Source organism: Eretmochelys imbricata, chromosome 20 (genome assembly GCF_965152235.1).
Source record: "Eretmochelys imbricata isolate rEreImb1 chromosome 20, rEreImb1.hap1, whole genome shotgun sequence".
Taxonomy (NCBI): Eukaryota; Metazoa; Chordata; order Testudines; family Cheloniidae; genus Eretmochelys; species Eretmochelys imbricata.
In genome coordinates, this window is record NC_135591.1 from 9,936,187 (window position 1) to 10,221,609 (window position 285,423).

General features: G+C 53.3%; 2 protein-coding genes across 2 annotated transcripts; one reads left to right on the forward strand and one right to left on the reverse strand.

The window, feature by feature from the left end:
- Positions 1-1,140: 1,140 nt before the first annotated feature.
- On the forward strand, positions 1,141-145,077 carry PDE1B (phosphodiesterase 1B). Its single transcript, XM_077838452.1, has 14 exons — positions 1,141-1,277; positions 121,190-121,303; positions 124,298-124,480; positions 125,022-125,088; positions 125,793-125,909; positions 129,508-129,648; positions 130,509-130,609; positions 131,645-131,770; positions 132,498-132,599; positions 133,903-134,023; positions 139,336-139,417; positions 139,613-139,733; positions 144,135-144,271; positions 144,957-145,077. Exons 1-14 carry the CDS (start codon positions 1,153-1,155, stop codon positions 145,052-145,054), a joined length of 1,635 nt encoding a protein of 544 aa, XP_077694578.1. The 5' UTR covers positions 1,141-1,152; the 3' UTR covers positions 145,055-145,077.
- A 17,134-nt stretch (positions 145,078-162,211) lies between these two features.
- PPP1R1A (protein phosphatase 1 regulatory inhibitor subunit 1A) lies at positions 162,212-231,309 on the reverse strand. Its single transcript, XM_077839002.1, has 6 exons — positions 231,229-231,309; positions 191,000-191,060; positions 176,040-176,077; positions 174,751-174,814; positions 169,061-169,267; positions 162,212-162,339 (listed from the first exon to the last, which is right to left on the reverse strand). Exons 1-6 carry the CDS (start codon positions 231,307-231,309, stop codon positions 162,212-162,214), a joined length of 579 nt encoding a protein of 192 aa, XP_077695128.1.
- Positions 231,310-285,423: the final 54,114 nt, after the last annotated feature.

Sequence of the window (285,423 nt, forward strand, 5' to 3'; positions counted from 1 at the left end):
TGTGGGGGAAGGCGGGGGGGGGGGGGGGGGTGGGAGAGGCTCATCTGAGTTGTTCTCTCTTGTAGGCTATGTCTACACTGCAGAAAGAGGGGTGCGCTCAGCTCCCTTAAGTCAGCGGTGGAGACGGGTTAACAGCTGGGCTTCTGCAGACCAGCTCTGTGGCGGGGCTCAGCTCCCCCTAGCAAACAGGCTGAGGCCTCCGCACTCACTCCATGTGCGGGCTGGCCCCAGCTCTCCAGCGAGGCGCAAGCAGCGCAACTGCCCCAGACCCCTGCCCTGCCTGCGCGGTCCCGATCCGAGGAGGAGGGGAAAGCGTGTGTGTCTGCAGCCCCTGCACCAGCCGCCCCCCGGCTCTGCACCATTCGCTGGGCCCACCTTGATTAGAGTGGCAGCCCCCCTCCCTTTCCTCTCGGAATCCGGATACACCGAGAAGCCAGGGAGGGGCCGGGGGATCCCGGAGCAGCCAGCGCTGTCCAGGCAGCGGAATCGCCTGGGTAATAATGCAGCAGGTTCGGGTTTAAACGAGCTTTTCTTGCCCCCCTCCTCCGGGCCAGGGTCCATCTACAGAGGAGCCCCGGGGCACCGGCAGGCGCTGGTACCTTGGCACCCACCGGATGCCATCTTAGCTTCCTCTCCAAACGCCAGGCGCCTGCAGTCCCTGGCGGAGCGGCGATTGGCAGGGCAGGCACAGCCGGAGCTCGCCTTCGCGGGGCCGGGGATGTCCTGCCCGGCCAGCCCCCGCGGCGGTGCAAGAGGCTGCGTCTCCGCCGGTGCCCTGGCGGGGGGAGGCGCTCCCAGCTGCCCGGATTGGGGCGGGGAGCCCCCGGCCGGGAGCGCTGGCAGCGGGGGTGGGCTCGCCCCGGCGCTCCGGAGAGAGGCCATATCTGGCAAGCGGGGAGGGACCGGCGGCGCCTGGCTGAGCCAGGCTGCTCCGCTGCGCGCACGTTCCGGGCGCTGCCTCTCCGGCTCGCCGGCCCCTGCGCAGGCACCGGGCGGCGGGGCTGAGCGCAGGACGCGCTCACCGACTCGGGTAACTGGCGGCAGGGAGCAGGGGCCAGCGGCTCCGGGCGCGGGGGGAGCCGGGGCGGTGGGGTGGCAGCTGCTCGCCAGCTCTCACGCTCTCTCTCCCCCGCGCTGCAGGGGGAGCAGAAGATGGACGCCCCGCGGAGCCCCCCGCAGCTGGACCGGGACCTGCTGGAGTCCCCCGAGGGCTGCCCGTCCCCTCTGGAGCTCAAGTCCGGCCCCAGCAAGAAGATGTGGGTGAAGCTGCGGGCACTGTGAGTAATCCCGGCCTAGCAGAGCAGGGACCCCTGCCCCGCTCTGCGTCCTGCACCCCGGGGACCCCTTCCCTCTCCCTGGGTCCCTGCTCCCCACTGTCCCCAGGGACGTCTTCCTGCATCCCCTTCCCCACTGGGTGTCCCACGCACCCATCCCCCTTTCGCCCTCTGCATCCTCCCTTCTCTTACTCCTTCCCTGGACTCCCCTGCGCCCCAGGGACTCCTACCCCATTTCCCTTTCCCCTTTGGGGTTTCCTGTTCCCGCTCTCCCCCCTGCCTCCCATGCACCTAGCCTCCCTCCCTCCACCCTGGGCATCCGGTCCCCCCTGGTGCTGACACTACATTTATATTGGGGGTGGTTTTTAGGGGGGGAAGGTTTGTCTCCTTCCCTAGTTTAAGGACACCTGTAAACAAGGGGCTGTATGGTGTGTGTGTGTGTGGGGGGGGGGGGGACTGTGATAAACTCAGCTCAGTGTGGGTGGGGGAGGGGGTATGGCTAGGGCACAGCAGCCTGCTCACTGACAGAATTTGCCACTATGCCACTGCTTGATTTATTGCAGAGCCACGTGCTTTGCCCAGTCATCTGACGCGAGGCCCTAGAATCGGAGGCTAATTATTATGTAGCTCCTGTGCAATTAATAGCCTCGCTGAACATTCCTGTGCGAGCCTGGAGAGCCGGGCTTAAAGGGTTTGGAGCAGACTGCTAAGCCCAGCTTTGCATGGGAGCAGCTCTGTGTGTTTGAAGCTCAGGTATGAGGGATTATTGTCTTTAAACCGCTGAGCAAATAGCGCATCTTTGCCTTATGCCGCAAGCATTCTGCGCTGAGCACGGGAAGCCTGCTCCTTTATGAGCACCTGGCTGAGCGAGGCTAGCACCTGTCAGAACTTCAGAAGAGAGGCAGCGTGTTATCTGTCCTCAGCCCAGCTGCACACCTGAGAGGATACACACCCATTCTTTCTGCATGGGCTGAGCTCTTGGGTTTTTCCGTATTTAAATCCATGAAAAAGAATAAAATTCAGGGTAAAAAAGACATGCTTATGAAAGGGCCAGGAACCGGTAAGATTAGAAAAGTACAGCGCAAAGCAGGTCTCTAAGGTGCCACAAGTACTCCTTTTCTTAGAGCAAAGCAGGAATTTCCTGTGGAGGGTGTTATCCTGCTCCCATAGGAGACCAGGGGAGACTGTCAATAGGCAGAAAAACTCTGAAATATCGGTGGGTGCAGAATGTGTTGGTAGGTGTGAGATGAAGGCACTGAGCCTGAAGTGCAGTGTTCGTTGACCTTGCTCTGGAGTGATTAGCTGCATCCCACAAGTCCTCGTTAGACATCCTGTTTACACTACAGAGGAGCAAATGTAATAGTTGCTCTTTGTTATGCCATCTCTGAAATCGTAGAATCCTAGACATGTAGGGCTGGAAGGGACCCAGAGAGGTTGTCTCGCCCATCCCTGTACTGAGTGTCATGGGATGGAGCGGGAGCTGTTTCAAGTGGCGATGTGGTCGGAGTTTCTTTTAAGCCTCTTTCTATTTGATGGCTCAGGGCCCACCACCTGAAAGGATTTGTGCTGGAAATGGCCCACCTTGATTAACATACACACTGTAAGGAGAGTGATCGCTTTAGATAAGCTATTACCAGCAGGAGAGTGGGGTGGGGGGAGAGAAAACCTTTTGTAGTGGTAAACACCCATTTTTTCATGGTTTGTGTGTATAAAAAGATCTTCTGTACTTTCCACAGTATGCATCCGATGAAGTGAGCTGTAGCTCACGAAAGCTTATGCTCAAATACATTGGTTAGTCTCTAAGGTGCCACAAGTCCTCCTTTTCTATCTCCATAGCTGTGGAGGGAGCTAGTGAAATTGTGGGAAGAGTGGAGTTTCTGTGGCTCTCTTCACAGGCTGGCAGAAGTGCAGGGTTCAGGCTGGTGTGGGTCTTGGTTTGGATTGTATGTTACTAGTGAGTGTCTGGGGTAGCAATGAGGGCTGCACAGAAGCTGGTCACGAATCCTGGATTTTTAGCCCCAACAATTTCTGGTCTGAAGACAGGTCCCAGAAAGGGCCGATTTTGTCTGTTCTTTAGGTTTAGAAAGATTGTTGTCCAATTGGGGGGGTAGTGAGGGAGAGAAACGATACCATGTGGGAATAAATTGTAGCCTGATAATTATTTATCTGCGTGTTTGGTGGCTATTTCCAGATAACTCGCACGTGCCTGGGAAATCAGAAGAGGGACCTGAATTATCAAGCAAGGGGCCAGACCCTGGTGTGAGATCAGTGTGGGCCCGGTCCTTACACCCTCCCATATGGAGTTCAGTTAGACTCTGCACAGGTGCATGGGTAGGTCGGAGTAGTGGGTCTGGGCCAGTAATTGTAACAATTCTGACTTGTGATGGGTAGATCTGGTTAAAAAATTCGGGAGATCTTTATTGGGGTACAGCTGCTGCAGAACTCCTGTAGCAAGTCCCTTAGTCTCGTTCAGTGACAGTAATTAAACCTGCCTGCCCTGTGGCTGATTGCTACTCACCACAAGGTCTTAAACTAGTTTTACTGTTGGAATTTCACTGTCCCAAGAGGCCCATACGTTTCCGAATGAACAACTTGCCAGACGGAGTTTTCCTTTCCTTTGGCACAGGTCACCTTCATGCGAAAAAGGCAGCCTCCAAGCCCGGAGAGGGTATCAGTAATTATACCACCCATCCGTAACCCTCTGAGGGGCTGTGGTGTTCTCACTGTTAATCGGGGACGAAGTTACCATTGGGATTGGAGAGGCCGTACGGACAGTCTCCTGGAAACACATCTCCTAGTCCTGGGGTAGTCAACAGGCGGACTGCGGGCAAAGCCAGACCACCAGACGCTTTTGCCTGGACTCAAAATCTTTTTATTTACTTATTATTATTATTTATTATTATCATCATTATTTTTTATTATTATTATTTTCTCTGGAGCCTGAACCTTGACTATACCTTGACCAAGACATTTGGACCTTGACAAAAAATAATTGACTACCCCTGTAGTCAGTTTCACTCCAGTCACTTCCTGTCTCCTGCTGGAGATCCCTTTTAGAGGAATATTTTGGATCTTTACCCATGGTTAGGCTCCTCCATTAGTGATACAGCGTCTCACAGAGCCGTGCTGGGGCTGTGGGGAGCTTTTTTCTGTTCAGTGGCCAGCCCCAAGCTCAGTGCACCTTGGCCACCCCTCAAATGCCAGGGCTAGGGCAGGGATGTGGCCCTTTCTCTGCTCCAGCAGCCCAGCTGGGCCACTGGGGGAGCACTGAGCTGAGTTTCTCCACTGGCACATGCTCCCCCAGAGCTGAGCCACAGTCGTCCACTTAATCCGTCCACATCTCCTGCAATGCAACCAGTTCTCAAAGCCAGCCTGGGCATTTTCATGTGTGTGTGTTTAACCAGGGTGTGAAAAATTCCCTATATATCTGCTAGTCAGGAACTTAAATTGACTAGCCAGAGGCTGTGAAAAATTCCCTCCTGCTCCTGTATATCCAGGGTGCAAAGGCTGGTGAGAAACTAAGTGGGCCTACAATACTGCCTCACGGCTGTGTGTGTGTGTGTGTGTGTGTGTGTGCGCACGCGTACGTGTGTGTGTGCACTGCTGTTTCACTGGGCTGTCAGGACTCCTGGTCAGTAGGTTCCATGTTTGAAGGTTCATAGAATCATAGAATACCAGGCTTGGAAGGGACCTCAGGAGGTCATCTAGTCCAACCCCCTGCTCAAAGCAGGACCCATCCCCAACTAAATCATCCCAGCCAGGGCTTTGTCAAGCCTGACCTTAAAAACCTCTAAGGAAGGAGATTCTACCACCTCCCTAGGTAACGCATTCCAGTGTTTCACCACCCTCCTAGTGAAACAGTTTTTCCTAATATCCAACCTAAACCTCCCCCTCTGCAACTTGAGACCATTACTCCTTGTCCTGTCATCCGCTACCACTGAGAATAGTCTAGAACCATCCTCTCTGGAACCACCTCTCAGGTAGTTGAAAGCAGCTATCAAATCCCCCCTCATTCTTCACTTCTGCAGACTAAACAATCCCAGCTCCCTCAGCCTCTCCTCATAAGTCATGTGTTCCAGACGCCTAATCATTTTTGTTGCCCTTCGCTGGACTCTCTCCAATTTATCCACATCCTTCTTGTAGTGTGGGGCCCAAAACTGGACACAGTACTCCAGATGAGGCCTCACCAATGTCGAATAGAGGGGAACGATCATGTCCCTCGATCTGCTGGCTATGCCCCTACTTATACATCCCAAAATGCCATTGGCCGCCTTGGCAACAAGGGCACACTGTTGACTCGTATCCAGCTTCTCGTCCACTGTCACCCCTGGTCCTTTTCCGCAGAACTGCTGCCGACCCATTCGGTCCCTAGTCTGTCGTGGTGCATTGGGTTCTTCCGTCCTAAGTGCAGGACTCTGCACTTATCCTTGTTGAACCTCATCAAATTTCTTTTGGCCCAATCCTCCAATTTGTCTAGGTCCCTCTGTATCCTATCCCTGCCCTCCAGCATATCTACCACTCCTCCCAGTTTAGTATCATCCGCAAATTTGCTGAGAGTGCAATCCACACCATCCTCCAGATCATTTATGAAGATATTGAACAAAACCGGCCCCAGGACCGACCCCTGGGGCACTCCACTTGACACCGGCTGCCAACTAGACATGGAGCCATTGATCACTACCCGTCGAGCCCGACAATCTAGCCAACTTTCTACCCACCTTATAGTGAATTCATCCAGCCCGTACTTCTTTAACTTGCTGACAAGAATACTGTGGGAGACCGTGTCAAAAGCTTTGCTAAAGTCAAGAAACAATACATCCACTGCTTTCCCTTCATCCACAGAACCAGTAATCTCATCATAGAAGGCGATTAGATTAGTCAGGCATGACCTTCCCTTGGTGAATCCATGCTGACTGTTCCTGATCACTTTCCTCTCGTGTAAGTGCTTCAGGATTGATTCCCTGAGGACCTGCTCCATGATTCAGGTTCATGGGATGCTTCCTTTGAATGCAGATCACTGGGGTCAGAGTCCCTTGGGTTTGGATGAAGTCAAAAATTAACTGGAGGCGACAAGTTTCTCTCTTTGTGCTGGGGATCTGTGGGCTCCTGTGTGTAACTTTCAGAGGGGTAGCCATGTTAATCTGTAACAGCAAAAACAATGAGGAGTCCTTGTGGCACCTTAGAGACTAACAAAGTTATTTGGGCATAAGCTTTCATGGGCTAGAACGCACTTCATCAGATGCATGGAGTGAAAAATACAGTAGGTAGGTATAAATATACAGCACATGAAAAGATGGGAGTTGCCTTACCAAGTGGGGGGTCAGTGCTAACGAGGCCAATTCAATCAGGGTGGATGTGGCCACTCACCATCACCTACAGCCCCCAACTAAAATCTCTCCAGCTCACCATCAAGAATCTACAATGTATCCTGAAGGCCGATCCCTCACTCTCACAGATCTTGGGAGACAGGCCAGTCCTAGCTTACAGACAGCCATCCAACCTGAAGCAAATGCTCACCAACAACTACACACCACACAACAGAAACATTAACCCAGGAACCAATCCCTGCAACAACTCTGTCCAAATATCTATTCAAGGGACACCATCATAGGGCCTAACCACATCAGCAACACCTGCCCATCTACCAATGTGATATATGCCATGTGCCAGCAATGCCCCTCTGCCATGTACATTAGCCAAACCGGACAGTCTCTACACAAAAGAATAAATGGACACAAATCATAGAATCATAGAATCATAGAATATCAGGGTTGGAAGGGACCCCTGAAGGTCATCTAGTCCAACCCCCTGCTCGAAGCAGGACCAATTCCCAGTTAAATCATCCCAGCCAGGGCTTTGTCAAGCCTGACCTTAAAAACTTCCAAGGAAGGAGATTCCACCACCTCCCTAGGCAACGCATTCCAGTGTTTCACCACCCTCTTAGTGAAAAAGTTTTTCCTAATATCCAATCTAAACCTCCCCCACTGCAACTTGAAGCCATTACTCCTCGTTCTGTCATCTGCTACCATTGAGAACAGTCTAGAGCCATCCTCTTTGGAACCCCCTTTCAGGTAGTTGAAAGCAGCTATCAAATCCCCCCTCATTCTTCTCTTCTGCAGGCTAAACAATCCCAGCTCCCTCAGCCTCTCCTCATAAGTCATGTGTTCTAGACCCCTAATCATTTTTGTTGCCCTTCGCTGGACTCTCTCCAATTTATCCACATCCTTCTTGTAGTGTGGGGCCCAAAACTGGACACAGTACTCCAGATGAGGCCTCACCAATGTCGAATAGAGGGGGACGATCACGTCCCTCGATCTGCTCGCTATGCCCCTACTTATACATCCCAAAATGCCATTGGCCTTCTTGGCAACAAGGGCACACTGCTGACTCATATCCAGCTTCTCGTCCACTGTCACCCCTAGGTCCTTTTCCGCAGAACTGCTGCCTAGCCATTCGGTCCCTAGTCTGTAGCGGTGCATTGGATTCTTCCGTCCTAAGTGCAGGACCCTGCACTTATCCTTATTGAACCTCATCAGATTTCTTTTGGCCCAATCCTCCAATTTGTCTAGGTCCTTCTGTATCCTATCCCTCCCCTCCAGCGTATCTACCACTCCTCCCAGTTTAGTATCGTCCGCAAATTTGCTGAGAGTGCAATCCACACCATCCTCCAGATCATTTATGAAGATATTGAACAAAACCGGCCCCAGGACCGACCCCTGGGGCACTCCACTTGACACCGGCTGCCAACTAGACATGGAGCCATTGATCACTACCCGTTGAGCCCGACAATCTAGCCAGCTTTCTACCCACCCTATAGTGCATTCATCCAGCCCATACTTCCTTAACTTGCTGACAAGAATACTGTGGGAGACCGTGTCAAAAGCTTTGCTAAAGTCAAGAAACAATACATCCACTGCTTTCCCTTCATCCACAGAACCAGTAATCTCATGATAAAAGGCGATTAGATTAGTCAGGCATGACCTTCCCTTGGTGAATCCATGCTGGCTGTTCCTGATCACTGTTCCTGATCACAAATCAGACATCAAGAATTGTAACATTCAAAAACCAGTAGGAGAGCACTTCAGTCTCCCTGGACACTCAATAACAGACTTAAAAATGGCCATTCTTCAACAAAAAAACTTCAAAAACAGACTTCAGTGAGAAGCTGCGGAACTGGAATTAATTTGCAAACTTGACACCATCAAATTAGGCCTGAATAAAGACTGGGAGTGGCTGGGTCACTACAAAAAATAATTTTTCCCCTGTTGATATTCACATCTTCTTGTCAACTGTTGGGAATGGGCCACATCCACCCTGATTGAATTGGCCTCATTAGCACTGACCCCCCCCCCCCCCCCGACTTGGTAAGGCACCTCCCATCTTTTCATGTGCTGTATATTTATACCTACCTACTGTATTTTTTGCTCCATGCATCTGATGAAGTGGGTTCTAGCACACGAAAGCTTAAGCCCAAAAAAATTTTTTAGTCTCTAAGGTGCCACAAGGACTCCTCACTGTTTTTGTGTATAACTTTGTTACTATTATTTAGTAACTGGGCCGCATCTGCTCGGGGCAGGGTTCCGGTTTGCCCCCCCAGCTCACCCTCTGGGAGTGTCTGGTTGGTGGCTCGGTCTTGCCCTGGTGCAGGGAGTTTCCCTGTGCTCCACCGAGGCTGACGTCTTGTTCTGGTGCTTCTCGACCCCACAGAAGGACAGTGATTGTTGGCGTTCCGAGAGTTCGGTAAAATCCACACTGGCCACATTTAATTTGGGTGTGAGGGGGTTAAATCGAACTGTAAGAGTCAAAGTGACTTTCGCCCACTAGGGCACAAGGGCCTGGCTCTCAGCTTTGATTCTTCTCTTTCCCTGCCCCTCCCCCTTCTTTTGGAGCTAAATCCACTCAGGCTGTTCTGTCCAGCCGGGGGTCTCCTTAGAGGTAGGCTGGGGCTTGGATCTCTCTTCTGCTGGGACGGTCAGAGCCCCACAGCTCTCAGGTGATCAGTGAGTGGGAGCATGAGACCTATTCGAGCACTCCTAGTTGTGTTGCTGAGGCCCAGGGTCCCTACGCCCAGCACGCCGCTGGGCTGAACCCTGACAGGGGGCTCACCTGGGAGAGGGAGGATTCTGTATTCAAACCAGAGGTTGTTTGGGAAAACACAACCACACTATCAGCGGCACAGCAGGTTCCTGTGTGAGCTGTTGGCTCAGGAGGCTGGTTAGCTCGGCCCAGGTCCAGGCAGTCTCAGCCCCCCCTTACTTGTGGGGTTCAAAGCATTCCAATAGAGGTGCATCCCCCTAATTTACTTCCCTTATGGTTTGTTGTTTTGCATGTGCACCTCCGTGCCAGGGACCATTGAGGCTGCTCCCGGGGTCCTGAGGGCAGCTTCTGAGCCCCAGGAGGGGGGCCTCCCATTTTCACGGCTCCCTGCACTTAGTCCCTGGCCTGGCGGGAGCTGCTTTCCTAAGCTCTGTGGTCCCACAACTCTGTGCTGCTTCTCTTTTTCTCTGTTGGGGCAGAGGGGGCTGGAAGGGAGCTGTTCCCACTGCTCCAGCTGGACTGTTACAGGTGATGGAGTTGGTGCAGGTGTGCGCACTTGCGTTGCTCTACAGGCCCGCCCTGGGCGCTCCAGCCCTGTGGGTGGGGAGGAGGTTGGACTAGATCAGAGTCCCAGGGTGCACAGTGCTGCTGAGAACAGGGTTCTTGTTTGCGTAGCTGTGTCTGCTTCCGCACAGGAGCGGAGCAGGGAGATCCTGCTGCTGGCACCTGAAGTGGGAATGCTTTTCAGGTTCCAGCTGTGGGGAGCTGAGATTTTCCTGGGTCAGACCAATTTCAATGAACGCAACAAATGAGGTGGTAGGGTAAATCCCAACTTGCTCGAATGGGAGCCAGTCAGAGAGCTGGAAACAGGTGCTGTTTATTCACGGGGAGTGGAGTTAGCCAGTGGAATGTTTTACCAAGGGATGTGGCAGATTCTCCATCGCTTGGAGTCTCTTTCTAAAGGCTCTGCCAGACATTCTTTGGCTCGAAGGAGGAATTATGGGGTGAAATCTTATGGCTTGTGCTATGCAGCAGGTCAGACCAGATTAATAGATTTTAAGGCCAGAAGGGACCATTCTGATGATCTGGTCTGACTTCCAGAGACTCTCAGCCAGTGACTCCTGCCCCCAGCTGCATAACGGGCTGATCACAGTCATTGCTTCTGGCTTTAACACTGACGACTCTCTCCCTTGTCTTACTCATTCCCTGGTTATTAGCTGCACAGGGGCATGACACAAGAACTTGAAGGGAAATGACGGTGATTTAGTTACCACATCTCAGCTGACGTTGCTAACTAAGATTCAGTTGTAATGAATCTCTGGAGAGAGCATGTGTGAGTGCTCTGCTGCCCCTTAACACATGGAATTGGAGCGGTGTGTCAAAGACCCCATACTGGCATAGCTGATGGAGATTCTCCTTTAGCTCCGGTGGCCAGGGTGTGAGCTCCAGCAGCAGAAAAGCTTGAGCTCTGTCCCTGGGGCTATAGAGTTTCAGGGAGCTGTGATTTGTAGCACAGGGATGACCTGTGAAATGCGATGAAGCCATGGATTCATATGCAAAAGGGGCTTAAGGCACCTCATGGAGTTGGCTCAGTCAGTAGAGACTTGTGCATTTAGAGAGAGAGGCTGTAGGGTTGATCCCAGCTGGCAGCCTTCTGGGGAGGCTTTGGGTCTATATAACACCTGCTTTTTCTTTTTCTTTTTTTTTTTTTTAAACAGTTGAGAGGTTTTAACCAGATCATTCCTAAAGGGTAAAATGCCCTCAGCCCGCCGGCTTTGCCGAACTTCACCATAATGAAGCACTTTGCATAGGGATCTTTCTTGCTGCACACTGTCTTTCCATCCCCGCCAAAGTGCCTGAGAGCAGACCCCATTGGCATCAAGCCAAGATCACGAATGCGCATGATGCTGGTGCCTCGTTTGGGGGAGCAGCCGCTGTGCCGAGCCTCCCAGAGGTAGTCACAGCTGATGGCACAGGCAGCATGGAGGGGTAGGAGACTTGCAAAGCTGTGCAATAATTTCCTTGCTCTTTTAATTAGCGTATTGACAAATGTAACCGCATCTTTAATTCCTGGTAGCCCTGAGACGTCCTGATCGGCTGCAAAACAGAAATTCTGTGCTGCCTTAATTAGCCAGGCCACAAGGAGACTAACCCAGGCTCTGTCCCCTGCTATTAAAATGATACAGCGGCTGTAGCCTCCCCATGGTCAAGCAGAGTCAGGGCTTGGCTGCGGTTACGATATTGAGGCTTCTATGCTGGACAGTGATGCACCCTGTCACTTCCCGATTCCTGTCCCTGCACGTTCTCCCTGTATCCTGGCCTGGATTCGGCAGATGTAGATCAGGCTGGTGGCTGCTCTACTGCCCATGGTGGAGACCTAACCACACCCATCTGGTGCTGGGGCCAGTAGCCCACTCAGCTACCAAGAGACTAGCCATCTGTTGGGAACAGCCCACTGCCTGGAGCGATCAGTCCCAGGAGCAACCTGGTCCCTTGCAACTGCTGTCCCAGGCCCGGAGCTTCCACTGGCTCCCATTGAAGCTGAGTGTAATATAGATGAGGCCTCTGTTAGCTCTGCAGTTAGCTGCTCTCTAAATTACCTGCTTGTGGCATTCCTTCCCCCTGTGGACCATGGGCCAGATTTTCCGAAGAGCTCAGCCAGGGGAGGGATTCCCCAGTGCTTTCAATGGGAGCGGGTGGGCAGTTGGTGCTCCTGGCTCTGCTGTGTTAGATTGTCAATTTCTGGGGGTGTTAGAGCGGCTCCGGAGACCAGCGGGAACTGCAGGGGCGCAGCTCCTTGGCAAATCGGGCCAGAGGCTTATTAATACACATCTGTCTGGCTCCATGCCTGTAGGATGTGCAATAAGACCCGGTCCCTGCCCCAAAAAGCTATGCGATCTTACAGAACTCCTCTCAGCTGGCCTAGGTAACCCTTGTTCCACCCCCCATGCTTCGGCCGGTAAGTTCCTTAAACAGGGCTGCACAAGAAGGGCAGAATTACCTTGCTTGCCAAGTCCTGTCACTTGGATGTAATACAAATAGCAGCCTCTAGGTGGCGAGTAGCCACTTCATAATTCAGGTTGCCACAGGATTTCTGTTCAAACCCTAACTGTGAAAGTTCTGGGAAATGCACGTCCGCGGGCCGATGGGTCTGGAAACCGCTGTGCTAGTTCTGGGCCTAGGATGGAGTTTGTGATGCACATTTTTGGTCAAGTGATTTCAGAGATTTCCCCCCATGCCCCCATGCCCCCAGTTAAACATTTCATCTTTCTTACCACTCTCTTTGCAGGGGGTTAGGGCTACGGTCAGTTCCACTCCCACCTGCTGCCACTGGACTTGCTCCTGTCAAGTTCTAGAGCCAGCTCCAAACCACCCCCAATAATTCAGCGGTGATTGGACTTTGGATGTGGTGCTGCAGAACCATGTGGGGGGAGAGAGACTGAAACCTGCCCCCATAAAATGCCCTGTTGCCTAGGAGAAGGTGCACTGGGCTGGGTGCCAGCAGACCATGAGTTCAAAACTCCTCTTCTGACAACTGCCGTTAATATCTCTTCATAGCTCTTATTATTGACCAAAGCTGCCTCATTCTGTCCTGGGGGAAGGGGAGCCCTGCAACCACATCCCGCAGGGAAGAAATCCAGTTAAGGACATGGTTGAGCCTGCAGCTTTTGCTCCAGATTAACCAAGCTTTCTATATGAATAGCTGTGAATGAGTTTTTTCATTTCACAGTCAAGCGGGCAAGATGTGAGAGACAGCAAGAGCCCGAGAAAGAGCTGCAGAAGCAGCAGCAGCAGCATGAACTGGCGGTGGTGGAGCGGAGAGGCATAGGGGACCTCCCAGGGGTGAGTGGGAACAGACCCCGGGGTGCCAGTTCCGCAGGGAACCTCGAGACTAAATTGCTGCCCCTGTTTGGGGGGGGGAGGATGTGGATGCCGACCTCACTGCCTTTGAGCAGGCTGGAGATTTGAACCAGGGGGACCCTGCGGAAAAGCCCCAGTGTCTAGCTCCCTTGCTGGGTCCCAAGGCCATAGACTCTGTCAGCCAGGTGGGTGGGGAGGTGGACAGGCTCCCACTCCTGGTCCCAACCTATATGTCTGTGTGGAGTTTCCTTGGGCCAGGCCCCTCGGACCCCCAGTGGGAGCGGAAGGTGATGGTCAATGGGGAGACATTCCGGGAGTGGTGAGATCCTAGGACAGAGAGAACTGTTGTCAGGCCCTGGGTGGTGCAGCCTCAGATGCTGAGGGGCTGTGTGAGTTATGTGAGGGTCCCAGGGATGAAGCCCCTCGCCCTGCCTATGGCCCAGATTCCTGTGCAGACACAGGAGGGGTGGGGCTGGCTGGTCGTTGGGGTTCTCCAGGATATCAGCTGTGAGACCCTGTTGGGACAGGATCCAGGCCTTGCTCCTGTAATGGCCAAGGGTTTGAATTTGAATCCAGGGAACCAATCAGCTGAGAGGGAAATGGTCAGTGAAAATGCAGATGACCTGGCTGGCAGCGGGGAGGAGCTGCTAGGCTCAGGATACCTGCCTGCCTGTAACCAGACCCCTGGGGCTCCCTGCCCCCCTTGCACACCGGAGTGGGGGCTCACGCTGGCTCTGATGCAGTGAGGAAAGCAGCGAGCTCACTACCTGCCCTCACTGGGACAGCAAGGGCAACGCTGAGCACAGCGGGAGCTGAGACCCCAGCTGAGGGCGGGGAGACACAGGCAGGGCAGGTTATCTGTAGGGAGTGGCAAGGTGCTTGGTAAGGAAAGTCTGGATGAGCCTAGGCAGCCTTGTGAGCTGATGGCTGTGTCTAGTCAGCAGGGTGGGAAGGCGAGGAGAGTGGAAGATGAGTGTCCCTGGAACTTACCTGTTAGCTGGGTGGAGAAGTGGGACAGTGAAGGAAATGTGCCCGTGTCTGTCAGAGGTATTGACTTGCCTATGAAGGGAGCTACCCCAGTCTCCAAGCAGTTGTCTGTGACCAGCCCTGTGTGCTGGGACAAGGGGAAAGAGATCCCAAGCTGTGTGTCTGGGAAAGGAGAAAGTGTGCCCGGCTCTTCTTTGTCTGTGGAGCAGACAGAAGGGGCCTTTCAGCCTGTGATGGTTGAGAACAGTGCAGTTGTCTCAGGGTTGGTTCTGGATTCAGCTAAAGCCCAGGAAGGGAATGGCCCTAAGTTTGTGTCTGCTCGGGAGAATGGCCCTGTAACTAGGTTGCAACCAGTTAGTGTCTATGTAAAATCCCAGCGACCAGACAATTCTGGTGCTTGTATTTTGCCTGTTGCTAGTGTGTGGGTGGGAAAGGGTGTAGCAACCCTGTCTAATCAGGGTGAGATCCTAGCCAGGGCACAAGGAGAGCATAAAGGCGATTTGATTGTGTTACCTACTGAGGGTGTGGAAACCTGTAGCAAGAAGGAAAAGATTCCTGAACTTGTGTGTGGCAAAGGGAAGGAGAATGCTTCTGACCTTTTATCTAGGAAGTCTGTCAGTTTGCCTGAAAGGGGATTGTGTAGGAATCCACCTGATGGGCCAGAGGTAATTCTGGATGTAAGGGAGACCCAGAAAGAGTCTGTTGTTGCTCAGGAAAGTGTTCCTCTAGAGCAAGCCCTAGGTAAAGAGGGTAAGGGCAGAATTTCTGTGAGGGGTGAATTGTTGCATAGAAAAGCTCTAGGGAAAGGAATCCTCATGGTAGTCTTTGCAAGCAGTTTACTGCAACTGAAGGGTGTGAAAGTGATTTAATCAAGACAGTTTCAGTTCCTAACAGCCAGAAATTTTCTGTTGTGAATGAAGCCACTGACTTTCCTGTTGAAAGATCCAGTGTGGATAGCTTTGAGAAGGTCTCAGATGGAGTGAAAGCTGTTAAGAAAGTTAAACAGTCCTATAACCAAGTGGCTGTGTTTGGCCAGCTTGTTGGGGAGACAAGGTTGTTGAGAAAGGAATGTCTCCATGCGAGTTCTGTAAGTGAACAGTATGTGTCCCAGGTCAAGATGGGGGCTCTTAACCAAGAGAGCCCGAATTGCAGCCCCCCAGACTGGAGCGCTGGGAGAAGACCCGATCCCAGTTTGACCCCCGAGGGTTTTGGGGTGGCAAAAGGCACAGGCCGCATAAACCTTCCCACATGTGGCATGCGAGTGCTGTCGACCCCCCCGGACCTAAGGGAGGGTGTGAAACTGGAAGGGCCTGGTGTAACTCCCACCAAGGAATGGGAGAGATGCTGGGGCATCCATGGGAATGTTGGTGGGTTGGAACTTCCCCAGGTCACCGACTAAAGTGACCTCACTCAGTTCAGTCTCCGGGGGAGAGCTGTGACAAAGTGGGACTGTTCTTAATGTTTCCTCTGAATAGTGTGGGGGTGCCTCAGTTTCCCCTATGCAGTTCTTAAGTATCTAGGTGGTGGGGTAAGGGTGTATAATCACTGCAGAGCCCTAGAGGGCAGGTATGTGCAGGGGTCTGGACACAGAGAATGGACAACATCCTGTTTCCTGGCAGCTGATGGCCTGGCCCTTCCCCCCTGCAAGGTGGGAGCTAAAGGGTTGAAGAACAAAGGAATCAGGTGACCTCCTGGCCCAGGAAAGGGACAAAGTCCAGAGGAGGAGGGGCTGGAGGGAGTTTCGATTTGGGGCTGGCTGGGGACATGGAATGAAGTGCAGACGTGGTTGCTGGCTCACTGCCACCCAGAATGGACCCAGCTGAGGGGTCCTGTTCTCTGTACCTACAAGCTCTGTTTTAGACCATGTTCCTGTCGTCTAATAAACCTCTGTTTTACTGGCTGGCTGAGAGTCACGTCTGACTGTGGAGTTGGGGGGCAGGACCCTCTGGCTTCCCCAGGACCCCGCCTGGGCGCACTCGCTGTGGGAAGCGCACGGAGGGGCAGAGGATGCTGAATGCTCCGAGGTCAGACCCAGGAAGGTGGAAGTTGTGTGAGCTGTGTGTCCTGAAGACAGTCTGCTCACAGAAAGGAGACTTCCCCAGAGTCCTGCCTGGCTTCGTAGGGAGCAGTTCCAGAGCATCGCCCGGGGACTCCGTGGGGGGGCAGGGATCTGCTAGCCTGTCCTAAATTCACAAGTGCAATGAAAGGAGCTAGGGAAGGTGCTGGACATCAGTGAAGTCCAGTTAAAAACTCTGGTCGTGATTTGGAGTGTTAAGTAAAATCTAGCCAGTGCTGACTGCTCAGAAGAGGCTAGGATTCTGAAGCTATAGGTCAGCATCAGGGGAGAAGTGTGTGTGTATGGGGACAGCCCAGGGCTGTGGGTTGGGACGTGGGCGGCATCAGTAGAACTGTGCGTGGAACCCAGGGCTGGGACGGCTGGGGCTGTGGGTCGGGGTTGAGGGGCACTGGCAGAGCTGGGGGTGTTGAGACAGTCGGGGGGTTGGTGGGCAGTGTGTGTTATGGTGTGCGGAGAGCCCAGGGCTGGGATAGCTGGGGCTGCGGGGGGGGGGGGGGGGGCTGCTGTGGGTTGGGATTGAGGGGAACTGGTAGAGCTGTGCGAGTGAAGCTTTCGCGGCACCCACTAGCATGGTTTGGCTGCAGCCTGTTACCGAATTTAAGCATAAAATAGTATTTTATATATATATATTTAATCACCACAAAATATATATTTAAAGAGAGAAACCAAAGTTAACTGAGTGACAACGCAGGCGTCTGGGAGGCATATTATTTTTTCCCTTTAATCTTTGCATGAATTTCCGCGCTCGTGATCTGCGCTTGCCTTTGAAACGAGAGGAGAATTTCTGATTGTGTTTCAGCATTTCCCGCCTACTGATCTAACGCTAACTACAAAGCAGAGGCTGGTGCAGGAGCAGCCGTACAGGGGGATTTAAATGCCTGGATCTCGGGGGGTGGGACGGAATCTCTGGCTTGTATTGAAGCTAGAAAACTGCGCTTTCTCTGGGGATGGGGGGCAGTCTGGAGGGGTTGAGCCTTTGGTTTGTCAGTGCAGGTTCTTCCACTGGCATCCACCTCCCGGTGGTGTCTGTGGGGTCGCCCTGTCTGCGAGCCTGTTGACAGAACTGGGGAGGAGGGGGAGACGATACCAGCTGTTTGTTGATAACATGCTCCTCTGTCTCTGCTCTGCATCCCTTGCAAACGTTTGCCTGCAGACTCCATATGTTGCCAAGGGTTAAGTACATGTAGGATCGGGGGGCAGCGGGGTGGGGAGCTCTCAGTATATCAGATAAGTCACATCCAGGGGATATTGCTGACCCCCTCCCCCAATATATTTCCATAAATCAAGTGGCCTGTCTGCGCTCCTCTCCCCTACGCTGCACAGCACTTACGGCTCCTGCCCTTACGTCCCTGGCTCCTGGCTGCCAGTCTCTGCTGAATCTGCCTCCTCCTTGCTGCACAGCTGGCTCTTGACAACTCCGGGAGACGCGCCGCAGTTGGCCGTTTTCTTTCTTTTCTAAAATGCCCCCCTCTTCCCCGCATAGGGACCAGTTTAGTGTATTTTCTGCTGGAAGTTGAGTTCCTCAAAGCTGGGGGCGATGCTCGGCGTCCTGAATCGTGGCCGGTGGGAGGTGCTGGGGCCGTGAATCGTTGGCCGTGTTAAAATCGTGCCTCCCCGAGGGCTGAATTTTCACCAGGGCTGTGGGCCCAGCCTCCCTTCTCCAGGGGCAGAGTTTGTAGACACACACCGGAATGAGAATGTAGTGCCCCTCACCCGCTCAGGAGTCCCGGGCATTTGGGTTTACAGCTCCCAGAAGGGCCCATTATGAGCAGAAGGCCTGAGAACTTCCCCCTGCAATCCTGACAGTGACAAATATTTCCTCTGCACCTGCAGCTGGGGGGGCTGCATAAGGGACCCGTCTGCCTTGGTGACCCATGACTAAGAGCTAAAGCGTTGAGACCTCTGTTCCCATGGACCTTCCCCCTTTCCTGGAGGCAGGCCAGGGCATGGCTGGCGCAAGGTCTCCTGGATGCTTCTTCGGGGCCGTGCCCTGCTCTTGCTGGGCATGTGACCCCTCTCCCCATCCTCCGAATGGCTGTTACTGCCCCCTTGGGTAGGGCTTTGAGATCACAGGTGGGAAGAAGCCGGACTGGGCCCGACTTTCAAAAGTGCTCAGCTCCCATTGTTCTGAACTGGGAGATGGGGGAGGGGGAGTTCTCTATTGTTCTGAATGGCGGGGGAGGAGTTCTCCATGGTGAGTGCACTGTGAGTGCCAGCAATGGGAGGGAACATGTGAGGGATCTTCCATCCTAACCATCCTGTCTTTGGGAGTCAGCGTGGCATGACCATCTGTGGGCTGCATTGCTGATCCGCTGTGTAGTCGCTTCTCTGCTAGACCCACGCTGCGTCCCCACCTCTCGCCTGGCGATGGCATCATGACTCCCAACTTTTCTGAAACCCCTTCCCAGTACCCGCTTCCCACTGTGGGCTAGCTGGGCTGCTGGGATGAGGAGCTGGGGGTGGGGTGGAGGGGATTCTGCACAGCTGGACCATCTGGGATTTTAGCCGGCAGAGTGCTAGACTCAATGGGCTGCTTCTCCGTCTTTACTTTCCCTCTTCTCTGTGTGGCTGTTGGGATGATAACTCCGGTTTCAGCAATGCTCACTGAGTGCCCAGCAGTCTGCTGGCCCATGCTGCCAGGGGGACGGGCCATCTGGGCTGCCACCTTGCCCACTGCCCCCCACACCCAGAGCTCTCGCCCTTTTCACCCCCATGTCTAGGGAGGCAGCTCTGGGGTCCACTGACCCATCTTAGCAAACACTCTCTGGAGGAGCTGGGACAGGTGATAACTGGCCTGCACCCTGCCCCGGTCACTCCATTGCTGGCTGCTCTGGGGAGGAGCTGGACACTGCTAGCAGAGAGGTGTGGCTATGTGCTGAAATGTGCATTTTGAAACTGTTCTCTAGCTGAGTTTGTATCTAAATGAGGGCTGGAGGAGGGAGTGACCCACGGCAGGTGGCAGCACGTATGATGGGGCGAAGGGCATGTGTATCTGTCTGTCTGTGTGGAGCTGTCTGGTTTTATGCAATTTGCTAAGTGCTGAGAGATTAAGTAAAACAATAGCTAGCCCCACACTGAGATACCAACTGTTCCCACTGTGTGTTTGGGACTGGATTGACACCTGGTACCTGCTGGCTGGCCTGGTATCAGCGAGAGGGTCGCTGTTCTCGCTGAGATCTGTGCTAGAGACCGCATTGCCTGGGACTGCCTGTCCATGGGGTCGCCCTCCTGCATCCCCACACACTTTCCAATCACAAGTTACCTCCCCGGGACAAACTTGCCCCTGTCTTGGCTCTTTGGTGGCCTTGTGCCAGGGCTGATATCAGACCCACCCCTGGGCCATCACCAGCAACAAGGGCTGGGGGAAGTGGCTTCCCCGCCCTAGGATATTGATGAGAGTTCAGTGTTTCTCCCTGTCTCAGACTGGGACAAAAAGTACAAATCTTGAAAATATTTGCAAACCAAGCCTCCCCAGCCCTCCAAAGAATTCCCATTTGGATGAATGGAAACGTTTTGTTTTGATTTCACCCTTTTTTTCCTTTTATCTTTTTTGTCTAATAAGCCTAAATTTCAGAACAAAATGTCATTTGGAATCAGGAAAGCTCAGATTTTCTGTTTAGAAAATGTCAAATTGAAACATTTCAACAACATCAAAACTCTTTCTCCTTCTCTCTGAGGTGGGAGGTTCATTGGAGCCGACCCTGTTTCTCCAGAAGTTTTGGTTTCAACCAACCAACAATTTTCAAATAAAAATGTTTGACTGAAAAATTCACAGCCAGCTCTAGCAGTGACCCTGTGGAGTGGGACCCCTGCACTCCCATTGCCCGGGCAGGACATTGCTGCTGGTGAGCATGGCTGGGCTGAAACCACTGCTGGTGACCTGGGGACCTGCATACATTGCAAGCAGAAATGATTCGGTGGAAGAGCTGGTGGGTGCATGCTGGCTGACATGGGTTGTGCTGTGAAAGGCCGTTCGCTTTATGCAGAGACCCTGCTTGCCCAGCTTGGTGCCCAGAGTGTGTCAGAGTTGAAGCTGCTGCCTGCAGTCGTGAAAACTAGCGTGTGGTGCTTCCCCCCACCCCCTTTTCCTCCTGTTAGCCCTGCCAGAGCAGCCCAGCCCTGAAGGGAAGGCAGGGGACAGCCAGTGTCTCTTCCTCCTTGTGCATCGTCCCCAGAAGGCAATGGGCCTGGACTGGTAGGGCAGGATTTGGCCTGTGGAGCTGTTATTCCTGGTCGGGTTTGCAGGGCTGGTAGGTGGAACTGTCCTTCTCTCTGGCAAGGTGAGTGCGTGTGCTCACAAGGGGACGGAGCCTCCTCCCAAGGTCATTTTCACAGTCACACAGTCTGCAGAGCGGAGCCGCGCTCAAAAGCTTCCCAGAGCTTTGAAATCGGCATCTCCGTTTCCTCGCTGGCCCCATCCCGCCCATCTCACTCGTCCCTTGGATCACTGCATGCAATCGGGGACGAACAAGGAGAAAGGAGTTCGACACATGTCGTGGCCAGAGGCCTTACAGGGCCTGGATGCGGTCTGGAGAGAGGGTCTGGGGACTCTCGTTCATTGCACTGGGTGCTCTGCCTCCATGCTATGTCCATCAGAACCCCTAGGCTTGATTGGCAGAACACTTCAATCTCTTTGGTCACTCGATTACAGACCTAAAAGTGACAATTCTTCAAAAAAAAAACTTCAGAAAAGGACTCCAAGGAGAGACTGCTGAATTGGAATTAATTTGCAAACTGGATACAATTCACTTAGGCTTGAATAAAGACTGGGCGTGGATGGTCATTACACAAAGTAAAACCATTTCCCCTTGTTTATTTCCCCTCCTGCTGCTGTTGTCAACTGCTGGAAATGGCCCACCTTGATTATCACTACAAAAGGTCCCCTCCCCCCCACCACGCTCTCCTGCTGGTAATAGCTCACCTTACCTGATCACTCTCATTACAGTGTGTATGGTAACACCCATTGTTTCATGTTCTCTGTGTATATAAATCTCCCCACTGTATTTTCCACTGAATGCATCCGATGAAGTGAGCTGTAGCTCACGAAAGCTTATGCTGTAATAAATTTGTTAGTCTCTAAGGTGCCACAAGTCCTCCTGTTCTTTTTACGGATACAGACTAACACAGCTGCTACTCTGAAACCTGATCTCTGGAAATGACGCCCTAAGTGACTATATGGGTGGGGATGTGGCAGGTTCTAGGCTGGTGCTGAGCTGCTACCTGGACAATATCCTCTCTCCATCCTTGGAGCTTTACAAAGGAGGAGGGAATGGTTACCCCCCTGGGATGGATAGAGAAACTGAGGCACAGGAAGGTGAAGGGACTTGTCCAAGGTCGCCCAGCAGACTGGTGTCAGAGCTGGGACTAGAAGGCAATCTCCTGAGTCCCAGTCCAGTGCTCTCTTCATTTGGCCACTCCAGCTCCCTTGGCCTGCTAGTACCATTGCTGTCCGCTGGACCTGCCTGGCTGCCTTTAACCTGTCTGGCTATGTACTGAGCCTATCGCACCTGCTGCTCCCATGGGCAGCCAGCTGATTCTCTGGCCCACAGTTCAGCCCTGGGTTTCTGCACGGCCAGAGCAGCCAGGACCATCTCTCTGGCGTTTCTAACAGGGGGCACCCACTCGAGGCCAAACTGGAGACAAATCCATCCCGCCCTTCCCCACAAGTGCCTAACCCCTCCAGGAGTTGGAGTGCGAGACAGGCAGCCTGGGTTCCATGCTCAGGTCTGCCACAGATTTAGTGATGGGCCTGTTATGGCTTCCATCGAGCCCACAGGGAGCTGGAGGAGCCAGGGGTGTGTACACACACACACACACACACACACACACACATGCTTTATCATCCTAATACCTGTGAAGTGCTGGGAAAAGCCCACATGTTCCACCTGCCTTTTCATCAGAGATCCCCCTGCTCTCCCCTTTTTAGCAGCGGGCACTGCTTGGAGACAGGTGCAGGTATGATGAGAACTCCCATGCAGGCTGGAGAGGGAACAAATAATAAACCAAGGCAATGCTTCCGACTAATGAACCCTCTCCGTTAGGCCAACACCCCAGCAAAGTCCGCGGGAGACCTCTCTGCTCTCTGGAGGCTCCTCCAGGACTACGGCTCATGTTGGGCGAGGTCCACCTGTTTGCAGAATTCCCTCGGGGCTCCATGCAGGCGCAGGGGGCTACAGGATCAGAGCTGCCACCTCCTGGGTATCTGGCACTGCAATGGAGGGAGGAGAATGGGTGTGAAGTCTCTGTCAGATTGCAAGGCACCTGCTTCGACTGTATTAACAAAATGTCCAGCCTGAGTAAAGGGACTGGCAAAGGGGGAGAGCAGGGGCTGGTTGGAAATAAACATATGCTCCTGATGGGCTGCTTCATGATGGAGAAAAGTGACGGGTCAGTTTACATAGATGTGAACTCTTTGGAGAAGGGAGCAGCTCTGTATTCTGTGTTTGTGCAGCACCTGGCACCATCTGGGGCCTGGTCCATGAGTGGGGCTTCTAGCAGCTACAGTAATACAAATAAATAATAATAATAATTAATATAGAACTTGCCTGTCACGTTTCTCCATCACGAAGCAGCAAGTAAGTACGTGAAGTACATGTGCACAAGTGGGTGTTTTCTGCTTGTTCATCTTTCTTTAGAAATACAAGGTGCTGGCCTCTCCGGGATTTGCTAGAGGACCCATTGGATGTCTCAGAGATGTGGATTGTGAGCTGTGTAAAGGAAGGGGAGGGTGGGATTAATCTTTATCAAAGACCTTTTTTCTCCTAAGTGTGTCTCAGTCATTTGAATTAAATTAATAATAATAACCCCCAACCAAACCCTGGTCCAAAGATTTATAAAGAGAATAAAATAATAAAACCTGTCCTCTGAAATACCAGGGTTTTTTCTGATGTGTCTTATCACCTGTTCAGCTTCGACACAGGTGAGGTTCTGGTCTCCCTGGACAAGAGCAGAGCTATTGCTTTGTTGGTGCTAGCAGCAAATGCAGAGTAAGGCTTGCTTGTTATTTCTGTTTAATTAAAAAACAAATATGGAAATTAGTTGCCTGAAAGTGTCATGGACACTTTCAATCTGCACTGTTAAAATTAAGGAGTTGGGGAACAGAAGCGAAGGTTCAAACAGAGCTGTTTGTCAGGCTATCCTGCAGGTATGTAGTGTTTGATATTCTTGGGGGTTGGTTTAAATGTGAAGCTAATGCCTGGCTGTTTGTGGCATGCAGCGGGTGCGGCTGAGTTCATGTTACCACTGGAGCCTTATTGTTTGCAGCTCCTGAGTTCCTCTTTTGATCTTTGTTTTGTTTTCCAACTGGTGAGCCTGCTGCAGTGCCAGGCTGTGTTGTATGTGAATAGGGCTAATGTGCTGCTGTGGACAAGAAGGGAGGTGAATGAGGCCAGAGCCCCTTCTCCAGTGAGTTACCTACTGGGCTGTGGAGGTGCAGCGAAGGGAGAAATTGAGCACTAGGGCACCTGTGTAATCCATCCTACAAAGGAGCGCTGCTCTCGCCTTTCCCATGAGGAATTGGGGACCCTTCATCACTTCTTTTGGTTCTCCCTATCTGAACTCGTTTGCCAGGCATTGGGATTTTCTCAGTGCCTTCTGGGCCTCATTTAATATTCCTGCATAAAGTAGCATTAAGCTCAGCAGCCACTCACTCAGAATACATCCGATGTTGCATCCGATGAAGTGAGCTGTAGCTCACGAAAGCTCAAGCTCAAATAAATTCGTTAGTCTCTAAGGTGCCCCAAGTCCTCCTTTTCTTTTTGCGAATACAGACTAACACGGTTGCTACTCTGAAAAAAATCACTCAGAATGTCGCACTGATCTCCCCATAACCCCCAGGGCGTCCGACTCCTGCAGATGGATGGCCCTGGCACAGCCTCAGCAATGAAACAGAATCTTGGAAAGAAAAGTGAGGGATGTTTAAACAGGCTTGAAATAAACAGGAAGATACACGGTGAGGTTTGGGGGAGGGATGGGGAGCTGACTAGGGTCAGGGAAGGAAGGTGAGCAGAGCAGCATCTTCCTGAACTGCAAAAATATTAAATAGTGACAATGCACTGGAAAGGTTCCTGTAGATGGGGGAGTATCAGGGACATATGAGCATTGCAGTCAGCCCTGAGCCCTATTGTACAGGGTTCCTGCTTATTTCCTGGAAATCTTGGCCCTCCAGAGGAGACTCACAGCTTCAGGCAAACTTGCAAACAGCCTCATCTTCTCCTTGGCCCCGGGGTACAATCCTCTGCATGTTTCTGCCTCCGTCTCAGGCTGCCAGGGTGAGGGGCTGCAGGGAATCCTGGACCCCGACTGGGCCTAGGGAAGGAGCAGATTCAAGGACTGTGGCGTGGTTCCAGATAGGAACTAGGAAGTGGAACTCTTTTTGGGCCAGGCGCTTCATGCAGCACAAAGGGCTGAGTTCAAAATCTTGGGGTTTCTCTTAAAATCGCAAAACAAAACCAGTCACTCTATGAGGGCGGGGAAGGGAACATAGAATAAATTTGGGAAAGCGAGCAACTCATAAACCAAGGCCATCCGTTGGGGCAGACGCCCCACCTCCGGGGTATCTTAGCAGTCCAGTGACTGTGATCCTCCCGCATGGCTGAGTGGCTAATGAGGCATTAGCTCCTTCCCAGCTCTCCATTCAGTTTGTCAAGGCAGGCCCAGCTCCAGCCCGCTAGGAAAGGCTGGCTGGGTAGTCCTTAAGAGCTGAGGTGCCGGGTAAGAGACACCCTCCCTGGAATCCCTCTGCTGTCTGCAGCTTCAGCCCAATCTTCCTCTTCATTGCCTGCAGCCTCCAAGCTATCTACTGTCTTGAAAGATCCCCCCAGCCCTGTACTAAATCTGTGCAAAGAAATCATTGGCCTATAGGAACCTAAAACAACCCTTGCTACCAAGCAAATCCTTTCCTTCAAGAGTTGTTAGTGGGCTCCTGTATCCAAGCGTGCCGGACTGTGGTTCTGGGCAGGCTGACCTGCCCCCCCAGGCACACTGGATGCAGTTCTCTGATCCTTTATTTTCTCCACGGGGCTAATAAAGTTTCATCAGCCCCAAACTTAAAACTGTACTGAACTTTTGCCCAGAATGACCCGAATAATCACATAACAGAAGTGCAAATGAGTCCTGGACCCTGCTCACCAACAGATGTCAGCAGAGAGCTCCCTTCCCTATGGTACCTCCATCCATCCTGCGTTCCAAACCCGCTCTAGGCTGCTTTTCTCCCTGTTCATCAACAGGGGTCAGTATCGAGCTCCCTACTGTCAAGGGCTTCAGGCCACAGGGTTTATAAACACTTGGGCTTATTTCTCTCAAAGCTATAATGGCTTCATTGCAGCTGGATTTGGGGAAAGAAGTTTACCATTGCAGTGGGCAGGCGTGTGTGTGTGTGTGCGGGAGCATTGCTGCCTTCTTCTGGATGGGATTAAAACTGTTCAACCATGTGTCATGAGCCCTGTACTGTCAACAGTTGATGGGGATTCTTCTGTAGCTTGAGTGCTACCGGGCTGGGCTTTTGGACCTGGAAGATCCTAGCTCTGTCACTGCAAAGTTCTGATTGTTCATGGTGAGAAGCAAAATGACAACTGTGAAGTCCTGCTTGGCCACAGATTTGTTACAGACTCGGGTTTCCTAGGCGCAGGATGACTCATTTCACCAGATGATGGAAGCTGAGGCTGTCACATGGCTGGCACTTAACCTGGGCTATTTCTGAGCCGCCGCTCCGGGCACAGCAATGCTGTTCTCTGTTCTTTAAGGCCACGTGGACTCAAAGAGACCCCTATTACCCTCTTAGTATCACTTCCACTTCGCTGATCACTTTCAGAACTTTCTTTTTCGGTTCAGTCTCTCTCTCTATGAGAATTTACTGTAGCTCCCCTGGCTTCAGAGAGTCCATTTAAAGGCGACTTTTCTCCTGAGATGCCATGGGCATCGCAGCTCTCCAGAGACACTCTCCTGCCCCTTCACAGCTGCCTCCATCCAACCCCAGCACCCCCAGCCCACCCCACCCCAACCACCAGGGTTGCACTCCTGGCTCTGGCTCCCACTTGGGATGTGATTGGTCTGCTTCTGATGCCAATGCCCCTGCATTGGCTGAATTCTTGATGCAGTGGGAGGGTCTGTTCGAAGATTGTTTCAATCATCAGCTGTCAGTCAGGGTGTTTGATGGACGGGTCGGGCCACTCACCCCAGCAGCTCTAGAAGAGCTATCGAGACAGGACTCCACCCTGAGTCTGTTTTGTCAGTGGTGTCCATGAATCAAGACCACAATGCTGGCTGCTTGACTCTCATTCACCCCCGCTCCCCATAAGGGATCCTGCCAAGAACAGGAGATGATACCCCTACATGACTGGGTATGCCCTACATGCCTATCTCTGTCTCTGCATCTGCAACAGCCTGGCCTGTACCAGACCCACCACTCTACCTGCCGTATCGATCCTGGCTTTGAGTGAGCCCAGCACCCATGTCTGGCTCTTCGGAAGATCATTAATTCCTCTTTGCACCATCACAAGCATCACAGCCTCTGTCCCTCCCCAGCCCAGTAACCCAGGGAAATAGAGTGATTATTTTAAGTGACAGCTGCAGGTGGTTCCATCTGTATTGGCTTCCTGCAGCCTCCAACTCCCCCAGACCCCTGCCCCATCCGTGGCTCAGCCAGCCTCATCCAGGTCTGAAACCGATGGTTTCAGGGTTGGTATTTTTAAGGCAATCTAATGGGAGCTGGTAAGTCAGTGCTGCCTCCCATGGATCTGCCCGCAGGAGGAGGTTTGGGGGAGAGAAGATATAATAAGGCTTTTAGCTCCATGAAAAGGCTCTGAGAGCCAGTCAGCTTGTGCTCCGTGGGGAAGCCAGGTCTTGCAATTTACAGATTTATTAGAACGTGGACGCTGATAGGGAAAGAAATTCACCCATTCTTTTAATTAGTTTGTCCATTGATCTACCGGTTAGATCATGCAACTGGGAGGCCGGACTCCTGGGTGTTCCTGGCAATGCTGCTGACTTGCTGTGGCCTTTACTGTTCTGGGGCTCAGTTTCCCCCTTTGTCTAATGGGGATAATGTAAAATGCTATGCGATCTGCACTGCTATTGTGACAGCCCCTGGCTCCCAGGAGGGCGCTGTGTGTTGCTGTGACAGATCCCATTTCTGGGTGGTGCTGGCTCCACTGCGGCGAATCTGCTGCTTGGGTCAGGAGGCGGGAAGGTGTATATGGGGCAGTTGGTGCTGAATGATATGGGCTCTGGCAGCCTTTGACAGGCTGCCGTAACTAATCCAGGAGCTGCTGCGCGAGGCTCTGCCAGTGGCTGAAGCAGCCCCGTGTGCCTGTGCGTGGCGGCGTTGGGAGGGCTGGAGTCGACGATGCGCCTGGCTGGGATTTGTAGACTCCATCGAAAATGCTGTGGAGTGCAGCCAGCAGCTCCAGCTTCAGACTCTGCTGAATCCATTTCTGTCTGGGTCCAGGCCAAGCCCTGCGAGGTCCGCCTTGTGCCCACCATAGCTCCCTGCATAGAATCATAGCAGATCAGGGTTGGAAGGGACCTCAGGAGGTATCTAGTCCAACCCCCTGCTCAAAGCAGGACCAATCCCCAACTAAATCAAAATGAGAAGGCAGAGGTCAGGGAGGAGGTTGCTGTCTCAGGAGCAGGGCTGTCTAGGCCCTGGAGGGTGGCTTTGTGGTTGAAGAGGGCACTGGCACTCAGGAGATCTGCCTTCAATTCCCTGTTCTGCCACAGACTCTCTGGGTGACCTTGGGTGAGTCACTGAGTCTCTGTCTCGGTGTGATGCTAACCCTGCCTTTCTGTCTTGTCTAGTTGGATTGCAAACGCTGGCTACAGGCCCCCAGCCCAACGCAGCCCCAGTTCTGGAAGAGACCACTCAGTGCTGCTCCAATCTGAGTCATACATGCTGCAGGCAGCCATGGGTTTGCTAGCAAAAGCAGCAGTGGTTTCAATGATGGAGGGGTGGGGCAGAGTTGCCCTGTTCTGCACATCCCCATGTGACACTTTATGCAGATTTTATGCAAGGATTTGCATATTTGTAACTAATTTGCATGTAATCATGAACTCTGGTTTACAGATACGGTGTGGATTTAGTGCGGGTGAAATTTGTTGGTGACTGAAACCCTCGATTTATCTCTGGGGCAGTAGCAAGGTCAGTTTACCCCCCGCACTGTCCTGCCAGCACAGTTCACCCTAATCTGGGGGACCCTCCTCTCAGTGTCATTTCACCCAGGCAGCTCTTTGCCTTTCTGCTCAGTTGGGGGGAGTGAGTTTGTGATGGGTGGGAGCTGGAGCTGAAACCCCCCAAAGTCCTCTCGCATCAGAGCCACTGAACAGCTCTTAGATGGAAGCAGTTTATAACCCCTGCAGAGTCGGGCTGATTCAGATCAGTGACTCAGAGACAGGGGCTCTGTCACTCACTAGCTATGCCCCGAGGCAGCCAGTCCCCGTTGACTCTGATGTTCCACCTTCATGGAGCAGGTTTTATAGGTTCATGGGTTTCAAGGACAGAAAGGGGCATTGTGATCATCTGGTCTGCCCTCCTATGTGGCACAGGCCAGAGACCTACCCCCAAATAATTTCTAGAGCTGAGCTTTCCGAAAAACACCCTGTCTGGACTGAAAAATTGCCACGACCTTGGTAATTTGTTCCAATGATTAATCATAGAAAAGTGAGACAGGAAGGGACCTTGAGAGGTCATCAAGCCCAGCCCCCTGCACTGAGGGAGGAGCAAGCAAACCTGGACCATCCTGACAGGTGTTTGTCCAACCTGTTCTTGAAAGCACATTTAATTGATTTAGTTGGGGTTGGTCCTGCTTTGAGCAGAGGGTTGGACTGGATGACCTCCTGAGGTCCCTTCCAACCCTGATATTCTATGATTCTATGAAAGCCTCCAGTGATAGGATTCCACAACTGCCCTGGGAAACCTAGTCCAGAGCTCAACTCCCCTTAGAGTTTTCCCTAATATCTAACTTAAATCTCCCTCCCTGTAGACTTCTTGTCCACCTTCAATGAACATGGAGAACAACTGCTCCCCATCCTCTTTATAATAGCCCTTACCATAGCTGAAGACTTAGCAGCCCCCTGCAGATGTCTTTTCTCAAGACTTAACATGCCCAGGGTTTTTAACCATTTCTTTTATAGATCCAGTTTTCTAAACCTCTTATATATTTTGTTGGTTTCCTCTGGACTCTCTCCAGTTTGTCCACATCTTTTCTGAAGTGTGGGCCCAGAATTGGATACAGGACTCCAGCTGAGGCCTCACCAGCACCGAATGGAGCCGGACAATTACCTCCTGCGTCTTACATCCGACACTCCCGTTAATATACCCCAGAATGATATTAGCCTTTTTCTCAATTGCATCCCATTGTTGACTCATATTCACGTTATGATCAACAATGTGATGCAGTTGCGGAAAAGGCTAATATCATTCTGGGGTGAATATAATATATAGCATATAATTACCCTCACTGTTAAAAAATTTATGCCTTATTTTCAGTTTGAAATTGTCTAGCTTCAACTTCCAGCTTTGGATCCTGTTATACATTTCTCTGCTAGATTGAAGAGCCCATTATCAAATATTTGTTCCTCATGTAGGTACTTACAGACTACAATCAAGTCACCCCTTAACCTTCTCTTTGTTAAGCTAAATAGACTGAGCTCCTTGAGTCTATCACTAGAAGACAGGTTGTCTAATCTTCTAATAATTTTTGTGGCCCTTTTCTGAACCCTCCACTTTATCACCATCCTTCTTGACTTGTGGACAGCAGAACCGGACACAGGATTCCAGCAGTGGTGGCACCAGTGCCAAATAAAATAACCTCTCTACTACTCCAGATTCCCCTGTTCATTGCATTAGCCCTTTTGGTCACGGCATTACAATGGGAGCTTATGTTCATCTGATTATCCACCACAACCTCCGAATCTTTTTCAGAGTCATAGCTTCCCTGGATAGTCCCCCATCCTGTAAGTAAGGCCGACATTCACTGTTCTTAGATATATACATTTACATGTAACCATCCGATGAAGTGAGCTGTAGCTCACAAAAGCTTATGCTCAAATAAATCGGTTAGTCTCTAAGGTGCCACAAGTCCTCCTTTTCTTTTTGCGAATACAGACTAACACGGCTGCTACTCTGAAACCTGTCATATTAAAACACACATTGTTTGCTTATCCAGCTTATCAAGCGATCTGGATCACACCGTACAAGTGACCTGATCCCTTTATTATTCACTACTGCCCCAATCATCAGCAAACTTTATTAGTGATGATTTTGGGCTTTAATAATACTGTTTGATTTCCTGGGCTTAGATAAAAATGTTAAATAGTATTGGGCCCAGAACTGATCTCTGCAAGACCTCCCTAGAAACACAGTTGTTCGATAATGATTCCCTGTTTGCAGTTACATTTGGAGACCTATCCGTTAGCCAGCTTTTAATTCATTTAGTATGTGCCTTGTTAATTTAATATTATTCTAGTTTTTTAATCAAAATAATGTGCAGTACCCACTGAGACACCTTACAGAAGTCTATTACATCAATATTTTTATCAACCAAACTTGTAATTTCATCAAAAAAGGATATCAAGCTAATTTGACAGGATCTATTTTCCATAAACCCATCTTGATTGGCATTAATTGCATTGCCCTCTTTTAATTCTCTATTAATTGAGTCCCATAATGGCTGCTCCATTAACTTGGCTGGGATCGATATCAGAGTGACAGGTCACCCTGTTTATTCTTTTTTAAATATTGGCACATTAGCTTTCTTCCAGTCTTCTGGAACTTCCCCAGTGTTCCAACACTTATTGAAAATCAACATTAATTGTCCAATGAGCTCCTCAGCCAGCTCTCTTAAAACTCCTGGCTACAGGTTATCTGGGCCTGCTGATTTAAAAATGTCTAATTTTAGTAGCTGCTGTTTAACATCATCCTGAGATACTAGTTAAATGTAAAAGTGTTATCATATGATATAATCACATCATCTTTTCCCCTCAAATACAGAACAGAAATATTTTTTGATTACTTCTGCCTTTTTTCATTATTATTGATACTTCTACCATTTCATCTAGTAATAGACAAATATGATTATTAGGATTCTTTTTGTTCCCAATATACTTTAAAAACTCCTCCTTATTGTCCTTAACTCTGCTGGCCATAGAGGTCTCCTTATGTCCCTTTGCTTCCCTTATCAATTTTCTATAATTCCTAACTTCTGATTTATGCTGTCAACTTCCTTTTTTCCATTTGTTATATATTACTATTATTTAAATTCTTTATACCTGCATTCACTTATCCTCTAAACCATGTTGGTTTTTTTAACCAGTGCATCATTCTTCCTCAATTGTGAGTCTAAGGCTTTTGGGGCATCTAGTAAAGTCTTCTTAACCAATTCCCAATTATCATTCTTATTTTTCTGATTAAATTTTTCCTCCTAGCTGATTTGGCTCATAATTGTTCTCAGTTTTGTAAAATTATCTCTTTTAAAGCACCAAGTATATAAATTGCTGGTTTGGACTTTATTCTGTTTACACATTATAAAACAAGTCATGATCACCTACCACTGTAGCTAAAGAAACCATGTTAGTAAGGAAGCAGTAGCAGCCTCATAAACCTGTCCATGTGATCTAGCCACTAGAAAGGGACAAAGACTCATCCTGCATTGGTGTGGGTTATACAGGCACATAATTTGGCATATTCCTTCTGAAAGGCAGAATGAGAAAATGGACAAGACTTGGCTGTGCTGTATTAGGCACTTGGGTTTTATCACCAGCTCTGGTTACAGTGACCTTGCCCAAACTCTGCAAGATGGGTAAACAATTGTGGCCTGCCCTCAGACTGGGGTCTGAGGCCTTGGTTAGTAATGGCTGTGAAGCCCACAGAAATATTAAGGTCAGTGCATAGAAGAGCTGGGATTAGAGCCCATGTGCTCTTGGTGGTTGCCTGGTACCCTCCCCCCTTGGTTACAGAGTGTCTGGGTATATCATAGAATCATAGAATATCAGGGTTGGAAGGGACCTCAGAAGGTCATCTAGTCCAACCCCCTGCTCGAAGCAGGACCAATTCCCAGTTAAATCATCCCAGCCAGGGCTTTGTCAAGCCTGACCTTAAAAACCTCTAAGGAAGGAGATTCTACCACCTCCCTAGGTAATGCATTCCAGTGTTTCACCACCCTCTTAGTGAAAAAGTTTTTCCTAATATCCAATCTAAACCTCCCCCACTGCAACTTGAGACCATTACTCCTCGTTCTGTCATCTGCTACCATTGAGAACAGTCTAGAGCCATCCTCTTTGGAACCCCCTTTCAGGTAGTTGAAAGCAGCTATCAAATCCCCCCTCATTCTTCTCTTCTGCAGGCTAAACAATCCCAACTCCCTCAGCCTCTCCTCATAAGTCATGTGTTCCAGACCCCTAATCATTTTTGTTGCCCTTCGCTGGACTCTCTCCAATTTATCCACATCCTTCTTGTAGTGTGGGGCCCAAAACTGGACACAGTACTCCAGATGAGGCCTCACCAATGTCGAATAGAGGGGGACGATCACGTTCCTCGATCTGCTCGCTATGCCCCTACTTATACATCCCAAAATGCCATTGGCCTTCTTGGCAACAAGGGCACACTGCTGACTCATATCCAGCTTCTCGTCCACTGTCACCCCTAGGTCCTTTTCCGCAGAACTGCTGCAGAGCCATTCGGTCCCTAGTCTGTAGCGGTGCATTGGGTTCTTCCGTCCTAAGTGCAGGACCCTGCACTTATCCTTATTGAACCTCATCAGATTTCTTTTGGCCCAATCCTCCAATTTGTCTAGGTCCTTCTGTATCCTATCCCTGCCCTCCAGCGTATCTACCACTCCTCCCAGTTTAATATCATCTGCAAATTTGCTGAGAGTGCAATCCACACCATCCTCCAGATCATTTATGAAGATATTGAACAAAACCGGCCCCAGGACCGACCCCTGGGGCACTCCACTTGACACCGGCTGCCAACTAGACATGGAGCCATTGATCACTACCCGTTGAGCCCGACAATCTAGCCAACTTTCTACCCACCTTATAGTGCATTCATCCAGCCCATACTTCCTTAACTTGCTGACAAGAATACTGTGGGAGACCGTGTCAAAAGCTTTGCTAAAGTCAAGAAACAATACATCCACTGCTTTCCCTTCATCCACAAAACCAGTAATCTCATCATAGAAGGCGATTAGATTAGTCAGGCATGACCTTCCCTTGGTGAATCCATGCTGGCTGTTCCTGATCACTTTCCTCTCATGCAAGTGCTTCAGGATTGATTCTTTGAGGACCTGCTCCATGATTTTTCCAGGGACTGAGGTGAGGCTGACTGGCCTGTAGTTCCCAGGATCCTCCTTCTTCCCTTTTTTAAAGATTGGCACTACATTAGCCTTTTTCCAGTCATCTGGGACTTCCCCCGTTCGCCACGAGTTTTCAAAGATAATGGCCAATGGCTCTGCAATCACAGCCGCCAATTCCTTCAGCACTCTCGGATGCAACTCGTCCGGCCCCATGGACTTGTGCACGTCCATCTTTTCTAAATAGTTGCTAACCACCTCTATTCCACAGAGGGCTGGCCATCTCTTCCCCATTTTGTGATGTCCAGCGCAGCAGCCTGGGAGCTGACCTTGTTAGTGAAGACAGAGGCAAAAAAAGCATTGAGTACATTAGCTTTTTCCACATCCTCTGTCACTAGGTTGCCTCCCTCATTCATTAAGGGGCCCACACTTTCCTTGGCTTTCTTCTTGTTGCCAACATACCTGAAGAAACCCTTCTTGTTACTCTTGACATCTCTTGCTAGCTGCAGCTCCAGGTGCGATTTGGCCCTCCCGATTTCATTCCTACATGCCTGAGCAATATTTTTATACTCTTCCCTGGTCATATGTCCAACCTTCCACTTCTTGTAAGCTTCTTTTTTATGTTTAAGATCCGCTCGGATTTCATCGTTAAGCCAAGCTGGTCGCCTGCCATATTTACTATTCTTTCGACTCATTGGGATGGTTTGTCCCTGTAACCTCAACAGGGATTCCTTGAAATACAGCCAGCTCTCCTGGACTCCTTTCCCCTTCAAGTTAGTCCCCCAGGGGATCCTGGCCATCCGTTCCCTGAGGGAGTCAAAGTCTGCTTTCCTGAAGTCCAGGGTCCGTATCCTGCTGCTTACCTTTCTTCCCTGTGTCAGGATCCTGAACTCAACCAACTCATGGTCACTGCCTCCCAGATTCCCATCCACTTTTGCTTCCCCTACTATTTCTTCCCGGTTTGTGAGCAGCAGGTCAAGAAAAGCTCCCCCCATAGTTGGCTCCTCTAGCACTTGCGCCAGGAAATTGTCCCCTACGCTTTCCAAAAACTTCCTGGATTGTCTATGCACTGCTGTATTGCTCTCCCACCAGATAACAGGAAAATTAAAGTCACCCATGAGAACCAGGGCGTGCGATCTAGTAGCTTCCGTGAGCTGCCGGAAGAAAGCCTCATCTACCTCGTCCCCCTGGTCCGGTGGTCTATAGCAGACTCCCACCACTACATCACTCTTGTTGCACACATTTCTAAACTTAATCCAGAGACACTCAGGTGTTTCTACAGTTTCGTACCGGAGCTCTGAGCAGTCATACTGCTCCCTTACATACAGTGCTACTCCCCCACCTATCTGAACTGCTTGTTTAATTCACCCCCTTAACTTGTCAGCCTGTGGTACTTGGGGATGGGTCTCATTTGGCCATGAGGTGTTTCCAAGGCTGGGGCCCTGTTGGGGGTGGTTGCAGTGGTACTTGTGGTATAAACTGAGAGGGACTCTCCTCATGTTAAACAAGGTTCACTGCATTACGAATGGGAAATACCCTACAGGGCTAACCAGGGATTTGGGGGTAAAATGCATTTTATGGAGCCTCCCTTTGAAGGTGAAGCTACAAACCCTGTGGAGGCTGCACACCAAGTTCGCCTCTGCCCTGTAATGCTGCTGAGCTGTCAGATAATGCAGTGTGGGTGTGTAAAACTGCTTTGCACTAGTGTGAGTGGCTCTGCAAGGGGCTGGGTGAATTGGAGCCATAAATGTCCAATCCTTTTTAAGCATCATGTCAAGCTCTTGGTTTCTGTAATATCTTGAGGTAGTGAGTTCCACAAGTTGTTAATCTTATGGCCTAGATTCTCTCCAAGCATTGCCTGGCAGAAGGCAGCATGTGTGTGCGGGGGAACAGGAGTGTGTGCCTAAGGGAGCTGATTATGGCTCCCTTATCTTGGAGTCTGGTCTCTGCTGGCCGTAGTGTAAACTAAAGCATCCTAGGGACTGCCCCAACTTATGCCACAGGTCTAAGATCCCTGAAAGACCCTGTAGCATTGTATCTTCCTCTGTGGCAAATGGAGGGTGTGGCTGGTGCAGGTTTTGATTCTGCTAGGGAGATCCTCTCTGCTAGGGGAATTATCTGCTGCCTGATTGTGTCTCCTCTGCCCCACCGGAGCACAATGGGGCTGGGTGGGATTGGTACGCCTGACCCTGCATGTTTAAAGAGTCCCCTTGCACCGATTCTCACTGCGCTGCCTCTTTAATTTCTGGGCTGAGCCATTGCTCTGGTCTCCAGAGGGCACAAGAGACAGATGCCCTTCTCTGCACTCAGTCTCCCTGGGAGCCGGCAGCATGTTTCAAGCAGGCGTTTGCAGCCAGAGCTGTTCTGGGGTGGCGGCTCTGATGCTGGGGGCGGATGAAAGTCCGAGCTCATCCTTGTTCGGAGTGAGCTGCTTTCACCATATTTGAAAAAGCGAAACTCTGAGAGCTCCTCAAAAGCTCCCTCGGCACAAGGCTCCCGATGACAGAGGGAAACAAGCCCCAGCCTGACAGCCTGTGTTTAATGCGGCGCTGTGTGTAATGGTCCTGACTGCTCCCGGGAGCTGTGTGGGGAAGGCAGCGCGGGCTGCCTACAAATCCACCAAATCAGTAGCCTTGACTCGAAATCTGAAAGCCTCAGATCCCGCATCTTGGGGTGGGAGCAAGCGCTGGCTCCAGTCCCTGGGTAAACAACGGGGGAGTGGGACAGACTCCTGAGCACGGGGGTAGCCATGGCATCTGAGTGCTTTGTGGGGGCTGGTAGCTGAAAGCAGTGGGTCAGGATCATTAGTGAATTTACAGGCCAGGGACATGTGCTCTCTGGTGCAGATCGGCGGCTCTGACTCGTACAGGCTGCAGCCGATAGCACCGAGAGTGGGGGTGGGCCCAAAGGCACGGGCTGTGGGCAGAGCAACTGCCTCTCCTGACGCTCTCCCCACCCCAAGACAAAGGCACTAGCAGGTGAGGAAGAAAGCTGCAGCCTGTGAGCCCTGGGAGGCATGAAGCAGATCTGCGTACAGGGGGCCAATCCTGCATGGGTGCAGAACCCTGGGAGTCAACGGGAGCTGATGTCCTTGTAGGAACATGCATGTAGGTTTGGGGGTGAGCAGTGGGCACATCTCAAGGGGGAGAGGCTCCAGGGCTGCTGGCTCTGATTCAGAGGAGGCATTGTGCTGTGATGATGGGGGGCGCTCTAACGGGATAAACCCCTGGCAATAGGACAAAGGGATCAGCTTGTGCCAACCCATCATGCTCCAGCGTCAGCAGGTGGCTTCAGAGCTATGTCCCAGCACGAGGAGTGGGTTTCTGTGGGTTACTCTGGGGGCCCTGTACTATCTGGGAAGCTGGGCTGGCTGGAATTGGGGTCACCCTACTGCCTGTTGGACTGAATCGTGCAGATCCTCGTCAGAGCAAAATTCCCCACTAGCAAATCGGTGTAGTCAAACCAAGGCCCCGGCATTTGGGAGGGAGTGGCCAGTTAATCTCCCTCCAGTCCTGGAGCTACCCCGTGCCCTGCAGGCCTCCACACTGGCCTCGCTGCCAAGGCACTGGCCTGGCAGGTGGGGCACCCAGGTTCAGTTTCAAGCCCTGCTGCAGACGCCCCCGTGTGCCCTTGGAGGAATCACTGCACTTCTCCAGGCACCAGTCCTCTGCTGTGGAAGGATCCGTCATGTCTGACTTGCCCACCCAGCCTGCGAGCCCGTCTCACTGTGTCTGTGCAGTGCCTGGTGCGACTGGGCCTCCGACACTGCTCGAATACAAACCCTAAGTAACACACCTACGTCTAGACGCAGAGCACGGAACAATGGTGCTTATCAGGTCCCCATCACCCTAGCGGCTGGGCAGCTCCAGGCTCCAGTGTATTTATCCTTACGCGCCCTGTGCAGCCGGGCAGGGCTCTCATCCATGTGGTACTGACGGGAACTGAGGACCAGACAGCCCAAGTGACCCGCCCAGGGTCACACAGGAAGTCTGTGTCTATGCCTGACTCTCCTGAGCCCTGGGCTAGTGTCCTGACCACTGGGACCAAGCTGCTCCTCTCCCAGCAGGTGGCCTTGGACAAGCTGTTGCCTTGTTGCTCTCTCTGCTGCTTTGCCTGGTCGGGGTCTGCTGGGCACCAGTTGAGGCTCCTCGCTCGTCTGCGGGAAGGTGCAGCGTGGTGCTGAGTGCCGTTCATGGGAGCGTCTGTGCCATGGGCCTAGATGGTAGCCAGCAGCCTGCACTCCTCCCATGGCAACGCGCTGCTCCATGCCCTCTTCAAACCTGCTCTATCTGCTTAAGAAACCGCAGGGAGCCGCGGCTCTGCCCAGGCCCTGGACAAATTAATGAGTTTCCCATTGGCACCTTGGACAGCTGCTGCTAGCTCCTGCAGCCAGCGTACAGGGGGGAGGTTGGACCAGGGTGTTGGCAGGCTGCTCTGTGCAGTGGGAAGGGAATGGGGCGGGATCTGTACCGTGCCAGTCTGGCCTCTGCCATGGGCCGACTCCCACACAAGGGGAATGCTTTGTGTTTCTGTAGCTTCCCTTGTGCACCCCAAACTCTGTCCAGGCAGCAGTGTGGTGTGCGGCCACCTCTAGGGAGTGTGTATAGGGGAGGGGGAGGGGAAGGAAAGGGTACGGGCACAGGGGAACCTCCCACTCCATGTCAAGTACCCTGGCTCTTGGATGCCCATGCAGCATATGTGGGACGGTCTCACCACATGGAGTAAAGGTGGAGCTCGACTCTCGGAGCAGCCGTCCGTGCCAGCCCTGGTGGGACTCATGGTAGCTCCAGTTCTCCAGCCCCAGTTTGAGTTGTGAGTTGTTTCTATCACAGCAGCGTCTAGAGGCCCCAGCTGAGATCAGGGCCCCGTCACACTCTTGTGCAGACCGAGGGGGAGACAGGCCTTGCCCTGGGGAGCTCACAGCCTAACCAGACAAGACAAAGAAAGGGTCTTTATCCCCACAGTACTGACTGGGGGTCCAGAAAGATGCAAGGCCTTGCCCAAGGTCACCCAGAGAAGCAGTGGCAGAGCCAGGAACTGAGCCCATGTCTCCTGAGCCTTAGGCCAGTGCCTCAAACACAATCCCTGCCTTGCACAATTGCAGTAATAGTGAATGCAAATACACTCCCATAGGTGTACAGGGAGATGTCAGCAAACCAGTAAAGTGCCTGAAACCACTATGGCTTATTGCTAAAAGCAGCCAAGTCAGCAGGCCATAAAGTGGTCATGTAGCAAACTCAGCTTGACCAAGGCAGGAGGGGAGGAGGTTTTGGGTGCTACATGAAGGGCAGCTTGACCCCGTGTCCTTCCTGAAAAGAATTGTGTTGAAGTTGCTGATACATGCATTTTAGAAGAGCAGGATGTGCCCCAGCAATGTCTATTGGGATCTCAAGGCTGCAAACTCTGGGAAAAACCCATATCTGGTTAACCAATAATCAGAGGGATCCTCTTGCTTGACCTGGCCAGCGGAAGGACGCTGTTTGGAGGCTGTGTTGGGTGGGACTCCAGTCTGATCTCTGTGCGGAGGAATCGGACGTGTGGGGGACCAGGTGGGCTGAGGCATTCTGGCTCCCTGCTGCTCTGCTGCAGCTCCGGTGTGTAGGGCAGGAAGCAGAGCCTAGCTGGGCATTTGCACTGGAGGAGATGGCGAGGCCGGGCACCACCCCGCCCTGACTCTGCCCAGTTGGTGACAAGCAAAGTGCACCTGTGCACTCCCCGATCTTCTCTGCAGTCTCACACATGCTCACAACCTCCCCGGTACGTGTGAGCATGTGCACACGCGCACACACAACCATCTGCAGCGCGCTTACACGTGCACATGCGCGTACGCACGCACGCACTCTCCTGGCTTTCAGCACCCTTTAACTGATCTAGTTTGGGAGTGACCTGCTGGGAAAGGACCCACCTTTCTGAGAGCCTCGGAAGGGTCTGGCTGCCCCCTGCCCTGCGGATCATCCCCAGGAGATGGGGAAGGCTGTCCTTGAGCTGCAGCTGCCATGGGGGTGTCTGTGTGAGGAGGTGATATGTGATACCTGCCCAGGTCCCATGGGGGTTGGATAGAGCAGCTGCTGCTACAGCACGTCACAGGGCAAAGCTTGTCCCTGACTTACCCTTGCCACAGGCACCAGCAGCCTCTGGTAGCAAGTGGGGATGGGGGGTGGGGCTGTGCCTTGCCACGTCCCCTTTGGGTAGCCTACATTTTTGCCTGGCCCTGGATCCCGCACTCAGGAGGTCTGCATGAGTGACACCCCTAGTGCCAGGCCCTGGTGACAATAGTTATGCTTACAGTGAGCAGCGATACACGGAGCCTGTGGGGTGGGAGCTTCTGTTCTCAGAGCTAAAGATTTGGGAGTTGATCCACATGTTGGGAGCCCAGGGCTGGGACAGCAGGGGGCTGTGTGTAGGCACTGAGGGGTATCAGTAGAGCGGTGCTGTGGGGGGGAGGCAGGGGAGGAGACCGGGGCTGGGACAGCAGGGGGCTGTGTGTAGGCACTGAGGGGTATCAGCAGAGCTGTAGGGTGGGGTGGGAGGCGGGGGAGGAGACCGGGGCTGGGACAGCAGGGGGCTGTGTGTAGGCACTGAGGGGTATCAGTAGAGCGGTGCTGTGGTGGGGGAGGCAGGGGAGGAGACCGGGGCTGGGACAGCAGGGGGCTGTGTGTAGGCACTGAGGGGTATCAGCAGAGCAGTGCTGTGGGGAGAGGGAGGAGACCGGGGCTGGGACAGCGGGGGGCTGTGTGTAGGCACTGAGGGGTATCAGCAGAGCAGTGCTGTGGGGAGAGGGAGGAGACCGGGGCTGGGACAGCAGGGGGCTGTGTGTAGGCACTGAGGGGTATCAGCAGAGCAGTGATGTGGGGAGAGGGGGGAGACCAGGGTTGGGACAGCGGGGGGCTGTGTGTAGGCACTGAGGGGTATCAGCAGAGCAGTGCTGTGGGGAGAGGGGGGAGACCGGGGCTGGGACAGCAGGGGGCTGTGTGTAGGCACTGAGGGGTATCAGCAGAGCTGTAGGGTGGGGTGGGAGGCGGGGGAGGAGACCGGGGCTGGGACAGCAGGGGGCTGTGTGTAGGCACTGAGGGGTATCAGCAGAGCAGTGATGTGGGGAGAGGGGGGAGACCAGGGTTGGGACAGCGGGGGGCTGTGTGTAGGCACTGAGGGGTATCAGCAGAGTGCTGCTGTGGGGAGAGGGGGAGACCAGGGTTGGGACAGCAGGGGGCTGTGTGTAGGCACTGAGGGGTATCAGCAGAGCTGTAGGGAGGGGTGGGAGGCGGGGGAGGAGAACGGGGCTGGGACAGCAGGGGGCTGCATTGTGGGGGAACAAGAGCAGCGGGTGGGGTGGGCAGGTGCTCACCCTAGACTTTGCACCAGCTGTGTCGAGGTTCCTCATAGGAATCTGGGGCAGGCGGCCAGGGCGGGGGAGTACAGGGAGCCGAGAGGGTTTTGGAGAGAAGCAAGGCTGGCTGGGCAGGACAGTTTGGAGCAGGTCCTAAAGCAGGGGGTGGCTGGTGGAACTGCCTGAGGACGGGGTGATATTTCCATGCTTAACGCTAATTCCTTAGGGTTCCTTTTTAAAGAAGAACGGAATCTTGCTTTTGACATGAAATGGTTCTCTCTCCGAACTCGCTAATTGCCTCATAAATCCTTAAATTGAATTTTTTTAATATACTAAAGCCCAAAAAGAAATATTTTGCCCAGGAAGTACGATGCAGGAAATTAAAAACCCAGATAAATGGAGCAGCGCGGCAGCCCGCAGCGCCCGCACGTGTGGAGCTAGTTCGGTCTGCGCCAGGCACAATTTACAGTGAAAGGTCAGGGCAGCGACGAGATGGTAACTAGGGTCAGGGGCTAAATGCACCCAGTGTCCATTAGTCCATTTGCGGGTCTTGGGGAAGTGCTGCTGAAAGCGGAGCAGGGGCTCTGGGCTTGATCCTGAGAGGGGCTCAGGGTATGCCTGGTCTAAAGTAGACCTGTGGATGCACAGTCCCTCTGAGAATCTGGCCCAAGGGGTCTCAGATGGGGCTTCTGAAATCAGCGGCTGCTCTGGCAAATGTCGCCCTTAATCTCTCAGTAGCCACATTTCTGAAGCTTGTGAGGGGAGGACTATGGTGCCATCCTGGTGCACAGGGAAAAGGGTGCCAGGCTGAATTGCCTGTGATTGAAGCAATGATTCCTAGCAGCTAGAACACTGGCCTGGCAGATGGGAGGTTGAGTTCTATTCCTGGCTTTGCCACTGACCTCCTGGGTTATCTTGGGGACATCCTTGCATCACTCAGTGCCTCGGTTTCCCCATCAATCACATGGTGATATTGAGATCTGCAGCTGGAAAGGGCCAGAGAAGAGTTTGGGGTTGTTCTGTACTGGATGAAAGCTCCTGAGATTGGCTAATTATTGCAGCAGTTTGAATCTAGGGCGGGAGGGATAGCTCAGTGGTTTGAGCATTGGCCTGCTAAACCTAGGGTTGTGAGTTCAATCCTTGAGGGGGCCATTTACGGATCTGGGGCAAAAATTGGGGATTGGTCCTGCTTTGAGCAGGGGGTTGGACTAGATGACCTCCTGAGGTCCCTTCCGACCCTGATATTCTGTGAATCCCCTGTAGTGTGTATGCAGTGAACTGCTCAGCCAGGCACTGTGCACCTGGATGATACTCTGTGCATTCTGTCCCCACAGTGGCCTGGGGGAGCTGTCACAGCTGGGCTTTCCGCAAGAAACAGCTTGATAAAGTACTGTCCTTTCTGTGCTAGGCTCTGGTCGCCTCTGCAACAGATATTCACTGTGAGAGTGGAAAGCGCTAAGTGGCATTTCCCCATTATTGTGCCTTAGTCTCTCCTGCGGTAGGAGAGAGGGAGTCTGTGAACAAAATATTAACCATGGTTGTTCTCCGGGGCATGTTAGAGGGATGTGGTGAGTCTTGAAATGGACCCAAAGTCTCCTGAATTTCTGAGAGTTTCCCCTGAGCTAAAGCAGGAGCCGGATATTGCTCAGGGCCTTTCCTGGCCCAGGTTGCCGCAGAGCTGCCTAGAGATGCCCCAGGGAACCAGCTGGAACAGAACAGGAGAACTAGCTGGGGTAAATTCCTCCTGCTCTAGGAGGCCTCTGGGTGGATTTATATAACAATGGCAGGGGTCATAATTTTCAGGATGTGCCTTTTAGGTTAACTGAGTCCCTTTGGCAGAGATATGCATGCGTGAGAGAGAACGGCAGAGAGAACAGGAACGCAGGGGGTCCTCATAACAGTTTTGACACCACACACCAGCACACTGCCAATCTCTCTGAGCTTCACTGTTTGCCATCAAACCCCCTGTCACATCTTCAAGCAATCTGATGCTTTTATCTCTGAAGCCTGCTTGTCTGAGGCCTATTTCTGGCACAGGTGGGCTGGGCGTGGGAGGCGCCTGTCCCACAAGTGGGACCCCGCCACTCAAGGCAGCCTGTGTCTCCTTGGCACACCGTGCAGTAGGTGTGAAAGCTGAGCTAGCCAGGGACCGGGACAAGCCGCTGGAGGCACCATGTCTCTTGGCTGAGCGGGCACTCGCCCTGTGGACATCAGTCAATCAAGATGAAACATAACGTATGCATCCGATGAAGGGAGCTGTAGCTCACGAAAGCTCATGCTCAAATAAATTGGTTAGTCTCTAAGGTGCCACAAGTCCTCCTTTTCTTTTTGCGAATACAGACTAACACGGCTGTTACTCTGAAACCTGTCTGGGAGTGAGACGCATTTGGGTCTAATTCTGCTGTCAGCTGCAGGTGTCGGTCCAGAGTGAATCCTGTCACTGCCTATCTTCTGCCCCCATGTGGGAATAGCCCACCCTTGGCTGCTGGGGTTGCTGCAGGGACACTGACCCCCAAAGGTGGGCAAGAGCAAGCCAGGCAGCAACTAACTGAGGACAGTGAGGAGGGGCTAAGGTGGGGGCTAGCAAAGGTTTATGTCTCCACCAGTGCTCCCATCTGCAGAGCTGGGCCAGTGCTGGGCTAGACCTAAGAGCAGGGCACAGCTTGTTCCCTGGGTGATCTTGCTCCATTTAAATCCAAAGGAGGACTTGTGGCACCTTAGAGACTAACCAATTTATTTGAGCATAAACTTTCGTGAGCTACAGCTCACTTCACCAATGTGGGACGCGCTGAGTTGATGAAGTGCTGTAGCTCACCGATGAAGTGAGCTGTAGCTCACGAAAGCTTATGCTCAAATAAATTTGTTAGTCTCTAAGGTGCCACAAGTACTCCTTTTCTTTTTGCGGAACACAGCTGCTACTCTGAAACCTGTCATTTAAATCCGAGAGACACTAGAACAAGCAGCCTCCCCCTATAGCAGAGCTGTCCTGGCTCCCCTGTAATCTGTATCCAACCCCCCCCCCCCAAGTGTGTGGGGTGGGGGTGCTGTGGAGCAGGGACTTTCTCTAGGGAAGAAGGAGGATCCTGGGAACTACAGGCCACTCAGCCTCACCTCAGTCCCCGGAAAAATCATGGAGCAGGTCCTCAAAGAATCAATCCTGAAGCACTTACGTGAGAAGAAAGTGATCAGGAACAGTCAGCATGGATTCACCAAGGGAAGGTCATGCCTGACTAATCTAATCACCTTCTATGATGAGATTACTGGTTCTGTGGATGAAGGGAAAGCAGTGGATGTATTGTTTCTTGACTTTAGCAAAGCTTTTGACACTGTATCCCACAGTATTCTTGTCAGCAAGTTAAAGAAGTATGGGCTGGATGAATGCACTATAAGGTGAGTAGAAAGTTGGCTAGATTGTCGGGCTCAACGGGTAGTGATCAATGGCTCCATGTCTAGTTGGCAGCCGGTGTCAAGTGGAGTGCCCCAGGGGTCGGTCCTGGGGCCGGTTTTGTTCAATATCTTCATAAATGATCTGGAGGATGGTGTGGATTGCACTCTCAGCAAATTTGCAGATGATATTAAACTGGGAGGAGTGGTAGATACGCTGGAGGGCAGGGATAGGATACAGAAGGACCTAGACAAATTGGAGGATTGGGCCAAAAGAAATCTGATGAGGTTCAATAAGGATAAGTGCAGGGTCCTGCACTTAGGATGGAAGAACCCAATGCACCGCTACAGACTAGGGACCGAATGGCTCTGCAGCAGTTCTGCGGAAAAGGACCTAGGGGTGACAGTGGACGAGAAGCTGGATATGAGTCAGCAGTGTGCCCTTGTTGCCAAGAAGGCCAATGGCATTTTGGGATGTATAAGTAGGGGCATAGTGAGCAGATCGAGGGACGTGATCGTTCCCCTCTATTCGACATTGGTGAGGCCTCATCTGGAATACTGTGTCCAGTTTTGGGCCCCACACTACAAGAAGGATGTGGATAAATTGGAGAGAGTCCAGCGAAGGGCAACAAAAATGATTAGGGGTCTGGAACACATGACTTATGAGAAGAGGCTGAGGGAGCTGGGATTGTTTAGTCTGCAGAAGAGAAGAATGAGGGGGGATTTGATAGCTGCTTTCAACTACCTGAAAGGGGGTTCCAAAGAGGATGGCTCTAGACTGTTCTCAGTGGTAGCAGATGACAGAACGAGGAGTAATGGTCTCAAGTTGCAGTGGGGGAGGTTTAGATTGGATATTAGGAAAAACTTTTTCACTAAGAGGGTGGTGAAACACTGGAATGCGTTACCTAGGGAGGTGGTAGAATCTCCTTTCTTAGAGGTTTTTAAGGTCAGGCTTGACAAAGCCCTGGCTGGGGTGATTTAACTGGGAATTGGTCCTGCTTCGAGCAGGGGGTTGGACTAGATGACCTTCTGAGGTCCCTTCCAACCCTGATATTCTATGATTCTATGATTCTATTACATGTTTGTTCTGCACCTAGCGCAATGGGATCTTCACCTCCGACTGGGCTCCTAAGTGCTACCGTAAAACAGCTAGTACATCCCTCTCTGGATTATTCTCCCCCAGCAGGCAGCACCCAGCCTATCCCCTCCTGACAGGAAACCGGCTGCATTTGGGAAGGTGGGGATTGTGGGGGAAGGGATCTGCACGGCCCGAGCCAGCCCAGGGCTAGGGCTCTGTGGGGATGTGCCGAGTCCCGGGCCCAGGGGCCCAGCAACTTGGCTTGTTTCTCTCTCCTGCCCCGATGAGCCTGCAGGCCTGGTATGTGCTCCTGCCTCCTGGATCACACTGAGGGCATGGGTGCCTTTTGCTTCCTGGGAGCCCCGCAGCCACCTGGTCTCTCTCTGAACAGCCAGGCCAGGTGCAGAGGAGGCTGACAACACCCCCGTCCTCCCCGCCCTGCTACCTGTAGCTGAGCTAAGACCTTGGGCTCTCTGCTAACCAGCCTGCCCCCACAAGCAGCAAGGGGGCCATGGCCAAGGCCACCAAACTCCCAATAAGGGCATGAAACCATTGGAGCGGGGATGATTGCGGGGGGAGAGCTGGAGAAATCCCCCCACATACCTCTGAGGCTGTAGTCAGTGCCTGGAGCCAGCGGAGCTTTCCAAAGGACTTTGGATCAGGGCCTAGTTCCTGGGGAGGGGATTCCCCTTTCTATCCCCCCAGCCCTAACCCCACTCCTCTCTGTGGCATTCTGTATACAGGAGAATTTGGCTGAAGCCCCCTTGGCTGGGGGGAGGGTTGGGCTGGGGTGGCTGCTGGTGTTGGTTAGAGGTGGCTGCGAGTCTTGTCTTGTGAGGGGGGTCTCTGGGTTTGGCTCTGATCTACTGTCCTCGGCTCAGTGGGGCTGAGGCCCCTACAGTCCCTGCCAGGATCCAGTTTGTGCTCCGCAGCTCCGACTCTCCTTTCTGGCTTGTGACGGGGCAGGTCCCCCCTTGCCTTCAGGCACCTGCTTTCCTGGGCTGAGCCTGGTGCTCTCCAATGTATCCGTTGGGGCCAGGAGATACCGTTTCTCTTATTAAACTTTTAGCAGCTTGCCGGGTCTATAATTTAATGCCTGCTGGGCTCCTGCCTTGCTGCTATGCCCAGGCGGGGGCTGGCGCAGTGGTGGGAGGTTCTGGCAGCGGCCAGGCAGTGAGCAGCATGGGGTAACATACATTGGCACTAAACCCAGACCCGCCCGACTGCTGCATTCTGCCTTCGATAGGTGCCCTGAGCCAGCATCTGCCTCGTGCTCTCCGGGCTGGGTCAGTCGGGGGAGCACTGTTAAAGGCTTGGAAGGGGAAGAGCGGGGGATCTGTTGCTTGGCCCAGTAGGAAGGGCTCTAGGGTCTCCAGCTCTAGCAGAGTTGTGGCTGCTCAAGTTGGGTGCCCAGAATGAAGCCGCTTTTGGAAATGTGGCTGTGTGCACTGGGGTCAGTCCTTGCAAGCCTGGGGGGAAGCACAGCTGGTGTGTGTAGGGGGGTGAGCATGACCGGCCAGTGGGGGGGGTATGAGTGTAAGCATCCCGGTGGGATGTGAATGTGCACGGCTGCGGGGGAGTGGAGGGTGTGGGTGTGTGTACAGCTGGGGGAGGGAAGAGGAGGAGGGAGTGTGCACAGCTGGGGGTGTACAGAGCGAGTGTGCCCAGACGGCAGAGGGTGGGTGGGGGGAGTGCTGTTCAGACTTTGGGCTGCAGAGCAGGTGCTGTTACTTTCCCAGAGTAACAAGCGTGGCTCACTCCTGCCCTGTGCAACACTGTGCATATGGATCCCAGCTGCAGACCCTTCCTCCCCCTTGGCCTACAGAATGAGCCCGCTCCCCCAGTCTGGTCCCCCCACCAGGCCCTGCACATGTTCTGCGCCCCAGCGACAAAGCCCATTGAGTCTGGAGACCTGTGTGGGTGGGCTGACAGGCCTTGATGGTCAGGATGGCGTTTGTTCCTGTGGCCGCAGTGCAGTGGGCTACAGGGCTGTTTGCTGTGTTAGATTTCTGTGGTCTGCACCTTTACCTTTCTGCAGAGCCCGCCTGTCTGCAGACATGGCTGCTGTGCAGGGGGCAGAGCTGATGCAGGCAGCTACACACACTGCACTCTCGGTCACACGCAGAGACTTTACTTTTGTTCTTCCTTAGCTGTTTTTTTTGTTTTCCTCCTAAATCTAAAATAACCACTGAGAGCATATGGCTGCTGTGTGTGTGTGAATCCATGACCCCTGTTCCTGCCATGGCCTGAGCAATTGGGGCATGGCAGAGCCACACACCCTCCCCCCCGCCCTTTGGCTCCCACGTAGGAATGGTCATGGCAAGAGCCAGGATCCACGAATGGCTCCCCTTATCTGACTGCGTTGGAAGGCCCTCTATTGTTCTCCTCCCCATCCATCTGTAGCAGTTATGTACTTGTCAAGAAACAGATAAGCAGCTCCTCTCTGCAAAGCTCTAATATCTCTTTAAAGGGGCGGGAGAGCAGAAGAGAAGGAAGCCCTGACTGCAGGAACTGACTGCAGCCTGTGAACATCCTGGTGCTAGTGCAATCCCGCAGTCCCCCTTCCTGGCGGTCGCCCGAGCCTCCACCCCGAGCATCAGCTTTGCCATCTTCCTTTGGAGAGTCAGAATGTCCGTAGCCATCTGCGAACGGGCAGGGCTGCAGCTCGGCAAGCGACTGGTCCCTTGGAGGAAGTGAGACCAGGCTGGATCCCAGCCCTGAATGACCACTGAGCCCTGGGACATGCCACAAAACACTGGCTGTGAGCAGGCCTGAAGGCAATGGGGAAAGGAGGCGCAATGTTACAATTGTGCTGCAGCCTTTCAGGATTTTATTGTGAGTTTCATAGAGTCTTTCTTTAATCCCCAGCTGCTGGAGTCCTGTGATTATAGGAGAATCTCTACTTTCATCTAAACCAAAAATGTAATTTTCTAGCCCTAATCTCGGAAATGGGACCCCTGCAGACTCAGAAACCGAAAAGGGGGAAAAGAAACCTGAAAAGTTTACTTTTTAAAAAATCTCATGACAGCTGGGGGGCCGGCCTCAGGAATTTTGACTGTTTACAGAGGAGAACTGAGGCACAGAGCTCAGAAGGGACTTATCCAAGGTCCCGTGATGTGTCAGTGGCAGAGTTGGAGGAATCATAGAATCATAGCCCCGACCACGGTGATGGGTTGGATCGCAGAGACCCCCTTGGGACTGTCACCTGGTGTGCTGAGACTACCTCTGAGCCCGTTTTCCCTGGCAGCTTGGGTCTCCAGAACCTGCCTTGTTGAGCCAGACACACCAGTCTGCTCCAACACAGACCCAGGGTCTGAACCACGCCCCCAAACCTGCAGGCTTTAACTGAAAATGGCTTAAGAAGTGCTCCTGTCTCCAGCACCCAGACACCCAGCTCCCAATGGGATCCAAACCCCAAATGAATGTTTTACTCTGTATAAAGCTTATACAGGGAAAACTCAAATTGTCCACCCTCTATATCACTGATAGAGAGATATGCACAGCTGTTTGCCACCCCCCCCCCAATACTCTATGTTAATTAATAGGTAAAAAGTGATTTTATTAAATATGAAAAGTAGGATTTAAGTGGTTCCAAGTAATAACAGACAGAACAAAGTAAGTTTCCATGCAAAATAAAACAAAAACATGCAAGTCTAAGCCAAATACATTAAGAAACTGATTACAGATAAATCTCACCCTCAGAGATGTTCCAATAAGCTTCTTTCACAGACTGGACTCCTTTCTAGTCTGGGCCCAATCCTTTTCCTTGGTACTGTCCTTGTTCCAGCTGAGGTGGTAGCTAGGGGATTTCTCATGACTGCAGCCCCCTTTGTTCTGTTCCACCCCCTTATATGGCTTTGGCACAAGGCAGGAATCTTTTGTCTCTCTGGGTCCACACCCCTCCTTCTAAATGGAAAAGCACCACGTTTAAGATGGATTCCAATACCAGGTGACATGGTCACGTGTCCTGTGAGACCCCAAGCCTTCATTCTTCCTGGCCTGGCTCATAGGAAGGCTTGCAAGTAAACAGAGCCATTTTCAACCAATTGTCCTAGCTGATGGGATCCATCAAGATCCAAACCACCATTAATGGCCCACACTTTGCATAATTACAGTAGGTCCTCAGAGTTATATTTCATATTCCTAGTTTCAGATACAAGAATGATACATTTATACAAATTGGATGACCACACTCGGGAGATTATAAGCTTTGTAATGATGCCTTACAAGAGACCTTTTGCATGAAGCATATTCCAGTTACTTTATATTCACACTCATTAGCATATTTTCATAGAATCATATGGAGTGCACCGTCACACCAAGGTCCCATGATGGGTCAGTGGCCAAGTTGGAGGAAGCCCTGCCACGGTCTCTGTCGCTGTGTATGCGAGTGTCTGTGCTCTGCAGTAGCGCTGGTAGGAAACGTGGACAGAGCCACGTTCTGTCGAAACGTGCCGTTCTGTCAAACTCGGGTCAGTTTTGCTGGAGTTTCGTTTTGGAAGAGCACCGGGAGGCAGGGAGGGGAAGTTCCACAAAGGTAGTCATGTTGTGTTTTGACATCTTGGAAATGAAACGTGTCAGTTTTTCATTTTGAAATGAAACTATTATTGTACGCTACAAAATTTAAAAAGTCTAAATTGAAACCAAAATGTGATCAACGCACAATGACATTCTCCCCCTCCCACCCGAATTTTTCTTTGTGGAGAATTTTGTAATTTTCAGTTTTTGCTCAAAATCCTTCTTGAAACAGACCTGCCCCTCCCCATGGGGCGCTGGTTTGCAGCAGCGGAGAGCTGCCTGTGACTCACATAGGCTGCGCAGGGCTCTTCCCATGCAGATAAATGCATTAGCATCGTGTCCTGGGTCTCTGCTCTCCCCCAGGTGCTGTGTGCTGGCTTTCCACTCCCTTTGAAGCTGAGCCGAGCCAACAGGCTGCATGTGTAGATTAGCCCTGAGCTGTGCTGATGCATAAACCGGTCGTTCTCGGAGTTGCTTATCACAGGGCCTGGCTTGATGGAACACAGCACTTTGCTGGATAAATTTTCCCTCGTCCAAGCTGATCCGGCTACACTGGAGACAGAGTCCGAACTGGTGTTGGTTTGCAAGGGCCATGCCCATCGGAGCAAGCTGGGGGCCACGCTATAGACATATAAAGGACATTCAGTGAATCTTTGTATTAACCTTTCGCCTTACTCCCCTGGGGACTTGACGTTCCCATGGTTCCTTCCAGTGCAGTTGCAGGAGGGCATGCACTAATGGGAGATGGGCATGCTGGTTAGTTCCTGCAGGGGTGCTCTGGAAGCCTAGGAGGCAGATGGCTCCTTGCTTGGGAGACATGAGCTGTGTGTAATGATCTAGTGAGGGACTCCATGGGGACTAGGTTTCAGAATAGCAGCCGGGTTAGTCTGTATCCATAAAAAGAAAAGGAGGACTTGTGGCACCTTAGAGACAAACCAATTTATTAGAGCATAAGCTTTCGTGAGCTACAGCTCACTTCATCGGATGCATCGGATCTAGGGCATTATGAGGGGGTCTAGTGATTAGAGCAGATGAATAGGAGGCAGGACTCCTAGGTTCTGTCCCTGGCTCTGACACTACGTGACCGTGGGCAATTCAGGACCTCTCTCTGTGGCACAGTTTTCCCATCTGTACTATGGGGGTAGCACCTACCTTATGGAATACTGATGTTTATAAAGCAATTTGAGATCCCTGAATGAATTGATGAAACAGCAAACCTAGTCTGCTGGTCTCAGGCCTTTCCCAGCTCTCCCAGGCCTGTGGGATCTGGGTGCAATGTGTCCTTCTGGTGAGTTCTGTGCTGACTTATGACAAACTACTAGAAAACAGTAATAACTGAAGCATGATTTCCCCCAAACTGCCTCCATCAACCCTAGCACAGTGACCCCATGACAAGGATCTTTAGCAAGCAGTTAGGGTGCCCAGATCTGTCCTAGATTCATAGATTCTAAAGACAGAAGGGACCACTGAGATCATCTCGTCTGAGCTCTTATGTTACACAGGTCATAGAACTGCCCCAAAATAATACCCAGAGCAGAGCTTTTAGAAAAATATCCAGTCGCGACCTGAAAAATTGTAAGTGATGGAGAATCCATCATGACCCTTTGTAAATTGTTCCAGTGGTTAATTACACTCACTGTTAAATATTCATGCCTTATTTCCAGTCTGAATTTGTCTAGCTTCAACTTCCAGCCATTGGGCCATGTTATGCATTTCTCTGCTAGACTGAAGAGCCCATTATTAAATATTTGTTCCCCATGTAGGTACTTATAGACTGTGATCAAGTCACCCCTTAAGCTTCTTTTTCTTAGACTCATGGAGCTCAGTCTATTTAGCTTATCATTATAAGGCCTGATTTCTAATCCTTTAATCATTCTCATGGTTCTTTTCTGAACCCTCCAATTCATCAACATCATCTTGAATTGTGGGCAACAGAACTGGACGCAGGACTCCAGGAACAGTCACAACAGGGCCAAATACAGGGGTAAAAGAACCTCTCTGCTCCTACATGAGATTCCCCTGTTTATGCAGGCCAGGATCACAGCATCTTTTAGCCACAGCATCACACTTGGAGCTCATGTTCAGCTGATTATCCACCCTGATCCCCAGTGTCACTGATTCCCGGGAAAGAGGCCTCCTTCCTGGAAGTATGCCCTATAGTCTTTCTTCCCAGATGTATACATTTACACTTAGCTCTATTAAAATTCAATTGTTTGCTTGGGCCCAGTTTACCAAATGATCTAGATCACTCTGAATCAACAGCCTGTCCTCTTCGTTATTTACCTCACCTCCAATTTTTGTGTCATCTACAAACCTTGTCAGTGATGATTTTATGTTTTCTTCCAGGTCATTGAGAAAGATGTTAAATAGTGTAGGGCCAAGAACTGATCCCTTTGGGACCCCACTGGAAACAGAATCATAGAATATCAGGGTTGGAAGGGACCTCAGGAGGTCATCTAGTCCAACCCCCTGCTCAAAGCAGGACCAATCCCCAACTAAATCATCCCAGCCAAGCAGGCTGGCTAACCTAGTGAGGAGGGCTTTAAACTAGGTTCACCGGGGGACGGAGACCAAAGCCCTGAGGTAAGTGGGAAAGCGGGATACCGGGAGGAAGCACAGGCAGGAATGTCTGTGAGGGGAGGGCTCCTGCCTCATACTGAGAATGAGGGGCGATCAGCAGGTTATCTCAAGTGCTTATATACGAATGCACAAAGCCTTGGAAACAAGCAGGGAGAACTGGAGCTCCTGGTGATGTCAAGGAATTATGACGTGATTGGAATAACATAGACTTGGTGGGATAACTCACATGACTGGAGTACTGTCATGGATGGTTATAAACTGTTCAGGAAGGACAGGCAGGGCAGAAAAGGTTGGGGAGTAGCACTGTATGTAAGGGAGCAGTATGACTTATGTGGATAAATTGGAGAGAGTCCAGCAAAGGGCAACAAAAATTATTAGGGGTCTAGAACACATGACTTATGAGGAGAGGCTGAGGGAGCTGGGATTGTTTAGCCTGCAGAAGAGAAGAATGAGGGGGGATTTGATAGCTGCTTTCAACTACCTGAAAGGGGGTTCCAAAGAGGATGGCTCTAGACTGTTCTCAATGGTAGCAGATGACAGAACGAGGAGTAATGGTCTCAAGTTGCAGTGGGGGAGGTTTAGATTGGATATTAGGAAAAACTTTTTCACTAAGAGGGTGGTGAAACACTGGAATGCGTTACCTAGGGAGGTGGTAGAATCTCCTTCCTTAGAGGTTTTTAAGGTCAGGCTTGACAAAGCCCTGGCTGGGATGATTTAACTGGGAATTGGTCCTGCTTCGAGCAGGGGGTTGGACTAGATGACCTTCAGGGGTCCCTTCCAACCCTGATATTCTGTGATTCTGTGACTGCTCAGAGCTCCGGTACGATACTGCAGAAAAACCTGAGTGTCTCTGGATTAAGTTTAGAAGTGTGAGCAACAGGAGTGATGTAGTGGTGGGAGTCTGCTATAGACCACCGGACCAAGGGGATGAGGTGGATGAGGCTTTCTTCCGGCAGCTCGCGGAAGCTACTAGATCGCATGCCCTGGTTCTCATGGGTGACTTTAATTTTCCTGATATCTGCTGGGAGAGCAGTACAGCAGTGCATAGACAATCCAGGAAGTTTTTGGAAAGCGTAGGGGACAATTTCCTGGCGCAAGTGCTAGAGGAGCCAACTAGGGGGGGAGCTTTTCTTGACCTGCTGCTCACAAACCGGGAAGAAATAGTAGGGGAAGCAAAAGTGGATGGGAATCTGGGAGGCAGTGACCATGAGTTGGTTGAGTTCAGGATCCTGACACAGGGAACAAAGGTAAGCAGCAGGATACGGACCCTGGACTTCAGGAAAGCAGACTTCGACTCCCTCAGGGAACGGATGGGTAGGATCCCCTGGGGGACTAACATGAAGGGGAAAGGAGTCCAGGAGAGCTGGCTGTATTTCAAGGAATCCCTGTTGAGGTTACAGGGACAAACCATCCCGATGTGTCGAAAGAATAGTAAATATGGCAGGCGACCAGCTTGGCTTAACGGTGAAATCTTAGCGGATCTTAAGCATAAAAAAGAAGCTTACAAGAAGTGGAAGGTTGGACATATGACCAGGGAAGAGTATAAAAATATTGCTCGGGCATGTAGGAATGAAATCGGGAGGGCCAAATCGCACCTGGAGCTGCAGCTAGCAATAGATGTTAAGAGTAACAAGAAGGGTTTCTTCAGGTATGTTGGCAACAAGAAGAAAGCCAAGGAAAGTGTGGGCCCCTTACTGAATGAGGGAGGCAACCTAGTGACAGAGGATGTGGAAAAAGCTAATGTACTCAATGCTTTTTTTGCCTCTGTCTTCACTAACAAGGTCAGCTCCCAGACTGCTGCGCTGGGCATCACAACATGGGGAATAGATGGCCAGCCCTCTGTGGAGAAAGAGGTGGTTAGGGGCTATTTAGAAAAACTGGACGTGTACAAGTCCATGGGGCCGGATGAGTTGCATCCGAGAGTGCTAAAGGAATTGGCGGCTGTGATTGCAGAGCCGTTGGCCATTATCTTTGAAAACTTGTGGCGAACGGGGGAAGTCCCGGATGACTGGAAAAAGGCTAATGTAGTGCCAATCTTTAAAATAGGGAAGAAGAAGGATCCTGGGAACTACAGGCCAGTAAGCCTCACTTCAGTCCCCGGAAAAATCATGGAGCAGGTCCTCAAAGAATCAATCCTGAAGCACTTACATGAGAGGAAAGTGATCAGGAACAGTCAGCATGGATTCACCAAGGGAAGGTCATGCCTGACTAATCTAATCGCCTTCTATGATGAGATTACTGGTTCTGTGGATGAAGGGAAAGCAGTGGATATATTGTTTCTTGACTTTAGCAAAGCTTTTGACACGGTCTCCCACAGTATTCTTGTCAGCAAGTTAAGGAAGTATGGGCTGGATGAATGCACCATAAGGTGGGTAGAAAGTTGGCTAGATTGTCGGGCTCGACGGGTAGTGATCAATGGCTCCATGTCTAGTTGGCAGCCGGTGTCAAGTGGAGTGCCCCAGGGGTCGGTCCTGGGGCCGGTTTTGTTCAATATCTTCATAAATGATCTGGAGGATGGTGTGGATTGCACTCTCAGCAAATTTGCGGATGATACTAAACTGGGAGGAGTGGTAGATACGCTGGAGGGCAGGGATAGGATACAGAGGGACCTAGACAAATTGGAGGATTGGGCCAAAAGAAATCTGATGAGGTTCAATAAGGATAAGTGCAGGGTCCTGCACTTAGGACGGAAGAACCCAATGCACAGCTACAGACTAGGGACCGAATGGCTAGGCAGCAGTTCTGCGGAAAAGGACTTAGGGGTGGCAGTGGACGAGAAGCTGGATATGAGTCAGCAGTGTGCCCTTGTTGCCAAGAAGGCCAATGGCATTTGGGGATGTATAAGTAGGGGCATAGCGAGCAGATCGAGGGACGTGATCGTCCCCCTCTATTCGACATTGGTGAGGCCTCATCTGGAGTACTGTGTCCAGTTTTGGGCCCCACACTACAAGAAGGATGTGGATAAATTGGAGAGAGTCCAGCGAAGGGCAACAAAAATGATTAGGGGTCTGGAACACATGAGTTATGAGGAGTGGCTGAGGGAACTGGGATTGTTTAGTCTTCAGAAGAGAAGAATGAGGGGGGATTTGATAGCTGCTTTCAACTAGCTGAGAGGTGGTTCCAGAGAGGATGGTTCTAGACTATTCTCAGTGGTGGAAGAGGACAGGACAAGGTGTAATGGTCTCAAGTTGAAGTTGCAGTGGGGGAGGTTTAGATTGGATATTAGGAAAAACTTTTTCACTAGGAGGGTGGTGAAACACTGGAATGCGTTGCCTAGCGAGGTGGTGGGATCTCCTTCCGTAGAAGTTTTTAAGGTCAGCCTTGACAAAGCCCTGGCTGGGATGATTTAATTGGGTATGGGTCCTGCTTTTGAGCAGGGGGTTGGACTAGATGACCTCCTGAGGTCCCTTCCAACCCTGATATTCTATGATTCTATGATTTTATGATTCTTTGTCAAGCCTGACCTTAAAAACAGAGCCCTTGATGACAATTCCCCATTTACAGTTACATTTGGAGATCTATCAGTTAGCCAGTTTTTAGTGCATTTAATATGCGCCATATTAATTTTATATCATTCTTGTTTTTTAATCAAAATATTGTGTGGTCCCAAATCAAATGCCTTACAGAAGTCTGTCTATTATGTCAGTACTATTGCCTTTATCAACCCAACTTGTAATCTTGTCAGGAAAAGAGAAGTTAATTAGACAGGAGCTATTTTCCATGGACCCATGTTGTTTTGTGCTAATTACACATCCTTTAGTTCTGTATTAATCAAGTCCCATATCAGCTGCTCCGTTATCTTGCTTGGGATCGATGTGACGCTGACAGGCCTATAATTACCCAAGCCATCCCATTTACCCTTTAAACTGGCCCAACATTAGCTTTCCTCCAGTCTGGAACTTCTCCAGTGCTCCAAGACTTTTTGAAAATCAACAGTAATATCTTGGGCCAGTCACCCTGGATACTGTCCCTTTAAGTTACCCTAAAGTTTGTCATAGGCCATTAGGTGGGGCCAAATATCCTGTTGGTTTGGTGTGTGACTTCCCCCTGCTGTGCTGTGGTTTGATCTTATCTGACTGTTCATTGGCACAGATCCTGCTCCAAGCCAGAGCTGTGCAAAACCCTTACACACCCTGGGTAGCTGTTCACAGGTATGGTGTGAGCCATGGAGTGCCTGACCTAGGGACAGGGCAGTTTCTCCATCACTTGGTGTCTTTGAATTGAGACTAGTGTCTTTCTAAATGACACATCTGGCTGAACCACAGGTGCTGGACTCAGGGCCTGGACCTCCAGCTAGGTTCTCTAGCCTGCGCAATGCTGGAGCTCGGACTGGATGGTTAGAATGGGCCCTTCTGGCCTTGAAGTCTGAGAGTCTGTAGTTGTAGGAGTGTCCCTTTCACCATGGAGGGATGTAAGACTGGCCTGCCTGCCTTGATTCCCCCCATCTTCCCATGTCAGGGGGGTTTGGTGTCCAAGGGTGGCAGTACCGCCTCGTTGTGATACTCTGGGCTATGTCACCAAGTGGTGAGAGTCAGTGACTGCCTTGCCCAGCGGCGAAAGTCTGTGGCCACCTTGCCTAGCAGCAAGAGTCAGTGGCTGGGGGTAGGGGAACCTGGGCCCATCCTGCTCCACCGGGTTCCAACCCAGACCCTTCAAAATAATGGTCCCAATATGTGGCCTAGGGGCAGGCATCTGTATGCCTGTTTCCTGGGTCACTTCCCACCCCTGCTTCTGTTTCTCTATCTGCACCACAGCTCCGTACTGGGATGCCCTTTGGAGGGCTCTGGGTCACTCCCCGCAGCGTCTTCCCCTCTCAGCAGTGCCTCGTCGTCCTCAGGCCCCGTGGTGGAGAGGCCACTGGCAGCCTGACTGTGTGGCCCAGTCCCGGCACTTGGAGCCCCAGCAGCTTCTCTGCAGGAGTCTGCAGCTACCAACTCCTCTCCTGCTTGCTCTGCCTGAGCTGCTCCATTTTGAACCCTGCCCAGCAGGGGTGAGGCCACCTGTATCCAGAGCAGTTCCTTAACTCTTGCCTCACCACTGCAGGGTTGGCACACCCCGTCACCCCCTATCTTGGAGGAGTGAGGGAGGCAGCGCTTGTTCCCCCACCCCGCAGCTCCCAGCACCTCCTGCAAAGCCAGATGTGCGGTGAAAACTGCATCTGGCTTAGCATTACATTATTGGGATTGTCAGCTCTTCAGGGCAGGTCTCATCCCTTGCTTTGTGGTTGGGTAGAACCGAGCGCCCTTGGGTCCTGGTCCATGATGGAGGTTCCTGGGCACTCCCATAATATACCTAATAATGTACAGTACCCAGTGCAATGGGACCCTGGACCATGACTACAGCTCCTAGGCACTCCCATAATACACCTAATAAATAATGTACAGCACCTTGCGCACTGGGTCCTGGTTCGTGACTAGGGTGCTTCCGCAACACAAATAATTTTTTGTTTCTTTAGCTACAACACTAGGGGTTAGAGGTGGTTTGGCTGGGACTGTCTGGGATAGTAGCTGAGTCAGGTCCTAGTGTGTGTGCTGGGGGGCACATCATGGGTGTGGGTTTAGAATGGGCTGGTACTGAGCACTCTCTTACAGCTGTTACAATGGTATTGCTGCTTTTGGTTTTTGTGTGTGAAACGTGCTTTGCACAAGGCGACTGTGGCTGAAATCCGAAAGGCAGCCTGGACAAGGGGCAACAATCGGCTTCAGGCCTTTCTGCTAGGGCTGGGGGAGGGGGAGTGTCTTCTAACATAAGAGCAGCCATCTGGGATCAGCAGCAGGAGCAACATGTGGAGTCTTGTCGTCTGAGTCTTCCTGGAGGTCTCTTTGGAACACCCAGAAATGTGGCATTTGAGATTTCTGGCCCTTTCATTAAAGAGGCTGGGCTTTGGCATCTCCAGCAAAGGCAGGATGCGGTCCAGGGGCTGAAAGTTGAAGTTCAAAAGTGGAAACATGGCACAAACTGTTACCAAGGTATTTACCATTGGAGTAACTTGCCAAGGGCTGTGGTAAATATTCCAGCACTTGGAGCCTTAGGTCAAGACTGGAAGCCTCTGAGGTTCATGCCATCTCCATGCATGAATGCTTGGATGAAAATCTCTGATGTGTCATGTGGAAGGTCAGACTAGGTGATTAGAATCTGTGCCTCGGTTTCCCCACATAAAATGAGGAGGATGATAGTTTGGATAAGTGCCTTCTGATGCTCAGCTGAGGAGTGCTATATAAGGGCTCGGTATTATTAATGCTTATTGTAACCATCCCTTCTGGCCTTAAATTCTCTTTATGAACTTTACAGATTTTCTCCTGAGTGGGCGTTGGATGTCTGAGTTAATAGCTATTCATTAAAACAAAGTAACCAATAAAAGGGGGGGAAATAAGAATGTAAACAGCCTGAATAAAAATCTCTTCCCCTCTCAGTTAATCAGATCTCATTTTCTTTGCTATTGTGATTATAAAGCTATTAGCTCTCCAGTGAGTCACAGTGGCCCACGACAGAGCAGCCAAGAGCTGAATGTCAAATGGGTTTAAAAAAATCAGAAGCTGTTCCCCCTGCTCACCCATTTCCAGGCCTCCATTGCCTCCCTGCCCCCCGCACTTCCCACATCATCTTGAACTCCAGAGCTGCTGCAGCGCTTTTGCAGAGCAGCCAGCGTTTGTGTGAAATGCGCCTTGCATTATAGAGAAAAGGGCTTGAAATTAGCCTTCTCAATCCACAGTTGTGTCTCCCCAAACACCTCAGCACCTCTGGGGAAGAAAACAGGCCCCTTACTTTAGGAAACACGCTCAGGCCCTCTGAAAATGTTGGCCCATGCGCTAAATTTCAACCCCTCCTGGCTCAACTTGTGCTCCAGACCCAGTGTTAGGGGGCTCCCCACCCCCTTGCTGGAGCACCTAGGCTGGTGCGGGGTAGTTAGCTTCCCTCGTGTTGCAGGCTTGACTTGTTCAGCTGGCGAAGAGACGAGTTGCACTGAACTCACTCAGTGCAGCCACCGCTGGGGGGGACTAGAGATCTGGTTTAATTGGCTGCACAAGTGGAGTAATGAGAAGGACTCCGGAAATGTTGGTGCCGAGTGTGACGGGGTTTGGCTGCTCTCAGCTCTGTGCAGTGGCTTGATGAGAATCCCAGGTGCAGAAGTGGCTGGTGCCCTGGGACGCAGTTAACGGGCTGCCCTGGTCTTGTTAGTGCAGGGAGAGAGGGGGCCAAGGTTTGAGCTTTCAAAGGAGGGAGCGAATCTAGTGGTTGGAAAACTGGGGAGCCACGGATAGAGCCCCGTGTCTTTCGCACTTGACTCCCCACCTCAGGCGTGGTGACCTGGCTTCTGCTGCCCAGGGCTGCATGGCCACTCAGGTTTGGCCTGGCCCTCCTGACAAGGGGGTGGCTGGGCCAAATCTGAATGAGTAGCATTGCAACCTGGTGCAGCTGCATGGGGTCGCAGCACCACTCACTCAAGTTTGGCCTGGCTGCCCCCTCCATCATCTTGAGAGGACATGGCTGGGCCAAGCCTGAGCCGTGCTGTGACCCCCCGCGTCAGGGGCCAGGTTGCAATAACTGGAGCAGGGAGCCGAGCCCAGCCAGCCAGCCTGGTGGGACAAGAGCTGCCACTGTGGGATGAGTGCAGTGCAGGCTTGCTCTGGGACTCCCACCCCCAGGGTCTCCCACCCTTGGGGCAGCACCTGATCCACCTCCCCAACCCTCCAGCCTCCCAGAGGCAGGATCTACTTCCCCTGCCCCCAAGGGTCTCCCAACTCCTGGGGGCAGGACCCAAACCCCGCTCCTGGCTCCTCTCACCTCGTGGGGGCAGGACCCACCTCTGGGGTCTTCCACCCCCTGGGGACAGGACACAACCCCCGTTCCTGGGTCCTCCTACTGCCCAGGGGCAGGACCAATAGGGATAGAGAATATATTAGGGGGATGGAGGCGGGGTCCCTGGTACTAACAGGTGGGGGGGCTGAGGCTCATGGGGGAGGGTGAATGTGTAAGGGGGTAGGGTAGAAGTTTCTGGGGCTAATGGGGAGCTTGGGGAGTGAGGTTCAATGGGAGAGGGGGAATATATAAGGGGAGATGTGGGCACCCAGGGAGGGTCCCTGGGAATATGGGGCTGCGGCTGAGGAGCCAGAGAAGGAAGCAGTCGTGCTTGGGAAGACCTGTGGTGTCCTGTGGGGTGTGTAGTTATTTGGGGGTTGCAGTACTAGGTAAATTTCAACTGGGGAACCCAAAGGAGCTGTCTGGGTATTTTGGGGTGGCTATTTCACATGACTGTATGTAAATAAAAAGAGTCTAAATCCCAGTTTCTCTCGATGGTACAGCTAGACTGGGCTTGATACTGTTTTTATTTATACATGCTCATTTGAGGTATTTTATTAATGTAAATGTAATAGAAATAAAAGAACGTTTTAATGGATAAAACAAAATAAATGAAAAATTTCCTGAAAACTAAAATGAAAAACTATTAAAAAATAAAAATAGTTTCACGGGGCTCTAGCCACTGGTTTGAGACTGGTGAAATGGCTGCAGAAATTATGTATGCTTCCTTCATGTTGCTCGGCTGGTGCCACTCATTCCCAACCCAGAGCACCCCTGCTATCCCAGCCCTGGGCTCCCCACTGGCAACTCTGCTGGGGCCCCTCAGTCCTCACCCTCACCAGTCCTAGCCCCCTTCCATGTCCCCCACCCCCCCATACTTAAACTGAACTTCAACTTCCTGGAGGTTAAATAAGTTGAGACAACTTCCTGTTTTGGTTTTAAGAAAAACGATTCTCACGCCTCTGCCTGGGCTGGTTTGGGCAGAGAAGCAGAAAGGGTGCAAGGGAGGATGTTATTTTGGTCTGATCCAGTTCCATCCTGAGTCCAGACTTGCCAGCCCCTTCCGTGGCTGCAGAGTTCAGGCCAGGGTTTAGGGAGACCCCATGTGATGAATGATTCAGGCCGGCACAGGCTCAAGATAAAGAGCCAGAGAGACCCATCAGGTCTATCTGGCTATGTCTACACTGCCCACTAAGCCTGGACTCTGACTCAGTTTTGAGCCCAAGCCCCAATTCCATCCACTCGTACACATCAGTCTGACTCAGGTCAGCAAGCAGCAGCACTCGGATCCTGGGAACCTGGTTACGCTGGGTCAGAGCCCAAGTTCTGCTGAGACTCAGGTCCAAGCCCTGTCATTGTGCAGCATGGACTCAGCTCAAGCCGCAGACCTGAGTCAGTGCAGCATGGACGCCTTAGCGTGGCTGTGAGACTTCGGTCCAGCGATTGGAAACCCAGGTTTACACTGCAGCATGGATGCTGAAGCGTGGGCTCGGACACACCGTGCACGCTGGGGTCCCACACCCTCTGACTTTGTGTGCAATGGAGACATACCTTCTGGGTCCAGCGGCCTCCGAACTGCGTGCATTGCTCATCGCACAACAGAACAATGGGAAGGAAGCACGTGGTCCGGACTGGTGCTAGGCAGAGCCATGCACAGAACAGGAATCCCATTTCTTGGGGATTTGTTTTGGTTCTGATCAGCAGCAAAATCAGAAAATTTCAAAATTCTCCCTGAAAGAAAATTCCCCCAAAGTGTTGTTGCCGGTTGCTGGAAATTTTTGATTTTACAGGATCTGAGAGCTGATGTAGAAGAGCTAATTAATAGCAAACTTACAAATATTCAGAATGAGAATTCATTTTGGAGCAATTGAAATTTTTCATGGTGAAAATCTCAAAACCAGCTGATTTGGCATTGTCAGAATCTACCTCCACTCCTCCTAGTCCTCTCCTCCTCCCCCCACCCCAAAAAAACCCAACAACCAAAAACACTTTGGCGCTCTCACCGTGACTTTGCAGAGGGTTTGGTTCAGGACAGAGCAGGATGTGCTGACAGCTGCTAGTCCTGTGGAAGTGTTTCCATTCAGGTTGAGTCCCAAGCCCTGGGCTATGCTAGATTCTGGCCGGGGGCACACATAGCTGCTCTGCCTGGTTTTTGGTGGCTGCTGAACTTTACAAAATGGAGAGCGCTACTCGCGGGCCTGGGGACTATTTAAAGCAATATCAGCGTGTCCCTATACACTGCCCTCAATATGGAGTCTCCTTTCACTCCGTCCCAGCCAAAGCCTGGCTCTGCTCTGCTGTGAGGGAGGATCAGCACTGACGCTGGGCACTCTTCTCTCTGCCCCAGGGTGGGCAGCCTGACCCCGCCCTTCTCCCCTGTGCTGCACCGCATCCACGGGCTCTCCTGTAAAAGCCAGAAGGCAGCTCCCCACGATGACACAGAGGGCATGTGCCCAGGGTGTGCCTGCCATGACATAAAGCTCCGTGGTACCTGATACCCCTGCAGCGAGTGCCACCCTCCTTGCCATCCCGCCTTGGAGCTGGGAAGAGACACTGCAGAGATGTCCCCCGTAGGCTGAGTAGTGTCTGGGACTCCCAGGGGCAGAATGCTCCCTGCTGTGACGCCCACACCCTCTGCTCTTCCAGCAGCGCTGGCCGCCCCTCCCCTGGAGTGCAAGAGCCGGCTCCTCTGCAGTCCTGCTGTCTGGAGCCGCCTCTGTCTCCATCGAGGGAATGTGTCTGCACAGCCACTCGCTCCTTGTCTCTCAAGCCCTCCCCGTCCTGCTCTCATTTCCCAAGCCACAGCCTGTGTTCTTGCTACTTGCTATTCCTGCCTGCACAGGGCTCTGGCCCTGCCCAGACTGCCCACCACATGGTGCTGTGCTGAAACTGTCCCTCCCAGCCTCCACACCAGGGCTTTGCCTATTCCCAGCATCCCTCCCTGGAGCACCTCCAGCCTGGCTGGGTGAGGCAAGAGGGTGACCCCTGTTTACAGATGGGGAAACTGAGGCGCAGGGCAGCGACAGAACTCTTACCCATCTCCCATCACTGCTACGCAGCAACTCCACATGAGAGCTGAGAATAGACTCCCGCCCTCCTGAGCGAAGCGCTAGACCCCACTCCCCTTCCACAGCTGAGCACAGAACCCAGGTTTCTTGACTCCCAGAGCCCTGCTGAAATCACTATAACCACACTCCCTCCGAGGGCCAGAACCCAGGAGTCCTGACTCCCTTTCCTCTGCCCTGACCAACAAGTTTCCCATCTACCACTGACTGGCTTCCAAATCTTCACCTTAATCGTGATGCCACCTCTCCTGCTAATTGAATGATTTTTATCAGCCATGTGACACGTGGTGAATGGCGCCTGTTTGGGTTATTGACACCCTATTTGTGAACCTCCAGACACGTCGCCTGTCGCTAAGCCAAGGTCGTTAAACCTTCCATCAGCTCAATGCAAAGAGCGGTTATTATTTATTTATTTTCCAGATGATTGGGTTTTATTGCAAATTGCTTTGCAGACTGCGCTAGGCTCAGCAGGAGAGATCCATTCCTCCTTCTCCAGAAAGCTCAGTGCCGAGGCTGGATGGAGCAGGACTAGCCAGCGAAGGCAGGACATGGGGAGAATACATGGGTGGTGCAAATCATGATGCTGAGCTCCTTTCCCAGAAAGCAGAGACCCCAGAATAGCTCATAGCCTGGGACTGAGGCATTTACCCGGGATGGAGGTGGAAGGGAAAAAATTGTTGAACACATTTTTACCAATTCTAGAGGCGTTTGAACCTGGGCAGTTCACCCACGCACCACAGACTGCGGCCACTTGAGCTGAAGGCTAACTCCGTTAAATGGCTGCAGTAGTAGTCTGTTACTCTTTAGTGGACCAGCCACTAGAGGGGAAGATAACACTTGTTATCAGAGGGGTTGCATAAGCATTGTGGCTGTGATAGAGTTACCAACCCTCCAGGATTGGCCTGGAGTCTCCAGGAATTAAAGATTGATCTTCAATTAAAGAGTATGTCATGTGATGAAACCTCCAGGAATATATCCAACTAAAACTGGCAACCCTAGGCTGTGGTCGCATGTGTCAAATGCAGACCATATTTACAGGAGGGGGACTCTATCCTGGTGACTCTGAAAAAGATTTGGGGGTTGTGGTGGATAATCAGCCGAACATGATCTCTCAGTGTGGTCAAGAGGGGTAATGTGATCCCAGGATTCATAAGAGAAGGTTAGGGGTGACTTGATCACAGTCTATAACAGGAGTTCCCAAACGTTTTGCCTGCACAATCCCATTTCAGTGAATTATTTCCTTCCGGGACCCTAGACAGCATGGAGCAGACCATTTTGAAGAGCAAAACAGCATCCGCCGCACAGCGTGAGCTTGTACTTATGGTGCTTGTGAGATCCCACTGTATGGAGAACGCCATTTTGTAGAGCAAAATGGTGCCCTCCCTGCGTCATGTCCTTGCATGCACCGTACATACAATCATGCTGTGCAGAGCTAAGTGGCATCCTCTGCACACTGGGGATGGCCATGACCCCATCTGCTGAGGGCATGACTCCATTTGATAGCAGCCTTCAACTACCTCTTTTCCAAAGAGGATGGAGCTCGGCTGTTCTCAGTGGTGGCAGATGACAGAACATGGAGCAATGGTCTCAAGTGGCAGTGAGGGAGGTCTAGGCTGGATATTAGGAAACACTATTTCACTAGGAGGGTGGTGAAGCACTGGGATGGGTTATCTAGGGAGGTTGTGGAATCTCCATCCTTAGAGGTTTTTACAGTCAGGCTTGACAAAGCCCTGGCTGGGATGATTTAGTTGGTGTTGGTCCTGCTTTGAGCAGGGGGTTGGACTAGATGACCTCCTGAGGTCTCTTCTAACCCTATGATTCTATGATCCTATAAAGCACCAGCTCCCGGAATCATGGCATGAGAAGAGACTCTTGGCTTTCAATTAAAAAAATAACAATCTATTTCCGGCCCTCTGGGGTGCTGAGAAAAGTTTGAAAACATGCCCCTGAAAGGCTCAGTCCCCACAAGGCAATGAGAAAGAGCCTGTTTATTATTTTTTAAAATCTCACGATTTCCAAGCTGGTCTTGGGGTGTTTTCCACCTTGGGGGTTGGGGACAGAGACTGCAGTAGGAGATGGCTGTGTGAGCTCTGCTGGACAAGTAATCCCTTGAACAGTGTAGCTGGATGCCAGGGCGTGTGCTGGCCTAGTCTGGGCTTGGGACAATCTCCAGGGGTTTTGCAATTGCATAGAACTCTTCTATGGTTTCCTCCCTTGTTCTCTGCCTGTACTCGCCAGCTGGCTGGGCGTGGGTACAGCTGGCACCACGGCATGTTCCACAGCTCTGCCTGCTGCTCCCATCTGCCTGTCTGTCCATCTTCCTTCTATACGAGCTGGCTGGATGTAGGTGGGTGTCTATGGGAACAAGCAGGATTGTAGTGTAGGGGAGGGTATGTTTACCTGGAAAAAACGTCATGGCAGTGAGTCTCAGGGTATGTCTACACTACGAAATTAGGTCGAATTTATAGAAGTCGGTTTTTTAGAAATCGGTTTTATATATTCGAGTGTCCCCACAGAAAATGCTCTAAGTGCATTAACTCGGCGGAGTGCTTCCACAGTACCGAGGCTAGAGTCGACTTCCGGAGCATTGCACTGTGGGTAGCTATCCCACAGTTCCCGCAGTCTCCGCTGCCCATTGGAATTCTGGGTTGAGACTCCAATGCCTTATGGGGCTAAAACATTGTCGCGGGTGGTTCTGGGTACATATCGTCAGGCCCCCGTTCCCTCCCTCCCTCCGTGAAAGCAAGGGCAGACAATCGTTTCACGCCTTTTTTCTTGAGTTACCTGTGCAGACGCCATACCACGGCAAGCATGGAGCTCGCTCAGCTCACTGTCACCGTATGTCTCCTGGGTGCTGGCAGACGCGGTACTGCATTGCTACACAGCAGCAGCAACCCATTGCCTTGTGGCACCGGATGGTGCAATAGGACTGGTAGCCGTCATCGTCATGTCCGAGGTGCTCCTGGTCGCCTGTGTGAGGTCGATCAGGAGCGCCTGGGCAGACATGAGTGCAGGGACTAAATTTGGAGTGACTTGATCAGGTCATTCTCTTTAGTTCTGCAGTCAGTCCTATTACACCATCTTATGGTGAGCAGGCAGCTGATATGGATTGCTAGCAGTCCTATTGCATCGTCTTCTGCCGGGCAGGCAAGAGATGAGGATGGCTAGCAGTCCTATTGTACCATCTTCTGTCGAGCAGCCATGAGATGTGGATGGCATGCAGTCCTTCTGCACCGTCTGCTGCCAGCCAAAGATGTAAAAGATAGATGGAGTGTATCAAAACAAGAAAAAGACCAGATTTGTTTTGTACTCATTTGCAAACACCCCCACCCCCACCCCCCCGTCTAGGGGACTCATTCCTCTAGATCACACTGCAGTCACTCACAGAGAAGGTGCAGCGAGGTAAATCTAGCCATGTATCAATCAGAGGCCAGACTAACCTCCTTGTTCCAATAAGAACAATAACTTAGGTGCACCCTTTCTTATTGGAACCCTCCGTGAATTCCTGCCTGAAAAATACTCCTTGATGTAAAGCCACCCCCTTTGTTGATTTTAACTCCCTGTAAGCCAACCCTGTAAGCCGTGTCGTCAGTCGCCCCTCCCTGCGTCAGAGCAACGGCAAACAATCGTGCATCTGAGTTGAGAGTGCTGTCCAGAAAAGTCACAATGGAGCACTCTGGGATAGCTCCTGGAGGCCAATACCGTCGAATTGTGTCCACAGTACCCCAAATTCGACCCGGCAAGGCCGATTTAAGCGCTAATCCACTTGTCAGGGGTGGAGTAAGGAAATCAATTTTAAGAGCCCTTTAAGTCGAAATAAAGGGCTTCATCGTGTGGACAGGTGCAGGTTTACATTGATTTAATGCTGCTAAATTCGACCTAAAGTCCTAGTGTAGACCACGGCTCAGAGTCCAGGACTGCAGCCTGGAGCTTGTGGGGCTCGTGCTGCAGTGCTAGAAATAGCCATGTAGACATTCCTGCCTGGGCTTGAGCCTGAGTCCAAGTGTCCACATGGCTATTTTTAGTGCCATAATGCAAGCCCTGCGAGCCTCAGTCTGGAGACCCGGGCTCCGAGACTCGCTGCCACAGGGGCTTTTTGCCCTGGAGCCATACCCTATAGAACAGAATGGGAGGCAGCTGGGCACAGCCACACCCTGCGAGTCCCAACCGGCTCCCAAAGGTCAGGGCTAGGCTAGAAGTTTTTGCCAGCTTGCTCATGTCAGCCAGGGTGATTTTTTCATGGCATTTTTGTGCTGTGTAGATGCAGTGATATTGGCAAAACCTCCTTCTGGCTGGTGTAAGCTGCCTCTCCACAAGAAGGAGGGTTTGCCCATATCCCTGGATCTGGGTAGCCAGCCTGACAACCCCCTTTGACTAGAGCCTCAGCCCAGCTGAGCCAGGGTTGTGGTGGTACGGAAGGAGCTGTTGGCTGCTCTACAGGATTCGTTCCTCTGCTGCTGTCGTTCACTTCCCAGACTTGGTTCCCGGTTGTGTTGACAAACTCCAGCCTGTTCTCTGCTGGAGCCCCTGGGAGACATGCTGTGCAAATAATTCAGACAGTAGGGGTTTTGTCTTCTACACACACGCACACTCACTGTCCCCAATATGTGTATTCTGCTCCCCCTCCCCCCGCCCCACATGCTGTGTTTATTATGTGTATAGCAGTAGCTCCCAGGAGCCCCAGTCATGGCCCAGGACCCCAGTGTGCCAGGTGCTGCACAAACCCAGAACAAAGAGATTGTCCCTGCCCCAGGGAGCTGACAAGCTAAGCATAAGACAAAAGACAGCCCTGGACACAGACAGATGGCGAGTACAAGGCAACAATGAAAGCACATTGTCTAATAGACAAGGCAGACGCAGCGTGGGGGAAGGGGTAGAACACACCAGCAGAGTGATGGGTGATGGAAGCAAAAAGCATGTTCACGCCATGGTTTATTTTTGGGGTGGGTTCAGTTAGGAGGGGATCAGCTAACTGGACAGAAAAGTGAAGAGGAGAGGGTGGGAGGGCGTTAAGAGGGGCAGGTGTGGAACGAAGCTCAGGTGAAGAGGATGAGGAGGGGGAGGGTTGGAGCAAACCAGGATCAGCCCAGGACAGAGCAAGCCAGAGCATGCTTTGCAGTTTTGACTGAATGTCCCAAGGCCCCAGCTTTGTCTGCTCCTTGTCCTACCAGCTGGAGTGTCTGGCTGGCTGCTCTGCAGTTCTCCCCCAGAACCACATGGTGTGGGGTTGGGGGAGGCACCACCAGGCTCATCCAGCCCCTGGCGGGGGGACTCCCCAGCACAGTTCTGGGTCCAGGGATCTGCTGGAGGAGCCCCAATCTCTCCCACCCCTGTGCGGCAGCCCCTGCTTTGCCTGCTTCTGCTCCTGCCCTCTGCCGTCTCTGTTGGTGGCAAGCACGACTCTGACCACGGGCTCCGGCCCAAGTGGGAACGTTGACATTGCTATTTGTAGCCCTATAGCACAGGCCTGAGTCAGCTGACCCAGCGGTGGCAGTTGTGCACTGTGGACATCCCTAACTGTCTGTGCATGGCACAGGGGGTCCGGGGGGCCTCACTGGGGCTGAGGATTCCACTAGGCAGCAGAGCACCAGACGTAGGCCCTGCAACATCTCTGTCCCTTCGTGGGTCTAGCCCCTAGTGCCTGGGCCCAGGGAGGATCAGCTCAGCTAGGAGAAGTGACTGTCAGCGCAAGGTGGGGCAGAGTCCTCTGGGTCTGGCCCTATGGGGTCCCTGTGTGTGCAATGGTGGCTACAACTCATGGGTTTTATTGCAGAGAAGCCTGCGCATTGCAAAACAAAAGGCAACCTTGACAAAGAGCTGATTCTGGATTCCCATTGCCTCATCGTTATCACCCTGCTGGCCCATCAATAGCTTCCAGTGCTGCGTAATCGGAATGAATTTTATGGTAGAAGAGGCTCTGTACAGAGCCACCTTGGACCAAGGGACACTGCTCTAGTTGTTTGCATTCCAGGACAGATGGGAGGGGGGTTGCTTTCCCTGTGCGAGTGTAGAGGATGGGGGGCAGGAAGGGGGGCTCAAGCTTGCTGTGGCAGACCTTTCCCCTCCTTTGACACAACTATCGTTTTGCTCCAGTGGAAACTGAATTGGGCTGCCTCGTCCTGCCCTGTGGCAGTAATACACCATGAACAAGGAAATCCAGGACGGAGGGGGCGAGACATGGAGCCACCTCCTCTGTGAAGGGAATGAAAGATGGTCCCCCCCCCCAGGGCATCACTTTCAAATTCAACCAATTCTGGGCTCAGGGCAAAAGGGTCCCATCACAAGGGTTTAGGTGCCTAGCTCTGCTCAGGATTCACAGCCACGGACTCTTGCCTGGAGCTGGGTGCTTAGGCCACTGTGTGGGTGAGGACATCCCCCGCCGAAGCTGACAGCCCAGTGGTTCGGGCACTCTCCTGAGGTGTGGGAAAGCTGTGTTCAAATTCCTGCTCTGCCTCCTTTGGAACAGCTGAGTGCCTCAGTCCCCAGGCTAGTGGCTGTTCTGGAGTGGGGTGCTCGCCAGCTCTCCTGCTGAAGCTGTTCCCCTTTGTATGAAAAATGTGATACTCATGGGAGCAGGGGCTTGAAAGGGGTCTCCTACATCCCAAGGGCCTGCCCTAACCACCAGGCTTTGCTGTTCAACTCCTAGGGCACACCCTTGCCTTGAAAAATTCCTGATTCACCTCTGGTTGTCTTCTGTGCAGGTTTGGTGTGCTCAGAGCACGCATACCAGACCAGGCCCTGCAGGAGAGACTGGCAGGGGGACACCTAGTTCAAGGACCCTGCTGGGGCTTAGGTGGCAGCCAGGGCTCCAGGCAACTCGGCACTGCCAGGACTTAGGCAGTTTTGCGTAGGCCCACCCATGGAAACTCAGGCACCAAGGGAGTTGAGGTGCCTCCAGGATTAGGAGACAGCCAAGCAGGGGTTTGAGGATCTTAGTGTGCCTAAATGTTTGGATGTAGGCACCTAAGTCCCTTTGTGGAGCTCACCCTAAGTGCCAACATGAGTGAAAGAGGATAGTCTCCAAAGGGCATTGCAGTGACTGCCATCTTCTTAGATTCTGGTGGCAGAAGGGATCACTATGATCGTCTAGTCTAGAGGTGGGCAAACTATGGCCCGCGGGCCACATCCGGCCCACAGGACCCTACTGCCCAGCCCCTGAGCTTCCGGCCGGGGAGGCTAGTCCTTGGCCCCTCCACTGCTGTTCCCCCTCCCCCGCAGCGTCAGCACGCCATGCAGCCGGCGCAATGCTCTGGGCGGCCAGGCAGCGCAGTTGTAAAGCTCTGGCCTGACCCAGTGCTCTGGGCAGTGCGGCTGTAGTACCGCCAGACACTGGTGCTCCAGGCAGCATGGTAAGGGGGCAGGAGGGGTTGGATAGAGGGCAGGGGAGTTTGGGGGTGGTGGTTAGGGGTTGGATGTGTGGATAGGGGGTGAGGCAGTCAGAGGGCGGGGAACAGGCAGGTTGGATGGAGCAGAGGTCCCGGGGCGGGGGGCAGTCAGGAAGGAGAGGGGAGGTTGGATGGGGCGGTGGGGGGCAGTCAGGGGCAGGAGTTCCGGGGGCAGTCAGGGGACAGGGGGTAGTGGATGGGGCAGGAGTCCCGGGGGAGCCGTCAGGGGGTGAGAAGCGAGGGGGTCGGATAGGAGGCGGGGGCCAGGTCATGCCTGCCTATTTGGGGAGACACAGTCTCCCCTGACTGGCCTTCCATACAATTTTGGAAACCTGATGTAGTCCTCATGCCAAAAAGTTTGCCCACCCCAGTCTATTCTGACCTCCAATATAGCATAGAATCATAGAATATCAGAGTTGGAAGGGACCTCAGGAGGTCATCTAGTCCAACCCCCTGTTCAAAGCAGGACCAACACCAACTAAATCATCCCAGCCAGGGCTTTGTCAAGCCTGACCTTAAAAACTTCTAAGGATGGAGATTCCACCACCTCCCTAGGTAACACATTCCAGTGTTTCACCACCCTCCTAGTGAAAATGTTTTTCCTAATATCCAACCTAAATCTCCCCCACTGCCAACTTGAGACCATTACTCCTCGTTCTGTCATCTGCTACCACTGAGAACAGTCTAGATCCATCCTCTTTGGAACCCCCTTTCAGGTAGTTGAAAGCAGCTATCAAATCCCCCCTCACTCTTCTCTTCTGCAGACTAAACAATCCCAGTTCCCTCAGCCTCTCCTCATAAGTCATGTGTTCTAGTCCCCTAATCATTTTTGTTGCCCTCCGCTGGGCGTTTTCCAATTTTTCCACATCCTTCTTGTAGTGTGGGGCCCAAAACTGGACACAGTACTCCAGATGAGACCTCACCAATGTCGAATAGAGGGGAACGATCACATACCTTGATCTGCTGGCAATGCCCCTACTTATACATCCCAAAATGCCATTGGCCTTCTTGGCAAAAAGGGCACACTGTTGACTCATATCCAGCTTCTCGTTCACTGTAACCCCTAGGTCCTTTTCTGCCAAACTGCTGCCTAGCCATTTGGTCCCTAGTCTCTAGCGGTGCATGGGATTCTTCCGTCCTAAGTGCAGGACTCTGCACTTGTCCTTGTTGAACCTCATCAGATTTCTTTTGGCCCAATCCTCTAATTTGTCTAGGGCCCTCTGTATCCTATCCCTACCCTCCAGCGTATCTACCACTCCTCCCAGTTTAGTGTCATCAGCAAACTTGCTGAGGGTGCAATCCATACCATCCTCCAGATCATTAAGGAAGATATTGAACAAAACCGGCCCGAGGACTGACCTTTGGGGCACTCCACTTGATACCGGCTGCCAGCTAGACATGGAGCCATTGATCACTACCTGTAGAGCCCGACGATCTAGCCAGCTTTCTATCCACCTTATAGTCCATTCATCCAGCCCATACTTCTTTAACTTGCTGGCAAGAATACTGTGGGAGACCGTATCAAAAGCTTTGCTAAAGTCAAGATATATCACGTCCATCGCTTTCCTCATATCCACAGAGCCAGTTATCTCATCATAGAAGTCAGGCATGACTTGCCCTTGGTGAATCCATGCTGACTGTTCCTGATCACTTTCCTCTCCTCTAAGTGCTTCAGAATTGATTTCTTGAGGACCTGCTCCATGATTTTTCCAGGGACTGAGGTGAGGCTGACTGGCCTGTAGTTCCCTGGATCCTCCTTCTTCCCTTTTTTAAAGATGGGCACTACATTAGCCTTTTTCCAGTCATCCGGGACTTCCCCGGATCGCCATGAGTTTTCAAAGATAATGGCCAATGGCTCTGCAATCACATCCGCCAACTCCTTTAGCACTCTTGGATGCAGCGCATCCAGCCCCATGGACTTGTGCTCGTCCAGTTTTTCTAAATAGTCCTGAACCACTTCTTTCTTCACAGAGGGCTGGTCACCTCTGTGATGACGTGACACAGCAGAGAGAGGGGAGTGTTGACCTGGGAATGTGCCCTGGGGATGGGAGACCTGAGAGCCTGTAACCTGAGCCAGGAGGGGGAGGGGGAGGTGACACCTCTGCCCAGGAATGTGAACAGAGGCTGCAGGAGGGAGCCTGCTGTGGGGGGTTGGTTTCAGTTTGGTGCTGGGTGGAGGAACGCAGGGAAACCCAGGGCTGGGGTCTAAGTTCCCTGCTCCTCCAGAAGGACTTGACTGAGGGGTCCTGGTTATACCCACAACCTCTGTTTTGGACTGTGTTCCTGTTGTCCAATAAACCTTCTGTTTTACTGGCTGGCTGAGAGTCTCAGTGAATCCCAGAAAAAGGGGTGCAGAGCCTGGAAGCCCCGTCCCCGCACACTCCATGACAACCTCCTCCCCATGCTGTGCTGCCCAGTGCAGTGGTCTGGGAGCTGACCTTATTCGTGAAGACAGAGGCAAAAAAAGCTTCGAGTACATTAGCTTTTTCCACATCCTCTGTCACTAGGTTGCCTCCCTCATTCAGTAAGGGGCCCACACTTCCCTTGACTTTCTTCTTGTTGCTAACATACCTGAAGAAACCCTTTCTGTTACTCTTAACATCTCTTGCTAGCTGCAACTCCAGGTGTGATTTGGCCCTCCTGATTTCACTCCTGCATGCCCAAGCATTATTTTTGTACTCCTCCCTTGTCATTTGTCCAATCTTCCACTTCTTGTAAGCTTCTTTTTTGTGTTTAAGATCAGCAAGGATTTCACTGTTCAGCCAAACTGGTTGCCTGCCATATTTACTATTCTTTCTACACATCGGGATGGTTTGTCCCTGTAACCTTAATAAGGATTCTTTAAAATATAGTCAGCTCTCCTGGACTCCTTTCCCCTTCATGTTATTCTCCCAGGGGATCCTGCCCATCAGTTCCCTGAGGGAGTCAAAGTCTGCTTTTCTGAAGTCCAGGGTCCGTATTCTGCTGCTCTCCTTTCTTCCCTGTGTCAGGATCCTGACCTCGACCATCTCATGGTCACTGCCTCCCAGATTCCCATCCACTTTTGCTTCCCCTACTAATTCTTCCCGGTTTGTGAGCAGCAGGTCAAGAAGAGCTTTGCCCCTAGCTGGTTCCTCCAGCACTTGCACCAGGAAATTGTCCCCTACATAGGCCCTGAGACTTTTCAGAATTAACTCCTGTTTGAACCGAAGCAGATCTTTTAGAAAAGTATCCAATCTCCTTTAAAAACTCCCAGAATGGAGAGTCTGTCACTGACCTTGGTAAATTGTTCCAGTGGATAATTATTCTCACAATTAATGTGATCCTGAGTGGGACTAAACCAGGAACCTACAGAGCAAAAGCCAGAAGCTGCCACCGCTTGAGTGAAAGGTGCAAGTCTTGTGTTTTGCGGCTGTACCAGACTTCTGTGCTCTGGAGCAGGCTCCAAACAGGCCATGTGACATGCATGGACCAGTGTGTCATGTAATGACATTGGGTTGTGCCCTGAGCATTCAGAGCACAGGAATGGGAGGGATCTCTGCTTCCAGTTGGCAGGGGAGTCCTCTCTTGCCAGAGGCTTTGGTGCTGCAGTGTGGTTTTGCTGAGTGATGCTATTAGCTGCCAGTCAGGTTTGAACTGCAGTTAACTAAATAGCATTGCAAGTTTATTGTGCTCATCTGACAATTCTTATTAGTGCTAATGGGGTGGAGCAGTGCCAGGGAGCACCAGACAAGAGGAGCTCTGGTTCTGGAAAACTCTCTTTATTTTTTAATAATCTCTTTATTAGGTTTTAAATATCCCCCCAAAGCAGAGCATGTTTGCTGCTTTACCCAGGCTTCAATAGGAAAGGAACCTCCTCTTTTGCCTGTGATGCACCTGCTATCTCAGGAGCCCAGGAAAGGTCAATCACATCAGCCCTATTTTAACCATAGGAAAACTGAGGCACAGAGAGAGGAAACAACTCTCCCAGCAGTTGCATAGCAGAGCTAGGACTAAAACCCACATCTTCTGAGCCCCAGGTCAGTGTACTCACCACTGCCCCCCATAACAAGTTGTGTGTCATTCAGCAGAATCCCTCTCTGCATATGGCACCATCTGCCTGGCCCCAGATGGAGTCGCATTGTCAAAAGTGATTTACAGGCTGACTTTCATTACATGTAGGCTCCTAAGTGCCTAGGAGTTGTCTACACACAAGTTGTAGCACTTTAACTATCCTGGTATAATTAAAATGGTGCAACGCCCAACCCTCTCTCCCCAATGTAGATGCAGTTATATCAGTATAAAGGGGCATCATATTGGTCCAGCTATTCCTGTTAGCCTGAGGTTTTACCAGTCTAACACAGTAAAAGAATCCCTCCCCAACCACCAGAGTTAGACCAGTAAAGTGCTGAGCAGGCCTAAGTCCCATTCTCAAAAGGTACTTGGGCACTTCAAAGCCGAAGGCTCATTGAAAGTCACGGGGACTTAAGCCTGGTCCACACTTAAAAGCTTTGCCAGTAGCTCTGTGAGTTACAACCATGACAAATCCCCCCACCCCCATCCCACTGACATAGCTGTGCCCGCGAAAGCCCCAACACAGCCACAGTGATACCAGAAGGAAAAAAAATCCTTGTTGATTGTTGTGGTGAGGCCTCATCTGGAGTACTGTGCCCAGTTTTGAGCACCAGACTTTAAGAAAGATGTGGACAAATTGTAGAGAGTCCACAAATGATCAGTGGACAAATGATCAGTCCCCCACAGCAGCCCTCACTTCCTCAAGCTCCACTTCACCCTTACCTCAGGGTCTCCTTCCTTGTGCCTGTTATGGTGTGTACTACTCAGCCTCTCCAACAGCACAACTTCCTCCCACAGCTCCTGACATACCTCCCCCCCCGCCCCCCCGACTAACTGGGAGGCTTTTAACTAGTTTCAGCTTGCCCCTGATTGGCTTCAGGTGTCCCAATCAACCTAGCATTCTCCCTGCCTTCTGGTAAGTTCTTAATTGGCCCTAGGTGTCTTAATTGACCTGGAGCAGCTGCCATTTCACTTATCCTGGTACCAGGGATTTGTTTAGCCTGGAGCATATATATGTATCTCCCAATACTTTTCTATAGCCATCTGGCCTTGCCCCGACACACTATATAAATCCATGGTACGCCCACACCTCAAATAATGCATGCAGTCCTGGTCATCCCATCTCAAAAAGCTATATTAGAAGTGGAAAAAGCACAGAGAAGGGCAACAAAAATGATTAAGAGGATGGAACAGTTTCCGTATGAGGAGAGATTAAAAAGGCTGGGACTGTTCGGCTTGGAAAAGAGACGACTGAGGGGGTGTGTGACCGAGGTCTATAAAATCATGAATGGTACGGAGAAAGCAAATAAGGAAGTGTTATTGACCCCTTCACACACCACATGATTCAGGGGTCAGCCAATGAGATTAATAGGCAGCAGGTATAAAACTAACATAAGGACGTCCTTCTTCAGTCAACCTGTGGAACTCGTTGTCGGGGGATGCTGTGAAGGCCAAAAATATAACAGGGTTCAAAAAAGAATGAGAGAAGTTCCTGGAGGACAGGTCCCTCAATGGCTACTCGCCAAGATGGTGAGGGAGGCAGCCCCATGCTCTGGGTGTTCCTAAACTTCTGACTGCCAGAAGCTGGGATTGAACAACATGGGATGGATCACTCGATAATTGTCCTGTTCTGTTCATTCCCTCTGAAGCATCTGGCATTGGCCACTGTCAGAAGGTAGGATACCAGGCTATTGGTCTGAGCCAGTGCAGCCGTTCTTATGTTCTTAACCTTTGAGTTGACAGAGATAGTATTAAATACATGTTAATTGGACTTAAAATGCATTAACCGCATGTGGCCAGCTGTACTGAGGTTAACCACAACAAGTTAACATGTCTTCAAATGAAGCTTGTTACTCAATCTAGATAGGGCCTTGTTTTGCTCAATGAGGTTCTGGCTATCCCCTACCCTGCCCCTGCCCCTGCCCGTGCTAACAGCAGACGGACTCTGAGCTCTCTGCGCTGAGGTCAGCTCCCTGCATGAGAAAACTCTGAAAGCTGCTGCCACAGGAAGTGGCTACTGAAAACCTCTCAGCACAGCTGTTCTAAGCAAGAAGCAACTGCAGGCCAGTTCCCAGGAGCATCCTTGAGCTGATTCCAGCAGCCCCATTCTGTCCCAGAGGGAGCAAGCCTGGCACGATCATTCCATAGAAGTCTGGGCAGGGGGGAGTGAGAGGAATTTCCTGCAACCTCTCCTTCTCCAGGAATGTCCCATGTGGTGGTTGCTTCCTCACCCCCTTCTCCCTGACTCAGGCTCTCCTTCCCAGAGGAAGCTGAATCAGAGGGTCTGACTGAGGCTGACGCAAGCTGGGAAAAGGCATTAGCACACTTCTCACTTGGGCAGCATTCAGGGCATGGGTCATCACTGAAGTCCTGTTCCATATTGGTTAATAGACCAACCTGGTTTAGCGAAGAAGTGAAGACAGCTGTAAAAAGTAAGATATAACAATTGGAAGAAAGGGGATAGTCGATAGTAATGAATATAAATCAGAAGCCAGTAATTGTAGAAAACTGATAAGGGAATCAAAGGGACACAAGGAGAAATCCATGGCCAGCAGAATTAAGGACAATGAAAAGGAGGTGTTTTGGTTTTTTTTACATGTATTAGGAACAACAAGAATCCTGACAATTGTATTGGTCCATTATTAGATGGAAATGATAACATTATCAATAATAAAGCAGAAGTGTTCAATACATATTTCTATGGTGTATTGGGGGGTGGGAAATGATGTAGTCATATCATATGACACCACTCTTTTCATTGCACTAGTATCTCAGGAGGATGTTAAACAGCAGCTACTAAAGTTAAACATTTTTAAATCAGTAGGTCCTGGTAACTTGCATCCATGAGTTTTAAAAGAGGTGGATGAGATGGTCTCTCGACCATTAATGTTAATTTTCAATAAGTTTGAAACACTAGGGAGTTTCCAGGAGAGTGGAAGAAAGCTAATGTTGTGCCAATATTTTAAAAGGGTAAATGGGATGACCAGGGTAATTATAGGCCTGTCAGTCTGGCATCGATCCTAGGCAAAATAATGGAACAGTTGATATGGGACCTGATTTATAAGGAATTAAAGGTGAGTAATATAATTAATGCCAGTCAACATGGGTTTATGGAAAACATATCCCAGTAAACTAACTTGATGTCTTTTTTTAAAATGAGATTACAAGTTTGATTGATAAAGTTGATAGTGTGGATGTAATGCATTTGACTTGGTACCACATGATGTTTTGATCAAAAAACTAGAACTATATAAAATTAACTTGGCACACATTAAAAACTGGCTAACTGATAGGTCTCAAAATGTAATTGCAAACAGGGAATCATAGAATGGATGTGTTTCAAGTGGGGTCCCACAGGAATTAGATCTTGGCCCTACACTATTTAATATTTTTAAATGACATTATGATCATCACTGATAAAGTTTGTAGATGACACAAAAATTGGGGAGCGGTAAATAATGAAGAAGATACAGACTGATCTGGATCGCTGGGTAAGCTGGGCGCAAGCAAACGGTATGTGTTTTAATGTTGGTGAATGTATATGTATACATCCACGAACAAAGAATGCAGATCATACTTACCATAAGTCCCGATTCCATGGGTGCTCCAGGGCTCAAGCACCCACTGAAAAAAATAGGGGGTGCTCAGCACCCACAGGGCTGGATTAATCTTTTGTGGGCCCTGGCTCCTGGACTATGTCCCTGCCCCCTGTTCTTCCCGTGCTCCGCCCTGAAGCACCACCTGCCACTTGCACGGTGGGGAGGGGGCAGAGTGGAGCACCCACTGGCAAAACCAAAAGTCAGTACCTGTGATACTTACACTGTGGGGAGCTCTGTCCTGGGAAGCAGTGACTCTGAAAATGATTTGGGGGTCATGGTAGCTAATCAACTGAAGTTAAGCTCCCAATGATGTGGGCAAGAGCGCTAATGCCATCCTTGCACCTAAATTACAGTAGAACCTCAGCATTATGAACACCTTGGGAATGGAGGTTGGTCGAAACTGTGAACAAAACATTATGGTGGTTTTTTCAAAAGTTTACAACTGAACATTGATTTACTACAGCTTTGAAACTTTACTATGCAGAAGAAAAATGCTGCTTTTCCTTTTTTTTAGTAGTTTGCATTTAACACGGCACTGTACTGTGTTTGCTTTTTTGTTTTTGTCTCTGCTGCTGCCTGATTGAGTACTTCCGGTTCCAAAGGAGGCGTTTGGTTGACTGGTCAGTTCATAACTCTTGGAATTTGTAACTCTGAGGTTCTACTGCACTATTAAATTTTAGTTCTGTGATCAGTTCCTCTTTATCTGTCAAGATATCTGTCACTGGTCAGACGGGCTGTCAGCCCAGGTGGAGCTGGGGACAGATAGCCAAGCTGGTTGCTTCGTAGTTCATCCTGTTTACTAAAGACCCTGTGCAACCTGTTGTAGTTGTGTGGGAGGCATCATAGGCAGGTTTCAGTCACTGTAGTCAGCAACTGTGTCTCTGTCTCAATGAAGGTAGCGAGCACAGGAGCTATGTGTCCCCCCAATGGGGTGAGGTGGGATCACAGGAGATGGAGAAGATTCATGTTGACCTCTGCCCACGCAAAGGGTGAATCGCATCTGGGGAGCAACTCTGGCCAATAAGGGGCAGGCTGCTTTCCTCACACCCACTGGGCACACGCAGCATTTCTGGCTTTTAACCATCTTTATTTGCAACTCTCAAAGGAGCTTGGAGTAATGGAATCAGAGTATGATAAATGTCCCGTAGTTACTTTGCACTTCTAACAACCCTCTCTGCTGGGAGACAGGGACTGTATTAAATCTGTTTTCATAGAATCATAGAATATCAGGGTTGGAAGGGACCCCTGAAGGTCATCTAGTCCAACCCCCTGCTCGAAGCAGGACCAATTCCCAGTTAAATCATCCCAGCCAGGGCTTTGTCAAGCCTGACCTTAAAAACTTCCAAGGAAGGAGATTCCACCACCTCCCTAGGCAACGCATTCCAGTGTTTCACCACCCTCTTAGTGAAAAAGTTTTTCCTAATATCCAATCTAAACCTCCCCCACTGCAACTTGAAGCCATTACTCCTCGTTCTGTCATCTGCTACCATTGAGAACAGTCTAGAGCCATCCTCTTTGGAACCCCCTTTCAGGTAGTTGAAAGCAGCTATCAAATCCCCCCTCATTCTTCTCTTCTGCAGGCTAAACAATCCCAGCTCCCTCAGCCTCTCCTCATAAGTCATGTGTTCTAGACCCCTAATCATTTTTGTTGCCCTTCGCTGGACTCTCTCCAATTTATCCACATCCTTCTTGTAGTGTGGGGCCCAAAACTGGACACAGTACTCCAGATGAGGCCTCACCAATGTCGAATAGAGGGGGACGATCACGTCCCTCGATCTGCTCGCTATGCCCCTACGTATACATCCCAAAATGCCATTGGCCTTCTTGGCAACAAGGGCACACTGCTGACTCATATCCAGCTTCTCGTCCACTGTCACCCCTAGGTCCTTTTCCGCAGAACTGCTGCCTAGCCATTCGGTCCCTAGTCTGTAGCGGTGCATTGGATTCTTCCGTCCTAAGTGCAGGACCCTGCACTTATCCTTATTGAACCTCATCAGATTTCTTTTGGCCCAATCCTCCAATTTGTCTAGGTCCTTCTGTATCCTATCCCTCCCCTCCAGCGTATCTACCACTCCTCCCAGTTTAGTATCGTCCGCAAATTTGCTGAGAGTGCAATCCACACCATCCTCCAGATCATTTATGAAGATATTGAACAAAACCGGCCCCAGGACCGACCCCTGGGGCACTCCACTTGACACCGGCTGCCAACTAGACATGGAGCCATTGATCACTACCCGTTGAGCCCGACAATCTAGCCAGCTTTCTACCCACCCTATAGTGCATTCATCCAGCCCATACTTCCTTAACTTGCTGACAAGAATACTGTGGGAGACCGTGTCAAAAGCTTTGCTAAAGTCAAGAAACAATACATCCACTGCTTTCCCTTCATCCACAGAACCAGTAATCTCATGATAAAAGGCGATTAGATTAGTCAGGCATGACCTTCCCTTGGTGAATCCATGCTGGCTGTTCCTGATCACTTTCCTTTCATGCAAGTACTTCAAGATTGATTCTTTGAGGACCTGCTCCATGATTTTTCCAGGGACTGAGGTGAGGCTGACTGGCCTGTAGTTCCCAGGATCCTCCTTCTTCCCTTTTTTAAAGATGGGCACTACATTAGCCTTTTTCCAGTCATCCGGGACTTCCCCGGTTCGCCACGAGTTTTCAAAGATAATGGCCAATGGCTCTGCAATCACAGCCGCCAATTCCTTCAGCACTCTCGGATGCAACTCGTCCGGCCCCATGGACTTGTGCACGTCCAGCTTTTCTAAATAGTCCCTAACCACCTCTATCTCCACAGAGGGCTGGCCATCTCTTCCCCATTTTGTGATGCCCAGCGTAGCAGTCTGGGAGCTGTCCTTGTTAGTGAAAACAGAGGCAAAAAAAGCATTGAGTACATTAGCTTTTTCCACATCCTCTGTCACTAGGTTGCCTCCCTCATTCAGTAAGGGGCCCACACTTTCCTTGGCTTTCTTCTTGTTGCCAACATACCTGAAGAAACCCTTCTTGTTACTCTTGACATCTCTCGCTAGCTGCAGCTCCAGGTGCGATTTGGCCCTCCTGATTTCATTCCTACATGCCCGAGCAATATTTTTATACTCTTCCCTGGTCATATGTCCAACCTTCCACTTCTTGTAAGCTTCTTTTTTATGTTTAAGATCCGCTAGGATTTCACCGTTAAGCCAAGCCGGACGCCTGCCATATTTACTATTCTTTCGACTCATCGGGATGGTTTGTCCCTGTAACCTCAACAGGGATTCCTTGAAATACAGCCAGCTCTCCTGGACTCCTTTCCCCTTCAAGTTAGTCCCCCAGGGGATCCTGGCCATCCGTTCCCTGAGGGAGTCGAAGTCTGCTTTCCTGAAGTCCAGGGTCCGTATCCTGCTGCTTACCTTTCTTCCCTGCGTCAGGATCCTGAACTCAACCAACTCATGGTCACTGCCACCCAGATTCCCATCCACTTTTGCTTCCCCCACTAATTCTACCCGGTTTGTGAGCAGCAGGTCAAGAAAAGCGCCCCCCCTAGTTGGCTCCTCTAGCACTTGCACCAGGAAATTGTCCCCTACGCTTTCCAAAAACTTCCTGGATTGTCTATGCACCGCTGTATTGCTCTCCCAGCAGATATCAGGAAAATTAAAGTCACCCATGAGAATCAGGGCATGCGATCTAGTAGCTTCTGTGAGCTGCCAGAAGAAAGCCTCAGATGGTTTTGCAGATGGGTAAGCTGAGGCACAGAGGGCTTGGACTTAGCCTGTGTCAGCAGAGAGTGGGGAATGGAACCTAGGAGCCCTGCATTCCATAACCCCTGCTGTCTGGGACAGAACTCAGTGCGCTGGCAATTGCAGGTGCTTCAAATTTCAAGACACAAACCTGAAGCCACCAAGAGACTACAGAATCGAAATGTGCCTCAGCCGGGTGCATAACTGCACAGGGAAGAAATGAAACTAATTAAATAGCTTCGTCACCTAAATGGCCCTGCAGCTGCTGCTGCCTGCATGAAAGCAGGAAGATGCAGCTGCAGAATGGCTACATTATCCTCAGTGGTACAAATCCACTGAGTTCAGCCACTGGCAGGGGCCAAAGGCATTGGGCACCTTGTGGGATCAGACATGGGGCAGATTTTCCCCAAAGGGCTCAGGTCCCACTGAAATGAAGCCACCGGGTTTTCACTGCTCATCAGCTCTTAGTGTTCCCAATGCGTGGGGCGAAGAATTCTCCCTTCTTTTCAATGGGAGCTGAGTTCCTGGGAAAATCTGGCCCCAAACCTATTTTGCAGAGATGCTGCTGGGTACCCACCAATGGTGCTGAAGCCACTGGCTATCCTGGGTGCCCACTCCAGCACCCTAGATTACAGCCAGGTTTTCCAGAGAGCCCAGACACCAGCTTCAAAACAGTTGTGTGTATTACAGTCGTGCCTAGGGACCCAGTGGGATCAGGGCCGCCCCGTGCCAGGCGCTGCACAGTCAGCCCTTGCCTCAAAGAGGTCATGGTCTAAAATGTCAGGCTGAAGTTGAGTCTTGTGCTGGAGCAAAACTGACTCCCGGCACTGCAGGGCTTCCACCCTCCACATGCTGGTTTGGTTAGTTGTGGAAGTCATATGGTATTATCTACTTCCTTTTCTGTAGTTGAAAACTGCTATCATGACCCCTCTCAGTCTTCTCTTCTCCAGACTAAACAAACCCAGTTTTTTCAATCTTCCCTCATAAGTCATGTTTTTAGACCTTTCATCATTTTTGTTGCCCTTCTCTGGACTTTCTCTGATTTGTCCACATCTTTCCTGAAATGTGGCATCCAGAACTGGACACAATACTCCAATTGAGGGCATATCGATGTGGAGTAGAGCGGAAGAATTACTTCTCATGTCTTGTTTACAACACTCCTGCTAATACATCCCAGAATGATGTTTGCTTTTTTTGCACTTGGGGCTGCTTGTGATCCACCATGACCCCCAGATCCCTTTCTGCAGTTCTCCTTCCTACGCAGTCATTTCCCAGTTTGTATGTGTGCAACTGATTGTTCCTTCCTCAGTGGAGTACTTTGTATTTGTCCTTATTGAATTTCATCCTATTTACTTATAGAATCATAGAATCATAGAATATCAGGGTTGGAAGGGACCTCAGGAGATCATCTAGTCCAACCCCCTTGCTCAAAGCAGGACCAATCCCCAACTAAATCATCGCAGCCAGGGCTTTGTCAAGCCTGACCTTAAAAACCTCAAAGGAAGGAGATTCCACCCCCTCCCTAGGTAACCCATTCCAGTGCTTCACCACCCTCCTAGTGAAATTTTTTTTCCCTAATATCCAACCTAGACCTCCCCCACTGCAACTTCAGACCATTTCTCCAGTTTCTCCAGATCACTTTGAGTTTTAATCCGAGTTGCCCAGATCTGAAGGCAGCGCCATGCCCATAGTAGTGCAGATGGAAGAGTGGCAATGTGAAAAGTTTCAGAGTAGCAGCCGTGTTAGTCTGTATCCACAAAAAGAAAAGGAGGACTTGTGGCACCTTAGAGACTAACAAATTTATTTGAGCATAAGCTTTCGTGAGCTACAGCTCACTTCATCGGATGCATTCAGTGGAAAATACAGTGGGGAGATTTATATACACAGAGAACATAAAACAATGTGTGTTACCATACACACTGTAATGAGAGTGATCAGGTAAGGTGAGCTATTACCAGCAGGAGAGCGGAGCGGGGAGGGGAAAAAACCTTTTGTAGTGATCATCAAGGTGGGCCATTTCCAGCAGTTGACAAGAACGTCTGAGGAACAGCGCGTAGCGGGGGAATAAACATGGGGAAATAGTTTTACTTTGTGTAATGACCATCCACTCCCAGTCTTTAGTCAAGCCTAAGTTAATTGTATCCAGTTTGAATTGAATTGAATTCCAGTTCACCAGTCTCTTGTTGGAGTCTGTTTTTTAAGTTTTTTTTGTTGAAGAATAGCCACTTTTAGGTCTGTAATCGAGTGACCAAAGAGATTGAAGTGTTCTCCGACTGGTTTTTGAATGTTATAATTCTTGACGTCTGGTTTGTGTCCATTTATTCTTTTACGTAGAGACTGTCCAGTTTGGCCAATGTACATGGCAGAGGGGCATTGCTGGCACATGATGGCATATATCACATTGGTGGATGTGCAGGTGAACGAGCCTCTGATAGTGTGACTGATGTGATTAGGCCCTATGATGGTGTCCCCTGAATAGATATGCGGACACAGCTGGCAACGGGCTTTGTTGCAGGGGTTGGTTCCTAGGTTAGTGGTTCTGTTGTGTGGTGTGTGGTTGTCGGTGGGTATTTGTTTCAGGTTGGGCGGCTGTCTGTAGGCAAGGACTGGCCTGTCTCCCAAGATCTGTGAGAGTGACAGGTCATCCTTCAGAATAGGTTGTAGATCCTAATCTCTAATGTGAAAAGTGTTATTTGTAAAAGCAGACTTAGCGCCCCCTTGCCACCCTCACGTCTGCACTGCTGCTGCCGTCCCTGGGCTGACAGCTTGAACCTTGCCGCCCGGGGATGACAGCTTGAATTGTCAGACCTGCTGCTGCCTCCAGGTGTGGGATTCGGGGAGAGGGGGGTGGGGGGACCAGGCTGCCTCCTGGTGAGGGATTGAGGATGGGGGGAAGAGACCCCGGGCGGCGGGGCTCCAGCTGTCAGCCATGGGAGGGGGGGCTCTGGTTGTCCCCTTTATTCCCTCCCCCCACCTCCCGGGTGTGCACAGCCCTTCTCCACAAGCCCCAGACGCCCAGGGCTGACAGCTGGAGCTTTTAAAAAAAAACAAAATAGCATACAGCTCACCCCAGAGTTTGAGAACCACTGGTTTAGACACAAGAAATCCTGCATCTTGGGAGTTAGACTAAGTGACCCTTGCAGTCCCTTCAACCCTACGGATCTAGGCTCTAAGCTGCTCCACTATGGCTAATTAATTAATTACTTAATTAAGCCTGGGACCAAGGACTTGCACTTGGGTCACCTCCAGCTCAGGTGATGGGCCAAACTGGGCTATAAAACAGTCAAGGTGGGTGATTCGCCGTCTTTCCTGGTGCAGCTCTTCCACTTTGGATAAACTATGTGACTAGTCATTGGGCCAAAGAGAGGGTGTGGCTGATGGGCAGGGCGCTTACCAGGGAGGTGCTTATTAGTGAATTGAGCTCTTCGTTTCCTTTGCTATTTTAAAAGTGCCCAGAAATGAGGTGACACATTTTGTTCTGGGCTGAACTGAACATTTCATTTGACACAAACCACATTTTTTGGTGACTTTTTCAAAATTTTCCATTTCGGTTCAGCCCAAATCAAAATTTTGTTTTTCTTTTTTTATGTTTTGGAGCTACTAGTGAACTCAAAGATGAATTATTGCCTCATTCACACCCATTGGTCAGCAGGACCTGCCAATCACAGATTGAACAACCCAGACTCACTTTGGGCAGCAAATTTGTTAGTCTCTAAAGTGCCACAAGTACTCCTTTTCTTTCTGGGCAGCAAGGTGGACTTCCAGGGCAATACAGCCCCATGCAGATGGCAGCAGGAGACCTGGGCAGTGCTCCAGCACTCACAGCTAGACCCCCAGTGTCTAGTCCCCCACGCCCTAACCACTAGACTGCAGTCAGTTTCACTTCTTGCTTCTCCTTCACTGGAACAATGCAGTCATTATTTGGGTTTATTTTTAACACAAAAACTTTCTTTCACTGAGGTGAGAAAGAATAAAATCTCACATACATTTCTGTGCCTGGTTGGGGTCAAATGTCAAGCAGTCTTGATTGGAGGCTGAAGCTGGCAGTGTCACTGAATTGGGAAGCCCTTGATTTAGTTTTTTTCCCCTCAGTGCCCCTTCCCCCTCCCCCCCCCAACATGGAGCATTGTTTACATTAGCTGACCCCGCCCTGTTTTACTAACAGGTTCACTGGGACCTCTTTTCCTAGTCTAGAGCAGTGGCTCTCAGCCTTTCCAGGCTACTCTACCCCTTTCAGCTGATTTGTCTTGTGTACGCCCAAGTTTCAACTCACTTAAAAACTTACAAAATCAGATAGAAAAATACAAAAGTGTCACAGCCACACTATTAGTGAAAAATGGCTTCCTTTCTCATTTTTACCATATAATTATAAAATAACTAAATTGGAATATTAATATTATACTTACATTTCAGAGTATAGTATATAGAGCAGTATAAACTCCATATGAAATTTTAGTCTGTACTGACTTCACTAGTGCTTTTTATGTTGTCTGTTGTAAAACTGGGCAAATATCTAGATGAATTGATGTACCCCATGGAAGATCTCTGTGTACCCTCAGGGGTATGTGTACCCCTGATTGGGGAGAACCACTGATCTAGACAAACCCCACATGCTAAGTGCTGTATGGGGTGTGAGCGCTATATTGGGTATGAGTGCTAGATACGAGCACTACACTAGGAGGGTGGTGAAACCCTGGAATGGGTTACCTAGGGAGGTGGTGGAATCTCCTTCCTTAGAAGTTTTTAAGGTCAGGCTTGACAAAGCCCTGGCTGGGATGATTTAATTGGGGATCGGTCCTGCTTTGAGCAGGGGGTTGGACTAGATGACCTCCTGAGGTCCCTTCCAACCCTGATATTCTATGATTCTTTGATACATGGGGTGCTGTTTGGGGCACGAGTGCTGTGTGGGGTATGAGACCGTAGGGGGTCTGAGTGCTATCTATGAGCACTATATGGGGCACAGGTGTTCTGTGGGGATGAGCATTGTATTCGGTATGAGGGCTGTATGGGGTGCGAGGGGTGTAGGTGGTATGAAGGCTGCAGGGGGTCTGAGTGCTACAGTGACTATGGGTTCAATTCACCACTCCCGTGGTGCAGCTACTCACACCAGTGCAAAGCTGGCATCAAATGCCATCAGAGCTGCATTTTGCAGGGATAGGCAATGTCATTTGTATCAATGACCTGGAAGAAAACATAAAATCATCACAGATGAAGTTTGCAAATGATACAAAATTTGGGAAAGTGGTAGATAATGATCAAGAACGTCACTGCTACACAGTGATCTGGTTCACTTGGTAGATGGCACAAGTAAACAATGTGCATAATAATATGGCTAAATGTAAATGTATACATCTGGGAGCACAGAATGTAGGCCACAGTTACAGGATTGGGTACTTTATACAGGGAAGCAGTGACTGAAAAAGATTTGGGGGTCAGGATGAATAATAAGCTGAAAAGGAGCTCCAAGAGTGATGCTGTGGCCAAAGGAGCTAATGTGACCCTGGGATTCATACACAGGAGAATCTCGAGTAGGAGTAGAGAGGTTATTTTACCTCTGTATTTGGCTCTCATGTGATTCCTGCTGGAATCCTGCATCCAATTCTGGTGTCCACAATTCAAGAAGGATTCTGATAAATTGGAGAGTTCAGAGAAGAGCCGTGAGAATGATTAAAAGATTAGATGCCTTGTAGTAATAGAGTCAAAAAGCTCTACTATTTAGCTTAATAAAGAGAAGATTAAGGGGTGACTTGATCACAGTGTATAAGCACCTACATGAGGAACACATATTTTACCATATATATTATACAATACTTGTAATCTAGCAGAGAACGGTCTAACATGATCCAATGGCTGGAAGTTGAAGCTAGACAAATTCAGACTGGAAATCAGGTATAATTGTTTACAGTAAGAGTAATTAACCATTGGAACAACTTTCCAAGGGTCATGGTGGATTCTCCATCATCAATAATTTTTAAATCAAGACTGGATGTTTTTCTAATAGATCTGCTCTAGGAATGATCTTGGGGGACATTCTCTGGCCTGAGTTACACAGGAAGTCAGACTAGATTATCAGAATGGTCCCTGCTGATCTGTGAATCTATGACCTGGGGCCGTCTACTTTACCCAAGTTTTGGCCCCTTGCAGTGAAGAGGCAGTGCAGAAAGTGGTTGTTCACCATCACCAGCCGAAGCAAATGGTCTGCGGAGTTTCCTTAGAGATCCCCAGACTGGCTTGTGGTTTAGATTCCCATCATTCATGTGGCTGAGTCCTAGCCCCCTGACATGCAAAGCCTAGAGATTCAGGGAGTAACAGAAGTTTAAATGCACTGTTCACACCCATGTGGCTCCCCTGCAAATGCTCTTGTGAGTGCCATCTGGGCAGACCCACGGCCATCAGTGACTTTTGATGGGGGTGGGGAGGAGAGACTGCTAGAGTCTCATCTTACATTTTCATCTGGGTGACTTAGGAACCTAAGTCCCATTTTCCAAAGTGACTCAGGAACTCTGGGGCTAAAATCACACTAAGAGTCCCTGTAACTCAGGAGCCCAAGTGTCCACATCACTTTTGACAATGGGATTTAGGAGCCTACATCAGTGGGTGCTTTTGAAAATAGTCTTCCTAGTAACCAACTCAAGTGACGCACCGGAGGGGCGAGAGCCCAGCTTCCCACCCCCAGTGACTGGACTGGCAGCACCCGGCCATCAGGAGCAAAAAGCATCCAATCCAACCCCGGAGCCTTGCTTCTGACCTTAGTCCTGACACTGCTGAGCAAGAGAGAGCTTTGCTTTACTTTTTTTTAAAATGCACACACAACTTGCCTAAAATAGCAGGGCCGTTCCTAGCCCTGCCCCCTCGCAGTACACAGCCTTCCCAAAGGGACAGCGGAGGAGACCGCCTGCAAACTCAGACTGGAACTGCATGAACTGAGGACTTTGGAGAGAGGCTTCAGCTCCGGGATGTCTCTTGAGAGCATCGCTGCAGCTCCCTGAGCCAAACCCTGGGGATGTTGGTCACTGCACTCCCAGCTGGACACGGCACCTCCTGCTCCTTTCTGGGGTGCATCTATTGCAGGACCCGTTCCACTGCATGGCGGAGGGTGTTTCTGGATTTCTGGACAGCAACAGGCTGTCCCCCAAGCAGCCTGTACTGCTGCTCAGTCCCCTTTGCATGCCCTGAAGATGGGTCCTCCCAAGAATAGCTGGGAAATCATTCTTTACAAGGCTAGAGCCAAGGGCGGGGATGGAGTAAACTCACAGAGGCAGAACTGGGCAGAGGTTACAGGCTGTTTGCTTGTTTTACGGCAAACCTTCCCCCACAGTAGTTTGACAGTTCCTGTGGGGTTATTTTCTTCATCACACCCCTCTGAGCCCCCACCCTCCCGCCGTCCTGGCCACAACACTCCCACGCCACCGCTGCAGCTGCCAAAGTTAGTTCCTCTGAAGAAAACAACTTCCCTGCAGCCCGGGCCTGTGGTGAGCGACCCATGGTGCTGGGGTGAGGGTGGCCGGCGCCCCTGGGATTTACACCATTTGCAGGAGGGAGAACCCCGGCGCTTTGTCCTGGCACTCAACTCACTGGCACTTGTGCTCCATGGCATGGTTCGTGACAGTGCAGAGGGCCCATCTGAAGGGGCCTATCCTAAGGTAAGAAGCGTGGAGTTCCCCACACAGACTTTTCCCAGCTTAGCTCTGGTCTGCCAGTAACACAAGCGCTGTGTTTCTGGGCACTTGGGGGCTGTTTCTGGGATTGAACCCTGCCTGCGGGCTCCACAAGGCACCGATTCCTTGACTGCACTGGCTCCCAAGGGTTATTTAGAGGGACGGCGCACCATGCTGACCATGCTTTACATCTTACTTTGATGCGCCCGTGTCAGGAGCACTAGACTGGGGAAGGACAGTCAGAGTCCGGAGGCGAACAGCCCACGAGCCTGGCACTTGGTAACTGCAGAGCCTTGCCCATCATTCTTTCCCTGCTCATACTTTTTCCATCCACCCACCCCATTGGGTAGCATTGCTGTGTGCTATTAAACAGCTGCTGCGTTCCATCGCAGAGGTGCCTGCATTTCAGAGACAGGGCTATTGTTTTGCACTTCTGTTGCTCCTTATGTCTGAGGCTGCCTAGGCCTTGGCAGAGGGAGGTTTGAGGGGTGCTCACCATTGTGCAGGGAAGGGGCAGAAAGACAACGTGGCCTTCCTGAGGTCACCAAGCTGGCTGGTGGCAAAAAATCCAGAGTAGAAGCTCCCACATAAAATGCATTGGAATCCTTGGGAGAGAACAAGACTCATGGAAGATATCACAGAATCGTTCACTGACAAAGGCACCAGGGCAAAACAAACAGAGCTAAGAACTTAGGCAAAGAGCAAAATAAACAGTATCTGTTTTAGGGTTAGAGTTTTGCCCCAGCCCGCAAAACAGAGCAAATGTGCATGTTACACGCTGAGTCCAGGCAGCAGCAGGGCAAAGGTTTGGGGTGGGAAGTTTTGCTGTGCTGATCTCTAGTTTAACAAGCTCATTTACTCAGGAAGGGCCAGATCCTGTGGCTAGGTCTGTATGGACAGAATCACGTATCAGGGTCGGGGGGGCACAGGGTTCTGCCCATGAGGATCTGGCCTTTTGTTCCCAAGAGAGTTGGCTGCAAGGCCTGGGCTGCACTGGAGAAGCCTCCTCGCATGCTCTGGCCAGCTGCAGTGGGGTGTTGGGCACACGCTGAAAGCCTGGGCCAGTGTCATCAGCTCCAGTCATGCTGAAAGGAGGCTCTGAACCTGGGTGGGATTTGTGGGACGTTTCCCCCAGTGGAGGGAAAAGGAGATCTGGGAGTTTCCCATTTGGAAGGACCTGTGGGGCTGCCACAGCCAGCATGGTATGGTTCTGCTAGCTCATAGCAGCAACCCCACCCTGCTGCCTTATCCCCCTCTCGCCACCCATACTCCCTTGCTGCATCCCACACCTCCGGCCCCCACTATCTCCCAGTTCTGTGCTCCCCCCAGCCTAGCCCTCTCCTAAGATTGACGGCAGGCAGTACTTTGACGGGTCTGTGAGGGCACCTGTGGCTGATGGAGGGTACAGAGGACAGGGTGGGGCCAACATTCCTTCCCCCCAAAGAGAAACCCAGCCCACTTGGTCTGAGTGGGCCCCTGGTCTTCAGCATGATATTGTGTCATTGTTCCCTTGTATTCTCCCGTCTGCCTGTCTGCACCTGGTGTGTCTTGTCGTATACGACGCTCTTGGGGAAGCAGCTGTCTCTGTCCTGTGTTTGTGCAGCACCTGGCACCAGGGTGTCCTGGGCACTATCGTTACAATCTAGCTAGGGTCCGAGGATGCCCTCCCCCGACTCTACTGGGGCTGAGTTTATGAACAGCCGAGAGTCCTGCACTGCCAGGTCCAGCAGGAGCAGGTTCGGCCGAGGCTGGGGACTGGCTCTTGCAGAGATCTCTCGGGGCTCTGGCAGTCACAGTCCTGGCGCCCAGCCCATCAGAGCAGGCACAGCTACCCAGCACTGCTGTACGAGCAAGGACAGCTTTGCTAGACTAGAGTTAGGCCTTATCACTGGCTGGGCCTTGCCAGCCCGAGCTCCGGGGAGGGCCTGACTTTAGGGGGTCAGTTCAGGGAACCTCGTGTCCATCCATGTCCCTGCAGGCAGGAGGTTTCTGCTTGGTGTAGGCCTGAGCTTCTGGCTGTCGGGCCAATGCCCCATAGGGGGCTTAGCCGAGGGGAGGGGCATCGGAGCTGGGTTTGTGATGGAAACTTTTCGCCCAGCACTCTGAGTGGGTTTGTCCCATCCCAGCTGGGCCCAGCAGGAGAATTCAATGCATAGCCCCCCCCCCCCCCATCTCCCCCTCTACCTGGCCTAGTCAGGGGCCTGCCCTCCCCGTTTTCTTGCCTAACAGGTTGTGCAGCCTCTCTGGGCCCAGCACTGGCAGGGGGTCAATAGCCATTCTCCCCTGGACATCCAGAAGGCAGGTTGGACCCCCCGTTGAGGCTCTTGTGCCAGCCTTTGGGGCCTGCACATCCCTGTGTCCAGCCCACTCGGGCTTCCCTGGAATTAATCAAAGTGCTTTGTTTGTGCAAGCAAACAAACCAAGCCCAAGGGAGCCTGATATTATTTTGGTCTAACTACAGTTTCTGGGCTCAATATAGAGGTAACTGGGTGACGTTTTCTGGCCTGGGCTATCCAGGAGGTCAAACAAGCTGAGCCATCAGTCCCTCTGGCCTTAACGTCTACAAACCTATGAAAATCAGCCCAGCCCATCATACTCCCCTGCTCTCCACTTCCTTTCAATTGGAGGGTGCGGGGGGGGGTGGGGGGAAGGAGCCTGCTGCGTGGGTGCTGGCACTGAATCAGATCCAGAGGCAAAGTCCCTGCCATACGCAGGGCAATGCTGCCCACCCATTACACACACCTGGACAGGCTGACCAGATAGAAAGTGTGAAAAATCAGGGCACTTTTATTTTCAGGGGGAGGGGAGGAAGTGTATAGTTGCCTATATAAGACAAAACCCTTAATATTGGGACATCTGGTCACCCTACACCCGCAGTCAGACCGGGCCCTGCCTGAGCCAGACAGTACTCTGGGCTCCTCAGGAGGGCACAGAAACATAACAGGGACTCACCAGCTGCAAAGAGTATTAGCAGCGCTCCTGAGAGCAAGGTTGGCATTAGGGCCATTTGCAGTGGGGAAACTGAGGCACAATCAGGGAAAGGAGTTGCCAAAGGCCAAAAGAGAAGTTGGTTTCAGAGCCCTGTATTCTAGGGCAGCAGGAGGCCTGTCCTGATCCTGGTGTAAGTCAGAGCTGCCTCAAGGCTGCTCTCTTATACTATGTTCCCTGTGCCGTTGCACCCTCCCCCACATTGGATGGGGGAAACAGAGAACAGCCATGCCACAGGGACTGGGGGACTCAAGGTGGGGTGGCTAGGAGCAGGGCTGGCACAGAGCTCTTGAACAAGCTACACACCAGAGAGGGGGGATTCTCAGTGGCCATTTGCGCCCTTTCCAGTGCCCTCTAATGCTTCCAGTGCAGGGCATGTCACAGAGAATCAGGCCCCAGAGCAGTGCAAAGCTGGGGAGGATCAGGCCCCCTGCAATGGATTTCTCTAGATGCCATTGTCGTCTGTGCACTGTTTTTCTTCTAATCCTTGTTGAGAGTGTTTCAAGCAAGAGATTTCTGTTTCTCTGCCGTGTTCTGAAACGGCCCCATTAGCGCCACTGCGCTGGGCCATCAATCTGCAGAGCAGCAGTGTAATGTCATGTCAATGCTAATCCCAGCATTTGTGCTGTCTGCAGCCATGAGACTTGGGAGTGGGAGCGAGAGCGCAGGGTACACCAGGAGTGGGAGCTGCTGTGACCTTTCCCTTCCCAGGGAAGGACTTGTTCCTGGCAGAGAAGGCCGAGGGTGTGTGAGATGGGAGTGGAGTACTGGGTAGGGCTGGGCTGGGCAGAGGAATTCTTTACTCCAGGATGCAGCATCTTCTCTGAACTCAGTGAGAAAGAAGATGTGCAGGGGACAGAAGTGACTGAAAAGGGGAACTGAAATGCTCTGTGAAAATACAAGAACTAGGGAAAGATTCCATAGATTTCATAGTGTGTAAGGCCAAAAAGGACCATTAGATCATCTAGAGTCGAGACTGACCTGCTGTAGGCCACCACCGGCATCTACATATGCTTGTACTGAGCCCAGTGATGGGTTAGACAAAAGCATTTCAGTCCTTGGAGACTAAACTGTTGTGAGCCAAAGGCAGAGAACAGGACAGATCGAGGTGCCATCAGTGACCCAGGCCCTTCAATGGAGGGAATTGATTAAATGGGATAAGCAGTGCGGGTCCCAACAGGTGATCCCTGCTCTATGTGCTGCAGAGAAGTTGAAGAAAACCCAAGGTCCCTGCCAGTCTGACCTGGAGGAAAAAGTCCTTCCTGACCCAAAACCTGACGATCAGTTGGACTCTGAGCATGTGAGCAAAGTTCACCAATTAAGCACCTAAGACAAAGGATTCTCTGTGCCACCTCAGACCATGGTTCCAGTGCCCTGTCTCCAGCAGTGGCCAATCCCAGATGCTTCAGAAGAAGGTGGGAAAAAAAACCCAGAATGCATCTGTGCATTGGGGAAAAATATTCCTTCCTGAACCTGTAGGCAATTGGATGAAGCCCTGGAGTGCCCCCCGCCTTCCCCCCACTCCCCAATGAGCTGGGGCTGAGCTGAACATTGCCTGGTTTGACTTTACCTCTCTCTTATTGTAATGAGTTACTGACTGGCACCTGTGTCGATGAACGGAGAATCAGACCCAGGGTATATCTACACTGCAATGTAAGCCCAGGGTTAGTGGAACTTGAGGTAGCAGACCCTGGGTTTGTTAACTTAGGGCTTGAGCGTCTACACTCATTTGTAACCCCAGGTTAGGAACTGTTGAACCCTTGGTCCCAACCTGGGGCTTCAGTGTCTACACTATGTTATGTGGATCCGAGCCCAGCCACCCATATCCCAGACTTCCTAGCCCTCCGCAATGTGACCGCTCTAGCCCTTTGTTCATGGGGCACTATGAGAAAACTTGACTCTCCACAAAACTTGACTGTCTAGAACAGTGGTTTTCAAACTTCTTTTCTGGTGACCCAGTTGAAGAAAATTGTTGATGCCCGCGACCCAACGGAGTTGAGGATGAGGGGTTTGGGGTGTGGGAGAAGGCTAAGTCCTGGGGCAGAGAGTTGGGGTGCTGGGGCGAGGGCTGGGGGTGGGGCTGGGAATGTGGGGTTCAGAGTGTGGGAGGGGGCTCTGGGCTGGGGCAGGGGTTTGGGGTGCGGGAGAGGGGTCAGGGCTCTGGGCTGGGGGTGCAGGCTCTGGGCTGGTGGCAGGGATGAGGGGTTTGGAGTGCAGGAGGGGGCTCTGGGTTTGGGGGGGCTCAGGGCTGGGGCAAGGGATTGGGTCACGGGATTGGGGCGCAGGGTTACTGCTGGCGGCTCCCGGTCAGTGGCGTAGCTGGGGTGCAGAGGCAGGCTTCCCACCTGTCCTGGCACCACGGACCGCGCTGCGCCCCAGAAGCAGCCAGCAGCAGGTCCGGCTCCTAGGCAGAGGTGTGCATGAAGTGACGCTTGTAGCCTTGGCCTTCAGCACAGGAAGACGCATGCACCAAAGATTCTGGGCCGCACTCCTCTCTCAGCCTGTCGCCCCATGTCCACCTCCTTTCCAGCCAGCCCAGCTCCCAGAATGCTCTGAGAGTCATAGAGCTCTGAAGACCCCCAGGATCAGAGTTGGATCACGCTGAGCTTTGAAGCATGAGCTGCTGGGAGTGGGTGTGGGGCTGGAGTCTCTCACTTGCCCACAGGGCACAGCCCCGGCTAGGGCCAACCGTGAGTTACAAGCTCCATTGAACACGCTGGGAAGACTCTTCTCTCATTTACGATGAGGTAAATCTGGCATAGCACTACTGAAGTCGGCGCAGTCACGTTGGTGAAATGGATAAAAGCTGAGCCATCAGCCGACAAGGCCCCTGCAGGGTGCTCTTTGAGAGAGGAAGGATGGCTTAGTGGTTAAGGTGTTGCAATGCCAGGGGTCAGGATTCAATCCCTTGCTCTACCAACAGCTTCTTGTGTGATCAGGAAACAAGCACATCTCTTTGGGCGTCAGCTCCCTGCATGTAAGATGGCCCTAATCATCCTTCATTTCCCCACTGGCCATCTGTCTTGCTTACTTAGACTGTGAACTGTCTGGCTGTGCAGCCCCCGGTGCATCAGGGCCTTGAATTCAACTGCAGCCTCTCAGTGTTGCTGTAATGCAAATAATAATAACATTAGGCTGTCTGCTTCAGGACAGAGAGGTTTTAAACTGGGAAAGGTAACTAGGAATCCAAGCTGGTTTCATCTCAGTGCTGTTTCCTCTCTCCGGAGGGTTGTTGTTGCTTGTGACACCGGCAATGTAGGAGGGACCTATCACAGCCCCAACCCTCTCCTGTGGCCCAGACCTGAAACAGCCACAAGGGAACCCAGCAGCCCATGGAAACATTCTGACTCAGGATGAAACCACTGAGGGTGGGAGGTTTGCAATGGGAGGGAAAGCTGTGCTCACATTACAAGCCACTCTCAGCCCCTGGGGCTCCAGGAGGAGTTGATGGTGCTCAGGACAGTGCCAATGACCCAAAGATTGGGGGAGTGGAAAAGAAAGAAGAGGACAGGTCACTGATTCAGAGTGATCTGGATCAGCTGGTAAGCTGGGCGCAAACAATCTGTGTTCTAATACAGCTGAATGTAAATGTGTATGTCTGGGAACAAAAACTATAGGCCGTATTTACAGGATGGGGTTCTCCATCCTGGGAAGCAGCAACTCTGAAAAAGATTTGGGGGTTGGGTGGATAATCAGGTGAACATGAGCTCCCTGTATGACGCTGTGGCCAAAGGGGCTAACGCGATCCTGGGAAGTATAAACATGGGAATCTCGAGCAGGAGCAGAGAGGTTATTTGACCTCTGTCTTTGGCCCTGGTGCCACCATTTCTGGAATCCTGTGGCCAGTTCTGGTGCCCACAATTCACGAAGGATGTTGATCAATTGGAGGGTTCAGAGAAGAGACATGAGAATGATTAAAGGATTAGAAAACCTGCCTTATCGTGATTAGATGCAAGGAGCTCAATCTATTTAGCTTAACAAAGAGAAGGTTAAGGGATGACTTGGTCACAGTTTATAGGTACCTACATGGGAACAAATATTTAATAAAGAGTTCTTCAGTCTAGCAGAGAAAGTTACGACATGATCCAGTGGCTGGAAGTTGAAGCTAGACAAATTCAGACTGGGAGTAAGGTGTACATTTTTAACAGTGAGGGTGATTAGCCATTGGAACAACTTCCTACAGGCTGTGGTGGATTCTCCATCACTGACAATCTTTAAACCAAAATGGGATGTTTTTCTAACAGCTCCGTTCCAGGAGTTGTTTTGGGGGCAGGTGCTGTAGAGGAAGTCAGACCAGAGGGTCTTGGAATCTATGCATATATGAAACCTCACAGCTAGCTTCAGTCCCCCAGTCCTGGCCTGGCTGCCTCACACTGGCCCTTGGGGACTGCTCCTCCCTTGGAGCCCAGTCCTGAGGATGAGTCCTCAGCTCTAACTCCCCAGTGTCCCCTGGCTGGAGTGTGCTGCCTACCTGGAGCTGGGGCACTGCCCCCTGGATACAAACCCTGCCCCTGCCCCAGCACCAGCGACCGGGCTGCAGCATCTTATCCCATGTGGTTCCCAGGAACTTCTGGCCATTGCCAGGTAGGGTCCATCTGCTCCACAGGGCTGGGGCCATAGCCTCTCCAAGGACCTGCGTGCTGCCTCCCGGACCCAGTGGCCAGGACGGCTAATGGGGATTGCAGTAGAGCTGTGTGGATGAGCTGAGCGCTGGTACATGGGGATGGCTGATCTTACAGGTACAGCAAGGGGCAGAGCAGGCTGGTGAGGGGCCAAGAACCCTGCCACAGCTGTGCCGGTGCCCCAGTGTGGCAGAGGGGTACGTCTGTCTCTGGCAGGGCAGGAGCCAGCATCCCCCACAGCTTTGCTGGCTATGTCCAGTTCTGAACTCTCACATGCTACGTTAGCGTGGTGGCAGCATAAGTCAGGCCATGCCCAAGAGCAGCCTGTGATGCTGCATCCCAGACAACAGCCCTGCCCAGGAAAATGGGGTTTGACCCTCACTCACGGGCCATCACCGAGCACCATCCTGGACCAATCTGGAGGAATGTCTGTCCCGTTAGGCTGTCGCTCAACTCCCAGCCCACCCCCTTGGAGCAATGGTCTTTACCCAGTGACCTTGGGGGACACAAGGTTCTGTCAATTCTGGGTCTGAGCACATGGGTGAGAGATGGGGTCCTGCTCTGGGGGCCTCTGCTCTTGGTGCCATGTCTGTGCAGGGACCCCTCCTGGCTGGGTACGAGACATCGCTGGAATATAAATAATAATCAATGCCTCATTCCCATGCCCTGAGCCATCGACCTGCCTGTGCCCTCTCTGCTCCCCCGCACCCCCTCTCAGTTAGCCCTCCATTCTCCCGCTGCTGCCCTGCTGCTGAGCACCCCAGCCTGGATCCAGGCTGTGGCAATTCACTCTGATGCTGGATTGGAAACACCACCAGAGCAAGTAGCTTCCCTCTTGCTGCTTTCATCCACAGGTGAACCCTGGGGCCCTCGGCTCCCCGAGCTGGCCATTAGCTGCCAGGATTCACAGGTTGTTGTGGGGAATCTAATGACTGGTGGCCTGACTTAGCAGTTGATATTCCTGACAGCTGCCAGAGAATGCAGTGTGGATGAGGGACCAAAGCCAGGCAGAGGGAAAGAGAGAGAGGGGCCCTATGCCAGTCTCTGCCAACCGCTCTCATGGGTGAGTCCCCTCAACACTCTGTGCTTCGGTAGCCCCATCTGTTAAAGCAGGGTCAAATGCGAGCCCCAGGCCGAAAGGGGCTGCCTGCCACTCAGCAATTCCAAGGCTAGCAGGGACCATTGGGATCATTTCTACTCTGCCCTCCTGTGTGACACAGGCCACAGAACTGCCCTGATGTGAACCAGACCAGACCCACAGCCCACTGATTTGAAAATTGCCAATGATGGAGAATCCACCACAGCCCTTGGGAAGCTGTTCCAAGATTAATTACCAGTGCAGTCTTCTTCCTTGACTGTAGGATTGTGGCTTTTAGGGCATCTAGTAAAATGTGCTTAACAATTCCCAATTATCCATCTCATTTTTTCTAATTAAATTCTTCCTCCCAGCTGATTTGGCTCATAATTGTGTTTCAGCTATGTGAAACTGGCTCTTTTCAAGCACCAAGTGTGTGTATCACTGGTCTGGACTTTAACTTGTTCGCACGTAACCAACATTATCAAGTCACAATCGCTTGTACCTAAGCTACCACTTATGTTTAGTTCTGTGGTCAGTTCCTCTTTAGCTGTTAAGATGTGGTCTAGCATAGAGTTCTCCCATGTTGATTGGAACACTTGGTGAGTTAGGAAATTGTCATCTATAATGTTTAGCAATTCGGAGGGTGTTTTAATACTGGGCAGCATGAGATCTGCAGCATGTGCCACTAAGATCGAAGGGCCCTGAGATAACAAAGCTTTGTTCCCTACACATTATAGATAGGTGCTTAAGGAGCCAGTCATCCTGTTCCCTAGTGTGATCTGCTGGTCTGTGGCAGTCAGCAGCTAGTACCCCATCTTGTGCTTGATCAGTTCGGCTGTTGATCCATAAACCATGTGTCTTCCGTCCTGAAGGACCCCTGATGCTGGTTTCATGGGAATGGTGGAGCCAGCTCTTTGCCGGGCATAGGTGCTCTCTCCGCCAGGGGTATTGCCCAGGGGAGCTGTATACCTGCCTTGTGGCTCCTTGGTGGTAGCCTTGCGGATGTTTAGGGACTGCAGGACAATGATAACTAGTGACCATGGTGCCAGGACTCCTGGGTTCCGTTCTTGGCCCTGCCACTGACTCATTGAGTGCTCTTGGTTAGGCAAGAAGATTCATACGGTTCTCAGGGGGTTTGGTTTTCTAATCCATTGACTTTGGAGTGAGTCTGCAAGAGACTGAGCCCTGCAATCCTGACTCCAAGCCCCCCTGTTCTAACCATTAGACCCCCACTTCCTGCCCAGAGCCAAAGAAAGAACCCAGGAGTCCTGACTCCCAACCCCGATCCAACCACTAGAACCCAGCCACTCTTCTCCTAGAGCCGGGGAATAGAGCCCTAAAGTGCCGACTCCCAGCCCTGCTGCTGTATCCACTAGACCACATTCCCTGTTCTGTGCTAATTGATAAGAGCTCCCTTGTCATGCTCTGTTATCTCTGTAAGCGTGTGGTTAATGATTTCTGGAGTGGCATGAAGGGGGATGATCACATGATTTGGGTGCGCAGGGTGGGCTGGGAGGGTGGACACTGCCGTCAGTCTCTCACTGGCTCTTGGAAGGGAAACAAGTGCCCTGTAGTATCTCCTTAGTGCCCTGCAGCACCAACCGAGCGTTTGTTATGCAAAATGGGGAGAAAAACTTAATCTGCATAATTACATAATTCCTGGGGGAGTGGGGAGTGGCTCAGGCACATGCAGGAATACTGGAGCGGTATTTGCCATCATTAGTTCTCTAAGTCTCCGCAGATCCCAGAGGGGATATGCGTGCTCCTGCCCTGGGCAGGCTCTGATATGTGCCTCTGGGTGCACCAGTATGCGCCTGCTGGGCCTTAGCATGACTCTGTGTGACAGGGGTCAGACTCGGCCACCCCGAGCTCTGACTTCTCACACTTCCCTCCCCAACCCAGGAATCTCAGTGCCTCACAGTCCTCCCTGACCCCCCAGCGTCTCAGCCCACATGCCCCGGCCCTAAGGTGTCTTAGTGCTGCATTCTCCCCAGGCCCCAGTGTCTCACAGCCCTAGGACCTATGGCATCTCCTGGCTGTCCTCTGGCCCTCACATCCCCTGGCAACATCTTGCCCCTATCCCCCCCACCCTGCCATGTCTCTGAGCCTTGCGGTCTCGTCCCCTACCCCATATGTAGCGGCTGCCAGGCTGGAGCTGGTTCTCGGCTTGCTCCATGGACCATTAGCCCAACTGCAGGCGCGCTGAGCCTGTATCAACACCTGATCTTTGCCTATTTCGTTTCGCTCTCTGAACCACAACTAGCCATTGGTGCCAGTGCTATGTGTCACAATCAATGAGAACATCAATATCTCAGGGAAACAAACGGTCCCTGGGCCTTGGCTGGACCCTGGTTGCCGCAGGAAGGGGATTCATACTGAGCCAGCACCTCAATCGCAGGGCATGGGAATAACACTTGGAAACATGCAGGCATCCTTCCAGCTGGGCCTGGGCAGTCCACCAGAACCAGACAGGGGGGCAGGGTCACTAACAGGGCAGAACTCTTCCAGCCTGAGGCCCAGGGAACCAGCCCCCAGGGACTTGGCAGGGCAGAGCTGTCAAAGTGCTGAGGGGCTTGGGGAGCCTGACCTGGTGAGCCGGGGGCATCACGAGGGGTTGGACTTTCAAGTGTCTGAGCTTACGGAGGAGTCCCCTGCACTGAGAGTGTAACACTGAAAAACCCGGGTCGTCGGCAGGCGGGATCGAATCTGGGGCCTCTGGAGCTTAAGGCATGAGTCTCTGCTGCATGAGCTAAAAGCCCCCTGGCTGTTAGCGAGGGCTGTAGAGCAGACTCATCTTATCTCTCTCTCTAAGTGGTCTCCGTGCCCCTCGATGGGACAGAACACCACACCCAGGAGGTGTATGGGTTACAAGAGTACTGCGAGGGGCTGAGCACCTGGGACGCTATGGTTGTTAATCTCTTTGGGGGTCAGTTCCCCACTGGTAACATGGGGGATTATTAGGGTGACCATATTTCCCAAAGGGAAAATGGAACCCTGCACAGGGGGCTGGCCCAAGGCCCCCTTCCCCGTTCCTCTGTGCAGATCCAGCCTGAGCCCTCCCTGCCTCCTGTCCTCAGGGTGCTGGTCCGAAGTCCCCTCCCCCACGCCCGCCTGGGGCCAGCCTGAGGCCCTCCTCTCTTCCCCGTCTGCGAGGTGGCCTGAGCCCCAAGCTGCTTACCTGTACAAGGCCAGCCCAAGCCCTCCCTCCCCTCCTCCTCGCGTACAGGGAGGCCTGAGCCCCCTGCCACCAGTGGGGCCAGCCCAGCCTGAGCCACTCTCCTGAGCCCTCCCTCCCATGTGGGGCTGGCATTGCCGCTGCCCCCCCAAGTTGATTTGCACCCCACTAGGGGTCACATCCACCTTTTTTGGCAAAACTGGGCATTTGTCCCATTTGCTCTTCCCAACTGACCAACACACAAATGCCCAGTTTTGCCCAAAAGTCAGGACGACTGGGACAAGGCTTAAAAAAGGGACTGTCCCGGCCAAAACGAGGAGTAATGGCCTCAAGTTGCAGTGGGGGAGGTTTAGATTGGATATTAGGAAAAACTTTTTCACTAAGAGGGTGGTGAAACACTGGAATGCGTTGCCTAGGGAGGTGGTGGAATCTCCTTCCTTGGAAGTTTTTAAGGTCAGGCTTGACAAAGCCCTGGCTGGGATGATTTAACTGGGAATTGGTCCTGCTTCGAGCAGGGGGTTGGACTAGATGACCTTCAGGGGTCCCTTCCAACCCTGATATTCTATGATTCTATGATTCTATGAAAACGGGATGCATGGTCACCCTAGGGGTTATGGTCCTGGCTTTCTACTGCTCTGTGGGCTGTGTGGACAGCAAGCTGTGTGGGGCAGCACCCAGCATAATAGGGCGCAAATCTCCACTGAGGTTTCTAGAGGGAAACCAAGGCATGCATAGGAATCCTACAGATATTACAGAAAATTCCCTCTTTGTCACCCTGCTGCAATACAATGACTAAATAATAATGTCCAGAGGGCTGCGGGACTGTAGTGGTACAGGACCAGGGTAGGTCGGGCACAGCCCTTCTGCATGCATAGGTGCTGGAACTAGGGGTGCTGGGGGTGTTGCCACACCTGTCTTGAAGTGGTTTCCATTATATACCGGGTTTATAGTTTGGTTCAATGGCTCTAAGATCCCCCACTATACAGATTGTTCCAGCACCCCTGTCTGCATGACTGAAATGGTCCCTTGGGGTCAAATACCAATAGCCCAGCTGGCTAGCCCAGAGTGGTGCAAATGTCATGGAGATGCACTGAGCTGAATCAGGGCTGTCCCTCCACACAACTGGGGGTGAAATCTCACTCCAACCTGCTTCCGCAATCTGCATCCCGCCCCGCCGCCCTGCCAAGCCAAGTGGCAAGACTTTGTCCAAGGCTCCCTGGGGATTGGAGGGGCTGGCTGTCTGGATTCTTAGCTCCAGGTAGGCCGCAGCCATTTTCCAAACCCAGGGTTACGATCACCCAATGGCTCCCATCAATGCTGGGCGGAGATTGAAAGCTGTGGCTGGAATTGTTGGGGTATGGGGCCTGGCAGGGAGCAGCGGAGGAGAAAATGGAGAAAACGCTGTATGTTGAGGAGCAAAATTCGCTCCAAGTGAATGTGTGTTCAGCTGCTCCTGCAAAGCGAGAGCTAGTGGATCTGGATCCATCAGCAAAGAGGAGGCGTGGGGGGGAGGGGGGAGCAGCAAGGGTGGGGAGTGTGTGTGTGGGTGGGGGGGTGCAGTGAAAGAGGTGGCTCCCACTCAGCATTGGAAAGATACCGGCACAAATTGCAATGGTTAAACCGGAGATTCTGTGTGTGGGAGGGAAGATCGTAACCCTGGGAAGTCAAACCCACCATCCACAGAGTGAGTTGCTGCAGCAACTGTTGGGGATAGGGAGGTGGTGGGGGGGAGTTCAGATTTAACCCTTAGGAGGCCCGTTTCCTCCAGAATGCCAGTGGACTCCCAGGAGGAGGCATGCTCATACCACACAATGGGGGTCTGGTTTTTAGAGTCTGTCCCCTGCAGATTGACTCTCCCCATGCTTTGCTGGGTGAGAGCAGAATCAGAGATGCACAATGAGTGCAGGCCGTGGGAGGAAAGGGGTGATTATTTACCCCTGAGATTTGGGAAGCAACAGTGAGTCTGTAAGTGCAGGGGGCACTGTTCCACAGTCTGCAGAGGGATGGCTTGTGCCACCCTCCGCTGGTTTTTGTGGACAACAGAGCAAGGAGGCCAGTCCTAGATGGCTAGAGAGGAGCATGGAGTATGGCAAGGTACAGAGGCCTTGGGGCAGTTCTAAACTGCGGAGAGTCACTCTGTAGGGCTGTAGCACACGAGCTATCCTTCCTCCCCCCACCCTTGTACAGTGGGTGAGGATCTCCACCCTTATTTTACACCTGAGGAAACTGAGGCGCAGAGACTTGTCTGTGCGGCCACACCGACACTATGTTGGAGCTGCAAAGAGAACCCAGGAGTCCAGACACTCAAGCCAGCACTTGAACCACTAAACCCACAAGCCTCTTGCCTGGTAAATTCCATTAATCTCAAGAGTCCTTATAGAAAAGTTTGTAACACAAGAGACTTGACAAGTGTCAGATCCTAAGAATCCCAAGGGCTCCATGGTATGTCTCTGGCTGCCTCACGTGAGCCAGCTAAAGGAGCTCTGCTTTGGCTCCATGGCAGAGGCCTGTGCAACCTCTACAGACAGTCACAGGTTCAGTCCTGTGGTGCAGTGGAATCCGTACCAGTGGTCAAGAACCCAGCGCTAGGGCTACTGGGTAGCCAAGACGAATGGCAGGAAAAGTGATTTGCAAACAAGTTTGCAATAGAACTTTACTCCCCCTGTATCCAGGTCCCCTTTTCATTCCCTACCTGGGAACGCCCCCAATTTTACGAATGTCAGTGAAAGCCAGTTTGGGGCCCAGAGCCAAGAGCAGATTAATGTCACCATGAGATCCATTTACCAACAACAAAAACGTAATCCTGGATAAGAGCAGCTCAGAGAGGGAGCGTTAAAGCGCTGGGCTGGGTTCAAATCCCAGCTCTGCAGGAGGCAGCTCGGGTGAGTCGCGTAATCTTCTTGTGCCTCAGCTGTAAAATGGGGACAATAATCTGTCCTCTGCTTTGCTTTGTCTCTCTGAGGCAGGGACTGTCTTTCACTGGGTCTGTGCAGTTCCTGGTGTGACAGGGCCCTGATCTGGGGCAGGGCTTTTAGGATGGAAAGTGATCTTAATCAGTGATGAGCTGCCAAAATCTTAACAACGGGTTCCCTCCTCACCCCATGAGGGGGTCGTTGCCCACCCCTGCCCCCCGGGACTCCTGCCCCATCCAACCCCCCCGCATTCCTTGATGCCCCCCCAGGACCCCTGCCCCATCCACCCCCCTTCCCTGTCCCCTGACTACCCCCAGAACTGGGCAGGAGGGTCTCGTGGGCCACCGTAGTGGGTGCCCACCAGACCCCTATGAGCCAGAGGCACCTGCCGGGGGGCGAGGTGGGGAGTCCCGGAGGTGCTTACCTGGGGCAGCTCCCAGGAAGCATCTGGCAGGTCCCTCTGGTTCCTAGGGGCGGGGGAGTGTAGCTGGGGGGGAGCAGGGGGAGCGGCCAGTCCCCCACTGATCACATCAAAAGTGGTGCCTTAGGCGCTGACTCCCTGGGTGCTCTGAGGCTGGAGCACCATGGGGAAAATTTGGTGGGTGCAGAGCACCCAGCAGCAGCTCCCCGCCCCGTGCCCGGCCCCAGCTCACCTCACCTCTGCTCTGCCTCCTCCCCTGAATGCACCGCCCCGCTCTGCTTCTCCACCCCCCGCCTCCCCGCAGCTTCCCGCGAATCAGCTATTCGTCGGGAAGCCGGGGAGAGCTGAGAAGCAGGTGGCGGCTTCCCACTCAGGCTGAGGGTGGCGGAGGTGAGCTGGGGCGGGGAGCCCCCTGCGCGCCCCCACCCAGGTTACCTGCTGCGGCGTGGGTGGCCCTCCTCGCGCCCCCCCTGCCTCAGCTCACCTCTGCCTCCCTGGGCCTGAGCAGGAAGCCGCGGCTTGCTTCTCAGCCTGCCCCAGCTTCCCGCGCGAACAGCTGATTCGCAGGAACACTGGGGTGGGGGGCGGAGAAGCAGAGCGGGGCGGCACATTCAGGGGAGGAGGCGGAGGCGGAGCGGAGGTGAGCTGGGGCCGGGGGTGGGGCGGGGAGCTGCCGGTGGGTGCTCTGCACCCACCAAATTTTCCCCTTGGGTGCTCCAGGGCTGGAGCACCCATGGAGTAGGTGCCTAAGGCGTCACTTTTGGCCGGTTAAATTTAGAAACCCTTTTAGAACCGGTTGTTCCTCACGGAACAACCAGTTCTAAAGAGGCTTCTAAATTTAACAACTGGTTCTAGCGAACCAGTGCGAACCTGCTCCAGCTCACCGCTGATCTTAATAAGAAAGATTAGTGTGTGTCCAGTCAGGGAATGGGAATAAAGATACAGCTTAGGCACTTAACGTTTCTTCAAATGCTTCTGAGCTAGTTAGGTACCTAAGTCCCCTGGAAAGTCATTGGGAGTCAAGCAGCCAACTCACCTAGGCATTTTGATAAGGCACCTCTCTGCATCTTGAGGCACCTATGTATCTTGGGACATTGGGCCCCACGTGGGCAGCTCAGCTGACTAGCTGCACTGGAAACATGTTGAGACAGTTTTCCATAAGGAAACGCTGCCGTGATGAACCCACCAGTTCTCACAAATTCGTATTGAATCTGATGACATTTTCCATGAAAAAAAGTGTCAAAACAAAAAATTTTCTGCAACAAAACCTGTGAATTTCTGTTTCGTGGGAAATGCTGCAAATATTTGGGCTGGGTCCGAAATGGAATGAAGGCAAACTTCGAAGTGTTGAAATTTCCCATGAAATGGACTGTCCAAGGTTTGGCCAGCTCAGAGAGTGATGCCAAGCTTCCACTCATGAGAAATCCCCTGGGGTTAGAATTGCTGAGTGCTTCCCGTGAGGCCAGAAATGTCTCAGAACTGCAGCTGTAGCATGAGCAGAGTTGGAGGGCTGACTACATGGATCCTTGGTGGGCAAGCAGCTGGGGCATGGGCCAGGTCCCCCAGCAGGAGCATCTCAGAGACAAGAGGCTTCTCTTGCAAAGTATCTCCTTGAGTTTGCCCTTGCTCCTGGCTTTGAACGCTGTTGATGTTTTTCTTCTCCCTCCGCTTTGCCTCTCAGCAGCCACCTTCAGAAGTGGCTAATTGAAAAGATAGTTGGGGAAGATTATAGTGTTGCTGTTTAAATTGCCCAGGAGGGGAGGCTGCATTGACAGCCTGTGAGGGATATTTTCAGGCCAGCGAGTCTAGATCACAGGGCTGTCAAGTTGAAATGTGGTCATTCAAGCAGCATCACCCGCGTCCCCTCCTCCGTGAGCACTGGGACTTCGCTGGCCCAGGTTGTTTACTCGCATGCATGGGCGCCTGGCTGACAACTCCACTAATATTTGCTCCCCTCTGCATGTTCAGAGGATTAATCCAGGAAGAATTAGACACTGCCTTGAAGACACAGAGAGCCATTAAGGTTCACTCCAGATGTGGGCTGTCCACACACCCAGAGGTGTTTGGATCCAGGGGTTTGTCATTGGCCTTGGAGGAGTAAAGCTAGGAAAGTTCCTCAGTCAGTCCCCTAAAAGAGCCAGGGAGCAAATTCATTACTTTGCTAGACACTACAAATCCTGAACTGACTAGAGACACTGGATTTATGGCATATTACAACAATCTATACTAATATTCCCACATCCCGAGTGGAGAGGTGTTAACAGGCCACTTCACCTTGAATGAGCTCTTGAAATATGTGTTAACTACTTGTGCTAAACAACCTGTTCCATCTTGTATTTAGCTGTGACACTCTGGGCAGGTTTCCCAGCCTTGAAGAAGAGCTCTGTGCAGCTTGAAAGTTTGGCTCACCAACAAAAGTTGGTGCAATAAAAGATATTACCTCCCGCACCTCGTCTCTCAAGGAGCTCAGTCTATTTGGTTTTAGAAAGAGAAGGTTAAGGGGTGACCTGATTACAGTCTATGAGTACCTACATGGGGAACAATATGTAATAATGGGCTCTTCAATCTAGCGAGAAAGGTTTAACACAATTCCAATATATAGAAGTTGAAGTGACACAAATTCAGATTGGAAAGGCCTAAATAAACCATTGGCACAGCTTACCTAGGGCCGTGGAGAAGTCTCCATCACTGGCAATTTTTAAACCCAGATGGGATATTTTTCTAAAGGATCTGCTGGGCCCCAGGAATTATTTTGGGGTTATTCTCTGGCCTGTGCTATAGAGGAGGTCAGACTAGGGATCATAATGGTTCTTTCTGGCCTGGGAATCTATCAACAGCAGCCAGGCTGTGTCTGTCAGGTGCTGCGCTGATGCTGAAGGGTGTCTCCTGGCAGGCCTAGGCAAAGTGAACTATGGCGTTCTGAGCATGGCATTCCTGCTCCAGTCTGCTCAGCTGCGCCTTAGCTGGGTGTGCACAGCAACATCGGGACACTTCTCAGCAATCGCGCCTGAGTGACTCACGGTCAGGCTGCCAGCTCAGACCTGGACAAACCACATTCAGCATTGCGCCAGAGAATGTGGCCATGGACAAGTGTCAGTGATGCCTGGTGGGGCTGCAGGTGGCCAGATCCCCCCGCTACCCCTCCTTCAGGTTGATTCTATTTTCATATTGTAAAACTAGGGTGCCACACGTGCGTGTGTTTGTGTATGTCAAGGGAAGTGTTTTGCTTGAAGGACACAGGAGGCTGATTGGAGCTGGGCAGAGGGGGCTCCCACTTCAGAAAGGAAAACTGGGACACTTGCCTGTACCGGGAACATGGATTCCTGCTGTCACCCCTTCACTGCTCACTCCTAACCTTCCCTCTCCAATTCAGCTCTTACACCATCATCCCCCCAGCTCTCCCACATCCACCCTCATTCCCCTATTGACTCCACTCCCCCCTGTCACTTTGCCCCCCCATCCCGGCTCAGAATCCCACAGGGTCCCTCACCCCTCTGCATCCCAACCCCTGCTGGCTCAGACACATCCCCTTCCATACAAACCTAGCCCCACAGGCTCTGAAATGGGGCAGAGGTATTCTGATCATGGTGGCCTGATGCTCTGAGCCCTGTCTAACCCTGCAGCGTCCACCACTGGCGAATCTCAGGTAGGGCTGAATTCTCCTACTGTAGTAGACCGATGAAGCACCGATGCTGACTCCATGGGTGCTCCGGGGCTGGACACAAGGTGAACACAAGTACCTGAGACAAAAGCTGTACCCAATCTAGCCATCTTCTGTGGTATTGTTCTTATTTGTTATCTGTATGATGGTAGCACCTAGGAGCCCTGCCCCACCTGACAGACATGGCCCCTGCCTCTTAAGAGTTTACAGTCTAAGACAAGACACAACAGGTGAATACAGAGAGGCAGACAGGGACCATAAGGGAGCAATGAGAGGATCCTGGTCAGCATGACAGTCTGTGGTCACAGCATACCAGCTGCGTAGCCGTTGTCAAGGTTTTTGCAGGCATCGTGGCAGAGAGGGGTTTGGAGAAGGGGTTGGAAACAGTGCAGATGGTGCACATTTCACATATGTAACTAGCTTGTGGAACTCCCTGCCACAGGAAGTCATGAGGCCAAGAACTTAGCAAGATTCAAACAGGGATTGGACATTTCTAGAATAACAAAACTATCCCAAGTTATCATCATTAATGACGACAAACATTCTGGAAGGGCAATTAAACCTCTTGCTTTAGGGCTTCAGCTGATCGCTAGCTATTAGAGACCAGGATGAAACCTTAATAGGGGGCAGATTATCCTCCATCTGCCACTGCGAGGTCCTCACACCTTTCTCAGCAGCATCTGGTGCAGGGCCTGTTGGAGTCAGGACATTGGAGTGGCCCAGCTGGAGTCTGGGTTCTGATCCCATATGGCAGTTCCCATGTTCCAGGGGTGAGTGAGATGCACCATAGCAATCTCATGCTTTCTGTGAGGCATTTCAGTGATGCCTATGGCCACAGTTTCTAAGCCCAGACCATTGAGGTAGTGAGGATCTCTAGCTCCATTTACATCTCTGATGAATGGACATTTCTCCCCACTGAGCAGCCTGCGATGCTGTCTGGATGGCAGCAGAGTTTCCTGCTCTGGGCCTGTGGGCTGGCAGGGAAGCAGTAACATGATTTGACACTAAGCAGCCCATCTCTTTGCTCCTGTAATTGTTTTATGAGCTTGTTTAATTCCAATCGCCCTGGTTAAGCCGCGCAGGGCTGCCCTCTGTCCCTGGAGTCTGCAGCTGGGGAGGTTCCTGAGACCTGGACACTTCTCCCATTTGTGAATTCTCTGTGGGCAGACCTGGATCCTCGTGATTCTGTTCATTTTGGGTTACTTGACCCCGGCCCCCCATGGGTGGCAGCTCCAGGCAGGGCCGGCCCTAGACCAAATGGTGCTCAAGGCAAGGAGCATCTCCCGCCCGCCCTCCTATTTCTTATTGCATTTGTAGCCCATTTCATGACTTTAATGCACAATTCGCATGCATGATTGATCCCTGTCATATAAGATTTGCACACTAGGAGCTGTAAATCTGTACTTATTCATGCCATATATAAGCATATAAAAGCAAGGAAAATGTCATTCTCAAAGTCTGGAAGGTTCCACGAGATTCTACAAAGGTCTGGAACATTCTAGCAGGTTAGTGGAAAAGGAATCCACATAGGAAATACCTGAAACTTGATCTCAGACATTCTATCTTCCCTTTTGATGCTAACAACAAAAACAGCCTCCAAACCCAGCGCCCCCCAAGCCCAGCGCCCCAAGCGGTCCCCTGGGTCCCTAAATCCGGCCCTAGCACCACATAACCCAGAGGGCTCAAGTGACATTCAGGCCTCTGCGCAGGTGTCACTGGGGTCGCTTCACTTGTGGCTCATCCAGGGATTAGCGCACCACTGGTCTGATGCTTTGTCTTGTGGTTTCTCCGTCCCGTGTCCCAGTCTCTCACTGTGCCCCAGGAGCTACAGCGCTTCCTCTGCATGGCTTGGCCCGCTGGCAGATCACTAGAGTTTCCCCCCTTCTGGGCCGTCAAAGTCTTTCTAAACAAAGTCCACCCCTCCAGTCCGTTCCAGCCCCCAGTGGCCGGGAGGGAAACCCAGGCCTGCCCCCTACAGTGGGTTACAGCTAAGGACCCTACATTTGGCAGCTCCAGTCCCTGCGGTCTCACCCTTGCTGCTGTTTCCCTTAGGCTCTTTCCTTCTCCTTTCTCTCCACGCTGAGAGTCTGTGCAGCCCCCTTCTGCTCTCCTCTCCCTGGCTTTGTACAAGCCTAGCTGGGCCTCGGGTCCAGTCAGGGCTGTATAGCCAGCCCACACCTCACTCAGGTGTGGCACATCCTGTCAGCAGCCCATTCGAAGCCATTTTACCCCTTCAGGGTGGTGTGGGGAGAACACCCCCATCACACCCCGGTGCGATTCCACTCTGTGGGAATTTACCTACACATATTTCAGCTGGGTCACTGACTGTTCACAGTGCGGGAATGGCCATCACATGGACTGGCTGACTGCGGAGTAGGGTGACCAGGTGTCCGGCTTTGGACTGGAATACCCGGTCCAAAAGGGATCCTGGCTGCTCTGGTCAGCACTGCTGACTGGGCTGTTGAATGTCGGATTCTCGCCGCATGACAGCGGGGCTGGCAGGCTCCCTGTTAGCCGCCGCACCGCAAACCACGCGGCTCCCAGGTCGGGAAGCAGCCGGCATGTCCGGCTCCTAGCCTTAGGGGCTGCCAGGGGCTGGGGGGGGGTGTCCGCGACCACATGCTTCCTCCCCATCGCACCCCCTCATCCCTATTCCCAGTGATTGCATCCCTCCCCATCCCATCCTGCCCCTCACACCTACCCATCTCAGCCCTGTACTCCTTACAGTGCTCTCCCACCCATCCTCTCCACCTCCCATAGCCACCACCCCCATGTACTTCACACCACACCTCTGCACCCCATTCACCTCCATACACTGCTGCACTACCATTATGTCCCTATACACCCCTGTGCCCCCCACATCCTCATGCACCTGTAGCCTTCTGCCTTCCCCTGAATCCCCATCCACCGCACATACCCCCCCCCCCCCATTCCTTCCTCTCATCCCCACCATGCTCTCATCCTTGGCCTCTTTCCCTCCCCATCCTCTCTCTTCCACCCCCACCCCCACCCCCATCTTTTCCTCTCCAGCCCACCCTCCTCCCTTCCCAGCTGGGTGATTTAGGCCAGTGGTTTTCAAACTGCGGGTCGCGACCCAGAACTGGGTCATGGAATGTCAGACATTGGGTCGCAATGGCTCTGGTCAGCATCGCCGACCGGGCCGTTAAAAGTCCCGTCAGCGGTGCTAGTCCCTACCTGTTCCGACACGCACTGCGCCCCGGAAGCAGCTAGCAGCAGGTCCAGCTCCTAGGTAGGGGGGCCACGGGGCTCCGCATGCTGCCCCCACCCCGAGCACGGGCTCTGCACTCCCATTGGCCGGTTCCTGGCCACACGGAGCCGCTTGCGTACCTCCGCCTAGGAGCCAGACCTGCTGCTAGCTACTTCCAGGGCGCAGCACAGTCCGCAGTGCCGGGACAGGCAGGAAGCCTGCCTCTGCACCCCCGCTGCGCCGCTGACCAGGATCTGCCCAAGGTAAGCCTGTGCCCCAACCCCCTGCCCCAGCCCTGAGCCCTCCCAGCCCCTGGACCCTCCTCCTGCAGCCCAAACCCCTCATCCCCGGCCCCACCCCAGAGCCTGCACCCCCAGCCCAGAGCCCTGACCCCCTCCTGCACCCCAACCCCCTGCCCCAGCCCTGAGCCCCCCCAAACCCAGAGCCCCCTCCTGCACCCCAAACCTCTCATCCCCAGCCCTACCCTCAGCCCTCACCCCAGCCCGCTGCCCCAGCCCTGAGCCCCTCCCACACCCCAAACCCCTCATCCCCAGCTTTGTTGGGTTGCAGGCATCAACAATTTTCCTCAAATGGGTCACCAGAAAAACAGTTTGAAAAGCACAGATTTAGGCAGCCCCTGGAAAAGTGTATGAAAAGGTATCTCTGCGTAGGCAAGTCTGTGCATGCACGCACTGTATGCGTGTAAGAGACTGTGCTTGTTTGTGTAGGGAGGCGCATGTATTGCCACATGTGTGTATGCCTGTGTGAATAAAATTTGAAGACTAACTCTTCAATTTTTATTCCTTTCGCTGGCTTGTGCACAAAAAAATTATGACATAAAATATATGTGTATTTTTTCATAACAAGTTTTTAAAAGAGAAGGGAACTCTAAAAGAAATGTATTATTTCTTAAAAAGTGAATGTTGTTGACTAGTAATTGCAGAAGAGCCAATGTATCATACATTTCTCCCCACCTTTGTCTAGCTACATTATAAACTCTTTGTTGCAGACTCTCTCTTTTTATGTGTATGTCCAGCACCTACCACCCTACCACCCTGGAGCCCTGATCTTAGTTGGGGTCTCTAGGCACTAAACAACAATTGTCCTAATAAATAATGTGGAAGTACATGTGTTAGTGCATGCTAGATGTGTACACATGAGTACATGTGTGTATCTGCATGTAGGTGTGGGAGTCAGTTTCTACTTTTTTATTTATATAGGTATCTGGACAGGGGTGCATTTCTGTGGTTGTGCTCTATGGATTTGTATTTGGGCTTCAGGAGAGCGCCTTTAATGGACCCATTGCAGTTGTGATAATGTGTGGTCCTAATTCCACAAATAAAATTACAATACCTTTAGTGAATAAAAACATGGAGCTAGTTACAAAAAATGGGAAGAGGGGAGGGAAAGCATAGGCACCTGACTTCATGGGTGCTCCGGGACTGGAGCATCCATGGGGAAAAATTAGTGGGTGCTCTGCACCCACCAGCAGCCAAGCTCCCCTCACACCCTGCCCCACCTCCTCTGCCTCCTTTCCCTCCTCTGAATGCGCTGTGTCCCCACTCCTCCGCCTACCTCCCAGCGTTTCCTGCCCGGCCACCACCAAACAGCTGTTTGGCAGCGTTAGCACATTCTGGGAGGGAGCGGGAGGAGTGGGAACGTGGCGCGCTCAGGGAAGGAGACGGGGTGTCAAGGTTCCTTCCCCACTCTGAACTCTAGGGTACCGATGTGGGGACCTGCATGAAAACCTCCTAAGCTTACTTTTACCAGCTTAGGTTAAAACTTCCCCAAGGTACAAACTATTTTACCTTTTGCCCTTGGACTTTCGCTGCCACCACCAAACGTCTAACACCGGTTACTGGGAACGAGTCCATTTGGAAACGTCTTTTCCCCCAAAATCCTCCCAAATCTTACACCCCCTTTCCTGGGGAAGGTTTGCTAAAAATCCTCACCAATTTGCATAGGTGACTACAGACCCAAACCCTTGGATCTTAAGAACAATGAAAAAGCATTCAGTTTCTTAAAAGAAGAATTTTAATAGAAGAAAAGGTAAAAAGAATCACCTCTGTAAAATCAGGATGGCAAATACCTTACAGGGTAATTAGATTCAAAACATAGAGAATCCCTCTAGGAAAAACCTTAAGTTACAAAAAGACACAAAAATAGGAATATCCATTCCATTCAGCACAGCTATTTTATCAGCCATTTAAAGAAATCATAATCTAATGCATATCTAGCTAGATTATTTACTAAGTTCTAAGACTCCATTCCTCTTCTGTCCCCGGCAAAAGCACCACACAGACAGACCCAGATCCTTTGTTTCTCCCTCCCCCCAGCTTTTGAAAGTATCTTGTCTCCTCATTGGTTATTTTGGTCAGGTGCCAGCGAGATTATCCTAGCTGCTTAACCCTTTACAGGTGAAAGGGTTTTTCTCTGGCCAGGAGGGATTTAAAAGTGTTTACCCTTCCCTTTATATTTATGACATGGGGCCAGGGCGGGCATTTGGGGAAGGAGTTGGGAAGGGGGTGGGGTGGTCGACACCGATGAGGGAAAGAATCATGAAAACCTTTGTGAAATTTCATTTTTTTAAAAATTACCCTTTTTGACTATTTTGCTGCCAGCTCTAGCGTCCTGTAAGCAATAAAACCTGAAGTTAGGAAAATACTTCTGTCAACACAATAAATATGCCTGTTTGGGCCGTGCAGTGAAAATGAGCATGTGAGCAAGGGTCGGGGACAGCAAGCGAAGGAGGCAGGGGGGATGGAATGAGTGGGAGGTGGGGCCTCGGGAAAGGGTGGGGCAGGGGCGGAGTCTCAGGGCAGGGGCGGGACAATGGTGTTTGTTTTCTGGAATTAGAAAGTTGGCAACCCTACCGTGGAGGGAAATCCCAGAGGTGTTGAGATGGCTGTGTGAATGCAGCCCAGCTGTTTCTGGGTACTCTGTGAAGCTTTTGTTCTGCATAGTCTGAGCTTGTCCTCATGGAGCCATTGCTGTCACCCTGAGCAGCCAAGAAATCCGACAAGCCCCTTCCCCTGCAGTGGGACTGAGAGCGATGCGGCTGGCCTCCCCATCTTCCCTCATGCAAGGCCCTGGGGTCCTGGGGTGCAATGCAGGGCCGGATTTTGAAAGGCATTTAGCTGTCTAAAGATGCAGCTAGGTGCCTAGTAGGGTTTTCGGACGTGTTTTTGATTTCAGTGGGAGCTAGGCACCTAGGCACTTCTGCAAACCCACTTGCAGACCTTTGTATCTGTAGGCAACTAAATACCTTTTAAAAAATCTGTCTTTGCTGTCTGAGATCAGACACCCCTCCCTGTGTGCACACAAAGCCATCGACATGCACACACAAACACCCACCAGCAGCCTGGGGCCTTGCAAATCATAGGGCCAGCCCTGCCAAAGTCATGAAGAGCTGTTGTCATTTCTTCCTCTGGGCTGTCATGCAGCATTGCAGTGTGCTGTTAAACAGCTGACGATCCACCCCAGAAGCGACTGTAGTTCAGTGCTGAGTGAAGTATTTTCCCTGTCTAAATTTGCAGTGAGTATGCAAAATGCCCATGGGACTCTGGGTGAAAGACACTATGGGCCAGATTTCAAAAGTGCTCAGCACCCAGCAGCTCCCACGGTTCTCAGTGGGGCGGGGGCTGGGGAATTCTCCATTGCTTTCAGTCAGAGCTTTTGGGTCATTTAGAGCCTAATGAGAACGCCACGCCTGTGAAGTGTAATGGAATGTAAAGAAGTATTCCGGTAATTATTGTGATTGCAATTGTAATGGCCACAGTCAGGTACAAAACAGCCAGGCTGGAGAAGCAGACTGACTTCTAGCTGCCCTCAACTTGCAAGAGGCTGTTAGGGTGGCAGATATCCTGCTCCCTAAGAAACATCTGTCTCATACATCACTGTGATACCTGGCTGTTCAGACTTCTATACAGCCCTGTGCTCTGACCACTAGACAGCACTCTCCAAGCTCTGCTCTGCCTGTGCTATAAAGTCAGGCATTGCTGTTGGCTGTCATGGGACACCTGCAGGGCCACAATGCTGCTAGGATTGGCTGGGGCTGGGTACAGACAATCCCCTGTATCATTTGCCGGGCGCGTGAATGCCCAGGTGCAGCGAAGGCTCCCAGTCTGTTCTGGAGAATTCATGGTGTCCATTCCCAGCCCGAAGCTCCCAGCCCCCAGGCAATTTGGGAGGAGAGGGGGCAGGTGCTGGCTGGGGCTCTGCAGACAGCAGGGCAGGGAGGGAGCTGGGAAGCAGCAGAGGGCAGTGGAATAGATGCCTTATTGTCAGTCTGAAAGTGCCTCCCGCAACGCAGGGGCTTCCTGGGGCTTCCTGGGGGCGAGCGGGATTCTAGCACCAGAACAGTGATGGGTGCAGCAGGGTGTGGGACTTGTGTGGTGACCCTGCTGCTTTCAACGCTCCTCCTTCGCCAGCAGGGCCCAGGCACTCCCTGCCCCAGAGGACGGTGCAGGCAGCGCCTCACGTTCTGCTGCGCGACCGCTTTCAAAGTGACGCCAATGACTGGAGAGCAAATAAGTGTGTTTGTGTGAGTGCATGTGTGCACGCGTGTGCACCTCTTGTGTGCCAGTGTGCGTGTGCGTGCCTTGCTACGGCAGAGTGGATTTCTGATTGAATACGGAGGCGTTAATCCAATTGCCGGCAACTGAAAAGCCATCAGAGGCTGTTCATCATATAAATGGCATTAAGAGGGCTCCTCAATCAGATTCCAGCCTTGTATTCGAATGGGAGCCAGGTCTCATTTCCATCTACCAGTATTATTACGTTGCCTCGGAATGACTCCAGGTGGACTCTGGGATCCCATCAGCGGCCAGCATGGAGGGGGGGGGTGTTTGTGTGTCAGTTCACAGCTTGCTGTGGCACGGTGTCTGTGTGCAATTTGCCAGGTGCCTGGTCACAAAGGGGGCCAGTATTCTCAGGGGCAGCTCATGGGCCAGGCACCATTCACACCAAATCCAGCCCAGTTTGGGACTGGCCAGTGAAATGAGCTGCTGAGTTCTTAGCCCCCATCACAAAGCCACGCCTACTGCTGGCTGTCTCAACAAAGAAGCTAAGATTCAAATAGGGCCCCCCAGAGGCAGAGCTGCACCCAACCCTGGGTCTGTGGGGGTCACGATGGATCAGGGGTAGCCTGCAGCCATGCTGCCCATGTTCTGTGGCTTCAGTCCCTAGAGCTGGAAATCAGGCCACGGGGCAAACCCCAGCCGAGACCCTGGGACTAGGACTGCCACCTCCAAGAGGCAGAAAAAATGGTGACAGGCCACCCCCACACCAACAAAAAGGATCCTAGTGCCGACTATAGCTAATTTCTCCCCCAGAGTCCCTGTGCCCACCAGCTCCTAGGAGCCCCCTACCATCCCCTCCCAGGAGCTCCTGCCTCCACAGCCCCAGTCTCCACTCTTCACTCCTTCCTGCTGGTGAGCCTCTGTCTGTCCTGTGTCTTGGACCCCAGCTCCAAGAGGAGCTGCCAAGGTTTTGGCAGGTTGAGGACCTGGCCCTTGGGGCAGGACCCAGCAAGGGCTAGCTGTACTCCCAGCAGTTGCTACAGGTAACAACAAACAAGGAGCACAGCACATTAAATCTTGTCACTGGTAGCCAGCATGGCAGTGTGAAAACCAGGCAGGGGGTCTTTGGGGAGCTGCAGGGGCAGGGTTTGCTCTGGGGCCTCACTGAGCTCCGAGATAGACGGTGCCGCTGCCCGCTGAGCTGCGGGCCCTGGCTGAGTGCGCCAGTCCCTCCCAGAGGCAACGTGTCCCGATGGCTCCAGGTGCCATCACTTCCTGAGTGGGAGGAAAAGGGTTCTGAGCAGCAGACATGGAACATGGCACCCCTAAAAGCACAGGCCACTAACTGCCCAGGCCCTGCTCCGTTAACCAAGGCTGCATCCGGCTCCCCAGCCTCTATCTGTGCCCCAGCCACACTGGGGGGAAAGCGCCATCCTGAGTGGTGGGTTAGAGAAGCACAAATCCTGCCTGCAGGAGCCTGATGCTCCGATGGCAGGAGCAGAGTCGTCCAGGCTCACCTGTGCACTGCACTGAGGCTGTTGGCTGCAGACGGAACCTGTGGTTCCCTCTACCCAATCCAAGGTCCAAGTTCTCAGCAGCATGCTGGCTGGGCCTGCCTCCGCGCCTCACTGCCTCGCTCTCATAAACGTCACAGCAAAGGAGAAAACCCCAGGCCCGTTGGGACAGATCCACCCACGGCGGCCTGCTGCAGCAGGAGCCTGAGCCCTGCGGCTTCAGCTAGAACAGTGAACTGAACAGTCAACAGTGTAGAGAGCAGCTGGCAAGGAGCCTGCACCCCTCCCCCATCCAGACCCAGCAGGGTAGATGCCTAGCTGGGAGCGCAGACCCACTGGCCTTTGAGCACAGAGCTGGGAATTCTTTCAGTGTGTAATTCCAGCTCCCATCTGTAGTCAGGCATGGATGGCTTCCTTAGATAAGCACACAAACCTGTCCCTTCCGGCCTGTGAAATACAAACCAGAGAGGCAGCCCCGTTCTTTGGGAAACTCAATTAGCACAAGAAAGAGGCTTTGATTTAAAGAAACTCCAAAGTGAGTGACAACTCTTAATCTGAGGAGGAGTAATTTAGGGATGTAGAGGAGTGTGTGCGGGTGTGAGAGAACACAGAGAGAGCTTCACTGCCATCCATCAAAGGAGGATCACGGTGGTTTAAAGAGCCACTGCAAAAATAAAGATCTGTTCCTATTTTTCTAGCTCGTCGCCTTTCAAGGAAATACCTGCAGAGTAACACTCTCACCAGATTTCAGAGTAGCAGCCGTGTTAGTCTGTATCCTCAAAAAGAAAAGGAGCACTTTTGGCACTTTAGAGACTAACCAATTTATTTGAGCATAAGCTTTCGTGAGCTACAGCTCACTTCATAGCTCACTTCATCGGATGCGGGTGAAGTGAGCTGTAGCTCACGAAAGCTTATGCTCAAATAAATTTGTTAGTCTCTAATGTGCCACAAGTCCTCCTTTTCTTTTTGCTCTCACCAGAGAGAGCGAGTAGGGAATAAAAGAACTGCACAAAACCCAAGACCATATGGGGCCCAGAGTATAACCTTCTGCATGTCATTTGCACTGGCACATCCTGGGTGTGAAATGTACCATCTCAGAGCACCCTTCACTCTGGTGTCAATCACTGCATGGGGTGTAGGCAGTGATCAACTGGAGCCACCCCACCCTGTGAGGCATTTCACAGTGAATGCCAAACATTTTAAAAGGTGCTGCTGGTTTGGAAGGCCCCACCTCAGGGCCTGATTTGTAGGGATGCTCTGCTCAACCCCCAAATCTCCAGCTGAAGCCAAGGGGAGCTGGGGGTTCCCAGCTTCATGTGTAAGTCAGGCTCTGAAAAAGGGAGTCACCCCATATCTGTGGCAATTTAAGCCTGATGTTATAACCCAGGCTGCCTCGAGGTCTGAATCTGATGTTTGTGAGTGTAATTAGCTGGATGGGAAACCTATTTAAAACAATTTAAACCTGAGATAATTAAACAGGATGAATTTGACGAGTGTAATTTACTTCGCTGCTGATTATCTTTGCTTCATTTTGCACTTCACTCAGCTGGGAAAGTGAAACAAAATCGATGCTGCCAATGCAAGTGATTTTATCTTGAGTTTCATGGTATTGATTGTTCTTCTTGAAGCTCCAGCTGCCGGAGTCAAGTGATCATGTGAGAATATCAGCTTTTATTTAAAATAAAATATTTTTCTCCCTCATGATTGTGGAGAAAATCTTGAAACTGTGACCCGAGTGTGAACCCAATTGTCCTCAATCAGTGGGCAAAAAAAGTCCCGAAATTTCATTTTTTTAAAATCCCAGAATTGTAAAGCCAATCTCATGATTTTTGAGAGCTGACTCATGAATGCTGGAGGGTTGGCCATGCTGCAACCTTGCTCTGGTTCACTTTGGCCCAGATTTTTAAAGGTGTTTAGGCAGCCAACTCCTGTTGTAATCAGTTTCACTTCCATTATTCCCATACACTAGCCCAGCAGTTCTCAGATTTCATTGCACTGCGACCCCCTTCTGACAACAAAAATGACTATATGACCCCACACCACAAGGGGCTCCACCAGGCTAAATTGCTCAGGCTTGGGCTGTGGGGCTCACGGTTTGCTTGTCTGCCCTGGGCCCCAGTGAGTCTAATGCCAGCCCTGGCGACCCCATTAAAATGAACTTGGCACCACTTTGGGATCTTGACCCACAGTTTGAGGACCGCTGCACTAGCCCAAATGACAAGGGATTTCTAGGTTCTTGAGTCTGCTGGGGCAAAGCTCTCATCTCCTGCCAAAACAAATATCCCTACTGCTCCCACTGCAAACAAAATCCATTGCATGGGACTTTTCCAATCTATTAACTTTGTTTCCCCTTCAAACCACCCCTAAAGTTTGGGTGAAAGCTATTTGTATTTCCAATTGGAATCACCTTTATTTTAGATCAAAGGAAAGTAACAAAATAAGAGAACAAATCACAAAAGTAAAGTCCTCTGATGCTTGCTCTCTCTCTCTCAGAACACTTGTGCACAGGTACGTGGAATTTCTGTAACAGTCTGCACTGATCAGAGCACAGAATGGCAGCTGGCTCTCGAGCAGATGGCAGCAAGTGCCAGAAAATTTTAAAGGGGCAGCACACAGAAAGACAGAATCCCACTGAGTGCGTGGTTCCTGAACTGCCAGGCTTTGTGCTGATGCAAACAGTGTTTGAAGGGAGATAAACCTCCTGTTTCAGGGCATTAGCTGATCTGTAACTGGTCAGAATTGGGATGAGCTCTCCATTGGGGCAGATTACCCCACATCTGCCTGCTTCGGGGTTCTTGCACTTTCCTCTGCAGCATATGCGGGTGATGGGTCACTGCACTAGATAACCAAGCTCCCCTCGGTTTATATGGCTGTAGATAGGGAGAGCAGTGTGCTAGTAGCTGATCGTGGTGCTCCGTTGGAGAGCTGGCTGAGACAAGCTGGTGGGTTCTCAGCACAGCACCGACGCTTAGCCCTAGGGCAAAGCACAGGCATGTATGTCTTGGAATGAAAATCTGTGCAGCATCTAGACACGCATCTATGCTGGCAGCAGGAGCAGGACAACAGGCCTCCAGCGTGGGATCTGGCTGCTCACTGCCCTCCCTGGCAGAGGTTGAAGCTCCAGGGTCTGTCCCCACTGCTGATTCTGGTGTGTGTGCAGCAGTGGGAGTCTGGCTACAACAGAAGCAACAATGTGGCTCAGATACCAGCTCCAAGGGCTTCCCCTTCAACAGGTGAGCAGGGCTCTTGCTGTCCCTGTGTGGACTGGCAGGAGTCAGTGAGTGCCAGGGCTGTGATAGGGTGTGTGTGTGCTGAGGGAAGGGCAGTGCACCAGCCCTGACAGATCCATGCAGCAGTTCCCCCCATGGCAGGCAGGGGGTGCTGGCACAGGCAAGGGGTGACCCAGGGTTGTCCTGTTTTGCAGGCTGAGGTACATGGTGAAGCAGCTGGAGAATGGCGAGGTGAACATCGAGGAGCTGAAGAAGAACCTGGAGTACACAGCTTCACTGCTGGAGGCTGTCTACATCGATGAGACCAGGTAGGCTGGGGTGTGCCTGCCCCATAGTGCCCCCTGGGGACACTAGGGGATGTATGGGGGACACTCCCTCCTGGGGAGGATGTATAGGGGATGGGGTGCCATGCTGACAGGGGTGGGTGGGTGGGAGTGCATAGGGGATTAGATGCTTTGCTGATGGGGCATATGGAGGGAGAGTATATGGGGGATGGGGTGCTGTGCTGACAGGGGGTGGGGGTGCATAGAGGACAGGGTGCTGTGGTACCTGGGAGATGGAGGGGAAGAGTATAGGGTGTCAAGCTGTCCTGCAGTGGCTCAAGAGCATCAGTACCAGCCTCCAGGCAGACTGTTAAGGACCAGGACACAATCCCCAATTGTTGGTGAGTTCTGTGCTTAGATTTCACCAATCAATTATCAAGTATAAACTCCTCAGGCAATGTAACAATCTAACCACAGAGTCACAGACAGTCCCTCTCGGTACTCTGATCTGTCTTGCCATGCAGGGCAGCCTGCCTTTGTGACGGATGTTCCCTTATGTTAGAGAGCTTATTCCTTCACTTTCCCACTTCCCTGGTCCTTCTCGCATGAACAGAGAGCAACAATACCTGAAGTCTGAAGGTGCAAACAATTCAATGTTTATTGGGGTGAACTTCCAGCAAGCTTAAATACAAGTTCCTTTTTCCTTATTTTCGAATCCCAACTTACTTCCTGTTTGCCCCTAATTTATATAGTAATATTCTTAGCTATACCTTAACCAATCTTATTCTACTGAAATTTAACTAACCAATCCTAACATATTGTAACATGATTAGCTAACCAATTATATCCCACCACAATAATTAGATTACACCCAGCAAAATTAATTATACAGCAGACAGAAACAATCACAGAACCAGACAGAGATTATACAGACAAACAATAGCAAACAGGGAACTATAATGACAAAACAATACAGAAGTGAGGATTTCACATCCCAGCTATTGATAAGTGAGTTCTTGCCAGACAGGATGCTATCAAACTAAGTTTCCTTTTACATTTTCTAGGCACTTCCCTTTCTCTGGAGGTGATAGGAGTACAATCCTGTCCTGATAGTGCCTGACAGCCCAATAGCACCTTACTTCAATGTGACTAGTTTGGAATGTGAGGATGTGACCGGTCGCTTCCCAGCTTATGGCTGCCTCTGCTGCTTAGCCAAAGGCCTTAGCCTAAGAACAGGGCCTCAGACTGTCACAGTAAGAGAAGGACCTTACACTGGCAGACAGTGATTTTGATTCTTTCTTTTATACCTCTAACTAGCCAAGTGATAAGAATACACCTAAATTCTTAAAGTACAGGCCTTTACAGACAGGCCTGAATATCTATATCCTAACACTTTACACCAAGGATCACAGCAATAGTCAGGTTACTCCCAGTTCCAAAGGACCAACCATTTACCCCAGGTCAGTAGCACCTTAGATCTCACGCCAAAGACAACACTTGTAGCCAATTCTATACTAAACTATATACAGATTTATAAACTAGGGAAAGAAAATAAGAGTTATTTACAAGGTTAAAGCAGAAAAACATACACAAATGAGTTCCGATCTTAAATTTCAAAAGGTAATAGACACTTCTATAATGTGCAAGCTCATATGTCCTTTTGGGCTAACCAAGGCTAAGCAACTGGGGATCTTTTGCTGAGCAATCCTTGCCTCCAAGAGTCCAAGCAATACAAAAGATACAGTTCCTCCTTGTTAGCACTTTTTATTTCTTTCCCCCTTCTGCATGGAGTTGTACATTCAGCTGTTGGGAGGAACTCATGGTGGGGGAGAGCAATCAGCAAAGCCTTTTGTCCTCTGACATTCGGTGGTCTCCTTAGTTGGGCAGGAGCTAATAGCTCCTGTTGGTTTCAGAGGAACAGCCGTGTTAGTCTGTATTCGCAAAAAGAAAAGGAGTACTTGTGGCACCTTAGAGACTAACCAATTTATTTGAGCATAAGCTTTCGTGAGCTACAGCTCACTTCATCGGATGCAGTGAGCTGTAGCTCACGAAAGCTTATGCTCAAATAAATTGGTTAGTCTCTAAGGTGCCACAAGTACTCCTTTTCTTTCAGCTCCTGTTGGAGACTTGTATTTACACTCTCCTTAATGCTTCTCTCCTGTCTGGTGATTAACAGTTACAGAACAAATGGGATACAGATGCTGTAAGTGAGATTAATGCAGACAGCAACTCACAAGTGTTTCATAAAGTCTAAACAAATTCTTATAATTCTAATACCTATTTTAATATTACATCACCAGACACAACCTCAACAGCCAGACTGGTTCCAGCTACGTAGTTGTCAGTGTTCAGTTGAGACATGGCGCCTTGACATGAGCTGGCACAAGATATGCCAGCATCTCATAGGGGATGGGATGCCATGCTGACAGGGGTGTATGGGAGGAGGAGATACAGGGGATCAGATGCCATGCTGTCAGGCATATGGGAGGAGGACATGCAGGGGATGGGATGCCATGCTGACAGGGGTATATGGGAGGAGTTTGTGCAGAGGATGGGATGCCATGAATCATAGAATCATAGAATATCAGGGTTGGAAGGGACCTCAGGAGATCATCTAGTCCAACCCCCTGTTCAAAGCACGACCAATCCCCAACTAAATCATCCCAGCCAGGACTTTGTCAAGCCTGACCTTAAAAACTTCTAAGGAAGGAGATTCCACCACCTGCCTAGGTAACGCATTCCAGTGCTTCACCACCCTCCTAGTGAAAAAGTTTTTCCTAATATCCAACCTAAACCTCTCCCACTGCAACTTGAGACCATTACTCCTTGTTCTGTCATCTGCTACCATACTGACAGGGGTATATGGGAGGAGGACATACAGGGGATGGGATGCCATGCTGACAGGGGCATATTGGAGGATGGCAAGTGGCATGTGTAGGGCATGGGATGCTGTGCTGATAGGGGCATATGAGGGGAGAGGGATGGAGCGTGGGGGGTGGTGCGTGTCCATTCCTGCTTCACTGGCAGTTTCCGTTTCAGGCAAATCCTGGACACAGAGGATGAACTGCAGGAGATCAAGTCAGACGCGGTGCCGTCCGAGGTGCGGGACTGGCTGGCCTCCACCTTCACCCAGCAGACCCGTGCCAAGGGCCGGCGCTCTGAGGAGAAGCCCAAGTTCCGCAGCATTGTCCATGCTGTTCAGGCCGGCATCTTCGTCGAGAGGTTCGGAGCTGGGGGGCATGGCGGGGGCTGTCTACGGGGAGTTTGCAGGGTGCTGTATTGGCATGTAGGGAGAAAGCTCCCTGCCTGGTGGAGGGGGCTGGAAGCCTGGACTCCTCGGTTCTATTCCTGGATCTGGGAGGCCACTGGGATCTGGTGATTTCAGGATGGGGACTGGGAGCCAGGACTCTCTGGGAGAGGAAGAGTGTCTAGTGGTTAGAGTGGGGGAGCAGGAAGTCTGGACTCCTGGCTTCCATACCTGGCTCTGGGAAGGGAGATAGTATAGTCACCGCGCCTCTCTGTGCCTCAGTTTCCCATATTGTGTCCAGGGATGCTCCCCACACTGGGTGTGGGAGTGGAGAATGAGGCTGAACGTCTGCTGAGTGCTCTGAGACTCTGGGGAAGGGTCAAGCAGGATCACACACACCCCTCGCCTCTCATGGCAGGGGATCTGCCTCTCTGGGCTGGCTACCTGCCTTAGCGCCCTCTTCTGGCAAATGGGGAGCAGGGCCACAGTCTCACCTGCTGCTCCCTTTCCCTGCAGGATGTTCCGCCGGACGTACACAGCCGTGGGACCTAACTACTCCACCTCTGTCATCAACTGCCTGAAGGTAACAGCAGGGAGGGGAGGTGCCTGCTGCTCCCCATGCCCCTGACCCTGCCCGTGAGACGGGCCATGGCTCCCATGGGGGCGGAGGCTGCAGCCAGTGGCAGCCTGGCATCCTCTGTGCTGCTCATCCCTGTTTCCCTGTGGCCATCAGAGCCGAGCATGACTCTGCCCTGTGCTGGCAGAGCCAAAGCTGGCCCCACAAAGGCTGCATTGCTATGCCCATTGCTTGGGAGGGGTCACCCGGCCCAGCCCTGCTGTGTCACACGAGCACTGTCCTCTCCCAGCACCTGAAAATCCCCAGCACCTCTTCCTGTGACACGCCCACCATGGGCCTGCTTGTATCGGCTGGGCAGGGCTGCACCAGGCTGATGGACAGGGCCCCCCACAACCACAGGCACAACCCCCTCCTACCCTTAGCTGGGGTGTCGGTGCCCCTCCCTGTCCTGCTTCCCTAGGTCAGACGCTTTGCCCCTGCACCCATTCACAGCTCATGCTGCCTGTGCTGGATACAGGGTCTTTCAAAGGCCCCCTGGATGTAACTCTGCCACCTGGAATGGGACCCAGCCTAACCCTATGCCAGCTCCTCCCAGCCTGGTTCAGGCAGTGTGCCCCCTGCCTGCCACGGCCCTGCGCCAAGCTGCCTGTCCCTCCCCAGCCTTGCTGCACGGAGCGGAGGTGTGACTTCCGCTCTGCCTTCTCCCGCAGACCCTGGACCTGTGGTGCTTCGACGTGTTTGCGCTGAACAGGGTGACAGAGGACCACGCCCTGCGCACCATTGTCTTTGAGCTGCTCACCAGACACAACCTCAACAGCCGCTTCAAGGTCAGCAGCCTGCCACCTTCTCCCCCGCCCCCCACCAGCATCCTGCTCCCCGCCATGTCCCATCACCAGCCCCCTGTCCCCACCAGGCCCCATCACCAGCCCCCCCGCCCCATAAGCCCTATCAGCAGCCCCCAACCCAGTCTCCTGCCCTTTATCATGCCCCATCAGCAGCCTCCTGCCCACTCAGCCCCAGAGGGCTGGAAGATCCAATGGGTAGTAGAACAGGAGCCCATGAGTGATACCAGGATCTCCAACCCTCTACACAGCCCAGATCTGTCCCCAGCACTCAGCTGGAAAGGAGGTTTGGGGGACACAGTGCAGGGGTGTGGCCAGCAGAGCCAGCACCCGAACAGGCCCGGTGTGGTCACAGCAGCCCTGGACCCATTCCTGGGGCTGGGTGCCGGCCTCTGTTTGTCAATGGAAGGGCTGGGTCTTGCAGAGAAGAGATCCCCTGAGTTTTTCTCTAAGCCAGCTGAATGGAGAGGTCACGGCGACCTTCCCGGCTCCGCAGAGGCTTAGGTAGGGTTCATGTGCACGCCTGTGGGTATGTGTGTGTGTGTGTATGTGTAGCACCCTCAGACACTGGGCGGGATTGAACCTGGGACCTCTGGAGCTCAATGCATGAGTCTCTACCGCATGAACTAAAAATCTTGTGGCTCTTAGCCAAGGCGGTAGCAGACTCATCAATCGCTAGCTGGGCTAGGTACCACTAGAGGGGGACAGAGTGCCACTCCCAGCAGGCCTGGGTTACATAGGCACACGTATGTGTATCAGTCTGCACGTGTGTGCATGAGTAGGGATGTGCATGCATGTGTGGCGTAGGAGTATGCATGCCTGTGATCTGCATGTGCATGTCTGTGCGTGTGTGTTCCCGGGCATGCGTGTCGGGGCGTGTGTGTGCCTGAGTGTGCATGTCAGTGCCCAGGTGTGCATGTCTGTCCAAGCATTGACTGTTTTTCTTCGCTCCCTTGCTGGGGCGGTTATGTTCGCCCATTGACAGTAACTGATGGGGATGAGGTTTGTGTGAACAGCCCTACTTGCTTTTCCCGTTCTCTGCAATGCTCTCCGTTGTCCAGGCATGACACAGGCACCCATCTCGCTCACATGCTCAGGGCCACACAGTCGCCAGCTTTGGGGTTGGGAAGGAATTTTCTCCCCAGGTCAGATTGGCAGGAACCTGGTGGTTTTCACCTTCCTCTGTAGCAGGGAGCAGGGATCACCTGCTGGGATCATCTGGGCAGATCCTACCTAATCAACTCCCTGCCATGGCAGGGGCCTTGGGCATTGGTGGCACCTTGGTCTCTCCTCTTCTCTGCTGGGGCCAAACCTGCTTTGATTAAGCGCAAGTCTTTAGACTTGGTACCAGGTGTCTGGGTGAAATCCCCTGCCCTGTGCTGCCCAGGGGCTGAGACTAGATGATCTAATGATCCCGTCTGTGAAACAATAAAACAAGGTCCCAGCAGAAACACATGTATCTCACACCATGGAACAAACTGCAAGAGCAGGGGGCTCCGTCAGCATCCCGCCTGTGGAGCATGGGGAGCGGAGTGTGAGCCAGCTCCCCAGGTCAGTGCCCCAGCCCTTCGAGACAGGTTGGGGGCAGCTCCCTGGTCCCCTGCACAAGCTGGCATCGCTGCCTGGGGCAGAGCTGTGGTGCCCACACGCAGGGTGTTTTCCCACCCACATGCTGGTGACTGATGGGGGGATCGGGAGCTCCTGAGCTCTAGCAGGAAGGAGATGCTAATGGGCTCTCTGGGACTGCTCCAGGCAGAGGCACGGAGCAAGGGGAAGGCAGGGGTCTGTGGTTCCCAAGATCACATCCCCTGGCGGCTTTTCAACATGGCTGAAAGGGGCCATCTCAGGCACTGGCCCATCCATGCAAACAGCCGGTGCCCAACTCCTCCGAGAAGGTGGCAACCAACATGTCTGAGCCATGTCCCTGCTGCAGCATGACACGCATCCACCCCAGACACACTGCCTGAGTGCATGCCTCAGTGCATGCTGGGAAAATCCGGGCAGCTACCCGTGGTGCCTCAACAGGGACAGCGCACCCAGGAGACGTGCACGGAACAGCACCATGGAGCAGTGCATGCTGGGACGACTTGCCACACAGGGACCTGGAGGAGGAGACTGTCCACATCAGTGACCCAGGCTCATTCAGGGGTCCTGGCTGCTCAGTGCCAGGCTGGGTACAGGGAGCTGCCCTGAGGCAAAATGGCTTCTGGCAGGGGTCACGTGCCAAGAGCTGCCACGGTTATTGCCCGAGCATTGATCACGTGGGGCAGAAGATGTACTAAACTCCGAGCCAGCCCTGTCTGGGTGCCTGGGTGGGAGGGGCTGGAATGGGCACAGGGCTGCAATGGGCAAGGGAGTCCATGGTGCTGCGCTGGGCAGCACAAGTGCCCTGCAGGGCCCGATTTCCAGTGCCCGTCTTTGCTCTTTGCCGTACATCTGCTGGGAGTCGCTGGCACTGCTCCAGATTGTTGTGAGCAGAGTCGAGCCCCAATCCCAAAGACCTTCCCACAGGCACCACAGTCATGGCATATAGGTCAAGGACCCTGGCGTAGCAGATTGGTGCTTCCCTTCTGCAGCCACGGTGGGTGCGGTGGCCCGAGGAGGCTGGAAGCTCTGACAGTGTGTTGGTCTAGATCATTGTTGATTTCCCAAATGGTAGCACCAAGGAGCCCAATCCGGGGTCAGAGCCCATTGTCCCGGGTGCTGCACTGACTGCTCCTGGCTGGAGAGCAGAGGTGTCGGACTGGCTGTGATGGGGCGAGGGGGAGCAGAAGCAGAGGCTGTCTCCATGTGCCAATCTCTGGAGCAGACTCCCCTTTGCCCCCGAGGGAATGGACTCAGGTGCGATGCTCCTCTCCCCACTCACAGCAGGGTCGGGACTAGACATACAGCACATCCACCCCCTGTCTCCTCTCTGCCCTCTGCGTATGGCAGGGCTCTGGCAACAGGGCTGGCAGCGTGGTGTTCCCTGGACCATGCAGCTCTCGGGCAGCTGCAATACCGTAGAACAGGCAGGGCAGGGCTGCCCCCTGCTTGTGGGCCTCAGCCTCAGCCTGGCCTCATGGAGCCCCTCAATGGCTGGGGGAGTCCTGGGGCCCATTCACTCCCTGGCCTCTTTTCAGGTACTGCTCAAAGACACATGTGGCTTTACCCATGGGAGCAGCAGCAGTTACTCCAGTGAGTAAGTCCCTGCAGGATGAGGCCTGAGCCCGTCTGACATCAGCAAATAGAACAAGATCCCCCAAAACCACAGTGGGAGAGCAGGCCACTGCCCTGGGGGGAGCTCGGAGGTCTGTGGCCTAGTGGCACAAGCACAGGTCTGGGAGCCAGGAGTGCTTGAGTCCTTTTCCCACCTGGGCAGCCTTTGGCAAGTCACTTGGCTGTTTCCGTGCCTCAATTTCTCCATCAATCCTTCCTGGCTGCCCCTAGGGTTATTACGTGGTGATATTTCTGGCTCCAGTACAGGCTGGCAGTCCTCTCTGGCAGGCAGATACCCCCGCAGCGCACAAGGGGCGCCCAGCTTGCATGCTGCTGGCTCAGGGCTCTGGTGCTGCAGCCTGACCACCGTCTCCTTGCTCCGCAGATCCCCACTGTGTTTTTAATGACCTTACTGGACGCACTGGAGGCTGGCTATGGGAAATACAAGAACCCCTACCACAACCAGATCCATGCGGCTGACGTGACCCAGACTGTGCACTGCTTCCTGCTGCGCACTGGCATGGTGGTATGTGGGCGCTGTGCCAGCTCGCTGTGTCCAGGGCCCCTCACCTGGGTTCATGCTGAGGGGTCACGGTCTGGTCTCTCCACTGGCTGGTGGCTAATGGGGGGAGGTGGGACGATCAGGGCATGCTACTACTTCCTCCCTGGTGCCCACGGGTGGAGGGCAGGGGATCTCCCACAGCACTCAGCAGCAGCTGCTCCAAGCTCCTAGTTGCACAAGACAGGGAGGGGGAAGCTCCGTCCTGGCTCTTTCCCAAGTTTGTGGGGATCCAGAGTTTGGTTCAGCCAGTTTTAGAGTCAGGGCCCAGGCTGGGAGTGGGTCAGATCCAGCACCACTTCCCCAGATTTTGGGGGTACTGGGATCTGCGTCTTGGTCCAAACCCATGCAAGAGCTGCCTGGTTCCCCTGGTTCCAGTGCAAGGGGCTGCATTGTTACCAAGGAGCACAGCGCACCCTAGCGGCCTCTCCACCATCACAGAAACAGCCAGGTGGAGAAACCAGCCCAGCGTCAGGAGGGTGAATGGACCTGAGTGCCCTCCTTCTCCCAGCTCCCTGGGCGGGCCCTGGCTGCTTCCTCCTGCCCAGCCCAGCCATCACCTGCACCTGGCACCTGTGTCTGCCCTGCTGCCAGCATAGCCTGGGCTGCAGCCCCTGAGAAGGAGTCAGGAACAGGCTGGAGGGAATGTTAATATAGTGGGGACTCTTAATATAGTGGGGTCACTATATTAAGGTGCCTGCTGCCAACCTTCCCCCCCCCCCAGGTTATGTAGGAGCAGTGATTCCTGCACCTTTGCCCAGGGACAGGCCGGGGTGCTGAGCTGGGCAGGGCCCCGCGTGGGCACTAACAGCGTCTTTGCCCCCCAGCACTGTCTGACGGAGATTGAGGTCCTGGCCATCATCTTTGCAGCTGCCATCCACGACTATGAGCACACGGGCACCACCAATAGCTTCCACATTCAGACCAAGTGAGTGCCCAGGTGGCAGCGCATGGCACGGCCCCTCCAGCCCGGGATCCTATGGTGTAGGAGGGTGCTCTGGGCTGGAACCGCAGGGTTCGGAGGGCGTGAGGGGGATCAGGGCAGGGGCAGGAGGCTGGGATACGGGAAGGGGTGCAGGCTTCGACTGGGGGTGCGGGCTCTGGGGTGGTGCTGGGGATGAAGACTTTGGGGTGCAGGAGGGTGCTCTGGGCTGGGACCCAGGGGTTCAGAGGGCAGGAGGGGGATCAGGGCTGGGGCAGGGGGTTGGGGCATGGGGAGAGGCTCAGGGGTGCAGGCTCTGGGCGGCGCTTACCTCAAGTGGCATGGCCAGGCAGCTCTGCTGCACACTGCCCCATCCGCAGGCACCGCCCCTGCAGCTCTCATTAGCTGCGGTTCACAGCCAATGGGAGCTGCAGGGGCGGCGCTTGGTGCAGGGATAGCATGCAGAGTGGAGGCCCCTGGCTTCCCCTACGCATAGGAGTCGGAGAGGGGGCCATGCTGCTGCTTCCAGCAGCTGCGTGGAGCGGCCCCCGACCCTGCTCCCCAGCTGGAGCGCTGGCAAGTCCCAGATCCCGCTCCGCAGCGGGAACTCAAGGGCCAGATTAAAATGGCTGGCGGGCCATAGTTTGCCCATCCCTGCTCCAGCCTGAGCTCTGTGGAGGATTGGGCCCGCTTTGGCCTGTGCTCTGGGGAAGGATTCAGCCCGCTCTGGTCTGCACTGTGGGGGATTCCGCCCCATTTCGGCCTGTGCTCCTAGGGGAGGATTGGGCTCGCTTCAGCCTGCGCTCTGGGGGGATTGGGCCTGCTCCGGTCTGCGCTCTGTGAAGGATTGGGCCTGGTCTGCACTCCATGAAGAATTGGGCCTGTTCCAGCATGAGCTCTGGGGCAGAATCAGGCCCAATCTTGTCTACGCTGTGCTGGTTCACTCATCTCTCAGTGATGTGGTTGTGATAGCAGCCGGCTGCCTGCCCGGGGTGGCCTCTCCCCAGCCCCAAATCTTAGCCATGGCTCCTCTGGTCCCAGGTCTGACTGCGCCATCCTGTACAACGACCGTTCGGTGCTGGAGAACCACCACATCAGCGCCGTCTTCCGCATGATGCAGGAGGACGAGATGAACATCTTCATTAATCTGGCCAAGGATGAGTTTGTGTAAGGCCCTGCCCTCCTGTCCCTCTGCAGGACCCCCAGAGCCCCTGTCCCTTTCACTTCTGCGAGCCACGGGGTTGCAAATAAGTGGCTAATCATGCTGCTCATCTGGCCAGCAGGGAGCACATTGCAGGTGTCTGCCTATGATCATATGCATCTGCTCAGCGCAGAGAACACTGGGCAGCAGATACAGACATCGGCCCCCCCGTCCCAAATCGAAACGGAGGCAGAGAGGGGACCTTCCTCCCCTCCGTGTTTATGATTTATCAGTTGAGTTACTGTGTCACTTTGGGGCCCTCGTCCTGGAGCAGGACCCCGTGTGCTGGCACTGTACAGACACAGCACAAAAAGCCTAGTTAGTGAGTTGCTGATGGGATTTTTAGCACGGAGCGACAGTAAAGCACCCCATCATGGTGGAAGCGGTTAATGATGCGGGTACGTCTCTCTGAGATTCATGCACAGAGGGTGGTGCTGAGGGCCTGGTGGGGAATAGGGCAGGGAGCTCATTCAGCCTGAGGCTCTGCTAACTCTGTTTCCGAGCCTTCTGTGTGTGGGGGACCCCTTAATGGGGAGTGCTGGGGGCAGCTGCCAGCTCAGGTTCATTGTGTTGTGCTGACAGAGCAGCCACAAAGGGGCCAGTTCATAAAATGCAATGGGTGGGGCGTGTGCAACGGGCTGAGTGGCTGGCTGTACAGGAGTGATCACATGTCTGTTTCTCCACATGGGGCAGGGAGCTGCGGTCCCTGGTGATTGAGATGGTCCTGGCCACGGACATGTCCTGTCACTTCCAGCAGGTCAAGTCCATGAAAACCTCCCTCCAGCAGCTGGAGAGGTGAGTGAAGGGGTGGGGGTGGAGGTAGGGGTGGAGGTGTCTTTCCAGGCCGCTGAAGGAAAGTGCTGCTTCAAGGGGAAGCAAGAGATGGTGTTGGCGGGGGGCGGGGGGCAGATGCTTTGTGCACGTAGGAAGTTTATGAGCACGGGTGGCTTTGTGTGCAGCTGAGGTGGGTGACAGAAATGTGTGTGTCACACGTGGATTTTGGGAGTGGGATGTGTGCTGGGCAGGGGGGTGTGCATTGTGTGTGTGTGCGCGCGCGTGCTTTGGCTGGGCAGGTCTGTGTGCGTACGCACACGTATGTCCACACACGCCTGCGTGTCCACAGACGTGTGTCTGCATGCATGTGCCTGTGCGTGTACATGTGTCTGCATGCATCGTGTTGACAAATTGGAGAGTGTTCAGGGAAGAGCCACAAGGACAGTTCAATGGCTGGAGAAACTGCCTGCTGGGGCGAGACTGAAGAAGCTCCATCTATTTAGCTTATCAAACAGCAGGGTAAGAGCTGACTTGATCCTGGCCTGTAAATCCCTACACAGGAGCCGATTTCTGAGAGCAAAGAGCTCTTTAATCTCGCACTCAAAGGCAGAGCACGATCCAATGGCTGGAAGCAGAAGCTCAAAAAATTCAGGCTAGAAATAAGGTGCAAAAGGTTAAGTGAGGAGAATTAACCCTTGGAACAACTGGCCCCGGGGTGCAGTGGATTCTCAGTCATGTGGGGTCACTCTGTCCTGCGGCTGGAGCTGTCATTCCCAGCTTGGGTGTACGGACACTCGGTAGCTTTGATGGAGGTAACATGCTACAAAGAGCACTGTGCCCACAGTGGCACGGGTGGTGGTGCAGGCTAAAATCCCATGTGAAATCCTGGGTGTGTATTCAGGCAGTGTATTCTCGCTGCCATGATGCCGTGGCCACACTGCTGTGTTCAGCGCACTAGCTCCATCAGAGCTGGGAATTACGGCTCCCGCTGCAGCCTAGATGGACCCTTGGAGTCTGGCTCTAAAAGCTTCGCTCTGGCTCGGCTGGAGGCTGGAATCCCTGGCTCTGGCCGGGGAGATGCAGACGGACAGAGCAGATGATGGTAATAGCCTGCACACTGTTGAGCTGAATTGCGTCTGTGCATGGCGGTGGGTGTGTGTGAACGTGCCTGTGTGCAGGTGTGCACACAGCTCTGTGCCCAGGTGTGCTGGGCTGTGTCTGGGCACCAGGGGTGAAGAGAGGTGGGGCCAGACCGTGCTTGGGTGGAGGCCGGGTAGAGAGCAGGGCCCCTCCCTCACTACGCCTTTTGCGCCTCCCTCTGCAGGATCGATAAATCGAAAGCGCTGTCGCTGCTGTTGCATGCAGCCGACATCAGCCACCCCACCAAGCAATGGAGTGTCCACAGCCGCTGGACCAAGGCTCTGATGGAGGAGTTCTTCAGACAGGTACCGTGGGGAGGCTCAGCCGGTCCCCAAGGCCTGCAGCTCTTCCCAGCTCCCTTGAAAACCAGATGAGCCCATGGGGTTCCAGGCCTTGGTCAGAAGCAGCTCAGGGGACCCAGGAGCTTGCAGTCTCAGGAACCTGTCCTAGGAGGGGAGAGATCCCCAGTGATTTCAGTGTCACCTGCTGCCAGGGAGAGTCCATACCCAGGCTGCCGGTGGAGAGTGGGATCAGGCTTCCCCCTAACCGGCTCCTCTTGGCCAGGGGAGGACGATTCCCTTACGCAGCCTAACAGCCCGAGGGCCCCAGGTAACGCACTGAAGCTCAGTCATCCCTGCTGTGACCCCCCTTGGTCTCCCCCAAGTGTGGGCCTGCCCCTGTGTTGCCCTGTTGGTGGCACGATCTTCCCTGTGACTCTGCAGTACCAACCAGCCTTTCTGAGCCATTGCTGAGCTGGGTATTGCTGGCTGGGGCAGTGATTCCGAACCCAGCCACCCTGACAGCAGAGAGCCAAGCCGAGAGCCTCTTCCAGCCAAGGAGCTTGTGGGCTGCACAAAATAATGGAGTTCCCCGACAGCAAGGGCAGAGCACAGAGAGAGGAAGGAACATGGCTCAAAGCCAGTAGCAGAGCTGAGAACGGAACCCCGGAGTCCTGACTCCCTCCGCACCCCCACTCGATCCCACTAGACCCCACTCCTCTCACAAAGCTGGAAAGAGAACCCCAGAATCCTGCCTCCCTGCCTCCCCCGCTCTAACCTCTAGACTCCATCCTAGAGCTGGGGAAGAGAACCACGGAGTCCTGACTCTCCCACTGCTGTTAGACACAACTTTGCTTGCCACCAATCAAGGAAACAGCACAAACCCCATTTTACAGATGAGGAAACTGAGGCCTGGTGAGGCGAAGGGGCTTGCCCCGGGTCACATGGTGGGGCTGGATATGGAAACCAGCAGATCATGGCCCCAAGCCCAGCGCCCAGTGAGCTTGCTCATGCTGCCTCTGGGTCTGGGGTGGGTGATACGAGACATTGGCTAGTTGGAATGGATTTTAGGAATGGGACCCAGCCATCATGAGGAACATTCCACTGTGGCAGCTCAGCCATCCAATTAACTGCCAAGGAGCCACTGAACCATCCCAAGTGCCTCCAGAAGCCTTTGACAGAGAGTGGTGTTTCTTCCCTGCTCTGTGCACGGGGCGTGACAGCCATGTGCTGACTGTGATAGCATGAGGCCATGGGGCGCGATAGCTGTGTGGTGACTGCGATGCCGTGGGGCCTCGGGGTGCGACAGCGACGTGGGGACTGCGATGCCACGTGGCCTCGGGGCACGACAGCGGCGTGGTGACTGCGATGGCACGTGGCTTCTGGGCGCAATAGCGGCGTGGAGACTGTGGTGCCGCGTGGCCTTGGGAGACGACAGCAGCGTGGGGACTGCGATGCCGTGGGGCCTCGGGGCGCGACAGCGGCGTGGGGACTGCGATGCCTTGGGGCCTCGGGGTGCGACAGCGGCGTGGAGACTGCGATGCCGCATGGCCTCGGGGTGCGACTGCGGCGTGGGGACTGCGATGCCGCGTGGCCTCAGGGCGCAACAGTGGCGTGGAGACTGCGATGCCGCATGGCCTCGGGGTGCGACTGCGGCGTGGGGACTGCGATGCCGCGTGGCCTCGGGAGAAGACAGCAGCGTGGGGACTGCGATGCCGTGGGGCCTCGGGGCGCGACAGCAGCGTGGGGACTGTGATGCCGCGTGGCCTCGGGGTGCGACAGTGGCGTGGAGACTGCGATGCCGCGTGGCCTCGGGGTGCGACAGCGGCGTGGGGACTGCGATGCCGCGTGGCCTCGGGGTGCGACAGCGGCGTGGTGACTGCGATGCCGCGTGGACTCGGGATTCGACAGCGGCGTGGGGACTGCGATGCCGCGTGGCCTCGGAGACGACATCAGCGTGGGGACTGCGATGCCGTGAGGCCTCGGGACGCGACAGTGGCGTGGAGACTGCGATGCCACATGGCCTCGGGGTGCGACAGCAGCGTGGGGACTGTGATGCCGCGTGGCCTCGGGGTGCGACAGTGGCGTGGAGACTGCGATGCCGCGTGGCCTCGGGGTGCGACAGCGGCGTGGGGACTGCGATGCCGCGTGGCCTCGGGGTGCGACAGCGGCGTGGGGACTGCGATGCCGCGTGGCCTCGGGGTGCGACAGCGGCGTGGTGACTGCGATGCCGCGTGGACTCGGGATTCGACAGCGGCGTGGGGACTGCGATGCCGTGAGGCCTCGGGACGCGACAGTGGCGTGGAGACTGCGATGCCACATGGCCTCGGGGTGCGACAGCGACGTGGGGACTGCTATGCCGCGTGGCCTCGGGAGATGACATCAGCGTGGGGAGTGCGATGCCGTGGGGCCTCGGGGCGCGACAGCGGCGTGGAGACTGCGATGCCGCGTGGCTTCGGGGTGCGACAGCGGCGTGGGGACTGCGATGCCGCGTGGCCTCGGGAGATGACAGCGGTGTGGGGACTGTGATGCCGCGTGGCCTCGGGAGACGACAGAGGTCGCGACAGCGGCGTGGTGACTACGATGCCGCGGGGCCTCGGGGCGCAACAGCGGCGTGGGGACTGTGATGCCGCGTGGCCTCGGGGTTCGACAGCGGCGTGGGAACTGCGATGCCGCGTGGCCTCGGGGTTCGACAGCGGCGTGGGAACTGCGATGCTGCGTGGCCTCGGGGTTCGACAGCGGCGTGGGGACTGCGATGCCGTGGGGCCTCGGGACACGACAGTGGCGTGGAGACTGCGATGCCACATGGCCTCGGGGTGCGACAGCGACGTGGGGACTGCTATGCCGCGTGGCCTCGGGAGATGACATCAGCGTGGGGACTGCGATGCCGTGGGGCCTCGGGGCGCGACAGTGGCGTGGGGACTGCGATGCCGCGTGGCCTCGGGAGATGACAGCGGTGTGGGGACTGTGATGCCGCGTGGCCTCGGGAGACGACAGAGGTCGCGACAGCGGCGTGGTGACTACGATGCCGCGGGGCCTCGGGGCGCAACAGCGGCGTGGGGACTGCGATGCCGCATGGCCTCGGGGTGTGACAGCGGCATGGGGACTGCGATACCATATGGCCTCGGGGTGCGACTGCGGCGTGGGGACTGCGATGCCGCGTGGCCTCGGGAGAAGACAGCAGCGTGGGGACTGCAATGCCGTGGGGCCTCAGGGCGCAACAGCGGCGTGGAGACTGCGATGCCGCGTGGCCTCGGAGACGACATCAGCGTGGGGACTGCGATGCCGTGGGGCCTCGGGACGCGACAGTGGCGTGGAGACTGCGATGCCACATGGCCTCGGGGTGCGACAGCGGTGTGGGGACTGCTATGCCGCGTGGCCTCGGGGGATGACAGCAGCATGGGGACTGCGATGCCGTGGGGCCTCGGGACGCGACAGTGGCGTGGAGACTGCGATGCCACATGGCCTCGGGGTGCGACAGCGGTGTGGGGACTGCTATGCCGCGTGGCCTCGGGGGATGACAGCAGCATGGAGACTGCGATGCCGCGTGGCTTCGGGGTGCGACAGCGGCGTGGGGACTGCGATGCCGCATGGCCTCGGGAGATGACAGCGGCGTGGGGACTGCGATGCCGCGTGACCTCGGGAGACGACAGAGGTCGCGACAGCGGCGTGGTGACTGCGATGCCGCGGGGCCTTGGGGCGCGACAGCGACGTGGAGACTGCGATGCCGCGTACCCTCGGGGTGCGACAGCGGCGTGGGGACTGCGATGCCGTGGGGCCTCGGGTGCGACAGCGGCGTGGGGACTGCGATACCACGTGGCCTCAGGGCGTGACAGCGGTGTGGAGACTGTGATGCCGCGTGGCCTCAGGGCACGACAGCAGCGTGGTGACTGCGATGCCGCGGGGCCTCGGGGCGCGACAGTGGCGTGGGGACTGCGATGCCGCGTGGCCTCGGGGTGTAACAGCGGCATGGGGACTGCGATACCACGTGGCCTCGGGGTGCGACAGCAGCGTGGGGACTGCAATGCCGTGGGGCCTCGGGGCGTGACAGCGGCGTGGAGACTGCTATGCCGCGTGGCCTCGGGGTGCGACAGCGGCGTGGGGACTGCGATGCCGCGTGGCCTCGGGGTGCGACAGCGGCATGGGGACTGCGATACCACGTGGCCTCGGGGTGCGACAGCAGCGTGGGGACTCCGATGCCGCGTGGCCTCGGGGTGCGACAGTGGCATGGGGACTGCGATACCACGTGGCCTCGGGGTGCGACAGCAGCGTGGAGACTGCGATGCCGCGTGGCCTCGGGGTGCGACAGCGGCGTGGGGACTGCGATGCCGCGTGGCCTCGGTGTGTGACAGCGGCATGGGGACTGCGATGCCGCATGGCCTCGGGAGACGACAGCAGCGTGGGGACTGCGATGCCGTGGGGCCTCGGGGCGCAACAGTGGCGTGGAGACTGTGATGCCGCGTGGCCTCGGGAGACGACGGCGGCATGGGGACTGCGATGCCGCGTGGCCTCGGGGTGCGACAGCGGCGTGGGGACTGCGATGCCACGTGGCCTCGGGAGACGACAGCGGCGTGGGAACTGCGATGCCGCATGGCCTCGGGAGACAACAGAGGTGTGGGGACTGCGATGCCGTGGGGCCTCGGGGCGCAACAGCGGCGTGGTGACTGCGATGCCGCGGGGCCTCGGGGCGTGACAGCGGTGTGGAGACTGCGATGCCGCATGGCCTCGGGGTGCGACAGCGGCGTGGGGACTGCGATGCCGCGTGGCCTCGGGAGACGATAGAGTTGTGGGGACTGCGATGCCGTTGGGCCTCGGGGCGCGACAGCGGCGTGGTGACTGCGATGCCGCGGGGCCTCGGGGTGCGACAGCGGCGTGGTGACTGCGATGCCGCGGGGCCTCGGGGTGCGACAGCAGTGTGGGGACTGCGATGCCATGCGGCCATGGGATGTCACTACAGACTCATCCCCACTGGCGTGTGAAAACAGGCATTTGCAGCTACAAACGCTCACTGTGTGAACCAAACTCACCCCCAGAGACACAGACAGACAATCATGTGCAGATCGGGTAGGTTCGGCTTCACACCTGCTGTTCTGCCCCCGGGGCCAGGCTGCTCAGTGGCAGATAGATTGAGCCTCATGCCCAGGGACAGTTTGAATCCTGTGTTTTGGACCAGCTGAGTATGTAACCCAGGTGTCCTGGCTCGTATTTCCCAGGCTCACAGCAGTAGCTGAGTCCACTGAATCCCTCTCCTGTGCCCAGGCTGCTCTTGCGTCACCCTGGGGCTGGGTGCCCCAGGTGTTTGGCAGGGATAATGGTGCTCTTTGTCTTGTTTCCGGCAGGGGGACAAGGAGGCTGAGCTGGGCCTGCCCTTCTCTCCGCTCTGTGATCGCAAGTCCACGCTGGTGGCCCAGTCCCAGATCGGTGAGTCGCTCCCTCCCCCCACCACACACCTGCCCTGATATATTTGGTGACTTGCCTGCCCGTTGGGCCAGGCCATGCCCTCATATCTGTGCATGCAGCCCTGCTGGCTCAGGGGTCCGTGGCCCAGTGGGTCCGTGGCCCAGTGGGGGTTCCAGGTGCATCGCATTCTAATGCCACCTCCCTCTGCCTCCGCAGGTTTCATCGATTTCATCGTGGAGCCCACTTTCTCGGTGCTGACGGACGTGGCGGAGAAGTTTGTCCTCCCGCTGATGGAAGAAGGCTCCAAGTCTAAGTCCTCCTCCAGCCAGCAGAGCAGGTGAGCAGTAGCATCGGGGACACACAGCAGCTAGAAAGCTCAGGGGAGTGTTACTAGCACTGATGCCCTTGTAGTTTTTCAGCGTGCTCAGGAATGCAGGGTCGTATCACTATCCCTACATTCCAGGTGGGGAAATTGAGGCATGACACAGGGAAGGGACACAGAGCAAGCATATAGGAGATTTGGGATTGGAACCCAGGAGTCCTGGCTCCCAGGCTGCACACTCAGTACATAGGCCCAGTCCAGATCTCTTGTGCCAAGGGAAGTGGGGGTGCTGTGTTCACCTCTGACTGCAGAGATCCTCAGGGCAGGGCAGGGCAGGGCAAGCTGCATGTCCTGGTCGAAGTCTGGTCAGTGGGGACTGCCTAGGCAAGTCACTGATTCCTTCCCAGCCAGTACCACAGAGTTCTGGGGTGTCACTGGCTGGCCGGCTCCAGGCCTCCTGGCGCAGGGGAGCTGTTGGTGCCTTGTGTTGCCTCAATCCCCCCTCCAGGAGGTGGTTACACTGTTGGGGGCCTGGGGCCTGGATCTCATGGGCAGAACCCAGAGCCCTAGGGCCAGGTTGTCCCAGCAGATCTCATTGTTCTGTGGGGAGGGGAATTCTTCATTGTGCTCAAGGATGGGGAATGGGGGAGGGGAGGATCCCAATTGTTCTCAGTGGGGGTGGAGGGACAAAGTAGAGCTGGCAAGAAAACAAGGATTTCATGGTGTGAAAACTGTCCAGGTTTTGGCATTTGGTTTAGTTCCACATTGGGACAGAACTGAGACCTTTAGACCTTTTTGACAAAAACCCAGAGAGAAAGCGAGAGAGACGCACCCCAAAGTACCCAGCGGGCCAGGTGCTCACCGGGGCTGGAGACAGCGGCATATTGTCGCCTAGGCCGACAAGGCCTAAGCCTCGGGCAGCAAATTTGAAGGGACAGCAAATTTATAATAGCAGCCAGAGGCGCCAAGTTCCCCCGGCGCAGGTGGGTGCTCGTGCCCCCCTGCCCCCGCCCCAACTCCACCCCTTCCCAACCCCTTCCCCAAAGTCCCCCCGCCAACTCTGCCCCTCCCTGCCCCTATTGGTCCCCTTCTCCAAATCCCAGCCCCACCTCCTCCCCTGAGCATGCGGCGTTCCCCCCTCTTCCTCCCAGCCGCGCGAAGCTGTTTCATGCACAAGCGCTGGCAGGGAGCAGGGAGAAGCAGAACCCAGCGGTGTGCCCAGGGGAGGAGGCAGAGCAGAGGTGAGCTGGGGCCGGGCGCAGGGCGGAGAGCTGCTGGTGGGGGCTCTGCACCTGCCAATTTTTCTCCGTGGGTGCTTGGGTGCTCCAGCCCCGGAGCACCCACAGAATCGGTGTCTATGGATGCCGCGATTCTACCAATCACAGCACTTATTGAAAACACCAACGAGGGTGCGAATTTGTAAAAAAACTAAAAACAAGTTCTTATGGGGGCGGCAATTATTTCAGGGCCTAGGGGTGGCAAAATCATTAATCTGCCACTGGCTGGGGAGACACAGGGTCCAGGTCCAGCGTAACCCAATTCAGAGCATGGATGTGAGCCTGGACCTTCCACAGCCCAGGGATCAGGAAAACCTCTGCCGGTGTCTCCATTCTGGCTGTGGGACGGTCGTTCAGCCTCGAGGAATTTATCTTAATTAAGCGTTTCGGAGATGTTCGAAGGGGATGTCTGCTGGGCTGGGCCAGCTCCTCACTGGGGTCAGTGCCGTGGACTAGATGGGCCTGTGTCCTCTGAATCTGCCCTCAGGGGCACTCCCTGTCCAGAAATAGAATTAGACTGAAACACTAGTAAAGTGAGGCAGCCCCCGATGCTGTCCAGAGGGGCCAGACCCCCCTGTAGGCCGGTGCTGCTGTATGATCCCCTGGGCCTCAAGAGCCAGCACAGCACAGAAGAATGCCCGTGAGACTGGACAGCAGGATGCCTGGGTTCTGGTCCCATCTCTGCCACTGGTTCATGATGCGGCTGCAGGTAAATCGTGCCTCGCAATCCCTCGGTTTCTCCATGTGTAAAATGCTGACACTACTAGGAAGGGTGAATGAGCCTGGTTCTCCTCTTGCTCCATAGTTTAAGGCCAGAATGGACCATCAGCTCATTGAACGTGGCCTCCTCTCCAGCACAGGCCATTGATTATCACCCAGCCACCCCTATGTTGGGCCCAATGACTTTATTCAGACCAATGTATTCAGGCCTCAGAGAGCTACGCTGTTGTGGGCCACAGGCAGAGAAGAGGAGAGGAGAGACCGGGTGCCACCAATAGCCAAGGCCCCTGCCAGGGCGGGGAATTGATTAGGTAGGCTCTGCCCAGATGATCCCAGCAAGCGATCCTTGCTGCAAGCTGCAGAGGAAGGTGAACCCCTGCCCCCAAGGTCCCTGCCAATCTGACCTGGGGGGAAATTCCTTCCTGTCCCCAAATCTGGCCACAAGCATGACCCTGAGCATGTGAGCAAGATCCACCAGCCGACATCTGGACAGAGGAGTCGCAGCTCCAGGACCAGCTCAGAGCAATGGGCCACTTATCTCAGTGGCACTTCATTGACCACAGCGATGTTCCTCCAGTGAGGTTACCCACGTCCAGCCCCATGTGTGCTGACGAGCCCTAGTATCCCCATGAACCATGTACGTTCCCCTGGGCATCCTTCCCCACCACCCAGAGATTCCCTTGGATGCAGTCCGACATGGCCATGAAAGGAAAGATGCTGGAAGCTTTGGGACCTGCCTGAACATCCAGCTCTGGCAGTACCGTCAGTTGATCCTTATGCAAATGAGATGCTAATCTCACTGCTCTAGATGAGATGACTTTGAAGAGTCTCCTAAGAAAAGACCCCCCTTCCCCCCCACTTCAGAGCACCAGGAATATGTAAAACAACCATCGTGGAGACTTCCCCAGACTGCCAGCAAAGTGCTGGTTCAGCCTGAGTTTGGGCTGCAGCTCCAGCCCAGTCTGCCCCTGCCATGTTGTAAAGGCAGGTTCCCAGTTGTGCTGCCTGCCTGAGTCCCTGCTGGGCCCTGGAGCAGTTACAGGCGATGGTTTTTCTCTATGGGAACAAAGGGGAATTTCAAGGTGTCGCTTCCAAAGGCCTTTATCGCCGCAAGGCTCTGGGGAGGTGGGTAGCAGGGCCAGGCGTGGCCTTGGGCAAAGTCAAGCTCTGCGTAAACGGCTCCTTTTTGTAGCTGGGAGTCATGGCCCAACTTCAGAGCTTCACAGCAGCTCTGTGTGCACATGCCACCTTCTCTGCAGTGTGAGAGCCGAAGGCCAGTGACCCAGCTGGGACCCCGCCGATGGCTCCAGGCTGCAGTGCCTGAGCCTCACCATTAGCGAATGTTCAGCGTTAGCACCATTTCACCAGGGGAGACTGAGGGTCAGACTGAGCCAATGAGCCCAAGGGCAGAAGGCCTGAGCCAGAGTCGTTCCATTGACTTGAATGCATTTCGGATCAGGCCCCAAACAAGTAAGTTGTAGAAATGGGGATAGAACCCAGGAGTCCTGTCTCAGCTACCCCTGCTCTAACTCACTAGAGCCCACTCCACACCTAGAGCGGGGGATAGAACCCAGGAGTCCTTAGCCACAAGACTTAGCAAGTGACCAAAGACAGTGGGGTTTGTCGTGCTGGTGGCAGGTGCCCCTCTAGACACGGGGTGCCTGTGAACACCAACACCATGAAGGGATAATTGAGCCTGGACAAATTTTGCATGACTTTCACATGGTTGTGTTTGCCAGTGCAGGCCCCACAGCCACGTGCAAATGCCACACCCCTGGGGTGTTGCTGGGAAAGGTTTGCCCGGCTACGGTTCCCAGCTGTCTCGTGTGTGATCTGTGCTCGCCCCCTGCTGGCCTTGTGCATAACACCATCAGCAGAGGATGGAACAGGTCTGAGGGGAGTAAGTGGGGAGTCCCGAAGGAGGATGGAGCAGTGGGTCCAGCAGAACTCAGCACTGCCCCTTCCCTGGGGTCAGCACCAGCAGAGCCTCCCTATTGGCAGCTGTTCTCGTCCTCAGGCCGGCAGCATTACTGCTCCCCCTGCTCCTGCCACTGGATGGCAATCTCACTTCCCAGCCTCATTAGCAGGCGCTCTGAGGAGGCAGTGGGGTCTCAGTGCAAGGGACTGGGAGCTGCGAGGCCGGGGTCAGGGGGTCTCATCTCAGCTGCCCCTGTCTGTGAAGGAGCAGGTGCATCCAGGGTTATTTGTTACTCCAGCTGAGGGGCTGATGTGCTGAGCTGTTGGGTGCAGGCAGCTCCCATGGCCGTAGGCTGGAGTGGAGGAGATTAAGCCCGCAGTGTCCTCACCTCAGCCCAGCCCCAGCCCCTCTGTCCCGACTGTTGGGGCTCCCTGCCGTGCATCCCAGCCTTGGTGTGGTTCCCACACTACATTGGCACTGCCCCCTCTGGCTTCCCTGCAGCTCCCAATGGAGGCAGCCTTCCCTGGACGAGCATTCAGAGCTGGGTGACATCAACACCGACATCACCAGCTTCCGCTCCACCTGGACCAAGTACATCCAGGAGAACAAGCAGAAGTGGAAGGAGCGAGCGGCCAGCGGTATGTACTGGGCATGCAGGGCTGCGAGGGGTGGGGGGTTCCCCAGGACCTGGGGCCCTTTGAGGAGAATCCCTCCCCCCCACATCTGAGAAATTCTCAGGCTGATCTCACTGTGCCCCCGCACCCTCTGGACTGAGTCAGGCCCAGCCTGGGAGCAGCACATCGCTCCTCACCGGTCCCGGCCAGGGGCAGTAGTGGCACGGGAGGAAGGGCCTGGCTTTGTGAACCTCGCTCCTGCACCAGGGGAGTGAGGGAGCCAGGTGGGCTCTGAGCAGGGCTTGTGGCTGTGGCAGCATGGCCCATAGGGCTGAGGGTTGCAGGTGCTCCTGGGAGCAGGCAGACGGGGGCCAGCGGAAGCTGTTCATCTAATTCCAAAACCAAACCAACACAGGGAAGTGGAGTGAGATGGAGAAAGGCCAGACACTCCAGCCCATGCAGGCTGCACGTTAGCCGAATGGCAACCCCCTGGTGGCAGGGTCTGCGGCCCTGCATGAGACAAGTTGGCAGGTCTCAGCTCAGTCCACATGCCTACCTATTTCAGGTGGCACGAAGCAACCCCCTCATGGCACCCCACAGCGAGGCCATGGAGCCAATGGTCCACATTCACTAACTCCATCCTGAGTGGGGTCCCTGCCGCCCTGTCTCATGAGCAAGCCCCAGTGCCCCACATGCCCTGTCTCTCCAGGGATCACTAACCAGACATCCATTGATGAGCTGTCACCATGCGAGGAGGAGCCACATGCACCCGAAAACCAGCACAATCAGAATGGCGACGTGGAATAGCACAGTCTACGAGGGAGTGAGGTGAGCACCGGTCACCGTGAACCCATAGTCAGTGTGGCCTGGCGCTGTCACCCTGCACCGGTCACCACGAACCCGGAGTCAGTGTGGCCTGGCGCTGTCACCCTGCACCGGTCACCACGAACCCGGAGTCAGTGTGGCCTGGCGCTGTCACCCTGCACCGGTCACCACGAACCCGGAGTCAGTGTGGCCTGGCGCTGTCACCCTGCACCGGTCACCACGAACCCGGAGTCAGTGTGGCCTGGCGCTGTCACCCTGCACCGGTCACCATGAACCCGGAGTCAGTGTGGCCTGGCGCTGTCACCCTGCACCGGTCACCACAAACCCGGAGTCAGTGTGGCCTGGCGCTGTCCCCTGGCACCGGTCACCACGATCCCGGAGTCAGTGCGGCCTGGCGCTGTCACCCTGCACCGGTCACCGTGAACCCATAGTCAGTGTGGCCTGGCGCTGTCACCCTGCACCGGTCACCATGAACCCATAGTCAGTGTGGCCTGGCGCTGTCACCCTGCACCGGTCACCACGAACCCGGAGTCAGTGCGGCCTGGCGCTGTCACCCTGCACCGGTCACCACGAACCCATAGTCAGTGTGGCCTGGCGCTGTCACCCTGCACCGGTCACCACGAACCCATAGTCAGTGTGGCCTGGCGCTGTCACCCTGCACCGGTCACCACGAACCCGGAGTCAGTGTGGCCTGGCGCTGTCACCCTGCACCGGTCACCACGAACCCGGAGTCAGTGTGGCCTGGCGCTGTCACCCTGCACCGGTCACCACGAACCCATAGTCAGTGTGGCCTGGCGCTGTCACCCTGCACCGGTCACCACGAACCCATAGTCAGTGTGGCCTGGCGCTGTCACCCTGCACCGGTCACCACGAACCCATAGTCAGTGTGGCCTGGCGCTGTCACCCTGCACCGGTCACCACGAACCCGGAGTCAGTGTGGCCTGGCGCTGTCACCCTGCACCGGTCACCACGAACCCGGAGTCAGTGTGGCCTGGCGCTGTCCCCTGGCACCGGTCACCGTGAACCCGGAGTCAGTGTGGCCTGGCGCTGTCACCCTGCACCGGTCACCACGAACCCGGAGTCAGTGTGGCCTGGCGCTGTCCCCTGGCACCGGTCACCATGAACCCATAGTCAGTGTGGCCTGGCGCTGTCCCCTGGCACCGGTCACCGTGAACCCGGAGTCAGTGTGGCCTGGCACTGTCACCCTGCACCGGTCACCATGAACCCGGAGTCAGTGTGGCCTGGCGCTGTCACCCTGCACCGGTCACCACGAACCCGGAGTCAGTGTGGCCTGGCGCTGTCACCCTGCACCGGTCACCACGAACCCGGAGTCAGTGTGGCCTGGCACTGTCACCCTGCACCGATCACCATGAACCCATAGTCAGTGTGGCCTGGCGCTGTCACCCTGCACCGGTCACCACGAACCCGGAGTCAGTGTGGCCTGGCGCTGTCCCCTGGCACCGGTCACCACAATCCCAGAGTCAGTGTGGCCTGGCGCTGTCACCCTGCACCGGTCACCACGAACCCGGAGTCAGTGTGGCCTGGCGCTGTCACCCTGCACCGGTCACCACGAACCCATAGTCAGTGTGGCCTGGCGCTGTCACCCTGCACCGATCACCATGAACCCGGAGTCAGTGTGGCCTGGCGCTGTCACCCTGCACCGGTCACCACGAACCCGGAATCAGTGTGGCCTGGCGCTGTCACCCTGCACCGATCACCATGAACCCATAGTCAGTGTGGCCTGGCACTGTCACCCTGCACCGGTCACCATGAACCCGGAGTCAGTGTGGCCTGGCGCTGTCCCCTGGCACCGGTCACCACGAACCCGGAGTCAGTGTGGCCTGGCGCTGTCCCCTGGCACCGGTCACCGTGAACCCATAGTCAGTGTGGCCTGGCACTGTCACCCTGCACCGGTCACCACGAACCCGGAGTCAGTGTGGCCTGGCGCTGTCCCCTGGCACCGGTCACCACGAACCCGGAGTCAGTGTGGCCTGGCGCTGTCCCCTGGCACCGGTCACCACGAACCCGGAGTCAGTGTGGCCTGGCGCTGTCCCCTGGCACCGGTCACCATGAACCCATAGTCAGTGTGGCCTGGCGCTGTCACCCTGCACCGGTCACCATGAACCCATAGTCAGTGTGGCCTGGCGCTGTCACCCTGCACCGGTCACCACGAACCCGGAGTCAGTGTGGCCTGGCGCTGTCCCCTGGCACCGGTCACCATGAACCCATAGTCAGTGTGGCCTGGCGCTGCCCCCTGGCACTGCTCACCACAAACCTGGAGTCAGTGCGGCCTGGCGCTGCTCCCTGGCACCGGTCACCACGAACCCGGAGTCAGTGCGGCCTGGCGCTGTCCCCTGGCACCAGTCACCACGAACCCGGAGTCAGTGCGGCCTGGCGCTGTCCCCTGGCACCGGTCACCACGATCCCGGAGTCAGTGCGGCCTGGCGCTGTCCCCTGGCACCGGTCACCACAATCCCGGAGTCAGTGTGGCCTGACGCTGTTACCCTGCACCGGTCACCATGAACCCGGAGTCAGTGCGGCCTGGCGCTGTCCCCTGGCACCGGTCACCACGATACCGGAGTCAGTGCGGCCTGGCGCTGTCCCCTGGCACCGGTCACCATGAACCCATAGTCAGTGTGGCCTGACGCTGTTACCCTGCACCGGTCACCATGAACCCATAGTCAGTGCGGCCTGGCGCTGTCCCCTGGCACCGGTCACCATGATCCCGGAGTCAGTGCGGCCTGGCGCTGCCCCCTGGCACTGGTCACCATGAACCCATAGTCAGTGTGGCCTGACGCTGTTAGCCTGCACCGGTCACCACGAACCCGGAGTCAGTGCGCCCTGGCGCTGCCCCCTGGCACTGGTCACCATGAACCCATAGTCAGTGTGGCCAGGCGCAGTCACCACGAATCCGGAGTCAGTGCGGCCTGGCGCTGTCCCCTGGCACCGGTCACCACGATCCCGGAGTCAGTGCGGCCTGGCACTGTCCCCTGACACCGGTCACCACGAACCCGGAGTCAGTGCGGCTTGGCGCTGCCCTCTGGCACTGGTCACCATGATCCCGGAGTCAGTGCGGCCTGGTGCTGCCCCCTGGCACTGGTCACCATGAACCCGGAGTCAGTGTGGCCTGGCGCTGCCCCCTGGCACCGGTCAGCACGATCCTGGAGTCAGTGCGGCCTGGCGCTGCCCCCTGGCACCGGTCAGCACGATCCTGGAGTCAGTGCGGCTTGGTGCTGCCCCTGGCACTGGTCACCATGAACCCATAGTCAGTGTGGCCTGGCGCTGTCACCCTGCACCGGTCACAACGAACCCGGAGTCAGTGCGGCCTGGCGCTGTCCCCTGGCACTGGTCACCAAGATCCCGGAGTCAGTGCGGCCTGGCGCTGCCCCCTGGCACTGGTCATCATGAACCCATAGTCAGTGCGGCCTGGCGCTGTCACCCTGCACTGGTCACCATGAACCCGGAGTCAGTGCGGCTTGGCGCTGCCCCCTGGCACTGGTCACCATGAACCCATAGTCAGTGTGGCCAGGCGCAGTCACCACAAACCCAGAGTCAGTGCGGCCTGGCGCTGTCCCCTGGCACTGGTCACCACGATCCCGGAGTCAGTGCGGCCTGGCGCTGCCCCCTGGCACTGGTCACCATGAACCCATAGTCAGTGCGGCCTGGCGCTGTCCCCTGACACCGGTCACCACAAACCCGGAGTCAGTGCGGCTTGGCGCTGCCCTCTGGCACTGGTCACCATGAACCCATAGTCAGTGTGGCCTGGCGCAGTCACCACGAACCCGGAGTCAGTGCGGCCTGGCGCTGTCCCCTGGCACCGGTCACCACGAACCCGGAGTCAGTGAGGCCTGGAGCTGTCCCCTGCACCGGTCACCACCATGCTGGAGTCAGTGCGACCTGGCGCTGCCCCCTGGCACTGGTCACCATGAACCCATAGTCAGTGTGGCCTGGTGCTGCCCCCTGGCACTGGTCACCATGAGCCCATAGTCAGTGTGGCCTAGTGCTGTCACCCTGCACCGGTCACCACAAACCCGGAGTCAGTGCGGCCTGGTGCTGCCCCCTGGCACCGGTCACCATGAACCCATAGTCAGTGTGGCCTGGTGCTGTCACCCTGGCACCGGTCTCCGCGATACCAGAGTCAGTGTGGCCTGGCTCAATCATCTTGCTGCCTCTCACTGTGAACCCAGAGTCAGTGCGACTTGGTGCCTTCCCCCGGCGCTGGTCACAGCAACGCTGGAGTCAGAGTGGCCTGCCTGGTGCCTTCACCCTGCTGCCTGTCATTGCGAACCCAGAGCCAGTGCAGCTTGGTGCCGTCACCTGGGCGCACTGTGCCATCCCAGTTGGGAGGATCCCACTCCCGCTCTGCCCGGTGCAAATGGCACACAAAGAGCTGAGCCTGGCAGGTGCTGAGTACACCCGGTGACCCTGATGACAGTCCTCCGCTCCCTGCTCAGCGGGTGCATCAGAACCTGCAGCCAGGGGCCACGAGTCCTATGGGCTCATGGTGCCCGGGCTCCACAAGTATTCAGGGCTCAGGGGGCCCGGCTCCACCAATGTTTGGGGCTGGGTCTCTCCCCCGGCCCCGAGCCTGCCACTCATCGTGACTCTGCTCTGCCTGGCATCAACTGCTGCCGCAGGGTCCTCGTGCCTGCCATTCACTAATGGCAGGGCAGGCTACCCTTCCGCCCTAGCCCTGAGCCTCTCCAAAGCCCCAAACCCCTCAACCCCAGCCCCAGACAGAACCCTCATCCCCCAGCACCCTAATCCTCTGCCCCAGCCCTGAGCCTCTCCCACACCCCAAACCTCTCCTCCTCAGCCCCACAGCCTTCACCCCTCACCCCCTCCTACACCCTTACCCCCAGCCCAGAGCCTGCACCCAAACTCCGTCCCAGAGCCTGCACCCCTCATCCCCTCCTGCCCCCCACCCCCTGCCTCAGCCCAGAGCCTGCACCCAGCACCCAAACTCCATCCCAGAGCCTGCACCCCAGACCCCCTCCCCCACCCAAACTCCTTCCCAGAGCCTTAGGCAGGTGGGGAGCAGAGTTTGGGGGTGGCGGGTTCTGGGCACCACCAAAATTTCTACAAACCTGCCACCCCTGCCTGCAGCAGGGCCTGGCCGTTCCTGGTGTGGTACAGTCAGGGTTGTGGACATGGCAGTGCTGGCCTTCCCTGGGCTCGCTCTCCATCTGCAGAAGCAAGACTCCCTCGCCTCACGCGGACACAGAGGTGCCTGGTCTGGGTGACAGAGCCTTTAGGGCAGCGATTCCAGATGGTCCCTGCTCCTGTAGTGACCACATGTTGTTGCCCTCTCTGCTATTGAGGGCCCGGCTGTCAGATACATTTGGGGCATCTCAGCCCAGATCCTGTGGCTGTCAAGCAGTGGTTGGGCAGGGGAGACCACACTCCCCTCTCAGCCCCAACAGAGTTGTCCCTCTAGGGCAAGGCTGGAGCTTGCTGTGCTGCTGGGGTGTGAGTCTGCAGAGCTCTTCCCCTCAGCCCCACTCTGGTACAGCCAGTTCTGACTTTGATTCTGGGGGGAGCTCAGTGGTTTGAGCATTGGCCTGCTAAACCCAGAGTTGTGAGTTCAATCCTTGAGGGGGCCATTTAGAGATCTGGGCCAAAAATTGGGGATTGGTCCTGCTCTGAGCAGGGGGTGGGACTAGATGATCTCCTGAGGTCCCTTCCGACCCTGATATTCTATGATTCTATGGTTGGAGTAGCTCATTGCTGTCAGCTGCTGTGAGGTGGAGGGCAGTGGGACGCACTGTCCTGCACAGAGGAGGCTGTGCCCCAACACATTCTCAGACTGGTACTATGCAGGGAGCACCCTGGCTCAGCAGGACCAAGGGGAGGGAGAAGGTGGGACGTGCTGTCCTGCACAGAGGCAGCCATGCACCAACGTGCCCTCAGATTGGCACCATGTGGGGGCGCTCTGGGTCACTGGGTCCCGGACGGGTGGGGTAGTGGGATGCGCTCTCCTGTACAGAGGCGGACATGCACCACCATGGTCTCAAGTTGGCATTATGTGGGGGGGCGCCCTGGCTCAGCAGCGTCCAGCGGAGGGGGACTGTGGGACGTGCTGTCCTGCACAGAGGCGTCTGTGCACCAGTGCACTCTAGGTTGGCACAATGCAGGGGTGCCCTGACTCAGCAGGGCCTGGCGGGAGGGCGGATCCCGCTGTCTAGGCCTTGACTCTCCCGCTCTGACCCAGCAGGTCCCATTTCCAACTGAATGATGCAGTTTAGTCCAAAGTCTTCGATGCCATCGAAATCAACACCATCGCAGGAGGAGCCGCCGCAGGCCAGAGGGCGAGCAGGAACAACCATTGCCAAGATATAAAAATTAATGTAAACTTAGAGTCAAGGGAAATCCTGATGTCACCGAGCACATGGCCTGAACCCAACAAAGCCTTTCCTCGCCGCCGCCACCACCCCAGAGCTCTGGCATGGCCAGGCCAGCCACCAGCCCTGCCAAGCCAGGTACTATAGGCCCCTGTTCCAGCTGCCTTCCTGCCCCACCCCTCCAGCTGGGGCTATCAGAGGCATCTCACTGCCCAGCCAGCAACCTCCCGGAGCTGCTGGGCCAGGGCTTTGCCTGTGTCTTTTTAGAGGACGTGTTCTCTGGAATCCCAATTTGCCAGACGCCCAGGGATGATTGAGGTGCAGAGGCTTCAGGGTGATCCATAGGCCTGTGGGAGGAGTTTGGGGGAGAATGGGGTGCCAAATTGGTCACTTGGGGAATTGTGGACTCCAGCAGTGCCCCCAGGGCATGTCACAGCTGCTTACCTGCCCACTGGAGCCAGGATGGATGACCACTGCACAATACCTGTCTGGGGTGATGCCTGCACCCCCCAGACTCAGAGCCCCAGGGCCTACCCTTAGAATAGAACATGGGCTGGGTCGCCCCTTGTACCCCCAGACAGACACACCCACTCCTCGCAGGCCAGAATCTCCTCCCTGTCTCTAGTGGGGTCCCTGCAGAGGAGGGTCTGGCCTCCAGTGGCAAACCCTCCTGACTTGCAGCCCCAATATGTATCTACCCGGAGCCCAACATTCAAACAGACCCTGTGCCAGGCTCAGGCCCAGCATTGTGAGAACAGCTATTGGGCCCCTACCTGCCAGGCCAAGCCCCCAGCTGTGGTGTGGGATTTGGGCCCATCTTGGGCCCAGGCTGGAAAAGTGGGCGCCATGGTGTGACACTCCCTGTGCGTTAAACCCCCTTTCTCAGGGCTCCCCTCCAATTTGATTGGGTCAGGACCCACTCTCCTTCCTGCGGGGAACCCAGGAGCTCCCTGCAGATGTCATGGGGCTGGCGTGGGGGCTGTGGTATTTGACACCAAGGGGCTGTTGTGTGGAATCTGCTCTCGCTGGGTCCCGTGCAAGTTACAGATGCAAGCCCCATGTTACACATGTGGGGAGTGTGTTTGTTCTGTGCCTCCTTGCACATGGGTCCTTGCAGCATGACGGGAGGCTCCACTGGTCACAGGGCAGGGAATGTACACGCTTTTGCCTGGATAAACACTTGCTAAACAGTAAAGGTGCCAGGTACACGCTCCACAGTAAGGCTAGGTGAAGCCACGTCTCCCAGACGTGCAGGGTAATAAACGGAACTGAGACAAGGGCTTCCCAAGCCCTCGCCACCCCACCACCCACTCCATCCTGTGTCTCTCACTAGGCCCCTGAGCCACACCTGTGGAGGAGGGCATGGAAGGACGGGCAGGGACCGTGGCAGGTGTGTTCACCCTCCGCCCTGTGGGGTAGAATGACCATAACAGAGCAGATTATTACTCTGATCCGTATCCTGTGGCTGGAGGGGGGCTCCAGAGCAGGCCCCTTTGCACACCTGGCTGTTAACAGGACTCGGCTCACAAGCGCAGGGTGGCCTGGAGCAAACTCCACAGCCCCATTCCCACCTCACAGCACAGGGATGGTGGGTTTGTTGTTTTGTTTTTGTTTTTGTTTTTTTTTGGGGGGGGGGAGCACGTTTGAACCCTGAACTCTCGGCCTGGTCGACTCACACGTGCAATGACTGTGGCAGCCTCAGTTTACCACCATTAACTCTACTGAGTTGCCGTGGGCTGTGGTGCAGCAGGATTCAGCAAGAGCCATGGGAGCCAGCAGGCTCTAGGGGCCTTGGCAGAGCTGGGGGCAGGACTGGACTAGCAGGGGCTGGGGGGCTGTGCACCCTAGAGGGGCTGGAAAGGGACTGAAGAATAGGTTGTGATAGACTAGCATTGGCAGAGCTGTGTGTCTGGGGGGCTCAGATAGCAGGGGCTGCAGGTTGGGATTGAGGGGCATTGGCAGAGCAGGGGGAGGGGAGCCCAGGGCTGAGCTACCAGGGGGCTGCAGGTTGGGATTGAGGGGCATCGGTAGATCTGGAGCCGGGGATCCCAGGGGCTGCAGATTAGGATTGAGAGGCATCAGTAGGGCAGTGACTGGGGAACCCAGGGCTGGGATAACAGGCGCTGCAGATCAGAACTGAGGGGTATCAGTGGGGCGCCAGTGGGGATGCGTGCATGAAGCCTGTCTCTATCCAGCCCACTCTGTATCAAACTGTAAATATTAAGTTCCCCCTGATTCCCAGGATCACAGGGACTCTGTTCCAGCTGGCTCTGTGGTGGGGTTGTTTGGGAGCTGACCAAGGCTGGACTTCCCACGGGTTCATGGGTCAGGAAAAGCCAGAGGATTTGTCTATATTTGTCTAGATGAGGAAAGCCCAGAGCTCCGGGTGAGCCTGCTCCAGTCAGCCACCTTGGCCTGACCTCAGGTGACCTCGATTAGGGAGCGGCACTGTCTGTGCTTGGCCAGTGGATGTGAGCGAGGACACCAGGGGGAGCTAGGGAGGAGATAAGTGCATATTTAGCGCGTATGTGTAATAGTACAGGCAGGGAGCTGGGAGTTAGGACTCCTGGGTCCTATCTGCAGCTCTGGGAGAGGGGTGGGCTCCAGTGGGTTAGAGCGGGGGGAAATGAGGACTCTTGGGTTCCATTTCCAGCTCCGCTACTTCGAGGGTGACCGGGGCCAAGTTACCCCCTGCCTCAGTTTCCCCCGCTGTCTAAGGGGTTAATGACATTTCCCCAGGGGGTTGCCAGGCTAAATTCACTGCTGGTTGTCAAGTGTTTGGAGATGCTTGGATGGGGGAGGGGAAGGGGGGTGTGAGTGGGGAGCTGGGCTCCACACTTGGCGCTTCCCGGACTACAAATCCAAGAAACCCTTCCACTAAAACGCCAGCCTGTCCTGCAGCACATGCTGGGGGCTGCATGCTCAGGGGGCTGACAGGTGCACTTGGTATAGGGGCTGGCTGCCCTGTGGTGGGGGGCACTGGAAGTTGCATGCTTAGGTGCCAGAGTGGATGCTGGGGCGGGGGGGGGGCTATAGGGGCTGGGAGCCTCCTACTTTGAAGAGCTGGGAGCTAAGGACTTGGTGGGGGTGGGGGTGAGGCTGAAGTACACTTGCTATAGGGGCCAGCAACCCTGGGAGTGGCTGGGATGTACGCTTGCTATAGGGGCCAGGAGCCCTGGGAGTGACTGGGATGTACGCTTGCTATAGGGGCCAGGAGCCCTGGGAGTGGCTGGGATGTACGCTTGCTATAGGGGCCAGGAGCCCTGCTCTCGGTGAGGGGTTGGGAGCCAGGTGCTCTGGAGGGTCCCTGAGGTGTACTTGCTGCAGGAGCTGGGCACTTGGGAGGGAGTGGGAGGTGCACCGCGGTAGGGGCTGAGAGCCACTGCTCAGGGGAGGTGGGGGTGCACTTGCTGTACAGGCTGGGTGCTCTGGCGGGACAGGGAGATGCACCAGCTATAGGGCCTGGGAGCCGCATGCTCTAAGGAGTGCACTGGCTATAAGGGCTGGGCGCTCTGTGTGTGTGTGCTGGGGGGATGGACAGGTATATCTGCTATAAGGGCTGGGCGCTCTGCAGTGGGTGGGGACAGGCAGGTATATCTGCTATCAGGGCTAGGTGCTCGGGGGGGGGGAAGGGAGGTATACCTGCTATAAGGGCAGGGTGCTCAGGGGAAGGCTGGCAGGTATACTGGTGTGTCAAGCCATAGGACCACTGGGGTCTAGCCCGGCTCTAGGAGGGGCATGGCAAATGGAGCGGGGGGTTAGAGCAGGGGGACTGTGAGTCAGGAGATCTAGTGGTTGGAATGGGAGAGTGGGACTCAGGACAGGGGTTCTAGGCCAGGCTTTGGGAGTGAATGTGTCTGGTGGTTAAAACAGGGAGCTGAGTGGGTCCATCTTTGCTGCTGACTTGCTGTGTGGCTTTGAGAGAGTCACCCCATGGCCCGTGTTGAGTCCCCTCCTCTGTAAAAGGGGGCTAGTGATGCTGTCCCACCTGGCAGAGTGAGGGCTTGTTTGGGGGCTGAGTCTGATCTGCAGGGAGGCGGGAGGGCAAAGGTACCAGAGAGGAAGAGCAAAGGGAGACAAAGCCCCACCCCACTCAGAGCCAGTGGCCTGTTCTTAGAGCACCCAAGCATCAACTTCAGGCCACATCCTCCTCCTGCCCACACCATGGAAAATCACCCATGGAAAACCCTCCTGAAGGCCTGACCTAGAAAGCACTGAGCACCAGCACTGTCTCTGAGGTCAATGGAAGGCAGCAGGGCTCAGCACCCCACAGGATCAGGCACTAGGTGAGACAGAATCAGGCCCAGAATCAGCAGCTCCCCATCACGAGCGTCCGTGGGACTGACCTCACCAAACTGGCTTCCTTTCAGCTGTGAGGACCTTTAACCTGGTCGCTGCTTAGCGGCCACGCAAGATTGCAGCCTGCCCCAGTGGCCATGAGTTGCTAAGCTCTCCTGCCCCGCACTGTAAATACACCCAAGCTCACCTCCGCCATGGGTATTCTCTGTACGTGTTTGTACTTCGGGCATAATTTTCTACCATGCAGTTACTCTTTGTTTCTCGAAACTGGTTATTATACGAACAGCTCCACATTCCGATGCTGAGCCCAAACTGTGCGCATGTAAAAATGAAACTAAGGAACTAATCAAAAAAACTACACGAAGGACAAATAAAAAACAAAAGAGAATTAAAAATGGTTTCTGTTGTTGTTTTTTCCCCTGGCTTTGGAAATAATTTTTAAAAGGCCCCCCAAAGGGAAAGAGACCAACTGAGAGAGAAAAAGACTTCACAGGGCAAGATAGGAGAGAGAAAAGTGTTTTTTGTTTTTTTGTTTTTTTTAAGAAAAGCCCATTTCTAATTTTAGCTCTGGCTCGGGAAAGAGAGCGGGGGGCGGGGGGGTAATTGTTAGAGCAGGATTTTTGCTACCAGCATTTTTTTGTAATCTGAAGCAGGAAGCCTGTCCCAAAAAAATCAGTGGGGCCATTGGATAATCAAGGTGCACTCAAGGAAGACAAGGACGCCAAATGAATTCGTTGCATTGGTCACTGCAGATGTGAGGGAGAGTCCAACACCTGAGCTGTTCTTTTTTAGGTGACAAATCTGAAGAACTGTTCCAGATTGAGGTGTCAATAGAGGAGGTTTTGGAACAAACAGATAAATTAAGCAGCAGTAGGTCCCCAGGACCAGCTGGTGTTCACCCAAGAGTTCTGAAGGAACTCAAAGATGAAATTGCAGCATGCCTAACTGTGGTATGTAACCTATTGCTTAAATCAGCCTCTGCACCAAATGACTGGGTGGTCGCTAATGTAATGCTGATTTGCTTTAAAGAAGAGGATTCTCAGACACACAGAAGACCATAATATGTTGGGGAAGAGTCAATGTGGCTTTTATAAAGGGAAAGCATCCCTCACCCATCTATTAGAATTCTCTGAGCAGGGGTCAACAAGTATCTGGACAAAGGTGATCCAGTCAATATAGTGTACTTAGACTTTCAGAAAGCCTTTGATAAGGTCCCACACCAAAGGCTCTACATTATGTAAGCTGTCATGGGGAAAGAGGTAAAGGCCTCACATGGATCAGTGATCGGTTAAAAGACAGGCAACAAAAAATAGGAAAAACTGGTCATTATGACAATGGAGACCAATAAATAGCAGGGTCCCTGAGGAGCTGTACTGGGACCTGTGTTGGGCAACATAAATGGTCTGGAAAAGTGGGGGGAAAGTGAGGTTGCAAAGTTTTCAGACAGTGCAAAATTACTCGATAGTTCAGGCCAAAGGTGACTGCCAAGTTCCAAAGGGAGCTCACAGAACTGGGTGACTGGGCAACAAAAGTGCGGATGACATTAAATATTGAAAAGTACAAAGTAATGCACTTTGGAAAACATAATCCCAACCATACATAGAAAACAAGGGGGGAGGGGGAGTCTAAATTAGCTGTTACCACTCAAGAAAGAGATCTTGGAGTCATTGTGGATAGTTCTCTGAAAACATCCATTCAATGTGCAGCGGCAGCCAAAAAAAGCGAGCAGAATGTTGAGAATCATTACGAAAGGGATAGATAATAAGACAGAAAATATCATATTGCCTCTATATAAATCCATGGTACGTGGATACTCGCATACTGCGTGCAGTTGTGGTTGCCCCATCTCAAAAAGATATATTAGACTTGGAAAAAGTACAGAAAGGAACAACAAAAATGATGAAGGCTCTGGAAAGCTTTCATATGAGGAGAGGTTAAAAAGAATGGGACAGTTCATCTTGGAAAAGCGACTAAGGGAGGATATGACAGAGATCTATAAAATCATGACGGGTGCGGAGACAGTGAATCGGAAAGTGTCATTTACCTCTCACATAGCACAAGACTCAGGGGTCAGCCAATGAAATTAACAGGCAGCAGGGTTAAAACTAATATAAGGACGTCCTTCTTCACACAACACACAGTCAACCTGTGGAACTCATTGCCAGGGGAATGTTGTGAAGGTCAAACGTATCACTGGGTTCAAAAAGTAGCTAAGTTCATGGTGGGTAAGTGCATCAGTGGCTATTAGCCCAAATAGACAGGGACGCAGCCTTGTGCTCTGGGTGTCCCTAAACCTCTGACTGCCAGAAGTTGGGACGGGATGACAGGGGATGGCTCACTCGAAATTGCCCTGTTCCGTTCATTCTGAAGCATTTGGCATTGGCCACTGCTGGAAGACAGGCTACTGGGCTAGCTGGACCATTGGACAGACCTGGTATGGCTGTTCTTAGGTGCTGGGAGTCAGGACTCCTTGGCTTTATTCCCAGCCCAGGAAGGGGAATGGGGTCTAGTGGTGAGGGCGGGGGAGGGAGGTGCTGTGGGTCAAGATACACATCTTTACTACTGATAACATAGAGCGTTAATCGCAGGACTTTGCCTTTGATCAACTAACTGGCCATTTCCTAGTGTCATTGTTGCCTAGGCCAGGCCTCCCCTCTCCAGCCAGCAGGTGGCCCTGTTGCTCCTCTCCGAATCCCTCGGCAGCAGCGCTGGCTGGGCCTGGGACCAAGCTCAGAGCTGGCTGCACCAAAGGCCTCCTGGCTGTGATGAAGACACAGGACAGGGCCTGCTGTCCATTGAACCCTCGAGATATTAATGCCCTTGAGCTGCAAGGGCCGGGCCGAGAGCAGAGCCCTGAGAGCTGGAGGCGTTTCTGTGCTTGGTCAGCGCTGAGGAGGGGGCGGCAGGAGAGCCCCAGAACAGTAGCAACAAACTCCCTTGCCCCAGCGCCAGCAGGGGATGGAGGCTCCCCCCATGCTAGTGAGAACAATGAGGCTCCCCCCACTGAGAACAATGGAGGCCCTCCCCGAGTAAGAACAATGGAGGCTCTCCCTCCTGTTATTCCCAATGGAGGCTGCTGGGGGCTGAGCGCTATTGAAATCCAGAGCCATGGCCTAGCTCCGCCCTTGCCCAGGGCTGCCTCCCACCATCACCCCCAGCCCAGGGCTCTGGGGGCCTGGCTCCCGCTGCCCAGGGGATGGGCTCTGACTGGCCTTTATAGGAACTTTGAGATATGAGGCATAAAAGACCTCAGCCAATGAACTCCAGCACTGTCCCTCTCAGCCAATGGGTTACCTTCACTGTCCCTTCTTAACCAATGAGCTACCCTTGCTGTCTCTTCTCAGCCAGTGGGTTACCTGGACTGTCCCTCTCAGCCAATGGATTATGGGGTTGTCCCTGCACTGCCCCATGCCTCATCCCCTAAGGTGCCTCCTGCTTCTCCACCACCCACTGTTTGAGCCCATCTCAGGCTGGCCGGCACCAATGTCCCCCAGCCAGCACACTGGAGTGTGCACCGGGGTGGCAGGCGGAGACGCTGCTCTGAGCTGGGGGCTCCAGGTCCCCCAGCCAGAGTCGCTGCACTGGAGGGGGCCCCCAGTTGGCCATCAGATCCTCCTGCATCCCACCCCCAATAGGAAGCTATCTGCCGAGGAGCTGGAGAGTCTCTAAGACTGAACACTTGCCCCCCATGTTTGCAAACAGCCCCTGAGGCCGGGGAAGGGGCAGTTGCCAGGATCACAGTGGGCTTGGAGTGGTTCTTGCAGCTCTGAGCCTGACTTTGCTTACCTGGGTTTTATTTTCTTCACTTTCCTTCCCACGAACTAAAGGCAGGAATTCCAAAACTGATTAAAGGAAATATTTCACTACCCAGCATGTGCTCAGCCTGTGGAACTCCCTGCAACATGATGTCACCGAGATCAAGAGACAGTGGTCCCTGCTGGCCTTGGAATCCGAGAATCTAGCGGGATTGGACAATTATGTGGATCACAAGAAAAGCCAGACTTACTATAAATAAATAATGAGACCAAACTTTTGGGAAGGGTTATTAAACCTGCTTCAGGAACTAAGCCGATCGCTGACCATTAAAGAGCAGGATGAGACCTTCACTGGGTTGGGGGGGGCAGATGATCATCCGTCGGCTCCAGTGGGGTTCTTACCCCTTCCTTTGCAGCCTCTCGTGCTGGAAGACTGGGCTGATCCCATCTGGCAGAGCCTATTGTTCCCTCCCACACGCCAACCCCAGCACAGAGGTGCAATGAGCAGCAGGTGCTAACATGAGATCAGTTTATTGATTGACACGACAGGCTTGGTGCTCTGGACAGCCAAAGCTGCGGTGATGATGGGGGCTTGTAGAGGGCTGAGTGCAGGCGACGACAGACACACCGGGCAGGGTTCAGCCTCCTGCACCACTGGACAGGGGCAAGGGCAGCCAGATGTGCGGCACTGCCAGGCTCGAGGCACGCTACATGCTCACATCCCACGCTTGCCCTGGGGTCAGCAGAACCTGGACCCAGCTTGGCCCACCTGTCCTGGGACCTGGCTGAGGGAGGCAGGAACCTTGTAGGGTTAGAGACCCTGGTCAGACCGAGGGCGAGGGGGAAGCAGTGGGGTGTCCTGTGTGGCTGGGGAGAAAGGGATGTCCCCCTAGGCTCTGCGCTCCTCGGGGCTTGTCCACACTAGCACAAAGGTGTGTTTAAACCATGATTGACAACATGCTTCAAACCCTTAATGTGGACAGGGCAGGTCATAGCTTCACCATGTGTCAGCTGGGTGAGGGGAGAGCCAGGGGTGGCCTGGCACAAGGCCCAGCCATTCCTACACTCCCGCTCTGGTCTCATGCAGGGTGTGAGGTCCTGGGCTGGGCTGTGCAAGGGGGGATCTCACCCTCTCTGGACTCTGCCTGGAATTGCATGTCCACACCTGGCACTGTCAATCCCGCCCAGGATCATTGTGTTTGCTGTGAAATGCCTCACTTGTGCCAGGCTGCCCCATTCACCGCGAGCCAGGAAGGGCTGGTGGGGCCAGATTTCAGCCTTCACCATCCCACTCCAGAGCGTCTTCTCTACGGCAGTAAAAAAAAATCACAAACACCCAAACAGCCATTGAAATCTTAGAAAACAATCATTAACCACCCCCCGCCCCGGAACCCAGTGATCTTCCTTCTTCCTTCCTTCCCGCCGCGTTGCTCTGCCTCTGTCCTCGAAACATCACTCACACCTGGACCAGAGCGCCACCTACAGGAGGGTATTAAAACAACAAACATTGGGGTTGGGACCCACACTACAAACCCACAAAAGAAATCCAACGAAAAGCCAAGCTGCCGCCCAGTTCATCCTGCTGCTCCTCCACCTACAAGCACATGCCCTCCCAGGGCCACAGCTACTGAACACCACAGGCCATGCCCTGTAACCTTAACTCTGCCCATTTCCTCAGCGTGCACATGCCTGTTCCCCAGACAATGGTCCCCAAGCACTAGGGATTGGGGAGGGTTGGGACAGCCACTGGCTGTGCTGGCAGGGTAATTCAGTGCAGAGCTGAGAGCAGAAGGGGTGAGGGCAGGATGGCATTACTAGAGGCAGAGTTAAGGCTGCCATGGGTGGTAGGGAGGTGTCCAGCCTGAGTCAAATAATGCCTCCCCTTAGAGCCCAGAGGGTGAGAAACAAGACTCAGCCTGAGCTCAGGTTCAGACTCCAGGGCTCATCTGCTCCTTGGCGTGGCTGCTGGGGCTGCCCAGGAGGGGGCCAATAGCGATAACCGTGGTGGTGGCATGTGTGGAGTGGGCACCTGTCCCCACTTTATCTCATAGGTACCACATGGAGCCGGAGTTCGGGGGCAGCTGAGATGAGCCAAAAAAGAACCTTGTGGATTTAAAACGTGGCTCTCAGGGCAAACTCGTAAGGCAGTGCAGCGGCACGCCCTGGTGACCACATGCATCATGAATGGGCCACTCGGGAGCATCAGCCAACAGGAGAGCTGTGAGCCAAGCCCAGAGGGGTCAGTCGAGCCCCACACCTGTTACCACATCCCTGGGCACACAAACTCACAGCCCATGGGATTCCCATGCTCATGAAGCTGTTCCTCATGCTCAGTCCCTTTCCAAATATTAGCCCTTTCCTCCTCACTACCCCCGTGTTCCACCCTGAGCAATGCCGCTCCCGGCACTTGGTCACACCCTCCACCCAGTGATGGCAGAGCCAAGCAAGACCTAGCAGCTTTTAACTTCTCTACCCTCTGCCTATCCTGCCAGCCCCAGTATCCGTGTCCTCTTCTTGGCATTCTCATCAGTTTGTTGATCAATCGATCTCCAAACACACCCTCTCTCTCTCTGCTCTGTCATATGGCAGCACCATGCACTATTCTAGCTGAGGTCTGCTCAGGTTAGATTTAGTTGGGGTTGGTCCTGCTTTGAGCAGGGGGTTGGACTAGATACCTCCTGAGGTCCCTTCCAACCCTGAGATTCTGATTCTGATTCCTGCTCTAGCCTCCCATGGGTTCCTACCTAGTCACTTGCAGGAGCCTGCTTGCCTGAGGAGTCCGTTGGTTGTATATGCACACTCTGCTTCTCTGAGGACAGTCCTGGCCTTCCATCGTCTTCGCTTTTTGCACAAGCTCCTGTCGATTCTTCCTCTGCACAAAACAGGCCCAAGGAGCATGAGCACGGGGTTCAACATGGCCTGCCCCACGGTGCAACCCCACCCCCCACAGGACGTGCCCAACGTGGCCTGCTCCAGGGATCTTTGCCCTGCAGGACGTTTCCGATGTGGCCTGCTCCAGGGATCTTCACCCTGCAGGATGTGCCCACCACGGCCCTCCACAGGGATCTTCACCCTGCAGGATGTTTCCGACGAGGCCTGCCCCAGGGATCTTCCCTGCAGGATGTGCCCGCCACGGCCCTCCACAGGGTTCTTCGCCCTGCAGGATGTTTCCGACGAGGCCTGCCCCAGGGATCTTTGCCCTGCAGGATGTGCCTGACATGGCCTGTTCCAGGGATCTTCGCCCTGCAGGATGTTTCCGATGAGGCCTGCCCCAGGGATCTTTGCCCTGCAGGATGTGCCTGACATGGCCTGCTGCAGGGAACTTCGCCCTGCAGGATGTGCCCGACGTGGCCTGCCCCAGGGATCTTCACCCTGCCCCTGCCCCAGGGATCTTCGCCCTGCCCTAGAGTGCCACCTCCTTCCCTTGCAGACAGAGGCCGCCATGGAGACGTGACTGAGTGGAGGTCACTGGGACGTGACTTTATGTGGGCTGGACACAGTTCTCATGAATAGCAAGGGATTTTGGCTGCTCTGCACAAAGCACTTTGAGCCAGATTCCCTCCCTGGTGGGCACTGATGCCAAGACATAGGGCCAGGGGCTTGTGCCTCCTCTATCCAGCATAGCCCCTAATATAGGCTCTGGGAGCCCTTCAGTGCTGCCCTAAGTGGCTCCCTTGTTCCAGAGACCTGATAGGGCTTTTCAGAATCAGAGGGAGGGTGCAAGTACCCAGTCAGAGCCACTGCAGCCCAGTCCCCCAGCCCAGTGTTCGGAGTCCCCCCTCTATAGAGTCTGATTCATTTAAGAGGATAAAAATCTACCACCACTTCAAACTAGGGGCCATTAGCCTGTTAGCTGAAGTGGGGCCCAGACTTTTAGTGCTTTAAAATCCCAGGTCCAGACCTCAATGGTGACCGATGGGGGAGCAGGAATGCCAGGATCAAATTCCGGTGGGATGATTTAGGGAAGCGGTCTATGTATAGCTAATATGCAGTATTGTAGCTCTGTTGTTCTCAGGATATTAGCGAGACAAGGTGGGGGGGGGTAATATCTTTTGTAGGACCAATTTCTGTTGGTAAGAGAGACAAGCTTTCAAGCCACACAGAGCTCTTCTTCGGGGTTGGGAAACTTACTCAGGGGGTCACAGCTTAAACACAAGGTGGAACAGATTGTTTAGCACAAGTAGTTAACACACATTTCAAGGGACCATTCAAGGTGAAATGGCCTGTTAACACCTCTCCAGTCATAGCAGGGAAGACAGCTGTGGGGCATGGTTAGTGGGTTACAGGTCGTTGTCAGAAGCCATAAATCCAGTGTCTCTCTTCAGTCCATGATTTTTAGCGTCTAGCAAAGTCAGGAATTTAAACTCCGACTTGTCTTTAAACCCATCTTTTGAAGGGGTTGGGCAGGTTTCTTTTGAGGATGAGGACTCAGAGGTAGCGTTGCCATCTTTCTAATTTCCCGTAACTTGACTCCCAAGGCCACGCCCGTGCCCCACCGCTTCTCCCAAGGCCTCGCCCCCATCGCTCGCTCCTCTCCCTTCCTCCCCTCATTGCTCGCTGGATCGTCTCAAGGAGCCTGCCTGCAGGTAGGAGGCAGCCACGGTTGAGCAGGGGCTGGTGTGGGTTAATGACCCGGCACTCCCCTCGCCCTGAGGGAACTGGACTTTTAGTTAAGGTGCCATTTAGGGTTGTCAGGTCCCCTTTTCGACCAGACTTTCCAGTTGAAAACCGGGCACCTGGCATCCCTAAATGGCACCCAAACACAGAAGCCCACAACTAGAGTGTCTGGGTAAAAGCCAAACAGATGGCAACCCTACTGAGAGGTCAGATAGAGAGTGATCATGTTGTGAAAAGTGTTCACCCACAGGTGATAGGGTGTTCTTGTCTTTTATCATTTTCCTGTGTGAGTTTGTTCAAGAGCGCAGTGATTGTCTGGTTACACCCACATCATTGTTACTGTGGCATTTAGTGCACGGGATGAGCTGCCCCACGTTATGATAGGCCTGTGTAGGACCCATGGATCTTGAAAGGTGTGTTATGGGGGGTGTTGATCATCTTACCGGTGTAGATATATAAACAGGTTTTCCATGATGCAATTGACTTGATACAATGTTTGGTAAAGGCAGTTTTAAGTGTGTTAAGGTGTGAATCCCGGACTTTCTTCTTGGAGCATATTCTTGGTATCTGAGTGCCTGGCTGTAGATAACAGATTTCTTGGAGTGGTTACTGCATCTGTGAAGGTAAGGCTACATCTACATTACATCCGTTACAGTGACGCATAAGCACAGATGCTTTAAGCTGATAGGAGAGAGCTCTTCTGTTGGCTTAATTACGCCACCTCCCATAAGAGGCGGCAGCTCTGTTGGCAGGAGAAGCTCTCCCACCAACATAGCACTGTCTACGCCGGCTCTTAAGTCGGTGTAATTTACGTTGCTCAGGGATGTGGATTATTCCGAAGTTATAGTGAAGTAATTTGTAGTGTAGACAAAGCGTGGTGATCTATGGGTTGCTAGTATTTAGTTGCCTGTAGGGTTCCATTGCTGAAGCAGAGCGTGATATCCAGGAAGTTGGTGCTGGTGTGGGAGTTTTCTAGAGAGAGTTTAATGGATGGGTGGTGGTTGTTGAAGTTGTGGAGGAAATCTATGAGGGAGTTTAGGTCATCTGTCTAGAGGATGAAAATATCATCGCTGTGTGTCAGGAATATCATTGGTTTTGTGGTATATTTAAAACTTCCTTCACCAAACAAGGACACTCCATCAAAGAAGTAGACGACATCCTGGAATGGGCCACCCAGATACCCTAAAGAGAACCTGCTTCAATATGGAAATAAAACTCCCTCCATCCACACACCCTGAGCTGTCACCTCCCATCCCACACTAGAACCCATATGGGGCATCATTAAACAATTACAACCCAAACTCGATGTGAACCATGTCCTGAAAGAAATCTTTCCTGCCTTCTTCTGGCCTTCACACAACCCCTCAGCCTCTCCCAGCTCATCATCAGAAGCAAGCTCCCCACCCACCAATTCAAAGCGGCACCAGACCCTGCCCAAACAACAGTTGCAAAACCTGTAGACATATCTTCATTGCTATGAGGATCAATACCCCACACAAAACACATTTCAAGATCCATAGGTCCCAGCACATGCCTATCACAACATGTGAGGCACCTCATCCAGTGCCTAAATGCCACAGTAACAATGATCTGGGAGTAACCAGACAATCATTACGCTCTCGAACAAACTCACACAGGAAAATCATGAAAGAGAAAAACTCCACATCACTTGGGGATGAGCACTTTGTATAAAATGATTACTCTCTACCTGACCTCTCAGTCCTCATCCTCCAAGGAAACCTGCACAACCCCTTCAAAAGATGTACCTGGGAGCTTAAATTCATAACTCTGCTAGACACTAAATACCATGGACTGAAGGGAGACACTGGATTTATGGCTGATTACAACAATCTGTAACCCACTAACAACCCCCACACCCAAGCTGCCTCCCACCCCGTCCTTCTCCCCATGACTTCACCCCATGTCACTTCACCTTGAATAGTCCCTTAAAATATGTGTTTACTTTTACTAAACAATCTGTTCCATCTTGTATTTAGCTGTGACACTCTGAGCACATTCCCAGCCCTGAAGAAGAGCTCTGTGCAGCTTGAAAGCTTCTCTCTCACCGACAGAAGTTGGTGCAATAAAATAATTTACCTTGTCCCTCTGTGTACAGCTTATGAATTGTTTGATTTTGCAAAAAGAAAAGGAGTACTTGTGGCACCTTAGAGACTAACCAATTTATTTGAGCATAAGCTTTCGTGAGCTACAGCTCACTTCATTGGATGCATACAGCTACAGAAGCTGTAGCTCACGAAAGCTTATGCTCAAATAAATTGTTTAGTCTCTAAGGTGCCACAAGTCCTCCTTTTCTTTTTGCGAATACAGACTAAAATGGCTGTTACTCGGAAACCTGTCATTATGTTTGATTTTGGAAACTTTACGGATATCTGTAACACACTGCAGACTCCACTTTGAATGTTGGGCTTATTTGCCTTCTGTGGTGCCATTTGTCTACATATGGAGCTAAAATGCACAGGAGTTGACTGGAGAAATTCATGTCCTGGCACAGGGCTAACAAAAGAGGGTCATTAAACTTTGATGATTTTCCATTCAAATGGAGCACCTGTGAACAAAGAGATGGCTGCTGCCCAAGGCACACCAGATGAGGCTGATTGGGAGGTCATCTGACAAAGGGGGCAAAGGGTTATAAGAGTAAAGGTCTCTCACTGGCCATTTGAAAGAGAGAGAGAGAGAGAGAGACAGACAGACAGACAGACAGACAGAGAGAGAGAGAGAGAGAGAGAGAGAGAGAGAGAGAGGAGACAAGAAGCAGAAGGAAGTTGGCTGCAGGAATAAGAGAAGACTTCATGATCTGGAGGAGAAGCCATGCACCGAAGGAGGTATTTGGGTTCCTTAGAGGAGTCCAGAGAATGCTCCACAATGATGAGGAAACTGAAGCAGGGAAATGCATCCAGATGTGTTGTTAATTTGTCTAGCTCTGGGTAATTCTTGTGCTATCTACAGTAAAAAACAACTGGATTTAGACTCCTTTGCAAAGCCAGTGTGTCTGTTTGCTTCCCCATCACATGCCTCTGAAGGATGGGGGAACCTGGGGACAATGAAATGGCTAACGGACATGCCACCCTAGAGCGATGATGCCATGATGGGGTAGCCATGCTGTTGATGGAAGAGTAGCTAGGTAAGGGTAGCACAGAGAGAAAAAGAGCCCCGTCCAGAGCTCAAAGTCCTTTGCAGATATTCGCTTTCAGCCCCATGTCAAACAAGGAGTGATCATCTCCCTGCAATACAGAAGGGGAAACTGAGGCACAGAGAGGGGACGATATCTGCTCAAAGTCACGCAGAGCCAGGGATAGAACCCAGGCATTCTGTCTCCAACTCCAGAAGCATCCCCTCTGCCCCAGAAATGGCAGGAGAGTCTGTGGTGTTCTGTGCATCTGTCCTGCACTTAGGCGAAGCAGCAAAAATCTGAAAGCAAGTGAGAAGCTAGGGAACTGGTTCTCATTTGGCTGCATCAGTTGCTCTGGAGTCAGTGATGTGTGTGTCCTGCTTTGCAGGCTGCCAGCAGGAGGACAGAATTTCATGGTAAATATTTGATGAGGGTTTTGGAGGAATTTGTTAAAATGCTGCTCCAGGGACTGATTCATCAGGGAAGGAAAAGATCAAAGCATTTTCCCCAGCTGCATCATGGCCCCTTGGAACACCCAGAGCCCCAGCTGCTCTTCCATGTGCTCACCAACAGCTCTGATCTGGGCAAGACACTCCTGAGCTGCTTGCCTTGTGACCCGGGTCCATCATTCAGCCTGTCCAGTGGCTGTTGGCATCAATGGATAGCTGCAGCTTTTCCCTGTGACCACTAGAGGCCAGTGTTCCCACTGCTGCTGCAGATCCTTCCTCATCGCTATCGGGCCCAAGGCCTTTGCCCTCCCGCTCGTTCCCAAAGCCTCTCGAAGACGTGGCTTCACTTACCCCACCAGAGCGGGGAAGCAGGACACTCCGAAGGTGTCGGGAGAAGCATAGAAGTGCGGGGCACCACAGGGAGATGCTAGCATGGGGCAGAGGAAAGGGCGTTTGCCCTACATGGCACCAGCGTAGGGCACGAGGAGGTTGGGGGCTTGTGGGTCAGAGCTAAGGTTATTACTGAGATATGTCATGTGAATTTCCACACCTAAAGCCCTGGTGCTAAGCAAAAGCTGTTGTCAGGGTAACAGGCACTATGTTTCCACTCCCTCAGCGGCTCCTTCCCAGGGCTTTGAGGGCTCAGCCTGGCTGAATATTGTTTGCTTTGTATGTGAGCTTTATGAGGGCATTTCTGGTAAATGCCCCTTTGCTGTACAGGACAGGAGGTTTCCAGTTCTTGGGTCAGAGGGGAGGGGATGGTCCCAGCTGAACTGACCTCATGGCCAGGGCTGAGGGGGTATCTCATGGGGAGGTAAAACTGCAGGTCCCCTCCCATACCCTGGGGTAGATAGCCTTGGCGATCTCCCCAGGGGTCTGGGAGGGTAAATGCATTAACGAAGGTGACGCACCCAGATACGACGGTGATGGTACCTGAGACAGAGAGGGACATGCAGGCCCAGGGACGCAAAGCTCAGTGCCGCATTTAATCACCCATGGGCCCGAACTTCCTGGGAACTGGGAGCAGACATGGGATAGAGCAGCCAGGCTGGGATCCTCCCCAAACTCCCCAAAGCCAGAGGCCGCCGCCTGCCCTGGGTTGAGCTCGGAGGCCGGATGAGCTGCAGGTTCTGCCTCGGGGCTCAGCTCCCGCTGACCTGTTTGTGGCAGCGGCATAACACCAGCGTGTGCGCAGCAGGCTGCGTGTTACACCTGCCTTGGTCTGGTGCGAGTGAGGCACTAGGTGCCAGACAACGGAGAAGGGGGGCAATGGGCCTGGCGCAGAGCAGAGCAGACAGAGGGGGCAGGTACTGACTGCCCGGGGAAGGACTCTGTCCAACCGAAGACATCACCGGGGGCACTCTACTATCCTTCCCACGTGTCCATGTTATACTCACTCCTGTCTGGTCCAGCACAGTTGCCCTCCTGAGACTCCAGCCTGGCCTTGGCCTGAGCAAGGGGGCAGGTCCCCCCGGGGCTGTGGCTGGGGGCTGTGTTACCGTGGTGGCAGCATCCGGGGCTATGTGGCTCCTGGCTCTCCACACTGGCATCCTCCTCCTCCCCCTGCTGCTTGCACAGGTGGTGCTCCACCATCATCTGGAGCTCTGCAGGAGAGAGAGAGGCCAAGGATGAGCAACGCTCGGGGGTTTGGGGCTGAAGGGGGAACTCCTGGCCCATGTGGGTAATCAGACATGTGGACACATGCCCAGTGTCTCTCCAATGGGGGCCACAGTACACCCAGCGCTGGGTCACTCCAGGTCAGACCTGATCCTGATAGTCCCTAGGCCTGCCCCCAGTGCTAAGCCACCCCGGTCAGACCTGGTGCTGATCTGTCTGGGCTTGTCTCCAGCACTGAGTCACCTCACACCCATTCCCAGCACTAAGTCACTCTTTGCCCATACCGAGCACTGAGTCACTCTTTGCCCATTCTCAGTGCTGATCCTCTCCCCCGGCCTGGTGCCCGTTCCTAGCGCTGAGCTGCCCCAGGTAAGACCTGGTGCGGATCCCCTGGTGGCAACTTGGTGTGAGCAGGGTGAGATGACAAGATGGTTTTAATCCCTATGTCCTGTCTATCAGGACAGTGGCAGTAGCTCCATGGTCCAGGAGTCTAGGCCCCAATGGGACCATGCCCCAGAACACGCAGAGGGTGAGCCAGCCCAGCCCAGCTCAGCAGAGTGAGAGACAGAAGGGTGAGGCCCAGCTCCGGCCCACAACATTTTGGCACCTGAGGCAGGGAGCTCAAATGATGCCCCCATGCCCCCTCGCTTGGGCCAAAACTTTGAAAAATTTCAATTCTGCCTTCTTCTTCTTCTACTCCTCTCATGGTACTGCTCTGCTACCTACCCCAATAAAGGAGAACCAACAACTTAAAATGCCTTGTTCAAAAATTTTAAGTAACACTTAACTTTCAAATGCCTGAACAGCAAATGTAACTTTTCTTGTCTGCATAGTAAACACTGGCATTTTTATCTGTTTGAATAATCAAAGTGGTGCTTTCCGTGCCTTCTTGGTTGTAAATATTTGAACTACTTCCTGCTGAAGGTCCACAGTCTGGGCCAACTCATGCTCTATTGAGATGGCTGCAAGGCCGACCAGCCTCTCCTGGGTCCTTGTGGGGCGTAGATGTGTTTTTATGAACTTCAGCTTGGAGAAGCTGCATTCTCCACTGGCAACTGCTACAGGAAGTGTTAGAAGTATGCACAGAGCAACTAAAGCATTTGGAAAGAGGGTGGTCATCTTATTTGTGCTCATAGAGTCCAGAACAGCCTTTGGAGTTGATCCTGCTGAAATGTATCTTGAAAGGGCTTTCAGTTCATCACCTAAATCACTAGCATCAGTATCACGCATGTGTCAACACTGTCTCTAGTGCCCTGCGTTGCTGGTGTAGGTCTTCTCCAGGTATAGTGAGGAGTTTTGGAATATCATACAACATCCCAAATATACTACTGTATTCCTTGAGCTTCAGGAAACGTTCTTCAACTGACTGTATTGCACAATCTAGCACCTGGTTAAATAATTCAATTTTGAATTGTTGTTTGGGGTCTCATGGGATTATTGCGTGTCTTGTAATCAAAATGTCTTCTTCTTCCATGACTCTTGTATTTTTGAATGGGTGGGAAAATAGCTTCAGTGTGAAGTTCCTTTGCCAACTTCTGTGCACTTGTCAGAACGTTTTGAAATCCCTCATCTGACCGGTAAGACTGTAGGTCTGGCTTTGCTTTGTCCAGTTGTTCCATTGCTCCAGATATATCAAGGTCAACACCTTGGAGTCTCTTGCTTACAACATTTATTTCAAACAGTCTGTCATGCCACAACACTAAGCCACACAGAAATTTGAAGTGATGTATGTTTCTGGTGATTCCATTTCCCTCTGCCACTGTTCTCCCACGAACAGTTCCTGTCATAGCCTTATCCTCCATAATGGCAACTATGGCATCATCTATCTTCCCAATTTGGTGTTTGATGGGCTTTATTGCCTCCACTCAACTTTCCCATTGTGTGGCACTCAGTGGTTTCAGTGTCAGAGAGGATGTTCCCAGATGTTGCTTCAAAATTTGCCATTGATGAGTTGATGCAGAGAAAAATACATAAATGCTTTGAATTACATTAAAAAATTCAGCAGCCTCACTAGAAGCTGATGCTGCATCACTGACCACCAAGTTCAGTGAACGAGAACTGCATGGGACAGGGTTTAACTCTCGGATCCGTGTCTGCTCTCCTCTGTCCTTTCCTCTCATGTTGGCACCGTTATCGTAGCCCTGACCTCTCGTGTCAGCTATTGCAATGCCCGTATCTTCCAGCTTTTTAAGAAGCACATTTGTCATACCAGCTCCTGTAGTATCATCATGTCAATACATTCTGGAAAATGCTCTCGGACCGTCACCACTGCAGGGACATTTTCACTAGGTTCTGTTGTTGTTACAAAATGCTCCATTAAAGTCATTTGTTCCGTATGACTGATGTCAGGTGTGCAGTCCGGAATAACAGAGTCATATCTGCTGACTTCAGAGCTGCCACAGTCTTCTGTTTGACTTTTGTTGCCAGTAACTGTATGATCTCATTTTGAATTGTTTTTCCAAGATAGTGGTGTGTGTACATTGCTTGGGTGGTGACTCTTCTTAGATGCTCCTGGAGCACAGCATCAAACTCAGCCATCAGCTCCACAGTTGTAAGGAAGTTTCCATTGTTTGGCACATACAGCTGATCTGAAGTACCGCGCAGTGCTAGGGTTTGGGTAGCAGCATTCTCACAATGGCAAGGAGCCTTTTCAGAACACTTTGCCAGTAAAGAGCCTCTGATGCAATCTTCTCTTGATGCTGATCATCTGTGGTGGCCTTTAACCTTAGTCTCATCTCAAACTCTTTCCACCTATGGAATGCTCTCTGGTGATTTGCTGCCTTCTCATGGCAAGCCAGATTTCTAGCCAGATTTTTCCAGTCATTTGTTCCTGTAGAACCCAATGTGTCTGGAACATTAGACTGGAAGAAGAGTTTGCAACAAAACCAGTATGCAGCATTCTGGGTTTTTGAGTACATAAGCCATGTCACCATTGGGGATTTCACGCCACTAATGTGTTGGATGGAAACTTCTGTTTTCATTGTCTTTGAGGAACATGAAGTTTTTCACTTGCTGTGGCCCATGCAGTACAAGGAAGTCCCTCAGGCTACTGCTCAAGTGGGTGCACAGTCCTGGATCATCTAGACTTAAGGAACTAAACTCAGCAGCAGCTGTTTCTTGCGCCTCCACCACACTCTTCTCTGATCTACACTTTTCTTCAGGAACGTGCATGGTTACATCCATTTGAGATGGAGATATGGATGCTGCAGTAGCTGCCAGGTCACCTGCACTCTGACTAACTGGAAGATCAGACATCTCCTCACCACTCACATCCTCACTGGGGCGGGAAGGCTCACTGTGAACATTTGTGTTTATATATCTCAGGAGAGCTCCCTCCCGCTTAGATAGAAAAGCTTCCTTTGCTTTCTTTCTTTTTCTGAATGCTGCCCCAGAGGGGCGTTTTCTTCTTTCATTCATGATTGCTGTTCTGTGCCAGCTAGAGTGGCTCTCAACACTCAGTTGAAGGGGACAAATAAGCAGACTGGTAGCAGGGCCTGAGTGAGGGAAGATATCTGCATCTTAAGGGCCTAACTGGCTCCTACTACTTCAGTTGACTGCCTGTTCCCCTCATTGAGTTCAGGAAAGCAGCGGGAAACAGGAAACTCCCTGAGAAGCTGGGGTTAATCAGTCCAGGCTCCTGTGGGTGCTAGAGAGGTCCATAAGAGGCTCCTCCTCCTCTCTCTCCCTGCAGCTCCTGCTGCTTTCTGTTATTCCCTCTCCCCTTTTCTCCTGCCTGCCAGTTATGTCCTTCCTCCAGCACCGCACTCCACCACCTCTGTGCATCTAGAGCAGGGAGAATACAGATGCACCAGCAGCAGACACAGTTTTCTACACTCTGGGTCCTAGCGCACAGCCAGGTTTTCAGCAGAGGTGAAGATGAGAGGGACAGGGCATTAGGCGGAGAGAGGCAAGGGACAAAGCTGTGGAAAAGATGCTTGGCTGGGCCCTGCCAAGGAACAGAGGAGGCCGATTCCTGGTGATGGGAGGGCAGGCTGTAGAGGGAGAGCAGTGGTGAAAAGTGACAGAGCTTCTAACCCCAGGGCCCCTGGGGAGGGAAGCAAAGCAGGGGGGTGTTAGAAACAAAGACGACAGCCGAGTCCTGAGATGGACATGGAAGAGGGGCTGGGGCCCCACGTGCTGGAAGGCAGCAGGGAGGACATTGGAGGCAGCTGCAGCAGCAAAGGTGCTGAAGGGAGCAAAGTCCGTGACCAGGTGGAGAGGGGTGGAGATGGGGCCATGCAGATCCCCTGCTGCTCCGCTGGCTGCAATTGGTGAGGTGCTCACTGCGGATGGACTGGGAGGGTCTGAGTCAGGGAAGGCTCCAGGCTCTGCAAGTCCCTTATTGACTTATCCTTTCTACAGCACCTTTCACCTGGAGATCCTCACAGGAATCAGTTCACCCCCCTCTGCCCTCCACACATCGAAATGCAGCCACCTTTGGTGTGGAGCACAGCAGCTGTTCAACAGCTTCACTGCAATGTGGCACAACCATGTAGGAAGGAGGTGAAGAACAAAAGCCGGAGGGTGGATTTATTGTAGCCGTGTTTGAGGCGAGACTCCAGAGCTTCACCCCCTGAGAATAACACTAGGGTATCTGCACCCGCCCCCAACACTAGTTTAGAGGGCAAAGAGCCCACTATGGCATCACCAACCCTACTTCCTGCAGCACCCGAGCTCCCCTTGGTCACCCATCTGAGATCAGGCTATGCCTAGTACTGTTTACCTTGCAAGTTCAGAGCACATACTTAGCTCACTGCCTTCTTTTCTTATACTGCTAGCAACACAATTATTCATTTAAAAATAACTCCACAGACATGTCAGCTGCTGCATTGTCAACCGTGGAGTGGAACTGGGACGCACCGTCAAGCCACGTGGCTGCTCAGTTCAGCAACCCAGTGTGCTTACGAAGCGTTTGAAATGGGTCCGTGCCCAACTCACAGCTCCACACCCCTCAAGCTGGCGGGGATGTGCGATGCCCTGGATACCCAAACCCACAGCCACTTCCCAGACTTGCAGGTGACCCCGTCTTTAGAATGGGGGAAGGCACGCTGGCCAGTGGACAGAACAGCAGCCTGGAGTGAAATGGGCAGGATCCCCCTGCATTATATAACGCCAACTGCTCACTGGCTGGTAAATGTCAGGAGGGAAACCGAGCTGTTCTTTCGCTGTGTGCAGAATGAATACTGCAGTCCAAGCGCCTACCCTCTGCTCCCCCAGCTCAGAGAGTCTCTCCAGAGGCCCCTAGTGCCAGAACATGAGACAAGACTGGGGAGGACAAAGGAGGCAGCTGGCAGGGAAATGGAGCAAGGCTCAGAGGGAGAGGGAGGGAATGTCAGATGGAAGGCCGGGCGGATGAAGGAAGCAGGAGAAAACAGAAGCCTCTCCCAGAGAGAACTGGGCGTGAGATGTGCCCACTTCATGTCCTTGTGCCTCCCAACAGCACCGTGAAGCGGAGGGCATGCCACGGTACCTTTCATGGTGGGGGTCGTGCGGGGGACCTTCTTCCTCTGTCTGGGAGACATGGACAGACCCGGCTGCAAAGAGAGGGAAGGCCAGGTCACAACAGGATACTGCACGGCACGAGAGCAATCAGGGCCGGAGGCGCCGGTAGCTGCATTGGTAGCTTGCTGGGGAGTGGGGCTGGCATCCAGCAGGCACAGAACAGGGCACACCCCCCCCCCCCCCGCCACACACACCACAGCTCCCAGGGTGCTTTTGGTCAAGATGCAGCAATGCCTGCTGGGACCTGCCCACATTCTCATGTTCAGCCTCGGAGGGGGGCACAGGGAGAGGGGTGTGTGAGCAGTGAGGTCTCACCACCTGGATCCCAATGGAGCAATGACCGGCTGGTGTCCCTGCTATAGCTAAGGGGCCCCAGACATCGGCTGATTACAATAACTCAAGTGCAGCGCTGGTATCCCGTACGTCCCCCTCCTCCATCCCCAAGGGCACCCCCAGACGCCCCACAACCCACTGCACACAGAGGTCCTCATGCAGTCTCACTCCCCCTCATGCCCCTTTGGAAGAGCTTTGGTGAGGGAGCCTGTGGAGTGGCTAGCAGGGCTGGGGGCTGCCTGCAGTTAGGACTGGGGGCTGATGGGGGTACGTCCTGGGTGTGGCTCATTTCACCGTCACAGCTGGGACGTACGGGGGACTGGTTACAGATTTCATAGAAATCCTTCCTGGAGCTCAGGGAGAACCGAGATTCCTTCCTGACACCCGTGCACGCAGTCTGTCTGCTTCCACGACCCTCACCCACCCCCAGCCCCCACTTGCCCACCCCTCACCCCCAGAGAGCCTCTCCCACCCACCCCACATGCCCATTTCCCCACAGCTAGGCACGTGCACATTCACACACCACACGCAGACTCCCACACTTCCTTTACCCCTGCCCCTGCTCCCGCACACAGTCTCTCCTGCCTGCTAGCTCAGGTCTGGAGTCGCCCGGGGGAGCTGGGTCCTGGGAGCAGCCCAATGGCCTCTCCTCGTCTGCACTCCCTACGCCACTGTCCTCCAAGAATGGCAGCCTCGTGGCCCGCTGGGCCCAGGGATCAGGCTAGGCTGACCCGACTGACAGAACCGCTCTGCCCTGCTGCTCTGAGCTGACCAGGAACGTGAGACTCAGGCATGTTCCTGCTAGGAAATGCAAGGCATGCGGAGTCCTACCGTGCAGGGCTCCCCTGACGGGCGCCCATGTGCAGGACTGCCAGCCCCTTCCAAACCACCAGAGGAGGATCCGTGAGACAAGGAGGCACCTACCTTCAGCAATGGGTTGGGGAGCCGGTCCTCGTCAATTTCTGTGGGGCAGAGGAGGCACGTGGAAATGGGGAGAAAAAGAATGGGGGGTGGGGGAGAAAAGGAGCAACAGGTTAATAGAGAGAAGACTCCAGGAGCTGGTCACACCCAGGTGGATGCTCAGGGGCAGGTCCAGCCCTGGGGATCTTCAGCAGCTGCTTTATAACACATTGCATTCAAACCACTAACCCCCTCCCCGCTGACCGTACGAATCCTTTGCATTTCCATACTGTCCTCAGCTGGGGATCTCAAAATGCTGCAGAAATATGGATTAACTTCATCACAGCACCCCAGTGAGAGAGGGGGCAGGTCAGGGGGCTCAGCCCTGGTCTACAAAGGGGGAAACAACTGGGCTATTTGCTCAGACACTCTTCCTGCCCCATCAAGCAGCCAGAGGCTGGGCCCGACTGACCACGCCCCTCATGTGTCATTCCCACCACTGCAAAGTGGGTGCCAAACACCACCCAGTCAGCACGGGAGCACTTTTTGCCCACTTAGAATTATAGAATCGTAGAAGATTAGGGTTGGAAGAGCCCTCAGGAGATATCTAGTCCAACCCCCTGCTCAAGGCAGGACCAATCGGCAACTAAATCATCCCAGCCAGGGCTTTGTCAAGCCTGACCTTAAAAACCTCTAAGGAAGGAGATTCCACCACCTCCCTAGGTAACCCATTCCAGTGTTTCACCACCCTCCTAGTGAAATAGTGTTTCCTAATATCCAACCTAGACCTCCCCCACTGCAACTTGAGACCATTGCTCCAGGTTCTGTCGCCTGCCGCCACTGAGAACTGGGCGGGGCAGCAGCAGGTCAGTCCCTGGCCAGGAGTCTCACTTTATTGCTGGTGAAATGCATTGGCTCAGTCCCAGGGAGCATGCTGGCTCCTAGCGCCCAGCAATGGAGTCTCTGTGCCAGGGCACCACAGCCCATGCTGGTGTGGGACACATGGCACAGCAAACCTCACGCTGCCGGACTCACCCTGAAGCAGCTTCACCTGCTGACGATTTGCCGCAGTGTGGCTGAGATCGGGATCAGGCCCAGCCCGCTCACTTTGTTCCCAGGTTTCCCTGGAGAGGTGGGTTTTTCCTGTAGAGCCGAGTCCCTGCTGGGCAGCCTGGGTGAGTAGCCCCCTCTCCTCCCAGGCACAGGGGCAGGGTGGGGACAGGATGAGCCTCCCAGAGCATATGTGTGTGGGGGGGGGACCCTCTCTTTGCACAGAGTGCCTATGGAATGGGTGTATTTGTGGGTGGTCGTCTGTGTGGGGTGTATACAGAGTGTGTGGGGAGAGTGTCACTGAGTGTGGGGTAATCTGGCGGACTGCTCCCCTCTTTCTGGGATTCACTGTAACTCTCAGCCAGCCAGGATAACGGAAGGTTTATTGGACAATAGGAACACAGTCTAAAACAGAGCTTGGGGTACAACCAGGACCCCTCAGTCAAGTCCTTCTGGGGGGCAGGGAGCTTAGACTCCAGCCCTGGGGTCCCCTGCGTTCCACCACCCAGCACCAAACTGAAAACAACACACCCCCCCCCCCCCCCGCAGGCTCTCTCCTGCAGCCTTTGTCCAGTTTCCCGGGCAGAGGAGTTACCTCCCCCCTCCCCCTCCCCCTCCTGGCTCAGGTTACAGGCTCTCAGGTCTCCCATCCCCAGTGAAACTCCCCTGCCACGTTCCCAGGTCAACACTCCCCCCTCCCTGCTGGGTCACAGAGAGCACAGCACGGGAGGGTGTACATGTGTGAGATTCCATGGGTTCTCTGCCTGTGTCTCTCCACCTCCCACCAGGACTGAGCTGGGATGCTGTCGCCATGACAATTTCTGCTCCAACAGACTAAAAAAATCCCATGGTTTTAAAACACTTTCCCACTCAGCAATGGGTACCCATCCAGTAGCATCTCGGTTGCCTGGGAAACAAAACAGAGTGTTGCATTTACACTGGCTTCTGATCCAGGCAAGACGGTACAGCTTAGGGATGCAAGGTCAGGGAGCTGGGGGGAAATGGCTGGTGCCTTTCTCTGTGTGATTGATGAGAGGCTTTGGGTGCCTTCATGCAATCTAGCTGGGTGTGAGGCTACACCTACTGTTGTTCTGAGTAATAACAACACCTGGAGGGGTTTGCTGCTTGTCACTAGCAAAGCATTGTGTGAGACAGCCCAGGCTGGAGAGTTAAGGGGGCACAGTGATACTCCAGTTCCAGGTTGAACCCCAGGGAACCCCCCACCCCTGCCCCGCAACTTTGTGTCATCTGCAGACTTGATCAGTATGCTCTCTATAGCTACAACCAGGTCATTAATAAAGATGTTAAACAACACCAGACCCAGAACAGATCCTGTGGAACCCCACTTGAGACCTCCCTCTAATCTGACATCATAGTTACTCTTTGTTTGTGGTTGTTCGACTAATTATATATCCACTCAATGGTAGTTCTGTTGAGCCTGCATTTCTCCAGCTTACTTCTCAGAATGTCATGAGGGGCTTTGTCCAAAGCCTTGCTGAAGTCCAGGTGTGATCTATCAAACCAGTTACTCTGTCAAAGAAGGAAATCATGCTGGTTTGGCATGATTTGTTTTGGGTAAATCCATGCTGGCTGCTAGAGATTACCCCTTTTCAGAGTAACAGCTGTGTTAGTCTGTATTCGCAAAAAGAAAAGGAGTACTTGTGGCACCTTAGAGACTAACCAATTTATTTGAGCATGAGCTTTCGTGAGCTACAGCTCACTTCATCGGATGCATACCGTGGAAACTGCAGCAGACTTTATATACACACAGAGATCATAAAACAATACCTCCTCCCACCCCACTGTCCTGCTGGTAATAGCTTATCTAAAGTAATCATCAAGTTGGGCCATTTCCAGCACAAATCCAGGTTTTCTCATCCCCCCACCCCCATACACACACAAACTCACTCTCCTGCTGGCAATAGCTCATCCAAACTGTCTGACAGCCCCGCAACCTGAAGCAAATACTCACCAACAACCACATACCACACAACAGAACCACTAACCCAGGAACTTATCCTTGCAACAAAGCCCATTGCCAACTGTGCCCATATATCTATTCAGGAGACACCATCACAGGGCCTAATAACATCAGCCACACTATCAGAGGCTCGTTCACCTGCACATCTACCAATGTGATATATGCCATCATGTGCCAGCAATGCCCCTCTGCCATTTACATTGGTCAAACTGGACAGTCTCTACGTAAAAGAATAAATGGACACAGATCAGATGTCAAGAATTATAACATTCATAAACCAGTCGGAGAACACTTCAATCTGTCTGGTCACGCAATCACAGACATGAAGGTCGCTATCTTAAAACAAAAAAACTTCAAATCCAGACTCCAGCGAGAAACTGCTGAATTGGAATTCATTTGCAAATTGGATACTATTAATTTAGGCTTAAATAGAGACTGGGAGTGGCTAAGTCATTATGCAAGGTAGCCTATTTCCCCTTGTTTTTTCCTAACCTCCCCCCCCCCCCCCGGACGTTCTGGTTAAACTTGGATTTAAACTTGGAGAGTGGTCAGTTTGGTTGAGCTATTGCCAGCAGGAGAGTGAGTTTGTGTGTGTATGGGGGTGGGGGGGTGAGAAAACCTGGATTTGTGCTGGAAATGGCCCACCTTGATTATCATGCACATTGTAGGGAGAGTGGTCACTTTGGATGAGCTATTACCAGCAGGATAGTGAGTTTGTGTGTGGGTTTTTTGGAGGGGAGTGAGGGGGTGAGAGAACCTGGATTTGTGCAGGAAATGGCCCACCTTGATTATCATGCACATTGTGTAGAGAGTTGTCACTTTGGATGGGCTATTACCAGCAGGAGAGTGAGTTTGTGGGGGGGGTGGGGGGTGGAGGGTGAGAAAACCTGGATTTGTGCTGGAAATGGCCCAACTTGATGATCACTTTAGATAAGTTATTACCAGCAGGACAGTGGGGTGGGAGGAGGTATTGTTTTATGATCTCTGTGTGTATATAAAGTCTGCTGCAGTTTCCACGGTATGCATCCGATGAAGTGAGCTGTAGCTCACGAAAGCTCATGCTCAAATAAATTGGTTAGTCTCTAAGGTGCCACAAGTACTCCTTTTCTTTTAGAGATTACCCCTTCATCATCCAGGTATTTGCAAATTGAATGTTTTCTACATAGGGCCCTACCAAATTCACAGTCCATTTTGGTCAATTTCACAGTCATAGGATTTGAAAAATCATAAATGTCATGATTTAAACCTGAAATTTCAGAGTGTTATAATTGTAGGAGTCCTGACCCAAGAAGGAGTTGTGGGGTGGTCGCAAGGTTAATGTAAGGGGGTCGCGGTGCTGCTACCCTTACGTCTGCGCTGCTGCTGGCCCCGGGGCGCTCCCTTCAGAGCTGGGCAGCTGGAGAGCGATGGCTGCTGGCCAGGAGCCCAGCTCTGAAGGCAGAGCCGCCGCCAGCAGCAACGCAGAGGGATGGTATAGCACGGTATTGCCACCCTCACTTCTGCACTGCTGGCCCCGGGGCGCTCCCTTCAGAGCTGGGCACCTGGCCAACAACCGGATCTCTCCAGCCACCCAGCTCTGAAAGACAGCGCATAGATAAGGGGGGCAATACCACAATCCCCCTAAAATAACCTTGCAACCCCCCTGCAATTGCCTTTTGAGTCAGGCCCCCCCAGTTTGAGAAATGCTGGTCTCCCCCGTGAAATCTGTATAGTATAGGATAAAAGCACACAAAAGACCAGATTTCACCAGGGGAGACCAGATTTCACGGTCCGTGATGCATTTTTCATGGCTGTAAATTGGTAGGACTTTATTTATACATTGCTGTAGTAGCTTCCCAGGTAAAATGTCAGACTGACTGGTCTATAGTTCCCTGGTTCCTCCTTTCCCCCCTTTTAAAGATGGGCCCTAGGTTAGCCCTTCTCCAGTCATCCGGGACCTCTCCTGTCATCCATGAGTTTGTAAATATTATTGCCAGTGGCTTCAGCTAATTCCTTCAGTACCCTGGGCTGAATAGCATCTGGCCCCGCTGATTTGAATTCCTTCAAACTAGTCAGAAGATCTCGGATTTGTTCTTTCCTTATCCTGATCTGCACCCCTTCCTCTTTATTGTCCATGGTAACTTTGTTAGTTGTTTGGTCGCATGTTACTTGGGCACTTGCCGAGAAGGCCATGTGAAATCACCCTCAATGAACTGTTGTTTGGAGCAGTGCTGGGGATTCTGGGATTAAGACAACTGAGTGCAGTCTGGGATGTAACAGCAAGTCCATTACTGTAACGGAATCCTAAACGGTATTATACTGTTCAGCCACTAGGCAGTGCTGTGTGTAACCTAACTTATTTAACCTAACCTCAGCCATACATCCCGGAGCATTGAATAGACTAATAGTGCACATATCTGGTTGTGTATCTTGCTCAGAAGGAAGCTCTGTGACCAGACCATGTCTGGTACAGGAGCATGACATGGCATCAGAAATAAACTAAGAACAGAAACAGAAGGGAAACAGCAACAAAAGTTGGAAACAGAAGGAACAAAGCAACAAAGCTTGCAGGATCTCATCAAAGTGCCACTCTTCAATGCCCCAGAGAACTTCAGCTTTGACAGACCTTCAGAATGGACAGACTGAACACAAGATTTTGCAAGATTTTGCATTGCTGCCAAGTTCCACAGTGAACCTGAAGGTATTCAGGTATTTTCTTTGTTTATGCTATTGGGCAGCAGGCAAATCCTTTGACTTTACTGAAGACAGTCACAAAGATGACTATGAAATGTTCTGGCTATGTTTGATGCATATTTTATACCTCAGAGAAATGTGGTTTATGAAAGAGAATGTTTTCATCAGAGAAAATGCTGAATGTTTTATAAAAGCTCTCTCTTTTATAAAAGATCGGGTTAACACATCTTTCACAGAAGCTACAGACTTAACCCACATTAGCCATAATTGAACAGAGAGGCTGAGATAAACTGTATAGGCAGCCAACAAAATCCTACAGCTTGAAGATCCATTCCTTGCTCTTATGAGTTACAGATCAACACCAGTAGTGGCTACTGGATATAGTCCATCACAGCTCCTGATGGGAAGACAGCTCAGAACTATTGTTCCAACTTTGGAACAGAAACTATCTCGAAAGTGGCCAGACATGAAAACAGTAGCCAAATTGGAAAAAAGGCAAAAAGACCCTAAAAACACTTTTACAACAGCTGTCACTCAGAAAACAGCTGGGTCTAGAACCTGGTGACTGTGTTTGTGTCAAATTGGATGCAGAAAAAGGATGGATAGGTCCAGCTATTGTAAAGAAAAAGAATTCATCGCCCAGATCATATGTGATTGAGACCAACAGTGGAGAGTTCAACAGAAACCATCGACATATACAGTTTGTTCTTCAGAAAGATCAACAGAGCAAACCCTACAGATGGCGGATACAGAAGAAGAAAACACAAGGATTCCAAACTGAACATAGCCAATCATTGCAATTAATGGACAGCCAGATGAGCAAGCTGTTATGTGTTTGGGTCGTGTAATTAGAAAATCACTATGATTCAGAGGCATTTAACAGACTAATACGTGCTGAGCTTCAAAGATAGCGTGATAGCGTAAACTTTGTAAATGGCAGGAATGTAGAACTTAAAGGGGGAGATGTAATGGAATGCACAACCCATCCTGAAGGGCGACCCATCACTCTCACAAATCTTGGGAGACAGGCCAGTCCTTGCCTACAGACAGCCCCCCAACCTGAAGCAAATACTCACCAGCAATTACATACCACACAACAGAACCACTAACCCAGGAACCTATCCTTGCAACAAAGCCCGTTGCCAGCTGTGCCCACATATCTATTCAGGGAACACCATCACAGGGCCTAATAACATCAGCCACACTATCAGAGGCTCGTTCACCTGCACATCTACCAATGTGATATATGCCATCATGTGCAAGCAATGCCCCTCTGCCATGTACATTGGTTAAACTGGACAGTCTCTACGTAAAAGAATAAATGGACACAAATCAGATGTCAAGAATTATAACATTCATAAACCAGTCGGAGAACACTTCAATCTCTCTGGTCACGCGATTACAGACATGAAAGTTGCGATATTACAACAGAAAAACTTCAAATCCAGACTCCAGTGAGAGACTGCTGAATTGGAATTCATTTGCAAATTGGATACAATTAACTTAGGCTTGAATAGAGACTGGGAGTGGCTAAGTCATTATGCAAGGTAACCTATTTCCCCTTGTTTTCTCCTACTTCCCCCCCCTCCCCCCCAGGTGTTCTTGTTAAACCCTGGATTTGTGCTGGAAATGGCCCACCTTGATTATCATACACATTGTAAGGAGAGTGATCACTTTAGATAAGCTATTACCAGCAGGAGAGTGGGATGGGGGGGGGGAAGAAAATCTTTTGAAGTGATAAACACCCATTTTTTCATGGTCTGTGTGTATAAAAACATCCTCACTGTATTTTCCACTTTAATTATGCATTCGATGAAGTGAGCGGTAGCTCATGAAAGCTGATGCTCAAATAAATTGGTTAGTCTCTAAGGTGCCACAAGTCCTCCTTTTCTTTTTGCGAATACAGACTAATACGGCTGCTACTCTGAAACCTGTATTATACAGTTCAGCCACTAGGTGGCAATGTGTAACACATACCTTAGTTAAATTAACCTCTGTCATACCTGGCAAAGTATTAAAGGATCTTACAGTGCTCCCATCTAGTGTGTATCTTGCTCAGAAGGAAGCTCTGGGACCAACCCGTGTCTCTCCAGGAGCACGCCAATTGCCACACGTGTGCCTGCTGAGTGTGAAGGCACTGGTTTGTGCTAATAACCGTCAAGATAACGACAGTGAGGTAAAGTACAATGGATGTAACTCTCTCGTAAAGACAGGGCTTAGCCAGCCGCTATAGAGAACACAATTCCCTCAGCAGCAGCTAACCCGAATAAAACGGATGAGCCTACTCTCCATCAAAACGAGCCTCCATGATCCCATCATGCAGCACAGGTGAAGTGGAAAAAATAATTTCTTATTAATGTATTATTATTATTTGTTATTTAGATGTGGTCATGCCTAGAGGCCCCAATCTTGAATGCTATACGCAGGTCACAGTCTAAGTCTAGGATGAGACACAACCAACAGACAAGGGTTCTTGAGTGATCACTGTAATAAGAAGCTGTCACCTAAGATGGTCCCAGGCTCCCCCATTGACTCCCCAGGCTCCCCCATTGACACACCAAAAGAAGACCCAGTGCACATAGTTTCATAATAGGATGGTCCTGCTCCTTTTAAATGTCATTAGTAGGTTTCAGAGTCAACACCCATTGAGATGAATGGGGCGGTTCACTCCTCTTACAGCCACTGCTCCAGTCTGTACACACTCAAGTGAATATCATTGCATTTGTTACACTCGCTGATAACTGACTGCACTGGTGCTGTGCTCAGGTTGCATCAGCTGAGGATGTGGCCCTTAGTATATTTTTAATGAAAACTGAGATTCTGGAGAACAAGGAGGCAATCATCACAGAAAGAGACTGGCACAATGGTGGGTCACACAGCTCAATGCAAGAGTCCTGTGGATGCCACTCCCTCTCTCTACAGTTGTGTGGCAGGTTGCAAGGATGCCTGAGCCCTGCAGAACCCGTGAATTGGATCACGGAAGGCAGCAAGGGCCTGGTGTGGCTCTGGCTATGCTAAATCTCCCATCGTTAACATTTCGTTCCTGCTGTCACTTTCCATCTCTCTGAGACGGAGAGTTTACCCTGGCTGATGGAGCGTGTCTGCCAGCTCCTTTCATGGTAAGAGACAGAGCGTGGAGCCTTCTCCCTGCAATCTGGCTGCAGGGAGAATACCTGCATTGTGTTCATCAGAGGGTATCATGGCTGCAAAGGGGTTAGCAGGAAAGACAGACCAATTACAGCACAAATGAGCTTGGTCCACCTGCCAGCTCCTCTCAGCTCCATGCATTCAATTCATTTTTGTTTGCATAGACTTAATTTGTGCAGCTCTAGGAACCTCGCTGGCTCTGGCATTTTTTAATGGGCCGAACCAAACCCCCAGATCCAAATGCCACGGGCTTTTGGGATGTTTGAAACCTGGATCCAAATCAATGGCTCCAGCCCGAGTGAGGGACTTGGCATTTGAAAATCTGTCTGCCACTGGTCCCTAGCTGCTTTCCCTTCATCTGCAGGAGGCTCTGCTCAGCCCCTTGGAGAGTGAGGGAGTGAGTGGCTGCAGCATTGCAAGCTCATTCATATTTGATCGCCCAGGAGTGTTTTTAAAAGACTGCAGCCCTCTGTGGGTCTCAGCAGCGTGTCACAGCTCATTTGTCAGTGGAGTGGAGGGAGCTGGGGCCTTAGTCGGAACAGCAGCTAAATCCTGCCAGCAGTGCTGCTCCCAGAAAGAGGCGAGGCCTTTCCTGGCCCCTAGAGGCGCAGAGCAGAGCATTGCACTGGGAGGGATTGCAACCCAAATCCAAGCAACAGCTGCCATTTTAATGGAACGCATGAGTGTGAGAGCGACCCTGGCTGTTCTGCGATAGGAATTAGCAAGCAGTGACTCCTTCCCTAGAGCTGGGCACAAAAAGCAAGCCAAAGGGAGTCGTACTAGCTTGGCCTACAACAGAAAACACTCTCACCTGAACCAACTAACATGAAGGGAGACCAGCTAATGGTTTGCACGTATCAGAAGGCAGGAAGCTATCCAGCAGGGACAGGCCCAGGGAGGTGAGGAGGGGTGAGCGCTAGGAACGGTGGCACCAAGTTCTGAAAAGAAAAATCTAGGAGAGATAATTGGAAAATGGGCTTTTTGGGGGGCAGAAAATTTCAACTTTTTGGTGGGAAACAAAGTATTTCAATTTGGAAATGCCTCATGAGATCTGCAGTCTGAGTGCTCCAAACTCCCATTCCCCTCTGTAGGCCAGGCCCTGGTCAGACAGCAGCTCCCAGCTGGCGAGGGGAGGCAGTTGCATCATGAAGTCCTTGTGTATCTTGGGAGACATAGTCCAGCCCAGCTCATAGAGGAGAATGGGGAGATGAGGAAACAAACCACAACTCCCATGAGGCACTACAGCAGGCTCTCTGAATTGAAATATTTGTTTTCAGGTGTTTGTTTTTTTGACAAAAAATGTGGTTTCCCTCTGAAAGCAGACTCTTTGGTCTGCTATTATTTAGTCAAAAATCCAATTTTCCATCAAAAATAATTTGATGGAATTGACCAGCTGGAAAATTTATGGCAGGCATCCAGGAAACACTGTAACAATGCAATCTCTATAGAGCTGGATGAATAACAGATTTTTTCATTCACTGGCTGAACCAAAAAATCAGAATTTCTGTTTGGCTTGTGCTGATCCGAAACAGAAAATGTTCAGGTTTCTTTTGTTTTCGGGTGATTTTTCCTCTTTTGTTTTGCTTTTTAAATTACTCTAGCTACATTTTGAAACAGAACATCCTTTCGAAAGTAAAAGTCAAAATGTTTCATTTTGAAAGTGTAAAAAGTTTCAATTTAAAAAAAAATATTTTTTTTAACAGCAGAAATTATTTGCTGAATTCCGCCTGAATTCATGAATAGCTTCAGTCAACCTAAAACTGAATTTTTTGTTGAATAAACTATTGCAGGGGTGGCCAAAGTGTGACTGGGAGACGGGGGAGCTTGGGACCTCTGCCTTGCAGTGGGGTCCGGTGGTAAGGGTTTCTGCCCAGCAGGGAGTGGGGTCTCGGGGCTTCTGTGCAGAAGGGAGGGGAGTCTTGGGGCATCAGCCCTGCAGGATTCATCTACCAGGGCTAGGGGCTTCAGCAGGAGCAGGGCTGAAGCCCCAACCCATGGCTTCCAGAAGGTGCGCCCCAGCTCTTGAACTTCTGAAGATTGTAGTATGTACCTCGGCGGGCCAGTAAGTTTGGCTACCCCTGAACTATTGTCTGAAAAAGTTCACCCAGCTCTGGTTCTGTGTTGTTAGTGGGAGTCACCAGGTCATGCTATTACATACAGTCTTACAAGTTCTTTTCCCAGTGAGTGAGCAGCATCCAGCCTTCGAAGAAATGCTCTATTGTGGTTAGCTTTGCAATATAGTTTCTTTGGGGGAGCTGTTGCAAACCACTGAGAGTTTGCTCCTTGCCCGACTCTTTCTAGCTAGAACCAATTCAGGGGCAGGGTTACTCCATGGGCACCAGGAATTTAATAAATGTTTCTTTCCAGAAAGCAGCTTGGAGTGTCACTAATGAGCCTTTTGCTTGTTGGTCACTGCTTTGAATCCCAGTGTAGCTGGGCTTAGAACTAGCAAGTCAGTCACGCCAAAAGGCTCCAGAACAGCGTTTCAGACCAGCTCCCTGCTCCAGGACAGTGCTAGTCATTTCTCCTTCGGAGCGGGGAGCTGGGACTGGGGGCTCCGGCGCTCTTTTTTAGGACTCAAGCACTGTCTGAAATTTGTTCCCCTCCAGTTAGGCAGCCCTGACATGCAGTACTGGATTTACCGCCATGGTGCTGGGCCCACAGTCCAAAGGGGCCCTGGCCTGGCCTGCTCTTCTCTGCCCCCCGCTGTCTCCTGTGGGGGCAGAAGCTTGATGCTGCTGGCTCCTGTTGCAGCAGGACAGGCTCTGCCAGCAGCCAAGCTCCTCCCCTGCTTCTCCTAGCATGCTGCATTCCCTCCCCTCCCCGTCTCCCAGCCACCGATCAGCTGTTTGCCTGCAGGAGGGAGGGGGAAGAGCGGAGCCTCAGCATGCTGGCTGCTCCGGGGTGGGGTGGGGGTGGGGTGGGGGGGTGGGACCTTGGAGAAGGGGCTGGAATCGGGGCTACCCCCTCCAGCCCCTGCCGTGAGCACCCCCATGACCCCAGCCCACATCCCCAGTCCCAACTCCTGCACCCCCTCACACCTCCCCACCCCCTGCCCAACTTCTGCACCCCCCTCACACCTCCCCAGCCTCCGTCCTGACTCCTGCACCCCCCACACATACCCCACCCTGAGCACCAAACGGGAGCTCCTGCACCCCCCTCCCATTCCCACTTGCACCCCTCGCACCAAACAGGAGCTTCCCCAGGTAAGCGCTCCACACCCCAACCTCCTGCCCCAACCTTGAGCCCTAGCTCCTGGCCAGACCCCGCACTCCAACATTGTTTTACATTTTTTTGTATAAAGCGCTCTTATCCAAAGCTCTTTAGAATAGTTAGCTAACGGCACAAACAATATTTGGAAAGATCATTAAGTGTCCGTCGAGACCCTCTGCGATTTTTAAGTGGTCTGTGGAAAAATAAGTTAGACTACAAGAACAATCAAGGTACCTCACTTTATTTTCATTTACTTACTATTACTTATAGGAGGAGGATGAAGAAAAAAAGAATGAAAAACGGGGGCAGGGGGAGATAAGAGAGAATGTTCTTTTTGTTGGCGGGGTCCCAAGGAGGGGCCCCAAAAATGAAGCTGAGCACAGGGCCGGGGGGGCCCCACTAACTCTAAATCCACCACTGGCTGTCACGTCACCTGGGCTGGGGATACTGTGCCGACTGATCCCCCCAGTCTCCAACCTACCTGGGTAGCAGTACAACAGACATGGCCCTGCCCGCTAGCTCCTCTCCACTCCCTAGCCCACCCACCACTTGCTTCCCCCCCCCCACTGCTTAAAATTGATTGTTTGCCCCTTCCCCTCCGCTCAGGGTTTTCTGGCAGCCCTGTTGCCAGGTATCCAGTTTTAGACTGGAAACTCCAGTAGAAAACGGGACCTGAGTGTCCGGTTAGCAGTGCTGAGTGGAAACTAAAAGTCCGGTTATAGGAGTAACCACATTAGCCTCCTTTCCCTCCACTCCCAACACCCACCCCAGAGGGCTGGAAGAAAGCCTGTCCTGCTGCTGCAGGAGGGGGCAGCTCCGTGCAGAGAGAGACGAAGAGACTGGGCTAGAACCAGGTAGGTACCCGCTTTATGTGGGCAGGGGTGCGAGGGGGATCCTGTTTACACTGTCCCTAGCCCTGCTGCGCTTGCAGTTTACCCATGGCCCCTCCCTTGCTCCGGGAACCAACCCTAGCTCCCACCCCACTGTGCTTTTGCCCCCGGCCCCTTTTACAATCATTCCCCACAAATATGTTTGGCACTGGGCCCACAAAAAGTTAATCCGGCCCTGCTGACATGAAATGAGTTTGTCGAATCTCCATTCCAACTTCTACACTACCACCGTGCTGCATGGGAGACAGTGAACTGCTGGGGGCAGGGACTGTCCCACACCTGTCTGTACAGTGCCCTGTGTGACCGGACCCTGTTCTCAGCTGGCGCCTCTAATGAGAGCTCCAGCAGGAGGGGCCAAACCTGCCTTACTCGTGATGACTGTGGTAGAGTTGACAGCACCGTAACCATGGGGGGAGGTGCGGTGGGGGAAGTCCCTGGATCAAAACAAAACAAAATAAAATACATGATTTTGCAGACAGGCTCATGAGCTGTAAACTTAGAATATCAGGGTTGGAAGGGACCTCAGGAGATCATCTAGTCCAACCCTCTGCTCAAAGCAGGACCAAGCCCCAATTTTTTCCCCAGATCCCTAAACGGCCCCCTCAAGGATTAAGCTCACAACCCTGGGTTTAACAAACCAATGCTCAAACCACTGAGCTATCCCTCCATACAGCCACCACAACCATCTGACCACATGCAGGTCACAAAACGCCTTAACACAAGCCCCTTCCAAATCAGTGGCCTGGTATCAAAGATGCTGATCACCTTCCTCCCCCTCGAGTCAACAAGAACTGGGAAGTCGGAAGTAAGAACAATCAGGCCATGTATTTCAGAGCCTCAATATGGGATTCAGGACCAGACTGTGGGGTCCACATTGGAAATCGCTGTCGTTGGTCTCTGCAGTGCTGTCCAAGTCCTGCTGCTTTTTACCCACTTGCATGGCTCATGCCAACCTCTCTGCTAACTTGCTCCCCGTGTCTGGTGCACACAATCATCCCATGCCCAGAGGAAACACCCCCCAACCCCCCACCTGACAGGCCCTGGGCGCAGCCTGCATGGGCCAGGCGTGCGGCTGGGAGGGAAGCACAGAGAAAAACAGAACAGAAGAGCGAGGGAGAGAGCTGGAGAGAGAAGGAGGGAGAGGGAGAAGGTGACGAGGGAAGCTGGAAAGATTCAAGGAGGGGGAGGGTAGCACAGTAGCCAGCCACATCCCTGCCCCCCAACCCAGAGGCTGGGAGCCCCATGGCTGCTGTCAGAGTCTACACATCACGTTGCAGGTCAGATGCAGCCCTTGCAAGCAGAGGGAAGGCGGCCGCCTTGACATCTCCCTAGACAGACAGAGAGACAGACAAACAGATCCCAGGGACACGTAGTTCAGCCAGGCAGCTGCTGCCTGGTGCGGGGAGAAGCTGCCAAGGACTCCTGGGATGGGACAGCACAGGCCAGGCCTCTCCGATGCCAGAGGCAGCTGTTTCCAAGGGAGATGGAAGATGGATGGGGTGAGGCAGGGGGCTGAGCTCCCTGGGACTCTGTGACTGCTCCAGCCCTGGGAGCAGAGCAGGAAGCGCAGCCTGGACTGGAGCAAGGTGGCGCTGGTGGGGGTGGGGAAGCAGCCAGGAGGGAAAGTGAGGGGGAGATCCCCCTCTGATGAGGGAGCAAGTCTCCCCTCCCCCTGAGTCTGGGGGTATGCGCTGCGCGGCAGTACGAGAGCAGTGGTGCCTAAAAATTCACCACTGGCGCACGGCCAGAACCCAGGACTGCTCTTCGGGACGTCAGGCCCTTAACCATGATCCTTTGCCCAGGCCCACTGGCTGGCCAGGGGCTGCGCCCCCCATTAACGGGGAGCAGGTTTTGGAGCCGGTAGGGGAGGGAGTGGGGTTGGTGTGCCTGGAGAGGCCCCTGGCATAAGGGCCTGGACTCTGCAAGTTCCACCCAGACGCAGGGCCAGGCCTGAGAAAGGAAACCGTTTTCCCCGGGTCTCCGGAAGAGAGACTGATTCCTGCAAATCATCTGCTGGCTACAGGTCTCACCTGGGGATGACTGGTCGCTGCTCAGAACCAGGGTGGCGGGAGTTGGCCGGCGCCTCCGGATCTAGACAGAGAGAGGGGACAAAAATAATCTCTACATATCAGAGGAGACAAAGCAATACAATACGGCAGCACCCCAGAAACTGACCCAACACGTGGTGTCAGCCTGCCACTGCCCGGGTGCAGCAAGCTGCTTGCAGCTGGCCACTGCGTTGTCTCATCCATCAGAGGCACTGCTGTGCACAGCAGGCCTGATCCCACCCTCCCCCTATATCCAAGGCGAGGGCGGGGTGGGCAGCACATTGCTGAGAGCAGAGTTTGGCCTGGTGCTGCCTGTCTGTAGGTACTTACTGCACCCTAGCCATGTGTCTCTTGTACAACAGCTGCAGGTGGGCTGATATTTAGCACAGCATTAATTAGAGATGCCTCAAACCCCCAAATCTGCATCTGGGGGAGGATTTCATACAACCATAAAGTTGCAAGGAGGTGGGAGTTCGCTCTGGGATTCTGGTTCTGTATCACCTCCCAGCTGAGGATCCCAAAGCACCGTACAAATATAAATGACTCCTCCCCTGGGCAGGTAGAGAAAGAATGTTGTCACCACTTTATAGATGGGGAAACTGAGGCATGAGAGAGGCCCATGGTCACATATAAAATTGATGGCAAACATGAGTATAAAATCCAGGTCTCCTGTCTTGAACCACAAGCCCAGTCTCGCTCCTCCGTTAGTGTATCTAACATGGCAACATGCAGCAATATTGACTAGAGCTGTCCAAAAATTTCCATTAATATTTTTGGATGGAAAATGGCTTTTGGACCAAATAGAAATTTTCAAAAAATAATTTCCATTTCCATTGAAAATGGGTTTTTGTCAAAAATACAAAACCCCAAAAGCTGAGATATTTTGGTTTAAATCTGTTTTTTTTTTTCCAGTTTTTCACCAGAAACAAAACTGTTTTTCAAAGGAAAATTGCAGCAGAATGGCTAAACTTTTCACGGGGGGAAATGATTGCCCAACCAGCTCCGCTATTCCCTTATGTAACACGGGCTTTGTCTGTGTTTACAGAGCTGCAGGACTTACTGAAGAAACTACCTACACCCACGGGAGAGCTTCTCTCATCAGTGTAGGTACTCCACCTCCGTGAGAGGCGGGTTGCTATGTTGACAGGAGAAGCCCTTCTGTTGACTGCACTGTCTGCACCAGGAGCTAGGACAGTGTAACCGTGTCACTCAAGGCTCCTGACGGACACAATGATACCAACATATGCTTGTAGTGTAGACCAGGGCACAGACAATGAAGGACAACGTCTCTTTAAGAAAAAGCTGCAAAAAGTGACGAGGGAGCCATACATTATTTATAACTGATACAATCATTGCATCAGCCCGGGGCAGCAAGCTTGCAGATCCACTGGATTACTGAAATAATGAGGTAGTGGCGCCCAGTGGATAGTGCTGCACCTGGCCTGCTCAGTGACCTTGGGAAAGTCAACTTCCTTGCTCTGTGCCTCAGTGTCCCCATCTGTAAAACAGGGATAATGATCCTGACCTCCCTGTAAAGCGCTTTGCGATCTACTGATGAAAAGCGCTAGACATGAGCTAGGGATTTCTGCTTTCTAGAGTTTAGGATCTATAGTGTTACTCTTTTGAACATCTGGCCCACTTCTCTTGGTGTCTAAATGGGAGCTGAGGTCTTTTAAAAATCTGGCTCAGGAGGCAATACTGGATAGGAGGAAGGCTGGACTTGTAGGCAGATTGTTGGGACTGTGGTAATGAGGGCTCAATTCCCAGCTCTGCCACAGCATCCTGGTGTGACCTTGAGTTAATCACATAATCCCTCCCTTCTCTCCTCCTCTGGCATGCCTGCTAGGTTGTGAGCTCTTGGGGCAGGTGATGTGTTTGGACAGTACCCAGCACTTGGGTGTGATGGGAGTGCAAACAGGAATGAGTCTTGAGAGGATGTAGCTGGAGGCAAGGGTGTAAATCAGCAGAGCTCCAGCAAAGGAGCTGCTCCCTGACGCCTCTCTATAGTGCCATAAGTTTCTCCATGGCTGAGTGGCTTGGAGCCTAGGCAGCTTCCAGCAAGCTCAGCAGGATGCAGATGTCCTTTAAAATCAATGCCTTAAACAGTTCCTGGCAAACATGGAAAATATTGACTATAATAAGGTGCGTGGGCTAAATTATACCCAGTGCTGATAAACACTTGGCAATGACTGGGCTGTTTTGTGGTCCTGTTTAGCTCCACTCTTCCTCCTCCAACGAGGCTGCCTCTTATTAATAGCACTCTTCATCGCCAGAGCACTTCAACAAGGGTAATTAATTAATCATTTAATCCGAGCGCTTGCTGTGTTCAACGCACGGTACAGCCATTAACCACCAGGGCACATTTAACAAAGTGATCACACCAAAGCTGGGCACTGCCCATTGCTCAGTACAGAGATTGGAGCCCACCTGCGCTGTTCGATCATTTACATTTGTTTAGTTTGGGTGACAGGTGGCTGGATGGAGATGCATCAAGAGTGAAACCTGACTAGCCAGGGGGCGGGGTCCCATGACAGCTGGGGGAGGCAGCTGACCAAGATAGAATTATAGCCTTGTACTTAAGGTGTTGTATTGAGACTCAGAAATTCTGGGTGCAATTCCTGGCTCTGCCACAGGTGCTTTATGTGACCCTGGGGAAATCCCTTAGCCTTGGTCTACACTACGAGTTTAGGTCAAATTTAGCAGTGTTAGATCGATTTAACCCTGCACCCGTCCCCATGACGAAGCCATTTTTGTCGACTTAAAGGGCTCTTAAAATCGATTTCTGTACTCCTCCCCGACGAGGGGATTAGCGCTGAAATCGACATCGCCGGGTCAAATTTGGGGTAGTGTGGATGCAATTCAACAGTATTGGCCTCCGGGAGCTATCCCAGAGTGCTCCATTGTGACCACTCTGGACAGCACTTTCAACTCAGATGCACTAGCCAGGTACACAGGAAAAGCACCAGGAACTTTTGATTTTCATTTCCTATTTGGCCAGCATGGCGAGGTCATCAGCACAGGTGACCATGCAGTCCCAGAATTACAAAAGAGCTCCAGCATGGACCGAACCGGAGGTACGGGATCTGATCGCTGTATGAGGAGAGGAATCCGTGCTGGCAGAACTCCGTTCCAAAAGACAAAATGCCAAAATATTTGAAAAAATCTCCAAGAGCATGAAGGACAGAGGCTATAACAGGGACCCGCAGCAGTGCCACATGAAAATTAAGGAGCTCAGGCAAGGCTACCAAAACACCAAAGAGGAAAACGGCCGCTCTGGGTCAGACCCCCAGACATGCAGCTTTTCTGTGATGAGCTGCATGCCATTCTAGGTGGTGCCCCTACCACTACCCCGCCCCTGTACGTGGACTCCTGTGTGAAAGTAGAATGAATTATATTGAAATTATAATTCATTAAAGAAATGCTGCTTGAAAGGTTTGTTGAAATATAGTTGTCAGGAAGAGAAACATTAAGGAGTGTGAGACAATGGGTCCTCAAACTAATTAACTTAGCGCTCCTACTGAACTAGGAGATTGGTAAACTTTAGTATGCTAATAAGATATGTATGTATATCTGTCAGTTTCTGCTTCCTTTTGTCTCCTATGTTAAATTGGCTTTGGCTTATCTGTATAAATAAGTTAGCTTGAGCTTTTGCAGGGGGCTCACATATATCTGGGTGCATTGGCAAAGCGCTTTGCTAATAAACAGAGTGGTCTGACAAATTCAGTGAGTCTTGCATCTGACTTTGACACCTGCAAGGGAGTAGTCTCACGCAACTGGGATGAGGATTTTGGGGACAAGGTAGATGATGATGAGGAGGATGAAACCGTTCTCCCCGACAGCCAGGAACTGTTTATCACCCTGGAGTCAACACCCTCCCAAGGCGGCTCCCAGAGCTTGAAGGTGGAGAAGGCACCTCTGGTGAGTGTACTTTTGTAAATATAATACATGGTTTAAAAGCAAGCGTGTTTAATGATTAATTTGCCCTGAAGACTTGGGATACATTCATGGCCAGTACAGCTACTGGAAAAGTCTGTTAACATGTCTGGGGATGGAGTGGAAATCCTCCAGGGACATCTCAGTGAAGCTCTCCTGGAGGTACTCCCAAAGCCTTTGCAAAAGGTTTCTGGAGAGGGCAGCCTTATTCCATCCTCCATGGTAGGACACTTTACCACCCCAGGCCAGTAGTACGTAGTCTGGAATCATTGCATAACAAAGCATGGCAGCGCATGATCCTGGTGTTTGCTGGCATTCAAGCAACATCCATTCTTTATCTCTCTGTGTTATCCTCAGGAGAGTGATATCATTCATGGTCACCTGGTTGAAATAGGGGAATTTTATTAAGGGGACATGCAGAGGCAGCCGTTCCTGCTGGGCTGTTTGCCTGTGGCTGAAAAGAAATCATTCTCGCTGTTAGTCATACGGTGGGGGGAGGGGTGAAGCGATCATCCCACAGAATTGGGTCGGGGGGTGGGGGGAACTTTGTACCAAAAGCACATGTGCTATGTAATGTTAACAGCTTGGTTCACTGTGAAAGAGTCTACCCATTGTTCTCTAAAATGTGTCTTTTTAAATACTACTCTCCCTTTTTTTCCTCCCACAGCGCCAAATCATAGAATCATAGAATATCAGGGTTGGAAGGGACCTCAGGAGGTCATCTAGTCCAACCCCCTGCTCAAAAGCAGGACCAATCCCCAATTAAATCATCCCAGCCAGGGCTTTGTCAAGCCTGACCTTAAAAACTTCTAAGGAAGGAGATTCCACCACCTCCCTAGGCAACGCATTCCAGTGTTTCACCACCCTCCTAGTGAAAAAGTTTTTCCTAATATCCAACCTAAACCTCCCCCACTGCAACTTGAGACCATTACTTCTTGTCCTGTCCTCTTCTACCACTGAGAATAGTCTAGAACCATCCTCTCTGGAACCACCTCTCAGGTAGTTGAAAGCAGCTATCAAATCCCCCCTCATTCTTCTCTTCTGCAGACTAAACAATCCCAGTTCCCTCAGCCTCTCCTCATAAGTCATGTGTTCCAGACCCCTAATCATTTTTGTTGCCCTTTGCTGGACTCTTTCCAATTTATCCACATCCTTCTTGTAGTGTGGGGCCCAAAACTGGACACAGTACTCCAGATGAGGCCTCACCAATGTCGAATAGAGGGGGACGATCACGTCCCTCGATCTGCTCGCTATGCCCCTACTTATACATCCCAAAATGCCATTGGCCTTCTTGGCAACAAGGGCACACTGCTGACTCATATCCAGCTTCTCGTCCACTGTCACCCCTAGGTCCTTTTCCGCAGAACTGCTGCCTAGCCATTCGGTCCCTAGTCTGTAGCTGTGCAATGTTTCAACGCTTCCCCTAACATCTCCGTCCCAGAGGCTAGCGCAGATAAGGTGAATTTCACTCGCAATGAAATGAAAGGGCTCCTGCAGCCCTCCCGCACTGAAAGAGCTCAGCAGAACGCGTGGAGGTAAGCAATGTCAGAGTCCAGGAAAGCACAAAATGAATGTGAGGAGAGGAGGGACACGCGAGAAGAGAGGCAGGACCAGCGAGAGGAGAGGTGGCGTCAGCGTGATGAGAGGAGGCAATGCTGAGGCTAGTGGAGGATCAAACTGATATGCTCCGGCGTATGGTTGAGCTGCAGGAAAGGCAGAAGGAGCACAGACCGCCGCTGCAGCCCCTGTGTAACCAACCGCCCTCCTCCCCAAGTTCCATAGCCTTCTCACCCAGACGCCCAAGAACACAGGGGGGCGGAGGGGCCCTCTGGGCTCTCAACCACTCCACCCCAGAGGACTGCCCGAGCAACAGAAGGCTGACATTCAATAAGTTTTGAAGTGCAGTGTGGCCTTGTCCTTCCCTCCTTCCTTCCTCCACCACCCCACCCGGTGCTTCCCTCCTCCCGCACCCCTCCCAGGCTACCTTGGCAATTATCCCCCTATTTGTGTGATGAATTAATAAAGAATGCGTGAATTTGAAACAACAATGACTTTATTGCCTCTGCAAGTGGTGATCGAAGGGGGGAGGGCGGTTGGCCTACAGGGAAGTAAAGTGAACCAAAGGGCGGGGGTTTTCATCAAGGAGAAATAAACAGAACTGTCTCACCGTAGTCTGGCCAGTCATGAAATTGGTTTTCAAAGCTTCTGTGATGTGCACCGCGCCCTGCTGTGCTCTTCTAACCTCCCTGGTGTCTGGCTGCACATAACCAGCAGCCAGGCAATTTGCCTCAACCTTCCACCCTGCCATAAATGTTTCCCCCTTACTCTCACAGATATTGTGGAGTGCACAGCAAGCAGTAATAACAGAGGGAATATTGGTTTCGCTGAGGTCCAACCAAGTCAGTAAACTGCGCCAGCGCGCCTTTAAATGTCCAAAGGCACATTCTACCACCATTCTGCACTTGCTCAGCCTGTACTTGAACAGCTCCTGACTACTGTCCAGGGTGCCTGTGTACGGCTTCATGAGCCATGGCATTAAGGGGTAGGCTGGGTCCCTGAGGATAGCTATAGGCATTTCAACATCCCAAGTGGTTATTTTCTGGTCTGGAAAGTAAGTCCCTTGCTGCAGCCGTTCCCACAGACCAGAGTTCCTGAAGACGTGGGCGTCATGTACCTTTCCCGGCCATCCCACGTTGATGTTGGTGAAACGTCCCTTATGATCCACAAGTGCTTGCAGCACCATTGAAAAGTATCCCTTGCGGTTTACGTACTGGCTGCCAAGGTGGTCCGGTGCCAAGATAGGGATATGCGTTCCGTCTATCGCCTCACCACAGTTAGGGAATCCCATTGCAGCAAACCCATCCACTATGACCTGCACATTTCCCAGGGTCACTACCCTTGATAGCAGCAGCTCAGTGATCACATTGGCTACTTGGATCACAGCAGCCCCCACAGTAGATTTGCCCACTCCAAACTGATTCCCCACTGACCGGTAGCTGTCTGGCATTGCAAGCTTCCACAGGGCTATCACCACTTGCTTGTGAACTTATGGGGGCTGCTCTCATCTTGGTATTCTTGCGCTTCAGGGCAGGGGAAAGCAAGTCACAAAGTTTCATGAAAGTGCCCTTACGCATGCCAAAGTTTCACAGCCACTGGGAATCGTCCCAGACCTGCAACACTATGCGGTCCCACCAGTCTGTGCTTGTTTCCCGGGCCCAGAATCGGCGTTCCACGGCATGAGCCTGCCCCATTGCCACCAGGATGGCCAAATTGCCCATACTTAGAGAGAAGTCTGTGTCCATGTCCTTATCACTCTCCTCACCGTGCTGCTGTCGCCTCCTCGCCTGCTTTTGCAGGTTCTGGTTCTGAACATACTGCAGGATAATGCGCAAGGTGTTTACAATGCTCATAACTGCCGCGGTGATCTGAGCGGGCTCCATGCTTGCCATGGTATGGTGTCTGCAGGACAGTAGGAGTGCAGAGTTGAGTGGAAGCGGTGGCTGACGACAGATGCCATGAGAATAGATATTTATAGAGAATGACGAGAGGACCTGCGAGGTGGATTCATGAGAGCGGGAGAGCAGAGTTGCAGCAGAAGCGGGAGCCCATGACAGTCAACATGGAGAAATTTGCTATCAGGGCAAGAGCAGGAGAGCAGAGTTGTTGTGGAAGCGGTGGTTTGATGACGGCGGTTAGCAGTCCTGCTCACCATCTGCTGAAAGCAGTATGGTGTCCGCACCGAAAACAGGTGCAAAATGATTGTCTGCCGTTGCTTTCATGGAGGGAGAGGCGACTAACGACATGTACCCCAAACCACCCGCGACAATGTTTTTGCCCCATCAGGCACTGGAATCTCAACCCAGTATTTCAATGGGCGGCAGAGACTGCGGGAACTGTGGGATAGCTACCCACAGTGCAACGCTTCGAAAGTCGACGCTAGCCACAGCACTGTGGACGCACTCCGCTGACTTAATGTGCTTAGTGGGGACACTATAAAATTGCTTCCTAAAAAATCGACTTCTATACATTCGACCTAATTTTGTAGTGTAAAGTATTCAGTTTCCTAACTTTCCCCGATTTCGGGCTTCTTTCAATGGAACTTAGGAGCCTAAAAACCTTTGCGGATCCAGGCCTTAGTGTCTCTGGGCCTCAGCTCCTCATGTGTAACATGGGGCAATTATATAACGTTAGTCTGACTTGCCTAGTTAAGAGTGTGAGCTCCCTGGGGCAGGAAGTGCCCATCCAGCCGTAGTGATATGGGGCCCTGATCTCAGCTGTGTGTCTTTGCTTTCCATCTGGCTGGGTTCACCCCCTGCAGACAACCTTGTAAAGGAGCCTTGGTTCGCATGGACATTGTGGGGATGGCTGTTCTTGGTGCTGCTGCCCAGGGGGACAGTGTGTTTCACCCACCAATACCAAGCATTTGCTCTTTGCCCCAAAGATGCAGCTTGTGCCCTGTTTAAAAAGTTTTGGTCAACCAATCAGGGTGCATACACAGCACCATGGGGCTTTGGTGGCCAGTCACAGCCAGGATGAGCTGAGCTTGTGCTGCCCATGGAGAGGGGACCTTTCTCTCTCCTCTTTCACGGCCTGCAGCTCTGTGACAGCCCCTGCTGTAACATGGGCAGCTCTGCGGAAGCCCAGGCCGAGTTGCCTGCGGGCAGCAGCACCACCCAGAATTGCCATAGCAGTGTCCCCTACAGCCCTGGTCCCTCTCACAGCTGGCCTGCTTCCTCTGGCCCCGGCCTGCTTCCTCTGGCCCCAGCCTGCTCCAGCACCCCCCGCCCTGGGGCCAGTGGTGGGGCCTGTGATTGTCAATTCAGTCCCTGCGCCAGGGCCATTCTCCCGCAGCTGCATACAGGGTCTTTCCCCTCCTGGCAGCAGTAAAGGGACATGGTGGGATGCAGAATCTCGCCCCCAGTCAAAGGAGGCCCAGCAAGTCACACCCCAGGCCAGGTGTCATAGAATAATAGACTATTAGGTTTGGAAGAGTCCTCAGGCAGTCATCTAGTTCAACTGCCTGCTTAAAGCAGGACCAATCCCAACTAAATCATCCCAGCCAGGGCTTTGTCAAGCCTGACCTTAAAAACCTCTAAGGATGGAGATTCCACCACCTCCCTAGGTAACCCATTCCAGTGCTTCACCACCCTCCTAGTGAAAGAGTGTTTCTTAATATCCAACCTAGACCTCCCCCACTGCAACTTGAGACCATTGCTCCTCATTCTGTCATCTACCACCACTGAGAACAGCCGAGCTTCATCCTCTTTGGAACCCCCCTTCAGGTAGTTGAAGGCTGCTACCAAATCCCCGCCCCCACTTCTCTTCTGCAGACTAAATAAACCCAGTTCCCTCAGCCTCTCCTCGTAAGTCGTGTGCCCCAGCCCCCTAATAATTTTTGTTGCCCTCTGCTGGACTCTCTCCAATTTGTCCACATCTTTTCTGCAGTGGAGAGACCAAAACTGGACGCAATACTCCAGCTGTGACCTCACCAGTGCCGAATAGAGGGGAATAATCACTTCCCTCAATCTGCTGGCAGTGCTCCTATTAATGCAGCCCAATATGCTGTCAACAAGGGCACACTGCTGACTCATATCCAGCTTCTCGTCCCCTGTAATCCCCAGGTCCTTTTCTGCAGCACTGCCCCTTAGCCAGTCAGTCCCCACCTTTAGCAGTGCATGGCATTCTTCTGTCCTAAGTGCAGGACTCTGCACTTGTCCTTGTTTAAGCTCATCAGATTTCTTTTGGCCCAATCCTCCAATTTGTCTAGGTCACTCTGGACCCTATCCCTACCCTCGAGCTTATCTACCTACCTACCCCGCCCACCCTCCCACCCCATGACTTTCTGATGGGGGGAGCCGCCGGCCCCAGGTGCCCAATGCAAGCTGAGCTGGTGCGGTGTCTGGCTGCACAGACCCAGAGCAGGTGCTGTCACTGCCTTTTGTTCTGGGTTTTGTTCCTGTTTTCTCAGTGCCTCTGATCAAACGCCAGTCTTGTACACGCTGCACTGGGCTGGGCCTCTATGCAAATATCAGCATCCTCCCTGAAACAGTCCTCTAGCACCAGCCCCTCCCACTGGGAAGGGCGGGCTATGAGGGCGAGCGATGGGGAGGGAAAGAGGGAGGAAACATTAGACCCGAAGAATTTGCTGAGCAGAGAGAGATGAGAGGAACTTACTTTGTGCTCAATAACTGTAGAGAGCAGCTGCAAACCGTAAGGGGCAGAATTGCCTTCGTTTGTAAGGCGCTGTCAGGGGGTACGTCATTGGTCCCCATCACCCGAGTATCTCAGCACCTCACCATCTTACCCTCCTCACCACGTCTCCTCACACCCCCTGGGAGGCAGGGCCAGGCCATTAGTACAGAGGGGGAACTGAGGCATACAGACCTTAAGGGCTGGATTTTTATCTAGGCCCCTAAAGATGCAGCTATGTGACTAGCTCCCCGCAAGGCACCTCCCTGCATCTTTAAGGTACCTTAGATACCCTTACAAATCTGACCCTAAGCCGCCTGCCACGTGCCATCCAGGGCCCCAGGGCCAGAGCAGATCTCCCAAGCCCCAGGTCATCACTTGAAGGACTCACCCCTCTTTTCTCTCCTCACGTGCCAACTCCTCTTTGCAATTGCTAAGCACCCGGCTCTCTGGGCCTGCGCTCGCTCGCTCGTAATCCTGAATCTCTCCAAATGCTGATTCCCAGTAGAATCATTTACTCTTCAGTGCCCTGAGGAGATGCTCATGAGACCTGGATTGGTGGCTGGAGTTCAGTGAGAGGGTGGGGAGGGAAACACCTCTGGTCCCTATGCAGTAATAATCTGAGTCCTCCCTGCCTCCCCACTAGGCTGGGGGAGGGAAGGAGCTCTTTCATGCCTCTTCTCCTTGTTAGACGAGTTGCCATAGAAACCCACTATCTGAATTTTAAGCAGAGATTAAAAAAATACAAAAATGAATGTTTCCCTGGTGATTAAATTACTCGATTATCACCTGTTCCCACAGGAATGGTGTGAATGGAGAGCGCAGGCTGAGGGCTGGGAGGGGGAATCCAGCCATGCCCCCCTGCCCACCCCAGTGCTCATCACCATGTGTGAGGGCCACGGTTGGAAGGTCTCAGTCCAGCTCGCCGTGGGCACGTGTCTGTCCAATCAACTAATTAGCCCCTTTCTTGGCACTCTCTGCTCAGAAGCCAGGGCCTCTGGGCCTGATCCTGTCGGGCAATGGCACCCACAGCTCCTAGCACCTCAGTGGGAGATGAGGGCACTTGGCCCCTTGGGGACCAGGCCCTGCAAGGCCCACAGGGCCTGAACTACCTCCCATCTCACTTGTCATAGCTCCTGGGAGACATGCACCAGGACAGGAACTCCTGCCTGCCTGACCACCAGAGACCCTGCCTTCCAGGACATTGCTCCCTCCATCCGCAGACTGCAGCCCCTTGCAGGGTGGGTACCCTCTCGGTCTGACCCTACACCAGGGCATGGTGTGTAGGGCTGGGGAAGGACATAGCTGGGCAATAGGCGGGGCAGTAAGCAGCGATGTGTTTTACAGCTCACCTCTCATTTCCTGGACCAGCACGTCCCCAGCAGCGCCTCAACTCTCTCTGCAGCCCCCAGCCGTGCCCTGCTTCCAGCAACAGCCCAGCCCCCAAAGACTCACTGCACAGTGTCTGCTCTGTCAGCTAGCCAGGATCTGCCCTGCCCCGGCCTGCGACAGGGGACCTGGGTGAGGCAGGTGCAGGCAGTGTGTGCTGCGGGACCCTCCACCACCCTCCGCATCTTTCCCTTCTGTCCCCAGGAGAGCTGTGAGGGGCAAGTTCTGCCCGGCTGTGCCCAGCCCCATGCACTTGGCTTTGCTCTGCTTGGGCAGATGGCAGGAGAAACAGGCTGCAAGGGCCAGCTCCGCAACGGGACTCCAAAGAAGCGAGGCCGACTAGCACCTGCTCAGGATCTGGCCGTAAACCTGCCCTGGTGCAGAGAGTGGTTGCACCCAGGGTTGGCCTGGAGCAACGTTACATGTCATGGGAGCCGAGGTTCACCATGGGACCTGAGCGTGTTGCAACATGAGCAGTCTGCACAGAGACCCGAGTTCACACCTGGTCCCCCCTGTTCCAAGGCTGCAGTTTCACCAGGGAAGGGATTTGGTCCAGCCTGCTGGCTAGAGGAAGTGGGGTTGAGGGGTGATGGCTTGACAGCACTAACAGATCCTAGCACTCCCCGTGCTGCACCTGCCATGGCATCAGACACCATCGCAGCACGTTTGATCAGAGGCACTGAGAAAACAGGAACAAAACCCAGAACAAAAGGCAGTGACAGCACCTGCTCTGGGTCTGCACAGCCAGACACCGCACCAGCTCAGCTTGCATTGGGCACCTGGGGTCAGCGGCTCCCCTCAGCAGAAAGTCATGGGGTGGGAGGGTGGGGGGTCAAGCAGGGCTGGACTCCTGTTCTGCTGAGAAGGAATGGTGTGAGGGAGACTCAGGGCCAGCCTCTGGCCTTGTTCACACTGGTGTAATTCATTGAATTCTCTGGGGCTGCTCTGTGGGGAGAGCATGACCTATATATGGTATGCAGGGCATCCCAGTGATGCCAGCCCAGCTGCCCAGGGCCTGGCCTGCAGGAGAAGAACACAGCTGGGGAGTCGTTAACCAAATCTCCCTTTTCAAAGAGACATGGATTTAAACTGGCGGCAGAGAGAGGGGTAATGGAAATGTCTCCATGCTGCCAGCAGGGCGTCTGCGCTCTCCCTGCTCTCTGGCTTAGAGGGCACATCTCTTCTCCCTCCCTCCCTGCAGATGGGGAGGCAAGGGACAGGCTGTAATGGCTTGCAGGCCCTAGGAGCTGGACAGCCAGTTCTGATTCTCGTGGCTTCACCCTCTGTAGGCACGTGCAGTCTGCTCCCATCACTGCTAAGGGAGTTTTATTCACCACCACGTTCCCATCGTTTAACCCTCAGCCATCCTCTAATGTGGGAGCTGTGATGCTGGCAGACCAGGTGCCAGCTTATGCCACGTCCCCATGCCTCAGCTGGATGCTGGCAAGTACACAGCTGGACTCAGTCTGGCTCACCTGTGTGCTGTGTGGTTACAATGGGTATTGGGTATAAGAATGTGTTTCGTGTTTAGACTCTATTGAATGTTTGTGAGCTGCTGGAGCATTAATCTCACTTAGAGCCTCTGGATCCCACATTGTAAGGTAATATTTGAGCATTTGCATTGTGAGCCTTTGGGATTGTGTAGATCACCAGACATGAGAGAGACATTGACTAGTGGGAAATGCTGGTCTCCAACAGAAGGTGTCGTGTCCTGCCTGACTAAGAAAGTCCATCGACACCAGACATTCCAGAGTGGAACCATAAAGAGGACAAAAGACTTTGTTATTTATTCTTCACACACCCCACCCATGAAGATGAGCCTTGCAAATGAATTCGTCCCATCAGCTAAGGGCTTGTCTACACTTACATTTTATAGCTCTCTAACTTACTGGCTCAGGGGTGTGAAAAATCACCCCCCCTGAGCGCAGCAAGTCAGAGTGCTTTAAAGCGCTCATGTAGGCAGGCTCTGAGCACTGGGAGCTAATCCCCTCATGGAGGTGGAGTACCAGCAGCGCTGGGAGAGAGCTTTCCCAGCGCTCGTGCGCAACCACACTCGCACTTGAAAGGGCTGCTGCAGGAGCGTTCCCACGACAGTGCTTTGAAGTTTCCAGTGTAGCCATGCCCTAAGTTTGAAACTCAAAGCACAAGGGTGGAAGGGAATAAAACCCTAACAAAGAGGAACCGTATCTCACTGCTACTTGGTCTCTGGGTTTCTAGGCAGTTTCTAGGCATAAGCCAGGGATCCCCAGTGCTTAGAATCATAGAATCATAGAATCATAGAATATCAGGGTTGGAAGGGACCCCTGAAGGTCATCTAGTCCAACCCCCTGCTCGAAGCAGGACCAATTCCCAGTTAAATCATCCCAGCCAGGGCTTTGTCAAGCCTGACCTTAAAAACTTCCAAGGAAGGAGATTCCACCACCTCCCTAGGCAACGCATTCCAGTGTTTCACCACCCTCTTAGTGAAAAAGTTTTTCCTAATATCCAATCTAAACCTCCCCCACTGCAACTTGAAGCCATTACTCCTCGTTCTGTCATCTGCTACCATTGAGAACAGTCTAGAGCCATCCTCTTTGGAACCCCCTTTCAGGTAGTTGAAAGCAGCTATCAAATCCCCCCTCATTCTTCTCTTCTGCAGGCTAAACAATCCCAGCTCCCTCAGCCTCTCCTCATAAGTCATGTGTTCTAGACCCCTAATCATTTTTGTTGCCCTTCGCTGGACTCTCTCCAATTTATCCACATCCTTCTTGTAGTGTGGGGCCCAAAACTGGACACAGTACTCCAGATGAGGCCTCACCAATGTCGAATAGAGGGGGACGATCACGTCCCTCGATCTGCTCGCTATGCCCCTACGTATACATCCCAAAATGCCATTGGCCTTCTTGGCAACAAGGGCACACTGCTGACTCATATCCAGCTTCTCGTCCACTGTCACCCCTAGGTCCTTTTCCGCAGAACTGCTGCCTAGCCATTCGGTCCCTAGTCTGTAGCGGTGCATTGGATTCTTCCGTCCTAAGTGCAGGACCCTGCACTTATCCTTATTGAACCTCATCAGATTTCTTTTGGCCCAATCCTCCAATTTGTCTAGGTCCTTCTGTATCCTATCCCTCCCCTCCAGCGTATCTACCACTCCTCCCAGTTTAGTATCGTCCGCAAATTTGCTGAGAGTGCAATCCACACCATCCTCCAGATCATTTATGAAGATATTGAACAAAACCGGCCCCAGGACCGACCCCTGGGGCACTCCACTTGACACCGGCTGCCAACTAGACATGGAGCCATTGATCACTACCCGTTGAGCCCGACAATCTAGCCAGCTTTCTACCCACCCTATAGTGCATTCATCCAGCCCATACTTCCTTAACTTGCTGACAAGAATACTGTGGGAGACCGTGTCAAAAGCTTTGCTAAAGTCAAGAAACAATACATCCACTGCTTTCCCTTCATCCACAGAACCAGTAATCTCATGATAAAAGGCGATTAGATTAGTCAGGCATGACCTTCCCTTGGTGAATCCATGCTGGCTGTTCCTGATCACTTTCCTTTCATGCAAGTACTTCAAGATTGATTCTTTGAGGACCTGCTCCATGATTTTTCCAGGGACTGAGGTGAGGCTGACTGGCCTGTAGTTCCCAGGATCCTCCTTCTTCCCTTTTTTAAAGATTGGCACTACATTAGCCTTTTTCCAGTCATCCGGGACTTCCCCGGTTCGCCACGAGTTTTCAAAGATAATGGCCAATGGCTCTGCAATCACAGCTGCCAATTCCTTCAGCACTCTCGGATGCAACTCGTCCGGCCCCATGGACTTGTGCACGTCCAGCTTTTCTAAATAGTCCCTAACCACCTCTATCTCCACAGAGGGCTGGCCATCTCTTCCCCATTTTGTGATGCCCAGCGTAGCAGTCTGGGAGCTGTCCTTGTTAGTGAAAACAGAGGCAAAAAAAGCATTGAGTACATTAGCTTTTTCCACATCCTCTGTCACTAGGTTGCCTCCCTCATTCAGTAAGGGTCCCACACTTTCCTTGGCTTTCTTCTTGTTGCCAACATACCTGAAGAAACCCTTCTTGTTACTCTTGACATCTCTCGCTAGCTGCAGCTCCAGGTGCGATTTGGCCCTCCTGATTTCATTCCTACATGCCCGAGCAATATTTTTATACTCTTCCCTGGTCATATGTCCAACCTTCCACTTCTTGTAGGCTTCTTTTTTATCCTGGGTTAGCCCTAAAGGACTGATAAAACTTGCTTATTATAGAAGCTTCTATTTCCTTTTGAAACTTAAGACTCTGTGTGTGTGTGTGTGTGTGTGTGTGTGTGTGTTTGTTTATTTACCTGCTTCACCCTTGTAAAGAACTCTCTGGTTTCATTTCCCTAGTTAATAAATCTGTATATAGTTTATTATAGGATTGGCTACAAGTGTTGTCTTTGATTTAAGGTGCCATTGACACGGGTAAGTGTCTGGTCCTTTGTGACTGGGAGTAACCTGACTATTGCTGCGATCCCTGGTGTAAGGGACCATCTGTCACAAGGGGATGCTCACCTGGGTGGCAAGATAGATGGGAGTACCCAGGGGGACTGCGTGCAACTCCATGTTAAGGCTGGCATAGTGCCTGAGGAGTTTACACCAAATGGCTGGTTGGTGAAATCTCAGTATAGCTCTCACAGCCAGTTTGGGGGTTGGGCCCTGCTTCCTAACAGCCTGCCCCGAGGCTGATACTCATGCTTCATTGCAGGACAGCTTGGCAGGAGCGTTAAGTGGAACTGCCTGATGGCTCAGGCCAGCTCTGTACCCCACACCCCTCCAATCGTGCAGCTCACACTGGGTCCATACCCTCAGTCAAGCAGCTCACACCAGGCCCGAACCCCCAATTGTGCAGCTCACGCCAGGTCCATACCCCCAATTGTGCAGCTTACGCTGGGTCCATACCCCCCATTGTGCAGCTCATGCCAAGTCCATACCCCTGGTCATGCAGCTCACGCTGTGTCCATATGGCCAGTTGTGCAGCTCACGCCATGTCCATAGCCCCAGGTCTGCAGCTTACGCCAGGTCTGTACCCCCAGTCATGCAACTCATTCCAGGTCCGTACCCCCAATTGTGCAGCTTACGCCAGGTCTGTACCCCCAATCATGCAGCTCACGCTGTGTCTGTACCCACAGTTGTGCAGCTCACGCCGGGTCCATACGTTCAGCTCACACTGGGTCCATATACCCAATCATGCGGCTCACTCCGGGTCTGTAGCCGCAATCGTGTAGCTCACGCTGGGTCCGTAGCCGCAATCGTGCAGCTCACGCTGGGTCCGTAGCCCCAGTCATGCAGCTCATGCCAGGTCCGTAGCCCCAGTCATGCAGTTGCGGTTGAGACAGAGACAGAGAGCAGAGGGCTTTGAGTCACTTTTGTGTTCCTGAAGCCTAGGGCAGCCTTCCCAGCCTTCCTGGTGTGAGTTAGAGCCACCTCAGGGCTATTCTAACTCATATTCTGCTCCCATGGCCTCCTATGGGTGCTGGGGAGCAGAGCTGAGCAGAAGTGCCCTGCCCCTTATGCTGCCCTGCTCCAGTCCCTACATGAGGGGTACCCTACTTACAGTGGTTTTTCAGGAAGCTGTTCCCACCCTCATCCAGGCCCCTTTGTGTTGCCAGCGTGGCCCAAGTGGGCCTTAATGTCATTGCTAACCAGGCCCACTATCCTAAGGCCACAGCTTTCAAATGGAGCTGGTCCTCCATATGTCCAGAAACTGCCTCCCAGCCCCTACATCAGCCCTGCTTCCCTGACCCCTCCCATCACCCCTCCATTCTCCGCCTGTGCCCCACTGGTCAGCTTCCCTCACTCTCCCTCCTCGCCTTGCATTCATTGCCGTTCTCTCTGCCAGCACAGCGGCTCAGGGGTACACGGCCCGGGCAGCCCCCTCCCACACCACCACGGCAATGTCCCAGGTGAAGTGCAGGCCCCATCCCTGCTGCTCCTCCCTGGGGTCATTCTGGCGACAGCAGCCAAGCAGGCCACGCTGAAGCAGTGTCTCCTCTGCCCTGGGGACGAGCTTTCACCTGGCGGAACCAAGAGCAGCTGCTGGAGGAATTGACATGGGTGTCTCTCCAGTTTGGGGGGTTTGAGATGGTGGCTCAGGGCCCCATACCAGCATCACACTCTCTCCTCTCCCAGACTCTGTCTTTCGGCCCCAAGCAGCACTGGGCATGGTCTGACTGTCCCCTTAAAGCCCTTGGCATGGTGTGGGCCCTGGCTCCTCCCGACGGGCATTTGTACTACTTGCAACCTCCTATGCCAGCTGGTGATTGGGGTCCAGGGGAGGGGCGCTTGCCCCATGCCCCTCCTAGCTGCTCCCCCAAACCCTCACTTCTAAACAAATTTATTTGAACCCCAAGATGTTATTTTTGCTCCTCTAGTTTGGTGGCCTGGGCACTGGGGAGGAGGTTTCCAGCATTAACTAGTCCCCCTCCTCAGTCTCTGTTTCAGAGCGAAAAGGGCATTTTATTTATAAACAGAATGCCATAAAACACGTCTGATGGGTTCTTGGAGGAGAGGTCCATCAATGGCTATTTGCCAGCATGGGCAGGAATGGTGTCCCTCGCCTCTGTTTGCCAAAAGCTGGTAATGGGTGACAGGGGATGGATCGCTTGGCGCTTACCTGTTCTGTTCATTCCCCCTGGGACACCTGGCATTGGCCACTGTCGGAAGACAGGATAGTGGGCTAGAGGGACCTTTGGTCTGACCCAGTATGGCCGTTTTTATGTTCTTATAATACGCCCCGGCCCACCTTTATTGCCTTCAGTCCAATGATCTCAAAGTACTCTATAGACACCAATGATTTAACCTTCATAACCCCCCAGCAGACGATCAGTGTCATTATCCCCATGGGACAAAATGGGGAAAGTGAGGCACAGAGGGCTGAAGTGACTTGCCCAAGGTCACCCAGCTAAATCAGAACAGAGCTGGGAGCAGATTCCCAGCTCCCTCCCTGCAACCGTTAGACCCCATTCCCCACCCAGAGCCAAAGACAGAACCTATGAGTCCAGGCCCCCCAGCCCCACCACTCTCACCACTGAACATCACTCCTCTCCCAGAGCCAGGAATAGAGCCCAGGAGTCCTGAGTCACCAGGCCTGTGTTCCAACCATGGACCTACACACCTGCCCTCCATACCCCTGAAGGGGGGATGACTCCATTGCTGCTGCTACTCCCTGCCCCACAGCCAGGGCCCTTTGCTCCCTGCCCCAGAGGTGCTGGGAGTTTTGCTGCTTTCCTTTCTTTGCTATTTCTACATCAATCTCCACCATCGATTGACCATTGCCATGGAGAACAATTACTATGGGAACATCAGACCGTGCTGAGAGTGCGTCTGTCTGTGTGCGTTTATTTCTGTTTGCATGAACATGCGTGACTGCCAACATGCATGTGTCTCAAGCTATGTGAGCTTGTGTGAGTGAAAGGAAAGGGAAAGATTATGTTCGCTGTGCGTGCAACTGTGAGTGTGCGTGCATGGGACAGTGTGTGTGTGTGTGCGTGGAACAGTGTGTGCGTGTGTTCATGGGACAGTGCGTGTGTGGCATGGAACAGTGTGGGCATGGGATAGTTTGCACATGTGCGCAGGGGACAGTGTGCACGGAACAGTATGCGTGTGTGCGTGTGGGACAGTGTGCATGGAACAGTGTGTGCATGGGATAATGTGCATGTATGCACGTGGGGCAGTGTGCATGGGGCAGTGTGCATGGGCGTGTGGGACAGTGGGCATGGGGCAGTATGCACTTGTGCACATGGGACAGTGCATGTGTGTGCATGGGACAGTGCGCATGGGACAGCGTGCGCGTGGGACAGCGTGCGAGTGGGACAGCGTGCGCGTGGGACAGTGTGCGTATGTGCGTGGGACAGCGTGCGAGTGGGACAGTGTGCGTATGTGTGTGGGACAGTGTGCGTATGTGTGTGGGACAGCGTGCGAGTGGGACAGCGTGCGAGTGGGACAGTGTGCGTATGTGTGTGGGACAGTGTGCGTGTGGGACAGTGTGTGTGTGGGACAGGGTGCGCATCTGTGTGGGACAGTGTGTGGCGGACAGAGTGCGCATGGGACAGCGTGCGCGTGGGACAGTGTGCGTATGTGCGTGGGACAGCGTGCGAGTGGGACAGTGTGCGTATGTGCGTGGGACAGCGTGTGCGTGGGACAGTGTGCGTATGTGCGTGGGACAGCGTGCGCGTGGGACAGTGTGCGTATGTGCGTGGGACAGCGTGCGCGTGGGACAGTGTGCGTATGTGCGTGGGACAGCGTGCGCGTGGGACAGTGTGTGCGTGGGACAGCGTGCGAGTGGGACAGTGTGCGTATGTGCGTGGGACAGCGTGCGAGTGGGACAGTGTGCGTATGTGCGTGGGACAGTGTGCGTATGTGCGTGGGACAGCGTGCGAGTGGGACAGTGTGCGTATGTGCGTGGGACAGTGTGCGAGTGGGACAGCGTGCGAGTGGGACAGCGTGCGTGTGGGACAGTGTGCGTATGCGCGTGGGACAGCGTGCGAGTGGGACAGTGTGCGTATGTGCGTGGGACAGCGTGCGCGTGGGACAGTGTGCGTATGTGCGTGGGACAGCGTGCGAGTGGGACAGTGTGCGAGTGGGACAGCGTGCGCGTGGGACAGTGTGCGTATGTGCGTGGGACAGCGTGCGTGTGGGACAGTGTGCGTATGTGCGTGGGACAGCGTGCGAGTGGGACAGTGTGCGAGTGGGACAGCGTGCGAGTGGGACAGTGTGCGTATGTGCGTGGGACAGCGTGCGAGTGGGACAGTGTGCGTATGTGCGTGGGACAGCGTGCGTGTGGGACAGTGTGCGTATGTGCGTGGGACAGCGTGCGAGTGGGACAGCGTGCGAGTGGGACAGCGTGCGCGTGGGACAGTGTGCGTATGTGCGTGGGACAGCGTGCGAGTGGGACAGTGTGCGAGTGGGACAGCGTGCGCGTGGGACAGTGTGCGTATGTGCGTGGGACAGCGTGCGAGTGGGACAGTGTGCGAGTGGGACAGCGTGCGAGTGGGACAGTGTGCGTATGTGCGTGGGACAGCGTGCGAGTGGGACAGCGTGCGAGTGGGACAGCGTGCGCGTGGGACAGTGTGCGTATGTGCGTGGGACAGTGTGCGAGTGGGACAGCGTGCGAGTGGGACAGCGTGCGAGTGGGACAGTGTGCGCGTGGGACAGCGTGCGCGTGGGACAGTGTGCGTATGTGCGTGGGACAGCGTGCGTGTGGGACAGTGTGCGTATGTGCGTGGGACAGCGTGCGCGTGGGACAGTGTGCGTATGTGCGTGGGACAGCGTGCGTGTGGGACAGTGTGCGTATGTGCGTGGGACAGCGTGCGTGTGGGACAGTGTGCGTATGTGCGTGGGACAGCGTGCGTGTGAGACAGCGTGCGAGTGGGACAGCGTGCGCGTGGGACAGTGTGCGTATGTGCATGGGACAGCGTGCGAGTGGGACATCGTGCGCGTGGGACAGCGTGCGAGTGGGACAGTGTGCGTATGTGCGTGGGACAGCGTGCGAGTGGGACAGGGTGCGTATGTGCGTGGGACAGCGTGCGCGTGGGACAGTGTGCGTATGTGCGTGGGACAGCGTGCGAGTGGGACAGTGTGCGTATGTGCGTGGGACAGCGTGCGTGTGGGACAGCGTGCGTATGTGCGTGGGACAGCGTGTGAGTGGGACAGTGTGCGTATGTCCGTGGGACAGCGTGCGAGTGGGACAGTGTGCGTATGTGCGTGGGACAGCGTGCGTGTGGGACAGTGTGCGTATGTGCGTGGGACAGCGTGCGCGTGGGACAGTGTGCGTATGTGCGTGGGACAGCGTGCGTGTGGGACAGTGTGCGTATGTGCGTGGGACAGCGTGCGCGTGGGACAGTGTGAGTATGTGCGTGGGACAGCGTGCGAGTGGGACAGTGTGCGTATGTGCGTGGGACAGCGTGCGAGTGGGACAGTGTGCGTATGTGTGTGGGACAGTGTGCGAGTGGGACAGTGTGCGTATGTGCGTGGGACAGTGTGCGCGTGGGACAGCGTGCGCGTGGGACAGTGTGCGTATGTGCGTGGGACAGCGTGCGAGTGGGACAGGGTGCGTATGTGCGTGGGACAGCGTGCGCGTGGGACAGTGTGCGTATGTGCGTGGGACAGCGTGCGAGTGGGACAGGGTGCGTATGTGCGTGGGACAGCGTGCGCGTGGGACAGTGTGCGTATGTGTGTGGGACAGCGTGCGAGTGGGACAGGGTGCGTATGTGCGTGGGACAGCGTGCGAGTGGGACAGTGTGCGTATGTGCGTGGGACAGTGTGCGCGTGGGACAGCGTGCGCGTGGGACAGTGTGCGTATGTGCGTGGGACAGCGTGCGAGTGGGACAGGGTGCGTATGTGCGTGGGACAGCGTGCGCGTGGGACAGTGTGCGTATGTGCGTGGGACAGCGTGCGAGTGGGACAGTGTGCGTATGTGCGTGGGACAGCGTGCGAGTGGGACAGTGTGCGTATGTGTGTGGGACAGCGTGCGCGTGGGACAGTGTGCGTATGTGCGTGGGACAGCGTGCGAGTGGGACAGGGTGCGTATGTGCGTGGGACAGCGTGCGCGTGGGACAGTGTGCGTATGTGTGTGGGACAGCGTGCGCGTGGGACAGTGTGCGTATGTGCGTGGGACAGCGTGCGAGTGGGACAGCGTGCGCGTGGGACAGTGTGCGTATGTGCGTGGGACAGCGTGCGAGTGGGACAGGGTGCGTATGTGCGTGGGACAGCGTGCGCGTGGGACAGTGTGCGTATGTGTGTGGGACAGCGTGCGCGTGGGACAGTGTGCGTATGTGCGTGGGACAGCGTGCGAGTGGGACAGCGTGCGAGTGGGACAGTGTGCGTATGTGTGTGGGACAGCGTGCGCGTGGGACAGTGTGCGAGTGGGACAGTGTGCGTATGTGCGTGGGACAGCGTGCGAGTGGGACAGCGTGCGCGTGGGACAGTGTGCGTATGTGCGTGGGACAGCGTGTGAGTGGGACAGTGTGCGTATGTGCGTGGGACAGCGTGCGAGTGGGACAGTGTGCACGTAGGACGTTTGAATGCCCAACAGGGTACAAGGTGACACAGTAAGACACGTATGGCCACAGGAAGGCACAAGTGCTGCAAGCCCCTGTCTGTGCTGGGGGAGGACACACAAGAAACGTTAGCCCTCATGGTGCTGAGTGACAGTCACTCAGGGACGTGAGATCCATAACAGTGAGAGCACCAAGCAGCCCCAGCTCTGGCACCGGGACCTGCTTCAGTGGCCAGGCTGGCCCCACTGCCAGGGAAGGACACTCTCCATCTGCTCATTAGCGCCCCAGATCAGAGGTGGCCTGATCCCACTGCAGCGCTGCCCTCTCGAAGCTTCTGGAGCCAGACACATCCAGTGATGGAGCGACCTGACCCTGGCTCCTCGTTTGTTCTCCCTGCGCAGAGGCCCCTACCCCGCCCCTGCTTTGATTAGAATCTGAAGAACTCATGTAGGCATCTGGATCAAACATCTAACAGCAGGTGCCACCCTGCCAGTCAGGACTGGGTCGTTCAGTGCATGGCAGATCCTCTGCGAGCCCCTTCGTTCTCCTCTCCAAATCACACAACGTGGCCCGTGGAACTCACTGCCACAGCACAGCAGTGAGGCCAAAAGCTGAGCAGGACTCTACAAAGGATCAACCTTTCTCTGTGTAAGAAGGGCATTCAGGGGGAGAATGGTGTCCATAACCTGGAGGCCTGGCAGGCCTGGAAACACTGGCCAAACCCTTGCTAATGGGGGTTGGGTGGGAACTGTCTCTGGGGGCAGGTTATCCCATAATTCCCTTCTGCAGGAGTTTCTTGCATCTCCCTCTGAAGTAGCGGGTGGTTGGGATGCTCAGAGATGGGATACCAGGCTAGACGGGCCCCTGGACTGATCCACTGTGACAAGCCTTCGGCTTCTCCTGCTTCTCCCACCCAAAGAGCCAAACAGGCACCTCTGTCCTGTTGCAGGGAAGCAGCAAAGCAGTGGAAAGTCTCCTTGGGAGCACAAGACCCGCGTGTGTCCCCTCTCACAGAGCGCTGACCTCCCCCAGCAGACGGCCTGGCCCTGCACACAGCAAAGCACTCTGCCATTTAAAGGCAGTGTGCGGAAAACCAAAAGTCACACAGACCCGCCCCCAAATCCCACCCACTGGTGCCAGTCTCGTCTGCCCCCGTCGTGCTTGAAACCGACCCCCGCAAACCTGGCCTTTGCTGTGCTCCACTCTCCCCATGTCACACGGAGGCAGAGAGCAGCAGTGGCCAGAGACCCAGAATATGGGTAGGAGGGGCTGTTTACTCAGCAGTTCTCAGGAGACATTGAAACGCCCTTCCCGAGCAGAGCGCCGGCACCGGCCGGGAAACACAGAGCTGCCCCGTAGCTTGTGGCAGGGCCAAGCTGTGGCCTCAGCTGTGCACTCCCTTCCCCAGCCCTCCCTCGGCTTTCTGATCACTCAGCTAAGCCCCAGCCCAGGGGAGATGCCCCCTCCTGGCTCTAGTGCCTAGAGACCGGTCCTGAACAAAGCAATGGGAAGTGATGCCGATCCTGTGCTGTCAGCTCCCGACACTGCTGCTCCATGCACCAGGCCAGTGCCAGCCGTGGTGGCAGGATCTGGCTTTGCCCTGAGCCTAGGTCCAGCTGCACACGGGATCAGCAGCGAGGAGAGCTGCAGAACTTGCGATATGAAGTCAGAAACCCTCCGTCATCAGCCCCTGCTCTGCCAGTCTGATCTCACAGCACATGGCTCAGGTGGAGCATCTCCCCCGGAGAGAGCCTCTGCTGCCCCTTCCCCCCCCATGTGGCCACAGTATAAGTGCTGCCAGGCAACTGGCTGTGGGGGAGGGGACGGGTTAAATGCCTCCCTTAGAGGGGGCCTGGAGCTGCTCCTGAGCCAGTGAGATCAATGGGAGCGTTGGCAATTTTGACATCAAGTGTAACAAGCCCAGGTCAGGGCCCTTCCCCACCACTCAGGTGTGGGGGAGGGCAGGGCGGGTTAACTGGCTGGGATTAATAAGATGCTGCTGTTGTTGTAGCAAAGAGAAAGGTGCTGGCACCCTTCAGTACCGGGGGAGGAATTGGGTCAGCACTGAGGACTGGGAAGGGCTACAGGAGGTCAGGAGCCCAGGGCTGGGGAAGGGCCCAACTACCGGGGGAGGGCATTAGCCAACCGCGAGGTGGGGAAGGGTAGGGCCCAGCTGCAGGGGAAGGGGGCTGAAGGGCCCAGAGACACGGGGATGGAAAGCCTGGCACCAGGGCAGGATGTCCAGGCTGAGTCCGACAGGGCTGCCCCTCCCTGCCAGCAGAGCCATGGGGCCCTGCTGCTCTGAGATTGCAGGGCACGGCTCCAGGCAGGGCATCTTCTCGCCAATTCCACACAGACCCCAGGGAGCGGGAAAGTGAGGCCTCCAGCAGCACTCGCTCTGGCCCCAGTGAGGTCGGTGCTAAGGCCTCAGTGACTCCCATGGGAGCTGGACTGGGCTGTAGGGTGAGGGCCGGGAGCCGCCCGAGGTAAGCCCGTGTCCCAGCCCAGAGCCGGCACCCCCAGCCCAGTCCCCGTACCTCCTCCCACACCCCAGCGCCCTTCCTCAACCCGCAGCCCCCTCCCACACTCTGAATCCCTCGGACCCACCCCCAGCCTGGAGCCCCTTCCTGCACCCCCCAGCCCTACCCCAGAGTCTGCACCCTCAGCTGGAGCCCTCATCCCCTCCCGCCCCCCAACCCCCCACCCCAGCCCAGTGAAAGCGAATGAGTTTGGGGGACAGCGAGCCACCGAGGGAGGGGGAATGTAGTGAGCGGGGGCCGGGCCTCGGGGAAGGGGTGGGGCTAGGGTGTTCGGTTTTGTGTAATTAGAAAGTTGACAACCTGATCAGCACATGGCTCCTGTGCCCTATCCTGGGACCGGGGTTGTGGGCAGGGGCCAGTCTGGAGCGATGGGCCCAGGGTTGGTTCTGTGCTGCACCTGCAGGACCCTGGTGCCACAGGGCTGCAGTTGACGAGGCAACACTGGAGAGGGGCCAGGGCAGGAGCCGCGGGGAGGGGCAAAGGTACCCTAAGTGTCAGCATCCCTGCGAGAAACAAGGGAGACCCACTGGGGCTGTTCAGAGGCGCGGGGGTTTTAGAGAACCCTGGAGAAGCTGTCACAGCCTGGACAGGCTGCATCACACCAAGCACACAGGGATGGCCAGGGCCCCGGCTGGTGCCGGGGGCTTTTACCCTGCAGTGCCTCTGCCCCAGGGGAAGCTCAGGGCTGGTCCGTTCAGGCTCTTTCTCAGCAGTGAATCCACTCAGAAAAGCTGAAACAAAAATAAACCTGCAACTAAAATACTCCAGGGGAGGGGAGCTGCTGGGGCTGGCAGTGCGCCCGCTGTGCAGCGAGATGGCTCCCAGCCCCGCTCCCCGCACTGGCAAACATGCACCTGCACCGAGTCTGCTCCCAGCGTGGCACCTGCTCCATGAGACGTCTCCTCCGCGGAGTTGGGTAATTTGCCTGTCTGCACAGAGGCACGCCGACGGAATCAACCTCGGTGCCTGCTCAGTGACTGCACCCTGGGCCCCATCAGCCCTGCGGTGACCGGGGCTGCGCGGTGCCCCGGAGCACAGGAGTGGGGAGAGGAGAGCAGGGGGCTGCGGGACATGAGCGAACGTTCCCACTCGCTGCTCTCAGAGCCACGTGCAAACTGCTAATTCTCTTCACTTTTCACTCTTGCTGTGTTTAATTTCGACAAAAGGGAGGGGCCGGCAGAGCTGGGTCAGGGCAGGGGCACGGCAATGCTGGCACATCTGACACACAGCCATGCAATGCCCTCAATACCGACCTGCAGCCCCCTACTAGCCCAGCCCTGGGCTCCCCCAAACACACCCAGCTCTGTCGCTGCCCCTCAATCCCGACCCACAGCCCCAGCTATCCCAGCCCTGGGCTCCCCCACACACCCAGCTCTGCCAGTGCCCCTCAATCCCGACCTGCAGCCCCCTGCTAGCCCAGCCCTGGGCTCCCCCAAACACACCCAGCTCTGTCGCTACCCCTCAATCCCGACCCACAGCCCCAGCTATCCCAGCCCTGGGCTCCCCCAAACACACCCAGCTCTGCCAGTGCCCCTCAATCCCGACACACAGCCCCAGCTATCCCAGCCCTGGGCTCCCCCACACACACACAGCTCTGTCGCTGCCCCTCAATCCCGACCCACAGCCCCAGCTATCCCAGCCCTGGGCTCCCCCAAACACACCCAGCTCTGTCGCTGCCCCTCAATCCCGACCCACAGCCCCAGCTATCCCAGCCCTGGGCTCCCCCAAACACACCCAGCTCTGCCAGTGCCCCTCAATCCCGACCTGCAGCCCCAGCTATCCCAGCCCTGGGCTCCCCACACCCAGCTCTGCCAGTGCCCCTCAATCCCGACCCACAGCCCCAGCTATCCCAGCCCTGGGCTCCCCCAAACACACCCAGCTCTGTCGCTGCCCCTCAGTCCTGACCTGCAGCCCCCCACTCGTCCAGCCCTGGGCTCCCCACACCCAGCTCTGCCAGTGCCCCTCAATCCCGACCCACAGCCCCAGCTATCCCAGCCCTGGGCTCCCCCAAACACACCCAGCTCTGCCAGTGCCCCTCAATCCCGACCCACAGCCCCAGCTATCCCAGCCCTGGGCTCCCCCACACACACCCAGCTCTGTCGCTGCCCCTCAATCCTGATCCACAGCCCCAGCTATCCCAGCCCTGGGCTCCCCACACCCAGCTCTGCCAGTGCCCCTCAATCCCGACCTGCAGCCCCCTGCTAGCCCAGCCCTGGGCTCCCCCCAGCTCTGTCGCTGCCCCTCAATCCCGACCCACAGCCCCAGCTATCCCAGCACTGGGCTCCCCACACCCAGCTCTGCCAGTGCCCCTCAATCCCGACCTGCAGCCCCCTGCTAGCTCAGCCCTGGGCTCCCCCACACACACCCAGCTCTGTCGCTGCCCCTCAATCCTGACCCACAGCCCCAGCTATCCCAGCCCTGGGCTCCCCCACACACACCCAGCTCTGTCGCTGCGCCTCAATCCCGACCCACTACCCCAGCTATCCCAGCCCTGGGCTCCCCCAAACACACCCAGCTCTGTCGCTGCCCCTCAGTCCTGACCTGCAGCCCCCCACTCGTCCAGCCCTGGGCTCCCCCAAACACACCCAGCTCTGCCAGTGCCCCTCAATCCCGACCCACAGCCCCAGCTATCCCAGCCCTGGGCTCCCCCAAACACACCCAGCTCTGCCAGTGCCCCTCAATCCCGACCCACAGCCCCAGCTATCCCAGCCCTGGGCTCCCCCACACACACCCAGCTCTGTCGCTGCCCCTCAATCCTGACCCACAGCCCCAGCTATCCCAGCCCTGGGCTCCCCACACCCAGCTCTGCCAGTGCCCCTCAATCCCGACCTGCAGCCCCCTGCTAGCCCAGCCCTGGGCTCCCCCCCAGCTCTGTCGCTGCCCCTCAATCCTGACCCACAGCCCCAGCTATCCCAGCCCTGGGCTCCCCCACACACAACCAGCTCTGTCGCTGCCCCTCAATCCCGACCAACAGCCCCAGCTATCCCAGCCCTGGGCTCCCCCAAACACACCCAGCTCTGTCACTGCCCCTCAATCCCGACCCACAGCCCCAGCTATCCCAGCCCTGGGCTCCCCCAAACACACCCAGCTCTGTCGCTGCCCCTCAATCCCGACCCACAGCTCCAGCTATCCTGGGCTCCCCCAAACACACCCAGCTCTGTCGCTGCCCCTCAATCCTGACCCACAGCCCCAGCTATCCCAGCCCTGGGCTCCCCCAAACCCAGCTCTGTCGCTGCCCCTCAATCCCGACCCACAGCCCCAGCTATCCCAGCCCTGGGCTCCCCACACCCAGCTCTGCCAGTGCCCCTCAATCCCGACCTGCAGCCCCCTCCTAGCCCAGCCCTGGGCTCCCCCCAAACTCTGTCGCTGCCCCTCAATCCCGACCCACAGCCCCAGCTATCCCAGCCCTGGGCTCCCCCAAACACTCACAGCTCTGTCGTTGCCCCTCAATCCTGACCCACAGTCCCAGGTATCCCAGCCCTGGGCTCCCCACACCCAGCTCTGCCAGTGCCCCTCAATTCCAATCCGCAGCACCCTCCTAGCCCAGCCCAGGGCTCCCCTCCAACACAGTCAGCTCTGCCAGTGCCCCTCATTCCCATCCCACAGCCCCAGTTATCCTAGCCCTGGGTTCCCCTCCAACACACATGGCTCTGCCGGTACCCCTCAATCAGCCCCTGCTAGCCCAGCCCTGGTCTCCCCACACCCAGCTCTGCCCGTGCCCCTCAATCCCGTCCTGCAGCCCCCTGCTAGCCCAGCCCAGGGCTCCCCAAAACACACAGAGCTATGTGGCTGCTCCTCAATCCTGTCCCACAGCCCCAAGCTATCCCAGCCCTGGGCTTCCCTCCAACACAGCCAGCTCTGCACCTCAGTCCTGTCCCACAGCCCCCTGCTAGCCCAGCCCAGCTCAGCCCAGCCCTCGGCTCCCCACATACAGCTCGGCCAATGCTCCTTAATTCTGACCTGCATCACCCCTGTGGCCCTGTCTACACAATAAAGTTTTAAAACTTGCTCACTAATCCGTTTTCAAACCCAGGGTGGCCAGGGCAGGCCATAGCTTTACTGTGCACTGGCCGGGCAAGGTGATCCCTACAGGGAGCCTAGACATCACTTAACTCCCCCTACAGGTGCCAGCAGGACTGAAGCAATACCTAAGCCCTTGTGCCCTGGACTTTACCGTGACTGGTTCAGCACGTGTTGGAGGACGTGTGGCCTTATTTATACCAGACTTTTGAAAGCTGTGAGTCCGCCCCTGACAGCTCCTGGGCACCAAACACCTTGCACCTCATGCTAGACAGGCCTGCAAGAGCAGGGTCAGGGATGCTGCTCAGAGAGGAAAGGGTTTTTGAGATGTTTGCCTTCCCTGAACACAGGAGTGGCCTATCTTACCTGGCATTCTTGGGCCTATCTTACCCGGCAGCCGAACCCAGAACCCACCTAAGTTCCCTGTAAGCTGTGTGGCCACACAGCTGCGGGGAGTTCTCTGTCCCCGCTGTAGCTCCGGAGCACCCTCCTGCATCCCAAACCCCTCATTCCTGGCCCCACCCCAGAGCTCTCACCCCCAGCTGGAGCCCTCACCAACCCTCTGTCCCAGCCCTGAGCCCCCTCCCACACCTCAAACCCCTTATTCCCTGCCCCACTCCAGAACCCACAACCCCAGTCGAAGCCCTCACCCCACCCCACACATACATCTTAACCCTCTGCCCCAGCCCTGAGCCCCTCATCCCAGCCCCCTCACCCACCCTCACCCCCTCTGTCCCAGCCCAGAGCCCCCTCCCACACCCCAAATCCCTCAGTCCCACTGCCGCCACATGAATTTTGTTATGTGCCCCAATATGAAAGGTGATGTGTCACACATCCCCTCCATATGGGGGCCCATAACAAAATTAATTCCGCACATCAGTGGGAAAAATTAGAGGGAACACTGGAACCCACCCCGGCTCAAAACACTGCAGAAAACGAGCAGTGTTTTGGGGTTTGTGCTCTCGGTTCTGAATGGCAGAAGGAAGTGCACAGGGCTGTGAAAACGTCTGGAAGAGAGCGAGATCCCAAACTCCAGTGGATGTCAAACAGGGGAGATCCCTTTTCAGTTTTGGTTCATTTGGACCCCAAACACCCACAAAAGTGGTTGTTTGAACCCCAGCCCCAGAGCTATCCATTACAGATGGCTCCTGTCTGTGTAGCTCAGCCCCTGCAGAAGAGTTTCCATCTATCGATCTCAAAGCACTTCACTGGATTGTCCTCTCCATGCTGCAAAGGAGGAGGGACTCACTTGAGGTCACACAGCCACGCAGTGGCAGAGCTGGGAACAGAAGCCAGGTCTCCCAATTCTCAGCCTGGTGCTTTAACCAGTGGACAGCGCTGCCCCAAGCATGGCTAGGGCTCAGAAATAAGCATTTGCAAGATGCTGATGCCAGAGCAAGTGGAGAAGGCTCATCTGCTCCCCTTATTCTACCCTCCTCCACTGAAATATCCCCTCACGTGGCTGGAAAAGCTGCCCGCACTAGTGTTCTATGCAGGAATCTCTCCTTTTCCTGCACAATGTTCCTCTGGGTTGGAGCCGAGCGGAGCTCACTGTGACCTGGAAAGATCTGAGGTTTGCTTACACACAAAGGAGGAGGTCATAAACAATGAACTGAGCAGGGGAGGGGAGGACAAGATGGGAACAAAGCAAAACATTGGGAGGAAATAAATCTCATTAATCCTTTCCGGGGAGAGGCAGAGGGAGATGGCATCCAGAATGGGGCTGAACTAACAGGGATTGGATTCTGCAGCCATATAGTGCCTCCTGCCCCAAAGGAATCGCAGCACCCAGCACTGAAATGCAGCCACCTCTGGGGTGGAAAGTGGCAGCTGCATAAACAGCCACACAGGGAGCCACAACCTCAGCCATGGTGTCAGAGGGCTCAGTTCATCCCGTGAAGCCAGACAAGCTGCATTCACTTACACCAGCCCTGAACTTAGCCCTGGGACAGGACTTGACGCCGGATGTTGAATCTGTGGAGATGTTGGACCTTGGCCAGGCCCCCAGGTTAAGGCCCCAGTTCTGCTCTCTTTAACAGTCTTAGTGCTTCAGTGTGTAGTGTGGACTGCAGAGTTTGTGTGCAGGCACTGGCCAGTGCAGGCTGGAGGGCCAGAGAGACCCACAAGGTGTGTTTGTGTCCAGCAGCCTCCATAAAGAACCCCTGTATGTTCATTACATTCACGCCTTGTCTCTTGTTTCCTGCTGGGGGCAGTACCACACCAGAGCGCAGGGGCAAGGGGCTATGGCTGGTGCTAAAGGAAGGCTGCCAGTCTGGGATTCTGGCTGCTTTAAACCAGCACTGGCTGGTGCAGTGCCGTTCCCCACACTCAGCAGATCACAAAGCCAATTGACAACACCTATACCACTTGCGGCCCCTCAGCTCTAGAGCACCAGCTCCAATCCAGCTCAGTGCCCTGACGTGAGTTGTGACAGGTCTCAGCCCGGTTCTGCCACACACCCTCTATCACCACAGCCAGAGAGGCCGTGGGCTGAACGCAGCTCAGGGTCCCAGCTGGAGAGGGTATGTCTCCGGCACCAGGGCAAGGCTCAGAGTGGAGCTGTGGATGCAGCAGGGGCTCCTACCTGGGCTGTCTCTGCTCTGACAGCGCTCAGACTCCAGGCTCCTTCACCCAAGGAGCAAGTCACACGGGCGCTGGGTTCTATGGGAACATTTGCTTGGCACCTAAATAACCGATGGGCGCAAAGGGGCCGAGCGTAGCATTAATTAGCACCAGTTCCCAAAGCAAAAGGTGGCAGCAGCAGCCTTTCCTGCTCATCACTAGGAGAAAGCAAAGCTGGGTCAGTGGCTTGTGTTGCAAATCAGAGCATTCACCCTGGCAGTAAGCCAGGCGCCAGAACTGAGCCAGCAGCACATTTGCATACATTAGCATGTGCTCGCTGGTTGGCTGCTGGCATGGGTGTGCAGAGTCCAGGGCAGGGCTGTGCTCCCCACACGGCACATGTTGGCTCAGTTGCTCAAAGGATCATGCGCTGGGCGCAGGGCAGGGACTGGTGCCTGGGGTGGGGCTGGCTCTGGGGTTCCCACAGCCTGTTGCCGAAGTAGTTATTCAGGGCCCCAGGCAAATCTACCTGTCTGTCCCCACAGACACCCCAGTCTATCTCACGGTTTTATTCTGCTGCCCACCAGCACGGTGTCTGGGTGCCTTCTATGTGTGCTCAATAGCAGCAGCCAAGTCCCTAAAAGACATCATGGGGTCTCTGGCTCCTCCGGCGGAGGTCAGAGCTCTGCTTGGGGTAGGGGGTTTGGTTTGGTTTTCGGGAGGAGGGATGTTCCCCTGGAAACCTAGCCCACGAAGTCACCTGGCTCTGGGGGAGTGGGGTGCATAGCAAATGGGCAGCAGCAGGGGAGCCCTGCAGGGCATGGCCAGGGCACTGCATGTGAAGGAACTGTAACTGGTGGCCACAAGAGGGGCCCGAGTCTGCGCAGAGCAGAGACAGGGCAGAGGCTGTGCGGAGGGGTCCCAGTGAGAGACACAAACTCATGAGGCTGGCCTGGAAACCAGCAAGCTCCTATTTGGCTCTAGAAGAGACTGGGAGGCACCCTGGGTACAGGGCCTGAAGAGCCCTCTGCTGGACCATCCCCTCCCACCCAGGGGCCAAATAGGAACCACTATTGTTTTACTTTGAATCATAACTCTCTAAAGCCACTGGCCCAAGGGGATTTCCTCTCCCTGTCAGCTCTAGTCCAATGCCCTTCACTCAGCCACGGCTGAGTCATTGGTGGGACCCACCGGGCCTAGCGCTTACAGGGCCTGGCAAATGGAGCCTGCGAATTGTGGTTTGCCTGGTGCAAGACTAGCACTGTAGAGGTCTGGTTACCCTGGCACCAGTGGCTTTAACAATGACCGCAGTATTGACCAAGTTGCAGTGGGGGAGGTTTAGATTGGATATTAGGAAAAACTTTTTCACTAAGAGGGTGGTGAAACACTGGAATGCGTTGCCTAGGGAGGTGGTGGAATCTCCTTCCTTGGAAGTTTTTAAGGTCAGACTTGACAAAGCCCTGGCTGGGATGATTTAACTGGGAATTGGTCCTGCTTCGAGCAGGGGGTTGGACTAGATGACCTTCAGGGGTCCCTTCCAACCCTGATATTCTATGATTCTATGATTCTATGACCAGCAGCTTTCACACCTCTACAGCAAAACCACCTCTTCGAGAGCCCATGCTGGGGAGACTGAAGATTGAGGGATGTGACGTGCCAGCCCCTCACTGCAGAGCGGGGACAGCCTAGTAAGGGGCTCCCACTGCATCCACATCTCAGCCCCTATGATACAGGACCACATCCTCACTTCCCAGAGTTCCAGATCCCAGCAAGCCGACGCGCCCCAAACGCGGCACAGCCCCCTTCTCTCTTCATCCCCGACTAACAGCAGGCCCCACCCCCTCTCATCACCATCACTGCCAGCGGAGCTATTGTCTCCAACCAAGCCACTCCCTGGACTCACCACTCCCTCTCCACTGGCTGAACATTATGGTTTTAGCGCAATCCAGTGCTAATTCTTCTAGCATCAACTTTCAAACGGACATTGGGATTTGCATGACACAGAGGCTCAAATAATGGATCCTGCTTCCCAACTTTTAATCCCCTCCCTACCCTGACAGCTGTGCCAATGCCCCTCAGTCCCAACTCAGGGCCACCTGCTAACGCAGCCCGGGGCCCCCGACCTGCCATGCACATGGCTCTGCCAGCGCCCCTCAGTCCTGACCCGCAGCCCCCGCTAACCCAGCCCTGGGCCCCCACCTGCCATGCACACGGCTCTGCCAGTGCCCCTCAGTCCTGACCCTCAGCCCCCGCTAACCCAGCCCTGGGCCCCCACCTGCCATGCACATGGCTCTGCCAGCGCCCCTCAGTCCTGACCCTCAGCCCCCTGCTAACCCAGCCCTGGGCTCCCCTCTCACAATTCTGCCAGTGCCCCTCCACTGTGACCTGTGTTCTCAAGCCCCCGACCGATGAGCTGGGCTGATGTTGCACCTGTTTAGGGTCATGTTGCTGCTAGCACTAGGTGACTGTGGGATGATGGGTTGCAGCTGGGAGGAATGGGACCCCAGCACATCAGGGAAGGCTCCCTCCTAAGGAGCTGGAGAAGCAGGAAGGAGCTGATGGCTCCATATCTCTCCCATATCCCTGGGGCTTCCCCTTCCCTCCCTAGCCCTGCTACCTGCTCAGAAGCCAGAAGACAGTGGGAGGAGCATGAAACAGGCTGTAACAGCTCTGGTGGGACCACGGGGGCTCAGGAGCTGCAGGACTGTAGAGAGGGAGCAGCCAGCCTCTGATGCTCCAGAGGGAGGGGAGCTCCCACACTCCAGGCAGTGTCAGGATGGACCTAAGTGGAGTCAGAAGCCAGGGCAGCAAGAAGGGGGCTCCATGGCAGGCAGGGTCTCTCCTTCCTCTGCACAGAGCTGACCCCCCTTGGCCATCTGGAGGTCTGAGTATGTTGGGCCTCAAGCAAAGCCCCATCTGACCCCACTCTAGCCTCTGGAGGGTCTGGAATGTGCAGCCAGGCCTGGGGCTGGGTCCAAACACTGCCCTGGGCCCATCTTGGGGTGCGGGGTCATTTTCCTATCCCTCTGTGAGTGGGAGGGACTGAGGGAAACAGGGGCAGCTCCACTAACCCACCCTCTGCCGGTGGGCAGTCAAAATCCAGACCAAGAGAGAGATTTATTTTAGGAACAAACATTTATAAGAGGACCTCACATTCTTCATAGCAAAGTCCTTATGCAATGAGCGACCGTGAAATGCAGCCACCTCTGGGGTGGAGGATGACAGCACAGCAGCCTCCGTGGGGATTTCTGGCCAATAACCCCATTTCGACCATGTCCCAGCAGAGCAGACCTAGACCTCTGTTGTTTTAAGCACATATAGAGCAAATAGTATGAACCACCCGGCATCTACGCAGCTAGAAGGGAGGCTCTGGCACTGACGCTCTGGCACTCGGGCATCCCCTTCTGTGCCAGCTCCTGAGAAGGACCCACATCTGGGCATGGAGAGGCCTGGCAGCTCAATGGGGTGGGGAGGGAGGCGTAACCGGGCTGTGCCTGGGCTCAGCACCACTGGACTGGGAGGAAAATTTGGCTGAGGCATCATGGCTCCATTGCCCAGGCAGGAGACAAAGCCAATCCCAAGAACTCCTCATCACAGCAGGGGGATCCCACTCGGGACCCAGGTTCTCCCAGCATGCGCCCGCTCTTCCCCCGCAATGAATCACTGCCACACTCATTGCCTTTGGCTTTCCTGGTAGATTTGCTCCTCAGAGATCTCTGGAGACTCCGGATTTAAGTCTCTGCTGCAAATGTTCAGAACCAGGGGGTCAAACTGGGGAAAAAGCCAGCTGTGATGCCCCAGGCTTCACTCACAAACCCCTCAAGATGCCCCATGAGACCCTGCACAGGGCCATCCTTCCATCATCCTCCCACTTCGCCAGCTGCTTTGATCAGCAGTGACCAGTGCTGACATTTGAACCATCATAATTTCTCTCCAGAGTCAACACCCTTGGGAAGGACCAGGGTCAGTTCACACAGTGTGACCAGACCAGGGTCTCTGCAGACTGAGACAGACAACGCTGCATTCCTGACACTTAGGTCACACCTCTGAGGGCATCTCGTAGCCATAAGGGCTAAAGACTTCATTCTGGTTTGAGGAGAAGCTCAGGATGGCAGCCCCCAGGAGAGTTTCACATCCCCCCAGAGTGCTGTGAATTGGCCTGGGATGGCCCCGCCGCAGGATTCATGCACCCAAGGGGTCTGACCGCCTGGAGCCGGACTCCCTGCATCACACCAGCTTCCTCACCCACCCTGCCATTTGTCCCTCGCTGATGCTCTCAGACACTGAAGTTCCCAACGTGAACGCCTGGTGCCCGGGAAGCTTGCACAATGCATGAGGCTGGGTTACTCGGCACGGCACTGCTGACCCCATTGGGTGCCCGGAAGCCCACACTGCCCAGCCGCAGCCAGCCGCAGCACGGAGATGAACGCATCTGCAGCATGTACACCCCCATGGTATGGCACAGGCCACTCCTGGGAAGCCTCCTACCTGCTGGCCCCCAACAGGCTGCCTCCTGACTCTCCCAACCCCCCGCCCATGGCCTGCTCCCCTCCAGCCCAGGAGAGGGACTCTTCAGCTCCCCCCCGCTCAGCTGGCTGCCTCTGAACTGCATGAGCACAAGGGCTCCCTTGGGGTTAAAGAGGGGAGTTTAGGGAGCTGGGGGCCTCTCCCCACCCAGCGGTGCCCATTGCCCAGTTAGAAGTGACCTCCTGACTCAGAAACAAAACCCTGCAAAGGGGAACGAACGGATCATGAAAAGTGTGATGATAAGGACAATGTTCCATCCTCCCCAGGGCCCCTGGCACCCAGCAGCTCCCATTGCTTTTGGCGGGGAGGGGGCAGTCTCCGCTGTTCTCAGTGGGAACTGCTGGGGCCTCCGCACACTTGAAACCCCGGCCCTTAGCTCTTTACAAACATCTATGATCCCTGCCTGTGAGGTGTCACTAAACCCAATCTACAGACAGAATAAACTGAGGCATGGATAGGGGACAGGACTCACCCAGCGTCACAGAGAGAGTCAGTGACCAAGTCGGAAATAGAACCCACAAGACCTGGCTCACAGGCCCCCTGCTCTAACCCATTAGACCTCACTCCTCTCCCAAAGCTGGGACTAGAACCCAGGAGTCCTTCCTCCCGTTCACCTCACTCAAACCCACTAGACCTACTCAAAGGGGTGACTCGATTAGAGTGTGTAAGTACCTACCTGGGGAACACATATTTGACAATGGAATTCAGGGAAGTTCTACGCAGTAGCTCAGACCAGATGATCACAGTGGTCCTTTCGACTCTTATTCCTCCCAGGAAGGACTCTCAGCCCAGACGGTGTGGAGGAGTGGGAGGTGGAAGCTCCTGTTCCTAGCTCAGACAAAGCAGCTCCCCTACAGGATGGGTGAGGAAGGTGCCATTTCCACTGCTCTCCCCCCACCCCCCAGTGCATTACCCCCTGCATCAGTTTCCCATTTATTTGCATGTCCCCAGCCTCCACCCCGGCTGTTGCTGGCAAGACGCTACAGCAGCTCCTCCGAGCCTCTCTGCAAATGTGCTGTGCAACAGCAACACAGACGGCGCCTGTCAGCATTTAGCTCCTCTGGGAAGTGACAGCAAGACACTCGGTGCTGAGACAGCCCGTGTTTCACAATCCCACATCTTTGGGCTCCCCAGTAGCATCCTGCTGGTGGAACACAGACCACGAAGATGCACTGCTGGGGCTGCCGTCCCCAGTAGCAAGAGGAAAACTCATGAGCTTCAGCCCTGGAACCGATTAAGATGCTCAGCCCTGCACGAGGAGAGCCACTGGACTGCATGGAGTTCCTGTAACAAAGTCTCCACTCCGTCCTCACAGAAGGCAGGACTGGAAGGGCCCAGAGTGGTAACTACCACTCAGCTGGGCTCTGTGCTGCCTGCCTGTCTGAGACCAGCCTTTGCAACCCCTCAAATGACCAGCAGTTCTGGGGTCTGCGCCACACCTCCTGTCCCTGCCCAGGTGAGATAGCCCCACCTGGGTATGGCCAACCCCAGGCCTCTCCAAATTATGAGACTGGCTCGAAAATCATGTTTGTTTGTATGTTTTTTAAATTAATGACTACTGGTTTCTGTTTTGTTGCCTTCTGGTTCCAGAGCCTTTCACTTGTGCTCGGGTCACATTTTCAAGCTTTTCTCCACAACCAGGAGGACCAGAACCTCACTAAAAAGAAAAGGAGTACTGTAGCTGTAGCTCACAAAAGCTCATGCTCAAATAAATTTGTTAGTCTCTAAGGTGCCACAAGTCCTCCTTTTCTTTTTGCGGATACAGACTAACACGGCTGCTACTCTGAAACCAGAACCTCACCGAGATTCTAGCCCGGGACTTCCCCCCACAGCTCTACGAGTGCCCCTCAGTCCCAACCCACAGCCCCTGCTATGCCACCCCGGGACTCCTCCCCCACCCAGCTCTGCCGGTGCCCCTCAGTTCTGACCCACAGCCCCCTGCTATGCCAGTATGAGGCTCTCCACACCCAGCCTTACGAATGCACCAGGACGTCCTCTCTTGACCTTTGCCATTTCATTCCCGAGGTCTCCCTTGACACACAATCCCTCGGCTGTTCCAGCCTAGATGGGGACTGGCAGCCAAGGGATCTGGGCCGCTACTGCAAGGCAGGCACATGAAGGCTGGCTGGGTGGTAGGTTTATCTGATGCTGTTAGCCCGCCAGAGTCCAGGCCCCTAGAGGTGAGTCCTCCACCCCAGGGTGCTGACCCTGCCTGCACAGCCATGCCATGCCAGCCCCGCCTCTGCCACCAGCTCCACTCTGTTCCCCCCAGAACTCCCAAGGGGGCTGGGCCTGGCCACTGCTCAGCATGCGGTTAGGACACGATGGATTAAAAACGTGAGCCAGAGTCTCTGCCTCGTCCCCAGTCTCGGGGCCAAGGTCTCGCCCTGGATCCCTGCCAGCAGGCGCCAAAAGGGAGGGAGCGCTGGAGCCTCAGCAACGCAGGGGGCAGGGGTCATGGGGGGGGAAGGGCAGGACCAGGTGCCGCACGGTACGAGTCTAGACCCTGCCCCTCGGCTCACCAGATGCCACGGCGCGGAGCTAGCCCATGGTTGAGCCCAGCAGCGCGGGGCTGGCATGGGGAGAGTGAAGTGCCCCAGGTGTTCCCAGTGCACGGGCCACGGGGCTGAGCTGGGCCGGGCCAGGTGCTGCTCCCAGCACAGCCACTTGCCGCCCGGGCCTCACTCGGGCTTCAGTGAGACCCGCCCTCTGCCCGGGCAGCCCGGGGCACGGGGAGGCGCTGGGAACAGCTGGGTCTGACCGTCCGGCCAGGCGCAGGCAGCCGAAGGGGAGCGCCAGTCACAGCTCACAGGCTGCGCTTGAGGGGAGCAGCCCCTAGCACCCCCCTACGCACACCCGGACAACACTCCGAACACCACCCGCACCCGGCACAACAGCTCAGACAACCCACACCACCACACACCATCACACAGCCCCCCGCCACACCCGGCACAACACCCCAGACAACCCACACCCTGCTCAACACCCCCACCCGGCACAACGCCCCAGACAATCCATACCCCCACACACCATCACCCCACCACACACCATCACCCCCCCCACCACACCCCCACCCGGCACAACACCCCCGTACCGGGGACCACACCCCACACAACACCCCCACCCGGCACAACACCCCAGACAATCCATACCCCCACACACCATCACCCCCCCACCACACCTCCACCCCACACAACACCCCCCTACCTGGCACAACACCCCAGAAAACCCACACCCTCACACAGCCCCCCATCACACCTGGCACAACACCCCCACCCGGCACAACACCCCAGACAATCCATACCCCCCCACACCATCACACACACCCCACCACACCCCCACCCGGCACAACACCCCCGTACCGGGGACCACACCCCACACAACACCCCCCTACCCGGCACAACACCCCAGACAACCCATACCCCCACACACCATCACCCCCCCACCACACCTCCACCCCACACAACACCCCCCCCACCCAGCACAACACCCCAGAAAACCCACACCCTCACATAGCCCCCCATCACACCCGGCACAACACCCCAGACAATCCATACCCCCACACACCATCACCCCACCCCCACCCGGCACAACACCCCCGTACCGGGGACCACACCCCACACAACACCCCCCTACCCGGCACAACACCCCAGACAACCCATACCCTCACACATCCTGCATGACACTCTGACCCACCCCAGTGCCCCCCACAACACATACAACGTCCCACTACACACCGCGACTCAAACCCCGGAGCCCTCCGCGACGGCCCACGCCCGTGCCCCTCGCAGGTAAGTGGGTCCTGGCCGGGCAGCTCCTCCAGGCCCGGCAGGCGGGGGGTCCTTTCCTTGGCTCCGACAGGCCGGCCCGAGTCTCCAGCCCTGTCCGGCTCCTCTGCCCCCTTGCCCGGAAGGCGCTGGCAGCCCTGGGCGCAGGAGGGTCCGTGCGCGCCCTGCCCGCAGGGTCGCTCCCCTGGGCGCATCGCCAAGGAACCGGCCCCCACAGAACAAAGCTCCGCTCCAGACCCACCTGCTCGGCTGCCTCCGGGTCCAGATGCGTCTCCAGCAGCGGGACGGTGAATTGGATCTTCCGGGGGCTGTTGGGCTCCATAGCCGAGGGCGCCGCGGGCTCCAGCTCCGCTCTCCCAGAGTCACCGGCAGGGAGAGAAGGACGCGCCCCGCGCTCGGCTCCCCGCGCCGCGCTCGCCCAGGTTGCCCCTGCCAGTCTCCGCTCAGTCCCGGTGCCTCCGCTCGGGGAGCTGGAGAAGCAGCCGGTGCCTATTGGCTGGTCGGGCGCGGCCCGCCGCCCCCTCCCCCTGACACACACACACACACACACACACACACAAGCTTCCCGGAGCGTTAACCCTCCGCCTCCCAGCCAGCGGCAGCCGCCCGAGGTGATGGGGCCGCTCCTTACAATGGGTGGGGAAGATGGTGCCGAGCATCCCCGACTCGGGCGCCCATCACCCGGGCGCGGGGCGCCCTGGCGCGATGTAAGTAGCTTGGCGCGAACGGACAGCGCAGACCCCGTTCCGTGCTGGCGCGGGCGTGCAGGATCAGGCCCCCACTTCTACCGCGTTCATCGGCCGTTTCTTATGATCTCGGGATGCAGAGCCCGCAGGGGATCCGCAGAGCCTGCGGTTTGGCAGAGGGAAGAGCAGGGCCCGGCTGCGGTGCAAAAGCTGTGGGAACAAAAGCCCCAGAGCCAGGGGACAGCAGCTCCAGAGCTGGGGGGTCAGCAGCCGCGGAGCCGGGGGACAGCAGCCCCAGAACCGGGGGAACAGCAGCCGCGGAGCTGGGGGACAGCAGCCCCAGAACCGGGGGAACAGCAGCCGCGGAGCTGGGGGACAGCAGCCCCAGAACCGGGGGAACAGCAGCCGCGGAGCCGGGGGACAGCAGCCCCAGAACCGGAGGAACAGCAGCCGCGGAGTTGGGGGACAGCAGCCGCAGAACCGGGGGAACAGCAGCCGCGGAGTTGGGGGACAGCAGCCCCAGAACCGGGGGAACAGCAGCCGCGGAGCTGGGGGACAGCAGCCCCAGAACCGGGGGAACAGCAGCCGCGGAGTTGGGGGACAGCAGCCCCAGAACCGGGGGAACAGCAGCCGCGGAGTTGGGGGACAGCAGCCCCAGAACCGGAGGAACAGCAGCCGCGGAGTTGGGGGACAGCAGCCCCAGAACCGGGGGAACAGCAGCCGCGGAGCTGGGGGACAGCAGCCCCAGAACCGGGGGAACAGCAGCCGCGGAGCTGGGGGACAGCAGCCCCAGAACCGGGGGAACAGCAGCCGCGGAGTTGGGGGACAGCAGCCCCAGAACCGGGGGAACAGCAGCCGCGGAGTTGGGGGACAGCAGCCCCAGAACCGGGGGAACAGCAGCCGCGGAGCTGGGGGACAGCAGCCCCAGAACCGGGGGAACAGCAGCCGCGGAGTTGGGGGACAGCAGCCTCAGAACCGGGGGAACAGCAGCCGCGGAGCTGGGGGACAGCATCCCCAGAACCGGGGGAACAGCAGCCATGGAGCTGGGGGACAGCAGCCCCAGAACCGGGGGAACAGCAGCCGCGGAGTTGGGGGACAGCAGCCTCAGAACCGGGGGAACAGCAGCCGCGGAGCTGGGGGACAGCAGCCCCAGAACCGGAGGAACAGCAGCCGCGGAGTTGGGGGACAGCAGCCCCAGAACCGGGGGAACAGCAGCCGCGGAGCCGGGGGACAGCAGCCCCAGAGCTGGGGGGACAGCAGCCTCAGAACTACCCTGAGAAGCCAGGTGCCATTTTCAGACACATACTTTAAACACCATTTGGGGTGGAATTCAGCCAATGTCTTTTGCTGATATTTCCCTCCCAAAAGGTCAGATTTTGTTTTGAAATTCCACCAAATTATTTTAAAAAGCAAAGCAAGGGCCAAATACCCCCCCCACACACACACCAAAACAAATTAAATGTTTTGTTTAACCTAAGGTCTGTTCATCTTTTAACCCAAAATGATTGGGGAGGGGAGGTTGGACAGTTTTGGTTTGGCCACCAAACCAAAATATCAATTATTCAGGACTCCCCCCAGCATCCTGGGACACCCCATCCAGGCCAGGCCAGTCTATTCTCTTCCAGCTCCTGAGCAGCCCCATGGTGCCCTGGCTCTGTCTAGTCACCTGGCATGTGTGATTTCTCTCTCTCACCTGCTCCACAGGGGCAGAATTGTGTGTGTGTGTGGTGCTCCCCCATACCGCCACCCAACCCCTCCCCACAACCTCCTGCCCAAAGGGATGGCCTCTGCTGCCTGCCTAACAGGGCTATTTCAGGCCCAGAGTGGTGCTGGGGGAATCCAGAACCTCCTGTCTCACACACACCAGCGAGAGTGTCTGGACATTGGAGGCATCACGGGGAGGGAGAGGGCATCTCTTGGGCTGGCAGTTCCCAAGCCATTGTGGCCTTTTTGGACCAGCAGAGCCCTGGCCGTGTGAGTCGGCGGAGTGTGGGGGAGCAGAGAGCCACAGGCGGCAATTTGGGAAGTTAGGGTTAGATTCATTCCCACATCCCTTTGAGTGAGCTTGTAAAGCACTGCCTGGGTTTCAGTGGCTTTAATTCAGTTCCTGGGACAGTGCCGGAGCTGGTGTACCCGGGCGCAGGGTTAGTGAGGACCTGGAGTTTTGCCACTTTACACCTGCTCGGCTGCAGGCCCCTTTCCTCCTGCGTGCAGGCAACATGCGCAGGGGGCTGAGTGAAACATTCCCGGCTAACTAGGTTTTCACTGAAATGCTCTGTCTGGCTGAAAAGTGTCATGAAGACGTATCAGAGGCCTGCTCAGCCCACGGCTGCCACTCTTTGCTGAGAACAGCGAGCAGAATCCAACCTGGCTTTCCCAGCAGAAAACAGACATTCTGACACAGCCCTGGTGTCCTTAAAATATTGGGAAGGTTTTGGGTTTAGACCAATCTGGCCAGTGATGGCACACGGTGCCACCCAGACCGGGCTCAGTCCTTCAGCCAGCGACAGTGCTCAGCACTGCCCAGACAGGGCTCAGTCCTCCGGCCAATGCTGGCGCTCAGTGCTGCCCAAATGAGGCTAAGTCCTCCAGACACCTAAACCAAAATGGAACCAGATTGCTGGCATGGAAAATTAAAGAGGTTGTAGAGGAGTTTTTAAATTAAAGGCTGGGGGAAAGCCAATGGGCATGGAGGAGCACGTGATTCGGACAGAGATATTCCTTAAGGGAATTCCTTAAAGGGGTTTCTCTATATCCTACTAAAGAGGAGAGAACACAAGAATATAAAGTACAGGTAGGAACTGAAGAGAAACAGTCAAATGAAAATGAGTTCCATTCAGTTACATCACATGAAGGCAGACAACTAAATATTGATAGATTTTATAAGTATTGTATACAAATGCTAGAAGTCTAAACAATAAGATGGGTGAACTTGAGTGCCTAGTACTAAATGAGGATATTGATATAATAGGCATCACAGAAACTCAGTGGAACAATGATAATTATGGGGACGCGGTAATACCAGGGTACAAAATATATAGGAATGACAGAGTAGGTCATGCTGGTAGGGGAGCAGCACTATATGTGAAAGAAAGCGTAGAGTCAAATAGAGTAAAAATCTTAAATGAATCAAACAGTACCATAGAATCTCTATGGATAGAAATTCCAAGCTTGAATAATAAGAATATAGCAGTAGGAATATACTGTGACCACCTGATCAGGATGATGGCTGTTAGATGCTTAGGGAGATTAGAGAGGATACAAAACCAGAAAACCCAATAATAATGAGGAATTTCAACTATCCCCATACTGACTGGGAACATGTCACTTCAGGATGGGATGCACCATTCAATGACTGCTTCTTAGAGCAGCTAGTTCTGCAACCCACAAGGGGAGAGACAATTCTTGATTTAGTTCTAAGTGACGTACAGGATCTGGGCCAAGAGGTGAATGTAGCTGAACCACTCACTAATAGTGACCATAATGTAATTAAGCATAACATCCTTGTAGGGGGGGAAATACCAAAGAAACCCAAAGCAGTATTATCTAACCATGGGCTAGGGTATCATAGGCTTGGGGAGGCTGTGCCTCCCCAAACAGCCAGGCTTGGCCCCACCCATGCTTTGCCCCCAGTCCCCCCCATCCTGCTTATGCTCGGCGCAGCTCCAGCCTCCCGGGATGGTCTGGGCTTGGGCCGCGCAGCCCACCCTCCTGGCATTCCGGGGCAGGGAAGGCTAGGGCTGTGCAGTCCGCCCTCCTGGTGCTTCAGGGCTGGGCCGCACCACCCACCCTCCTGGTGCTCCAGGGCTGGGGAGATTGGGGTTGCACAGCCTGCCCTCCTGCCACTCCAGGGCTGCAGGGGAGGCTCGGGGCTCTCTGGGGCTGTGGTCACTAGCCTGGGGCAGGGCGAGAGGGGGCTGAAGTGAGGGGGGGGCTCTGGGCTCTGGCAGAGTGCGTAGAAGGGGTGAGGCCTCGGGCAGAAGGGGCGGGGCTGGGGGCTAGCCCCCCCCCCACCAGCATGCATCTAACTGTAAAAAAGGAACAACACAAAAATGAGAAAGTTAGTTAAACAGAAACTAAAAGGAACGGTCACAAGAGTGAAACGCCTGCAAGCTGCATGGAAACTATTTAAAACACTGTAATAGAGGCTGAAAGAAAATGTATTGTCCAAATAAAAAACAAGCAGTAAGAGAACCAAAAAAATGCCACCATGGCTAAAGACCAGAGTGAAAGAGGCCATTGGAGGCAAAAAGGCATCCTTTAAAAATTGGAAGTCAAATGTTACTGAGGAAAACCGAAAGGAGCATAAACCCTGGCACGTCAAAGTGTAAAAGCACAATTAGGCAGGCCAAAAGAGAAGAGCAACTAGCATAAGACACGAAAACTAAAGGCAATTTTCTTTAGTGCATCAGAAGCAGGAACACTCAGTGGGCCACTGCATGACTGAGGTGCGAAAGGAGCCCAGAAAGAAGACAAGGCTGTTGCCGAGAAGCTAAATGAATTCTTTAGGTCCATCTTCCCTGCAGAGGATGTGAGGGAGATTTCCAGACCTGAGCCAGTCCTTAAGATAACAACTCTGAGGAGCTGTCCCACACTGAGGTGTGAGTAAAGGAGGCTTTGGAACAAATTGATAAATTAAACAGTAATAAGCCACCGACACCAGATGGCAGGGCTGTAACTAGGGCGGGGTGAGAAGGGCAGCTGCCCAGTGCACAGAGCCAGCAGGGTGCAAAAATGGGGCAGAGCAAGATCGGGCCTAGCGGCCTCAGCCCCCCCCATGCCCCATCAGCCAGAGTCCATGGGTGTAGTTTGAGGGGGGTATTGCCCCCCAACAGAGGCTGGAGGCTGGAGCACGGGAGGCGGTCTGGAGCTGTTTCTCCTGCCTCTGCAGCTGGGTCCTAGTGCTAGTTGTCTTCCCTTTCTATGTGTGCTGTGCACATGTCTTATCATGTTTTCTGTACAATGGTGAGTGGTGCCCACGGGGGATTAGGGCAGGGCAAGGGGGCGGTGGTAAGGGATATGGGGGAAGTGGGGTAAGGTGGGGGGAAGTGGAGGGGGGATGGGATAGGGCAAGGGGATAGGGGAATGGGGCAGGGGGATATGAGAGTTGGGGGAGGAAGGGGATGGAGCAGTGGGGAAGGGGGATGGGGAAGAGAAAGGGATAGGGGAATGGGGGGAAGCAGGAGCCCCACACGCAGCATCCCCTCAGCAGAAGCAGCAGCTGGGCTCCCCCATTAAGACAGCCCATCCCCCTCAGCACTAGGAGCCCATCTCCAATGAATACCTCTGCCGCAGGTACCCCGTCCAGCACGCCTCAAATATCCCTCCCAGTACACAGACACCTCTCCAGCACACCCCAAATGCTCCCTCCATCTTCTCCTCCTCCCAGCAGTGGAACTTGAGAACTTGATCTATGGTAACCCTAGGGGTCGCTCCGTTCTCAAGGCCATGGTTTCTGGAGCTGGCAGGAGCGAGTCTGCAGCTGCCTACTCCCAGCACATGTGCGGGCAGTGTGAGGAGAGTGTACCAGCTGCGATGGCAGCTCCCTACCTGGCCCACACACTTTTTGCCACCTTGCCCCACCCTCATTCCCCCCAAGGCCCCGCCCCCCTGGCAGGCTGGCAGCTGGAGCCTGGACAGCTCTGGGGAGCTGGAGACCTGCCGCCTGCCCAAGGTGGGAGGGGGGTCTGACAGAAGCCCCCAGCTTGTGTCCCTGCCCCCCAGGCTTCCTGTCCAGGGCAGGTGGAGGGTCCGCGGCTCCGCAGAGCTGCCTGCACAGCTCTTACCATCACTGGGCTATGGCTCCAAGGCCCTGCCCCCTAGCCGGAGCCAAATTGGGGTAAGAGCCACACTTGCAGCTGTGGGGAGTCGTGGACCCTCCATTTGCCCTGGGCAGGGAGTCCAGGGTCGGAGCCTCAGGGGTAAGGGGGCAGGGCCACAGAGTGGCAGGGGCCCCTGCCCCCCTTACTTCTGAGAAGGCTCTGCTGACCCTGCTGAGTCCTCTGGGCAGTAATGGTCCTCAGCTGAGCCGCCGTCCCCTGGCAAGCGATGGTGCTTGGCACTGCCCACACCGGACTCAGTATTCTCAAAAGTAGTCTGTGATTTGGGTGTCTCTGTTTTTGGGCACCCAGCTTGAAATGCCCAAAGTCCATTATGATGGCAATAATCACTTCTTATTGTTGACTCCTTGAAAGCGGTATCTGTCAGTGGGTGGGCATGCTGGTTGCTTGTCATACCCCCCAGTCACTCTACCTGGCAGCAGAGCTGAGCCCCGTGCTCGTCCTACGGCGTGAGTCGGGAATCCAAGTGCTGCCTCTCGCTGCCTTTTTTTTCTGCTGCCCCTCAAGGAGGGAGAGAAAAAACACCAGCATGGCTGCCCCCATCTTCTCCAGTGAGGGGGAGGGAGGGTAGCCCAGGAGGGACCATTACGGATATTCCAGGCCACACTTCTGCTGCATCATGCAGGCCCACTGTACAGTATTATCACCTGTTCTCCTCTGGCTCCCTTTTGCCCCCTCCTCATGGGAGTCCCATTTTCAGTAGCTGGTGTCTTCCTGTCCCCCTTAAGAATCTCTCTAGGGTTGACACCAAGCCAGCACAGGCCTCTGTAAGTGCAGTCAGTCCCTGCAGCACAGACATGGCCCCTGCAGCTGCCTGTCAGGCCTTGTCTGCAGAGACGGATCATAACCACCTTACACACGTCAGTGAGAGATGTTCTGACTTGAGCAAGGTCACACAGGGTTTGTAGCAGAGCTAGGAATTAAACTTGGATTGAGGGAGTCCCAGCCCACCCACAAGCCCCTCCTCATCGTCCTCCTCTTCCTCTTCCTCCCCTTGCAGTAAGTAGCATCCTCTGGTTGTCCTTCCCTTGGCTTTAGCACCCCTCCCCCCACACTTTGCAGCCTCGCAAGCTTTTCCATGCAGTGTAATTTGAACTTTTATTCAAGTCCTGTAGTAGAAGGCTGCCGATTGCGGGGGGGGGGGGTGTCTCGCTGCATGTGAAAGGGAACTTCTGACAAGCAGCTCCTGGCTGTGCTGGTGATCTCCCCCTGCTTTGATCCTCTGTGAGCATCAGTTGTGCCCGGAACCAGGCGAACAGCTCTGTGATGCTCCTCACCACAGGTAGGCCCTGGCTAGCATCTCATTCATCACTCTGGATTGCTCCACCCTTCCCATCTCCAACTCTGCTGCTCCCAGCCAGGCCCTGCAAGGGGAGGACTCTCATCTCTGCCCAAGGAGATGGGGAGGGACTAGGGGGTCTCTTCTGCAATGGAAAGCAGTTGTTTCCTCCCCAAACTGAACGATAATCATAATTAGCTACATGTCATCAGCAGATCTCAAACACTTTACAAATGAGGTCATATTATTTATCCCCATTTCACAGATGAGGAAACTGAGGCAGAGAGGGAGGCAGTGCATTGCCCAAGGATACACAGCAAATCAGACACAGAACTGGGAATAGAATCCAGATCTCCTGAGTCCAGTGCTCTATGCACTAGATCACACTGACACCCACAGGGAGTGAGCACGCTGTCTCTGCTTTGTGCCTGCTCGTACCAGACTAAGAGTAAGGGATTCAGCCAGAGTTCCTAGCTGGGCTCCTCCATTACCCAGCCAGCATGCCGCTGAGAGTGGTGAGGGGGAGACAAGCCAACCCCATGTGCAGGAATAGTGGGAATAAAGATGTCTTTTAAATACCAGAGTTAATACATTATTCTTGAATATTCCAGCTCTGCCACTGATGCATTGGGTGGCCTTGGGTCAGTCACTTTTTCTCCCAGTGCCTCAATTTCTTTGTCTGTACAGTGGGTTTAATGTAATAGTTTCATAGAGTTTAAGGCCAGAAGGGACCATTAGATCCCTAGTCTGACCTCCTGTGTAGCACAGGCCATTACATTCCACTCAGTTACCCCTGTATGGAGCCCAATAACTTGGGTTAGACTAAAGCATTTCAGTCCTCAGGAGATTAAGCTATTCTGCTCCCCAGGCAGAGAACAGGAGAGTCCAAGGTTCCACCAATTCCTGAGGCCCCTGCAATGGCAGGGAATTGATTAGATGGGATATGCCCAGCTGTTCACTGCACCATGCTGTGGAGGAAGGTGACCTCCGCTCTCCCCGGTCCCTGCCAATCTGACCTGGGTGAAAATTCCTTTCTGACCCCAAAACAGTGTGACCTTGAGCATATGAGGAAGACCAACAGCCAGGCATCTAGACGGCAGATTGTCTGGATCAGCTCTGAGCACTGGTCCATTCCATCTGGTGTCCCGTCTCCAGCTGGGGCCAATCGCTGATGCTTCAGACTGAGGACGATGAAAACAAAAAAACCAACTCTAGAATTGGTCAGAACTCTGACCAGTTGTGCATGGAGAAGAAATTCCTTCCTGCATCCTGCAGGACACTGGCTGAATCCCTGAAGCATGAGACTGGATTGTAGTGAGTTTCCTAATGCAGACCTGCAAGCGTTGCAAACATGTTGAGGGCAATGCAGACAATCTAGTTCTCCCCATAGCCCATGAGGTGTTATATTAATTTAGATGGAATCTATGGGCCCAAAGCATCAAAGGTGTTAATATAACACTGTTCAACGTTTAAGCGTGTTAAACAAGGTTCAGGGGTTGGTATGCAGAGACCTCAGCCTGCTTAATGCCATGGCAAACACACCATTTTGAATCCTTTTAACCTTTTACCAAAGTTACAGAAAAGAAAGAAAAACAGTGAAAGCCTTTGAAATATGCAGTATTAATAAGTTTTTCATTGTAACAACATCCCTTGTTCCTTTCCCAGTTAGCTGGAGAGAGTTTTGAAAGGAAAAATAAAACTCTTGTCTGACAGGCTCTTAAATGGTATCAAAGAGAGTAATAACTGTTCTTTTTGGGGAAAAGAGAAGAAATGAATTGAGCTGGGCTGGAGCTGCCATTGCTGCTGTTGTTCAAGTCCAGTCCTGGTTCCTACAACACAAACACACACAAAAGGGGGATTGAAAAGAACAGCAAAGATAGAAAATGCAGCTTCTGTCTCTGAAGTTGACTTTCATTTGCAACCTCACTGCTGGAAAAAACCAGGCCCAGCACATGGTCTTATCAGCTGTTCTGAGACCTGGCAAACATGCACCAGCATCGGCCTGTTTAGGACACTGCTTTCAGCTGCCTTTGTCCGGTCACAGGCTCACAGCAGTGTTGCAAAATCTGCGTCTTGGTGGCTAAGCCAGACTCTTATTAGATAGACAAAATGGAGAAAAAAAGAAATAAGATGGGGAAGGAAAAGGACATATTTGGGGAGTGGGGAGGAGACAAAGTGTCACATCCCAGGTGGTGTTTGGGAGTCAGTTGCAGCTAGGGAAGGTGGTGATGTCATCTGGCTCCGGCTCTCTGTCCCAGTCTGATCAGAACGTCTCTCAGGATCAGGATGATGAAGGTGCAGGGTCCCAGGAGATGAGGGGCAGCCATGATGGTGCAGCTCGCTCCAGCTGCCAATTTTTCTCCCAGTCTCTTTCGTTCAGGACCCCAGAAGGGAGTGATGGGTGGAATAGCCCATCCCTTCATCACTTGGTCCACCAATTAGGCCTAATTTCTGACACACCAATTTTGGTTAATTGATTTCTGTCTGGTCCTCTGCTCCTCTTCTTTGCCAGTCATAATCTTAACACAGTCCATGTGTTATATCAGGAATCATAGAATCATAGAATCATAGAATATCAGGGTTGGAAGGGACCTCAGGAGGTCATCTAGTCCAACCCCCTGCCCAAAAGCAGGACCAATCCCCAATTAAATCATCCCAGCCAGGGCTTTGTCAAGCCTGACCTTAAAAACTTCTAAAGAAGGAGATTCCACCACCTCCCTAGGCAACGCATTCCAGTGTTTCACCACCCTCCTAGTGAAAAAGTTTTTCCTAATATCCAACCTAAACCTCCCCCACTGCAACTTGAGACCATTACTCCTTGTCCTGTCCTCTTCCACCACTGAGAATAGTCTAGAACCATCCTCTCTGGAACCACCTCTCAGGTAGTTGAAAGCAGCTATCAAATCCCCCCTCATTCTTCTCTTCTGCAGACTAAACAATCTCAGTTCCCTCAGCCTCTCCTCATAAGTCATGTGTTCCAGACCCCTAATCATTTTTGTTGCCCTTCGCTGGACTCTTTCCAATTTATCCACATCTTCTTGTAGTGTGGGGCCCAAAACTGGACACAGTACTCCAGATGAGGCCTCACCAATGTCGAATAGAGGGGGACGATCACGTCCCTCGATCTGCTCGCTATGCCCCTACTTATACATCCCAAAAGGCCATTGGCCTTCTGCTGACTCATACCTAGCTTCTCGTCCACTGTCACCCCTAGGTCCTTTTCCGCAGAACTGCTGCCTAGCCATTCGGTCCCTAGTCTGTAGCTGTGCATTGGGTTCTTCCGTCCTAAGTGCAGGACCCTGCACTTATCCTTATTGAACCTCATCAGATTTCTTTTGGCCCAATCCTCCAATTTATCTAGGTCCCTCTGTATCCTATCCCTGCCCTCCAGCGTATCTACCACTCCTCCCAGTTTAGTATCATCCGCAAATTTGCTGAGAGTGCAATCCACACCATCCTCCAGATCATTTATGAAGATATTGAACAAAACCGGCCCCAGGACCGACCCCTGGGGCACTCCACTTGACACCGGCTGCCAACTAGACATGGAGCCATTGATCACTACCCGTTGAGCCCGACAATCTAGCCAACTTTCTACCCACCTTATAGTGCATTCATCCAGCCCGTACTTCTTTAACTTGCTGACAAGAATACTGTGGGAGACCGTGTCAAAAGCTTTGCTAAAGTCAAGATACAATACATCCACTGCTTTCCCTTCATCCACAGAACCAGTAATCTCATCATAGAAGGCGATTAGATTAGTCAGGCATGACCTTCCCTTGGTGAATCCATGCTGACTGTTCCTGATCACTTTCCTCTCATGTAAGTGCTTCAGGATTGATTCTTTGAGGACCTGCTCCATGATTTTTCCGGGGACTGAGGTGAGGCTGACTGGCCTGTAGTTCCCAGGATCCTCCTTCTTCCCTTTTTTAAAGATTGGCACTACATTAGCCTTTTTCCAGTCATCTGGGACTTCCCCGGTTCGCCACGAGTTTTCAAAGATAATGGCCAATGGCTCTGCAATCACAGCCGCCAGTTCCTTTAGCACTCTCGGATGCAACTCGTCCGGCCCCATGGACTTGTGCACATCCAGCTTTTCTAAATAGTTCCTAACCACCTCTTTCTCCACAGAGGGCTGACCATCTATTCCCCATGTTGTGATGCCCAGCACTGCAGTCTGGGAGCTGTCCTTGTTAGTGAAGACAGAGGCAAAAAAAGCATTGAGTACATTAGGAGTCTTTTTTGATTGTACTAATGCAGTCGGTCCATCTTGTTTTTGCACCTTTCCCCATCAATAGTTGTTGTTACAGCTTATTGTGACATGCCATGAACTTTTACTCACTTCTCACAGCTGAGCTCACAGTTAGAGCAAATTTGTAGGGGATTCACAGACTCCAAGGTCCTGCTGAATTATCCATAATGCAAAGTAATGTGCAGAGATAACAGGTGCTCAGTTACTACAATGTGAGCAGAGTACAAATGCTTACACAACTAAGAAAGATAGCTCCAATTCCCGCTGAGATAGATAGACGGATAGATAGATTAGATGTGTATGGGGATAGATAGGAGATGTTTTGTAGGGTTTATTTCAGAGTAGCAGCCATGTCAGTCTGTATTCACAAAAAGAAAAGGAGGCACCTTAGAGACTAACCCATTTATTTGAGCATAAGCTTCCGTGAGCTTAGGAATGCATCCGATGAAGTGAGCTGTAGCTCACGAAAGCTTATGCTCAAATAAATGGGTTAGTCTCTAAGGTGCCACTAGTCCTCCTTTTCTTCTTGTAGGATTTATGATCAACATTTTCAAACTCAAACACCTAAATCCACTATTGGGAGCCTAAATAAATGGCCTGTTTTTTAAAGGAGCTGAGCACCCACTGCTCCTATTGCCTTCGGTGGGGGTTGAGGGTGCAGATCAGGTGTAAATCAGACTAGTGATTCAGACACTGTGACAAAGTTGGACTGTTCTTAATGTTTCCTCTGAATACTGTAGGGGTGCCTCAGTTTCCCCTATGCATTTCTTAAGTCTCTAGGTGGTGGGATAAGGGGGTGTAATTGTTGCAGAGCAAAGGGCCAGTGTACATAAATGGCCGACACTCTGCCTCCTGGCAACTGATGGCCTGGGCTCTTCTCCCCTGCAAGGTGATAGCTAAAGGGTTGGAGAACAAAGGAATCAGGTGACCTCCTGGCCCAGGAAAGGGACAAAGCCCAGAGGAGGAGGGATTGGAGAATGTGTCAGTTTGGGGCTGGCTGGGGACATGGAGTGAAGTGCAAACGTGATTGTCTGCCCCCCAAAATGGACCCGGCTGAGGGGTCCTGTTCTCTGTACCTACAAGCTCTGTGTTAGACCGTGTTCCTGTCATCTAATAAACCTCTGTTTTACTGGCTGGCTGAGAGTCCTGTCTGACTGTGAAGTTGGGGTGCAGGACCCTCTGGCTTCCCCAGGAGCCCCGCCTAGGTGGACTTGCCGTGGGAAGCGCACGGAGGGGCAGAGGATGCTGAATGCTCTGAGGTCAGACCCCGGAAGGTGGAAGCTGTGTGAGCTTTTTGCCCTGCAGACAGTCTGCTCACAGAAAGGAGACTTCACCAGAGTCCTGCCTGGCTTCATAGGGAGCAGTTCCAGAGCATCGCCTGGGGACTCCGTGACAGACGCATAGATCAGGATTTCAGTTGAAGTTCAGGCACCCACGTTAGAAAACTTTCATCAAGATTTTCAGATTTGAGCTCCACCAACACTAGCCCTGGGGTTGGGGGGAGCGAGGTGGGGGAGAAGGGCAACAGAGACTGGGCTCCAAGTGCAGCTATTCAGCTTGGAAAGTGCAGAAGCCCTGCAATGGATAAATGACTGCCTCCTGCTAATCGCCAGATGTCTGGGGCTGTAGCAGGTCACCGGAAGTTCAGCCAGAATCCTCCAAATAGATCTAGCAGCAACTGGTGGCAGTTGAAAAAGTGTCACAGTGGAAATGAACCATCACTCTTTCTTCTTTAAAAGCGACAAAGAGTCCTGCGGCACCTTATAGACTAACAGATGTATTGGAGCATAAGCTTTCGTGGGGGAATACCCACTTTGTCGGATGCACTTTGTCTTTCTTCTTTATTATTCGTAGCACCTCCAGACCACAGTCATGGGTGCAATGTGCTAGGGGCTGCACACATACATACTAGAAGGTCCCTGGCCCAGAGACTTGTCTGGAGAAGAAGAAGGAGCACCAGGTATTGAGCGTGTTGTTAAAGACTGATGAAGGACGACCAGTATCTGAACTGAATGCTTTATCTCCTGCACCACTCCATTGGAGTCACTAGAGCAGGGCTGATTTACACCAGCCAGGGATCTGTCCCAGATATAACAATGGACAAATCCAAGGATAACTCTATCACCAAAAAAATGACACCTGAATGTCAGATTCTTTACCCACATATCATAAAGTGCATAACACTGGGTCAACTCCTCTGCTGGTGTGAACGTGTGCAGCTCCCCTCATTTCATGGACCTGCTGATTTGTACCACCTGAGGCTCTGGCCCCATCAATTTGCCTGTGACAGAACTGAGGATGCCCGGTAAGACCTGTGCAATGGCTACTAAAGGATGGAGCGCTGGGTGAGGTGTTAAGAGGAAGAGTCACAGGGAGAGGGGTCAGATTCCAGATAAAGCAGGGTTTGTATCCCCCATGAATGGGCTGGGCTCACTTGGTTCCACTACAGTTCTCAGGCTCACGTTCTTTGCTATGCATGAGTGTTCAGGGCACCACCAGGGATCTGTAGGTCCATCTGTGAGCCCCAGGGCATCAGGGGTTTTAGGATGTTGTGATAAATGAAGGGGGCGGGGGGTAGTTCCCTTTTACGGACACCCACCCAGCCAGTTAGCTATAAAATTCCTCTTAGTAGCAGTTCTCTACTTGCTTTTACCTGTAAAGGGTTAACAAGCCCACAGGTAAAAGGAAAGGAGTGGGCACTTGACCAAAAGAGCCAATGGGAGGGCTAGAACTTTTTAAAATTGGGGAAAAACTTCCCTTTGTCTGATTTCAGAGTAGCAGCCATGTTAGTCTGTATTCGCAGAAAGAAAAAGAGGAGCTATAGCTCACTTCACGAAAGCTTATGCTCAAATAAATTTGTTAGTCTCTAAGGTGCCACAAGTACTCCTGTTCTTTTTCCCTTTGTCTGTGTGTTGTCGTTCTCTGGAGAGAGGGGACAGAGCAGTACAGCACTGAAGCTATGCTGTAAAAAGCTTTAAAACCAGGTATGAAAAAGCATCAAACCATACCCCAACCCTATTAATCTGAAACCCCAAATATGTAAGTAATCAGGGAATGTCTAGAAAGACTCGATTAGGGTTATTTCTTATTGGCTTGTGAACTCCTCTGTGCTAACCCCAAATGCTTTTTGTTTTGCTTGTAACTTTTAAGCTGGACCTCAAGAAGGTTACTACTGATATTTAAATTTTGTAAGTGTTTTTTTTTAAATCTAGCAAAAGCCTAAATTCCAGATGTATTTTCTTCCTTTTTGTTTTTAAATACAATGTGCCTTTTTTAAGAACAGGATTGGATTTTTGGTGTCCTAAAAGGTTTGTGCATGTCTTTAATTAGCTGGTGGCAACAGCTGATTTCCATTGTTTTTCTTTCTCAGCTCTTCCCCGGAGGGGGAGTGAAAGGGCTTGAGGGTACCACACAGGAAGGAATTCCCAAGTGCACCTTTCTGGTTTCAAAGGGGTTTTTTGCATTTGGGTGGTGGCAGCATCTACCGATCCAAGGTCAGAGAGAAACTGTAACTGGAGTTTAATACAAGCCTGGAATGGCCAGTTTTAATTTTTAGAATCCTTGCAGGACCCACCTTCTGCACTCGAAGTGCCAGAGTGGGGAATCAGCTTCAACAGATGTCACTGGATTTGTCCATTGCTGTGCATAGCTCCCCAGCTGTGTAAATCAGCCCCACACCAGTGAAATCCATCTCCCCAGGCAGTTCTATTTGGTATCTGTCAGCAGCTGTTCTCCTGTTTCCAAAATTTCCAGCTATCCAATCAGGAAGCAGAAACAGAACTACATGGCTTAGGTGACCAATGACACAACACAAATAACGAACATTCAAAGCACGCGGATTGCGATTGACCCACAGTCAGGCTGAAGATTGAGCATCCAAACCATTTGGCAAACACGGACATGGAATGACCCTGACCCCTGGCTTTGGCTGGGGAGCAGGGGCCCAGGGGAGGGCTGCCTTTGCATGTCCTCGATCCCGAGGTCCCTTGTGTCTATAGAGCAACCACAGGGCTGTCCTAACCAAGCCCATCTTGTAACAGCAGCACCCTCTCCAGCCCCTGGCACACCCGCAGCTAAACCAATCTGTGATCCTGGGAGCCCCTCAATACCAACTGGTAGAGGGCCCCTTATACTGTAATTCACATCGGGCCTGACATTCTCATTGCCCCAACACACTGTTGTCATTATCTGTAGTTAAAAGATGTCATACAAGGTATTCTATATAAACTCGTGACATGCTGGTCCCAAAAATCGTTGTGTGATGCACGTTAGGGGTGTCTACCAAGAATTGCAGATGTGTGCTGGACGTATGTTCTTCAAATGTGTTTGGCAGGCAGCACATAAGCAGATTATGACAACAGTGCTCCAGGAGCATCGATTTAGCTGGTCTGGTGAAGACACAATAAATTGATGGGCGAGTGCTCTCCCATCCACATAATTAATCCACTTAAGTGAGAGGCGGAAGCTATGTTGACAGGACCGCATTAAGTCAATGGAAGTTACATTGCTCAGGGGGTGGGTTTTTTACACCCCTGAGTGACATAACTTACATCGACTTAAGCAGTAGTGTAGACAAGACCTTAATTTGCGGTTGTTTAACCAATTATGTATCCAGCTAATGGCAGTTCCACCGAGCCCGCATTTCTCCAGCTTGTTTCTCAGAATGTCATGTGGGACTGTGTCCAAAGCCTTGCTGAAGTCCAGGTGTGTTATCTTATGTCCACCACATTCCCCCATCCACCAAATCAGCTACCCTATCAAAGGAAATCAAGCTGGTTTGGATGATTTGTTCTTGGTAAATCCAGGCTGGCTGCTAGTGATCACCCTTCACCCTCCAGGTAGTCACAAACTGAATGTTTTCTACATTGCTGTAGTAGCTTCCCAGGTAGCAAGGTCAGGCTGACGGGTCTAAAGTTCCTTGGCTCCTCTTTTCCTCCCTTTTTAAAGATGGGCGCTCCATTAACCCTTCTCCAGTCTTCCGGGACCTCTCCTGTCCTCCGTGAGTTTCCAAATATTATTGCCAGTGGCTCTGAGATTTCTTCAGCTAATTCCTTCAGCACCCTGGGATGAATAGCATCTGGCCCCGCTGGTTTGAATTCCTTCAGATTGGCCAGAAGTTCTCGGATGTGATTTTTACTTATCCCAACCTGTACCCCTTCGCCCTTTATTGTCTGTGGTAACTTCGCTAGTTGCCAGGTCACATATTAGTTGTTATTTTTTACTTGTAACCATACCTGTTTCTTTTTTCTTACTTGTTATCACTTAAAACTCTGTTCTGTGTTAATGAACTGATTCTTGTTTTATTACAAAACCAGCTCAGTGCTGTGTGTTAAAACGAAGGAAAGTCTGCAGCTAAATGAACAGGCTGTTGCATGTGCTGTCTCATTGGAGGCAACAAACTTCTGTGAGTGTCCAGTGAGAGAGACTGGGCATTGCAGAGAGACGTCTCTGGGGAACTCAGGAATGGGGGCCTGTGACCTGAAAGGCAAGGTTTGGACTGGCAGGGGCCTGGGGAGTTTGTTGGCGGGGCAGGCCAGCTGGTGTGTCTGGGAGCTGACACATGGCTGAGCAGCAGCACAGCTGTCCCTTGCTGAGGCTGGGAGGGGTAACACAGTGGTTCACTGTTCTGGGTAGCCCAAGTAGGACGTCAGCCCATCTACTGGGAGCCGGTTATTGGCCTGGGATTCCTCTGTGTGGATTGGTGCAGTTCTGAGCTCCTTGTGCCACTCAGGTAGCGCATGGGACCATATCACAGGCAGGATCTGGCCCTGGATCAAGGTGCAGAAATTGGCATTTCTGAGAAGAGAGCAAACATCTAAGCTCACAAAAAAGGATCTTCCCAATGAGTCACTGAGCCAGGTCCCCCTGGAGCGAGGCAGGGCCGTGGGATGACTAGCAGCCAGGCTGGTGAAAGGAGACTTTCTCTGAGGAAAAAGGGGATGGAAAAATCCAAGCCGATACTAATCCACTTAAGAGAGAAGAGCATATTAGCGCAACAATCTCCCCACCCCGGCATATGACTCTCCGTTCACACACATCTGCGCAGGTCTGCATGTGAGCCTGAGTGTGAAGCTCTCTGACAGACCATGGCACACCTCTTTGCCAGGTGTGAAATCCTGAGCCCAGTGCAGGCTAGTATGGGGTGCTGCGCCCAGCCACTCTGCACACGGTGAGCCAGCTTCCTCTGTGCACTGGTGCCAGGACACAGATGGTGAAGGCAGCTTGCCTCTGCTGGCAGCAGTTGTGAGGGCTAGTGCAGCCCCAAGGGCTTATGCCCTGGTTGTAATGGCCTCGATGGGCTATGATGGGGCACAGAACCACCAGGGCACAGGTCTGCCACTTTATTGTCCCTCCCTGCTCTGGAGCACCATCATCTGTCTGTCTGGACTGTGAATTCTCTGGGGCAGGGACTGTTTGTCTGTCCAGCACCCAGTGCAATGGGACTGTGGTCTCAGCTGGGGCCCCTAGCTGCTACTGGAATCCATGTCATGGTGTTAGAATCATAGAATCATAGAATCATAGAATATCAGGGTTGGAAGGGACCCCTGAAGGTCATCTAGTCCAACCCCCTGCTCGAAGCAGGACCAATTCCCAGTTAAATCATCCCAGCCAGGGCTTTGTCAAGCCTGACCTTAAAAACTTCCAAGGAAGGAGATTCCACCACCTCCCTAGGCAACGCATTCCAGTGTTTCACCACCCTCTTAGTGAAAAAGTTTTTCCTAATATCCAATCTAAACCTCCCCCACTGCAACTTGAAGCCATTACTCCTCGTTCTGTCATCTGCTACCATTGAGAACAGTCTAGAGCCATCCTCTTTGGAACCCCCTTTCAGGTAGTTGAAAGCAGCTATCAAATCCCCCCTCATTCTTCTCTTCTGCAGGCTAAACAATCCCAGCTCCCTCAGCCTCTCCTCATAAGTCATGTGTTCTAGACCCCTAATCATTTTTGTTGCCCTTCGCTGGACTCTCTCCAATTTATCCACATCCTTCTTGTAGTGTGGGGCCCAAAACTGGACACAGTACTCCAGATGAGGCCTCACCAATGTCGAATAGAGGGGGACGATCACGTCCCTCGATCTGCTCGCTATGCCCCTACGTATACATCCCAAAATGCCATTGGCCTTCTTGGCAACAAGGGCACACTGCTGACTCATATCCAGCTTCTCGTCCACTGTCACCCCTAGGTCCTTTTCCGCAGAACTGCTGCCTAGCCATTCGGTCCCTAGTCTGTAGCGGTGCATTGGATTCTTCCGTCCTAAGTGCAGGACCCTGCACTTATCCTTATTGAACCTCATCAGATTTCTTTTGGCCCAATCCTCCAATTTGTCTAGGTCCTTCTGTATCCTATCCCTCCCCTCCAGCGTATCTACCACTCCTCCCAGTTTAGTATCGTCCGCAAATTTGCTGAGAGTGCAATCCACACCATCCTCCAGATCATTTATGAAGATATTGAACAAAACCGGCCCCAGGACCGACCCCTGGGGCACTCCACTTGACACAGTGTTAAAGGCCTCCTGTCTGCAGCTTCACTCTGGGGTCTTTGCCCCCCCTCAGTGTCACCCAGGGGCTGAAGAACACCTACGCTGTTGTGCTGGACAGTCCGGGGCTGGGTGGAGAGCGCTGAGGGGCTCTCTGCTCCCCTGGATGGGGCCAGAGCCTCCCAGTCCTCCACGTCCCCACCTCACTCCCAGAGACCCACAGAAGCCTGCACCCGCTGAGCCTGGTCGGCAGCACCAGGAAGGGGTGGGGGCTCACATGGCACAAGGGGAGAGGGTGAAGAGGTGGGGAGCGGCACAGCACAGATGTGACTCCCTCGTGTCTGTAATGGTGCAGCCCCTGCCAGGGTCCAGGCCAGGCTGGGCTCCATGGGGCAGGGACGCAAAGAGGAGGGCATCCCGTACACACACACACAAACTTTCCCTCCTGGCTTTTGGCCACAGCAAGCCTTCCCCAAACAGCAGGGGAATAAAGGAGCTTGGCTAATTATTAACACAGCCACTGCTAATTGCAGCTGGCATGGAGCTAGCCCAGCACAGGGACCCCGCACTTTGTCCAGGGGCAGGGGTCACAGGCAGGGGTTATGGCACAGAGGGGCGGACGTGGAGCTAGCCCAGCACAGGGACCCCGCACTTCATCCAGGGGCAGCAGTCACAGGCAGGGGTTATGGCACAGAGGGGCGGACTTGGAGCTAGCCCAGCACAGGGACCCCGCACTTCATCTAGGGGCAGGGGTCACAGGCAAGGGTTATGGCACAGAGGGGCAGGATGGGCAGGCAAAGCCCGATTCCCTGAGCCAGACAGGCTGCACCCAGCCCATTGGCCTCTGGCTGTGACAAGGCTAGAGGGTCTGTTCACCACCATGCTTCTACGACTGAGCACGGGTCTGAGACAGTGTATGGGCTCTGCTTACACGTGTGCTGAGACATTACAGCGCTCGGTGCTGTACACACACCACAGGGATAGACAGAGAGACAGACACCTAGAAGGGTCCCTGTGGCACAGGCTAGATGATGATGAGTTGGTTGAGTTCAGGATCCTGACACAGGGAAGAAAGGTAAGCAGCAGGATACGGACCCTGGACTTCAGGAAAGCAGATTTCGACTCCCTCAGGGAACGAATGGGTAGGATCCCCTGGGGGGCTAACATGAAGGGGAAAGGAGTCCAGGAGAGTTGGCTGTATTTCAAGGAATCCCTGTTGAGGTTACAGGGACAAACCATCCCAATGTGTCGAAAGAATAGTAAATATGGCAGGCGACCAGCTTGGCTTAACGATGAAATCCTAGCGGATCTTAAACATAAAAAAGAAGCTTACAAGAAGTGGAAGGTTGGACATATGACCAGGAAAGAGTATAAAAATATTGCTCGGGCATGTAGGAATGAAATCAGGAGGGCCAAATCGCACCTGGAGCTGCAGCTAGCAAGAGATGTCAAGAATAACAAGAAGGGTTTCTTCAAGTTTGTTGGCAACAAGAAGAAAGTCAAGGGAAGTGTGGGCCCCTTACTGAATGAGGGAGGCAACCTAGTGACAGAGGATGTGGAAAAAGCTAATGTACTCAATGCTTTTTTTGCCTCTGTCTTCACTAACAAGGTCAGCTCCAAGACTGCAGCGCTGGGCATCACAACATGGGGAATAGATGGCCAGCCCTCTGTGGAGAAAGAGGTGGTTAGGGACTATTTAGAAAAGCTGGACGTGCACAAGTCCATGGGGCCGGACGAGTTGCATCCGAGAGTGCTAAAGGAACTGGCAGCTGTGATTGCAGAGCCATTGGCCATTATCTTTGAAAACTCGTGGCGAACGGGGGAAGTCCCAGATGACTGGAAAAAGGCTAATGTAGTGCCCATCTTTAAAAAAGGGAAGAAGGAGGATCCTGGGAACTACAGGCCAGTCAGTCTCACCTCAGTCCCCGGAAAAATCATGGAGCAGGTCCTCAAAGAATCAATCCTGAAGCACTTACATGAGAGGAAAGTGATCAGGAACAGTCAGCATGGATTCACCAAGGGAAGGTCATGCCTGACTAATCTAATCGCCTTCTATGATGAGATTACTGGTTCTGTGGATGAAGGGAAAGCAGTGGATGTATTGTTTTTTGACTTTAGCAAAGCTTTTGACACGGTCTCCCACAGTATTCTTGTCAGCAAGTTAAAGAAGTACGGGCTGGATGAATGCACTATAAGGTGGGTAGAAAGTTGGCTAGATTGTTGGGCTTAACGGGTAGTGATCAATGGCTCCATGTCTAGTTGGCAGCTGGTGTCAAGTGGAGTGCCCCAGGGGTCGGTCCTGGGGCCGGTTTTGTTCAATATCTTCATAAATGATCTGGAGGATGGTGTGGATTGCACTCTCAGCAAATTTGTGGATGATACTAAACTGGGAGGAGTGGTAGATACGCTGGAGGGCAGGGATAGGATACAGAGGGACCTAGACAAATTGGAGGATTGGGCCAAAAGAAATCTGATGAGGTTCAATAAGGATAAGTGCAGGGTCCTGCACTTAGGACGGAAGAACCCAATGCACAGCTACGGACTAGGGACCGAATGGCTAGGCAGCAGTTCTGCGGAAAAGGACCTAGGGGTGACAGCGGACGAGAAGCTGGATATGAGTCAGCAGTGTGCCCTTGTTGCCAAGAAGGCCAATGGCCTTTTGGGATGTATAAGTAGGGGCATAGTGAGCAGATCGAGGGACGTGATCGTCCCCCTCTATTCGACATTGGTGAGGCCTCATCTGGAGTACTGTGTCCAGGTTTGGGCCCCACACTACAAGAAGGATGTGGATAAATTGGAGAGAGTCCAGCGAAGGGCAACAAAAATGATTAGGGGTCTGGAACACATGACTTATGAGGAGAGGCTGAGGGAACTGGGATTGTTTAGTCTGCAGAAGAGAAGAATGAGGGGGGATTTGATAGCTGCTTTCAACTACCTGAGAGGTGGTTCCAGAGAGGATGGTTCTAGACTATTCTCAGTGGTGGAAGAGGACAGGACAAGGAGTAATGGTCTCAAGTTGCAGTGGGGGAGGTTTGGGTTGGATATTAGGAAAAACTTTTTCACTAGGAGGGTGGTGAAACACTGGAATGCGTTACCTAGGGAGGTGGTAGAATCTCCTTCCTTAGAGGTTTTTAAGGTCAGGCTTGACAAAGCCCTGGCTGGGATGATTTAATTGGGGATTGGTCCTGCTTTGAGCAGGGGGTTGGACTAAATGACCTCCTGAGGTCCCTTCCAACCCTGATATTCTATGATTCTATGATTCTATGATGTGATGACTTGGTTCCAAGGCACACTATTTTAGCAGCTGCCTGCAGTGCACACCGCTGCCCATGACTCAGTATCTTGTGAGTAACCTGAGAGGAGATGGGGGGGAGGGGGGACTCACAAAGCCTTTCACTGTCCCCAGTGCAATAGCAGCAGCTTCCTGAACAGCAAAGTCTGAGAAGAGGGAAAGTGAGTAACTCACCCCCCTTTTCCTCCCAGTCACACACAAGGCAAGGCCACACCGCTGTCTGTGACTGGGTGGTCCGGCCTCTGCAGGGCCTGGGGCATGGGGAGGTGACTGCTGGCATCTGCAGTCAGGAGAGTCTGAGGGGAGATGTTGAATTTCCAGCGGCTGCAGGTTGGTGGAGAGCAGGGTCCCGACTCCCAGGTGCTGACAGCAGGGAGCAGGGTCCCAGGCAGTGCTGGCGGGGAGAAGGGTCCTGGGAGCTGCTGGGGGGGAAAGGTAGGGTGCCAGGTGTTGTGATCAGGGAGCAGGCTCCCAGGCACTGCTGGCGGGGAGCAGGGTCTTGGGAGATGCTGGGGGCAGGGTTCCATGTGCTGACGGCAGAAAGTGGGGTCCTATGTGCTGCTGGTGCTTAGTAGGGTCCCAGGTGCTGTCAGGGGGGAGCGGGGTCCTGGGAGCTGTTGTGGGGGAGCAGGGTCCCGGGAGCTGTCAGCAGGGCACAGGGTCCCGGGTGCTGCCAGTTGGGAGCGGGGTCCCTGGTGCTTTTCTATACTCAGACTCTGTGCGTGTGAGTGGGGAAGTATTGCCTTTCAGAGGTGCCCAGGGTGGTGTGTAATTGTCCCAGGTGTCACGGAGTCCCCGGGCCATGCTCTGGAACTGCTCCCCATGGGGAAGTCTCCTTTCTGGGAGCAGCCTGTCTTCAGGACACACAGCTCACAAAACTTCCACCTTCCTGGGTCTGACCTCGGAGCATTCAGCATCCTCTGCCCCTCCGTGCGCTTCCCACAGCGAGTCCGCTCAGGCGGGGCTCCTGGGGAAGCCAGAGGGTCCTGCACCCCAACTTCGCAGTCAGATGTGACTCTCAGCCAGCCAGTAAAACAGAGGTTTATTAAACGACAAGAACATGGTCTAAAACAGAGCTTGTAGGTGCAGAGAACAGGACCCCTCAGCTGGGTCCATTTTGGGGGGCAGTGAGCCAGACAACCACGTCCGCCCTTCACTCCATGTCCCAGCCAGCCCCAAACTGAAACTCTCTCCAGCCCCTCCTCCTCTGGGCTTTCCCCTTTCCCGGGCCAGGAGGTCACCTGATTCCTTTGTTCTCCAACCCTTTAGCTCTCACCTTGTAGGGGTGAAGGGCCCAGGCCATCAGTTGCCAGGAAACAGGGTGTTGGCCATTCTCTGTGTCCAGACCCCTGCACACACCTGCCCTCTAGGGCTCTGCAGTGATTATACACCCTTACCCCACCACCTAGATACTTAAGAACTGCATAGGGGAAACTGAGGCACCCCCACACTATTCAGAGGAAACATTAAGAACAGTCCCACTTCGTCACACCAGGTTACTGGATAGGGGCTCAAGATGGTTTTGTGTTGTATTGTTGAAAAGGAACCCCTATATATTGAACCCGGCCCTGGTTGCTGCTAGTTCCACCTGGCAGAAGGGTTACACTCCCTTGTAGGGATGAACAATGGGGACGAATGCACGAGGCTGCTAGGGCCACATGCATCCTGCAGACCCCAGACCCTCCCACCCAGCTTGTGCTGCCCAATGTCCTGGCCTGGACCGAGCAGTCCTGGAAAGGGCTGCAGGGCACATAACCCAGAACCCCTGCACCATGCCTCTGCCAGGCCCCTGGGGGAGAGCTCTGTGCCAAGGGGAGGATTCTGAGCAGCTCTGGGAGTGGGAAGGGCTGTTTGGTTTGTGTCTCTCTCAGGGAGAACAGGAGACCATTGTCTCCTGTCCACTCAGAGAGCTGCAGTGAGGGATCCTGGTGTGATGAGGCTGCCACCTGCTGAAGTACGGCTCAGGGCAGGACGCGCTGGGGCTGCTTCAACCTGGGCCCTGCCCTCCCGTCCCCTTCCCTCCTCTGCAGATCTGTGGCCTGCGCCTTTGCCCTCCGTAGGACGGCCCGGGCACTGTACTCCGGAACAACGGATCATTTAGAAAAGCTCCATGGTGTCAGTGTGTTGGCTGGAGAGAGCAGGAAAAAGAACCCAGGACTCCTGACTTCCAGACCCCTGTTCTCACCTCTAGACTGCTCTTCCTCCTCCAGCTGAACACACAGGATGATCAGATAAATAGAGATGTAGCAAAACTCCCTGTGCCGGGCCTGAGGCCGGATTCTGGTCTGTTACCCACGTGTGCCTCTCTGGCAGCTGCTCTGCCTTCAGCATGGTGATTCTGGGATCAGAGATCAGAGCCCAGCTCATGGGCTGCCCCTCAGTGAGCTCACTGCAGGCATGGCCAACAGTGACGCTCCTGCAGCACCTCCGAAGTCCTGCCCCGTGCACGACCAAGCAAGGCACTAACAAACTTCAACAGGACTTTATTTTTAAAGTGGAAACCTCTTTACCAAGCTGCTGCTGAACCCTCAGTAGCTCTCCCTCAGCCTCCTCAACTTCCCCCCCTCCTTCCTGTCCTTTCAGACTCCCAACAGCCAGTGCTCCCAGTTCTAATGATTACAAGCAGCATCTAAACACCACATCATGGAAGGGGCTGCACCCACGCTGCAGGCCCTATGGGTATGTCTACACTCGGAGGCCCTAGGCACATCCTCGGGCAGCTGTGCTCGTCACGCTGTTCTTAGCACGCTAATCAGAGCCAGCACGGGATGTCTCCTCGAGCTGGGATTTACAGTTCCAAGTGTCTCCAGGCCCTGTGCCCTCAGGGGTGAGCTGGGGAGAAGGGATAGCTCAGTGGTTTGAGCATTGGCCAGCTAAACCCAGGGTTGTGAGTTCAATCATTGAGGGGGCCATTTAGGGATCTGGGGCAAAAATTGGGGATTGGTCCTGCTTTGAGCAGGGGTTGGACTAGATGATCTCCTGAGGTCCCTTCCAACCCTGATATTCTACGATTCTACGATAAGCAGCTGGGAAGGGCTGAGTCTGAGGGCCAAGGCTAAGGATGCTGGGGAGGACTAGGAAGGAAATGGGGATCTGGCCAGGTTGCAGGGAGCTTTGCTCTGGGGCTCTGGTTCCACTGAACCGCAGTATAATAGCTACTGACTGTGCCCCAGTACAGTCGGGTGGGCGGGGTGATTAATGGCTGGTAGCAGGAAGAGTCTTTTCCCTTCCAGGCCCATGTCCCCCTCCCAGGTTGGGCCAATTCTGCCCTTTACTGTGCTTGACCAAACCTCCCATCAGGGAGAGCTGCAGAGGCATGAGATGTGGCACTGGGTGCTAATCACCCTACACCAACACGGCAGCTCATGGGGTCTGTGGAGCCGGTTCTGATCTGCCTGGGGTCACTCTCCTGGGGCTTCCTTGGAGCCTCAAGTGCACTCAGCTGAAGTTGGCACTGCTCCTCTGGGAGCTATAATGCCCCCATAGGCAGAGCAGCAGCCCATCCCCCAGAGATCTCCCTCCCTGGCCCCCTCGAGATCTGGGGAGCAGCCACTAGGCTCCCCTTGGAGGCCTTGTGTGCAGAGGAAGGAGTAACCGCACCCCAAAGACAGCAGAGCAGTGATGGGGTAAGATTCCCTAACGGTCAGATTCTTCCCCTCCCTTCCCCTCCCTCAAGGTCGCTGAGTTCCATGCTCAGGGCAGCTCCCACTCGTGTGGCTCAGTGCCGCCTGGGACAACATGGGCCCCTCCGGTGGCCAGCAGGTGCTGTGGCAGTAGGGCCTCCTCCGGGCCGGTTCTGGCTTGATGCTGGGGGAGAGCATTTGCTGTCAGAGATCAGCCCCCAGGGAGCTGGCTGGCTGGCTGGCTGCCTGCAGCATGGTGTGCTCTCCTCAGTGCATCCACCCACCCAGCGCAGGACAGTTCCTGACCCAGCAAGGGCAGCACGGTCTGCCCGCACGGAGGGTGCAGGGGGAGCACTGAGTCTTTCCTAGTCTCCAGGCATCAAGGGGCAGTGTGGCTCAGGCTCCCGTAAGCCTTTGCTGAGCCAAGAGACAGTGGTCTCAATCCATCGCCTCGGGGGGCAGGGATGTCATCACAGTTGGCCCCACAGCCGGCTGGTTCCCCAGCCCAGATGGGCCACAGGGGGTCAGGGCTGCAGCACATGTAAGCAAGGCCCTTAGGGGATCCAGGGAAAGCGGGAGGCCTTATGAGCTATGGAGTCAGGGCGTGTGGAAGGAGGCCAGGAGCCTGGCTCATGCTGTACATGAGGGAAGGGAGTCATCTCGAGGAAGGATGGGTTTGTGGCGCTGGGCCAGGACTCCAGGTCCACTCCCAGCTCTGCTGGAGCTTCCCTGTGTGACCATGGGCAAGTCACCCAATCTCCCTGGGCCTCCGTTTTCCCACCTGAAAATGGGGCAATGACCCGTCCTTTCTCCCATCTGCTGTGTGAGCTATGAACTCCTGGGGGCAGCAGCTGGCTGCTCCTCTCTCTGTGCAGCACCTGGTGCAATGGGGCCGCTCCCTTGGCATTACTGTAATAACCCTGCTTAATGCTAATCTACCCCAGCGATGGCACTAATGGCAGGGCACTAGACCCTGCCAGGCAAAACCAATCTGTTTCTGTGTCTCTGAACCATGGGTCATGCCAAGGGGACAGTGGAGAGGTAAATACTAACCAGGATGCTCTCAGCAGCCTCAAGCTGGGGAGGTAGGAAACTCAGGCCTGTCAGATCATGGTGATGGGGGGGTCTTTGCTGTGGCAAGAGGCACTCTGGGAATAGGAGAGTGAAGGATGGAAGGGTCCTGCTGCTGTATTGCCGGTGAGTCGTTGCCACACAGACAGGGCGTTTGCTGCTGGCCTCCTGCCCTTCCCCTTGCTTTTGGAGTCTCTGCTCTCACTGGAGCAGCAAAGAGTGCCCATGGCACATGGGTCTTGGAAATGCCAAGGTGCAGCCATGCAGACAACACCCAGCTTCCTAGGGAACCCACTAGTGTGTTACAGGCCCCCATGCCTGACCCCCACAGGAGATGGGTTATGGTTACCACTAGGCAGCCTGGCCCTCTGCCTCTCACAGTAGCAGCTCCCCAACCCCAACCCCAGGCTCAGTGCTACTTCTGCCCCATGCTGATTCTGTTTAATTGGGAAACAAATCTTGTGTCTTGATTAACCGAGCCTCAGCTAGGGTTGCCAACCCTTCAGGATTGGCCTGGAGTCTCCCGGAATCGGCATTGATCTCCCGGTGACTATTGAAAGCCATCCAGGAGATTTTAATAGGATATTTTAAGAAAATGACATGATGTCATGCTGGAAAAAAAAAATCTTTCGGAATAGCTTCAGTCAGAGTTAGCACCCTAGTCTCAGCCCCTGGCCAAAATCTATGGCTGGGAATAGCAAAGGGGGTGCAAACCCCATGTTCTCATGGGGCGAGCGGATCCCAGACTGGCTTTCATGCTGTCAGGGCAGCTCTGCCTGCTGTGGATTGCTCCAGGTCAGGGGCTTTTCAAAGCATCTGCAGGTGCCAGCGGGCAGTAGGCGAAGGATCGCAGGACTCTTCAGGGCAGCCTGTCACTACCCCACCCCGCTGATAGTCTTGCTGTGGGGGTGGGGCCATGCAGAAGTGGGGTGTGGAGCTCAGCAAAGGGTCCAGAGGGGGTTTGGCTGGGAGATAGGCATGTTACGCTCTCCCCTGCGCACGGCAGGCCCATCCCATCCCCTGTGCAGGCGAGCGTGTGACACGCCTACATCCTAGCCAAACCCCTCTGGACCCTTTGCTGAGTTGGACCCTTTGCAATGTCTGCCCCATGCAGGGCTGGGCCATGGTACAGGGAACACTATCAGAAAATAAATGTTTGCAAAGAGCCAGGTCGGTTTTGGTGGCTGCAATCACAAACAGGGGCCAGTGGTGTCAGCAGAGCTGGGTGCAAAGGGCAGGAATGGATTAACCTTTTGTGGGTCCGGCGCCAAACATATTTGTGGGCCCCCATGGGGGCAATGGAGCATGGTGTTGGGCGGGGGTTGGTCCCGCGAGCGAGGGGCCAGCCAGGAGCATGGCATGGCAGGGGCGGCCCTGCTCTGCCCAGCCCAGTGCGAGGGCACTATTTACAAACTGGCAGTTGCCAGATGCACAATGGCCTGCCTGGCCCTTTGCTGCCAGTATGCCCCTTCCCCTCAGGGGTGGATCTGTGCTGTGCCACCCCCATCCCCCACTCAATATCGGAACAGCACCCCAATTCCCTATGGCCAGAGCCCCCCCGGACCCACTATGTCCAGTGCCCCCCCAGACCCTGCCACAAATGCCCAGCGCCCTGCACACCACCACCCTTGCCCAGCACCCCCAAGCCCACAGCCCCACCACAACTGCCTAGCAGTCCACACAAAGCCCCCACTTCCTAGTGTCCCAACACACAGAGATCACCCCCTCCCCAGACCCTCCAGAGACCCGCTCCCCCATCCCCTGCCTCCCGGCCACACTGTGTCTGCCAATTCTTTGGGATTGGTAGAACTTTTTACATGATGAACAAGATTTTCAGTAATCCTTATCATATTTGACCTGGCTGTCTGGGTGGGAGCTCAAGGCCGGGGGGCTTTAGGGGAACTGTGTATTGACTTCAGGGTTTTGTTGCTAGCTTGGTGGATCTAAGTATTAGAATAACCACCAGCTTTGGGGATTGTCTGCCCCATTCTTTGCGGTTTGCCCTAATTGAGTAATCTCAGCTTGGGCCCCCTAGGACTCAATCACAATGGGCCATGCCCCAAACTGAAGGGACATGGACAGGAAGTAGCCCAGGGCAGTGGACTTAGACTCTCTGTTGGGAGGACCCAGCCAAGTTGCTTCCCACAGGGCCATGGGCTGGGACCCAGTGGAGAGGGAGGGCCCAGGTCCCCCTTCAGGGTTGAGGCCCAGATGTGAGCAGAGGCTGGAAGGTTCTTGGCCTAAGGTCAGGAACCAGGCACCTCTGCCAGGAAAGCAAGCGGCTGGAAGTCAGGTATGCTAACAGCTAGGTACATGGTCCTTTGAGCACCCTATCACAGTCACTGAATCCGTGCACAGGTTTCAGTGGTAATAGCTAAGCAATCCTATGAAAGACGGGACCTGCTGTTTGGCCAATTGATAATAGCTTCCACTTGCAAGGGATCAGGAGAGATTTGGCCACTCCCTATCCAGTGTCCCAAATAAGGACCCTTGGCAACTCCTGTTTTGCATTTGGATGCCTTTACAGTAAGATGGGCACCTCTCAAAGTTTGTCAACACAGTTCCCAAGTGCTTCTTGTGATCTGACCAAGAGCAGCTAAATAAAGCTATATCATCGATATAAGCTCGTGCAAAGGCTTGTAATTCATAGAATCATAGAATCATAGACTATCAGGGTTGGAAGGGACCTCAGGAGGTCATCTAGTCCAACCCCCTGCTCAAAGCAGGACCAATCCCCAACTAAATCATCCCAGCCAGGGCTTTGTCAAGCCTGACCTTAAAAATATCTAAGGAAGGAGATTCCACCACCTCCCTAGGTAACGCATTCCAGTGTTTCACCACCCTCCTAGTGAAAAAGTTTTTCCTAGTATCCAACCTAAACCTCCCCCACTGCAACTTGTTTAACACCTGATTGATGAGCCTCTGAAAAGTGCCCCCTGCATGAATTAACCCAAAAGGAAACATCTTGACTCATACTGTTCCACGTCAGTAATAAAAGTAGATTTTTTCTGTGCATCGCTGTCTGAAGGAACCTGCCAATCACCTTTAACCAGGCCTAGCGTGCTCAGGTATTTTGCTTTGCCCAAAGTATCTAACTGTGATCCTAAGAGCACCCCAATGCCAGTTGGCACATAATAGTTACCCAAAAGATGGCATGTCAGATATCATTGGAAAACTAATAACTTGTTGATCATTAATATTCTTGCATGATGTATGTACAGTTAACCCTCAAAGAACTTTACAGATGGGCTGGAAATATGTGACTAAAAGGTGTTTAAACTAGGCATGTTAGGGGGATTTGTTTAAAGGTTTTCTCCGGACAAAGAGAAGAGACCAAGACTTCAAAACAGTTGTGGCCAAATGCAATGGGCTATTCATGTATATCAGAGGTCACAGGAAGAGATCACTTGCATTGTAAAAATCACCAGCAGGGAGAAGACAGGCCATTATCTTTGAAAACTCCTGGCGATCGGGGAAGGTCCCAGATGATTGTAAATCACCAGGCGGGCTGTAGGGCCCTCTCTGCAGAAGCAGCGGGCTGAGGATGTCGGTGGCTGCCCCGCCTCTGCAAGGATAACGCCTCCTCTCCGCCGCAGGCACCAGCGCTGGCAGGTAGGGCTGGGTGGGGCCCCAGGGGATGGGACCGCTCTGTGCTCCCAGGCTTTAGCTGTTCTGCCCCCTAGGACTGTGCTGGGAGGGGGAATCCCTGCTCTGCGCTGGGTCAGCAGGGCCGGTGAGTGTGGCTGGGGGGCAGGGCATGGGGAGTGAGTCTCTGGGAGAGTCTGTGGAGGGTGCTGGGCTGTGAGGGGATGGGGGGCGCTGGGCAGTGGGGGAGGTTTGTGTGTTGGAGTGTTAGGCAGTGGGGGGGGGTTGTTGGGTGCTGTGCAGTGGGAGTGGCCTGTGTGTGTTGGGGTGCCTTCAACTACCTGAAGGGGGGTTCCAAAGAGGATGGAGCTTGGCTGTTCTCAGTGGTGGCAGATGACAGAACAAGGAACAATGGTCTCAAGTTGCAGTGGTGGAGGTCTAGGTTGGATATTAGGAAACACTATTTCACTAGGAGGGTGGTGAAGCACTGGAATGAGTTCCCTAGGGAGGTGGTGGAATCTCCATCCTTAGAGGTTTTTAAGGTCAGGCTTGACAAAGCCCTGGCTTGGATGATTTAGTTGGGGTTGGTCCTACTTTGAGCAGGGGGTTGAACTAGATACCTCCTGAGGTCTCTTTCAATCCTAATCTTCTCTGATTCTGTGACAGCATAGAGGCTGCACCAGACAGCCCGGCATTCACACCCACAGGGAAAAGAAACTTTGTCTGGGGCTAACTCTCAGAAGAATACATTTCAAAGGGTAACTGGACTATTAAGAGAGGGAGTGCGAACTCCTAAGTTATCTTTTAGCTGAGGATAGAAAGGAACTGAGTACTTTGAGTTCTGCAAAAGCTGCTGGCCAGAGAGTCCGGTCAGCCATTCATGCTGGAAAAACACATCTTTGAATAAGAGACTGAAATCAGGTCTTAGTCTCAGAAGTGTATTTTTACTTTGGTTTGCTTGTAACCCTTTTTATCTTTATGCTTTGTACTTGGTATCACTTAACCCTATGTCTTTTTCTTTAATAAGCTTGTATTACTTTTGATATAAACCAGCACAGTGCTGTGATTGAAATAAGAAGGGTTGTCATTCAGCCCACAGTTAAATTAATGGGTTGCAGTGTATTGTTTCTTTAATAGAGCAACAAACTTACTAATTTGTGTGAGTGTTCCAGGAGAGGGCTGGACACTGCAGGGAGACACCTCAGGTGAACTCAGGAACTAGCGTGCAATGTAGGTTACCTACAATGAGAGGCTAAGAATGGCAGAGTCTTGAGAAGCTGGCTGGTGAGGCAGACAGGCTGGTGTGTCAGGGAGCTGACGCACAGTCTAATCTCCAGCAAAGCTCTCTCTTGCTGAAGCAGAATTAACACAGTAGCTCTCAGTTCTGGGTGTCCTGAACAGCACGATACACTAATATGTCATTGGTTCTAGGTGCAGGATAGGCAGCAGGAACTGTGACAGTATTAAGCTTTCTATAATCATCACAAAACCTTACAGTCTTATCTTTTTTAGGAGGCAACACAATAGTGAGGCCCAGGAACAGTCAGCCTCTTTATTTATCCCCATATCCAGCATACTCTGTACTACTTTGTGAATTTGTTCCTGTACTTTATCAGTAGCTCGGTATGCCCTGCTCGGTGCAGGCTGGCATGGCACAGTGTTGATCTTATGGCCATTGTATGTGTCTTTCCTGACATGCTAGAGAATACCAGCCAGTGCTTAATTTGTAAAGAAAGAGGTGCTGGAGCTCAAGCAATTAGCTCCCGGGGCTCAAGTCATTTTTTGGTACATTCATAACTGATGCAGCAAGCCCAGAGGCGCTGAGGCTATGAACTGCCAAGCCCAGAGGTGCCAGGGGTGAGCCCTGGCAAGCCCTGTCACAGATAAAGCACTGATATCTGCTTGTGGCTTTGCTGTTCCAGTCTGTATTAACTCTTTACATATCTCTCAGTGCTCTCACTTGATGAGCCATCTTGGTATTCAGCCATCAAATCAAGGCAGTGCGTGCTCCCAGACCACTTCCCCCCCCCAGCACAACCAATCATATTCACAATGGTTCCTCGACTGTGGCAAGCTTGAAGTCTATTTATGTGCAGAGTCAGTGGGGCAACCTTGTTTTTGGACCTGGTACATGACCTCAGTCTCTCTTTCCACACTCTCAGAATGTCCCTCCCTTGAGTTTTGCATTTGATGCCTTTTTACAGGCCGTAGCACGAGCACCAAGTCTCCACGTCAAATGAGAGTTCACAAGCATTTTGATCAGACCAAGCCTTTGAGTGTGTTTGCTCTTCATTAGATTAGTTTAAGCCACTTCCATTATCCCCCTCAATTCCTTTCTCAACTCCTTTACATTTTCAGTCACTGGTTCCTACTCTGTCTCTGTGCCAGCTTCCCAGGAGTCCCTGATGTGATCCAGGGGCCCTCTCACCTTTCTCCCATACATGAGAGCAAGTCGGGACAAATCCTGAGGACTCCTGAGGAACTTCTGTGGGTAACATTTCATCCCAGCCACTTACCGTTTTGTCTGCATACATTCTCTGCATAGATTTCAGTGTTCCATGGAGTCTTTCCACCAAACCATGGGGCAACCCTCAGCTGTTTGACACCACATATCCTCCATAGTTCACTGAATAGCTGGGACATGACATTTGACCCACAATCTTAGGAAAACGCACTCAGCTGAGAATAGTAAAAGGGCCTTCTGCCCTGTGTCAGCCTCTGTATTAGCTCGAGGAACTGCTTGTGGCTATCTGGTGGCATAATCCACCATCACCAAAATATACTACTTTGCCCTTTGGCTTGGCCAGGGCATAAGGCCCACAATATTCATTGCCACTCCAAAATATGCCTCCTTGATTACAGGTCAGGGCTGTAGGGGAGCTTTGTGGGGCCTCTTCTGAGCCAAGTCACAAGACCTGCAATGTTTCTTTCCCTCATTCTGAATACCTGGCCAATAAAAATTCCTTTTAATCTTTCCTATGTCCTCCATGACCCCAAGTAACCTGCAGAAGGACAGTTGTGGGCTAACAATGCTTAACAGGCGCACAATCAGTTACTTGTAAGACTTCTCAGCCCCACTCTTCTTTCCCATGGGAGTGTCTCTCTACATCCTTCCCTCCTCTTCCACAAACCTTTCCCAGTCTCCCCTACTTGGTGAACCGCTGAAGATGATTCATGCCCCTTATGCTTTCTAGGGATGGCTCTGCTCTCTGTTCTGCTGCAAAGTTTTACCTGCTGTCACCTCCCTCTCCGTTCCTGGAGGCATACTGCATTTCTTTGCCAAACTGGGTAAGAAATGTCCCCACCCCCTACAGCTAATTCTCTCTTTTTGCAGTCCCCTTCTGGGACAAAAGAGCCATATGGTACTGTCAAGTTTCCTTCCCCACTCTGAACTCTAGGGTACAGATGTGGGGACCTGCATGAAAACCCCCTAAACTTATTTTTACCAGCTTAGGTTAAAACTTTCCCAAGGTACAAACTATTTTACCTTTTGCCCTTGGACTTTATTGCTGCCACCACCAAGCGTCTAACAAATATATAACAGGGAAAGAGCCCACTTGGAAACATCTTTCCCCCCAAAATCCTCCCAAACCCTACACCCCCTTTCCTGGGGAAGGCTTGATTAAAAATCCTCGCCAATTTGCATAGGTGAACACAGATTCAAACCCTTGGATCTTAAGAACAATGAAACAGCAATCAGGTTCTTAAAAGAAGAATTTTAATTGAAGAAAAAAAATAAAAGAATCACCTCTGTAAAATCAGGATGGTAAATACCTTACAGGGTAATCAGATTCAAAACATAGAGAATCCCTCTAGGCAAAACCTTAAGTTACAAAAAGACACAAAAACAGGAATATACATTCCATCCAGCACAGCTTATTTTATCAGCCATTTAAACAAAACAGAATCTAACGCATATCTAGCTAGATTACTTACTAAATTCTAAGACTCCATTCCTGTTCTGTCCCCAGCAAAAGCATCACACAGACAGAGAGAGAGGCTTTGTTTCTCACCCCCCTCCAGCTTTGAAATCTTGTCTCCTCATTGATCATTTTGGTCAGGTGCCAGCGAGGTTATCCTAGCTTCTTAACCTTTTACAGGTGAAAGGGTTTTTCCTCTGGCCAGGAGGGATTTAAAGGTGTTTACCCTTCCCTTTATATTTATGACAGGTACTATATTAACAGCTTTGGACACAGTCAGAATATTAGTCCTAATTAGCACCTCTGTTGCAGTGCTATCCAGTACACCAGCCTTTAAGATGCCTTTTAGATCTTCCCACTCCAACTGCACTTTAGCAAAAGGCAAAGTGGTTTCAACTCATTTTACACTTTCCCCAGTGTCGGTTTCCCTAACCAGAGAAATCTGGGCACCAGTGTCTCTCCAACCTTGGCATTCTTTGCCATTCACCTTGGAAGTTTAGTAAATTCATTGCCAACCTCCAATGGGTCAGTTCTTACAAAATTCCTCAGGATCCCCTCTGGTACCTCGGAGGGTCCTGTGTTTTATGACAGCACATTAATATGAGTGGAATGGAGTGTGAACTTGGATTCCCCTTGCTTAGGGCAATTGTTTCTCATCTGTACAGTGGAGTCACATGAGAAACGCTTTCTTGGACTGTCCTGTGACAGAGGTCTGGGAAGGATTACCAGGAGAGGACTGGTTGTTGATTTTCTGGTACTCCCCACCGCCGTTCATCTTCCCAGGGACAAACCAGGGACATGTTTTTTCCCTTCTCTTTTGGGCTTTCTCTCTCTGAACAGTCTTGCCTATACATACAAGTCAGCTGATTCAGCGGCAGCTTCTACTTACCCTGGACATTTCTCCCACACAGTCGTCAGTGCAACTGCAAAGAATTAACATAAGAACATAAGAATGGCCATAATGGGTCAGACCAAAGGTCCATCCAGCCCAGTATCCTGTCTACCGACAGTGGCCAATGCCAGGTGCCCCAGAGGGAGTGAACCTAACAGGTAATGATCTAGTGATCTCTCTCCTGCCATCCATCTCCACCCTCTGACAAACAGAGTCTAGGGACACCATTCCTTACCCATCCTGGCTAATAGCCATTAATGGACTTAACCTCCATGAATTTATCCAGTTCTCTTTTAAACCCTTTTATAGTCCTAGCCTTCACAACCTCCTCAGGCAAGGAGTTCCACAGGTTGATTGTGTGCTGAGTGAAGAAGAACTTCCTTTTATTTGTTTTAAACCTGCTGCCCATTAATTTCATTTGGTGGCCCCTTGTTCTTATATTGTGGGAACAAGTAAATAACTTTTCCTTATTCACTTTTTCCACACCACTCATGATTTTATAGACCTCTATCATATCCCCCCGTAGTCTCCTCTTTTCCAAGATGAAAAGTCCTAGCCTCTTTAATCTTTCCTCATATGTGACCCACTCCAAACCCCTAATCATTTTAGTTGTCCTTTTCTGAACCTTTTCTAATGCCAGTATATCTTTTGCGATTGAGCAATTAAATCTACCAATTTATCCTGGGTGTCTGCCCCTTTACTCTTAATCTACCTTTTCAAATAATCCACCATTTTATCCATATGTAACCCCTTTGGGGTTTAGAGAGCATGGCCCCTTTAAATCTTTTTCCTAAGTGGGGAGGGGGAGCAGTGAGAGAAAGGAGGGAAACTCCAGGGTGTGGCTCTGGAGCTCCATAGCGAAGGGCTGCAACAAGCAGGCCCTGGCAAGGTCGGGGACACCCCAGGACAGGAGCCAGGAGGAGCACTGTGCCAGGGAGGAATCACCTGAGAAAGACAGGCCGGAGCTGGACCCAGTATCACTGCTGCCCAGAGCTGCATGGGGCTGGGAGTACTGGGGCTTGTGACTTTGCACTGGGAACAAGGAGGGAGGCTGCTAGCTAGTTAAGTTGCTCTGTGCGGCTTTGCGGAGAGCGGCAGAAGAGGGCACCGGAGGGGTTTGTTGGGGAAAGTTCACTGGCGCCGAAGACAACCAGGAGCACCCAAGACTCCCCACCAGACTGGAACTTTGCTCAGGACTCCTGCACTCTGTGTGCAGACACATTGCTCGGTATCTGCCCTTTCAGACTGTGCTACCCCTGGGCCTGTGGGGCCTTGGTTTCGATGCAACCCTGCTTTACCGCTCCCCCTGTATTTCCCCTTGTTGTTTCTCTCCTCTCATCCCTCTGTAAATAAATATTTCCCTTTCTTTTATCCATTGTACTTTCCTGTGGGTGGGTGTGTTCACTCTGGGGGGGTTTGGAACATCTTGGTCACCGGGGCGCTAAAGTTACACATAAATTCCCCATGGCTTAATTTATCAATTTGTCTGAGGTTCCCGAACCTGAGGCAATACATTTCTGGTGTAATCTGAAACCGTTTTAACAGAGACATTTTAAAAACATCACAATTCGTTGCTTCATTTACATCTAAATCATTAAACACCTGTGATGCTTTTACCCCAGTGGAGAGAGAAGGACAGTCATTTCCCTTTCCTTGTTGTAACTGAGGCACAGTTTGTCCCAGCTGGGTGAGTTTTGGGAAGGATAGATTATTGCTTGCAGGTTTTCAATCTGCACGGTCAGCGTCTTGAATTGGTCCCTCTCCTCACACACTTCAGCACTTCAGGCTCCAGGTTTTGCTGCGTGCTGCTGTTTTTCTGCCTCCCACTCTTTGGCTCTGTGTTCAGCTTCCCGCTTCTGGTGCTCAGGTTCTGCTCTCTCAGCCTTTCGCTTTTTGTCTTTCTGTTCGGTTTATCATTTTTGGTACTCATGTTCCTTATTTGCGTCTCTAACTCTGTCTGGCCAGTTCTAACTTCATGGGTGTTTCACTGTTGCTCATTTTTATACTTTCTTTTGTTCTATTTCCACACTCAAAATAAACTAGCAGAAAATAATGAAACTGTGACCTTTCTGTTTCCAATCTTCTCACTTGTGAATCTCTTAGACTGTAATTTATCAGTGCTTGAAGTGTGAACCTTAGTCAACCAGCAAACTGTGTGCAAATCCTCTTCCAACTATGCCACTGTTATGCTTCCTTGGGGTTTCCAGAACTGTAAGTCACCCTGTTCCCTTTCTCCTTTCGCAAAAGGGATTTGTTGGTGCTACACAGTGTGGCAGCTCCCTCCCACCCTAGTCTGTTAGCCAGCCGAACACCGTAGCCCTCTGCCAGTCCTTTCCTTGCCTTACAGGTTAACCCTGTGTGGACTTCAGTTCCTGAGCGCCGCAGAGCTCCTGCAGAAGTATCTCTGCAGCACCCAGCCCCTGACACTGGATACTCCCAGAAATTATCCAGTCCTCTATCTGCAAAGAGGGAGTACACACACCAGCCCATTGGGGCAGCTGAGTAGTCACATCTTACTTTTCTAGAACACCAGTGGGATGAATTTATATTAAAACCAGAGTAAGTTTATTAAGAAAGAACAGAGATTTAAGTGATACTAAGCAGAGGTAATAGAAACAGAAAATGGTTACAAATGCAACAAAAGTATAACACACTTGTAAGAGACTACCTATAACTACCTAACTATACCCATAACTGTAGCAGCCTCCAAGCTGTATAAGAGACTACCTATAACTATACCCATAACTGTAGCAGCCTCCAAGCTGTATAAGAGACTACCTATAACTATACCTATAACTGTAGCAGCCTCCAAGCTTGGTCTAAAGCAGTTTTCTCACCTACAATTACTTTTCAGAGTCACCAACCCTCATAACTGGGGATCCACCATTCATAGGCGCAAAAAGCGCTGACCTCTTTGTTCCCCCAGTGCTGGATAACAAGATGCCCTTTTGCTTTGCCTTATATTTCCCAAAGCTCATTGTCTTTGTCTCAAGAGTCAGTATGGCCCTCTGGGTTCAGACTGCAGGGCACCCTCCAGTGTGCTGACACCATGCTGGTTCCTCATCCTCCTGATAACTGGTGGGGACCTCGGATGCAAATGAGCTGCCCATTGTCTCTGGTGTCCTCAATTTACATAAGAGACCCCGGCAAACAGGCAAATCAACATTCCTTTGTCGAGGACAAACTTTATCACACTCTGCCCCCAAAACATATTTTAGGCACATATTTCCAGTACACAGACATAACCCTTTACATGCCAGGGAATGATATTAATGACCAGTGTGTCACCAGTGTTAATTCAATAACCCACATGACACTCCTTACAGGTAATTACTATGACAGCAATGTGTTAGGTGTAGTGAGCATGTCAGGCCTGATAGGAGTTACAGAGCAGTGGTTCTCTGCCAGTTTGCACTGAGGGTTCAGAAGGGTCACAACTGTCCCTACTCACCCCCAGAGACCTAGCTGCAGAAAGTGCCTGCCAGTGCCAGGCACCCAAAGACTTTCATTGTCGCCAAGCTGAAGGCAGTGGCTCCTGCAGTTCAGAGCAGTGTGAAAGGATGTGCAGATAGCGGGGGAGCCTGGTCCCTTCTATGCCTTATGAGACCTGCTGGGACCAATGGGAGAGGGTCTGGCGGGCAGAGGGGAGGAGCCTTGGCCCTTGGTGAAGTAATGTGAATCAAATGAACTTATGGAAAAAATCAGACAAGTCTAGGCCAGACCCAGCCACTCAAAGCAGGGGCCAGTCTAGGTGAGTCGGATTGGGTCAAGCAAGAGGGAGAGGGCTTCTGTGGAAAGATTTTGTATTTCAGGCCCAGACCCAATTGCAGCCCCAGATCACGTACCTGTGGGGCTGACCCATGAGCCCATGAAGGCCCTTGCTTTGGTATTATTATGGAATTCATTAAAGGTGTGTGCAGGATTGTGCCCGCAGCACGCACCTTGCTGGATGTTTCTGGAGCACAAAATGTGGGACTTTGAGCTCCTTCAAGCTCCTTCTTCCTTGCCCCCACTTCTGTCCCCACCTCCCGGGACCATCTCCTGGGCTCAAGAGTGCAGGCTCTGGGGTCTGGTTGAATCCCTGTGTAGCTGCCTTTGGCTCCACTGAAATGTGTGTCTTTGTGGCACCTGAGTGCAGGCCCCACTGAAACTCCTAGCCTGGCATCTTTTACACACTTTAGGGGCTTCGCCTCTGCTCACAGCCCCTGCCAGCATGGGTGTGGCGAGGCACTGGGGGGATGAGGCTTTGCCAGCCCTGGAGTGACAGTGACAGCAGCTGCCCAGCAGGATTCGAAGGAGAGTTTTAAAAGGGTGTTGAGAAATTGGTGAGGGGGCAGAGAAGAGCCACAAAAATAAGCTGAGGGCTGGAGAAAACGCCTGACACAGTGAGAGACAAAGAGCTCGATCTGTTGAGTTTATCCCACAGAAGCTAAGGTGGGTAGTGACTTGATCACTATGGAGGCCCCTTCATGGGGAGAAAACACCAGGTACTAATGGGCTCTTTGATCTAGCGGAGAAAGGCAGAACAAGAGCAAATGGCTGGCAGCTGAAGCCAGGCAGATTCAGATTAGAAATAAAGCACAACTGTTTAACGGGGAGGGGGTGTTAACCACAGGAACAAACATGCTGGGGACTTAAAGGGGAAGCCACTCCTGTGCTTAGATCCAAGCCTTTCTGGAAGAGGCTTTAGCCAAACACATGTCACTGGGCTCAGGACAGGGGGGACTGGGTGACCTTTTCTGGCCTGTGCTCTACTGCAGGTCAACCTGGATGCTCTGATTGTCCCTTCTGTCCTGATGCTCTCTGGAGCTATAAGAGTCTTGTGAGGTTCAGGGGTGCTTTCTGCAAAGTGCACAGCTCAGGCCTCTGCCTCCCCTTCATCTGAGTACAGGAGTGGCTTTCCCTTTAAATCGTCAGTCCCCAGCTCAACCAACTGCCAAGGGGGCTGCCTGCTTCCTGCTCAGAACAGTTCCCCCACCACTGGTAAAGCTGCGTCTATCTGATGACACCAGGAAGCAGGTGTATCCGACACGCTTGCCTGTCCCTGGCTTTATCAAGAGTCAGCTCTCCCTGTGAAACTCAGACGCATCTGGTACACACTGCCATCAGCTGTCGGAAGTTGCTTTTCGTTATCGTTAGGAACATATTGCCTCTGGCTGTTGGAAGTTGCTCTTTGTTATCATTAGGAAACTGCACGAACACAGTGAGCTGCTTCGATGGCATTGCTCATGTTGGGGCTCATTCCAGTGTCTCCCTCAGCAAACTGGTGCCACAAACAGAAGGATTTGAACTCACAGACCCAAGGAGACCTAGAGCCCTACTTACACATCGCTCAGCTGGTGTCAGTCATCAAAGCTCCAGCAGGTTGATTTACAGCAGCTGGGGCTCCAGCCTTGAGATTTCGATATTAATATTTCCCAGTAACTTGCACTGGGTGAAATTCACTGGGGGCAGAGAGTGGCACTGTGGGGAGAGATCATAGATCATAGAATATCAGGGTTGGAAGGGACCTCAGGAGGTCATCTAGTCCAACCCCCTGCTCAAAGCAGGACCAATCCCCAATTTTTGCCCCAGATCCCAAATGGCCCCCTCAAGGATTGAACTCACAACCCTGGGTTTAGCAGGCCAATACTCAAACCACTGAGCTATCCCTCCCCCAGTTAGGTGCATCCAGTGGTCCCATGCAGCTGTTGCATCAGGGCTGAGCCTGATATTCCAGCCCAGAGCTGCCCAGCACCCCAGCAGTCTGGTTGGGGGGTGCTTTTACCTGCACAGAGTCTCAATGCAAGTGGCGTGAACTTCCGCTGTTTAGCACAGAGAAGCATAATGGGCTAGATCCTGAGCATGTGTAAATTGGTGTCGCTCCATCGCTTAGCACTGATGCATTCACGCTTGCTGAGGGGCTCCTCGTTGTATTTACCAGCTCAAGTGTTGTGGTTAGTCCCTGAGGTCATCCTCTTCCTTGCGCTAGCTGGTGCTTGATCCATTGGTAACAGTGTAAATGGTGAAACTCTGTTCCCCAGCCCAGATTTTCAAATCCAACTTCTCCTTTCGAGTGAAAGGAAGAACATTTAACCCTGAGGGAGGACTCCAGGCCTGGGCATTCACCAGTGTTGGGTTTTGCATGTGCATGAATGACGTGTGCTTGAGGTTGATTAAAATGGGAGAGTCGTTGCACTGGGACAATCCCATTCTCTCGGCTGCTGAAGCTTGGCCTAGTGGCACAAAGGCTGTTACAACTGGAGGCTTCTTTAGCTGCAGTGGATAGCCAAAACTTCTGTAGTTCCCCATCATGCCTTTCACCTTCCACAATACGTTGCTGCACTGCTTTTCAAGCCATTGGACCAAGATATGGTCTCTTCCATCTTGGCTACCAGAACAGTCTTCGTATGCTTGGGAGGGCAATCCCTAAATCACCGTCAGTTTCCACACTTCCGGTTACCCTCACTGGGTTCATCACATCATGCTTTATCACTGCACTGCGAACAGGAGCAGGTAGATGGAGCAGGTTTGTGACAGCTTGTTTCATAGAATATCAGGGTTGGAAGAGACCTCAGGAGGTCATGTAGTCCAACCCCCTGCTCAAAACAGGACCAACCCCAACTAAATCATCCCAGATGGCTTGTTTCACCAGCTTCCACTCTGGGATAGCGACCACTGGCCATGAATGAATTATGAGACAAACAAGAGTGAGGGTTCAGGCAGCTGCACGGTGCCATTCTGTTTTTACAGACACATGCACACACACGCTCTTCAGGGCAGCGGCATCGAACTGGCTGGTGCTCAGAACGATCACCTCACTGACTCCTTTCTCAGCAGGCCAGCATGGCAGGAATCTGAGGAATTACAAAGCTCCCCCTAGCTTGAGCTGGCTCCATCTGGCAGCCCCTTATGGGAAGTGGCTTAGAGCAGTGCTGTAAATATTTTGCGAATTGCAGTTACTCCCTATCTATCCATGGATGCAAAGGGGGTGGCAGAGGAGGATCTGTCCCTGCAACTGAAATAGCTAGCAGTTCTGTTGCTGATGTGTAAGCCAGAACAGAATCTGGCTCCCAGTACCAGAGCAGGGCTTCCCCCTGCAGGTGTATAAAGCAAAGAGAATGTACCGTGACAAAGTTCTGTCCTTGCCTCCGTGGGTCCCGCGTTTCCTGGCGGATTTCGCTAGCCTTAGAGGCTCACTATGACCCTGCACGTAACCCTTCTCTCTCTAAAGACCAGGGTCACAGTCTACTGAGCCATTTTCATCATAAGCCAGCGAGGGAGGTGAGGAGAAGTTATCCTTCTTTGCACAGTCTCTGTTGTCTCCCAGTCTCAGTGATTAATCAGGGGGCAAAGTTGGGGCAGGGGGAGCCTGGGCCCACCCTCTACTCCGGGCTCCAGCCTAGGGACCCTAATATTATCAGCTATGTTAGCTGACCTTTTAGAAACATGACATGTACAGTTCCCTGGGCTACTTCCCCCACAGCAGCCCTCACTTCCTCAAGCTTTAACTGGGAATTGGTCCTGCTTCGAGCAGGGGGTTGGACTAGATGACCTTCAGGGGTCCCTTCCAACCCTGATATTCTATGATTCTATGATTCTATGATTGAAGCTCCACTTCACCCTTACCTCAGGGCCTCCTTCCTTGTGCCTGTTATGGTGTGTACTACTCAGCCTCTCCAACAGCGCAACTTCCTCCCACAGCTTCTGACATGCACCCCCCCGACTAACTGGGAGGCTTTTAACTAGTTTCAGCCAGCCCCTGATTGGCTTCAGGTGTCCCAATCAACCTTGCCTTCTTCCTGCCTTCTGGAAAGTTCTTAATTGGCCTGGAGCAGCTGCCATTTCACTTATCCTGGTACCAGGGATTTGTTTAGCCTGGAGCTAATATATCTATCTCCCACTACTTTTCTATAGCCATCTGGCCTTGCCCCGTCACAGTACATTGTCACTGACATGTGTCAATGAGAAGTGGGATATGGGCGGCGAGTGAGAGGGGCATTTGACAGAGGTGCTTTTCAGACTGTTATCACTTTTAAACTGTGCTTCATAAACACCAGAAAGTCCTCGTATGACTAAGGGCTGCTTGACACACATGAAGACTTCACAGCCTTTTGCTGAAACATGTTTTTTTCTTGTTTGTTTGGTTTTTTTGGTCAATAATCAAAATTTCATCAAAGATTTGAAATTGAGAAATGACAAATCGCTCTATCGCCAACTGAAGAACAAGGGGGAAATTGTCAGTATTTTGTTGTTCTTTATCTTGGTCAAAATTTGAAATTGCAAAACCAAATTTCACCAAAATTCAAACAACTTTTGACATGCCATGCAGATCGTACCACAAGGGGACTCACACATGGCTGCTGCCTTGGCGCAGAAGTGCCAGGCTCTGGTCTCTGGTTTCTAGTGGCAGGAGATGTCAGTTTGTGGCACATCTGATAGTGTAAAGACCTGCAGTAAGAACAGAGTAACAGCATGCAAGTCTGTGGCCGGCCTCCTGTAACAAGGCAGAGATCCATTGGCAAGTAGGACCCTCTGCCACACAGCCTGGGATGGGTATTGCAACCACATAAAATAGCTTTGGGAGCACATTGTATTAAGTTTGTGTATTAATGTGGGCCAGGGATTTTATGTAACTCCAGAGGGGAGGATTTTCACAGCTCCTCCAGGAACCAACAACAGGGGAGGGGAGGGGGGATTAAGGTTTACCAAGGAATCACTGGGGTTTTAAACACCTTCAGAGAGGTACCACCCCTGGGGAGGCCTGTTTATACTGGTTCAAACTGAGTTTTTCTGAGATAAAGAAAGGGCTTTTGATGTAAAAAGATTGTGTTTAAACGGACTCAGGGCCTTCCTTCTGATCCAGCAAATGGACAGGACCTTCTGTCCAAGGTCCTTGTGGACGGTTGGAAAGACTTTGGCTTACTAGGGTTCCATAAGCCCTGGTCTACACTAGGACTTTAGGTCGAATTTAGCAGCGTTAAATCGATGTAAAACTGCACCCGTCCACACGATGAAGCCCTTTATTTCGACTTAAAGGGCTCTTAAAATCGATTTCCTTACTCCACCCCGACAAGTAGATTAGCGCTTAAATCGGCCTTGCCGGCTCGAATTTGGGGTACTGTGGACACAATTCGACGGTATTGGCCTCTGAGAGCTATCCCAGAGTGCTCCATTGTGACCGCTCTGGACAACACTCTCAACTCAGAGGCACTGGCCAGGTAGACAGGAAAAGAACCGCAAACTTTTTAATCTCATTTCCTGTTTGGCCAGTGTGGCAAGCTGCAGGTGACCATGCAGAGCTCATCAGCAGACGTGACCATGATGGAGTCCCAGAATTGCAAAAGAGCTCCAGCATGGACTGAACGGGAGGTACGGGATCTGATCGCTGTATGGGGAGAGGAATCCGTGCTATCAGAACTCCGTTCCAGTTTTCGAAATGCCAAAACCTTTGTCAAAATCTCCCAGGGCATGAAGGACAGAGGCCATAACAGGGACCCGAAGCAATGCCACGTGAAACTTAAGGAGCTGAAGCAAGCCTACCAGAAAACCAGAGAGGCGAACGGCCGCTCCGGGTTAGAGCCCCAAACATGCCGCTTCTATGATGAGCTGCATGCTATTTTAGGGGGTTCAGCCACCACTACCCCAGCCGTGTTGTTTGACTCCTTCAATGGAGATGGAGGCAATACGGAAGCAGGTTTTGGGGACGAAGAAGATGATGATGATGATGATAAGGTTGTAGATAGCTCACAGCAAGCAAGCGGAGAAACCGGTTTTCCCGACAGCCAGCAACTGTTTCTCACCCTGGACCTGGAGCCAGGACCCCCCGAACCCACCCAAGGCAGCTTCCTGGACCCGGCAGGCGGAGAAGGGACCTCCGGTGAGTGTACCTTTTAAAATACTATACATGGTTTAAAAGCAAGCATGTGAAAGGATTACTTTGCCCTGGCATTCGCGGTTCTCCTGGATGTACTCCCAAAGCCTTTGCAAAAGGTTTCTGGGGAGGGCAGCCTTATTGCGTCCTCCATGGTAGGACACTTTACCACGCCAGGCCAGTAACACGTACTTGGGAATCATTGTACAACAAAGCGTTGCCGTGTATGTTTGCTGGCGTTCAAACAACATCCATTCTTTATCTCTCTGTGTTATCCTCAGGAGAGTGAGATATCACTCATGGTCACCTGGTTGAAATAGAGTGCTTTTCTTCAGGGGACACTCAGAGGAGCCCGTTCCTGCTGGGCTGTTTACCTGTGGCTGAACAGAAATGTTCCCCGCTGTTAGCCACGGGGAGGGGGGAGGGTTGAGGGGGTAGCCACGCGGTAGGGGGAGGCAAAATGCGACCTTGTAACGAAAGCACATGTGCTATGTATGTAATGTTAACAGCAAGGTTTACCCTGAAAGAGTGTAGCCACTGTTTTATAAAATGTGTCTTTTTAAATACCACTGTCCCTTTTTTTTTCTCCACCAGCTGCATGTGTTTCAATGATCACAGGATCTTCTCCTTCCCAGAGGCTAGTGAAGATTAGAAAGAAAAAAAAATGCACTCGTGATTAAATGTTCTCCGAGCTCATGCTGTCCTCCCACACTGACAGAGCACAGACGAATGCATGGAGGCAAATAATGTCATAGTGCAGGAAAGCACAAAATGACCAGGAGGAGAGGTGGCGGGCTGAAGAGAGTAAGTGGCAGGCTGAAGAGAGTAAGTGGCGGGCTGAAGACAGGGCTGAAGCTCAAATGTGGCGGCAGCATGATGAGAGGAGGCAGGATTCAATGCTGAGGCTGCTGGAGGACCAACCAGTATGCTCCAGTGTATGGTTGAGCTGCAGCAAAGGCAGCTGGTGCACAGACTGCCACTACAGCCCCTGTGTAACCAACCGCCCTCCTCCCCAAGTTCCATAGCCTCCACACCCAGATGCCCAAGAATGTGGTGGGGTAGGGCATCGGCCAACCAGCCACTCCGCCACAGAGGATTGCCCAAAAAAAAGAAGGCTGGCATTCAATAAATTTTAAAGTTGTAAACTTTTAAAGTGCTGTGTGGCATTTTCCTTCCCTCCTCCACCACCCCTCCTGGGCTACCTTGGTAGTCACCCCCTATTTGTGTGATGCATGAATAAAGAATGCATGAATGTGAAGCAACAATGACTTTATTGCCTCTGCAAGCAATGATTAAAGGGAGGAGGGGAGGGTGGTTAGCTTGCAGGGAAGTAGAGTGAACCAAGGGGCGGGGGGTTTCATCAAGGAGAAACAAAGAGAACTTTCACACCGTAGCCTGGCCAGTCATGAAACTGGTTTTCAAAGCTTCTCTGATGCGTACCGCGCCCTCCTGTGCTCTTCTAACCGCCCTGGTGTCTGGCTGCGCGTAACCGCAGCCAGGTGATTTGCCTCAACCTCCCACCCTGCCATAAATGTCTCCCCCTTACTCTCACAGATATTGTGGAGCACACAGCAAGCAGTAATAACAGTGGGAATATTGGTTTCGCTGAGGTCTAAGCGAGTCAGTAAACTGCGCCAGCGCGCCTTTAAATGTCCAAATGCACATTCTACCACCATTCTGCACTTGCTCAGCCTATAGTTGAACAGCTCCTGACTGATGTCCAGGCTGCCTGTGTACGGCTTTATGAGCCATGGCATTAAGGGGTAGGCTGGGTCCCCAAGGATACATATAGGCATTTCAACATCCCCAACAGTTATTTTCTGGTCTGGGAATAAAGTCCCTTCTTGCAGCTTTTGAAACGGACCAGAGTTCCTGAAGATGCGAGCGTCATGTACCTTTCCCGGCCATCCCACGCTGATGTTGGTGAAACGTCCCTTGTGATCCACCAGAGCTTGCAGCAGAATTGAAAAGTACCCCTTGCGGTTTATGTACTCAGCGGCTTGGTGCTCCAGTGCCAAGATAGGGATATGGGTTCCGTCTATGGCCCCATCACAGTTAGGGAATCCCATTGCAGCAAAGCCATCCACTATGACCTGCACATTTCCCAGGGTCACTACCCTTGATATCAGCAGATCTTTGATTGCGTTGGCTACTTGCATCACAGCAGCCCCAACAGTAGATTTGCCCACTCCAAATTGATTCCCAACTGACCGGTAGCTGTCTGGCGTTGCAAGCTTCCACAGGGCTATCGCCACTCGCTTCTCAGCTGTGAGGGCTGCTCTCATTTTGGTATTCATGCGCTTCAGGGCAGGGGAAAGCAAGTCACAAAGTTCCATCAAAGTGCCCCTACGCATGCGAAAGTTTTGCAGCCACTGGGAATCATCCCAGACCTGCAACACTATGCGGTCCCACCAGTCTGTGCTTGTCTCCCGAGCCCAGAATCGGCGTTCCACAGCATGAACCTGCCCCGTTAGCACCATGATGCGTGCATTGGCAGGGCCCATGCTTTCAGAGAAATCTGTGTCCATGTCCTCATCACTAACGTGACCGCGCTGACGTCGCCTCCTCGCCCGGTATTGCTTTGCCAGGTTCTGGTGCTGCATATACTGCTGGATAATGCGTGTGGTGTTTAATGTGCTCCTAATTGCCAAAGTGAGCTGAGCGGCCTCCATGCTTGCCTTGGTATGGCGTCTGCACAGAAAAAAGGCGCGGAACGATTGTTTGCCATTGCTCTGATGGAGGGAGGGGCGACTGACATGGCTTACAGGGTTGGTTTCAGGGAGCTAAAATCAACAAAGGGGGTGGCTTTACATCAAGGAGTATTTCAGGCAGGACTTCACGGAGGGTTCCAATAAGAAATGGTGCACCTAAGTTATTGTTCTTATTGGTAACAATGAGGTTAGTCTGGCCTCTGATTGATACATGGCTAGATTTACCTTGCTGCACCTTCTCTGTGTGTGACTGCAGTGTGACCTAGAGGAATGAGTCCCCTAGATGCGGGGGGAAGCAAATGAGTACAAAACAAATCTAGTCTATTTCTATTTGATCCACTCCATCTATCTTTTACATCTTTGGCTGGCAGCAGATGGTGCAGAAGGACTGCATGCCATCCACATCTCATGGCTGCCCGGCAGAAGATGATGCAATAGGACTGCTAGCAATCCGTATCGCCTGCCTGCTCACCATAAGACGGTTCAATAGGACTGACTGCAGGACTAAAGAGAATGACCTGGTCGAGTCACTCCAGATTTAGTCCCTGCGCCCATGTCTGTCCAGGCGCTCCCAGCCGACGTGGCCAGGAGCACCTCGGACATGATGAGGACGGCTACCAGTCGTACTGTACCGTCTGCTGCCACAAGGCAGTGGGTTGCTGCTACTGTGTAGCAATGCAGTACCATGTCTGACAGCACCCAGGAGACATAGGGTGACGGTTACCTGAGCGGGCTCCATGCTTGCCGTGGTATGGCTTCTGCAAAGGTAACTCAGGAAAAAAGGCGCGAAACGATTGTCTGCCCTTGCTTTCATGGAGCGAGGGAGGGAACGGGGGCCTGACGATATGTACCCAGAACCACCCTCGACAATGTTTTTGCCCCATCAGGCATTGGGATCTCAACCCAGAATTCCAATGGGCGGCGGAGACTGCGGGAACTGTGGGATAGCTATCCACAGTGCAACGCTCCGGAAGTCGACTCTAGCCTCGGTACTGTGGAAGCCCTCCGCCGAGTTAATGCACTTAATGCACTTAGAGCATTTTCTGTGGGGACACACACACTCGAATATATAAAACCGATTTCTAAAAAAACGACTTCTATAAATTTGACCTGATTTCGTAGTGTAGACATATCCTAAGACTGAGTGGTGACACCTGGGACTTTTAGGGTGTGTTTAAATAGGTTTGTTTTTTCATATGGTTTCTCTGAAATGCATTTACTCTAAGAATAAAGGTGCTTGCTTAGAAGAGCTGGGTGGTAACTGTAACTGCTGGCAATACGCAGTTCCTAACCCCCTGGCCATTAGGCAGACTGGCTTCCTGAAGATATCACAGTGTAAGGCAGGGGGCTGTGCAGCCTTAAAACCCCAGTCAGAAGCAGGGGCATAGCCATGGGTGGGCCTGGGTGGGCCACAGCCCACACACTTAGCATCCAGGCCCACCCAAATCTCAGCAGGGGTGCAGGGCTGCTACAGCGGCCCGGAGCATCACTCAGTCACCTGAAATCCAGGCTGGAGCTGTGCACCGGCCCTTCAGAAAGCTACTCTCCAGCAGCTCTGCCTGGCCAGTTCCTGAGCTGCCCCAAGCGCGTGCCCAGCTTGGCAGGTGAAGCCCTGTGTCTGGGGGTACCAGGGCTAGGAAGAGGGCATGGCGTTGGGGGCGAAGCTGAGCTAGCCCAGTCTGTCATTGCCTGCCCATCCGAAAGTCAGGGCCCACCCAGATTTCCACCCAGCCTCCCAGAGTTACCTGCCCGACTGAATCCCCAGCAGGGAAGAGGGAATCACACAGCCACTTTGCCAAAGCTAGTCAATGTTCGTGCCGAGCCATCCGCACTCTCAGCCACCACCGTCCTGGGTGCAGATCCATCGGACCCCCAGTGGGGGCAGAAGCGGGTAGTTAATGGGGAAACATACTGGGTCTGGTAAGACAGTAGATAAACCCCATGTCATGAAACTCTGTCAGATGTTCCCAGGGTGTGAAACGTGGGTTAAAGTTCATGGTGCAAATCATAGAATATCAGGGTTGGAAGGGATGTCAGGAGATCATCTAGTCCAACCCCCTGCTCAAAGCAGGACCAATCCCAGCTGCCCTTGCTCTGCCTCCAGTGCAGGAAGGGCTGGGGTGCTGGTGTCGGCGTGTTATCAGGCAGACACTCTGTTTCCTTTGCTTTTGGGAAATGACCTCATGGCCCTAAAGGCAGCAGGGGTGAATTGGGCCCCTCTGTTAGCTCCAGCCCTTCTGGGAAGTGTGTACGCCACAATGCAAATGGAGTAGCTGAGAAGAGAGAGGGGAGCTGTATCCCCCCTGCCCGTATCCCAGAGGAAACACTCTCGAGATCACGTTATCTTCCCAGCATGTGCAAACATATGCCTGACAGTCAGGGAAGGTGCATGCATGTGAGGCTGCCTCCTGATTCCATGGGAGCGCAGAGTCCTACTGACTTGAAGGGAAATTCCAAGTCCTGAAGCCCAGGCCAAAAAAACAAGCTCTTTGCATCTCCTTACCAAGGAACCAGAGGCAGGAAACAGCAAGATGATGGTGCTGTCTCCAGACAAAAGTGGGGACACTGAGGCAGCTGCAGGGCACAGCCCAATCTATGACACCCACCCACAGGTGGGAAATGCCCAAATAAAGTGCACAACAGCTGCGTGGGAGATGACTAAGGTAACTACAGATAGGAAGGGGGGGACTTCTCCCCCCATTGGCAACTGCCTGATGGTCTGTGAAAATGTACAGAACCCTGAGCTGGGTGGGGAAAGAACTGCTGCTCACCTTGACCCAGTGTGTGGGGAGCAAAAGGCCACCCCAGTGGGCTGGCAGAACAATAGTCTTCCCTCTCCACTCCGAGAAACTGAAGTGAGGCCAAAAGGGGTCCCTAAGCCCCAGCCTCTGAGGAGGTGGGGCAGAGAAAGGGATTTACAATGGGGGAGCTTTGAAGCATCTCCCTTGCCCAATCTCTCTGCTGTTTTAAACAGTGCATGGCTGACAGCTGCTTCACAGGGAGCCAGCCCTGCCTTGTTCCTCCCTTTGGGCCAAAGAGTTGCTTCATGAAATACTCCAAGGGGCGGGTGGGGAACTTCAACCCACTGCTAGAGCATCTTGAGGCAGAGCTGGCGCTAGGCATAGGCAGACTATGCAATTGCTTAGGGCCCTGAGCAGCTCAATGGGCCCCCCATTTGTTTTTTATTATAAGAACTTGTCTGTTTTATTATGGGGGGGGGAATATTCCTGCTTAGGGCCCCCCATGGGCTAGCACTGGCTCTGCCTTGCAGAACAAAGGGACACTCCCTAGGAACCGCATGACCGGTCTCAAGTTCACACCCGAAGGTTTTGGGGTGACAGGAGCAAGAGGGGGCACATGAGAGCTCCCCCTACAAATGCCCTAAGGTCTAAAGAGAGAAATTACGTAGGAGGGTTTTCAAAAGACTGTATGGATTTATGACTGATGTGTGGCAGCTGCTCTGCAGAATGGTTATAAGGTGAATAGCTGAAATGTGAAACATGAAAGGTAATGACAGAATTGCCATCCAGGATGCTGTGTGGGTACCCTAGTTAGATCCACTTCTTTATGGGGGACATGTGAAAAATATTACAATTGAAAGGAATATCTTTGGGGCCCGCAGTCTATTAAGTTTATGTATCACTGTGGGCCAGGGATTGTATGAAACTCCAGGGGGCAGGGTTACCACAGCTCCTCCAGAAACCAAAAACAGTGCTTGTGTGTGTGTGTGCATGTATGAGGGGTGATTAAGGTGAATTATTTGGGTTGTAAACTCCTCCGGAGAGGTACCACCTCCTGGGGAGACCTGTATATACTGGTTCAACCTGGGTTTTCCTGAGACCAACAAAGAAAGGGCTTTTGATATCAAAATGCTGAGTTTAAACTGACTCGGGACCCTTTTTTTCTGATCCAGCAAACAGATAGGACCTTCTGTCCAAGGGGGGCCCAACCTTTGTGGAAGGTTGGAAAGACTTTGGCCTACGAGGTCCCCTAAGACTGATGGGTGACCTCTGGTGAGCTTCTAGCATGTGGGAAGGCACTTTGATTGTTTTCCTATGGTTTCTCTGTAATGCTTTTACCGTAAGAATAAATGTGCTTGCTTAGAAGAGCTGAGTGGTAACTTGTAGCTGTTGGCAATATGCTGTTCCCAGCCCATGGAGAGAATCAACACACGGGCACAAGCCATTAGGCAGACTGGCTTGCTGTGGATATCACAGTGTAAGGAAGGGAGCTGTGCAGCCTTAAAACCCCTGGTCAGAAGGTAATGGGACAAGGGTCCCTATCCAGAGACAGGTGACATCAGGAGCACACAGGGAGTCCATGGCTGAGCAGAGAATTGACTCTGAGTTGCCTAAAACCAAGGCCAGTCCCTGAACACTACCCCCTCCCTGAGCAGTGGGCTGTTCCCACTCTGCCGAGGCCCACTGTTAATGAGGTGTCAGGTCCAGTCCTGTTTGGGTCTGTTTGAGGGGTCTGGGACCTGCTCTCTGGCTCCAGTCAGAAATGCCAGGCCCTTGGTGGTTCTGGGTCCCATGGATGGTGAGACATGTGGCCCGTTCCCAGAGGGATTGTGACTGCGTCAGACTCATCTCTCTCAAGGGATAAGGGTTTTATTCCACCAGGTGGGTCGCTGTCTGACTGGCCTGTCAGGTAAAACCTACTCCATGTCAGGCCCTGGTTCCTGTCTGACTGAGGAGTCCAGACACCTCGCTCTGGGCTTTAATGGGGAGATGCGAAGGCGTCCTTTGAGCCTATCACCTGTCTGGGGGTTTGTGAGGGTGGGGTTGGTAGGCTACTGCTCCTGGTCTAGGGTTTCTCAGCCCTGGACTCTTGTCTCTGGGGAGGATGGCCTAGTGGTTCAGGCACCGAGTCGTACACAGAAGACCCAGCTTCAATTCCCAGTTCTGCTAGATTCCCAGGGTGCAACCTGAACCCCTGAACTGCTGTGTCACCTTAATCCTCCCGGTCAGGGTGTCTCTGACACTGCTCTGCTAGTGAGAAGCAGCCTCATCAGGCCCTGCTCACCCAGCCATTAGCTTGTAAAGCAGGGGTGGGCAAACTTTTTGGCCAGAGGGCCAAATTGGGTTTCCAAAATTGTATGGAGGGCTGGTGAGGGGAGGCTGTGTCTCCCCAGACAGCCAGGCATGGTCCGGCTCCCGCCTCCTATCTGAAACCCAGCCCCCCGCTTCTCACCCCCTGACGGCTCCCCCGAGACTCCTGCCCCATCCACCACCCCCTGCTCCCTGTCCCCTGACCGCCCCCAGAACCTCTGCCCCTGACTGCCCCCTGCTGCCCCATCCAACGCCCCCTCTCCTTCCTGACTGCCCCTCCAAGACCCCTGCCCCATCCAATCCCCCTGTTCCCCGCCCTCTGACCGCCCCGTCCCCAATCCACACCCCTGCCCCCTGACCACCACCCCCAAAACCCCTGCCCTCTATCCAACCCCCCCCCCGCCCCCTTACCGCGCTGCCCGGAGCACTGGTGGCTGGCGGTGTTACAGCTGCGCCGCCCAGAGCACCGGGTCAGGTCACGGCTCTGCAACTGTGCTGCCCGGCCGCCCAGAGCCTTGCGCCGGCAGCATGGCACGCTGAGGCTGCAGGGGAGGAGGAACAACGGGGGAGGGGCCGGGGACTAGCCCCCCGGGCCAGGAGCTCAGGGGCCGGGCAGGAGGATCCTGTGGGCCGCGTGTGGCCCACCGGCTGTAGTTTGCCCACCTCTTTTGTAAAGGCACACCCAGCAAAGCTACATGAATGCTCTCCCCGTCACTCATGAGCTACACGCAGAGCAGCCCCAGACATTGATCTAGTCCCCGACTTGCACCCTGAGAAATATGCGTCTTGTACTGCCTACTTCACTCACTGTGCAGTCCAAGCCCATATAAAGTTAGTCATTCCATCAAAGGGTAATGAATATGCAACAGCCTTTGTTAACCTGCATAGAGACTCCTGGACACTT

What these genes read in the sequence shown, in the direction of transcription:
- PDE1B (XM_077838452.1), top strand. Translation starts at nt 1,153, where the DNA reads ATGGACGCCCCGCGGAGCCCCCCGCAGCTGGACCGGGACCTGCTGGAG. An exon ending in TGCTGCGCACTGGCATGGTG is followed by an intron (nt 129,649 to 130,508) that starts GTATGTGGGCGC and finishes TTTGCCCCCCAG; the next exon opens with CACTGTCTGACGGAGATTGA. An exon ending in TCCTCCAGCCAGCAGAGCAG is followed by an intron (nt 139,734 to 144,134) that starts GTGAGCAGTAGC and finishes GCTTCCCTGCAG; the next exon opens with CTCCCAATGGAGGCAGCCTT.
- PPP1R1A (XM_077839002.1), bottom strand. Translation starts at nt 231,309, where the DNA reads ATGGAGCCCAACAGCCCCCGGAAGATCCAATTCACCGTCCCGCTGCTG. An exon ending in TCCCCAACCCATTGCTGAAG is followed by an intron (nt 174,815 to 176,039) that starts GTAGGTGCCTCC and finishes CTCTCTTTGCAG; the next exon opens with CCGGGTCTGTCCATGTCTCC. An exon ending in CACGACCCCCACCATGAAAG is followed by an intron (nt 169,268 to 174,750) that starts GTACCGTGGCAT and finishes TCTCTCCTGCAG; the next exon opens with AGCTCCAGATGATGGTGGAG.